Source organism: Epargyreus clarus, unplaced genomic scaffold (assembly GCF_041222505.1).
Source record: "Epargyreus clarus isolate Ecla_fem2 unplaced genomic scaffold, WU_Ecla_fem_2.2 ptg000019l, whole genome shotgun sequence".
NCBI lineage: Eukaryota > Metazoa > Arthropoda > Insecta > Lepidoptera > Hesperiidae > Epargyreus > Epargyreus clarus.
Window position 1 is genome coordinate 11,011,036 of NW_027332227.1, and position 243,793 is coordinate 11,254,828.

General features: G+C 34.8%; 8 protein-coding genes, 2 long non-coding RNA genes and 1 other non-coding gene across 27 annotated transcripts; 3 read left to right on the top strand and 8 right to left on the bottom strand.

The window, feature by feature from the left end:
- Positions 1 to 31,504: 31,504 nt before the first annotated feature.
- Positions 31,505 to 32,854, bottom strand: LOC140750444 (retinol dehydrogenase 13). Its single transcript, XM_083059012.1, has one exon. It carries the CDS (start codon positions 32,578 to 32,580, stop codon positions 31,624 to 31,626), a length of 957 nt encoding a protein of 318 aa, XP_082915138.1. The 5' UTR covers positions 32,581 to 32,854; the 3' UTR covers positions 31,505 to 31,623.
- Positions 32,855 to 37,197: 4,343 nt separating this feature from the next.
- Positions 37,198 to 38,269, top strand: LOC140750107 (retinol dehydrogenase 11-like). Its single transcript, XM_073083466.1, has one exon. The coding sequence runs from the start codon at positions 37,220 to 37,222 to the stop codon at positions 38,168 to 38,170; it is 951 nt and encodes a 316-aa protein (XP_072939567.1). The 5' UTR covers positions 37,198 to 37,219; the 3' UTR covers positions 38,171 to 38,269.
- Positions 38,270 to 77,069: 38,800 nt separating this feature from the next.
- LOC140750081 (alanine--glyoxylate aminotransferase 2-like) lies at positions 77,070 to 92,000 on the bottom strand. 4 transcript variants are annotated; one of them, XM_073083433.1, is made up of 10 exons: positions 91,857 to 92,000; positions 87,238 to 87,323; positions 86,900 to 87,018; positions 85,770 to 86,004; positions 85,191 to 85,284; positions 84,446 to 84,660; positions 81,295 to 81,514; positions 79,002 to 79,246; positions 78,465 to 78,639; positions 77,070 to 77,280 (listed from the first exon to the last, which is right to left on the bottom strand). In XM_073083433.1, the coding sequence occupies exons 2-10, from the start codon at positions 87,297 to 87,299 to the stop codon at positions 77,194 to 77,196; spliced, it is 1,452 nt and encodes a 483-aa protein (XP_072939534.1). In that variant the 5' UTR covers positions 87,300 to 87,323; positions 91,857 to 92,000; the 3' UTR covers positions 77,070 to 77,193. The 4 variants fall into 4 exon arrangements, with proteins under 4 accessions (XP_072939534.1, XP_072939532.1, XP_072939533.1 ...); XM_073083431.1 differs by lacking the exon at positions 91,857 to 92,000 and adding an exon at positions 90,081 to 90,380; XM_073083432.1 differs by lacking the exon at positions 91,857 to 92,000 and adding an exon at positions 89,685 to 89,915.
- On the bottom strand, positions 82,318 to 82,408 carry LOC140750504 (U6atac minor spliceosomal RNA). Its single transcript, XR_012103220.1, has one exon. It is a non-coding gene; the product is annotated as a U6atac minor spliceosomal RNA (small nuclear RNA).
- Positions 92,001 to 93,417: 1,417 nt separating the features above from the next.
- LOC140750090 (zinc finger SWIM domain-containing protein 8 homolog) lies at positions 93,418 to 128,299 on the bottom strand. Of its 5 annotated transcripts, none has more exons than XM_073083447.1 (27): positions 127,769 to 128,299; positions 125,028 to 125,289; positions 124,649 to 124,812; positions 123,150 to 123,460; positions 121,589 to 121,784; positions 120,280 to 120,402; positions 119,752 to 119,859; positions 119,036 to 119,299; positions 113,329 to 113,475; positions 113,140 to 113,224; positions 112,641 to 112,840; positions 112,020 to 112,206; positions 110,222 to 110,418; positions 109,381 to 109,598; positions 108,755 to 108,848; positions 108,466 to 108,657; positions 108,184 to 108,333; positions 107,029 to 107,324; positions 106,449 to 106,616; positions 106,033 to 106,145; positions 105,842 to 105,939; positions 104,638 to 104,815; positions 103,832 to 104,034; positions 102,232 to 102,701; positions 101,487 to 101,720; positions 101,029 to 101,178; positions 93,418 to 100,707 (listed from the first exon to the last, which is right to left on the bottom strand). In XM_073083447.1, the coding sequence occupies exons 1-27, from the start codon at positions 127,991 to 127,993 to the stop codon at positions 100,641 to 100,643; spliced, it is 5,100 nt and encodes a 1,699-aa protein (XP_072939548.1). In that variant the 5' UTR covers positions 127,994 to 128,299; the 3' UTR covers positions 93,418 to 100,640. The 5 variants fall into 5 exon arrangements, with proteins under 5 accessions (XP_072939548.1, XP_072939545.1, XP_072939544.1 ...); XM_073083444.1 differs by having other exon boundaries at positions 103,832 to 104,046; XM_073083443.1 differs by having other exon boundaries at positions 104,608 to 104,815.
- Positions 128,300 to 129,939: 1,640 nt separating this feature from the next.
- Positions 129,940 to 144,626, top strand: Herc4 (HECT and RLD domain containing E3 ubiquitin ligase 4). 4 transcript variants are annotated; one of them, XM_073083453.1, is made up of 21 exons: positions 129,940 to 130,313; positions 130,548 to 130,719; positions 130,968 to 131,204; positions 131,621 to 131,777; positions 132,004 to 132,112; positions 132,308 to 132,439; positions 134,212 to 134,391; positions 135,631 to 135,654; positions 135,978 to 136,052; positions 137,556 to 137,747; positions 138,044 to 138,223; positions 138,319 to 138,453; positions 138,706 to 138,867; positions 139,128 to 139,304; positions 139,810 to 140,073; positions 140,432 to 140,609; positions 140,953 to 141,131; positions 141,516 to 141,707; positions 142,172 to 142,314; positions 142,586 to 142,694; positions 143,686 to 144,626. In XM_073083453.1, the coding sequence occupies exons 1-21, from the start codon at positions 130,236 to 130,238 to the stop codon at positions 143,836 to 143,838; spliced, it is 3,228 nt and encodes a 1,075-aa protein (XP_072939554.1). In that variant the 5' UTR covers positions 129,940 to 130,235; the 3' UTR covers positions 143,839 to 144,626. The 4 variants fall into 4 exon arrangements, with proteins under 4 accessions (XP_072939554.1, XP_072939556.1, XP_072939555.1 ...); XM_073083455.1 differs by lacking the exon at positions 135,978 to 136,052; XM_073083454.1 differs by lacking the exon at positions 135,631 to 135,654.
- A 196-nt stretch (positions 144,627 to 144,822) lies between these two features.
- On the top strand, positions 144,823 to 147,293 carry LOC140750102 (uncharacterized). The gene is made up of 2 exons (XR_012103164.1): positions 144,823 to 146,757; positions 146,792 to 147,293. It is a non-coding gene; the product is annotated as an uncharacterized LOC140750102 (long non-coding RNA).
- A 346-nt stretch (positions 147,294 to 147,639) lies between these two features.
- LOC140750101 (uncharacterized) lies at positions 147,640 to 174,528 on the bottom strand. 7 transcript variants are annotated; one of them, XR_012103163.1, is made up of 11 exons: positions 174,389 to 174,528; positions 173,903 to 173,999; positions 171,241 to 171,383; positions 161,739 to 161,842; positions 160,855 to 161,019; positions 153,438 to 153,499; positions 152,515 to 152,874; positions 151,829 to 152,075; positions 150,252 to 150,370; positions 149,237 to 149,335; positions 147,640 to 148,621 (listed from the first exon to the last, which is right to left on the bottom strand). XR_012103163.1 is itself a non-coding variant. In XM_073083459.1 (10 exons), the coding sequence occupies exons 3-10, from the start codon at positions 171,360 to 171,362 to the stop codon at positions 148,502 to 148,504; spliced, it is 1,296 nt and encodes a 431-aa protein (XP_072939560.1). In that variant the 5' UTR covers positions 171,363 to 171,383; positions 173,903 to 173,999; positions 174,389 to 174,528; the 3' UTR covers positions 147,640 to 148,501. The 7 variants fall into 7 exon arrangements, 6 of the variants coding, with proteins under 6 accessions (XP_072939560.1, XP_072939559.1, XP_072939563.1 ...); XM_073083459.1 differs by lacking the exon at positions 149,237 to 149,335 and having other exon boundaries at positions 152,515 to 152,871; XM_073083458.1 differs by lacking the exon at positions 149,237 to 149,335.
- On the bottom strand, positions 154,740 to 158,817 carry LOC140750103 (uncharacterized). Its single transcript, XR_012103165.1, has 2 exons — positions 157,945 to 158,817; positions 154,740 to 155,285 (listed from the first exon to the last, which is right to left on the bottom strand). It is a non-coding gene; the product is annotated as an uncharacterized LOC140750103 (long non-coding RNA).
- A 4,800-nt stretch (positions 174,529 to 179,328) lies between the features above and the next one.
- LOC140750308 (uncharacterized) lies at positions 179,329 to 184,960 on the bottom strand. The gene is made up of 2 exons (XM_073083762.1): positions 183,485 to 184,960; positions 179,329 to 180,009 (listed from the first exon to the last, which is right to left on the bottom strand). Exons 1-2 carry the CDS (start codon positions 184,958 to 184,960, stop codon positions 179,329 to 179,331), a joined length of 2,157 nt encoding a protein of 718 aa, XP_072939863.1.
- A 5,559-nt stretch (positions 184,961 to 190,519) lies between these two features.
- Positions 190,520 to 243,450, bottom strand: sNPF (short neuropeptide F precursor). Its single transcript, XM_073083533.1, has 6 exons — positions 243,359 to 243,450; positions 203,317 to 203,415; positions 195,478 to 195,653; positions 193,243 to 193,353; positions 192,073 to 192,159; positions 190,520 to 191,201 (listed from the first exon to the last, which is right to left on the bottom strand). Exons 2-6 carry the CDS (start codon positions 203,411 to 203,413, stop codon positions 191,139 to 191,141), a joined length of 534 nt encoding a protein of 177 aa, XP_072939634.1. The 5' UTR covers positions 203,414 to 203,415; positions 243,359 to 243,450; the 3' UTR covers positions 190,520 to 191,138.
- Positions 243,451 to 243,793: the final 343 nt, after the last annotated feature.

Below are 243,793 nucleotides of genomic sequence, written 5' to 3' on the forward strand. Positions count from 1 at the left end.
TTCTGTGAGTCGAAGGACACCTGTTACTGTCCTGAAACTAAACGCTGTACGAATATCTTAATAGTCACCAAATTCAGAAAATAAATATATAAAAAAAAAACATTTTCTGTTTTATTTAAACTGTTTTTTGTTAGAAATCCTTTTATAAAAAAATGACGCCGTCTTAGGGCCTCCGCCATATTGGATTTAGAATGACGTCACTGTACTAATCATGCATTATAATTAAAAATGTTAATGTAATGTAAAAATGTAATTGTAATTCAAAAATGTAAATGAATCTTTGTTACTTTAAATAAGTAATTAAATTATTAATAATAATAATTATTATTATCATCTAAACCTAACCTGTGCGCACAATATCAGCACAATCGGTTATATTGTGAAAACACGTGTAAACGCAAATTAAAACCATTTCCGAATTCCATGTTCATACATAATATATAAATAAATAAGTGTATTATCTCCAGAAAACCAAACCGTAATTACTGCGTTCTCGGCGTAGGTTCGGGAATGCCAGATTAGGGGTAATTAAGTCGCGGGAGTGCAGGCGAGGGCCATTATATGGGATAATGAGGTGTCCAGTCAGCCGCTGTTGAACTTTAATTTAATTTTAATTTTCTTCAAGGATTTCACTAGTTGTATTAATATTTGTTTTTTTTTTTATAATATAGGAGTAGCAGACGAGCATGCAGTCCACCTGATGGTAAGTGGCTACTGCCGCCCATGGACATCTGTATTCAATCTCAGATAGGATTAGATATTCCTACCTGAGGTCGGCCACAGATGCGCCGCTACCCCTCAGGACTAAGCTGGAACGCCTCGGAAAAGTCTGTCTCCCTTACCACACCCTTCAAACCGGAACACAGCAGCGCCTAACACTGCTGTTATTAGGTAGAAATAGGTGTGGCGGTGGTGCCGCCGGAGTCGAACCACAAAGGGTTCTACCACCTTCAAATAAAACTATTACTTCGACCAATTTAGAATTCATTTTATTCCCGCGCAAAATACAACTCTAACGTCAAGAGCGTTATTTTTCTATTTTATGCTAACTCATATTATCGTACCAGCCAGTTATTATTATAAAAGTAACACATTATGAAAATAACACAAAATAATTTATGAAAATAATGCTATAATTAGATACTTTGTTACACCTAATAGTTTAGGTTCAACCATTCTTCGGGTTTCACTAATTTTGTCGCTGTATGTTTGAAATGACAATTAAACTACCGTGACCTAGTAGGTAGTTTCGATTTAACCAAAAATCTGAAACTGAAAAGTGTAGCTTCATTCGAAACTGGCTTAAAAGCAAATCCGGCCAAATTTTTAATTGAATCCGTACGTACGAACTAGTTAATTTTAACTACATGTTAACACAAGAGATTTTATTATTCAGATTTAATATATATTATTTACTCTACCCACACTGAAGCAACATGGTGTAGTAAGCTCTAATCTTTGCCCAATGGTGGAAACAATTTGCCCAACTTTGTAATATGAAAAGGCTAATAGCCAGCCTAACCAGACATACATTTAGAGTACAAAAACCACAACTCAAGAACATAGTTAATATTTAAACAAAATTCGAAGACTTTGTATCGTCTACAACGTTGCCTTTACGACTTCTATAAACAATATAATCCTTTTTATTACAAGTTGTCACGAAACAATATTTGGGTAGGTACTAACATTGATTGAAGATAGTAGACAATGTTGTTTGTGATATGATTCCCCTTAAACTTTTTAATCATTGAATGTTGTACTTTTATTTATATTCAACTTTATTATCATGTCTTTGACAACTAGCTCTGAAGTTGTTGTGAGCAGGTGTAGTCATACAATTTGCTATGGCGACACGATTCATTTCTATGTTCATAGCGGACTAGCAGTTTTACGTGGACTATACTTGTCCGCCAATAACATTAACAGCTGACGTATAATTAGGCAACCATGTGTCCTCAAGAATGTCAACGAATCTTAATGATTTTGGGTAGCTAGTTTTTATCCGAAATATAATTTTGTACTCTTGTGCACTAGTGATAGTAATACAGGTGGACATGGAGTGGTGCCGTCTGCTTCTCTTGAGCAGTGATACCCTAGTGGTCAAGAAACGCGGCCTCTCGATCGAGGGGTCCGAGGTTAAAATCCCAGGCACGCACCTCTGATTTTCAAATTTATGTGCGTATTAGAAATTAATTATCACTTGCTTGAAGGAAGACATCTTGAGGAAATCTGCATACCTGAGAGATTTAAAAAAAATCTTAAAGGTATGTGAAGTCTACCAATACGCACTTGGCCAGCGCGGCGGACTATGGCCTAATCTTTCTCATTCTGAGAGGAGAGATCCGTGCCCAGCAGTGTGACTGTAATGGGTTGATGATGATGTCAGCCAGTCCGAAATACTGAACAGTATCTATGATCGGCTTCAGGTTCTATATGGAAATAGTGACACATGTACATGGGTGAAAGTGACTATTTACCATCAGATGGATTGTATTCTAATTTGCTATTAGTACCTACTCTTTAAAAAAATATATATTAAAATTGGTCATTTTAAATATTACTTTATCTATACCAAAATTTCATACAAATAAGTTTGTTAATGGTAAATACCAGCTAGATTTAAAGCAAATTGCATTAAAATTTAAATGCACACAATTTCTATTTCTATTCAAATTTGTATTCACTGTAAATGCATGTTGCAGAATTTTCTGCACCGAAATACAATACTTACTGGCACGCATAGCAACTGTCAATAGCACACCATGGACACTATAGTCGACCAAATAAAAATATGTAGTTCCAACAGACCAATACTGTTTGGTAGTTCTGTTAACACAAAAACAGAGTAACAACAAAACTTTGCGCGGTTATACAATGTTTTGTATTTAAAATAGTCGGTTTTATCAATATTAAAGGAATGGTAGACTACGATTTATTCTTATATAGAGCCATGGTAAGACGTCAGCGTTCATCCCTTGCAGTCTTCGCTGCTGGGCACGGGTCTCCTCTCAAATTGTAAGAGGTTTAGACAAAAGTTCACCACGCTGGCCAAGTGCGAATTGGTAGACTTCACACAACCTTCAGAAATTTAAGTTTTCTCGCCATGTTTTCCATCACCTTTATAGCAAGTGATAATTAATTTCTTATACGTACATAACTTTGAATACCCCCGATTGAGGAGCAGAATTTTAACCACGAGGACGCCTCGATAACATGCAAGTAGTATTAAATTCAGTTTTTCAATTCGAGGTCCGAGATTCCGAATCCTGAATTCCGATCCCGTTTTCCGAATTTACTTGCAATTCTTTAGCTATAAAAGAAAACTTTTCAAAGAAACTTTCTTGTCCCTTTCATAAATTCACAAATATGTGGCTATTGGCCCCAGCTGCACTGATTTCAACTGGATTTTTGGATTTTTTGCTCAACATAAGAGTCTGTTCCATGACAAGGCCCTCTCATCTAATTATGGTAAAATGGCTTGGTACTATAACCATCAAATGAACGTTTTAGTGTATTTAAAGCCCACCAAAGTCATGTATAGAATGTATGGAATAAAGGTCAATCTTAAGCACCAATAACTCGAAAACTTCAAAAACTAAGACGCATATAAATCATGAAATAGAAGTCAGCTTATTCGAGAATTCACAAAAAGCGAAATTAATGCTGAAAGAACTTCGGTTATGGCAAAAATTAAGCCGAGCGTCCTCTACAGTTGGCAAAAAATTCCGAGTCATTGGTTCCGTTCGTACGATGAAGACAAACGTAAATAAGACGTCTTTGAGCAAATCGATGTAAACGAACAGAAAATAAATACTGTTCCATAAATTTTCCGCCGTCACAAAATGCCATGCAAATACCTTGTGTAGCGCGTATATTTTTCGTCTGTAATTGTAACACACATTTGTGTTATGACTCGCTATTTGGGTTTCACTTAATAAAAATATTAAAGCCTAGAAAATATGATGTTGGCCAAATTTGTAATTACGTAGGTGTACTTTGTTACCTATATTTAATATTATGACGCATTTCAGTGATCATCATTAATATCATTATCAAACCAATATTAAACCATTAAAACCCACAAAAGCATGTATATGATACAAGTCAGCGGTAAGCACCAATAACTCAAAAACTTCAAAAACTAAGACGATATACAATGTACATAAATCATAAAATAGAAGTCAGCTTATTCGAGCATTCACAAAAAGCGAAATTAATGCTGAAAGAACTTCGGTTATGGCAAAAATTAAACCGAACGTCCTCTACAGTTGGCAAAAAATTCCGAGTCATTGGTTCCCTTCGTACGATGAAGACAAACGTAAATAAGACGTCTTTGAGCAAATCGATGTAAACGAACAGAAAATAAATACTGTTCCATAAATTTTCCGCCGTCACAAAATGCCATGCAAATACCTTGTGTAGCGCGTATATTTTTCGTGTGTAATTGTAACACACATTTGTATTTGACTCGCTATTTTGGTTTCACTTAATAACAATATTAACCCCTACGGGAATGTGGCTGTGTGGAGTTTATATTACTTGTATTTAATTTAATTTCGCATCTATGTCATGTACATAAGCCAATGAAATAACAAAGAATGTTAGCCCGCCAAATTCATTACCAATATTTGTTAACCCATTACAAAAACATAATAAGTAATAGAACTACCAACTAAAAGTACCACTTGAACGTGTATTGTTTAACAAGTATTTGAAAAATACATAGTTATTAATATGAGGAGATTGCCATAAGATAATTATCATAAGTCAGCGAGGTGGAATATGGCCTTAAAATATTATAATTTATCTATAAACATTCAGTAATTAAACATAAATAAAAATACGCAACATCTGCTCGTCTTTAATTGTAATTAATAATTTTAAGAGATTAAATGAACCAAGTATTACGTAAATGTAAAATGGGCTAAGAAACTGTACCGTACTTAAATTTATCTGGCGCACAAAATCTCCGGCAATACGGATAATTAGAGAGATTCATTGCTGTTATAAATAGTTTTGCCATCGCCGGAAATCACGAGCATAAATTTTGAGAGGCAATGTTATGAATCTAATCATTTTAGACGTTAATAGGCCGTGACGAGTCATATTTTTATGTAATAATAGCAATTTTCATGGCGTTTAATACAGTCAATGTAGCGGTCAGTATTTCTCATAGATCCGAAAAAAAATCAAATAGAATACGTATTTCTAGCGTGAAGCGGTTTTCGTTTGTATCTTTCTTTCTTTCGTTTTAGTGAAAGGGTGGAGATGCCGGCTAAGTTATATAATTATGACGTCACCATCTTAGACCTCAGGAGTGGCAAAACATTGAGCTGGGTACAAATATTCATGGGCAGCAATGACTGCAATGTTTGATAGTTCAATCTATACATATAATTAAAATTGGAGTGTCTGTTTTTAATCTTGAAATAACCACTTTTTACAAAAAGCATATATATACCGTATGTATACACCATACATACACAAAAATTTACACATATTATAATTTTTGTCTGTCTGTTTGTTCCGGCTAATCTCTGCAATGGCTGAACCGATTTTGACGGGACTTTTATTGGCAGCTGATGTAATAAAAAGTAACTTAGGCTATTTATATTTTAGAACTAGCTGTGTCGCGCGGTTTTACCTGCGTCATTTCTTTTTAACGCGGGTGAAACCGCAGGGCATAGCTAGTCTTATATAACTATTTGGTATAGGACTTCTTGTCCTATACCAAAGTCTATTACAGGTACGTTACAAAAGATACGGTCATAAAAAAGTACTTCTCACGGTGAGTTTGCATGACCTTTAAACTAGAATACAGTAGAAACTGTAACTACAGAAACAGAAGCGAAAGCTCAGGTGTAATCAAAAAATGTTCTCCTAAAAATACACAAGATTTGAGAACCTTTTTGAAGTTGGTTAAAAACGATTATGTGTAAAAATCATACTGTGTGTAAAACACACAATCTTACCTGCTCAAAGAGTCGTGTAAGCTACTTCTTACTCTAAAAATATTTAGGTGATGCAGTCACAAAAACTTCTAATCCATTATTCGAATATATACAAGTTTTATACATTAAACCACCCGGGGTGTGTTTTTATATAGTACAATAGAACGTTGAGTAACATTTGTTTTGAATTGATTCCTTACCATTACAATAATTGGGTATCTCCCGGAAACAAAGAGTGCCCGGGTTCTCTCCGGGCGGCCTCCGGGAACCCTTCAAACTAGGACAAATCCGGGAAAACCCGGACAGATGGCTGGCAAATCTCTAGCTATTCTTATTGATCTAGTTCAGCTGACGGGTCGCCTTGCTTATGAATCATCTTTGATTATTGAAACAGTTTATATGTATAATTGATGAAAACTAAATATTTTATATAGGATAAAAGGAAGAAGAATATTATAAATAAAAGTTACACAAGCTGTGAAAACGTCTAGTTAAATAGAAGATAGGTAGTACATACATATGAAGAAGAAATGAAATGTACGCACTAAGCACACATAATGGAGTAGTGGCGGAGACGGCATAACCCCTTACGAGACCGTCATGCCGTTTATCGTCACGTCACGACCATACAAGTCAGTCTTTTTTTTGATGACGAGGGACGACAACGACCCTCAAAACGTACCCGGTGCCGTGGGGGAGGACAGGGTTATAAAGGATTCTACCGCGCTGAAAATCCCCCGGTGGCCGTCCTCGGCACTGCGTAGAAGTCTGTTGGATATCTCAAGAAACGCAACCGGTGTCCGAGGTCGCTGGCCAGGCGGTTCGTGCTCCTGGTTTTGCCGCCCGCAAACGTGAAAGCCCCATTTTTGTCACCTCCTACGACAGGCAGGGGATACCGTAGCTCTTTTCTGGTCCCGGAACTACAGGGACAAAGTCAATCTAAACCCCAAGACCCGCCAATAAATAATTCACATAAACAATCACTACAATTGGATTCAATGTTTTTTTCCTCCGCAACCCATTTGCAAACTTTTGCTTCCTGCTCCCTAATACGCCATTTTATGATAAAACGTAACAAGAATATGTGTTTATGTAAGTATTGTTCCTAACGTTCATAGCAGGTCCGCGCCCCTGCGGTAGCCGTCCAATTTACCTTTGAGCTTTGAAAAGGCCAGCTATAGAAACCAATGCGCTACAAAGTTTGTAACAAGGCTATGAGTTTGCACATTTTGAAATTATTAGAGCGTATTGTACCTTAACTGGATTAAACTTGCAATAACAACAAGTGTAGTGTAGTGGAGTATGCGTTTGGTGCTTTTTAATGTAACGGGAATATAATATTTGTAAAGTATTTTAGTACGAAATGTATCCGTAGTAATGTACAGAAAATATTCATGAGTCCTTAAGTAATTTCAATAAAGCATCTTTTTCTGGATTAGCAGTATAAAGATGTTCCCTGCTGAAAGGAAGCTAGTAACTATAACTATGTTTCTACATCTATAACTAGATTTTTTTTTATAAAAACAATTTGACATAAAAATATCACCACAATTAGATTCAATGTTTTTTCCTCCGCTACCTTGTTACAAAGTTTGTAACAAGGCTATGAGTTTGAATTATTAGAGCGTATTGTACCTTAACTGGATTAAACTTGCAGCAAACAAGTGTAGTGGTGTTGCGTTTGGTACTGAAAATATTCATGCATTCTTAAATGATAATAAAGCTTATATTTTTCCGGATTAGCAATCAAATATGTTCCATGCTGAAGGAACGTAACTACTATTTTGCTAGTTCAATATCTATGAAAAATATTATAAAAACAAAAAATTGGCTGCTTAAAACTCCCACAATTTAGACGAAGTCAAAGACACCTCATATGTTAAAATCGGTCAAGCATTTTGGGCTATAGAGCGTGCCAACGAATAAGACATACATTTAATATGCTTTGAAGGTGGTAGAAACCTTTGTGGTTCAACTCCGGTGGCACCACCGTCACACCTATTTCTGCCTAATAACAGCAGTGTTAGGCGCTGCTGTGTTCCGTTTTGAAGGGTGTGGTAAGGGAGACATACTTTTCCGAGGCATTTGAGGAATATCTAATTCTATCTGGGGTTGATTACAGATGTCCATGGGCAGCAGTAGCCACTTACTATCAGGTGGACTGCATGCTCGTCCGCTACTCCTATACTATAAAAAAAACGCTCGAAAGACTTTCGCAGACCCTCCGCAATCGAGTAAAAATATTGAGTGATCCTTCACCATATCGATTCAATTAATCAGTTATATGCACACTATAAATATTTTATTTACTTTTCTATCATACCAACTCATGTGTGGATACATTTGTGGCCATAACAACCCTTGCGTGAAATTGCTTTCGAGGTTTCAAATCGTATCCGTGCCGTATTATGCTCATAAATGATTAATGTACGAGTGGTAACCTTCACCCATTTAAATGACGTCACTCTTTAAGAGAAAATTTAAATTTTAAGCAAAGAAAGAAATGGTTTTGTAACGTGAAATTTGTCGAATTTACATTTATATTTGTAACAAAAAGTCTCAATGTTTTTCATACGATTAGTCATATTGTATAAACAATATCAAGTTGATATGTATAAACATACACATCAACTAAAATAATCTAAGTTTTTACAGCTCACATTACCTTACTCTTAAAACTTGGGTGTTGGACCCCTTGGTGATCCGAGTACCACCGACACCCCTATTTCTACTTAATATCAACATTATTAAACATTGCTGTGTTCTGTACCCTTACCATGAGGTTTTAAAACATCCCACAATTTTACGTTACGTTTACTCAATCCATTATTCTGTTCCGTTTGCTTCAGTAGACTGAGTAAACGTAACAATAAGTAAGTGCTCAAGTGACGATAAATTTTTTGTTCCCTTACATGTTCGCAAAAAAGAGAGACAAAACATAAAACGCTTGTTTGTCAATTTAGACATTTAACGTTACGTTACTGACACTATAGCTCTAATACAATCCGCTAGGGGCGCTGATTGGAAATTGTATGGGGAAATACGTAAACAAATCCCACAACAGGGTAACCTCATGGTAAGGCTACTGGTTTGAAGGTTGTGATAAAGGAATCAAAGCGGTCCGATTTTTGATTTGATTTGAACTCTGGAAAAAATTCTATTATAAACTAAGAGCCACGAAAATGTTACGACTCACAATTAGATTATTTAAAAATACATCCAACTTTTTGTACGAGCATAATGCTTTGTAATATCAGACAATAAAACAAAATGGGGATATAATTTTACGGGCCGGATGTTCGGCGTTTTCCCCAAAGTCAGAAACAGTGATTTACAGTAATTACCAGAGTCCTATCACATAAACATTATAAACGGATACATGTAAAGAATAAACCTCTACATTGTTTTACACAAATACAATTTAGTAAGCTTAACAACCCACATAAATTAGGTAAGCCAATTGTAGTATTCTTAAATATTTTTCTATTTATTTATTGTTTATCTGTCATAGGAACTGAATCGACTTAATACAGCTATTATTAGACGCAAATAGGTGTTTTTTTATAATATAGCAGTAGCATGCAGTCCACCTGACGGTAAGTGGCTATAAGTAAGTGGCTACTGCCGCCATGGACATCTGTAATCAACCCCAGATAGGATTAGATATTCCTACCTGAGGTCGGCCACAGATGCGCCGCTATCCCTGAGGACTAGGCTGAAACGCCTCGGAAAAGTTTGTCTCCCTTACCACACACTTCAACCCGGAACACAGCAGCGCCTAACACTGCTGTTATTAGGTAGAAATAGGTGTGGCGGTGGTGCCGCCGGAGTTAAACCGCAATGGGTTCTATTTCTAATTCTCCTATTTCTGCCTTGTGCCTATTTACCTTATGCCTTATTGTAGTGTTTAGATTCCGCTTCTGTATTCGGCTTTAAAGTTTGTGATGAAGAAACTCTAGTCGTCTCAGACAGGACTCCTATCCTGTTTGAAATTGATTACAGACGTTCATGGATGGCAGAAGTCACTTACCATCAGACGATATACAGTACGAGAATATTATAAAAATACGTAATAACTGGACGCCATTTCAGTATTTTTGTTTCATTTTAATAATCTTTTTGTAACAATGCAATTATCATAAAAATTGTACTTCGTCTAAAATTAAAGATTTTTATCATTACGAACCAGAACCATCGTTTCATACTTAAGTTCTTTTGTTTATGTAAAAAAAATGGCACAAGATTCATCCGCGCGTCCATGCGTACCAAAATATGTAATATTTCAAAGTTTAAAGTAAAAAGTAGGTGTAGGTAAACAAAATCTACCGATAAATAACCTTGACTTAAACATTGACATTGTAATTTAAAGCAGTGATAGCCTAGTGGTTAAAACTCAGCCTTACAATCGGGCGGTCTTAGGTTCGAACCCCAGGTTCCTCGAATGTTGCTTAATTATGTGCGTGAAACGGTGAAGCATCGTGACGAAACCTACACTCCTGAGAGTAAAGTGTGTAAAGTCTTCCAATTTGCACTTTCCCAGTGTGGTAGACTAGGGCGCTTCTCCGTCTGACAGAAGACCCGTGCCCAGCTGTAAGTAAAATTGAGAAAACTAAAAATGTACATTTTTATTAATATGCCAGGAAGTATACAAAACTAGGTAATGCGAAGAGAGTAGTCTACAGGACACCAATGATAATACTTTACATACCAATACTCTCCATACTTAACATTACTCGCTGCAGTAGCGACTAACATAAATTCCGAATGAACTAAAAAGCTCTTCTGGACGTTGTACTAAGTATTTAAATACAGATAAACAAACGAAACGTCTTTTGAGATTAAACAACGTGGAACCGCGTCATTGTTCGCAGTGACGGAATCCTTTGTTGGTTTACGAGTACTTTCTGTTAAATATTTAAAACCGCGAGTAGTGAAGATAAGTAAATTACTAAGATACTAAGAAATAATGTAGTTTTTTATGTTGTTTACATTTTTATGTTACTATACTGTCGAAGGTGGTAGAACCCTTTGTGGTTCGACTCCGGCGGCACCACCGCCACACCTACTTCTGCCTAATAACAGCAGTGTTAGGCGCTGCTGTGTTCCGTTTTGAAGGGTGTGGTAAGGGAGACAGACTTTTCCGAGGAATTCCAGCTTAGTCCTCAGGAGTAGCGGCGCATCTGTGGCCGACCTCAGGTAGGAATATCTCTATCTGGGGTTGATTACAGATGTCCATGGGCAACAGTAGCCACTTACCGTCAGGTGGACCGCATGCTCGTCTGCTACTCCTATATTATAAAAAAATATATATTTTGCAATGAAAATGAAATGAAATTAATAGCAATTGATAGCAATCAAACACGTGCGCTACCTCCTATCACCGCCGCTTACGCATGTACTCGTATAATACTATACTCAACCTCAAATAGATTTAAAGTCTTACTTGAGGTCAGCCACATATGAATGCTACCCAAGTTTAAACGCTTTACAACCTTTAAACGAGAAGACAACAATTATAAGCAAAAAACTAATTTGGAAATGAAGCTGCATTCTAACCAAGAGTTTACCTTCAGTAAAATTGTTACCCATCAGTTCAAGCACTACACATTTTTGTCTATTCGCCGAACATAAAATCAATTACTCAATTTAGCATAACAACTCACTTTAGCTTAACATAAAATGAACTTTAACAGTAACACAATTATATAACAAAATTATTACCGAATAGTTACCTAACATTTGGCACCGGGTATTAAAGTCGTTATATAGTCGTAAATTTAACTAGCGCACGTCGTGTTGCGGTCATGTCACTCCATTAGGTGCTTGTTTATGCTAGTTCCTAACAGAATAATAGAAGCAACTTGTAGATTGTAATCCTATAAATTAACTCGTATAAAGTTATAAATCAGACATATTAATTGAAGGAACTTTCGAGGTTTGAGACGCTGGCACCACTGGCTCCATGTCTATTTCGAGCTTATAACGCTGATGTGTTCTGATTGAAATTTAGGTATAGTGATATAACAAAAAGAAGCATTAGAACTTAGTCTTCAGAAGTCAGACGGAGTAAGCATCAGTATCCTAATTAAAGTGAAATATACACAATATATATTTTTAGTTGGTTGTAGATATACATAGATATCCATTTAAGATGTTTTTATAATATTTTCGGCTATTAGAAGTCAACTAATCTACACGTAGCTAATATATTAAAATTAGAATCGATTTATTTTGAAATAGCAAAAACCCGGAAATAGAACTGCAAAACGATTGATGAATATGAACAAGAAATAACGAAACGTAAATCTATAATATTCACGTTTTGTGATTTTTTGAAACTAAGACACATTTAAAACATACACACACACTAAGACACATTTAAGGACATTTAAAAATAGATTAAATATTGTGTCTATTTTCCTGACTACTAGAGCCAGATATAAGGTGTGTTTATACATGCATATGTTCGCACATGCACACATGCGGTCATGCTGTAAAACTGGCGTGCGATGCTGCGGTCTGGTCGTTTGAAGCGAAGCGATGTTGGTGGCTTTAAACGATTTTCTAGTACATAAATAATTTTATTTAACACACAATTGTTTAAAATTAAATATATAAAAAGTATGCTGTTGACGTTAATAAAATTTATTGAAGGTAGGTAGGAAAATAAAGAACTCTTTATGATTTGATTCCGGAAGCACACCAATTTCTGCCTAATAACAGCAGTACTGTGGTTAAATGCTATTCTGTTCCTCAGATTTAGTAACGCAACTGAGGCCAAACTCAGGTAGTCTAACCTAGGGTTGATTACAGATGTCTATGAGCGGCAATAGCCTTTTACAATCAAATCTTAATTATTTCAAAAGTATTTTTTTATTTATTTGAAGCAATATCTAGACATACATAAGATCTTAGTTCCGTGGTTATGCGATTAAGCTGGTGTACTCCATGATGCGGTTATGTCGCTCCATACACCGGCTGCGGCGAACATCTTGTTACGTGCATACATCTTAATAATAGTGTATAACTTTATATTTTACTACACTTTTATAACACCAATTTTTAGGCACTTTCTGGCATTTGAAACTAAAGCACACTAAAATTTGGCATTCAGCATATAGGAAAATGAAATGCACCGATTGAATTTTTCACTATAACAACTGACGAATCCAAAAACTTAGACAAAAGTCCACCTCAAACCACTTTGTTTCACCTGCTTTCGAAATATTTCGGAGACAGCATATCTACTCATACTCCGTACAAGAAGAATAATCTTCTCTTGAACTAGACCCATAGATTAGTAAAGATTACTCACTCCTAACAAGAAAATGTACCCAGTTTTGAGAATTGAAATAGTTGCGTAAAAAAGTTTTGCCACGTTTCTGTGCTAAAATGTCCCTAAAAATATTTGAAATAATTATTTATTTATTATGTAAATTACGCAGTATTAGTTATTTATTCGTAAATTTTCTCTAAAAATGTTTTTATTTGTCAAGAATTCCAAAAAAGAACTTACTAATAAGCCGTTTGTGGCTTCATTCAAATTCAAGGCGGCGAAGTATCTTTACTAATCTATGACTAGACCAGAATATATCAAAACCTTTTTCTGTAATAAGGCGGAAATATGTGCGGAGGTCCATCTCAGTTATCAGAACATGTACATTCAAAGGAAACTTCCTAATACTAACAATACAAATCATTCCTAAAATCGGGATGATATTAATATCATGACGTAGATACTCATCACGACACAGCGGAAACATTTCCCGAATGATTTATCACATGCCAGTCATTGTGAGTATAAACATGCAACAATCCGTATCAAAACATTGTCAGATCACACGTTACCAGATTAAAGATTAAATTTCATCCATCAGCTTGTATTAGAATGTGGAATCCGATATCACACGGAAAATCACATGGACATTTACGTGCATGGATTTATAGATGCCAGGGCTGGATTGAGAGATATGCAGGCCACTAATTGTTTTTCCGTGAAGTTTCAAAAGTTTTATGCCAACAAATAAAATTATGTCAAAATTCACTGTGTGGAAAAATAAATACTTAAGTAATACTATAAGAAAAAATAAGTTATAAGTTCCTCACCTGTGATTTTTTTTTGCATTTTTTGCATTTCACGGCGAGCATGCAGTTCACCTGATGATAAATGGGTAGGTACTGCCGCACATGAGCATCTGTAATCAACCCCAGATAAGATTAGATTCCTACCTGCAGTCTCCCACAGACGTAACGCTATCGCTGAGAACTAAGTTAAAATGCCTCGAATAAGTAAATCTCTCTTACCACACCCTTCAAACCAGAACACAGCCAATTCAGTGTTCATTGGAACACTGCTGTTATTTGGTAGAAATAGGTGCAGCGGTAGTACCATCGGAGTCGGACAGAGTGTTCTACCACTTTCTCACTTGTAAAGACTCTGTTGCCCTCTCCTCAATCCGGCCCTGTAGATAACACAGGAACATACACCTACATATCTATCTGCAAGCCTGTCTATATCGATAACAAATACCAGAACTTGAGGTTAATATGTACAATGCAGCTACCGAAGGGGCTTAATTAACGTTTCGAATAACCTGGTCTCTCTCAGGAGTTTCAGACATCTTAAGAAGATTACTCCCAATTACTAGAACTAACCCCCTGTCATCACTGACAATTGTTTCTATGAACTTTCTAATACGATTAACGAAAACAAGCTTGAAATCCACCTAATGTGGATGGACCCATGAACATCTGTGACCAACTTCAAATGGAACAGGTAAACTTGAAGGTTGCCACCTGATGGTCTATGGTCCCGTTGTAAATTAGTCAGACGGCGTGTCAATAGATTGAACCATTACTGGTTTTACCTTTCAGACCTAGAATGGCCTGAAAGTTATGAGATATTATGGTGTTTGTTTAAGAAATCCCGATATTCTGAGATTTCCTTCACAATCATCTAAATTGACAAACATGCTGCCTACTTAATATTAACTTACTCATTAATAATAGCCGAGCTCAGAATAGGAGACATATTTCAAAGCGAAACTCCTTTTACCAAGTCTAAATGTCTGCTGTACTTCTGATTTGACAAATCCATTAGACCACAACAGTACAAATAATGCTACTACAAGTATAGATGTAACAATAGTGTCGTTGAACTACAACGTACAAAAGCGATTACGTGCACTTAACTGAATTAAACCTACATGAAAATATCAAAATATTGAACACTATAAACAGAATGACTATGATTTATCACAACGATCTGCTGATTGTGTATGCCTAGATTAAGTCCCAACTAGGGATGGGCGTTGCAATGAAAAAAAATGATTAAGTAGTAATAATTGTAGAAATAATCATTTTTTTAATAGGTAATTACAATCGGCTATCGAAAAAAAGTCGTCATATACCTTGAAATTTTACAGCGAAAATAATAGTCATCACGAAATTTGCTCTTTTGATATTTACAAATTTTACGTCGCAGGCTGACTCATTTAAATCGACCAAATAATCAATTTAAATACAAAAAATATAATCGATTATTTCAAAACCGTATTATTTGTCCACATCCCTAGTCCCAACGATCCGTGGCATGGTAATAAAATGGTTGGTCGGATTAAAGTTCCCGTTTCAAGCAATATTCATCATTTGCGGACGCATGGCCGTTCGCGACCGCAAATCGTTTCACCTCACCGATATCAATTGTAAACGTACATAATATATACGATATCAATATTAAATTGTCGTATCACTATTAAATCCTAATGTTGTATTGTGGCAAACCGACATGCATTAATCTGATGTTTAGCAACCGCGGGTAATCGATAATCCATTATGATTTTAACAGCACAGGATCATTTTAATTTTCATAGAATAAAAGTTTTTTTTTTTCAAATTGAGTAGTTGCTATGAACTGTAGTGACCTTTATAGTTTCACCGGATTTTGTTGGCAAGCTCAAGCAGGACAAGAAGAATGTGGGCTGGAAGAGAGGAAAGGTTTTGGTCATCGTTAGTAGCTGTGTCCATCTGTAGACTTATGTATGGTGGAGTTGAACGCCACATCGAAACACAGCAGCTTAATATCACAGTTATGAAATAGGCGAGAGTGTACATATGAGTTACGGCTTTAATCCTTAAACCTCGTAAAAATTCCAACGTTAAAACAGACTCTGACGTATTTCAACTTAAAAACAGTCGGTTAATCGCTGGTCAACTACCGTCGCGTTTACAACCCAGTACCTACCTCCACTGCAATCACTCCGTGCCTGATAAAACCGGCCGATAAAACGGGAAGTGCCTGTTAACAACACCCGTAAATCCGGCACCAGTTTGCTTTAATACCTCAGTCACTCCTTGTTTACATTACAAGTTTACCTACAAACATACGAGTATGCAAGCGTTGCGAGCATCATGTTGGCTGTCATAACTTTTGAGTACAACTTTTATGAATAAATGACAAGTACAAGCTGATATTATAAACAGGATTCTAATAATATTGGTTACATTTATATGTGCCTAATATAAATGTTACCAATATAATGAAGTGTTGTAATAACGAAGTGTTTATTTTGTAAAAGTAAGAACAAAAGTTTTACGTCATCTCGGTGCTTCGTCTTTCTATATCACCATGGCACAACAAAGAAACAATCCTTGTGTGGGGCTGTAAGTGTAGAAAGCGACATAATAAAATAATATATTAAATATTAATTAATGTACTCTGTAGTAACAACATAATACACGTCTGACCACTACTAAATGAAACACAAAACAATTTCATATTTCGAACTTGCCTTCAATATTAACATGAACGAATTTACGTTACAGGGTTAAAATGTATTTGTAACGAAACGCTTATTTTGTAAATAAGGAACAAAAGTTGTACGTCAGCTCGGTGCTTGGAGCGCTAACGGGTGTGTAACGTCACGCGAGGTCGCGTTATAAAAATGTTACGCACGCACAATAGCATTATTCCATAAAGCTTTTTATTAAAAGAGCAGGCGCTTGTGCTATTCATACGTTAATTGTTTTCAGTAATACCTGTTGTATATTTTAAGCCACAAATTCATGTTAAGGTTTTAACTTTTTAAATACATACTTTAAATAGTGGAAGATCTCTTCGCGGACTACTGCAGTATCTCCACTACCTATATTTGTGTTTTGGAGCAAGTGTGCTTACGCTACTGTATCCGAAAGGTGTGATTAGTCAGACTGATAAATGACATGATTGTAGAAAGCGTTATTAATTAAAATGATCTATAATATCGGTTAAGTGTTCCGCATTAACATCATAACGCATAAGAGACTTCCTCGTCTACTACATAAAACACAACAATTTCATATTATGAACTTGCGTTAAATATTAACATGAACGAATTTACGTTACAGGGTTAAAATGTATTTATAACGAAACGCTTATTTTGTAAATAAGGAATAAAAGTTGTACGTCAGCTCGGTGCTTGGAGCGCTAACGGGTGTGTGACGTCACGCGAGGTCGCGTTTTAAAAATGTTACGCACGCACAATAGCATTATTCCATTAAAGCTTTTTAGCGGTGGAACGGGCGCTTGTTATTTCAACGTTAATAGTTTCCAGTAAATATTTTCTTTTAACTTAATTTGTGTTCGGTAAAAGTGGTACGTTATTTATATTTTATATTACAAAAAGCTTCTATAGCTGTTTTGAAATTATTATCCTGTCTTATGCTACAGGAGTCGTAGTTAAATGGCCTTTAAACTTAGGCTATTAATATTTTATGTTAAAAAAATCACAAAAACAACTTCAAAGACGGCAAAATCCTTAAACGTTATTTAATTCATCTCTGTTTCTGAATGTTTACTTAAGGCGATCCAACCTAGACTGCAAAAGTAACAAGGCTTTTAAGACCATTCGTATATCCAATTCCACTTGACAAGTAAAAACATTTGAATACATTTCCTATTTGCAGTTAAAAGTGTATTTTTACATTTCTCTGAGCTTAAACTGTATGACTTCCTCGTAAATATATTTTCATCAAAAACTTTGAGAACCTAGCAAATAGACTTCCTTTCACATTTATAATATGCCTTTTTCCCTTTAATTTCTACAAACGTAAGTAACTTGTAAAATTTACGGTCAGTGGAACTTTACCCTCAAAGAGCGGTCTAATAAGTACGTTAACTAAGTAACCATAACGTAAGCAATATTATGCAAGTCTAGTTAGTAGAGAAGTTCCCCATCATTGGATCGCTCAAGTTTGTAATAGGAAATCCATCACTCACACGCGAGCGTTAATCAGGTTTGCGTGTGAGTGTAACAGATCTTAACCAAGGTTCTAGCACGAAGCCGCAGACAATTACACAGAATGGGTAGAAACCTATTTATTTTTGTAATTGTAAATGTCCACAACCGCCTTCATCAAGAAGGAAGGTTTTATATAAATCCGATCATAGATGCGTTGTCACTTCTGAAGGCTAAGATGTTGCCTGATATACTAATAAGTCAGCACTCATTAACACTACTCCACTGAAAGTCAAGAACTGATTCATGTCATAGATAGGTGAAGCGGTGGTGCAACTTTGATAAAACGGCAAGGGCTCTATCTTCTCAAAAGTTGCATTACCATTAATTTTGTCTCTTTATCTTAAAATAAAGAGCTTCTTTATGTACTTATTACTTATATGTGACTAATGCATGTTAATATAAGTAATCTGCAAAATAAAATTATATAAACCATAGTATATTTTACAATGAAAGACATGTTTTATACAATACAATCAAATGATAGCATTGTATACAATGGCCTTTTGTGCATCGACGCAAATTACACAATTAAATAATAAGAATATATAATTTTGTGACAACCGGTTGATTATTTTAATAACAACAATGTCGACTTCACTTTCAACAACTTTTATTCATTTCCGTGTATATTTATAACAAAATATTTCAAGCAACGTCAACCGACAATAAATTAAATATCAAAAACATGGAATCACGTCAGACAATAATATAATACTCAACATTGAAAACATCATTGAAAATGTGCATTGTTATCATTATCATTATTTCCAATTGAAACTCGACAAATCCATTCATTATACCAGAATTCGAGTATCAATTGATCGAATCAATTTCCGTTACAACGATCAATTTGTTTTGTTTTAAAGGAGGCATGAAATACTCATTATCCTCGTTAGCGCGCTGTTGTGTACATCACTAACTGTTTGCGACCACACTCGGAAATAGGATGAAATGAAATAATTGAACCGACTGATAATGATTGGTTTTGTTGCCGACTCACTAGTACTTGGTGTAGTACAGATTAACGTAATAAAATAGGTATATCTACTGTTAAATGGTGATTATTAGAAAACTGACACAATGTTGTTATAAAAACTGTTATTTTAACAATCGAGAGACGGCTGCAAAGGTATTAAGTAAAGACTGTTCTGATTTACTAGAAAATATTATAAAAACAAATTAAGTTAATAAATATAGCATATGTCACTTCCACAATTTTGATGGGTCCAAGAACACCTCTGTTGTTTGTCATCAACTCATTACTGTCCCCCTGCTGGGCACGGGTCTTCTCTGAGACTGAGAAGGATTAGGCCATAGTCCACCGCGCTGGCCAAGTGCGTATTACCAAACCTTTGAGATATATTTTTTTGTTGGTTAGGATGTAAGGCAGATTAAAGATTGAGATAGTATTCATACACTCGAAAAACATTAACCTCTGCCGTCGGGTAAAAAAGAGAGTCCCTCAAATGATGTCATATTTTTTATAGCTTAACAGTTTTGTACGAATAAAATGTTTATTAGTACATTACAGTCATAAATGTCACTATTCAAATTGTTTCATACTTTTGCAAACATACTTCGGGAAGTTATCAACTATGCTTATAATACGTGGGACTTTTGATACAATTACATTTTAGTGACATATATGAAACACCTCGCTCCACCTTTAGTGGAAAGTTTTTTTTATATATAATATAGGATTAGCAAAAGAGCATGCAGTCCACCTAATGGTAAGTGGCCACTGCCGCCCATGGACATTTGTAATCAACCCCAGATAGGATTAGATATTCCTACCTTAGGTCGGCCACAGATGCGCCGCTACCCCCGAAGACTAAGCTGGAACGACTCGGTAAAGTATGTCTCCTACACTTCTTACTACCCTTGAAACCAGAACATAGCAGCGCTTAACGTTATCTACTGTTATTAGGCAGAAATAGGTGTGCCGGTGGTGCCGCCGGAGTCGAACCATAAAGTTTCTACCACCTTCAAAGTACGGTACTAAATAAAAAACGTCAGAAACACAAAGCTTTGTAAATTCGGCGTGTATCTCACTTCTGAAGATTATCAGCATCAAGCAGATGTCCCTCAGGGGTGAAATTTTTCGTGTTTCCGTAATGAGCGTTTGTGTAGGGCTCCTTAGGGAACTGTGGATAAGTAAACTGAAGACATTTCAAAGCATTAGGTTTTTGTAAAGCATTTGTGACGTATTTCAAAAGAAATGGTTGCATCATTTTTATAAGGAAATATTACACGGTGATTCATTGAAAGTGGGTTTTTATAATTTGAATTTTGAAGAAAAGTTTTTATAGTTTCTTATAATTTACTTTACAAATGGCTGTTTTTTTAATGATTGGAATGATACCGTACAATAATATCAAAAAATATACAAGGGAACTTTTAAATTCATTCTCGTATCATCGTAATTTGTATAAGGTGTTTCCTTATTTCTGTTGATATTTGCGGAACAGATTTATTTTCGCGACGTATATTTATGAGTGTGACATTTAAACGTTTATTAAAATATGTAGAAACTAGGAAATATTTACGCCAATTAATGCAAATAAAAACATTAAAATCAAGGTGACCGGAACAAAATTGCGACGGACCAAGCTCGGCGCCGTAGCAAAATATGCGACCACAACTGCAAAAAGTCATTTCCAAGGGAATATGCTAATCCTGTTAATTAGCGCGCCTGCTGTCCTTCCGCTGTTGAGAAAAATACGTTGGCTGGTTGAGTTATGGCCGACATTAATATCGTCCGCACTTCCTCTCGCCAACCGCCTATTACCCAGCGTCTGAGCGCGCCTTTACTTAACGGCATTTTTTCCTTACTGATACATTTAACATGTTTAATCTCTTTTATCCCGTTTTAAGCCAACATTCTGTTAAAACAAGTTGTGGTGTGTCTTATAACAGTTTTTAAATAAATATTAGTGTGATTTTTACCGTCTCAGCTCTTACGATAATTAAGAAGACAAAAGTTAGTGACGCAACTATTTTAATTATTATTTGATTTATGACAACACTCCCACTTTCCCTTCCACTGTTGAGAAAAATACGTTAGCTGGTTGAGTTATGGCCGACATTAATATCGCCCGCACTTCCTCTCGCCAACCGCCTATTACCCAGCGTCTGAGCGCGCCTTTACATTAACGGCATATTTTCCTTACTGATACATTCAACATGGTTAATCTCTTTTATACCGTTTTAAGCCTATGAGGTCTTTTGCATTCTGTTAGAACGTTTTTTGAGGTATTCTAAATGTAAACGCAGCATTTTAGTAACATCTCTCTGCTCGTACTAAAATTTGGACTGAGGAGCTACAGCTATATTTAATTTAACTATTTGCAAGTTTATTACAGATGTTCCAGACTTTGAATGTGATATTTGTTTTTTTATTTAATCACGTATTTCTTTCAAGATTACGATGAGAAATAAAAATATATTCTCGGTCCTGTAATTTTTCCCAAAATCCTTGAATCCAAATAACTTAATAATTACGTTACTAATAAAATAATAATCGTGCAGTTCGTTGAGAAAAATAAAGATTCACCAAATAACTTAATAATTACGTTACTAATAAAATAATAATCGTGCAGTTTGTTGAGAAAAATAAAGATCTCGCCAAATAACTTAATAATTACGTTACTAATAAAATAATAATCGTGCAGTTTGTTGAGAAAAATCTGCTGGTCCGACGTGAGTTATGGCGGTCATTTATAATGTCCGCACTTCGCCAACCGCCTATTGCCCGGCTTTACGGAGCTCGGAATCACTCCGCCAAATTCGTTTAAAATATCACTTCACATTAAAAGCACGCGGGCCCCGAAAAAAGGCGATGTAAAATGCATTTCTATTTTTTATACACTGATTTAGTACATCGTCTGTAAAATGAAATTCTGTTACTAGATTAACGTACGTCATCAACCCATTATGTCTCACTGCTGGGCACGGGTCTCCTCTCAGAATGAGAAGGATTAGGCCATAGTCCACCGCGCTGGCCAAATGCGTATTGGTAGACTTCACATACCTTTGAGATTTATTTTAACATAAATCTCTCAGGTATGCAGGTTTCCTCTCGATGTTTTCCTTCACCGTTTTAAGCAAGTCATAATTCATTTCTAAAACATAACTTTGAAAAATCAGAGGTTATTAGCAGCCTAGGATTTGAAAGTCTGTCCCTTTAGTTCCGGGACCAGAACCGGACCGGGGTTGCGGGCGGCAAGAGTGGGAGCTCGAACCGCCCGGCTAATGACCCCGGGAAGGACGGCGGTATGTGTGGTCGCATACCGTCGTGCCCACCAGACGGTGTGGCGAGCATCAAGCTCACCTGGGCAGAGCCCGATGGGGCAACGCGCTAAGAGGACTCCGGTTGCGTTCCTTTGGAGATCCCGGAGTCCTCTACGCAGCGCCGTGGACGGCCACCGGGGGGGTTTTAGTGCGGTAAGAATCTCACATAACTCCGTGCCGCTCCCACGGCATAGGGTACCTTTTGAAGGTTTCCCCCTCGTAAACAAAAAAAAAAAGGATTTGAACGTCGGACCCCTCGCTCGTGAGGCTGAGTTTCTAAACCATTAGGCTATAACTGATTTTATTGTTATTATAAGTATTAAGTAATAAGTATTAAGTTTAAACTTATATCTATTGTAAAGCAATGATATATGATATATACTCTTAAAAACAATATGAACTCTAACATAAGTGTTAAACACTATATGCGTCTTTAATTAGTCTTCAGAAGCAGCATTGTATGGTGACTTTACACCCTTAACCTTTTGGGATTGTTTACTATAGAACGTTCTGACTTACATAATTACGAACCTCTATTTAATTACAGATGTCTATGACACTGACCCCTCACCTACCATCAGATGAACTTTGTATTCGTTTACTACGTCAATACTATAAAAACATAATGTTCTGTAAACGCTACTAACCACTTAAGACTAATGCTCGCTCGTTTGCTTTTTTGAACACAAAAAATATAATTTTATGAATGTAAGTTTAGCAAATTGTAAAATCAGAAAACATTTGAAGGTGGTAGAACTCTTTGTGGCTCGACTCTGGCGGCGGCACCGCCACACCTATTTCTACCTAATAACAATATTAAGCGCTGCTGTGTTCTGGTATGGTAAGGGAGACATACTTTTCCGAGGCGTTCCAGCTTTACCTCAAGGTTAGCGGCACATTTGTGGCCGACCTCAACTAGGAATCTAATCGTATCTGGCGTTGACTACAAATGTCTATGGGCGACAGTACTTACCATTAGGTGGACTGCATGCTCGTCTGCTACTCCTATATTATAAAAAAAACATAGATGGAAGTAACCATCAATTCTAAATCAGGTACCACTAACCAGATTTATGTGCAAATAACGCGACCACACCGCGCTCGGCGAACCTGCGAAGTTATTTCAATTTAGTCCCCGTTATCCACGTTTACAATAAATTTACGCAAACCATGCACATAGGCAATTCCCTCATTAGCGTTCATTAATTAACTGCTCATTATCCATAATTATGTAATCGCTGCGCCGACCCTGTAAAGACAGGGATTTGTGGGTTACTGTAAAATCTTTGACGCTATCACCATACCGGTCAGACACGCAGGTTCTGGGTTCGATCCCCGGCTAGCCAGAAATCTAAATTATGATGAATTTAGATTTTTGTTCTAATCAAGGGTGTTAGTATGTTCGTCTTTGTTATCCTAGCTGTGAATGTAGAAATTACTCCTACTGTGAGGCACGGGCGTCCTCTCCGAATAAAAAGAGATTAGGCAAAGACTTTCAACTATAGAGTATCGGTTCAGGCTTATTCACATATCTTTTTGACATATCAGGCGTGTAGTTTTGATGATAATTAATTTGACGCAACTTTCACTGGCATTTAGATGATATTATAAAAAGTAACTTAGGCTAACTTGCTTCTGAAAATGATTTGGAGTTCTACACAATAAATACTTTAAAAGCAGAATATTTATACTTTTAAACGCAGGTGAAATCGCGGGGCATAGCTCGTAACGCGAAATGCTTATAATTCTCTGGATATTTCCTATCTAGGGACAGTACCTGTATGGGGCGTCAATCTATCTTCCTTTCGATTCCGATGTCCATCTTATAGCGTCCATTAGCCGGTAATGTTGACCCACCTCCCGCCCCCGGTAAGTGGTGATAGTCACATCATTACTCTTTCTTTGAACCTCCGAGGTTTAGGAGCATCTCGTAAATTAATCATTGGGATGACATATCGATAGTTGGGTAACAAACATCGGTTTAAGTAACGTGTAGTATGTACAGATTAAAATCATATGTAAGTGAAAGAGATAAGAGCTGTAATACAAAAAGAAATGTAGTAAGTAACGAATATTTAATTAAAATATTTTTTACATTGTAGTCGGTTGTATTTTTTATTTTTATTTCTTATATACAATATTGTGTAAGGCACTGCGATTTTTAACAGTAGATATAAATACTTACTTTAAGGAAATATTGTTTGTCTGTCACAGCACGGGTCTGACACGCTCTGTTTGTAGATGTAGAGACGCCTGTAAGTAATAATCAATCTAAACTATTGTTCCTACCATAGTTTGAAATTAAACAAATTAGGTAGTAAAAAATTGACAGTTTAATATATACTTGTGTCGTAAATATAGTAAAACAAACGTGTGCAAACTCTACATACAAAAATATATTCAGTGTTGATATTGATATTTAGCCATACGAATATAACGAATTTGCACGGAGCAAATGAGTTACACCCCTGACTTTAGAAACAATTATTTCGTGTGCTATAAAATATCTAGCAGGTTTTTATTTCTATTTTTTTACTAGAAAAACACCTTGCATAATTGTAAAGCTAATAAGAATAAGATCGTTGGGTGGTACAATTAGTATGGATTAAATAGTTTTCACTGTTCATATGTAATTATTAAGAACCTCGTCAGGAAATTATTTGAAAATCAATTTTTAAAGACCTTAACTTTTCAAAATAAATTAACAGAAAGACAATTAAACGCAAATGAGCAACAAAACTGGTAGAGTAACGTTCTTTACAAAGATCGGAAAATAACTACCCAGTAGTCTACTGTAGGTCGTCTGATCTACAGTGCCCTGTTATACGCCCATTTTTAGTTAATATCCACATTTGATAATTAAATGTTCTAACTTTTACCTTCATCCCTAACAGCAAATAGGAGTGGAAACGCATCTACGATCAGCTTCAAATGAAACTTCTATTCTATAATATGAAGTTGCTAACAATAACAGTTGGTAACAGTAACAGTTGGTAACAGTTGGTATTATGAAGTTGTCCATGGGCCGCATTGATTCTTTCAGGTATACTCCATGTTCATTTGCTATATTTCTAATACATGTCGATATACCTACCAACAAGGTCTTAAATTATGTTGTAAGTCTACCTAATTAACATCATTATGCAATAATTCATATTGTATTATTTTATGTATTACATACTTAAATACTTATCGCTGTTTATTAACTTCAAATATTTTGTGACTTTCCTTCAGAAATTTAACTCAATCATAACATTAACTCAATGCGGGAAAAGTTCACCAACAATGTCTTTCATGTGTAAAGATCTCGCCAGAATAGGAGGAAGGTTTAAACTTTCCCTTACAGTACGGGGTTCATTAATAAATACACGATAATCAGTCCATAAACCGGGCGTTAGGGATGGCGATTCTTTTCGAAAAAGATCGATTCTCGAATCGATTCAAATAGAAGTGTAATAAATCGATTCATAAAAAATCGCGGCCCAAAGAATCGATTCTCCAAAAATCGTTTTTCGATCTTTTCAGCTGAAGAGGGGCGAAGATATAAAAAAAAGGTCACCAAAACCAAACAAGCACTGAAATATGTATCCGTCAGCAAAATATGTCTATAACACATTCAACCAACTTCGAAAAGATCGACTTTTGGTCGACTTCGAAAAGATCCATTACTAGATATCGATTAAAATAATCGTTTTTTTTGGCCCAAAAGATCGATTCCTCGATTAATCGATCTCAGATCGCCATCCCTACCGGGCGTTGGACGTACTAAATTGTGCCATACTGTAATTTTATGCGATTCATCATTATGAAGGCGTAAGTGGTAAAGAAAATTACGAGCAATCACATAATGAACACAGTTTATGGTCGGTCATCTTATATAATCCTTTTTAACAGCTACATTATTGCCACATTACGATGTTTACGAGAGATATCATAAACCCGGATATATTTGGTATTTGTTAAGAAACAACGTTATGGTTTAAGATCTTTATTAATATATCTCTCTTAAGATTAAACAATCACTTACGAGAAATAAACTAAATATTCATAACGTTTTATCATATAACTAAATTAATTACCCTTGCTATTGTATGTTAATAATGTAATAAGCATTTTCAATTTACCTACAATTCAAGTAAACCTAATGAGTTTCTTTTGCACTGGAATAAGTAAATACGGTAGGTAGTAGTAGTAGTTCAATGTGATATAACCCTTTGACTTTGGGGGCACCTCCGCTACAACTATTTCAGCCTAACAACAGCAGTGTGTTTGATACTAGTAAGGGACATACTTATAAAAGCCGTTCCAACTTAGTCCTCAGAGGCAACAACGCCTCTCCGACCGACCTCCGGTAGGACTCTTATCTTTCTGGGTTAATTCCAGATTTTTATGGGCGGCAAAAACCACTTACCATCTTGAGGACTGTATGCTATTTTGAAACTACAGGCCTCTGGCAGGGACTACTTAGTATAATAAAGAAACATAGATATTAATACACTACTGTGTATACTCAATAGCATTAGATTACCATTAGCTTGATTATGTTGGAAATATACCTATCCAAGACTTCCTTATTCTATAAACCAGTACTAACATGAGCACTAGCTACTACCGCTTTACTTACTTTACTATACTTTCACTGAAACCAAAAAAACTCCTTAAAATAGTTGAGACAATGATATAAAACTTGTTTAAACCATAACATCAATAACCTCAACCTCATAACTGCTGCTATCAGACTTAAAAATATAACTAACACGAAAGCCATTTTCATATAACATCTTCCATCAAATTTTCTTCCCATTTCGCTTACAATACAGTGAGTCGCTATTTTATCAATCTTGATTTATAGGGTAATAGGAAAACAACAGCGGCCAGCCAATATTTCCCAGCGACATCCATCATTCTTCGTTGCAATTTACATCGTGAGCTGAAGACCGCGTTTTCCACGCTTTTACCTCTGTGATGAAATATAAAATTGTATGAGTACATAAAATGTCGTTGTTAAAAAATGTAATCAAAGTTGCGTGTTTTTATGGAGTGTTTGTGTTTTAATTTTTAAATACCATGACAATTTATTTATATGCTTTGATTTCTATAAAGAGTTTGCAGATTACCTAAGACGCAAGGGATGTTACTCAACCTTTAAGCAGTAATAGGTGTCTATAACCGACCATAGATTATATTTGTTATTTGTTTGTCTTTATTTGTTTTAGAGTTACCGTTTCACACTATGACATATAAAAGTTCAAACTTCGTTGAATACTCTAAAATGAAGAGAATTTTTCACGTACCAAAATTTGAGGGCTCTCCTACTCAAATAATTTTACAAAAATATTTTATATACAAACAGTTATGTATGTATGTAAGGTAAAAATGCTTACTTTTTACCTTATTATAAGTTTTTTAACATAGCATTTACTTGTTAAATATTTCTATACAGTGGAGTTTTTATAAGTATAATCCATTAAAACAAAATTCCAAGCCTAAGGCTAACACATAAAATATTCATGTGTAAAATATCGAGTACCTAAATAGGTTTACCAAAATATTTCGTAACAAAGTTTGGAGCCGCAAAAATGTGTTCATCATATAGGTCGAGTTTAAGAATTTCTGTCCCTATATTCTGTTTCGTATTACGTAATGGAGAAAAGGTATCCTAGAAGATTGGATAAAAAATGTACGATGCGAGATTGGTCGAAGAATGTTTGACGGACTGTAAAATATTTATTTTCATTCCTCGAGATAAGTTTGCATTTCGTTATAGATGAGGTAGGCTGTTTTTGATTTGTTATTTTTTATGTCGTTCCATTTTTATACGGGTGATTTTCTTCATTATGATAGTAGCTCTGATCTACAATCAGTAACTTTCAACAATTAAATAACGTTTAAGTAAAATAACATACTTCTTTTACCGCAAAATCATAATAAACCTGTTATGTGCATATAACGTTACAAAAGTCAAACAAATTAATATTTACAATGTTACGTGTTTTCATTGTCATTAACTTACGTACGTTTGTGTAATATATAGATATGTATACAGAGCAAAGTGTATGTATATATCATCTCACTTGAGGAAAATACAAAAGAAAACCTGAGGTAGTGTTTAAAAAAATTACAATCATTTGTAACCACCGACCCTTAGCAGGCATATTGTACTCCATCCACGAAGGTTAAGAGAAAATAACTTTCACTACTAATAAATTAGTACCTCAATTCATCTTAAAAATGGGTACTACAAGATCCTCCTAAATTTGGTGTTCATGCATTCTTCAAGTTTTTTGTATCTCCTGGAGATTGAAGATTTCCCCCATATTTTGTTTAATATTTGAACCATGACTCTTCGCGTCGCTCCTTGCTATTTGGACATACGAAGCGTTTTGTTTATTTAGAATCGCTAACAAAAAATACGCAACTGATATACCGTATACCAGAGTACACGTTAAAATAGTTCAACGTACGTAGTAAATAGCGTATAATAATAGATGGGAATATATATTTTTTTATTGTGTCATCGTGAAAGTTGAGCACACATTGAGCGTAGCGAATGGCAATTATTTTGAATTAAAATGGGTATTATTATTCTATATTTTTATTGCTTTGAAATGAAAATTGAACTATAAAAGAAAGTAATTTTAAAATTACAACATTACCACAGACTTTTCCAATTTTATTTAAAATATATGTAATACAGTTACCCTATGTATATAGCTATGTACAATGTACATGTTATTGTAACAATATCACCTTATGATGATAGCAGCGCATAATTTGCACATTATAATTCGCATAATGGGGACGCTTACCAAATCAATACCGATGAAGCAGTGATGTGCATGCGAAAAACGAACGAAGTTTCGTAACGGTGCGTGTGTACATCACTATTGCTAGCAATTGCTCACTAACAAAAAGTAGTTTAATATCTGTTGCACAAAAAACACATTTTGTGTTGTAATTTGTAACTTATTTCAAAGAATTAGATTTATTGATTTATTGATTTAGAATTATGTTTTTTACTTTTTATCAAGTTATTATTCATTTTAAATAATAATTGGATAATAAAAATATTAGGTTAGTACAATACATTTATGTGATAAAACTTTATCAGATGAAGGAAAAAAAGATGGCTGTACATTGTATACTTAATAATAAATTAAGATTTCCGCATATAAATTTACTTAAAAAACAAATTACAAGTATTACTTCATAATATACCTAGTTACCTACTCAAGATACTCGTACATAAGTATTTTACGAATGTAGAGTGTTCAGCAATATATGTATATATTTTTATTTTTGAGTTATATAGAAGTTGTTTTATTAGAAAAAAATATGTTGTTCAAATATTTTGCACTATTTGTTAAAATGTAGCATAGGTATAAAAGTTTATTCAATGGCAAAAGGGCAAGATGAGTTAAATATAAGCAATAATTATTATGGTATCAGTTTTCAAATGTTGCATTTAAGAGCTAGTTAGATCTCGCTTCAACCTCTTCTACTCCACTGCTAAACGTCGGCCTTCCCAAGGCGCACCGCTGAGCCCGATACTTATTTAAATATTTTATGCAAATTAAACTACACACTTAAATCATCATATTATATTATTTATTATTAGCTAACCCGACAAACGTTGTGTTGCCATATAAATAAAAAAATGTTTAGTGTGAGCAATCCTAATCACTTAGGGGTATGAAAAATAGATAGTAGTAGCCGATTCTGAGACCTACTGAATATGCATATAAAATTTAGTGAAACTCGGTAAAGCCGTTTCAGAGGAGTACAGTAAGTAACATTGTGACACGAGAATTTAAAAATAAGATTAAATGGATTATATAAAATCGAATAGTATTTCTATCGATAATCGATTTGGTAATCTACTGTACATAAAACTAGTCAACCGCACAGAGTGTAAGATAATTTATTATATTTCCGATCTTGGAAACTGAGGATAAACTGTATGGTCATATACATATTGATTAGTCTCAATGTTAGTAATAATGATAAGCAACTAAACTCACTGCAGTATCACCATTTTATCGTTAATTCCTTGTTTATTAGATTGTTTTCAGATATATATCTACTTACAACTCTAGGCCTTTTTGTCTATAAATACTTTCTATCTGGTATATTTAATATCTATTGCACGATAACTGAAAATTACTAAATTGTTGTGATAAATAGCACTATATAATAGCAGGAAGTATACCTATTTTGTAAATTTCAAGGGCTGATAATAAGGCAGATAACTTTCTTAAGTGATTCCTCTTGCCTATAAACATTTAATATACGACTACCGCTACCAGCTATGCAGAATATCTACGCCATATTTTTAAGACTCCTATGTATCAAACTAGAATACCCTTAGAAATATGCTGATTGCCAAAACTTAAGCACAATCAATAAGACAATCGTATATAGTAGGTCGGTAATATTTCAGGTATCTTAAATCAGTTTGTATATTTAATTACGTGTGAAATTCATTTCAAAATTAGTCATAAACTAGTAGTATGTAAACCGTGAAGTGAATCAGTTAAATTAATTTTATTACATTTTGTCAATATTTTGTACAATATCGTACATAAAAAAATAATATCATGTTGTACTTCAGAACCTTGTTATCAATAAGAATTTAATGTACGGTCACGAAACAGAAGGTAATTAATTTTATCGAAATAAGGTAAAACCTTAATAGGGAAGTGTAACAGGCTAATTGGGCCAGAAGCATGTTGTTGTTCATTAAATATATTGTTTTTGAAGAGTATATCAAAAAATATATATTCTCACCAAGAAATTATTGTTATTTTTATTTTCTGTATAATCCACTGCCTTTGATTAAAATGTACCTAAATATGGCCTCTTTCAACGCCACTACATTACCTACTACCATTGATTAGAAACCATAATTGTATTAAAATTATTTTACAATCATAATTTTATATGAGCAACTATTTACTACTTACGCTACCTTAAAACAAAAACTTATTTCAGTAAAAATATTTAATCACTAACCTGTCCGTTCTTAACAATACACGAAAATAAATAATTGTAATACAAAATCCACTACTATTAATTTTACTGTAACATGAAGACACCTTTTGTCAGCTCTCACTTAGATATTCTTTTACCAGCTTTTCAGATTCATCCCATAGTCTTTCAGCTGACTCAGGATCTTCAGACAATTTTGACGGTCTAATTATTCTACAGTCACTAAAGTATTTCCCACTTATTTCTCTCACTTCTGGCGAAACCGCCAAATATACTGGAGTTTGGGCTGCCTCCCAATGAGACTGATACATTAAATCGACAAATTTCTCAACAATATTACGAATTATAGCGTTAGGAATGTTTCTAAATATGTTGGTGGCAGCAACCCCTGGATGCAAAGAGTTTGTCGTCACTCCCGTACCTTCCAATCTTCTACTTAGTTCAAAACTCAACAAATTCATATACAATTTGCTATTCGCATACACTAAGTAGTCACTCCAATATTTTTCCATGTTCAAATTCTCAAAGTCCATTTCGGCATATTTGTGAATTACTGAAGATACGTTTACAATTCGACTTGGTGCTGAAGATTTCAACAGCGGCAATAACAGTCGCGTTAATAAATACTGTGCGAAATAGTTCACTTGCATCCCTATGTGTAGCCCGTCTTCAGACTTGTAGTTTCCAAGCCCGCCAGCGCCGGCATTGTTGATAAGGACATCTAATCGCTTTTCCGTTTTCAGTATTTTCTCACAGAAATCGCGCACAGAGCGAAGAGACGACAGATCCAAATGTCGGTAGTGGACATCAGTGTTGCCAGAGAATTTTATTATCTCTGCCGTCGCTTCAGCGGCCCGTCGAGTGCTCCGACATGCAATTATTACTCTCGCTCCACGCTCCGCTAAATTCTTAGCAGTTTCCAATCCTATACCACTGTTACCGCCCGTTATGATCACCACTTTCCCCACCATGTGAGCACTCGAACGGCATATTCCGCACGTGAGTTTTTGATACACCTTTACCACTACAACCACGAACACCACGAACAGTATAATACCCCATAATATCATTGTGATTACGGAGCTATACTATTATACAGTCACATATAGAGTCGTCGCGACGGCGAGTGATTTGTGTATTGAAAAATATAATTTAAAAGAGGTCACGCGCACGTGTTTGTAACTAAAATGATAAGCTACAATGCGTCGTATCTTTCCGAAGACTGACGTGTGTCGTAACAAAACTGACGAACGTTATCACACATGTTGGGACGTCGGCGTCAGCGCGTGGCAACGGAGTGACCGTCGTCCGTACGTATCGTTTACAATACTACGAGTTGGCAATCGTAAATACACGACAGACATTGACTCGGTTACGCAACCACTTGCCATTGAAATAGTACATTCTAAACTGACGTCGCCTTGAATTTTAACAAAAAATTGATTCCACTAGGCATTGTTTTTAGCGCGTCAATTATTGTTAACTATTTATTGGAATTCAGTAAGTAAGTCAACTCCAATGATAGCTATTTTAAAACATTATCTAATATAATTTACGAGTTTTAAATAAAACTTAAAAAATATAAATTCATTCAAGCACGTTATGTATCCGCGTAGGAACTTACTCGTATTATCTTTTGATAAGTATAATAATATCGCTATCCTATCTATAATTATAAAAATAGCACGTACATCATGCTGACTAGAAAATAAATTGTGCAATTTAGCGCTGATGAATAAAGTTTAACGTAAAAGAAACGCGAAAGCGTAAAATACACCTACATGGTAGATCCCATCAGGGGCACCGCTCTCAGAGGACTCCAGTTGCGTTCCGTTGGAAATGTCGGAGTCTAAACAGTGCTAAGGACGCCCACCTAAGGGTTTTAGGGTTTTAGTTTAGTGCAGTAAACATTCAAATTCCAAAACAGCAGTGATAGCCTATTTGTTAAGAAACTCATCCTCTTGGTTGAGGGGTTCAAGGTTTAAATCCCAGGCACAGTTTTCAAAGGTATGTGAAGTCTACCAATTCGCACTTGCCCAGCGCCGTGGACTATGGCCTAATCCTTCTCATTATGGGAGGAGACCCGTGCCCAGGTATGAGAAAGTGATGGATTAATTATAAAACATTCCAAAATACATATCGCTCTCAGGAAACTAGATTCCTTTTGAAGGTAAAGATGCAAGGAAAATAGAAAAGCATAAAGAAATGCTGCGTTGAACATCAAGCACCATTTCTCTTTAATATACCGGTATGTGTGTCTCACTAGCTCTAATAACTCATTACACCTTGAACATCGCAATCTCGATTAGTGCTTCGCTGACGTAGCTTCAAAGCTAACCTTCTGAAGCTAAACTAGTTACCGAAGTACTGAGAGAATATTAGAAGCAAATGAGCACCACCTCTATTTTCAAACTTACATTGGTACAGAATCTCATACATATAAGTACGAATGCACGAATGTACATGAAATTAATTGCGGAGTGGACATACGAGTACCTAGTATTGGAAATTACTAATTTGTGATGACATTTCATGTATGTTCAAAAATATTTTAACATTTATTTTATTTATATATTTTTTGTGTTTATTGTAGTAGTTTAAATAGTGTCTAATTATATTGTATTTTGTTGTAAATTGAATAAATATTTTGAACATTTATATTATTTTATTCACAGAAAAAAGACGTACTTTAATATTTCTATACATTTTCTGTATTTGAAGGCGCATATCAAAATTCCTATATTATTTTCACCACAAAATAGTAAACAAAACTATATACTTATTTTACTTATAAATTATTGAGATTGCAATAGACCTAAAGTCCATTAAGAATTCTGTAGATACTACATATATAGAGATTCTTAGGACCGGCAGAAGATATCCGTTTCCTTCATATGTAAATATCACAAGCAGGAAAACTGTGGGTAGTGGCGTTGTTACCCTACTAATGGGGTAATAGTCGCGCAAATTGACACTTGTCAGCAAATGGCGCACAGACAAATCTCGTATCATATTATGTTAACGTCATCTTAACTATGTACTTAGCTAAGAAGCTATGTATATTTCTCAAACAGAATTTGTTCTACCGATAATCAGAAACACACCAATCTATATTAATTGAATGGAAAAGAATGGTCCCTTACACCTCTCTATTGTTATACGTACCGTGAACTAAGATACAAGTTTATACTCAGGCCAGTTAGACCATTTAGACATGTAAAACTTTAGTTGAAAGTTCACCCTAACTAGGTCGAATCTAATATATTAGAAGATTTGCTATGTGGACCAGCTGGAATTTCACTAAAAGTAAGTAAGAAGAGAGTAAGTCCACGATACGAATCCCTGTGTTGAGAAAAATTCTGATTTATTAGTCAAACTATCTAAGGAAAGCAGGTATGTTACCTGCGAGTTTTTCATAATATCCTAGAAGGCATGTGAACTCCGATATAATATGCATCTGACCCTATCCAACGAGCCAAATCCTATTCCTTCTGATAAAAGTCTCAATCCCAACTATAAGACCATAGTTGGTGACTGATGATGTAAATAACTATACATTATATTACTACCCTAGCAATAGTATAAGTAGTGCGTAGGCACAATTAACTCTAAAACCTACCTGCCCCTATCTTATTAAGACTTCTGCATCATTCAACAGAAAATTCATAAGCATTTGGGAGCTATTATTAGCTGGCTAATTAGCCGTACGATACAATCGAGCGCCGGTAAACTGCGAATGGGGGCATTTCACGGGCTCGCTAAGTCTTATAATTGTTCAAGTTGGAGCTTCGGCCTTACCGAGCTACAATTACTGACTTAGAGAGTCTTTCGTAACATTCAAGATTAGGCTATTCAAATTTACCCCCATTAACGCTTAAACCTTTTACGTCCGGTGTTAAAACAGATGTCTTCATGATCACTTAGGTGCTTTAATTAAGTTGTAATAAACCTTATGAATGGTAGGGTAAATTTACACGATTTACTAAGAACGTTACATTGTAATCATTACCTCTACTATATTTATGTCCTGCTTCGTTCGTATTTGTTTTTTTTGTATTTTAAGAATTAGATAGTAAATTATTAATTACATCGCGTAATAAGTTTTACATCATCATGTATAAGTAAAGTTTAAAAAATCCTAAACGTAAATTTGATAGAATCAGTATAACTCGACCATGGGGTATAATCCGTACAATACAACCGTTACGCACAGGTATTTCTAATAGAAAACAATTCTTGCGTTTCGGTGGTGGTATGGATGCCTGCCATATTAGTGTTAATATGTCATTGTACTTATAAATTACATCTTAGACCTCAGGAGTGGCTACGCATACAACATAGAACGGGGGATCTACCTGAACCTTTAGAGTTGGTTACAGATGCTTATGGGCGGCAGAAACCACGTCCCACCAGTTCAAATACGTGGTCATTTGCTAACTCAATGTACTAAAAAATAAAGGTAATCATTATGCATTTTCATAAATCTATACGTAACTAAATCTATAATAATAATACCAGAGCTATTATAGAAGTTGGTGTTGAGAAAAATTCTCCTATGTTCACACTTCAACTTTCGCTGACAAGTTAGGACGGTAAAATTAGATTTAGATCTACGTGGATTATGCACTTTGAATTTTTATAGATGATGAATTGAATTGCTGATTTTTCATATATTTTTTAACTTTATCTAAATATACAACCACCATCACGAGTACAAATTAATGAGTGATAAATGTATATAGTCGAAACAGATACATCAGATAGAACGCCTTATAATATATCATAGCAATTTAAAGTTGTCATTTTGCGTTCAGTGTATCTTCAATTACTCGCTTTATTACATTTCCTTGTTAAACTATAATAATAAATAATTATTAAACGTGATAGACTTACTCAAATTTCAACATTAACTGCTTATTTTAAAATAACTAACATCAATTCTCATTTATTTATAATAATCTACAAAAATGATGACTTTATAACGCCTGATAAAAACGTTAGAGCAAACTGTAAGTCGTTATTTTTACCATAATTCTTCTAAGGAGCATCAAATATTTGAACAGAAAAAATATTTTTATGACTTTCCAGCCTGATTAGGCAACAGAAATATTTTCGTCCAGTTTAGTGGGCGGTAAAGAGTAATCGCTTTTGCACCTGGTGTGTTAATTGGTAATCATTGCTTAATTATATAATAACTATCGTTTACCTAAGCGTATTATAACACACCACAAATAGTAATAAAGTATTTATGTAATTTACATGTGGAGGATACTTACCTCCTAAACCTTTAATAGTAATTAATTTATTATTAAATTAATTACAATTAAAGGTATCCTTACGGAAAACAAGCATGACGAGAACGTGAAGGAAGGAAATAAATTTAGGTACCAAACTATTTATCCTTTTAAAAATCCTGCATGTCATTTTTAGCTTTAAACATTCCTTTCTGCTTGTGTTATTCGTAACAGCACAGTAAAACAATGATTCACCGGTACGTCTAGGTATATCGATGTATAAGTTTGGCAACAATCAATAGATTACGACGGATTGCACAATGCGAAATGACTGTATTGCTCCGATGTATAAAGTCTACATTTGGTCTTTTCCTCATTACTCACACACGTGGTTTTCCGCTTGTTATCTAAATAACACCACGCACTTGCCGTGTTCTCCTCATTGGTCTGGAAGACAGTGACTAAACAACACAACATGTTCATTACAATAGTATTATTTAACGTGTTCTTAGTTTCTTGTGTTTGGGTATTTTGTAAACTAACTAGTGGGATATGTAAGTGCAGTAGACATTTGGTGGGAAAAGTGGCTATAGTGACAGGTGGCAACACTGGAATTGGTTTCGAGACGGCGAAAGATCTGGCTGAAAGGGGAGCTCGGGTCATCTTAGCGTGCAGAAACGAAGACCGTGGAACGACCGCACAAAACAAGATCAGAAACGCTACCGGAAACAATGATGTCCATTTCATGAAACTAGACCTAGCGTCTTTATCGTCAGTCAGAGCGTTTGTAGAAAACATAACACGTACTGAAAACCGGCTCGATATTCTTATCAATAATGCTGGAATTAACGGCTCGGACATAGTCAAAACGGGTGACGGACTCGTAGAGGGAATGCAAATTAACCATTTCGGCCCTTTTCTACTCACTTATCTCCTACTACCTCTATTAAAGAACTCTGCACCTAGTCGCATCATCAACGTGTCTTCCGAAGCCCACTATCGTGCGAAACTTGATATTGAAGACTTAAATATGGATAAGAAGGTTGAAAAAACTAAAAGTAAATATGAAATGTACTCAAATTCCAAACTTTGTAACATTCTTATGACAACCGAGCTGAGTCGCAAGCTTGAGGGCACTGAGGTCACATGTAACGCCCTTCATCCTGGGGTCGTTAACACCGATATTTTGGAGCAAATCGATGTTCCAATTTTCAAGTATGTCCTGCCATTAGTGCGATCATTTTTCAAAACGCCCTGGGAAGGCGCGCAGACTTCAATTTACCTCGCCGTCTCGCCCGACGTGAAAGACGTGAGTGGCGCTTACTTCAGAGACTGTCATATTGGGAGCTGTAGCAAGGAAGCCAGAGACTCTGAGTTAGCTCGAAAGTTGTGGGAAAAATCAGTAGAGCTTGTCGGTTTAAAGTAAGTCATGCAGTCATACCAATTTAATATTCCATTGGTCTTATTTGTATGCGAGAATGAAGAACCATGATAAAAAACTTATGAAGAAAACCAATCGATGATAAGTGAGATGATCGCCGACTTTAAAGGAGTGCTCTTTAAAATCTTTCTAACCCACCCCATTATATAGATTTTAATAATAAATAATATTTACAATTACACTTGTTTATTTTGAAATATCTATAAGCCTTTGTAATCTTTAGTTCTATGTAACGACGACAAAATAAAGCAATAAGTAGGTAATTCGTATAAGTAAGATGCCAAAATGAAGTATACAAATATTTAATACTTAGGAAAGTATTATAATATTTACGTACTTTATTTTCCCATCAGATTTTGCTAAAAATACCAATTTTTGTCAAAGTGACGGAGGTGGGATTATAGCTGTCGAAACGCCGCCCTCGTAATATTGTGGACATTTATTGAAAACCAAAAAAATATTTTAATATTTGATGTTTAAATTTAGAGATCCAAGCAATCTTACTTTGAGTTATTGAACGAACCATTAATGGCACGTTAATTTATATTGCTTAATTTTTATGAAGCAGTAGGTATTCAAGCCACATGTCTATGATTCGAGCTTATAAGTATTCCATTTACATACGTGGTCACTATAGTGCAATCAGGTGAATCAAGTTTGAAACTCCTACATCAATTTGATCTCACAAGGCGTTGCTAATCTATACTTCTATACCATCGATTAGTAAAGATACTTCGCCGCCTTGAAATTGAATGAAGTCACAAATGGCTTATTATCGTAAGTTCTTTTTTTGAATTCTTGACAAATAAAAACATTTTTAGAGTAAATTTACGAATAAATAACTAATACTGCGTATTTTACATGAATTTACATAATAAATAAATAATTACTTCAAATATTTTAGGGATATTTTAGCACGGAGACGTGGCAAAACTTTTTTACGCAAGTATTTCAATTCTCAAAACTGGGCACATTTTCTAGTTAGGAGTGAGTAATCTTTACTAATCTATGTTCTATACTAATATTATAAAGAGGAAAAGTTTGTTTGTTTGTTTGATTGTAATGAATAGGCTCGAAAACTACTGGACCTGTTTTAAAAAATCTTTCACCATTCGTAAGCTACATTATTCACGAATAACATAGGCTATGAAATATATTTGATAAATAGATTTTGAGGCGGTACAAAGTTAGTTATATAAACTAGTAATGTCCCCTACATTGATTGATTGATTGATTGAATTTTTTAAGGCGAACCATTATAATTTTTAAGGTGAACTAAATAGATACGTAAATAATGTCAATTAGATAAATATCATTGTTAACATTGTCGCATAAATATCCTCAGAGCGAGGGGGGTTCAGGCCATAGCCTACCACGCTGGCCAATTATCTGACTTTACTCCAGCTTTTCTTATAACTCTAGGTGTGCACTAGTCTGCAGGTTTCCTCACGTTGTTTACCTTCAAAGCTAACTTCGAAAAACTAGACGTGCCAGGGATTCGAACCTTGAACCCTCCATTGAGAAACCACATTACAAACTACTAGGCAATCATGAAAACGTAGGGGCAAAAAATGTCATAAGTTATTTTGTATTGCACAGTTATGTTCTACGTACGAAATCACTGACAAAAGCTAGTATGACGTATATCATTCCTCTATGGGTTTAAAATCTCATATCCTTGCATTCAAAACTTTCACTGAGAATATTTCAAGTAAGTTACATTTAAATAGCACTCAAAACGCGGCTAGATCGAAAATATGGAGTATGGACAACTCGTCCATGAAACTGACGGAACTTCGGTACAGACTTCCGCGGTTGAATACTTTCAAATTCTGACAAAAGTTTCATACTTTGTATTGACTGCAATCTATGTGTTCTGAATTGCATAAGCTTATTCAATATTTATGCAAAATAAGTAGTTGGTAGTTATTGTTTTTGCATTAGCATGTACCTACGGGTTGAAAATTATTTGATATTGATAAAATTATATACTGCATTCCATACCCTTATGCACTGCCGGATTAACTTTAAGGCAGAGTAGGCAACTGCCTAGGGGCCCAGGATCGACAGGGGCCCACTGCAGTCCGTAAAAAAAGTTTTATGGATCGAAAATGATAATCAACAATACTATTCTTTGTTTTTTTCAACGCATGTTACACTTTATAAATACAGAACCATCTAGTAACTAATATTAGAACTAATATAATCCTTCGGAACGCAACTTGGGGGAATCCCCGATTCGTTGGGTGCGTTCTGTGAGCTTCCGTAGCCCGATAATAATTCCGAAGCTTCAATTGAATGTACATGTGGGCGATATCCCAATACCGCACTTTATTAATAAACTGAACGAAACGACTTTAATATGAGAATCACTTTTATTCACTTTTATTTACAATTCGAGCAGAGTAACGGCTTACACGACTAAATGCGAATGTACCACGCTGTACCAGCGCGTGGACTTAAATACTACTCGAGTCACAAACAGCATAAGAACTACCTCACATCACTTGTTTTGTTATAACAAGTGACGTGATTCACAATAAATTTAACTGTTAATAAAATAACATTATATTGAAAATATTGTTTTAAAAATACGAGAATAAGTATTTTAATATTATTATAATTTACATAATTTATTTGGTATGACTAACAGTGTTTTGAAGTACTACCGGAAATCGTCCATATTTTAATCTAAATATTAATTCCACATTGACAATCAAAATTGACATAAATTAATATTATAATGAATTTTATGTTACTCCAAATAATTTATCTTACACAAATTACATTTGTTTTAATAAACAAGCGCGTTACAACACGCAAACATTCCTTACAAGTTTTCATAAATCGCCAAAAGAGGGCGCTACTAGTAGGATGCAAATTAAACTAAGTTTTGTTTATAAAACAATAAAATTGGAGTCATAATAATCTAATTGATTTTTACTTTGAAGGTTTGCAACAATATGAATTATTAAAAATAAATTACAAAATCAATGTTTTAAAATCAGTCGAAAGAATCAGTGCAATGTCTAAGAGACATTGAGGTTAGATCAATAACAGTATTGTAATTACGAATAATTATTTTAAACATTAAATATTATAATATAAACGTAAGATACAGATTTACACCCATAAATAATTATTTTAAACATTAAATGTTATAATATAAACATAAGATACTGATTTGCGCCCATACGGCCATACTGATTCCAGCGCGTCCCTTGCGCTGTTTTACATTACAACATAATATCAAACAAACAAAAACATTACAACATAATATTTTCTTTCTTTCTTCTTTCTTCTTTCTTCTGATATCATAAAAAAGGCGTCACTCATCACGAGTTCTAGCCAACATAAGGCATCACCCATCCTGGGATCTAGCCAACAAGACCAGGATCAAGGATACGCATGGTGGCCAGCCAGCGTTTTAGGAAGGATATTTGGATAGGATTATAATATTTAACAAGAACACACGTGAACGCACATGTTATATCAACACAATGCCTTTACAGTTTCAAAAGTTCTCATTTACAAGATCATCCGCCCATACGCATCTTTTTTTTAAAAGAAAATAATTTGTTACAAAAAATAGAAATGAAGGTTCGGCGGTCCAAATTGTGGCGTTGTGGCACCCATGGACCACGCGCGCTCCCCGACCACTCACTTGCAGCAGATATCGACAAACCGCCCCTGATGTCTCTCCAGCTAGTGCCATCTCTTACTTAGCGCACTCGAACCAACCCTCCACTGGCCATCCGCGGCATGGCCATCGTGACAAGTCAAACGTCCTCGTGTGCTGTTCCTGTAAGGCAGAAAAACAAACGGCGAATATTAGAATTTCCGCTCGGCCAATCCTGATTAACTTGTATTAAGGTTATTCACCACGCTAAAACTAAAAGACTAATGATGAATAGTTTATTTCAACCGTACTCAATTTCGACCTCTTTTACATTACTATCACTTTTCTAATTAAACAAAATTTTACACAAAATCGATCGGTCGTATTGTCTTTATGAGATTCAACATTTTCTACAACACCATTTAAACAAAAGAATTAGTCCCTTAACATTAAACTCAAACGCGTAAAATAAATTCTAACGAATTATTATTATATATACATTTTTTTTTTTTTTTTATAAACTCAAGAGCTTAGCTGACCAATTCCTTCTAATTACTAAAATTATTTAGACCAAACATCAATAATTCGAGACATTTAAGCACTACATGTGATCGATGGATACGCATAGCCCAGTAACCTCCTGTTACTTTTCATTGACGCAAATCCACTCACATGAATACACATAGTTTCTACTGAAACTTAACTTCCGCCATAGCTGCCCACCGCATACTACGGCTACACGACAACCTCTGTACAGTCCGATCAACATGTTTACTCAAGTTCTCAAGTCATTATTGTAACTACTTTAAATGAATGTAGTCAGCTTAGCACCAATTACCCCGTAATATACCCTATTTGTATGTAGAAAAATAAAATGACAGAATCTGGAGGTTCATAAAGGACATTAAAACCCAAAATTTAAATGTTCTAACCTAAATCACCTTCATCTTGCTCAATACACACTGTTAAATTTAAACACGAGCGCCACTGAACGCTACGGTATCGTATCTTCGCTGAACCCATATCACAAACACATCTATTGAGCCTTTACCAAAGACAACTCTATTCGCTTCATCAGAAAAAGAAACGAGGGACCTAATGAATCGGCTTGAGAGTACAAGCTTGGACTTTGGCCTTTTGATAAACAGGAGCAAAACTAAAATTATGATGATCGACCGTTCTGAGTCACTACAATGAACAAATCTGCTCAGCGACTTCGAAATCGTCAAGGAATTTCAATACTTGGGATCAGTCATTAATGATAAAGGAAACTGCGAAACTGAGATACTACGCCGCATCGGTATGGCTAAAACGGCAATGAACCAACTTACCAGGGTCTGGAAGGACGGGAATATTACTAAGCGTACAAAAGTTCACTTAGTTCGTACGCTCGTCCTTCCAAATTCCTCTACGCATCGGAATCTTGGACGCTGAAAATAGCAGACAGACAAAGAGTGGACGCATTTGAGATGTGGAGCTGGCGGCGAATGCTAAGAATCCCGTGGACAGCCTTCCGGACCAACGCATCCATCTTAAAAGAATTACACCTAGAGCATTCCCAACGTCTCTCCAGCCTGTGCCTTCACCGCATACTTAAATACTTCGGTCATATAGCCCGAAGAAATAATGACAACCTAGAAAAGCTACTGGTGACAGGCAAGGTGGAGGGCAAAGACCCAGAGGACACAGTCCAAAACGATGGTCAGACCAGGTATCGGACCATCTAAAGATACCGGTCAGCGAGGCGATACACCAGGCCACTAATCGCAATCTCTGGAAAGACGCTATAAAGCAAAGAAGTCACGATCCTCAGCATTGAGGGACCGACTATAGAGAGAGAGAGAGAGAGAGAGAGAGAGAGAGAGAATCTCCATTGAGCAACGTGTAGACTTAAAATTGCATTAATACGACAACCTTCAGAAATTTTTCACAAGAAATAATGAGTGTACCCGCAAAATCGTAAAATTCGTAATTCGTAAGTAAATTCTTTCCAAACAGTGGTCAAATACTGGTAGCCAAATTATTAATAAACCGTCAAGTACCTCAATTTTTAACACGCTTTTATTAGCTTGGGTTGTACGTTTGTATGTATGTATGTACTAACAGTAACGGAATCTTTGAGCCCGATTTCTATCCACTTTGAACGTCCAGTTTAATTAAAAATTTTGAAGTATTATCAAAAACCACGAATACACGATTTTAACATTTTTGTACCATTGTCCTTATCAATATCCTCAGGATTAACGATTTTCGAGGCGAGAGAAAGCGCCTTATGGAGCGTTCAGGCAAAGATACTAGATCGATTTTAAGCTTTGGAAAATAATAATTTTATTTCCCTATAACTCAAATGTACTGAAACATATCTATAATGCCATCTTGTAGAATGATTTTTTAGGATTCCGTACTCAAAGGATAAAACGAAACCCTCCGCTGTCTGTTCGTGAGTCACAGGGCTTTATCTCTTAAACCGTAATAGATAGACACTTGATTTTTTTTTTACAGAATATGCATAATGATGGTCGCTATAACAACAAATACTACGTGGGGTGCTTTTCGAAAATTGATAAGTGGAGCACTCCACGCTTTTATTTTTTACAATTATACAATTTACTGTTCCTTAATTGATTCCTAGATTGAAAATTATTTTCTACTTTTTTAGTTGATTTTATCATAAAAGCGTGTTTTTTTTTTTTTTAACTATATTTATTAAAGTATAAAGTCACTTACCGAAAAGGCTCTTACTAACTCACCGCCTTGGTTTTACCAGAGTGAAAAAGTATCCTGCCTTATAGCGACCCGTAACATTGGCCCCTTTACGGTACGTTCGCGGTCAACACAAGTCCAGTGTCGTTGTAATACCACCAATAAGCAGCTATAGTAGATTCTTAGTCTGTGGACACTCAAACATTAGGTGAACATTATAAAATTACAAGATAGAAATAAATTAAAACAATAGACCACCCAAGTGGTTATAAGTATCAAAATGACAACGTGTGGCCCGTATGAAATAAACTGTCATACTACACCAGGCTCCACCCCAAAATTACACCGCTCCATACGTTCAGTCCCGCCATAATCAAAGCATCCAACGGCTGTCAAACGCTTTACCAACGGCGTGGCGTCCTAAGGCTTCGTTCAAAGCAATCCCAGGAAAATCACCAAACACGCGCGCCAAATGTGCGCGCCATTGCCCCGAACCAATAAACGTCACCATTGATCTCCATCATGACCATGTGGACACGTAGGTCCATCCCACCGCTGCTGTGGGCGATATCCCAATACCGCACTTTATTAATAAACTGAACGAAACGACTTTAATATGAGAATCACTTTTATTCACTTTTATTTACAATTCGAGCAGAGTAACGGCTTACACGACTAAATGCGAATGTACCACGCTGTACCAGCGCGTGGACTTAAATACTACTCGAGTCACAAACAGCATAAGAACTACCTCACATCACTTGTTTTGTTATAACAAGTGACGTGATTCACAATAAATTTAACTGTTAATAAAATAACATTATATTGAAAATATTGTTTTAAAAATACGAGAATAAGTATTTTAATATTATTATAATTTACATAATTTATTTGGTATGACTAACAAAGTGTTTTGAAGTACTACCGGAAATCGTCCATATTTTAATCTAAATATTAATTCCACATTGACAATCAAAATTGACATAAATTAATATTATAATGAATTTTATGTTACTCCAAATAATTTATCTTACACAAATTACATTTGTTTTAATAAACAAGCGCGTTACAACACGCAAACATTCCTTACAAGTTTTCATAAATCGCCAAAAGAGGGCGCTACTAGTAGGATGCAAATTAAACTAAGTTTTGTTTATAAAACAATAAAATTGGAGTCATAATAATCTAATTGATTTTTACTTTGAAGGTTTGCAACAATATGAATTATTAAAAATAAATTACAAAATCAATGTTTTAAAATCAGTCGAAAGAATCAGTGCAATGTCTAAGAGACATTGAGGTTAGATCAATAACAGTATTGTAATTACGAATAATTATTTTAAACATTAAATATTATAATATAAACGTAAGATACAGATTTACACCCATAAATAATTATTTTAAACATTAAATGTTATAATATAAACATAAGATACTGATTTGCGCCCATATACACTTCTATGGAAATTGCATTGGTTGAATGTTTTACAAAGGGTGATGTAAGTCATAATTTTTTTAGAAAATTGTATTGCCTACAGGCCCATACCAGGTTAATCCGACTCCGCCCTTATGGTCAATCTACTTTTATTTAGTACTTAGAATATAGTTTTGGTTTGGGATTGTGTAAAAAAATAACTAAAATAAAAATAAAACCTTTCGTAACTTTCATCTCCTTTATAGTTCACTCATTTACACAAATATCCCGTCATCCACAAAACAAATCATGCCTCAACAGGAATTGAACCCGGGAAACTTTGACGACAAACCGATAGGAAGATTATGTTAAACGTCGAGTTGACATAGGTTTCGTTTCAACAAGTTTAAACATAGGTAAGCAACATTCGAAACAATATGTGATATAAGACCGCTCGGCAATCTGCAGAAATTCGATATTGGGGCAAGTGGAGCATTGAGCAGTTTCGTGCACTTTTATTCGCTTTTGTCAATGTGGCATACTTCGTTGTCTTGGATTACTATTTTATTTGAATAGACACAAAATCTGCACTGATAAAAAAGAAAAAGAATAAAATACAGATAATGTCAGAATACTTTTACTTCGGAGCTAGAAGCGCAAAAATGGTGGATGAAGTAGCGAAACAATTTTTAATTTTAGTGACAAGTGTTTATATCGTATTTCTATTTTCTACATAAAAGACTACTCTGTCTGCTTTGTAAAAGAATACTCTTTATAGTTACCGTATACTATTATACCGTAAAATATTATATATGTACATTTAATGGATATTTTTCCAGTATATAAATCGTATTCAATAAACGAAGGAAGTTTGATTTTCGACCTAATTTATTATTTAGATTTGGACTACATGCAGGAATTGAGATTTGAAAAACCTTTTCATGTAGGTATATTTAAAAACTCTACGAAATGGCATCTGTCACTATATGACTATTTCGTTTATAACATGGAAAAATCCCAGATTTAGTTAAATTTCAGTCAAATAAACTGTTGATCAAAATGCAGCCAGCACCAAACCCAAAGGTTTCGCCTTCTTATTTTTGGAACTGTGTTACATTAAGTGATAACTGTCCGTTCTTCTCAACGTCTGATCCAAAACTGTACTACTTTGGAGTAAGCCTAATGACAATATACGCTGCATTTGTACTGACGATTCTAGCTGACTTGAACTTCTACTGGACGATAGACAGTTTCCAGCAAAAAATAGAGTATTGCGTAAGCTTCGTGAAGAACAAGTTGCGTCAAGTAGAGTCAGATCAGCGAAGACTAATGAGCACGCAGGAAAGAACAGAAAAGCAGACTAGAAGAAGTAAGGAATGTACGAAGATAGTGACAGCATTGAGAGGAGCCCTATTGACAGATGATCCGTGCCAAATGGAAGCACTTACTGAAAATTTCGAAAACAATAATTATAATATGGAAAGTTTTCAAATAAGTGATTAAAACATGACTTGAAGTAATCCTCACATCGTAGAACTATGAATGTATCCTGATACCACACGTTTGTCTTATCACTTGCTTTCGACAGCTAAACTTCACCACAATCTGTTCTTAAAAATGCTAAATATAGTTATATTTAAATTTTAATCAGTCTATCAATATTATACTTTAAACACCCTTCACTTTTTCATACATTCATTGGAAATATTAAGTTTCTCCTCAATTTCTTAAGCATACGTTAAATCATACATAGTAAAGACTATATATTGCTTCAGAGAATCCACCTATCAAAGTATTCTCGAATGAAGAATTTCGGGTGCTTAATATAATATTAAAACATCGAAAGCAATTTGTAAGTTGATTAGATAAGATTATCGATTTGTCTACGATGATGATTCGTGATAGATAAGGCAATACGGGCATACGGGCAATGAACTAAGTTCACTATAAAATTGAAGGAAAACCTACTACATGAATACTACTGCATGAATATATATGTTTACAATATAGGAAGACAGACAAGTTTGAATCGCTGAAGACGCTTTTTCTTCACAATGAAACACTTCACGAAGTGTTTTACTGTGGAGAAAAAGCGGTGAAGAAACTCCATAACACGCATTTTTACTACTACCGCCTATAGGCTATGGGCCATCTGTATTCAACCATAACTGTGCTAAAATGCAACTATGTATGGGTAATTTTAGACGCTATAATCAATTGGCTTCAGTCTCTATTTATGTAAATACATTACGCCTGTGATTTCGTATAACTGTGCTATTTTATGGTTATTAGTTATTAGTATACTACTGACATAATGGCCTTTTAATTCTGCCTAGTTTAGGCTTTTGCTTTTTGACTACTTTTTATTTAGGTACATGTATTTTCGTTGGATTTTCAAAAATATCGGAACATTGACGGGATTAAGTAATAAATTGTTAGATAAGCATTGTTTTGACTTTATTGTATAATGATAATTAACTTACTTCGAAAAGAGGCAGCTTCTGCGACATTATTTCTGTAATAAATAAATAAACATTAATTTCGTTTAGCGATTCACATAAATCAGGTAATATTTTTACGTCTATTGATGTTACACAGATTAAAATATGTTTCGAAGTGCAATACACTGTCGCACGGGACTTGCAACACGCAAACATAACTCAGTGAGTGAAGTATGCGTGAAGTTAAACGAATTCTAGGACAGCAGGAAGAAGCGTCGGTTAAAGTTAAGTAATTAAGAAGAGTCTAAACGACGAGATTGCATGGCGAACTTCTTGTTTCCTGTACTGAAAACTATCTTCATTACACTTGCTCCGTGTACCGCATACTGAGACTGTTTGCGACCACACGTGTGAGCGCAATAATCTCTGTAAGCCCTAAGGTTGTTACGAACTTGGTTCTAAAAATTGCTTGTAAATTCAAATCGTATTTATAAAAAAAGAACATTTTTTTGGCAAAGAATATCCGCCAGGCAGGCGATCATATTGTTTACGATTGTTTCAGTTCTCAGCTTGTATGTATACAGCTTTCAGCTTGTATGTATGCTTGTATGTGTGTTTTGTATTGTATATGTACGAGATGTTGAGTAAACTTCGATAGGGTACTTATGAAACATGACACGTCACCTCTTGCTATTTCTGAGTAAATCAAAGTGATTATTTTTTTTATTTAAAAGTTATCTCAGAGTAAAATTAATTTCTTTTGAGATTTAATGTCTCAAACCTTTTGAAAAATATCTTATGCTCGTAAAAATTAAAGAGAGAGAAAGTCATTATTTCTAGAAAGTAAAAGAATACAAGATAAAATACAAGTATAATAGCAAGGGTGTTTTGGATAGCAGTATAATAAAGTATGTAGAGTTAAGTTATAGAGTTAATGTAGGTAATTGTTCGGGATTAGGCTACTTGTACTGATGGCCCCATTTATTAGCGGATAGCAGAAGCCAAGAAACTTGGACAAGCTCCAATCGCTTCAGTCTAAATGAACTTTTTATTCAATTTAGACTGCATTTAAATTTTATATGTAAAAAGAGGATCAGGCAAAATGATTTTCGTTTCCATTCACTTATGTAACTATGCTTTTTATCGTCCAGTGTATATCTGCATAGACATGTCTTTTTAAAGAATAAACTTATATATTACTTATTTATTTTTATGTTGATTTAGTTTCTTTACTTCTAGAAACCTACTTAGGTTCCTAAAATACATGGCTATGAAAAGACCTTGGTTTTTTTATAGGTAGAGTCAGTATTTTTTCTTTTAATTGACGATTCTTATTTTCTTTAATCCACAAGCATTTTTACGACGCAAATTTCAAAATTCTTGTTAACACGTTAGCTGCGGAACGCGGCTTAAAACACCTCGTCCATGTCTGGTCGTTATAGCGGTAAGAAAAAACTTTAACTTCTCTGTGGTGCGAGAGGCATAACTTCCGTCTGGTTCAGTGTAGGAGAGTGATAACTATATGTTTGTGATGTGCTACTGATTCCTAGTTCTATGGTACACCAACCTAATGTCGGGTTTGTTAGACCTCGTACCGCACTGAACAAATAATAATGCTAACACAGTGCGGAACGAGGTTGGGAACGCCTCGTTTCCCCACGCACCTCGTACCGCACCCCACGCTAGCTTCACGTGGTTAGTGTTGTGCAACGCAGTCGAGGCTGCGTAGCGACGAAGTAGGACCGCTTTCTTTATGTTGAAAATTATCATGTCGAAACGTTGCCGAAAAAAGTTGATCATGGAGGAAGATGAAGAAAAACCGGTTGAAAAATCTGAGCCAGAATCAGAATACAGGAAGATATTTCAAAAACAGGTAAGTCACAAATATACTCTGTCTAGGTGAAAGTCCAGTAGTGAGACTTGGCAGGCTAGGCGTATATCCGTATAGTAAGAAATTACATTATAGATAATTACGTTTCCTGTTATGGTTCAAACAAAAGTTAAGTAGCTACATTATTGATATAGGAAACGTAGGCAAAATCGTTACCGAGTATTCCGATTACTCTTTACCATAATCTACTCGCTCCTACTTTTCAGAATCCACTGCAAAGAAAGCACATCATCTCGATAAGGGTCCAAAAAAGAAGAGATGTGTCGGATGCTACGAAAAACTCCGCACATTCTTGACATGTCGTGAGGCAGACAAAAAAACCAAAAAAAAAATCTCACGGAATGCACTGTTTGCAAAAAACCTTATTGTCTGAAATGTTTCAATGAAAAACATCCATAACTTTTCCCCTTTTTGTATTCATTCTGTCCATAACGTTGATAAATAAAAACAATAAAATAAAATCGATATTTATTTTCCCATCACTAAATTATATGGAAACCTGCCATTTTTCAGTGCGGTCCGAGGTGCATTAGACCCACATTTTATTTTACCCATAGAATCTAAAGTAACGAATTTAACCAAGGGCGGCGGCAGTTTTAGGTTAATCAACTCATTGTTAATAATAATCAAGACAAAAGCCGTCGATTTTGTCTTATTTGGCGCCAAAAAAAGGGTTTTAGTCTCCTTCGGGCGGTGGGATTTAACACGCCTCGTGCCGCCACAATGTCGGATATAGGACGAGGTTTAAAACAACTCGTAACGCAGTAATGGAAAGTACAGAAAAATCTGTGCCGCAGGGAACGTGTTAATGGAATAATTTGCAATGCATGTATTTTTTTGGAAAGTCTTATATTTTAGTTACTGGGGATTTAAAAAAAATGCAGTTATGTTATAATTCTTTTTAATCCACACGATCACACACACACTGTCTTGCTTACATCCCTAATAAATATTTTTTTCGTTTTTTGTTAATTTTACAAAAAGCTTTAGTTTTAACTTACAATTTTGGATAAGCAATACTTACTATACCTAACTTATAAATATACATTACAGTTTTTAATTATTACAATTAAGAAAACACATTTCTTTGAGGCGGGTTTTGTGGCCTTAATGACGGTAAAACAATGAACAATGTAACAGTTAAAACGAAAACTTAACATAAAACTAACAAACACAGCCATTTCAAAAGGTAACAAATAACAATAATGTTTTTAACAATTTAACAACAACTCAACGCTTAAAATTATTCAACATTAACAATACTAAATAACTAATAACAAAAAATTCAACAATAATAATCCATAATAATAATCCATAATAATTATTGTATCCCCAAGTTATAATGTATTTTTTAATAAACTATTTTGTTGTTTAAACAAAACAACTGAAAGGATAACTAAATAAAGCAAGAAAAACCATTAATAAAGACAAGGACTATCCAAAACTCCTTGAAAAAGTTATTGGATCAAAAACAACTACATCAGACATAACTATTGGTTGGGGGAAACAATAATTATCATATTTAAAACGTTAACATTTCATCGTGAAAATATTCAACAGTTTCTACAATTTAACACCTAAAGAGTAGAAAATGAACATAAACACGATAATCAAAACAAAGCATCCCGAAAAGATTTCTTCATGAAACCTTTTCAGAAGGCGTAATAATATTAACAACACAAGCGTAAGATTATATCTCAAAAGATATTAGGCACTTTAGGGTGTTAAGGCACTGTGTGATTATTTCAAATGTTTCAGCTATTTACTTGAAATTACGCACAAGATCATTATTTAATAATGCCGCAATAGCATTAAAACTGTCAAACAGTTTATCAATTCCTGAACACTGGAAATCATAAGTAACAAAACAAAAATTCAACTTTCATAACGACCACGAATAAAACAAAAAATCAACACTGAGTTATCTTTAAAGAACAAAACAAAAATTCAACTGTGTTAATGACAATCAACAAAACAAAAAACAAATAGTGTTTGTAACGATGAATGAATGAAACGAAAATTCAACTGTGTTAATGATAATAACCGAAACAAAAAAAACGGTGTTTGTAACGATGAATGAAACAAAAATTCAACTGTGTAAATGACAATGAACAAAACAAAAAATCAACTTTGTTAATGACAACAAGCAAAACAAAAAATCAACTGTTTTAACAACAATGATGGAAACAAAAAATCAACAGTGTTTATGACAATGAACAAAACAAAAATACAACGTTATTAATGACATTAAGTAAAACAAAAATTCAACTGTTTTAATAATAATGATGGAAACAAAAAAATAACAGTTTTATGACAACGAACAAAACAAAAATTCAACTTTGTTAATGACACTAAGCAAAACAAAAATTCAACTGTTTTAACGACAATGACAGAAACAAAAACTCAACAGTGTTTATGCAAATGAATGAAACAAAAATTCAACTGCGTTAATGACAATAAACAAAACAAAAATTCAACTGTATTAATGATAACAAAGAAAACAAAAACGAACTTTGTTAATGACAATTATCCGAACAGAAATGTTACTTTCGTAGCGATGATTGTTAAAACAAAACTGAATTTGCAGTTAACAAAACAAAAACTCAACTATGTAAACGTCATTGAACAGAGAGAATTAAAGTTAATTTTGTTAATGACAGGTGAACAAGACAAACGTGAGCTGGCGTGTCAAATCCAGGTAACGAAACAAAATTTAACACATTGCATCATTTCAAACGACTTAACTATGTTTGTATTTGAAATGACAATGAAGGAGCAAGTAATGGACAAATCAATACGAGTAACAAAAATTTAACTGATAAACCAATTTTGTTATTGTTCCTTAAAAATAGTTGCTCAATTAAACTTCAACAGAATGTAACAGAAACTCAACAATTTAGAGAAAAAACAGTTGTTTGACCTGACAATAATTAACACTTATAAATCTAAAAACAATAACCTTAGAAATAGTTAACTGTTAAGTTACTAAGTAAGGCAACAGGATTTTAAAACAAAAATTCAACATTTGAACACTGTTCAAAGTTCATAAGAGTTGGACTCAAACAAAAACTCAACAAGTTTTAACAGTAATAAGTAACAATAACTTAATTAACAAATAACCAGAACCAGCTGGTTAAATTTAGCGAATAAACATAAACCTAACAGTAACGATAATGTTATAATATTTTTTTTCTCGTAGGAATACGAAATTGTAACCCGAATTTTAATTTTAAAACAAAAATATAACTCGAATAAATTTTGAAAACTTAAATCATTGAGATTGTCTGAAATGATTGAAACGATGATTTGGACACAAATAATAATTTAACATTAACAATAATTACGTCACACAAAACGAGTTATACAAATGTAACAGATGATTGAAACTTAAGATATCTCCAAAACTAACAATTCTGCAGTGTAAGGCACTTTGGACTGAAAAGGGAATCTTTAAATCTGATAAGGCAACAATAATATATCGTTCATAATAATTTTAAACTGTTAAGTCTTTGGCTCTGGGCTTTGTTTCAACAAGAAAAATAACAAAAGTCGAAAGCGTAAATGGCAACAACCTCGTCTCATTAACTATAAGTTCAAGTTTAATAAAAGAACTAGAAATATCTAACTAATAATTAATTATAATAAAAGCAAGTCGTAAGAAAATGTAACTGTTGGTACCCGTGTTTTAAGTTGCAAGTCAAATCATTATTTTAACAATCAATTAACTGTAGTAGATTTAAAAAAACTTAAATGATCAGAAACGATGGAAACGTAACTTGATTGATTAACAATTTAACATTAACATTCGTGTTGTAACAAATAACAAGTTGAACAAACGTAACAGATTAACGAAACTTGAATAACTTGAAAGGTTAACAATACCGCACATTAAGGCACTCTTGATTAAAAATAGAACCGTATCGAAACCTAAAATTCTAAATTAACATGGATTATACCTCAAATATGTACCGAACCTAAGCCTACACTAATATGAAAACAAAAAGCTATCGTGAATTATTTTTAAAACCAAAGGACGTAAAGTAACCTAACATTATAACTACTAAACACATTGACAAACCTATCTCTAAGGTAACACACATCCTAAACCTAGTTGATCCTACATTATCTTTGGGTTGCTAGAAATTAAATTATTATAAGTTCACCTTATCAGCATCTTCTAAGTTACATCGGTGGTTACTGTCATGATTGGCTACTTCGCTTAAATGTGAAGAGTCGATGCAAACAGGCGAAGAGACGTAGCGCAGAATTTAATTGCATTTCTGCAATTACTTGTGCAAGGTTTCCCTCTGACGAAGAATTTCATTTCCATTCTATTTTACAAGATGTTGGTATTAAAACCGACTGTCATATCTGCAACAAATTAAAGGAAATGGGTTAGCACTAATATTTAACAACAGCAACTTACAGTATACGCAACGAAATGACAAGTAATAAACGAAATATTAAAGTTGAGCTGAATTCAAGAGCAATAAAAGTTAACTCACCTATAAATTATTCGACTAACTGCTTCGCTTCAAATTCAAGTAGACCTTTGAAGATGTTTTTCACGAACAAAACAACTCTTAATGTTACTGAAACATTAATTAACTTCACTTCTGATTAAAACTTTTGATTAACAAACAGTTAATGAGTTTTACTTGATAATACGGCACTGCTCCTGTGGGGGACCCTAAGGCCCCCCGGGTTGTGCACTGTTGCTCTCGTAATTTGGAAGTGGTGCTATTTCGGAAACGGGACCCTTATATATGAATCCCGAAATCCCTCCCTCTCGAACCGTGGGAGCTCGCGCGCACGTGGTTTCTTGCGTAAGCGCACACAATAGCTCCCTGTTCTTTGTGCTATTGATTTGGACCCCTTGAACGTCTCACCTATCTTGTTTACCTGTACTTACTATAGGGGAGAAATCTCGCCCGGTGGGAACCTTCGTAATCACAACTGAAATTGAATTATTGTATGCGATAATCGTGTAATTTTCTGGAGGGTCTTTAAGACGCAAAACTTTCACACGGCTAACGGGAATTATTATGCAGATGAGTCACCCAACTCCCTGTTATTAAAAATCCGTACTCCTGTTATTATAAATCCGTACGTTACAATACTCTGACCGTTATGACGCAATATCATTTTGGCGGTAGATAACGCATTAGCAGTTAGGACCTCTTCATAGAAAAGCAACATTTTAACAAAACATAGTCTTAATAAAGCTAGGCTTGGAAAAGCACTGTTGTTGGTAAGTAATTTCAATGCAATTAAACATTACGTCGCTTTAGAAACTTGCCATTTCAACTTCAATAATAGAACTTGTGAATATTAAGATCTCTTATAAAATTCAAACACTACAAGTTCGCTGTCGAAAACTTTTACTAAAGGTATCGTGTATAACATTATATAAGCATTTCGTAGCTAAAGCACTGAATTTGAGATTCAAAGTCATAATGAGCGGGTTATATTTAATTCAAATTTCCTAACTAGCGAACAATATCGCTTGTACGGGTATTGTGCAAAAATCAAGTAGGGTCTACAATAAGGTTGAAACATAACACTCCGTGTGGTGGTCGGGACTCATTAATTTGCGAACTTCCAAAGCTTAACGGGCCTCGTCGATTGACTTTCCCCCAAGTGTTTTGCTTCAACAAAAGATCTTTTCGGCGATACCCGGGAACGTGCTCTGCTTAAAATAATGAGGCTTTAATTTATTAAGGTAAAATCGGCGCATTGTACTGACCCTATCGTTACCTAAGTTACTCAAAGAAAGTCAACGGAGTTCCACGCGTTGAGAACAAATCCCGCTTTGTTTTTATTTTAACATGAAATAAATATGCTTCGAGTATAATTTTACCGTTTTCAACACACTCACCATACAAGTCACTTCGCGTGAAAGAAGTACTATTGACACACAGATTAATTCAGTATTAACGCACACTCGTTTCTATATTTAAACACACTAATGAGTTTATATAAATTTTACTTGATATTAAAATTTGAACTGAAACCACAGAAAAATCTTTTCATAAATTCTCTTTTCATTTCTGGACTTCAACCGTAATATTAATAGCTGCGACTGAATTTAAACACAGGTACAAAACTAATACATAACTGTACAAAATATGAACTCTATTTTAAATTTTCGCTTAACGTATGAATGAGAATGATTTCGTTAACTTTAAAAAGATTTCTTTAACTGCGTGACCTTTACAAAAATAAAATGAGTATGATAAAATATATGGCAAAAAATATGGCATAATCATCACCGTTAGACCGTTTTGCTATATACCTAAGTTTCTTTTTCCATTCCTTAGTGAGGCTACTAAAGTGATTATATGTAATGTTTGTACCTGTATATGCTTAACAGCCTAACTTACTAGATGCCTGATGGATGGATGACTTTAAACGACTTGAATCGATAACGTTTAACTACTTGCTTAGCCTAGTCATTTAAATTTAGCTTTGGATGTTCTATAAAATAGTACATTTACATTATATTTTGTAATACCTTAAATAAGCACCTTATGTATAATCCTGTAAATTTGAAAAATAAATTTATATTCTTTGACAGCACCCCTTTCGCATCGCAATAACTACCATTAGCAATTAAAAGTGTTGCAAATCGATGTCTTTGCGGCACAAGCGGCCAGGTGCAACTCGTTATACCGCGACGCTTCGTTCTCACGCTTCGGAAAGTGTAATGAAAACTGCGCTGTGAAAGTGTAATGAAAACAGCCGTGCTGTTATTTTTACGGAGCAGTATTTTGGTGACAAAAATATTTCAATACGATAAGTTTTAGCAAATATGTTTTATACACAAATAGTGTATTTTGGATACACTGTCATGTATATAATAATGTGTGACCTCGTTAGTATAGACTATAGACCGGTTAAATAATGAAATTCAATGTTTATTTCGTTATTCTAGCTTTGGTGACATTACCAAATCTCTTGAGCAATAGAATTATTAATTCAAAGTACTTGGATTTTTTACTTTCTTCTAAGGTTCCATAGACAGAGATCTCTGTAAAAAGAACGAACGTTTTATCTATAAACTACTGCTTTCACTGCTTTCACTCACAGTTTAACCACATTGGCAATTAAAAGTGTTGCAATTCGATGTCTTAGCGGCACAAGCGGTCAGGTGCAACTCGTTATACCGCGACGCTTCGTTCTCACGCTTCGGGAAGTGTAATGAAAACTGCGCTGTGAAAGTGTAATGAAAATAGCCGTGCTAGTATTTTTACGGAGCACTATTTTTGCGACAAAATATTTCAATAGCATACGTTTAAGCAAATAAAATTCACACACAAATACCGTATATTCGAAAGTACAGTATTGTATGTAAAAATGTGTGAAGTCGTACGCATAAAACTGTAAGAAACATCTACTTGCATTATCCTTTCTCCTGTAACATGACTTAGTCTCTACCTAATTCAATATATAATATACATTAATTTATAGTAGCAAAAAAAGGGTCCATAAAATGAAATTCCTTGGAACTTATGCGACAAAATCCGTTCACTTTATCTGCCTCACAATCTGCCTAACCTAAATCCAAATCAATGGTGTTACCGGCTACGACTGCACGCTCTTGTATGTGTTTTGCTTCCACTGGGAATTATTTCAGTTTCACTCTTCGATATCCTATCGGAAGAGTATTACTTTTGATTGTATTACATCCATATCGACGTTTCCCATCAACGAATCATCAATCCATCATCCATCAATACATAGAAATTGATTTGGTTACCTCATGGTAACCAAATCAATTTCTATTATAATATTTTGTCATACCTATGTCTGAGAACTATTGCGGTAAACAAGGTAAAAGGACTGCAAGCTTATTGGCCTTATTGGATCATACTAAAATAATAGACTAAGTAATTCATTGAAGATTAAATTAAAATTGAAGACCAGTTACATTCGGAAGCATGGCTTTCCGTTAGGTCCATGTGCCTTTATAGTGTCAAAAAGTATGTTTTGTATAAATTGTAATTTAAGTAAAAGTTATTATAAGTAACACCTTCTCTGGTTACGTTGTTAGGCCCCAAATTCATGTCCCTGTAGTTCCGAAACTAGAATAGGGCTACGGTATCTCCTGCCTGTCGTAAGAGGCGACTAAAAGGGGGCTTCCGGGGTTGCGGGCGGCAAGAGTGGGAGCTCGAACCGCCCGGCCAGCGGCCCCGGGAAGGACGACGGTATGTGTGGTCACATACCGTCGTATACGCCAGATGGTGTGGCGAGCGTCAAGCTCACCTGGGCGGAGCCCGACGGGGCAACGCGCTAAGAGGACTCCGGCTCCTTTGGAGATCCCGGAGCCCTCAACGCAGCGCAGAGGACGGCCACCGGGGGGGTTTTAGTGCGGTAAAAATCCCACATAACTCGGCGTCGCTCCCACGTTGTCGGGTACCTTTTAAAGGTTTCCCCCTCGAAAAAAAAAAAAAATAAAAAGGCCCCAAATTCAATCCTACGGAAGCAGAACATACACTTTTACAGCTCACGTTCGTGACGGCAAAAAAAAACCTGCATAGGATTGTAAACACGTATTTTTGAGGAATACGGAATTTTTAGTTCGTTTTAGAAGTCTAGATTCTTTGAGACTAAAAGCCGGGCGTGTTACATTTCCACCTGGCTTAATAATGCACAAAGATTTTTGCGGCCACGAATTTTAGAAATAGCAAACTACTCTAGTATGGCCCTACTTACCTGTAATTTGGAAACTAAAATATACAAGAGTTTTTGTATTGCGTTTGTTAAGTAAAATGTTGCCTTCTTTCCGGGAAAATGTAATCTGTCGGAAGGAGCAAAACAAAGATATATGTAGTTTCGCTAGTTACTGATAAAGAGGTTCACCGTTCACAAAAAAATATTAAACAATCTAAAATATACCTACTCAAATTTAAAAAAAAGACTCCTATTGAAATGTGAATTGTATGTGTTTGTGTACGTCGGATAAAAGGCAATTTATAACCCGTTTACACAATTGAAGCTATTTTCCGTTTTATACAAAAATACATAGCAACACATTGGACCGACATGTCAATTTCGGAACGTTTTAAAATCGCGCTCCCAGTAATTTATTTGACCACGAGTATTTCTATGCCGCGCGGCGATTTCGCCCGCGGCTCGTTCACGTTGCTGTTTTTTAATTTTTCGACGCAAACCTTTGACATGTTAATCTTATATTTTTATCCAACCGTTACCCTCCCAGGGTTGCGCTTTTCATGATAGATTTTATTTGAGAGTGTGGGCCGTGTGAACGTTTGAAACTTTTTGTTCATTTGTTTATGAACACAAAACAGACTAGAAAAGCGATTAGCATGTGAAACGTGTGCGAAGATACTACTTATTTCATTATGTTTTTGCCTTAGAGTACCTACTACACCTTTTTTTTAAAGTAAGAGTAGCAGACGAGCTTGCAGTCCACCTGATGGGAAGTGGCCACTGCCGCCCATGGACATCTGTAATCAACTCCAGATAGGATTAGATATTCCTACCTGAGGTCGGCCACAGATGCGCCGCTACCCCTGAGGACTAAGCTGGAACGCCTCGGAAAAGTATATGCCTATGTCAAGTTTTGTTTAATTGAAGGCAATGATTTTCCTACGATCACTCGAATTCCTCATCGCTTCAATATCATCATTGTTGCTGTCGCACTGTTGAGCATGTCTCCCCTCTCAAAATGAGAATTCAAATCTTGTTTATATTATAGTTGTATTACTTACATCCTCATAATAAAAAAGAAACAATGTGAATTAGTTTTGGTATACTTATGAGGGCTACTTACTAAATTGAATCGTTCAAAATTCCATTTACCTCGCATTTCCCTGTAGATAACTAACACGGAGCTACCGATTATCAAATGTGCTCACATATTCCCCTTTTGATCGCAACACGAGTGTGTATTTATGGGTATTATTTGTGCATGTGCATGACATGTTGGAATATGTAAGTCTTCTGGCATTCGGCTTCCGAACCCCAGGGAAATGCACGTGTGTCCAGGACAATGAGCTTTACATTCCTCAATTTGTACCGACGGGCACAAGAGCAGCGTTGTCGTGCCTAATACATATTGCATTCATTGTTCAGCTATATTAACTTAATTGCATTTTGTTACTTCAGATTGTTTCAGTGGTTTCACGTTTAATGTTAATTAGACATATGTATATGCCTTAAATACTTACACTTATATCTGCCTAATAAAAGCAACTACAGGCGCTACTATGTTCTTGTTAGAAGGGTGTGACATCAGAGACACGAGGCATTTCAACTTAGTTCTCAAGGGGAGCAAGAAATTCGAAGCAAGAAATTCAACACTAGATTGATTACATATATCTATGGATAACGGAGACTACTTATTAAATGGCCTGCGTGCTCGTTTGTTACTTTTATAGTATATAAAAGTTATCCTTAATTCTGTTAAAGATTAATATTTCTTAAAGAAGTGTAAATGGGTCCCCACAATCCTTCAAGCCAGAAGGTAGCAGCACTACAATGTTAATATAAAACAGTAATAGAATTAATCCAGATATTATGATCTCCTTAGACGTACTCAGGATATCTTGCTATCTATAATTTCGCTCTTTGATTTTCTTGGACAGAGTTTGGCTTTCCCAAGAGTATGAACCAACAATGAAATTTCACAACTACAGCGAACTTTCTGCTGGCGGATGTTTGCTATGTATTTTACACAAAGGATTCCTTGAAATATTTTCTCTAGAATTCAAGATACAGTACTCCTATTTATAAGAATACGTACATTAGTGTGAGGTAATTGTGTAAATATATCACCTGTCATTTTTTATTTAAGTTTGCTTCTGAACTTGTTATAACTGAAAAATTATCAATTTTTACGATTTCCGTGACAAGTGAATTTTATTGCATAATCTAATATTATGCCATATAAAGAACCACATAATTAAGTTGAAAAACTGATGTTGATAGTAGTCTTCAACGAGTAGTGAAATATATCATATCGATCACTAAATGTAAATAATAACTTGTTAAAGTATTGGATGCACTTTGCTTTATTTAGGTGATAGAGTAGGTAAAGACGGTGAAATTTCTGACTAATATTACCAGCATTCGCGTATTGGTTTAGGATTTAGAATATAAAGCTGACTTGAAATATATAGTTAATGGATAACCCATTAACTAATACATTATATAAACCGTATCGCTTTACATTTACTAAAAACATACTTGCCTTCTTAAGTTGTTCTCAGAATTTATGACAATCCGGAGACAGAAACAACACAGAAAATACACTTATAAGATGCTGATCATAGTTATTGATACGGTTAAAACATTCAATTTGATTATTTATTAGCGTCATTTAGAACTAAGACTATCACAGTATTCAGTAAGTATTACACTAACAGTCCCTATAATTAGTTAGTTCACCTTATTAAACTCAGTTCCTAAGACCATCTACATATTTCACACCGAACAAAAATTATAACAATGATCCTATCTTTTAGGTCGACAAACAAATATTACATTCAAAACATGAAAATTACGACACAAAATTTATTGATAAAACTCGCCAAAGTTATTTTGGTTTTATAATACCAAATTGTTTATTAATGTTGTTCGAGTGGACCCCAAAATTTGCATGTCGCGTGAATACAAAAGTTAAAACAGAACGGCCTCGCCTCCGGGGCATTTTACTTTATCAAAGTCTCGTTCTCAGATGAAGTAGAAACTGGAAAAAATATCGCATACTTTCAGTAGGAAATGATGTGTTTATAAACAGCTGAAATCTTTTGTCGCAGTTGTAAAAGTGATTAAATTTTAACATATTGTTGGAAATGCGAGTGCTTTGTTGGTGTTTTGCCAAGATTTGTTTCGTAACATAAAGGAGTCAGTTTACTGTACCTCGCTGAGATTCGGAAAGTTCTGTATACTGTAATAATAATATTGTGCTTTTTACTACTTTTTTCGCGAATCTTTGTAACCTAGTTGTGAAATGTAATTGGATGCTTATCTCATTCGATTATTTTTGCATGGAAACTATGATTATACTTCTGTATATTTAGTTACAAATTAAAATGATTGTAAGTGTTAAATGTGTGTACTTAGCTACTAATGAGAAAAAACCCACAGGAAGGTAATATCAATATTTGGTGTTTAGTTATTTATTTTTTGTTTGTCTAGAAAAGTAAAGAAATCACAAAACGTAACAAACTTATAAAGTTCAGCATTATGTATGTAATATTCGAAAAGCAGTGAGCTGGCTTCAAGCATTCATCCCCAAAGAAATCAGCTATAAAATTGCATTGTGCTACCTTAGCCGTTACTCGCAGTACCTAATTCAATAGCGAGGAACAAACAGTGCACGTGCGCTGCAGTGTAGTGACTTTCGTCAAGATTTAACCACGCGAGCGGAGCGCCGCTTCTCAATTATTCACGCACACATACGCTTTCTGGCCCCACTTCTTTTCATATAGCACAAAAGCGAATTCAGGTCGCGGCAACAACGGAAAGATTGCAAAGGACGTACGTAGCATGTAGGTAAGGATGTGAGGTGAGCTTTTAATATTAAGCGCCCAGAACACCCCAGCCAACTTTATTACTCGATGCCGTCACATGCGAACGCTAAACATGTACCCTCTAATGTAAAGCATAGGGTAAACCTCACCGCCTTTGACACGAAATTTGGGGCAAAATCTTATAAAGCCAGCTTTAAATATCCTCTCGATAACATTTCCTTTAACAGAATACCCTTAGGTATAGCAAATTGATTTTCAGACTAAAATATTTTAACAAACGTTATCAGAGTGGAAAATAATGATCTTATAAATAAATAGAGACATCATCATTCGTCATTTTATAATTATAAAAGCGAAAAAAATTATCGTATAATAACGAAAAAATAATTTACAAACCTTTAGTAGCCGAGAAAACCCCAGCTTTTTGCAATCTATTTCAGGCTCTTTATTTGAATTTTTTATGAGTATCCGTCGATTGTATCCGAAATCCCACACGTTTCGTGGGTTCAAGAAGCTTTTTAAGAAAGCTTTCTCGTTAATCTCTGAACTTACTTTTGTGTTTTGACTTTTAAGATACTTTTACATATACCATTAGTACACTTTTTCAATGTAAATTAGTATTTAAAGTCTGACATCTTAGACTTCCTTTGCTGGACGTAAGCTTCCACTAGTTGGCTCCATGCAGACGGTACCTATATGTATCCAGCTGTTTTCCGCTTTTTTCTTCAAATAGACTGTCTTGATCGGTTGGTAACTGATATTTTTATATACCTAATATTGAAGTAACATAGGAGCATCCACCAGATGGAAAGGGGGTTGCTGGCGCCCATTGACATTTGTAATCAACCACAGATAAAATTATATTCTTACCGCAGGTGCAGGCGAAGATGTGCCGCTATCCCTGAGGATTAAGCTGGAATGCCCCGGACAAGCAAGTCATGTCTTACCAAACCCTTTAAACCAGAACAACTAAGCGCTGCAGTGGTTAATCAGAAATAGGTGTGGCGCTGGTGCCGCCAGAGCAAACCATATAAAGTTCTACCACTTTCAACGGGTCTTGACACAATGTGTTCGCTAGTATTTCAGTACAAAGAATGTGCTCCATTCATTGGCACTTCAATTTGACTTCACAAAATAAACTTTAAACAAAGCCTTGTAATTCATTTAGTTTTTCGTTTCACTGTGCCCTTTATTTTGCACAAACAAACTGAACTATCTAGTGGTGGCAAAACAAATGTCCAAAAAAGAACAAAGTTCCGGTGTTAAAAAAAAATTAACGAGTTAGTCGCCTTCATTGTCTTGGGTGAGTAATTGTTGTGGCCGGTCCCGGTGAGCTGTTTGTCTCGTGTTTAGATAAGGGTTTGTGGGGGCTTAAGCCTACAAAATCTGCCCAATGACGCCTACCCAGCGAGATAATAGCGACACTCGCGAAAACAACTGTCCCAATCCTGCCTTTAGTAGAACATCTTTTTTTATTTTTTTAAGGATAAGTGGTATGACATGCTAGAGCGTTTTTGGCTCATAGTAGTAATATTGGGCTCCTATTTTCTGTTTAAAAGGTATAGTAAGGCTTAAACATAACATAAGCTCTTAGCATTAACATACCATAACACAGGTACATAATAGTACATATATCTACGTACTGATAACATAAAAGCAACTCCTATACCCAAAACGTTCAGTCTTTGTTGTCGGGGATAAATTATTGCCTATGATATTCGGATAGGACTCCTGTCCTAGTTAGAATTGGCTATGTGATATTTATAAGGTAATAGGTATACCCATTAGGCCGCGTCATAGCTCATTCTTTGCTATTTGCCAATTTTGTTATTTAAAAGGATGTTTTTCATTTTTAAGTATACCTACACTTACGATGCTAAACCCATATTCCCTCTTGGCAACAATTCTCGTGCAGATAATACTGACTTACCGTAATATACCATACATATGTACATTCTTAATTGCATCATGTTCTAGCTGGCTCAGTTTTTAATTAAGAAAACAAGCTATTCCTCGAGAACCAGACTCGTTTGTTAAGCAAAATAGCGTCTAGCCGTCATTACGTGCGTCAATTTTATCCTTCGAGGGGTTTCTGTGCGAATCTGTTTATGTAAATCAGTGAAAACCTTGCCGGCTCCTTCGTCTTATAGACACTGGTGCCGAATAACGTGAGGGTCCTTTACAAACTCTCCCTTATGTCAGGGACGCGATTGAACGTACGTTTTTTATGGCGCTGATACAGTAATCTAGTTCAGGTGTGCTCACGAGAATCCACCCCTATCTGAGGTCGCATACATTTCCCGATTTTATTGCATATTGAGACGTACTATTCTTCTGATATATTCCCTCGCCCGAATATTATATCAGATTCCGGAGCTCTAAACTATTTGAGACCCAGTTTCGTCGCGTTACTCATATTGCCTGCCGTGTACCATTAGGAAAATCCAGTAAAGCGATAGGAAAATGAATTTATGAAAAATTATAGTATCTACCCTATCTTTTTGTTTTTTAGCTCAACCGCGGTCGCGGTGTCACTGTGCCTATTTTCTGCCTTATATCAGGAGAATTGCTGTATTCGGATTTGAGTATACTGACAAACGAAACAAATAAAGAGGCATTATTTATTTTTATTTAACATCAGATGGGCTGCATGGCCGTTTGTTGCTTCCATTAGGTACATGCAGTGATGATTGTAATGAATTAGGTTTTTTGGAAGGTAACATGGGCAGCAAGTGAAATAGTATAAAACTAGATAATTTAATTAATTTGGATCGCAGTATTTTGTATGACAAAAGCAAAATCATTATTTAACAGGACCGTAATATAATGAAATAGCTGGAAGGCACTACAATAAATACTAATGCAATTATATTGCCCTCGTTATCTCATTTCCGCGGTATGTAATTAAAACGAAATATGCAACGGCAAAGCTAAAACTCGACATTTTCATAAGATGGCTCATATTTATTATGAATCTAGGTATTACAGTTGTTCGCGATCGGAAAGAGCTCACAATTAAAGATTCGCTACTCTGCATTGTACTCGATTGACTAAGAAAATAATTAATTTCTGCAATCAAAGTCAGTTTACGAAAAGCTATTCATTATTTTTTAATTTCATATTTTCTAACACTTAATTGCAAACCTCATACAGGTACGTAACTTAACTGTGTTCTGGCAGATAAAGAATTTGAATTTGAATGTTTTATCTTTGATAGTTGTATGATAATTATAGAGATGCTATTAGGTCAGATGATTATGTATGATTATACATAATCATCTGACCTAATAGCATCTCCGAGAAAGGATTTCTTTTTTTTTAAGATTGTAGAAGTATCAGAGAATTAAATTTAAATAAGCATTTCATTTCTTTCTTTGCACTTACAGTTATTCAAATCTTCCTCTTGTTTTCTCTACGGGTTCTAATCTACAAGTGTATATTAATACGCTAACAAGAAAATTTAATATATCCCTACCCAAGAATGCCGATCTTAGAACAGAGATACAGATGTATGATAAGAGGCAGTGAGTTGTTCGCACTCGAACCAAGAAATGTACTACTACACGCAAATATACACAGCAAAATATTTCAATTATTATTTTTTAACGATACTCTCGTATAAAACGTCTCTACCCCATCCCTAAAGGCTTGCCGTGGGAAAGAAGGCGTGAAGCGCAAGGTGAGCTGCAATTTGCTTTTATTCACCATCTGCTGTGCAATCGCGATTTTGGTGCAACGATACAACTGTGCAAAAAGTTTCACAGTTACATGCGGGATGCGAGATTGGGTCTAGGAACGTTCTCGGCTCGTTGGGTACAGCACCTGTTTATTTTGAATTGTTATTTAAAGGGTTTGGATTTTTACTCGCATAATTGTCGCTTGGTTTATGAGATGATTCTTGTCCATTGGCGATGGTGCCCGCTAATCATTTGGATTGTTTATCTTGTAGATTGATGATTGTTATATATGAAATCCCATCTTTACGCTGTCCATGATTTGCTTAATAGTAAACAATTATACTTTGCCGGTTGTTTATCTTATAAAATTCTCGTGTCACAATTTTAGTTACCGTACTACTCAGAAACGGCTTTACCGATTTTCACCAAATTTTATATGCATATTCAGTAGGTGTGAGAATCGGCAACTATCGATTTTTCATACCCCTAAATGACAAGGGTTGTTCACCCTTAATATTTTTTTATTTATAGGCAACACAACGTTTGTCGGGTCAGCTAGTAATGTATTAGATACAAGTACAGCCTTAACTCCCTAGTAGTACCTAATAATAAATGTACCAAACCAAACCAAAATGTTTTAATTAACATTACATTTTTTCAAATAAATGCTAAGAAAATGCTGTTTTTAGATAAGAAAATAATTTACGTAAATAAAACTGAAATTGGATAATATTTACACAGATTTTAATGTTGCTAGGTTCAAATTAACATGATTATAGGGACTAACCTCGTACAAAAGATTACAAAGGAAAGAAAGTCAATTTGGATTTAGCAGAAATAAAATATTAGATAGCTCCGAAACAGACTCCCTCAGCATTTATTCCCCTCCCTCTCTTCCTCTCTCTCAGTATTAAAATAACCAAAGGTTTTTCAGGCAGAAGGTTATTCGCACCTCATCTATTAATTTGGTATGTCACTATCTTCCACGAAGTTAATTAAACTTTTGTTAGCATTCCACTCGTAGAATATCAGATGCTAAGTAGATCACATTCATGTTTTATTTATTTTACGCCTACTGTTACAATTAGGGTTGCCACACATTATCCCGTGGATGATTATAATATATTATAGAGAATATTAATTACGAAAAGTAGGTATTATTTTCATCGGTGAAAATGATGTGGAACTTTCCCCTGAAATCACTATAAGAACAGTAGTTTGCTTCAAGTAAATCGATGAAGCGCAAACAAGGTGTTCAGAGATTTTTCTAATTATTGTGAAGTAGATCGGCTACTCAGTACCAATTATACAAATTGAGACATACAAATCAAATATAAATTTACTAGGTATATTTTTCCTAAAGTATTTGCTAAGTAAGTATATTTTTGGATTTATTTTTTTTATAAAAATACTGTATATAAATAAAATGTGATAACCCTAATGACAATACAAACACAAATTGACTTTGACCTAAGTCAAAAGAAAACAGATTGATTATCTCATTCAAACGACGCATTGTATTCTATTTTTGTCATGGGTTCCGTTTCATCGGATATTTTACATTTTCAATTTTAACCTTACGAATTCCGGACCAAAAATTACCATAATAAATAGATGCATAACGAAACCGTGTGCCGTATTGAAATCGAATTCGTCGTCATCTTGCGATCGTTATTGTAAAAGCATTATCTGGGATCCGGTGTTCGGGAGCGGAATATAAATGTAGGGGATTGGGACGGACGGGAGTAGACGTTTAGAGCAATATGTCAACCGGTGTCGGTCTACGTCTGTCGGTATATGCGCGTTGCATAATAACTGAACGATTATCTAGGGATAATAATGAAGAGTCTACGAGAGTCAAGGTTTGCGTCATAAATAACAATTTACAGGCCCTTTTAAGACTTGGTAAGGCGCTAGCGAAAATACAAGTCGTCGTCAACCTATTATGGTCCCACTGCTGAGCACTCCTCTCAGAATGCAAAGGATTAGGCCATAGTCCACCGTGCTGGCCAAGTGCATAGACTTCACATATTTCTGAATGAGTATGTAGACTTCGTCACGATGTTTTTTCTTTCACCGTTAAAAGCGAGTGATAATTAATTTGTACCTAATACGCTCATGACTTTCAAAAATCAAATCTATGTGCCTGGAAATAAAACCTCGAATCCTGGAACTTATGAATAATTTACAAGCAACACAATTTTTTTTTATAAAAGCCATAGAGAGGGTAAGCCTACTGCTCCACCATAAAAAAGTAAAATAAAATAGCAAAGTACAAAATTTCAAACAAATGCCTTCCATCTATTTGTTTGTCTTTTCTTCAAAGATATATCTAGAAAACTATTAAAACTGAATTATATGGATCGCTATGCAGTTTAGCGTGTTTAGCTCAAATCTTATAATAAAGTCCTTACTAGTGTGGAACGCTGCCAAGTCATGCTGTTGTGGTGCTACAAATACACCTCTCAACCTCTCCTTTTTGGCCTTACCTTTCCACTTTGTTTAACATTTTTTAAATAATTTTCTAATGTTAGAATTAGGTAGGTACCTACATGGGCATATTTCTAAATAGCAATGCGCTCGTAAAACTTTTTGTCTTAAGCCTTGAATAGATATTTAGTTAATTTAAAATAATTTCAGTATCTTACTTTTTAATCGAATGGTCCTTATAATCCCCGTGAAATTAGCGTAGTAGGTATCAAGTTTCATAATCAATTAGTGTAATAAGAGTAGAGGTCCTTTTGTTCCCTGTTTTTTCGGTTTCTTTTAAAGTTTGACACCTAATAGGGTTATTATAACTTTTATCCTCCTCTAAAAGTCATTAAAATCAAATTAACGTTAAGTAAAGCTTCTTTCGATTGGGATCAACTCGAGCTAAACTATTAGTCAGAAATAGGTCACAGATAGACTAAGTTCTAGGCACAGATACAGCACAGTGTGAGTACAAACTCCTAAGATGCGTTCAAATCGCTCACACGTTTAGTTACCAATCGCCATAAATTTAGTTAAATATAAATAGATACTTATCAGTAACTAGGTAAGTGGTTTGCAATTGTTTTTTTTTTTTAAATTGAAATATATTTTTTTAAATTATCAATCTTTAAATTAATGCAAGTATAACGCATACTAAAACATTTCCTTGAGTCACCTATATATTAAGATAGATAGCTATATACTTAAAAATCATTACACGGTATAACAGTAAAAAATGTATTCAAATATTCATTGCTATGATTAAAATTAATAACACAGATATATAGAAACATATATTTCTTTATTAACACAACATAATATTCATTGAAAATATTACATGAAAAAGTTTATACAACAACTGTAGTGGGATATATTTTCCGTGCCTTATTCATTACGTTTCTAATTATTCCATTAAATAGATTAAAAAACATTTTTTTCATATATTAAGTTTAAGGTTATGAAAAACACTGAAAAGCAAATGATTAAAGAGTGGGTCGATAGTTTAACAGTCATAATAAACGAAATAACGAACAAAATTCTACTTCCAATTCTTTAGACAAAGTTCTAGGTGGTACAACTCGGTGTAAGCGCTACCCAAACTATAGCTTCGGATCCTCTTAATGTTCTAAAAGTAGGTACCTAAGTTCTCACTAGCACTTCCTTAGTAACCTTACTTCACACGTTTGTTCGCTAATCTCTTTAATCACATTAAGATCTAAAAGATCTAACTTAGCTCAAAGTAAGTATGCTTAGAAAACATCGTTTATGTCAAATTAACCATCATTGCGTACATAAGGTTTTCTTACTAAATAACACGCGAGAAAATTGGGAGATATTGGATAATTATAAGACGGATTTAACTATTTTTGACATATAGGGATTGATTAGAAGGGCTCAGGCCTCATTCTATTTTAATAAGATATTTTAGTCTGCAAACTACCTGATTCTTAAGGGTTACCGCTACCGTACCCATGGACATGATTTTCAATTTCAAAAAATCAATTAGACCTTTACCATACTCTTCAAACTTTCTGGTTGTCATAAAGCAGAAATAGATATTATGGTGTTATCGCTGTGAACAAACATCAAAGTCCTACCACCTTTAAAATATGTTCATACTAAGTCATAATAAATGAACTGTGATTATTTAGTAACCATTACTGCACCCGCATTCACTCGCTAATATTTCTGAATTCACACGATTCTGAATTGGTCAAAAAATATGGCACGCTTCTATATAATAGCATAACAGGTATCATTCTATTTGCAGTAGCACGTGTCATAGATGGCATATGCGGGTGTCGCGTGGCTCCCACAGAGCTCTGTCAATGCTCCTACATAATGAATCCCGTATCATTTGTAATGCAACAAAGACGAGACGTGAACCAACTGTTGTCGTGTATTTAGTGCCGATTTTTGAATCTGTTTGCTTAAGACCAAAATACAAAAGAGTTTTAGATGGATCTGTATTTTTAATATGTAAGAAACTGATAACAGCCTGCTATCGACGAAAATATTTAGTGCCCATCATCGTCGTGGAGTTGTATACCTTTTTAGTTTTTTTAAATAATCAATCTGCTTATCTGAAGGGACATACCAAATACCAAAGTTATCAAAATCTGCCCATACGCTTGAGAAGAAACAGAAAAAACAAACTTTTAAAAGATCACATTAGTACCGAACTTCCAACAAAACTTTTGCATCTCAATATCAGAAATCATCCTCCTTGGATCAGAGCCGTTAAATAAATCCGGGTAATCGCTTCGGTGGCGGGAACCTCCGCGTATTGTCCAGACATTCAATGCCTTCATTGTCTACAAAGACTGCCGTCGCTACACTTACCAAACGTCTTCAGTATCTAAACGAAAGACGTAAAAGAGATCTTACAGTTTTACTTTAGAGTATATTTTGATGTGGCTGGTGTAAATTAAGCTTGCACAAAACAGCCGAAGGTAGATAAGATTGATGTAACGGCCGACGGTAAGTTTGCGCACGTGCTGAGGCCGGCTGCGAATCTTGCACTGTCTTGATATAAAAAGTAGCCAAGACATACAATAGTATACCCTAATAAAGCCTATTCAAACTTCGAGAAGACGTTCCGAGAAACCGTTAACGTTTTACAATAGTGGACGACCTTCAAGGGATTCTCTCCAGTCTTAAAAAAATGCATAAACTCGTTTTTTATACTGTTTATACTGGCTATGCCCCTTTCAATCTCATCTATTGAATTAGTAGGAATAATAAACTTTCAACTTTGATAAATTTAAAATAGACCTAGATCAGCGTTTCCCAGCCTTTTTCAGTCCACGGACCCTTAGGAAATCAAGCACAGTTTTCACGGACCCCCCTTAATAAAATAAACAGCAAAAAAAACGGATTAGGTATTTATTTTAGTTATTACAGATACAAAAAAAAAACAAATTAAGAAGTTAATTATAACTGTTTATTACGAAAAGTATGAAAAAAAAATTTGAACGTTGGTGTTGCTTTTTTATAACTAAATCAGGGATATTCGGGTTGATGTTGCTACTAAGCTGTAATCTCAAATCAGATTCTACTTGTAATCTGTTTCTGTATTTGTTTTTTGTATAAAAAAGAGTAGAGAATGCCTTTTCACATAGGTATGCGGTTGAAAAAAGGAGTAAAGCGGCCCTTTTACATTTAATGAGCGATTAATGTATGGTCCAGAGATGACACCGCGGACCCCCACACATATACCCGCGGACCCCCATACATATACTCGCGGACCCCCAGGGGACCGCGGACCACAGGTTGGGAAACGCGGACCTAGATGAACCTAGATAGATCTAGATAACCCTAGAAGAACAGAACCTCAACTATTTACGTAGTCCCAAGTTAGTTCAAAATCTATATATATAAAAGAAAGTCGTGTTAGTTACTCCACTTATAACTCAAGAACGGCTGAACCGATTTGGCTGAAAATTGGTGGAGAGGTAGCTTAGAACCAGGAGACGGACATAGGATACTTTTTATCCCGTTCGACCGCGTTTCCTTGAAGTCATTTTATAACTCAAGAACGGTTGAACCGATTTAGCTGAAAATTGGTAAAGAGGTAGATTAGAACCAGGAAACGTACATAGGATACTTTTTATCCCGTTCGACCGCGTTTCCGTGAAGTCATTTTATAACTCAAGAACGGATGAACCAATTTGACTGAAAATTAATCGAGAGGTAGCTTAGAAGCAGGAAAAGGACATAGGATACTTTTTATCCCGTTCGACCGCGTTTTCGTGAAGCATTTTATAACTCAACAACGGCTGAACCAATTTGACTGAAAATTGGTGGAGAGGTAGCTTAGAACCAGGAGACGGACATAGGATACTTTTTATCCTGTTCGACCGCGTTTCCGTGAATAAATAAGAGTTGAAAGTTTGTATTAAAGTCCCCCAGTTTTGATGCAAATCTATATGAAAATTGGTATTTGATAGGATTTCGATAGAAAGTAATTAAATATCTATTTTACGATATTTGCAAAATCAACCCTTAAGTTGGTTAAGTAGGGGTTGGAATTTTATATTAAAATCCGTTAATTTGGAAGCAAAAACTGTAAAAATTTGCATTTGGCTTTAGAAGACACTTCGTTTAGAAATCGGCAGATTTTGAAGCAAAGTCTATGAAAATTGGAATTTAGCTTTTTGATTCAAAATAATAGAACACATTTTTCACCGTTTTTGGAAAATCAACCTTTAGGGTCGTTTAATCGGGTATGGAACTTTAATTTAATATCCGTTAATTTGGAGCACTAAGAAAATTATCATAAGACATAATGAAGCATCTGAGTCACTGTTTGTTTTTTTAGATCAACCCTTAAGACTGTTATAAATCGCCTTTCTATTTACACACCTGTTTCAGCATTTTTAGCTATTCAACAACCCGATTAGAGTACCATAAGTAAATAAACTTTCTTTAAAAAAAAACCGTTATTGAAGTTATAGGTACTTCTTTTCGCGTGTTTGTAAAAAAAATAACAAAAAATACAATCGACTTCTATGTCACTACAAAGTAAAAAATAATTCGAATGAAATATATTGAGCGCCGACTTCAGAAATATGTACTAAAGCAACATTTATTTGAATTATTTTTTACTATGTAGTGACATAGAAGTCGGTTGTATTTTTTGTTAAATTTTTTTTTACCCTTTTTAGTGATGACATAATAACATTTATATTAATACAATATAAAATTGTATAAACGTGATCATGAATTAAGGTACGGTCTGAATTTACATTGATTGGAACCGCCCGCTCGCAGGGCGCTGCCGCGCCCTGCCCGCTTAGTTTTATATTGTCTTATGTGTTCCAACCTAACCTAACTAAATAGTCAATGATTTGCAATTTCATTAGAACCTCCTACACCAAATATCTTCAAACACGACTCAATTATTCCCATCGGTTGAGGAGTTACATATTTTGTCTCCGAGCCACATTATCAGACCCTTAAATAGTCAATGATGAACTGACTTTGCAATTTCGTTAGAACTTACACCAAATATCTTCAAATACAACTCAAATATCCCCATCGGTTGAGGAGTTACATATTTTGTCTCCGAGCCACATTATCAGACCCTTAAATAGTCAATAATGAACTGACTTTGTAATTTCATTAGAACCTACAATAAAAAATAACACAATAAAAAAAGAATTATTAAAATCGGTTCACTAACGGCGGAGTAATTCGTGTACATACATAAAAAAAAGATACCGGCCGAATTGATAACCACCTCCTTTTTGAAGTCGGTAAAAAAATAACAGAGTGCAGAGAGGTAGAGTGAATTTTATTTAATTGTATTTTTTATTTTCCTGTTCTCCTGTGGCCATTTCCTAATATTTACCAGTAGTTTATGGACATAATACATAAATTACACGAGTGAAACCACGAGGTACAGATAGTCACTCATAATTAGGTGGTACGAAGTTCACCGGGTCATCTAGTAATTTCATAAATATCTTATAAGTAATATTGAAAAATACTTTACCGCCTGGAAAGTGTATCAAGCCACAAAAGGATGATTTTATAATTTATTGTTTGAATTCTTGACAAATAAAAAACATTTTTAGAGAAAAATACGTATAAATAACTAATACTACGTAATTTACATATTAAATAAATACGTATTCAAACTTTTAGAAATATTTTAGAACGGAGACGTTGCAACACTTTATTTACGCCACTATTTCAATTCCCAAAACTGAATACTATGTTTTGTTAGGAGTGATCAATGTATGAGTTTGACTTATCTAAGTCGTAAATATTAAAATTTACCTTAACAACCTTAGGTCTTTTTTTATTTACCTACATATCGCTCATTTAAAGACTTACGATGGATACTTGTGGATACACCGAGGCGATACTCCTTACCTCTGCACACCATAGTCAAAAAGTTTTTTAAAAATATATTTTTATGAAATTACAATCTATTACCGAAATATACTAGTCTATGCCGAAATATAAGACGTTTTTTTTTTAAAGTGTCAACCATAGCCACTGTCCACCATAGTAAAAAAAAAAGTCACTGTTATTTTTACATTTCAGGGGTTTTCAACATTTTCCTAGATAGACTAAATTAAATATTAAAAGGAAAAATTTTGTTGAACTTGTTTAGGTTAATTTAAAGTATAATACCTCCATAATTCGTATAAATGTTCGAGCTCCAAAACCTCTATTAAACGAAAATCGAAATGTAAACCGTCTATAAGTCCAAATAATCTATAACTCCTATAAAAGCCTTTCGATAAACTACTTTAATGTGCTTGTCAACACATTACTATCCCAGTGCTGAACATGTGTCTCCTTTCAAAGCTTTCAGAGTGAGAGGAGTTTAGGCTATAATCCACCGCATTAGCCAAGTGTGAATTTAATAGTCTTCACACACTTTGAGAACTATTCCTCTATTAATTGTACTTAATTTATCAAATGAAAACACTTGTTTACATTTTTGATATCGAATTCCATTCCCGGCTAGCCTTTTTTAATCTGGCAACTATTAATACACATTAAGGCACTGTCGCACTATAATTTAAAATGTTAGAAAGAAATGTTTTCGGCATTAGACTACCCGATTTATACAATAAAAAAAATTCAAATACCTTAATAATAACTATAAATGTAAAAATAGAAATTACTTATAGCGTACATTTCGGTTTTTAAAGACCGGATAGAATTGGACCGGATGTTTGAACCCATAGATCATAACGCTTAATCTGGCAACACTAGTATGTAGAAATAAATATTTTCTTTGCCGCTCTTGTTATTCTGACAATTGACGTAAATAATTGCTATTCGTTCTTTTTTGTGGTAAATTTTAAACAGGTACGAATTTATTTGTTTAAATAACTCTGTGCATGCTACTTTTATATCCCGTTCAATATATAACTCCGAGAGTAACGTTGTTGTTATCGAATAATTAATAAGTAGTGAGCACTTGTTTATCAATAGAAGATACACAGATATTTTTATTATTTTACTCAAATTAGAGACAAAAAAATCAAAGCACTATGTTAACTATGTACCCACTTTCTGATTCATATTTTAATTTGATTACTTAAAAACTCCTTCAATTGTTGCAGGTATAATTAAAATGTCGCAAAAAGAAATAAAGGATATGGAAAAACTCGCAGAATATTTAAAAAAATGCGAGATTGAGGAAAGTGAACCCCCTGCAGTTGTCTTCAGCGATACGTGCGACGAAATGTTATTGTTGCAATTTCCTAAACCGAAATACAAAGCTCCTCCTGTATTTTTGCATAAACCAGTTAAGTTCACACCGCACATGAGGAAGATACTCAACAGGGGAGTACAATTCTATCGGCCAGTCGTTGGACATCATTACACAAAAATATGCTGCCAGAGTTTTGAAGATCACAAGGCCCTGGTGCAATATTTTGATAATAAGCACCTACCATATCACACTTTTGGCCACCCAAATAAAAGAAAAATGAAAATCGTTATCCGAGGCCTCCCTCAAGATGTGGATTTAAATGTTTTAAAAAAAGCTCTGTTGTCAGCATCAATTCCTGTTGTAAGAGTTCACATAATGAAAAGAAATGAACATGCAAACCACCTACCTATACTTGTATTAGCAGTGGTGCCCAATAATGATGAAGGGAGGAAGATATTACAGGTGCAGATGCTCTTTGGGCACAATATAAAAATTGAGCCACCAAAACCTCGAATAATGCAATGTCATCGCTGCCAAAAATGGGGCCATGTCCAACGATACTGCCACGGACATGTGCAGTGTGTCAAATGCGGTAGTAATCACATGTCTAAGAGGTGTACCAGAGACCCAGCTAAGGAGCCTCCCAAATGTGCTAATTGTGGGGGAGACCACACATCAAACTACAGGCTGTGTCCTTATTCACCCAGTTCTCCGGAGTATATAAACAAAATGTCATTGAATAATGTTAATAAAACTATGTTCCCCGGCATGTTTGCATTAAAAAAGAAGTTAGTTACTATCCAAAATTGTCATCAGTACATGAGGGGAAGAGTCTAGTTTTCTGTTTTTATTAGTTATTCATTTTTAATATTAAGGTAACTGTGCTCAAATCGTGTATGATAGAAAAACGCAAAATATTTTTTTCGTCTACACTTAATAGAAATGTAATCAGTGTATTTAAGTTTAAATAAAAGTTATTTATTTTAAAGATATTTTTATTTTATTTTTAATTAGTAGGTATATTCACTTAACCTATTATTATAACAGTATTAGTAACTTAACTATATTTACAAGTACATTCTTAAAAAATAACTTATTACTTAAATTCATATCACATACTTTTCACTTTCTGCTGCCTACTGTTTTTGAGAATTGCATCATTATTTTCAACTCCATCGCTGATCGGGGTAACCAATACCTGTTGAATTAAATAAGTTACTTATTAATAATGAACTAAATACATTACCACCCCTCTAAAATCCAATATTGATATAGGTAGGTAGTAGAATAGTAGATAGTAGTACATATCTACACTAATATTATAAAAAGGAAAACTTTGTTTTTTGGTTGGTTGTAATGAATAGGCTCAAAAACTACTGGACCGATTTTAAAAATTATTTCACCATTCGAAAGCTACATTATCCACGAGTAACATAGGCTATATTTTACCTATACTAATATTATAAAGAGGAAAACTTTGTTTGTTTGTTTGATTGTAATGAATAGGCTCAAAAACTACTGGACCGATTTTAAAAATTCTTTCCACATTCGAAAGCTACATTATCCACGAGTAACATAGGCTATATTTTATATGAAACATATTTGATAAATAGATTTTGAGGCGGTACAAAGTTTGCCAGGTCAGCTAGTTTTACATATAACCATTTACAGGTATAAAGTTGTGGACAAGATGGTGACTTCCATACTTTTTTTATGCATACATTTGTACACATATAAGAAAAAGAACTAGGTAAGATGATGATTAATTTAGAATAGTACTTTATATCTTATAGAAACAAGCTTGGGATTATAATAGAATTTCAATTAATTTTCTTTTCAGTTTAATATTCTCAAGATACTCAACCTTAAGCTTGGATTACCAGCTACCTACATAAATTTATATCCTGCGTTCGTATTCCATAGTTCTTAGGATTAGAAGTAGCAAATAAACCAACATCGATATACGAGCTTAAGGTTTCTTTTACTTAAATATGTTCAAGAGTGGTAGAAACTTAATGATTATAAATCATCATCATCATCATCCCATTACTGTCCCACTGCTGGGCTCGGGTCTCCTCTCAGAATGAGAAGGATTAGGCCATAGTCCACCGCGCTGGCCAACTGCGTATTGGTAGACTTCACATACCTTTGAGATTTTTTTATATAAATCTCCCAGGTATACTGGTATGATTATAAATAGAATCGACATACATTTTCTCGTTTGTTAACCGCAACCAGACAACATTCTATAGGAAAACCATCACATCTGTGATCCAAATGAGCACTATTTCTCCAGGTAATATAGGTATAAGTAGTAGTAGGTTCTTTGCTAAATGACATCGGTATATCTAGGTGCTGATAGATAAATGTATAAATATTAACCTCGAGTTTAAGGTTTGTGATGGGTCGTGTGTTGGCATCGAGCTCAGCCAGTACCCTGTCGAGGGTGTCAACGACTCTGTCGGCGTCCTGAGTAGTGAAGACCATGGGTGGCTTGAATTTGAGAACATTCGCGTCTGGTCCATCGCGACTGATGAGAATCTTTTCCTCCCGCATTCTGGAACAGTGGAATTTATGAAATTGATTTAATTTTGAAGTAATTTGGCAAAAATATACTAATCTATTACCTACATATAAGCAGTAGGTAGTAGGCAACGACTATTACCTAAGACGCATATAGGCATCGAATAAAAGTTTGTTAGAAAAAAGAAGAAGCTCATTTCACAACAGCTTCTTTTCTGTTTAAAATTGTAGTTACATTGAAATAATAATTATTACAAGATTATAATAGCAGTGTTTTTAAAGAACACTCCTATATACGAGATGCATAATGGTTTCAAACAGTCCCCTGTCTGCTTCGTCGTAAGCATTACTTACAGTAGGTGCTTGACCTAAAAAGTCAAATAATTCATAACTCACCTATCGACAACATGTTTCGCCTCAGCCGTAGCAGGGGTCCGCGCGTCTCTGTCGGTGACTAGCTCGACGCCAACGAACAGTCCCCTGCCCCTAACATCTCCTACAAGTGCATGTTTATGCTTCAAGTTCTCGCACCGTGCCATCAGGTGGCGACCAACACGAGCGGCGCGGTCGAGCAAACGCTCTTCTTCTATGACGTCGAGGACTGCGTTGGCAATCGCGCATGAGACTGGGTTTCCTCCGTACTAGAAAAAAATAAATAAAAGAATTACTGTAAGAAAAAAAAATAGAAATATAGGGAAAAAACAATTTGTTGCTAAATTACTCCAGTTTTAATAAGTACGTAGTAAAAAACCTTAAATGTAGGTAGGTTGTTATTTCTACGTAATAACAGCAGTGTTAGGCGCTGCTGTGTTCCGGTTTGAAGGGTGTGGTAAGGGAGACATACTTTTCCGAGGCGTTCCAGCTTAGTCCTCAGGGGTAGCGGCGCATCTGTGGCCGACCTCAGGTAAGAATCTAGTCCTATCTGGGGTTGATTACAGATGTCCATAGGCGGCAGTAGCCACTTACCATCAGGTGGACTGCATGCTCGTCTGCTACTCCTATATTATAAAAATGGTACCTACGTACATTACCTACCTACAACGTAAATCGTAAAATTCTGGATATAGTAAAATGAAACTCTGAAAACTTTCCAAATATATTAAAAAGTTTCATGAAACTAGTTCAATATAATAAGTACCTATCTAGAAGTTTAAAGTCGAAAATTGGCAGTGATGTGCTGCAACTTCCTGTTCCTGTCATCATATTTTATAACAATTTGAATATCGGATGGTGTGAATAAAGGACTTCGAATGCTCCCGATGTATTTTTGCTAAAAATTCAGAGCACATGCGCCATTTGAATCACGCTTGGAGCTTTGAACATGCCATATTGGTAGGTACCAACAATATTTTTTTTGCCCCGCGGAAAACAATAATTCCCTAAACGCGGCTATAAATAGTTTGGAAAATGTAGGAATATTAGTTCGTACTTTTCCTTTTCTGTTCGTTTTTTTGGACTATGGAAAATTATGATCAGAATTTTGTTTTAATTTTATTAATTACGTGTTCTCCGAACAGCATTTAGGTATCTACAATAACACATACAAGTGCATATCTGTAATGAACGCCAGATAAAACTTGAGTCCTACCTTAAGTTGACTTTTGCATTGTTACCTCGGAACTAAATCCGATCGCCTCGTACACCTAAGTGTCTTTCCCTCATCTAAGGTGGTAGGTATCATCAAAACAGAGAACAACAACGCTCCATACGCAGAACCAGAACCCAGCAGCTACTGTGTTCAGTTCTCATGCTAAAATTAGCGCGAGATTTATGCATAATATCAACGAATTCACAATGTTTTGTTTTATATATAGACGTGAACTATTATTTATGACTGTTATCAGTATACTAATCAAGCGACGCTAACACACTGACACAATCAATTAGACCGCTTCACGACAAATAGACGTGCTCTGTTACGTAATTACGTAACAGATTCTAAACAAAACTTTACTACACGCTTAGGTATGTTCTTCTTTTGGGTACCTACGGGTTTCGCCCTATACCTAGGGGAGGAATGGAACTTACTTCAGCAGGCTGCTCTTACGCAGATTGTTACATATGAAAATATTACCTACTATGCTAGGTACCCAATTTTACAATAAGATTTTCAGATAGGTACTAATAATTCCCTAATAACTGCTAATAACAGCAGTGTTAAGCGCTGCTGTGTTCCGGTTTGAAGGGTGTGGTAAGGGAGACAGACTTTTCCGAGGCGTTCCAGCTTAGTCCTCAGGGGTAGCGGCGCATCTGTGGCCGACCTCAGGTAGGAATATCTAATCCTATCTGGGGTTGATTACAGATGTCCATGGGCGGCAGTAGCCACTTACCATCAGGTGGACTGCATGCTCGTCTGCTACTCTTATATTATAAAAAAAAAAAAAAAAAAAAAAAAAAAAAATTAGAATAAGTAGAAATGAGAACATTATCCATTATTTTGTGCAGTGTGCATAAAATTTATCTGAACAGTAGGTTGATACCTATAACTAATATTATCTAGCGGAAGTTAATTAATAACGTAGATAGGTGCTCACTATAATTCCTGTTATTTTCCGTCATGGTCAATGATAAAATGTTATAGACACTAGATACTTTACATATACCTACCAATTTACGTGATATTCAGGAACATTTATGTGTTCATCACACCAAAACTATAAAACCGTAACGACATAACTCAAACACTTACTGTATTAAAGTATTCGACTCCGGTATCAGCAAAGCTTTTGGCTATCTCCGGTGTGGTGACGACCGCGGCGACTGGGTGCCCATTGCCCATAGGCTTGCCCATGGTCACAATGTCCGGCACCACGTCCTGGGTCTCGAATGCCCACATGTGGGTTCCCACTCGCCCGAAGCCCACTTGTACCTCATCAGCTATGCACACCCCATTCGCTTCGCGGACGTACCTGTTAGAAATGTATAAAAATAAGGTGCCTGCATGCATTTTTAGAGCAAAAGCAGTGGAAAAACTAGGACTTGAAAATTCGGAAGCTCAATCGAAGTTTCGAATCACTGACACCAGACATTTGCATGTTAGAAATTCATAATAACTTGCTTAAACGATGAACGAAAACATCGTGAGGAAACCGATACGCGATAATCTAAATGCCTTTAAGTTTAAGATGAGGCCTATGCTCATCTGTAGGACAACCGTAATGGGTTATCGAAGATTTATTTTTTATTGATTCATTCTTATATCACAATATCGCACCTGAGCCATCGTCAAGATGGGACTTCCATTATAGGTACTTGGAGTTGGTCCTAATGTTCAGTGGTCACACGATCCGCAGCCACCATTTAAAATCACGTAGATAGGTACCTTTTTTTTTTGTTATCTAGGGGGAAACCTTCAAAAGGTACCCGACAACGTGGGAGCGACGTCGGGTTATGTGGGATTTTTACCGCACTAAAACCCCCCCGGTGGCCGTCCTCTGCGCTGCGTAGAGGGCTCCGGGATCTCCAAAAGAACGCAACCGGAGTCCTCTTAGCGCGTTGCCCCGTCGGGCTCCGCCCAGGCGTGCTTGACGCTTGCCACACCATCTGGTGTGTACGACGGTATGCGACCACACATACCGTCGTCCTTCCCGGGGCCGCTGGCCGGGCGGTTCGAGCTCCCACTTTTGCCGCCCGCAACCCCGGAAGCCCCCTTTTAGTCGCCTCTTACGACAGGCAGTGGATACCGTAGCCCTATTCTAGTCCCGGAACTACAAAAAAAATGTGGTCAAGATTGTGCCCTTAACCATTTTTGTGTTCCATCCTTGTCAAGGGGAGTGCTAACCGTCTCTCCTTTCAATAGACACACGTAGATAGGTACCTATTTACTATTGCTACTTTACTTGCTTTATAAGCTTATAACGTAGCTCACAAAAAGAAGAAATAAATCCCGATTTCACTTTAAACGACAGATTTTAAAGTTAGATTTTAACTTAAGCTTCAAATGAGATTACGCTTTTACAAGTAGGTAAGTAACAGAAAAGAGAGAAGGTTTTTTTCTTTCAAAATAGTTCTTAATACGATTGTTACTGCATTCACGATCGAATTTTAAAAGTCACGTAAGCAGTTTCAGTAATTCAATATTTCCTACAGAGAAATCAGTTTATTTCTATCCAAGTATAAAGCTTTTGTAATAAGCTTTGCTTTATACCCTCCCACAGGGTATTTATTTGGGTATTTAAAAATTATTTTATAAAATCTGTAGACAGTTTTTAAAATAGTTCAAATATTTACTGAATAGATATACCTACTGGAAGTTTCTACGGTATTTTCAACGTTCTTACATTTTTTAATGTTATATTTTTGAGGTTTTACCTCCTTTTTTACTCAACTGCCACAGGAAGATTATGTTTTTCGCACATATTTTGTATGTTTGTAAATCTTTTTAATACATTCGGATCTGGTTAGATAAATTTCGACTGTTAAAGTGTCCTTATATTTGTCTAAAATACCAAAGTGTAATTAATTTATTCATAGATAGTAGTTTGAAAAAAAACTGAAAGGAGTTATGAGGCCAATTGTGATAAAAACTAAAACTGCATCGTTAGATTTTTTGAAATTCCGGGAATCGAACGAGTTCATTTAAAAAAATCACACCCTGTATTGTTCCATTGTCTTTTAACAATGAACATACCTAAATACAGTGAAACCAGCAAAGTTTTTCTTTTTTTTATAATATAGGAGTAGCAGACGAGCATGCAGTCCATCTGATGGTAAGTGGCTACTGTCGCCCATGGACATCTGTAATCAACCCCAGATGGGATTAGATATTCCTACCTAAGGTCGGCCACAGATGCGCCGCTACCTCAGAGGACTAAGTTGGAACGCCTCGGAAAAGTATGTCTCCCTTACCACACCCTTCAAAACGGAACACAGCAGCGCCTAACACTGCTGTTATTAGGCAGAAATAGGTGTGGCGGTAGTGCCGCCGGAGTCGAACCACAAAGAATTCTACCACCTTCAAGACTTACTTTGTAATAAAGATACTTTGTAATAAAAGTTATTTGTAACAATCTCTACTAATAACCTCTTTCAATTTATTCTAATAACCTCGCCTAGTTTAACTCAAATAACAAGAAATCAAAGGTCGGGATCCAATTTAAACAGACTGTTGGTAACCAACCACTCGCGGTTAAAGTTGAAAGGCGATACGAGTAATTGGCTTTATAATTTACCACTTATTAAAGGTTATACGATGGTCTGATTTTACTTTTTGGATAAACAAACTTGTTACAAAAACCTAGGCATATAGTAGAACGTATACAATAAAGGAATAATAAATCTAAGAGTATAAAATGTACCACATTTCACCTATGTAGTAGCTAGTTAAAAATAACCCAAACAATTATGAAACTACTATTAATCGAATCAAGTCGTTGCTCCACGTATGTATACGAGTAATTATCACTTCACGTGGAAAACTATACGCTTGAGAGATTTTCATAATTTAATTATATTTGTGTGCATTGTTTTCTCAGTAGTACTCAGTATTACGAAAATAATAGTTAAGGATAATAATGGTAATAATAATAATGGTAAATACCATTATTATCCTTAAACTATTATTTTCGTAATAAACCCAGTCTCGTAAATCAAAGTAAAATGAACAAAATATTATAATAACAAAGTTAAAATGTGAGTCTCCTTGAATTTGGTTGATAATGAACAAAGTAAAATGAGTAGCGTAAGATTTAACGCTTTTAAATGATTATATACGGTTGTTGTTTCGCATACAATAATGTAGTTTATAAGTACCCATTACAATATCTAGGTCGTTCATAAATTGCTACTGTAGCACCGTAAACATTAAATTGATCAATATTTCATAGTTAATGGAAACTTACTCAAAAACACGTTTCAGGTATCCATCAGGAGGGATGATTTGTCCTCCGCAACTTTGCAAGCTTTCTGCTATGAAAGCGCAAACTCCGCCACTTTTTGCTTTAGCTTCTTTGCAGATTTTCCCAACTTCATCCGAATACATTTTCCCTAACTCCTGCTCTGATTTAGAATCTTGCGGATATGTGTACTTTCCTCTATACACATCGGGTACCGGCGCCTGTATCCGAAAAAAATATTTATGATTCTTTTGTAAAAGAAGCAGTTAAAATTTTCTTGAACGTATGAAGATTTTATTCATTAATTTGTAAGAAGATGTTTGTTTACAATATCATTTTATGATTTTGGATTTACACACGGTCGCGACGTGGTTGCTTTGTCAATCCAGTACAATGACGGTATTATTAATGGAAAAATATCTTTGTGAATAAAAACTGAACGATACTGCTATTAAACCTAGAACTAACTTTTCTATTATATCGCTGCTCGCATATACACGCATTATACGACTGACGCATCATAATATAGATAATAAAAAAAAATAAGAAATTTAATAACTTAAGTGGTGTTTGATATGACTTTTAATAAATTGTTTTGGCAATTGATGTTATTTAAAATATTAATATTTGATATAACAAAGTCAAAACTTTTTGGCATAAGTAGGTAGGTATATAAATCTCAAAATTTTGGATATTTTGACGCCTGAACTAGCGTGCGGTGCGAACGGGCAGGAGTATAACTTGGACTCACCACATGAACCCAGTCTGGCTTCTCTGGCCCCCCTGGGAGGTTCAATTTGTATGGCGAGATATCAATCATAGACGTAAGGTGTCCATGATACGCGCTGGAACAAACAGGCGCTAGAGCACCCTAGAACACTTCGAGACACTCGAAGTACAACAGACACTCGACAAAAACACGAACATCACTCCATACAAATCTGGCGTTTTACTAGACTTGGCAAACAAAATAATGCTTTTTCATAATGATGAGTTACAACTTACGCAAAATGTAAGTATCAAAAAGTGGAAATTTACTAATAAGTATTTAATTCGAAATAATATCTACATCCTGAACTATTTCATACGTATTTTAACGGATCAATTATTACGTAAACGTACCAAAATAAGTTTATTTTAAAACAAATAACATTGTTTAAACAGTAAAATTTATCAAGTGAAGTCTTTTTAAACAAATGTCATTTACTTTATTTATCTTAACAATGCATAAAAGTCTCGTTGCCCGCTATCACACGTGCCTTTCACACTTTATTTAGTACGACCTATTCGTCCGACAGTTCATTGACAAATACAACATATAAATACTCACTGGTCAAGTGTCACAACGTCCTTATTTTTAGTGTGAATCCTAGCCAGTCTCAGGGCGAGGTCATTGGCCTCAGAACCAGAGTTTACTAAGAAACACACTGAGAGTGGTGTTGGTAGAGTCTTCACGAGTCGTTCAGCGAGTATTACTAACTCGTCATGAAGATAGCGATTGTTAGTTGAGATCAGAGACATCTGGTTCCTCCCCGCTTCTACCACATGGGGGTGACAATGTCCCACTACAATAATAATAGCACTATGAAATATAAAATCAGATAAATCTTACATGTACCTATCGTAGTACCTACCGACACAATGGAGTAGGTATTACAACCATTTGTGAAAAGTACAAGTATTTAAAATGATTAGTGTTATAAAAAAACTTTTTCTTTTTTTGTTTACGAGGGGGAAACCTTCAAAAGGTACCCTATGCCGTGGGAGCGGCACGGAGTTATGTGGGATTCTTACGCACTAAAACCCCCCCGGTGGCCGTCCTCGGCGCTGCGTAGAGGACTCCGGGATCTCCAAAGGAACGCAACCGGAGTCCTCTTAGCGCGTTGCCCCATCGGGCTCTGCCCAGGTGAGCTTGATGCTCGCCACACCGTCTGGTGGGCACGACGGTATGCGACGGCGGTATGTACCGCCGTCCTTCCCGGGGTCACTAGCCGGTCGGTTCGAGCTCCCACTCTTGCCGCCCGCAACCCCGGAAGCCCCTTTTAGTCGCCTCTTACGACAAGCAGGGGATACCGTAGCCCTATTCTGGTCCCGGAAGTTATATAAAACCTAAAAGTGCCTAAAACAACGTGCATAGATATACTAACCCTATAATCTTTTGTTGTGACGTCACATCAACATTAAGGAATAATAAGTAAAAATAGTGACATTAATTAAAAGTGAATTAGAAAACTTATACTGAACTGTTATGTTGTTCAAATCAACTTTTAACATTCACCTACCAACGTTTATACTTTTTTTCTAACATGGCGCGTAATTCTCTATTGACGCATGTACCTACCTATTGAAAGGAACTTGCATGTATCATTGCTAGTGTAGCTACGCCATAAAAACAGAAAATTATCAATTTCAGATATATATCAGTATAGATCATAAATTAGTGTATTGTTTTCTACAAACCATGGGCGACATTGTTGATGCAGTCGAGGTAGCGTTCGCCTGTCTCATCATACATATATTGTGCGATACCTCGAACTATTTTCAGCGGAGTTGAACGGAAAAATAACTGGCAGGCAGCCCTGAAAAAGTTTTATAGAGTTAGAACCCCGCCTATTGCCTGTCCTCGTGCGAAATAGAACTTTCTTTTAGCCTTTTTCAAATAGATTTTGCAATTTTGCAGAGGTTACTCTACGCAGTCCGCAGATTTTAAAGTTTAACCGAAGAGAATAGAAGGGGATTATTATGTATAATGTGACATTAAAAGACAAACGATCCAAAAACAAATAGAGTTTGCTCACCCAATATGCTTCTCACGTAGCTTAATAGTTTCAGATTTAGGCATGGATTGTAGGTAAGCCATTTTATATTTTAACTACGACAAAATCTGAAACAAATGAATATGAGTAACAATTGTATTCGCTTATAGGTATTTTGGAAACAACAAAGTTAGCATCACCGATATTTATAATAAATATGTCCATTGTATTCAGCACAGTTTAATATTAAATTTAATCCATGTTTAAATAACACATTCAATAAAATATTTTTTCCTGTACAAAATTAAACATTCAGGGATTTTATAATTAAAACCATCAAACAATGCCCGGGGAAACCAACGCATCAACAAGTAAATTTTGGGAATCCTATAATGACGTATTACAATTTATGCGATTAACAACAATTTAATCGTAATAACGTTTGCTGGCAACATAATTTGGAAAACAAGGAAATCGGAACTATATTTAGACACAAAATACAAAAACAAATACTTACCGTTACACAAATAAAATTAATACTATAACTTAATAGGCGGATGTGTTACTATAGCCGGTGATGAAACACCTTAGCTAAGCAGAAGTACCGTATGGTAGGTAAGCGTCACTTGCGGCGCTGGGCTTGGAATGTTGCAGTGTATAAAGTACTTGGAGAATATATAGCAGGCGGCGGCGAGCACGCCCTCCGTGGGACCAATGAGAACAAATGCGCGTTATCAGTGCAATATTTGATAAGCGCACATGATGACAAAAGTCACCGGCCACGCGGCTGCTGGCGCGCTGTCATGGTGCAGGCGCATGGACGTTAAGGGGAAGACATTTTATTCGTAATAACTAGCACACAATAAATTGTACTGTATTAGACATGTTATTCCTTATTTATATCGTAAGGTTAACCACTTAACTTTAACTTTCAGTAAAATATCTTTACTAAAAATTTATTTATGTTAAGGACCTCACACGTAGGCAACAGAAAAGTGATGAAAATTTTCAATAAAATTGAATTATAAACAAAGGCTGTATTCACACAGATCGCTTCGCTTATGTTTGATTAGGCAATAAACTATCTATAAGAGATATTATAGAGGCCAAAAAAGTATTGGGTATGTTACTGTAAAAGCCGAAACTAAACCTCATTTTATTTTATTCTAGCGAACAAAATTTAAAATCCTGAAAAACCTGATCATTTGCAGAAAGATAGCTACAAACTTCTAGATAAAACTTCAATGGCTAATTTCCTTTTTGAGACTATAATTTGTATTATAGATATCACGCATTAAACGTTAGGTATCGTTCGCTCCTTGAAAAGATGTCATCTAAAACTACGTTATAGTTATTAAATAATAACTTCTGAAATACCCTTTAAATGTGCACTGAGTACATGAGTAGATTATTAATTGAGTTATTAACCTAATTAATTTATAGTCAACGTCTCCAATTCTTATTTATCGTAATCTACTAAAGTATAAACAAATATCTATGTTCTACAAATATCGAATAGAACCGGATTGGTTTGGAATCTATAAAACGTGTCTAGTTAACGATAATGAGATAAGTATTCTATACGAAAATAAATACCCACCTATTTATAGTTGGAGAGATAAACGACTAAATTATTGTGTATGTTAAATCGGGTAACACAGGTAGGTAGGTAAGTAGGTATAGGTAGAGCTATTTAATGTAGAGTGCTTCGTAAAAGGTATTTTTATTTTCAATAAAATCAAATTGAAACTTTTCTTACTTTCGTCCATAATAAATTTACAAGCAATGAAGACTTAAATACTTATGTAACATTCGAGGTGAGGCTAAAACATATAAGTATTTTATCTTTACTACAAAGTAATAAATTCAAGTGTTATGCGCTTAATACTTTTATGTATTATAGTATGAATAAAGTAGCTTTATGGTACCTATGTAGTAAAGTATAGAATAAGCTCTCTTAGTTTCATTTCAGCCTATATTACTATCGTTATCGATTGACGTCATTCACGCGATAGTAACTATGTTTTCACTATACCTATGTAAACTAAATTTAAATAAGAGTAAATACACGACAGTTATTTTACTTGCCATACATAATCTCCTTTTAAATAATAAATGTTATTTTCCTTTGTATATTTCCTGTTACAATCACTTTATTAGAAAAATCCCCATATAAAATTATTGTTATCTAAATTTTATCCTTCAGCTACGAAAAACGAAATCCGTAAGCGTATACCTATGACTACATTATACTACATAAGTTGTTTTTGTACAACACAAAGACAAGTGCACTGACACCCTGAAATAAAACAGAATTTAAACAAAGGTTGCTTATTAATGTCTAATAAACGAAAATTTCCAGGCTTCCTACATGAAAAACTGAAATAGAAATACACTACTGAAGTCACAGCAATGTATTAAAACTCACATTATAAGCAGTAGAGTTTATAAAAATATATTAAAATATATAGGTACGATGAAATACTTACAATAACACTCAATGTGTTATGTTTGATACAAATATTAAGATGTTCTAATCTTCCTTCACACAATGTGATTGCACAAAACTGCAGTTGATAGATGTTATGCCGTAATTGTGCTATTTATATATTATCGGCTGATATAGCAGAGATGCGATAACAAATATCTGCATATTAAATCAATAGACATTCTGTATCTAAACGTAGGTCATCAAAATCTTAACTATTCTTATCGTATATTGCGTCAAACAAAGAGTAGGTACTTTAAGTGCATTTGTATATTTAATTTTCTCTTTTACGTAGTAAATATAGAAATTGCCTATTAATTATTATTGTAATAATATAATACACTTCGTAATAAATGTTTATAAAATCAGAGGTTCCCAACTTTTTCATGAAACTCACCTTTTGTTAGCAGAGATCACAAGGTTCGCGAATCTAGCATTTGCTGCACCCACAAGAAGTGATAACGAACTTAATAAAGAAATAACATAATTTACATTTTATTTAAATTTAAACCTCGTAGCCTGCGTAGATTTGCACTGTGCTGCAGCGTGGTGGAGTGACAGGCGATGACGATTCATTGTGCACGTGAATATAGCGTAGAGTCGACGCATTGTAACAACGTACTCTTTGCCTTCACGTGATGGTCGCTGCGAAACTTTGACGAATCGCATCGCAAGAAATACTGGGATATCACGACTGTAATTTGGGATGTTAATAATTGTTCAGCATTATTTTCGTGTTGGCTGTACATACACGCTACAAAAATAGTTCGCCCTTGTTTGTGTACATACAAGTAATGATAGATAATATATTTGTTTGGCAAACTCGTTTGCGGAATTTTCCTGCAGGTTATGTGTTGAACGTATTTGTTTGTCATACCTATAGGGTTGTGACTTATTTATTTATTTATTTATTTAAGGATCATACACAAAATTTAAAAATACAGCAGTTCTTACGGATCTAAATCTTAAAGTTAGTCTTTTTGTAATTTTAGTTACGTATGAACACAACATGTGTAGCAATTAAAGGTGCATTAACAAGAATCTTACTAAAAAATAGGAAATTAATGTTTATAGATAATAAATATATATAAATGTTATGCATTATTAAATGGAAATATGTACTATAACAATGAGTATATGGCATGAATAACATATATAATAAATATGATATTTATGATGGCGATGCACTTATGATATACCTATATATAATTGTGATTTGAAAAAAATAAAAAATAAAATAAAAAATACTAAATGTAAAGTAGTTACGATTTTCTGTTTATAAGGCATGTTGCACTTATTTTGTCCCGTTTAACCGTATAGGTAAAGAATTATTTAAGATGTGTTTACAAAAAAAACCATAAGATTATAGTGTAAGACTGTTTCTTTATCGGATTTCAAGTTTCTTAGCTGATAAAGTTTTATTTTGCCCGAGTAAGTCTTCAGAAAAATATCTTAAACGCAGGGACATTTTTGATCCTCATATTGATAAAATAACACGAGTAGCAGCCCTAGTTTAGACCATGTATAAGGGTTAGTTTACTCGATGATGATAAAATGAAACAGATATTTTTATTTATTATGAAGATGTTTAGTCAGAACAATTATTGAATAAATACCAACAGTCAATTGCCGCATTGCTGATAGGTATTATGTTAGGTAGCTATTCTATTCATTGTATTTATCGCTAGATATCTGTGACAACGACAATTTGTGTTAGAATGTATTAATACACCAAAGATTTCATGACCTTTCAATTTTCATATCTAACAACGTAGGTACCATCTTTTCTGATGCAATAAAATATTATCTAAATAGCAATAAAACTATAACTGAAATTTAAACTATGTAGCCGCACATAGTTATGAAATACCTACCTAGTGTTAGTAAGTTTTAACAAAATATAGAAAATAATTAGTTGGGTGCTAAATAAGCAAAAGGTCACAAGTTATCCATTGCGATGATACTGAATTGATACATTTTAATAAACAAGCTTATTGAATTAACGTACACACATTAGCTACTGTTTTGCCGACACGGCATGCGTTACTCACGCCCACACATCGTGGAATATTATCTAGTCCTACAATATATGATTTAGAATTAAACTGTGAAATTGCACAAAATCTTATCGCAGTTCATTATTCTTAAATGTAAGGATAGCAGTCCTTTTTACCTTTGTGGGTGTTTCGAGACATTCCATTTTCCGTTTGATATTCCATCAGTTACACAGCATTAGAGATAAGCGAAAAAATATAACAAAGGCAAAACCTCATTATGAGAAATTCATGTGAAATTCTTACTCTACAACAAAGTATACACATACCCTAAATTGTTATGATTGATACCTGATATTTTTATGGAACTTACCGGTTGACATTTGTGCCCCTTGATATCTTCTTGTGGTCAAATGCCACAGTCAAAATGTTATACTTATGTGCCTGTCGAACCTACTATATAAATAACCGGAACACTATAGTTAATCTATTTACATAAGCCAAATTCTAAAATCCTTGATGTCATTGCTTTACTTTAGTATGGTTAATACCTACCATATAATATTTACTTAATACGTAAATCAAGATCGACTTACCATCCTTATGTTGTTGCATAGTTGTCAAGGACTCATTTTGGAAATCCTAAAAGATTTATACTAGCCACGGATATCTAATATAATAAAAATAGTATAAAGAACAAATTGGGTAACCGTTAATACTTAAATAGCCCATGTATTATCAGATTACTTGTTAAATAGGCATTCGTAAAGTATTCGTTATCATTATCATTTCACACCTTGGGTTAGTTGAAGCGGTGTGTGCCGGGTGTGAATCTCACGTGCAACACTCGTTTTTGTTGATAAGTTGTCGTTGATAGTTACATAATGCATTACGTATCTTAGAACAAAAAAAAAGATAAAGCCTCTCAATATACGAAATAGCTACAAAATTTTGGCGATTTTAGACACGAATGTGTAAAATACAATGTAAATGTGTTATAGCCTTTTGAAATTTCACTCCGGAAACATCATTGTCATTACCTGCTTTATAATAGTAGGCTTGCTGTCTTCTGATTTGTAACATTTTACCAGTATGACGAACCTTACCAAGATAGTCCTTCGGATTAATAGAACATCTGTGTCAACGAAATGATATATTTTTTATACATCGTATCGTGTGTAATAATATGTGGTCTTATCGATTGGTTAAGCAAATCCTACAAACAAGACGATTTCAAACACTAAACTAAACAAACATCGCAATCATAAGAATAACTTGAAAAAATTGAAACTCATGGAACTTGATATATCTGCAGATACACGCAAGTGTTATAGATATGTTTGTCAATTGTAACGCTTTCAAGCAAACCATTTTCAAGTACTATGTATAAAAGCTATTGCTGTAGAATTCAATAGCAAAGGTAAACTGCCTCCGATGGAAATGCCATAGCAATGTCCGGGCAGAACGTTTGAGCGAATTAAACAAATATTCTCCACTGTGGCACACGGTAGTTGCATCTCCCGCAATTTATTGCTGACAAACAATCAATCGAACCGTTATGAAGCTCCTTGTGTATTTTGTGAGTTGATTTCGATTTCACGACTGCGAGGAAATGATATAAAGAACTAACTAACTGTTATCATTAATAAGTTATAATACTGTAAAATTCACACTAAAATTCCAATTTCTTAATTATTTAAAAGGGTGACAGGATAAAATAAAATGAAATGAAACACACGGTTCTTAAATATAGAATAAGTATATTGAATAATTAAATAATGTTACTTCAAATATTTTGCCAAAAAAGACTTATGTGTAATCGTAAAAGTAATAATAAAAATGATCTAGAGGTCAAAATATTTCGAGTTTGAGTAGAAACGTACATTTATAGTAGAGGGGAGATATCGCAAGAAGGTAAACACCGAATGCTGTAAAACGCACGTTGTGGATAGACATGCAATCGCAAGCTAATTGTCAACGAAACTTGTCATAACAAAGTGTTCAGTCCCTAACGTGGATACTGTTTTGCATGAAAAGCGACAACATGAATAGTAGACACGGTCAAACTAGAAATCGTGCAACACAGTCTATCAATTTACTAATAATAATAATAATTACTTTTTTATAATTACAACCATTTGCGACAACGGAGCAAAATGTCTAGTGCTATTTATTTTAAATATTATATAGAATGTATGGGCACACTACATATTATATGAACGCAGGATGTCCTTAAACAATGAATTTGATGAAAAATAATATTATGACACCGCAAATTAAAAACACAAAACGGTAGGTACGAAGATTGTTTATAGACATCCTGGGTGTTAGATTTACATTCGACTATTACTCAAGAAGTTCTTGTCAGTTATACGTCCTGCAAGAATGAACATGGTTGCCAGCTTTCGAGGCATATCAGTTTTGGCGAAGATTAATCCAAATTATATATAATTTAAACAAATTAAACAGCGCTTTGATGCAACAATTTTCATGATAACAATTTTGATACAATTTAATGTGTTACATTATGCTTAATTTTATTTATAGCCCAATATTATATTTGTATAACAATAACACTTTTCACTTTTCAAAAGATTTAAAAACAAACCGAAGACAAATGCCACAATAAACAGTTATTTTCATTGTACCTCCGTGTGTGTTGCAAACGAGAGAATGTGCGATATGAATCGATAAGATATTATCATATAAATGTATTACGTACGCTAATAGGTAGCCATTCAAACTCTGTAATGGTTACATATTTTAATAGGCGGAGACACCACACTTACAAAGTGTATAATTAAACTACAAATCCAGATGTATAAAATAATTATGCATCGTCGATTTAGAACTAAAGACTTGCTATACTGTTATCCTCAATACTTTGACTGGTTGTGATGTGACGTAGATTCCGAAATACAATACCATGAACATTGCAGGGCTGACAATCTAATCCGACACTTAAATATATTAAGTAACTAAACACGTTGCATTAAACTAAACACCTATGAAGAGCATTACACAACAGGACGTAGGTCAACGTGTGAATACGATACAATGCCGTGACGTATAAAGAGAGGGGGCAAGGGAAGCTATTTCTCTATTCAATTTAGGCACTCCTGGCATTTCGCCGTTCAAAAATCTTAATATGAATTGTTGGAAATTACTGCACATACATAAATCCAAGTTGTATGGGCATCTAAAATTGTGATTATTAAAATTATGCACAAAACGACAACGTATACACTGGAGCTTATACTACACTACTGGAACCGCGTTCAGAGCCATATTTTAAGAGAAAAATTTAATTGTAACCCGTTCAGAGGCTCCGTTAGAGCATTCGGTTGACGTTCCTTCAAACGAACTAACCCATCCGTAACGACGTCGTAGGAACGAAATACGCTGTAATTTATATCAACATCCAATCATTCATAACAGGATTTATGGATTGAAATATTAAAACGATATTACATATAGTAAAAATGGGCTAAGTAATTTAAAAAAATAAACTTTAGAATGTGAAAAAAATTGCCGAAATTACTGAGATGGTTCAGAGCCTCTGATTTGGGTAACAAACAATTCATCAAAAATCTGCAATGTAGGCACTGAACGCAGACCCGTACATGCGCGTGATACAAGTGAAGAAGTCGAATAGAAACAACTGATATGTAATAGCAATCTGCAAATAAAGAAACACAACACCTTAACACTTCAAATTACCGTTCAATACTTGGCGAATTACATCTATGTCATGCATTAAACGACTAATTAAAATATGCTTCGTACTAACGTCTTAAATTACGAAACTAACGATATATGTTATTTTCTTTTTATCATTAAATATGTTTTAAAGTGTAAAAATAGTTCTTTGAGACAAAACGTCAAAGCACTCTTTAAATGAGTCTTAAGGAGACGATACATTTATCTCCGAAGAAACTATAGATACCAGAAAAGGTTAATAATGCCCAACGAGCATAATAATATAATTAATTCTGTAGGTTTCGAATGTAAATATACAAGTATGCAAGTATTTTCGTGACATCTAATAGGAAGATACTGCAACACAAACACTATACATTATACAGATTCGCAAAATAAACATGGACGGCAAGTCAATATGACAAAATAATTTGATTTCTAGAATGGCTTAAACTCTGTCAAATATTATAAGTTCTAAAATCTGAATGCTATAAGATAGTCGAGTGTAGAGTTTCTAGAATACTTAATTTTAATGTACGAGATATCTTAAACACATAATAAGTTATACCTGACGTCCAAAGCTATTGTTTTTGCTAAACAGGTAGCTATTGTAACTCAAAGTGCATTATTAACGTATCGGTAACAAAGAAACTGTTGTGCTGAATGTACAACTCCTAAACTATAGTCATAATATTAATCGAGAAATACTATAAAGAGTTCACGGATAAGTTCCCTTCAATCGAAAGAAGACCTAAATTGAGTATCCCCACAGCTTTATACCAGATGATTAGAAATGTCAATTTATACTAACTAGCAATCTAAAATTTACTAACTAGTGAATGTTGAAAACATCCACACTTTTAATGAATGCACATAAACATCTACTTAATAAGATATTGAATTAAAACTACACGACGCGCCCTGGCAACAAATTTATCATTCCAATGTTAGATTTTATCCGTAAGTACGATGTTGTGACCTCGGTGCTGCTACATTTAGGTGATTTTGATGACACTTACACCCTTGTAGACGCTCAAGGTCTCACATTTTATGTTTATTGTTAGATGGCTACCTTACAGTATTTGTTCTATAGGTGACTTGTTTCTGATTTATGTGATTAATCTGCCATGGAGATAACCAAATGATTTCAGAAATGAAATTAGTGTTAATTCCGTGAGATGTCATTGACAAATTAAGTGATTCGTCGATTAGTGTATTGGGTAGAATCACAAAATCTACAAAGACACTTGGACTCCTGTATTTTTTTTTTTCATGGAATCGTATCAAATTAAGAACTCGCCGCGGCTCATTCCGAATTAGATGCTTATAATTATTTGTAATATATCCGAAAGTTATCATCAATATAAATCGTCATCATTCGCCACTGGCTGTCATTTCGCCAGTAAACTATAAAGATGTAAAGATTTACATTCATGTAACCTTAAATTATAGGACCGATTCAGCTGAGCAGCTGATGTATAAACTATGTTATTAAGAACAACTTTTACACAGATACATCAGTCACATGCATTTAAAATAATCGTATAAATAATTTAAATAATAATAATCCCGATTACATGCCTAGAAGCAAATTAATAAATACAACTTAGTAACAACTCAATAAAGCTTAAGAATGAGTACAATATTATAAGTCTGCATGTTTTCTTAAGTTTTAGTAAGACATAAATAGCATTGTTAGTTTATTAATATTGTATCTTCAGAATCATACTATTATTGAGCAATTCCTATGTAATATAAGTCAATTTTTTGAGTTCTTTAATCTCTTATCGCATCTTAATCATGAGAGTCATTTTACATTGATGTATACTAAATCAGTGATTAGACGACACATTGGAATGAGTATACAAAGTTTGTTGCCAGCGCTTACTTCCTATTCATTATATTATAATTATACTCCCAAGGCTCTCAAGACGCTACTTTGCTTTATAATATAATATTAATATATAATAATATAAACTTGTAAATAAAGTTACTATAATTATCGAACTCACCCCTACGTTTCGCAGAATTCTTATACATAAACATTCATGAAACTGCAAATTTCGACAAGAGAATATCAAAAATAGTGTATCGACGGTCATCATCTACAATCTGTCTAATAAATCTGTAGTCTAATGACACTATTTAGGTCACTCGAAACATCTCAGCCAATTCCTCAATATAATATGGACTATTGTTATAAATTTTGAATTCTTATTTTGAGTTTTTATACGCGGCGCAAGTGCTGTTATATTTAAATAGGGAGACTGCGGTGCATATAAAAACAGTCGCAATTCAACAAATGGTGTGTCATTCCGAACTACAGTGACAGTGTCTCGGGCCCACGATGGCCGATACACGTCCCCTCCAACTTTGCAGTCGCTATCCAAATTTATATATTTCCCGGCATGTAATTTTAGCATAGAATCAAATGAACCCTACGCATTAGTAGTCTTCATCTTGATGAATCGCAAAAAAAATGTGCACGAAACTCCAACTGACCAAAATACTCAGATTGCCAGTTTGCCTTGCCAGGAATTCTGTTTTATGCAAGAATCGAAACGATTTTTAATTCAACACGAAAAAAACATAATAAAAATATTATATTTATCGTGCAGTCTATCTCAGAGACGTTGCCGCCATTAGGCCTATTATTTGTACTTATAAAGAATTTCCAAACATTACTTTTTTAAAACCAAATTTTCATACTGCGTAATTACATACCGGGATTTATAGTTCACCAACTACAACACCGTTCTAAGTACCTTCTCAACCGTAACACTACCCCGCAAATACTACGACTTAAAACAAAAATTGAAAAATACCGATAAACACGAATGTGCGAGAGGCGAACGCAATGAGCGGTTCAAAATTGTTTCCTAACGCTTACTCACAAATACGCGACGGAGATCTTTTAAATAATTCGCTAGTGGACAATGATTTAAAATGTACTGAGTAAGGTTTAATGGACAACTGTGATTGTATGACTCTGTACACACAAAACGAATGAGTGATCAAAATATAACCAAAATGAAAAAAACAAAATTGTCTTTTAAATGGAACTTCATGAAAATGGGGACTTTGATTCAACTTATTATCAGATCATATCCCATCAGTTGCCCACCAAACGCGAAATATTAACTAAAAATAAACAAAAAAAATGTTAATCCAACCGAACCAAAATATCCACTTCACGCGTATCATCAGTCAGCGAAGAATAGAGATAGGGAGTATTCGAACCGGATTCGGTAACTGATTAACATTTTATAATTATCATTTAACACCTCTTTTGAACTTTTATATTATAATCGCACGAGATCGTTATCCAAGAGGTGTTAAAATCAAGCTCTTATGCTACTACCGTCCGGTGGCATTGGTCGTGCGGGAGTTAATACGGATGGGAGCGCTTACTACGTACGAAGTACGTATATTCCGGTGGAAATATCCGTGGGCCACAACTGAATAGGATACTGAAAGGGGAGCTCCCTACTTCGACGCTTTTCCGTTTGGTTGCGTGAACGAGTACCATTGACTCGTAACAGTTATTTCATATGGATAGGTCTGTGAACTCGTTGCAATATGACAGAGCAGAGCAAAGTGTGAATTTATAGTCACAGAATATATGATTGGTTCGGACAAGTGCGCCACAATATTTTCCTGTTATAATACCAGAACATACGTCTAGTATGAGGAATCAGTCTATTTGGTTACTGGCTATGAGGCATTATAGTTGTGTAACGCCTTTTCATTGCACATCAGTCTTCATTTTAACCCGTAGTGTTTAAGTAAATTGTAGAATATCTCTGGAACTCATGGACCGTTTTCGATATTTTTATACGAAAGAGTATAATTCCAGGTATAATACTCCCAGAGTATAATACTCCCGCGTGACTATTATAAAGATCTGATGATGAGATAGTTAAAAGCAGAATTATTCTACTCGATTATTCTTCTATTCAGTTCTTTTGGGGCGCAATTGCTGATAGATACTGTTAAAGATTTCTTTCAATAGACAGGTTCACAGATATTTAGATTGACAAGTGGGAGGTTACGCGCCCGCACGACAACTGCCACCGCTCAGTCACGAGAAAAGAAAACTAAATGAGCTACAGCATTGAAGCCTCACGGGCACACCAATGAGGCTATCAAAACCATTTGACTAGTTATACAGAGTTGTGTTACTGGTAAAATAAATACCCGATAGTAGTAGAAATCGAAAAACATCTGAAATACTATTTGTGCAATACTCTAATCCGATAAGAGACACGACTAAGCTAGCAAATGTAACTGTCACCTCGGCTCAGTCTAATGCCATAGATGAGTTAAACGCTTACAGATAAAACAGTCCGAAAAACTTTCTCGACTCGTACATTTTACTTCTCATACATTATTCGTCCGTCTATTACACTGAACAACATAATACTCCTAAATGTGAAATGTTGCTAAACTCCTCTGTATGTCGTACATCCCCGATGCATTTTTCATCTGTCGTCTTACAATATAACTCTGATTACAACCAAATCTCAGACTATTTTATGCACAACCTTTACATGAGCTTCATTTGACATTCCATGGTAATTATCGATAAACGAAATATAATAATAATAAAATAGTATAGAACGACATACACAATATTAATACACAAATGGAGATCTAACTTTTAAATCATTACAAATGTACATCGGTCGCCAAGCTCTCAAATTGTACATAAATGACATTTTTATAACAACTTTTAAACATAATACTAAAATAAACTTATATTTCCAGGAGTTAGCAACATTTTTTCTTGATCGTAATTCTGTTCATTCGTTACTGTTGAGATCGATTACCTCTAATCGAGTTACACATTATTACTAAGTAGAGTTGTTTTCATGTTCTGGCTGTGTAATGGCGTTGTATTATTTGTAATTCAAGCTCAAGGTCATATCAATAAGACGTTGAAAATTTTCGTGACGTACATTCAATAGAGTGAAAAACATGACGACATGCAAGTGTTAACCCGCTAACATTAAGTACAGTCGAGCTCACATAACCTAACGTGAACATTAGAAACTTCACTAGGAACGACTATTCAGACGGCTAGAATCGAAAGCTAAGGGCGGACAAGGGCCCCGCGGGTGGTTGGGGGCTCAAATTACAAATAACACAGGGGATGTGATTTAGAGAGGGGGCAGCGGGTACAAGAACCGGTAGCGCGGCGAACGCCTTAGGTGTGACAGTTTGCGCGCGGGGCCCCGCACTATACAAACTATCGGCTGCCGCCGTCATTTGGCGCTGGTCTGCAGCGCCGCGTTCAGCTGCGTCCATAGATCCTTCTTGCACGACTTCGACCTGCAAATAGTGCCTTGCTACAACTGTGCGGTGGCCTCGGAGCCAAACCTACACATAAACATTATTTGATACTAAAGGTACTGCAATTATTATCTACTTTGTTTCTAAAAATATATCTCCTATTACATATATAATACACCTAAAGTGATCAAAAACGTTTTTAGATAAACTATGTTCCTGTATAAGTGTGTATGTGATAATATGAAAATCCAACATTTCATACTATCACATACACAAACCCATTTGCTACCTTCAATATATCAGTATTTAATTATATAAGTAGAACAAAAATAACTGTATAAAAAGGTCGGAATATCATACCTGCGCAGAGAAGCGAGCCACTCCTTGAATTGGGTATACCCCTCCGGCGTCAACTGAAACGCGAGGCGCGCGGACAGCACGATGCCCACAAACTCCTCGTACTCCACCGGTGTCAGGTGGTACAGCTTCTGGTGTATGCACTGGATGAACCTACGAATAAATTATTGTTAAGGAGATGCTCGAAAGAATACTGCCTGTTTTTGAGTAAATAAATGGTAAAACTTTAATATACAAAATAAAATATAAAGTGGTCAAGTGAAGTTATAAGTACAATACAATGTAATACAACACAATATGAATTTAAAAATAAGTAAAGTTTTCCTCTAAAATACGAATAAGATTCTATAATGTTGGGTCTTTCATTATGTTACCTTACATGTTACATTATATCCCAGTTTCAAAATAATTCGAAAGAGTATAAAAAACAAGAATTCTAATAAATATACCAGAGTACTCACATCTGTTGACATTTGTGCACCAGTGGGCCCAGTGTGCCTCTCAAGTGTTGCATGAGCACCTGGTGCGAGCCGCCCCTAGCGAGCCAGTGCGCGGACTCCACGCACAGTTCGTACAGAACGAAGGGCGACATCACCGAGTTGACGGCGCAAGCGCAAAACTGTTGCAAGTAGGTATTGCCCAGCCGCTTCGATATACGCAGCAGCCACTTCACGTGATCTCCGTATGGTGGGTTCCTGTTAGAGAAATGCAGTTATATGACTCTTGACTCTTGCATCTACATATATCCTTGAAGCATGCTTGATTGTTAGGCACAACCAAAGACTATTTAAAACTGCTGAATAATTGTACCCTAAAAACACCAAACGTGGTCATCGTCTAGTACTCGACAAACCACAATGTACGTTTTTGCTCCAGCGAAACGCTAATGGAATATGTAATAACTTAACAGATGACATTAAGAAACAATCGTCTAATATTTTCAAATTTAAATGAAGGACATATTTATTGTTGAATTTTTTTTATAATACAAATGACTTTCTATGCAATTGATTCTATTGACATTTTTCTTTATTTTTTATAATTGTATATTTTTTATGACAACTAATTTTAATTTTATTTTTTTTTAATTTGCATGCTACCGTATTGTTAGCAGAATCCTATTCTATGCAAATAAATTATTCTATTATATTCTATGTCTGGCAGCAAATAGTTTCTATGTATCCAATATGCAGATTGACCGATTACCTTCCAAATTTATTCTGCGGGCGATCGTCGTGCACGCGTCGGGCTTGAGTTTCCAGGGCCAGCATGCCGACCCTGTAGGCGGCCAGCAGGCGACGGAGCTGCGCTTGCGGCAGCGAGGCCGCCGGGCCCTGTGCGTTGTTCGCGTTATTCCCCGCGGCCGCGGCGCCGATGTTGACGTTGTTGGCGGGGCCGACGTTGACGTTGACGCCGGCGGCGGCGTTCGCGGCGTTGGCGGCGTGCGGCGCGGGCAGCGGCGGCGGCGCGGGCGCGGCGGGCAGCGGCGGCTCGAGCGCGAACGCGTGCGCCACGTGCTGCGGCAGCGCGGCGTGGTGCGCGTGCGCGGCGTGCGGCGCGTGCGCGGCGTGCGGCGCGTGCGCGTGGTGCGGCGGCGGCGGCGCCACGATGCCGCGCACGAAGTACTGCGGCAGCGCGAATTGAGCTCCCGGTGGCGGTGGAGGCGCTCCGCCGTACTAGACATAATTTTACTCATTAACATTAACACATACATTATTATCAGATACTAAAAAAACACCACTATAATTATATAGTGGTGTTTTTGTCGTGTTTGTTTTGTCGTTAATGTATTAACATTAACGAACAATATCACCCAACAACGTACATCAAAATATGTTATCACTAGACATCGGATTGTATGCAATTGCATATTTGCATATGCAAATGCATAAAACGCCGCCTTTTTGGTCTTATTGCATATTTTAGCACTTTTTCATTGATAGTGCATATATCAGTAGTTATATAAATTCGGCGTATTGTTTTTATGGTTCATAACTGTAAGATTACAGTGGGGTGATGCCCCATTTATATTATTTCCCGCCCAATAAATAAAAAGTTGTAAAATACCATACCTATAAACATAAATATAACATTCATATTACAATTAGTTACAAAATATACTAAAAGTTTAGATGACGATGACCTTGATTTTTCAGAAATTCGAAAAAGATAAAAAAATTGAAAAGTTTTATTAAATGTATATTTTTTAAAATTTTCCATTTTGTTTATTATTTCAGTCACTTATTAAAAAGTCATCATTATTTATTTTTTAACCGACTTCCCAAAGGAAGAGAGGTTATCTATTCGACATGTATATTTTTTCTATTTTTTTTTCTTTCTTTTTTTTTACTTTTCTTTTATAAAATGTTCCCATATGTTCACACTTTGGTAACAGAGAAATGTGACTGTCATTTTATTATGGTTTGACAAAAATGAAAAATAATTCTAGATTTGTTGATAAAACTTGATCCTAATGCCAATAACTAAAGACTGATACCATTGACGGGATACCCTATATCAATTTGCGTAAAAGAACGTAAAACTTGTGTTAAAGAATTTTGCCCTTTTAGTGCATATTTGTATGCATATTTCGGCATTTTGGCATCACCTCAGGGATGCTATACGTCTGTGGCCGACATCGAGTTATACGACCTAATCTTATTTGGGGTATATTACAGATGTCCTAGAAGGCCTGTCCGACAGTGGCTTCATTATTATTAATAAAACTGTATTATAATTCAACATATTTTACACAAAAAATGAATATGGTCCAACATTTTTTTTATTATGAACAATGAATTCTTACCTGAAGCTGATATATTGGTGGTGGGTAAGGATGGTACGCGAAGGAATATGGTAGCGGATAGGGCATGGGAACGGCGACCGGTTGCGGCGCACGGTACTGAGGTTCGTCTAACAACAGTTCCGATTCATCATTAGCTAGTCGCAAGTACAACTCGTGCCAGTATCGCGCCACCGTGTACAGAACTTCGGGGTATACCCCGCCACCTGCGGAGTTTTCTGTTGATATTAATTAAAATGTTCATATGAAACGTATTTGAATTAAAGACCACAATAAGAAAATAAAAAAAGTATAAAAAGAAATCAAGATAAAATATTTAAGCCAGAAATGTCTACGTCTATAACTTAAAACAGTTTAATTAAATTATACTATAAAATTTCGTCTTATGACATGCATGCAAGTAATATTTTGCAGTGAGTAGATATTAAATAAAATCCTTTACTCTTTATTTTTTATCATTCTACGACATCTTGTTCACTTCAGCAGAAGAATATTATTGCGTTATTAAACTTTTGTCAATTACTTGGACTAGTGAGATGTCCATTACAATCCGAAATCAATATCTGAACAAGAAATATTATCTAAGATTTTATTATTTTAAAATAAAACTTACTTAACACTTTACACAGAATCAAAAAAAAACGCAACACATCCTTTCACCTCTGCGAACCGAGACCGCAACACAACACAACGAAACACTAGGCACACAAACGCAAACTGAACACACAAAAAAAAAAAGAAACAAAAAAACGTAATGGTTAGAGTGAGGTGAACAGTACGAGATGATTCTGAGTTCGATGTGTCGGTACCCTTGGCGGCGGCCTCCACTATGAGGCAGGCGCGCTCGAGCATCGCGTCGCTCTGCTCCTTGCACTGCAGCACGGCGCGCTGGATCTCGTTGTAGTTGAGCGCGTGCGCGTGCGGCAGCACCGACAGCGCCAGCTCCGCCGCCGCGCGCACCGTCGCCACGTCGCGCCCGGACGACGCCTACGCAACCATCACCATTGAGCGCGCTCCACTTTCTCGCGAGAACACGAGAAAATCACGAAAAACGAGAATGAGCCCATACGAATCGGGTTTTATTCGCGAGATTGTGGAGCAGGCTTTAGCAAACTCTTCAGGTGCCAACTATAGTCTGATTCATAATTAGGTGTAAGAAACGTCAATGTCAAAATACTATTACAGATATTGTAAACCCTAAAACAATTAACAAGAAACAAAAACTCAACAAAAAGTAAATACTTAATAATTACACACAATTTCACAAACGTGCTATGAAAACAAGAAACATTCGAGTTCGACCACGATCACGAAAATGATTAAAAAAACAATGATATCAACAACGAACCTAAAAATTGGCAGCACAGAAATGTTTTGGATCCCGATTGTGCTACCATTATCACATTTTAATTTTCTACCATAAATCTTGTTTTATTATTGTTACTGTATGAAACGAAATTGAGTTAATATAAATATTGAAAAATGTGAATTGATCTAAATTTATTTAGATTATTATATTATTATCGTTGTATTAATTTAATATCGTCAAAGATAAGAAACTACCAGTTAAAACATATTTTCATGATAGATCCACACCTTCGTCGTCATTTTGGACACCTAATTATGAATCGGCCTATACTTAGCATCAATTGAAGTTATTATATCTTACCACTCTCTCCAGAATACTTGTTATTGTTTTATAATAGCAGTTTCTAAATTAAGTCTTCAGGATTAGCAACATATTGTCAATCTCAAATCCCATATCTTATTAGAGATTGATTACAGATGTTTATGAATATGCAGTGTACTACATATTAACACTATCTTAAATGAACTCACGATTTATATAATTTACCTACTTCCATGAACTATAAACAACTCGAAGCACAAGTATATTACCACTCTAAAAATAAAAGAGTAAAAGAAAGAAGAATAATAAATAACACATACATCAGAATGTTTATTTTATTGCATATTATCTTATTCTGGTGTGTAAATGTATAAGCCACTTACCTTATCGGCTATACCAGCAGCCTCTGGTGGAGTCAGATGACCTTCCCAAGCATCAATTAGGAAGAGAATGGCTGGCGCACCAATGTCCATTGCTTGACCTGTATTATCATCAAATAACGTTCATTACTTTCAATTATAAAAATATATTTTTTTAAATTAGAGAATGTGCAACATAAAGCATTTTTAATTACCTGTGATCCAGCTGACATGCGAAGAGTAGGTGCGACTGAGCCAGTTAGCGCTCACACAGTTATGTAGGCCGAGAGCGTAGAGGCCGAGTTGAAATGCGGCCATGTGTAGACCTCTGTAAATTAAAAGCATATTACGTACATCTGTCGCTTATTTTGGTGTCCAATAATCGAATCATAACCAACAAATAGGCTAATCAACTATCCCTACTATAGTATACTACTCTTCAGTAGCAAATAACAGGTGTTAAAACCAATTTCCTTCCATCAAACACAGAAAAAATAAATATTGCATATGCTATAAATGTAACATTTATAAAGTGCAAACACACTGACTAAAATATTAAATAACAATAATTATCTAATTTACAGAATAAATTTAAGATTTAAATATTTTTATTGTTATTCTCATAACTTACCGGTGAGGGCCATGGTGCTCCCTTGCGCATGAGGTCTGCGTGAATAAACTTGTGCTCGATGATCCACCGGCCTTGAACAGAACCGATTTGGCCAACTCGAACATGAAGTGCGCCGATGCTTCCGAAGGCTGGTTCGGTACAGATGGATACAGGCGTTTGCCCTTATATCTGTGAGACAAAATGATAAGAACAACATTTGTATGGTATTTGAAATAAAAAACAAATATTTTGATAATGTAATATAACCATTATTAATTGAACAATTATTTCTGAAGGTAGAACCTGTTTTGGTTCGACTCCGGCGGCAAGACCACCACACTTATTTCTGCCCAATAATAGCAGTGTCAAGCGCTGCTGTGTTATGGTTTGAGGGACGTGGTAAGGGATTTGTACTTTTCGGAGGCTTTACAGCTTAGTCCTCAGGGGTGGCTGCGCATCTGTGGGCGACCTCAGGTAGAAATATCTAATCCTATTTGGAGTTGATTATGTCTATAGGCGGCTGTAGCCACTTAACATCAGGTAGACTGCATGCTCTTCTGCTACTCCTATATAATGAACTTAATAAATAAATGTTACTAACCTGGTATCCTTGATCCTGGGCACGGGCTGGTGTTGCACGTTGTGAGTGGCGGAGTGCGACGAGTGCGCCGGCTGCGACGTGTGCGTGTGCGCGTGCGACGTGTGCGCGTGCGGGTGCGCGTGCTGGTGCGAGTGCGGCGCGTGCGCGTGGTGGTGCTGCGGCTGGTGGTGCGGCTGCAGCGCGGGGATGCCCAGCGCGGGCGGCGACGGCCCGCAGTCGCCCACGGCCAGGTGCTCCAAGTCCAAGGATAGAGAACACGCGCCGGCTCCACCCCCGGGACCACGGACAGACGGCGGCTGAACAAACAAAACAAAGTAATGTTAACTTAAAACATCTTGAAATAGTAATATGGCGCACGGTTATAAATGCTGTTTATTTGTTTTTAATGTTCTTTTTTTCACTGTATAATATATAATGTTATGCTCAATATAAGTTGAAATCGGTTTTTTAACGTTAAGATATAATTTATTTTTTTATTTAGAATTTAGGCAAAATCACTTACTTGACCCACCGTTATTTACAACCATTAAATAATATTTTTGATATTTAATTCTAAAACTTTCATAAACCTATACAAAAGTATCTATTTCGTGGTTGTTTACAGCTTTGCTAATATAACCCGTTTACAGCACAAAACTAAGCTCCCTTTTCAGAATACCTTAACTTAACATCATCATCATCAACACATTACAGTCCCACTGCTGGGCACGGGTCTCCTCTCATAATGTGAAGGATTAGGCCATAGTCCACCGCGCTGGCCAATTGCGTATTGGTAGGCTCCACATACCTTTAGAGATTTTTTTTTATAAATCTCTCAGATATGCAGGTTTACTCGCGATGTTTTCCTTCACCGTTTAGCACGTGATAATTAAAAAAAATCAATATCATTTTTTTTAAATTCAAAATAGGTTCTTTACAGAGCACTTTTTGAATGTCAATACAACGACCACCACTTCACAAGGTGTTTCGTTATGGAGAAGAGAATTTCTAATACGCACATTCAATAATGAAGATTAATTTCTAATACGCACATAACTTTGAAAAATCAGAGGTGCGTGCCTGGGATTTGAACCTCGGGCCCCTCGATCGAGAGGCCGAGTTTCTTAACCACTACGTTATCCACTGACACACACTTAGTAACAAGGAACAACTTACGTGTGCGTGTTGCAAGTTGCGCACGTTGAGCGCGAATATGAGCGGCGGGAAGGTGCGGTCGCGCTCGCCGCGGTCGCTGCGCGGGTTGTTTGTGTAGTACATGCTCACCATCGGTCCCTTCGTCAGTTGGTGGATTTCGCGGTCCAATAGCTGCAACACGTAAATTATATTAATCTCTTAATCATTAAAGTATTTTCTATTCTCGCTGAAAACACATACACTTTGTTGACAGCATGAATACTAAACATGTATTAACAAAAAATAACCAATTTTAACACGTACTTTATTCATAATCCGTGCCAGTTTAACTGGGTCTTCCTTGTAGAAAGATAACAGTGTAATAGCGAGTTCGCCTCGCTGGCGTCTAGTGCCTTCGCAGAGCAATGGATGGTCCGCTTCAGACACGTTAGCTTTCAGGCCCAACGCGGCCACCGCTGCCTCGAAACCCAGTGCTTCGTCTGCCGGCACCCTTGCCTGCATTCGGAAAATATTTGATACATTATTTAAATAGCAAAACTTTTTTTTTCCTAACATTTCATAGAGCTATTTATTCATAGGAAAACGATCTTACGTAATGCTTATTTTCTTTGTCGGTAGCAGATAACACCAGCACATCGAACAAAAAGCTTGCCAATGCGATAGGCAGCAGGGCTGGGCCACGATTCCTAGAATAAAAAAAATGTTTATAAAATAAATTTCATAATTATCATAACAATTACATAACTCTAACAAGGCAGTGCATACTATATATAACTTTTCATTTTTATAGGACAGATTTGTTAACACGCCGCGACTTGCGAGCAAGTTATTGCACACTGATAATAGCAAATGTACCACGCATTAATTTTATTCAGCAAAAATCAGTTTTAATATGTTAGAAGCATTAACAACTACATAGATATAAATAGTGTTAATTAAGGGAACATAAGAAAAAGAAATGTTGCGGTAAACGTTATAATTCTAAAACATGGTACATTCAACAATAAAAATTAATATGAAAACGTAATGGAGACGTAGGCGATCAAAATCAGAGTGCGCGCGCGCCGGTAGTGGGGCGGACGGCGGTGACCTCAGACCCCTCCCTCTTCTCCATCCCCGCGGTGTTAGTAGCGGCAACAAATAGTACTTACATTTGCTCTAGATAGTATAATATAGCTGGCAACTAATGTTATAAACATGACTATAACTATGACAAACCTAAGCGCGCCATCCCGCAGTTGTTCAGCCTTCTCGCGCGCCAGTGCCAACTGTTCGGCGCCGGTAGGCAGTTTCTTCAGCAACGCCACGAGTTCTGTCTCCTGGTTGTTCAGTTTCACCTCCAATGCCTTGGTGCTGGCCGGTGGACGAGCCATCTCGAGCGCGAACAGACCCACTCGGAATGCCAACTCGTGGTGTTCGCAGAACTCCGCTAAAACCTGATAGAGAATTACAGTTTTGATAGTTTACAATAGGAAGTGTATGATTCGATTTAAATTGTTTATTAATATTAATGGGAAATGTATGTATTTAAGTGGTCTAACTGAATTTCAGATTATACTGTATTGATATTCTTGAAGCTGGAGATCTAAAAGTACTAATATTAAGTTATAAGTGTTTGATCATGTTTAAAGTTTTAAATAAATACTAAACATGTATTAAGTTGGTGTGAATTAATAAATATCGATTTGAAATAGCAATAATTTATTACAACTAAATGTTTACCAGGTTAAATTGAGTTTTTTATTACTTCTCCTGATGCATTTTTTATTTACTCAGGTTTGGCAGAAAATACCATCTGAAATTATGTTTTCCTTTTTAAACTTTAAAAATAGAGTTAATACAATAAATAAAAAAATCACATCAGTTTTCCTATAGTAATTGACTATAATTATTGTCCGCACCAAACTGCTAGTCCGCTCTGAAGTTGTTGCGAGCAGATATAGTCATACAATTTGCTGTTGCGACGCGATTCATTTCTATATTCAAAAGGGACTAGTAGTTTTACGCGGACTATAACTAATTACTTCTGTAACTGTAGTAGTAATAAACGAATACTAACAGTGCAGAGGAAAGCGCACTTCGCGAGCGTAGCGGAGGCGAGGCAGGAGAGGCGGTGCGAGGCGGCGGAGAGGCGCGGCGACATCTGGTGGCGGCGGCGCGCGCGCCTCGCCTCGGCCGCGGCGCTCAGCACGCAGCCCACGCCGGGGCCCACGCCCAGGCACGCAGCGCTCGCGCCGCCGTTGTTGTTGTTGCCCGCTACACAACACGTACGTAATTTATGTTCACTTTCTGTTCATTCAGTATTTTTGTCCGACCGCAGAGGATAATGTTTTTCGAGCGTATATGTATGTGTGTGTATGTATGCGTGTATGTATGTGTTTGTATAACAAGTTAGTGTAGTAATTAGTGTAACAAGGGAGCGGGTGGCGGCGGCGCGCGCGCTTCGCCTCCGCCGCGGCGCTCAGCACGCAGCCAACGCCGGGACCAACGCCCAGTTGTTGTTGTTGCCCGCTGTATCACACGTACGTAATTTGTAAAGTTCACTTTATGTTCATTCGGTATTTTTGCCCGACCGCAAAAGATAACGTTTTTTGAGGGGATAAATATGTATATGTGTACGTAATTTATAAAGTTTATAAACCACAGAGGCTTATGTTTTTCGAGAGTATATGTAATGTGTGTGTGTGTGTATATATGTATGTATGTATGCATGTGTGTGTTACATTAGTGCACCAAGGCCACTCCCTTGTTACTACCGATTAATACAACAACAAAAACTCGCCGTAATTTGCATGTAAATTATAACACGCTGTTACAAATATCGACCTATACGAAGAACAAAGTAATATATGATTATGCTACCAAATCGTTTTTATTGTAGTTATAAAACCAAGCTGACCTATATATTGTATTAGTAAAATATTTTTTTCTTAATGTTATGTAGTTTCGAAGATACCAGTTGAATAAGGTTACATGTGATTTATTTTCCAAAGAATGAGGCGATATGCGTACGAGTAACTTTACTCGCCGTCTAGGCCGACGCGGTCGCAAGCGCGCGGGATGGGACATCGGCAACCGTGACTTTGTTCTCTGCGAGGCGACCCGTGTGCATGTCTTTGTTAGAATAAGCAATTATTATTTTCAATACGTAATTTTATTATAAAAGTAGAATGGTTATGATTTCAGAATGAAAAACACGCAATCTTGGCTTTTAACATTTTTAACTATTTTTTTATAGAAAACAAAGTTAATTAGTATTTTACATGCTTGGGGAAAGACTCAATCCTTTAGAATAATTAAGAAAAATGTTAATGGTGATTTTATGCTTGACAAATTCAAATCGCTCTCCTGAAAACTTTTTGCAGCTTTTCTCCTGAACTAATGATTTTGCAGAAGTAACTTTTTTCTACGGATAGGTCGATATGTGTATGTACGCCTCATTTTTTGGTACGCTTTGCAGCTCAAAAAGCCAGCCAGATTTTAACACATTAGATGTTGATGGATTTGTCCAGCTTGTGGTAGCAATATTTGTAGGTTCTAAGTAGTCGTGTTTTTTTTTTTTTATTTTAATAGAAGTCACACAAGTAATCTGAACACAAAATGGATAAAAAGTAACGAAGAAATCAGTGTACCAGTCGACATTCAGCTTCATTCACTCATACCTCAGATCAACAAAAATTTAAATGCTCCAATATAAGAGCCCAATATAAGAGACTAAAATGTATTAAACAAAATCAATAAATCATGATAAAGTTCAGGCGATCGCGTCAGCTCCCACGTGCACGCCCAGCCCGTGATACTGCTGCTCGACGCGCTTGTTCCGCTTGACATCTGAAACGTAAATGCGTTACACTCACCGAGGGCAGGCGGTCGCGCCAGCAGCTCCCTAGCGAGGTGCGCACCGAGCGCGCAAGCCTCGCGCGCGTGACCGTGCGCTTGCAGCCCCTCAGCGCGCGCGAACGACACCTCCCACGTGCACGCCCAGCCTGTGATGCTGCTGCTCGACGCGCTCGACCCGCTCGGGTTGCTTGAAGAGCTTGAGTTCTGCACAAATGTATACTTGTCAAAATATGTCTGGATAAACATATTTGCAGCAGTATTCGCTTCCTTTAACTGCCAGTTTACATAGCTATGAGTAGAAGCATTTCACATGTAAAATGAGCTACAAACTTTAGTAAAGTATATGTTTGATAAGTGATATTTTCTATCAACAAATTCAGATTTTCACGATCACAATAGTATATGTTAGTAGTTTATACATATACAATAGATACATTGCAGGCATCAATTACTAGGAAAATATGATCTTTCACGGGTTAAGTAATAACGAAGGCTTTATTGTAAAAATATGCTAACAAGGTAGTAATATGTTTACATGGCAAAATCACTATACAATGTTTATAATTGTAAAAATAAAATATCTGTTAAAACTACCCTGAATACTAAAATAACCAAAATTTTAATCATCGATGTCTCACATTAGCGTTACTGGAGCCACCGTCGACGCGTCTCGACGCCGAATCGTAGAAGTACATGTTGCACTCGTCGTCGGATACCGAGTCGTCGTTGGAGACGCGGCGCTGGGCGTCGTCCGACGACACCGGCGGCGAGCTCGACTCCTGCGAGTCCGTGTCCCCACCGCTCTGCTGGAGTATCTCCTCCTCGTTCTCGCAGAAACCTTACAAATATATGATCAGCTTAATTTTTAAATGTATGTACCAGTACCTACTTTTCTTTTTAGAGTTTTACTAAAATATTTTTTGTATATCGTGGTTTATGTTCTCATGACATTTGAAAAATACAAATAAACAAAGATTGAAACATTCAACAGTTAACACACTGGTATTAATTATAGTGTAATCAATTAAATTAATTTCAGATAACAGAAAATAATTTTATTTGTCAATATTACAAATGCTACTTATGATTATCGACATTGAATCTATACTCTCTGAAATAATAAAATGATCCAAGTACCTTCTGACGATACACTGGAATGATTGCCATCACTGGGTCCAGGGTCACGAATGGGTGCACTGGGTCCTTCTCCAGAACCACACGGCTGCAAAAACACATTTTCCTTAGCTCAAAATACCTAACAACACCAATCAACTGCAACAATATCTATGTATATGTCAAAAGGTATATAATAAAAAATCTGCTTACCTGATTAGATGGTCCAGGCATGGACAAGTCGATATTAATGCGGCTGTTTCTATGCATCAATGTGCGATGTAGCATTGTCGGGTCTGGATTAGTCAGTCGGTAATTCAACGACATTTCATTGTTCAGTACTGCCTTGGAGGAATTCACCTAAGAATAAAAGGGCGTCCGGTTACCCAAGGTATCGAGTATAGTTATTCTCATTATATTAATATCACACAACTCTTAAGTATGCGTTTGTAAAATTACAAAATATGTAACCCAATTGTATGCAATATGCAATCTTGTTACTCAAACACCTATCTTTTCCGGATAAGCTAAGATTGAATAAAAAGATAAAGAAAGTAAAGAAAGTGGTACATTTGTAAGTAAATATACTATGAAAAAAGATGTAAGTATATATGGGCGGCGAGACCTTTTATAATATATAATATTAATTATTATCATGTTAATTTTGATTGTCAATGTGGAATTAATATTTAGATTAAAATATGGACGACTTCCGGTAGTACTTCAAAACACTTTGTTAGTCATACCAAATAAATTATATGAATTATAATAATATTAAAATATTTATTCTCGTATTTTTAAAACAATATTTTAAATATAATGTTATTTTATTAATAGTTAAATTTATTGTAAATCACGTCACTTGTTATAACAAAACAAGTGACGTGAGAGGGTAGTTCTTAGGCTATTTGTCACTTGAGTAGTATTTAAGTCCACGCGCTGGTAGAGCGTGATTCATTCGCATTTAATCAGTCGTGTAAGCCGTTACTCTGCCCGAATTATAAATAAAAGTGAATAAAAGTGATTCTCATATTAAAGTCGTTTCGTTCAGTTTATTAATAAAGTGCGGTATTGGGATATCGCCGACAGCAGCGGTGGGATGGTCCTACGTGTCCACATGGTCATGATGGAGATCAATGGTGACGTTTATTGGTTTGAGGCATTTGAGGCCTGCACATTTGGCGCGCGTGTTTGGTGATTTTCCTGGGATTGCTTTGAACGAAGCCTTAGGAAGCCACGCCGTTGGTAAAGCGTATGACAGCCGTTGGATGCTTTGATTATGGCGGGACTGAACGTATGGAGCAGTGCAATTTTGGGGTGGACCCTAGTGTAGTATGACAAGTTTATTTCATACGGGCGACTCGTTGCCATTTTGATACTTATAATCACTTGGGTGGTCTATTGTTTCAATTTATTTCTATCTTGTAATTTTATAATGTTCACCTAATATTTGAGTGTTCACAGGCTAAGAATCTACTATAGCTGCTTATTGGTGGTATTACAACGACACTGGACTTGTGTTGACCGCGAACGTACCGTAAAGGGGCCAATGTTACGGGTCGCTATAAGGCAGGATACTTTTTCACTCTGGTAAAACCAAGGCGGTGAGTTAGTAAGAGCCTTTTCGGTAAGTGACTTTATACTTTAATAAATATAGTTCAAAAAACTAAAAAACACGCTTTTATGATAAACTCAACTAAAAAGTAGAAAATAAATTTCAATCTAGGAATCTATTAAGGAACAGTAAATTGTATAATTGTAAAAAAAAAAGCGTGGAGTGCTCCACTTATCAATTTTCGAAAAGCACCCCTCGTAGTATTTGTTGTTATAGCGACCATCATTATGAACAGTCTGTAAAAAAAAAAATCAAGTTTCTATCTATTACGGTTTAAGAGATAAAGCCCTGTGACTCACGAACAGACAGCAGAGGGTTTAGTTTTATCCTTTTATCCTTTGAGTACGGAATCCTAAAAAAATAAATCATTCTACAAGATGGCATTATAGATATGTTTCAGTACATTTGAGTTATAGGGAAATTAAATTATTATTTTCCAAAGCTTAAAATCGATCTAGTAACTTTGCCTGAACGCTCCATAAGGCGCTTTCTCTCGCCTCGAAAATCGTTAATCCTGAGGATATCGATAAGGACAATGGTACAAAAATGTTAAAATCGTGTATTCGTGGTTTTTGATAATACTTCAAAATTTTTAATTAAACTGGACGTTCAAAGTGGATAGAAATCGGGCTCAAAGATTCCGTTACTGTTAGTACATACATACATACAAACGTACAACCCAAGCTAATAAAAGCGTGTTGAAAATTGAGGTACTTGACGGTTTATTAATAATTTGGCTACCAGTATTTGACCACTGTTTGGAAAGAATTTACTTACGAATTACGAATTTTACGATTTTGCGGGTACACTCATTATTTCTTGTGAAAAATTTCTGAAGGTTGTCGTATTAATGCAATTTTAAGTCTACACGTTGCTCAATGGAGATTCTCTCTCTCTCTCTCTATAGTCGGTCCCTCAATGCTGAGGATCGTGACTTCTTTGCTTTATAGCGTCTTTCCAGAGATTGCGATTAGTGGCCTGGTGTATCGCCTCGCTAACCGGTATCTTTAGATGGTCCGATACCTGGTCTGACCATCGTTTTGGGCTGTGTCCTCTGGGTCTTTGGCCCTCCACCTTGCCTGTCACCAGTAGCTTTTCTAGGTTGTCATTATTTCTTCGGGCTATATGACCGAAGTATTTAAGTATGCGGTGAAGGCACAGGCAGGAAAGACGTTGGGAATGCTCTAGGTGTAATTATTTTAAGATGGATGTGTGGGTCCGGAAGGCTGTCCACGGGATTCTTAGCATTCGCCGCCAGCACCACATCTCAAATGCGTCCACTCTTTGTCTGTCTGCTACTTTCAGCGTCCAAGATTCCGATGCGTAGAGGAATATGGAAAAGACGAGCGTACGAACTAAGTGAACTTTTTTACGCTTAGTAATATTCCTGTCCTTCCAGACCCTGGTAAGTTGGTTCATTGCCGTTTTAGCCATACCGATGCGGCGTCGTATCTCAGTTTCGCAGTTTCCTTTATCATTAATGACTGACCCCAGGTATTGAAATTCCTTGACGATTTCGAAGTCGCTGAGCAGATTTGTTCGTTGTAGTGACTCAGAACGGTCGATCATCATAATTTTAGTTTTGCTCCTGTTTATCAAAAGGCCAAAGTCCAAGCTTGTACTCTCAAGCCGATTCATAAGGTCCCTCATTTCTTTTTCTGATGAAGCGAATAGAGTTGTCTTCGGTAAAGGCTCAATAGATGTGTTTGTGATATGGGTTCAGCGAAGATACGATACCATAGCGTTCAGTGGCGCTCATGTTTGAATTTAACGGTGTGTTGTATTGACCAAGATGAAAGTGATTTAGGTTAGAACATTTAAATTTTGAGTTTTAATGTCCTTGATGAACTTCCAGACTTCTGTCATTTTGTTTATCTATATACAAATAGGGTATATTACGGGGTAATTGGTGCTAAGCTGACTAAATTTATTTAAAGTAGTTACAATAATGACTTGAGAACTTGAGTAAGCACTTTGATCGGACTGTACCAGAGGTTGTCGTGTAGCCGTATTATGCGGTGGGCAGGCAGCTATGGCGGAGGTCTAGTTTCAGTAGAAACTATGTGTATTCATGTAAGTGGATTTGCGTTAATAAAAAGTAACAAGAGGTTACTGGGTTATCCATCAATCATATGTAGTGGTTTAATGTCTCTAATTATTTGATGTATTTGGTCTAAGTAATTTTAGTAATTAGAAGGAATTGGTCAGCTAAGCTCTTAGTTTATAAAAAAAAAAAAAAAAACAAAAAAAAAAAAAACAAAAAAATAGTTCATTGGAATTTATTTTACGCGTTTGAGTTTAATGTTAAGGGACTAATTCTTTTGTTTAAATAGTGTTGTAGAAAATGTGGAATCTTATACAGACAATGCGACCGATCGATTTTGTGTAAAATTTTGTTTAATTAGAAAAGTGATAGTAATGTAAAAGAGGTCGAAATTGAGTACGGTTGTATTGTGCGTTGAGATTCATGTGATTTGAAATAAACTATTTATCATTAGTCTTTTAGTTTTAGCGTGGCGAATAACCTTAACACGAGTTAGTCAGGATTGGCCGAGCGGACATTCTAATATTCGCCGTTTGTTTTTCTGTCTTACAGAAACAGCACACGAGGACGTTTGACTTATCACGATGGCCATGCCACGGATGGCCAGTGGAGGGTTGGTTTGAGTGCGCTAAGTACGAGATGGCACTATCTGGAGAGACATAGGGGCGGTTTGTCGATACCTGCTACAAGTGAGTGGTCGGGGTGCGCGTGGACCTTGGGTGCCACAACGCCACAATTTGGACCGCTGAACCTTCATTTCAATTTTTGTAACAAATTATTATCTTTAAAAAAAAATAAAGAAAAAGATGGAAATTTGCACACGTGGAGCCGTATGGGCACTGGGTAAATGAGAACTTTGAAACAATTTGTAACTACGCTTTATTTATTTCCTTTCCGCATTTCCTTTCCCATAACGCTGGCCGATCACCATGCGTTTCCTTTTCCCGGTCTTGGGGGCTAGATCCCAGGTTGGGTGATGCCTATGTTTCCACATTTCCTTTCCCATAACGCTGGCTGATCACCATGCGTTTCCTTTTCCCGGTCTTGGAGGCTAGATCCCAGGATGGGTGACGCCTGATTTGTGTGTTGGCTAGATCCCAGGATGGGTGATGCTCGATGTGTGTTATTGTGTTGTGTTGTGTTGTTGTTGCCTTGTCCGCATTTCCTTTCCCTGATGCTGGCTGGCCACCATGCGTTTCCTTTTCCCGGTCTTGGGGGCTAGATCCCGGGATGGGTGATGCCGGTTATTGTCAGCTTGATCCCAATATGGGTGATGGTTGTTATGGTTGGTTTGATTTGGATCCTGGGGCTTACTGGTACCATATTGCAATACTGTTTATCTTATCTCTAATTTAAGTTTACAAATATTTATGTTCAAAGAAATGTTTTATTGTTATTTTTAGTTTAAAATGTTTTTTATTTTTTTTATGTTCAAGGAAATGTTATATTTTTGTTTTACATGTAAAATGTTTTATTGTTATTGATTCTCTTTTTTTAAGTTCACAAAAGAAATTTATTATTTTTATTTCATTTGTAATAAGCGCCGAGAGCGCGCTTGAATCAGTATAACCGTATGGGCGGCGAGGCATTTGATAACTATGTTATATTTATTTTGGGTTTATTTTTGTAACACCAGAATTGCGCAGAGAGCGCGCTGAGTCAGTATGGCCGTATGGGCGGCGAGACCTTTTATAATATATAATATTAATTATTATCATGTTAATTTTGATTGTCAATGTGGAATTAATATTTAGATTAAAATATGGACGACTTCCGGTAGTACTTCAAAACACTTTGTTAGTCATACCAAATAAATTATATGAATTATAATAATATTAAAATATTTATTCTCGTATTTTTAAAACAATATTTTAAATATAATGTTATTTTATTAATAGTTAAATTTATTGTAAATCACGTCACTTGTTATAACAAAACAAGTGACGTGAGAGGGTAGTTCTTAGGCTATTTGTCACTTGAGTAGTATTTAAGTCCACGCGCTGGTAGAGCGTGATTCATTCGCATTTAATCAGTCGTGTAAGCCGTTACTCTGCCCGAATTATAAATAAAAGTGAATAAAAGTGATTCTCATATTAAAGTCGTTTCGTTCAGTTTATTAATAAAGTGCGGTATTGGGATATCGCCGACATATACCAAGTCATAGTGAGCTTTGTCTCTCGTGTGGGCTTTATTAACTGTTTGATGTACACAATTTTTCTTCGGAAAATTTCATATTTTATTTATACTGGCAATACACATACCTGATGAACACCATCATTCTTATCCGCGTGCCGGAAGATAGTGAACGGGCTGTGGTACAGCGGGTTCAGATCCTTGGTGTAAGTAACCCCGGGTATCTGGTAGTCGTCCCACTCGAGGAAGCACGCCTCCATAGCGGGGTGGAAGCCGGGGAACACCTCCGTCTCGCTGATACCGTTTATGAACGGCGGATGAGAGTGCGAGCGAGGGTGACGCGACGACGAGTGCGATGTTGAGCCCATGTGGTTGTTGCGGTTTTTGGACACCTGGACAAATTGTATGTGATTAGCTCTACTGTCTTTCTGCTAGACAGTGGCGAGCTCTGGTCTTGGGGGCCCGCCAAATACCTACAAGTTTCCTTGTAGACATTTGAAGAAGCTTGTAAACTCTCAACTTCTTAAACAGGGGGCATTATTCAGTTTTCCGCCACTACTGCTAGATATGAATGTTTAAGGAAAATATTATGGTCAAAACCAATATTCAGTAAGAAAATGACATTAGAAAATAAAGGCCCAAGCATCTTGACTCATATTAAAACCAAATACCCAAAACTCCACAATATTATGAAATATACACAAGTGATATTCTAAAAATTGCAGCTACTCGTATTTTTATGAAACTGTAACAAGCAGAGTGATTGCCGATAATATTCTTGAAACTACGTACAATCTGTAAAATGTAATAAATATGTACATATAATGGTTAAGTTATCACGTACCTTGTCGACAACTTTCATGTGCCACTGAGCAAATTGCTCATGAAGTGTGTCTCTCTCATGAGGCGCTAACGCGGGGTTCAATGCGGCAAGACGCCACAAAACGACAACCTGTTAATACAAAAATTATTATTGTAGATTTTGTAGGATTAGATTATAAAATATATTTATATAAAACTTAAATTCTTAATATTTTTATATCGGGACTAGGCTCCCGAAAATCATCAACTCTTTAGTGTAGATGTAATATCAAAAACTAGATAAGGTTTAAATCCATACATAAAATAGAACGTATCAATCAATAGACACAATTATTAACACCATATCAAATCTTATTTATTTACAAATCTAATCGCAAAAACTTCGCATTGCCAACTCACTGTAAAGCATTAACATAGCCTTCAAACCTTGACACAGACATTACATATCCCCATTAAAAGGCAGGCAAAATTATGACAGTATAACCGTAGCTAAAAAATAATCAATGTAACCGAGCATTAAACCATGGACTTATGGCAGTATCCAACGCACCTCATCGCAGAGCGAGGAGCAGGCGTGTTGCGCGGCGGAGTTGCCCGCGGCGCCGCCGTGCTTGCCGCCGCCGCTGCCCCACGCCACTAGCGCCGCCTTAGTGCTGTACCACCACACTATTATCTGCACACACAAAATATTATGTGTTTCAACTTTCAATGTATCACGCGAAAAGTGAAGCTATTACAATAAAATAGATATTGCAAAATAAATATCACAAGGTTCTTCCAAATCGAACAATAAGTACAAATCGATATAAAATAAAAGTTATTATTGTAACGTAACCGTTTCCGTAATTAACAATACGTGTTTCCCTCTCATAGCGTACATAAAGAAGTCTCATTTAAAAAATAATCTATCAGTTCATTATTACTAGAAATGCGTCTCGGCATACATTTTCATAAGAAATATTTTTCATATATAAGTTTACTATTACTGAACACGGGTCTTTAAATGTTTTCTTTAAACGCATTGCCCAAATCTAACTCTTCTCAATTTTAGTTACGCATTACTCAAGCAACAGAATACTCTAATCGACCATTCAATTAAGGTGTTTTAATTCGACATCGGCGTTTTAGCTTTTGAAACTATAATCACATTAGAATCGAATAAACAGATTCTTTTTTGAATACATACCTTTTAGGATTATATTACAGTAAATTAAATTGCTATTTCACCATCCTTCAAACGTTCATCAATAAAATTACAACTACGCATTAATCATTAGTAATTCGTAACGCACGTGCAGCGTGTCATGATAACTTATGAAATTCGGTATCAAATTAGAGATACAATGTACACTTGAGAAGGAACTACAGCCAATAGGTCATCGATACGAATCAAAAGTCACGTCAATCAAACTCAAGCCGAGAAGGCCCTCCCACAAGTTGCGTGGTTACAAATCAATCAAATCGATAATCTATTTACGTATCAATTACGCAGATGTGCGTCCGTATCTATCAGCAATCACAAATTCGTTATCTTAAATATTATGTAATCTGAAGTCTATTACCGCATTGAAAATACACTTAGATGAAGACAGAACCTAGTATTTAGTTTGATTAAAGTACGGGAACAGGGATAAACTTGAAATTCGAATGAAATTATTTTTTCGAACTTATAAAAAACGTTTTATCCCGAAAAGTACAACATTAGTAATGAAAGGTAGTGACATATTAAATAAATTAAATTATCCGTATGTTATTGTAAGTTAAACCCACTTTATTCAATTTATTTTTAATGAAATGAAATTAGAAAAATTAAATTAACGGTTTGATGATGTCAACAGTTTCTGAAATACAGTACTAACCTGCTCGCACGCCATGACCTCCTCAGTGATGATCTCCAATAAGGGTATGGCGTTTCTGTCATTGCGTTTGTACATCTCCCGAACTATGGAGAGTAAATTCCACATGCCCTCCGGCTCTCTGCCCCTGAGCGGTCTCAGCAAGGATGACCATTCTGCTGCCGCTGGGGGCGCGCTAGTGCTCAGATAGTTCACATCGCTACAAAAAAGAAATGTGAATAAGAGTCATGTGAGAACTCGGGAGCGTTTTTCCTCCGCACCCGCACGTAGATTCGGAATAGCTATTTTTATTTTAAAAACAAGCAGGCATAGATTATGAAGATGCATTAAAAAGTTGTCATTTTCAAAACAAAAGGTAGCTTATGCCGCGTCCGCGCGAAGACGGAAGAAAACGTACCGTGAGTTCTAAGTGGCACGAAGGAATCAATAGTGGACTATTGTGTACTAAATGGAGAGTACATAATTTATGTGCACGAAGCGCCCTGTTATTTTTTGAAATACTTGTTACGGTGTTAGAGCGTTATGACGCGTTATAAAAACTAGATAACAGTCGTGATGAAATAAGAGCAGTGTGGTGTGGTGTTACTGATTTAGTATCAGAGTGGACTTTGACAATTCGAATTTAACAATACATTTTATTAAATAGGACAACTTATATCCAAAAGTAAAGGTTGTATACAATAATCAAAAAGTCAATGAAACTTGTCGAACGCCTACTTAATAACCCGATCTTTCAAAAGTAACAATGAACTGCTAAATAGATTCAACAAAAAAAAGACTAAAGATACTTAATTTATGTAGGAATATTGTCTAAAAAGTGCAGAAAATTTAGTTGAAAAAAGAACAAACACTGAGCTGCAGAGCTGCGAATTTAAAGTAAGAAACGACAAAGGTGTAAACATACATTCCTAAATAAAATGTATTCAAGATAAAGAAATAAAGTCCATTCAAACAGGCAAGAGATTTAAAACAGAATTAGGTTAATTAGATTGCTCTTTCATAGGGAAGCCTCGGAGGTAGGCACCTACCTATATTTCCTCAAATGAACCGTTCATGTAATGTACATTTTACGATCCACCTTAGCTATGTAGTTTTAAAGTATTTGAGATAAGTCGTTCTCTAAATATTCATAAGGAGATTCTCTTTTCTAAATATTACCTGTTTTAATTGTACATAGGTTTATAGCGACTGAATTATTATGTAAATATCTATTACATGTATCATGTTTCAAACAAAAAAATGAGTGAGATCATTATTATTTCAAACAATTGACTATATATCTATATTTATTATATGAAAGAGTTATTAGTGTAGTGTAGTTTACTACAAAGAAATGTGTACTGTTCTCAAAATGCATAACATTAATATCGTATCATTAGCACATTAAAGGCAATAAATCTTATCAACTATAAATTATTGTATTATCATTTATCAGCGACCATTTACAAAATAGCACGTGGCGTGTTTATTGCACATTATGATTGTTCTAAATTGTTACCCTTTCATGAAGCCTATTCATTACTTGATAAACTAATGAAGCAAGTATAGTGAATATTTTACTTACCTAAACACTATCGGTGCCGGAACACAGAACTTGACTAATATCTTGTTGATGTTGTTATGCAAGGTTTTTTCGTCCAAAAACCATGAAGTGTATTCATAGGCGGACGCCCCTGCGGTCGGGTCGGGAGCGCCACAGGTCGTGTTAATCTGGTTCGGCTGAGCTGACAGCAGTTCGTCCAGTATACGTTGAGCGGTTGGAAGCACTTGTCTCGGTAACTCAGATATGAGATATTGTGCGAACTTCTGCAACTGATCGCGTCGCAATCGTTGCAATGACTCTGACACCGGCGCCCTGAGGCATACCTGGGTGGGCTAAAATGAAAAATGATTTTAATAACCTGTATCTTGTGTATTTAATGTATTTATACGCTTTTCGTAAAATTCATACACGTTCTTATTTATTTATTCATAATCGATTCGTTCTTTTTCATGATATTTAAGTACCTAACGATCGTGGCTACTGCCGCCCTTGAACTTTCGTAATCAACCCCAGATGAGACCAGATTCCTATCTACAGAATTAAGTTGAAAAGACTAAGATAAGTACGTCTCCCTTACCACACCCTTCAACATGAAACACAGCAGCTTTTAGCACTGCCGTTATTAGGCCGAAATAGGGTTGAAATGGGAACAATCTTAGAGTTTCAAGCAACTTTTACAACGCATAAAGGTAGAAATAAAAGATTATGTATTGTCCGCATTATGCTGTCAGTTTGTTCATAAATATAAAAGTTTACGTCCAACTAGACCTACGTAGTGACGTCCGTCGACATAAACTACTATTGATGAACATAACTACAATACCTATTCGCCGCTGAGAGATATAAAATCGATAGTTACCTACAGGTGCGCTTTCACCCTATTGCGTACATAGCTAGCGAGAATACTGAAGCTTTTAATGGAAATAAACCAATTGGAAATATGGGTTAACGAAAGATCGTGAATGAAAAATAATAATATTCCATACATCGAAGGTTGTAAAACGTCAGGATTAGAAGTAAAACAATTAACCTGAATAAAACAATCAACCATTATTTATTTAACCGCCTAACTTCATTATTAATTCATAACCATCTTCCTTAAACATAGCGACATGAAAATCATGAATGTGTCATGAAATGAGCAATTGAAAACTGATTCATAGCATAATCAATTAGTGTATTAAGTATTACTACTTCAGTATTATTACAACAAAGTGTCTAAGGGAAAATTTAAATCATATACCTATTAACTGATGTCGCAACCTAATAATACTATTCTAAACAAGTTTTCCCTAGTGGAATTCAGAAGGAACTCGCATTCCGCTCCAATGTACCTCTGTAACCAACTGCATATAAAAAAAAATCTATCTGAAACCGATCATAGATGTGTGGCCACTCCCGCGATCTAAGATAGACGCTTGAGTACTGCTTGCAAAGTATGTGGTGGTTGCATCTCCCTGACTGAACCACGCTGGCTCTACCTGTCCTGTCTGACACCAATTCACTTGAGAAATACTTACTAGATGGATCCTATAGAGGCAAACAGCAACAATATGCGAGCACCAGTGGGCCGGCGATGAACAAGTGCAGTTACATGATGAGATCCTCTGCCTGTCGAATGTTACTGCCACATTGAATTGAGATCTTGGCATGCTAAGGGTGACAGTTGCCGATAAATGAAACCCTGAAATAAAAACAGCTATAAGTTTTAACAATGAGAGACATAACATGAAAATTGAATGAACAAACAATAAGTGTGTATCTTAAAATGAAACTCAATAAGAAAGGTCAGAAATGTCACCAAACAAAGGTATTGTGTTTTAAAGAAACTTCATTAAATTAGAATTCAAAGAAAATTTATTCCACTTCAAAGAATAAAATGAATGTCACATAGCTCACCGATTTGCAAAACATCTTTGACAGCCCTGTCTCTAAACAGATGTTCTCCCCTCTGAAACTCATCAGCTGATCCATTTGCCAAACATGAGTACAGACGTATGTCATCCTCACTATCGGGGAAGCTCCAGAAGGCAATCTGTAGTTGTAACTGTTCTGGCACAGGTGGATATACATGTTCGACCAGTTCAAATGGTATATGACAGGCTACACACTTGGCTGCCAGCTCACTTAGGGTTGAAACTGATTTGTCTGTGAAAGCACACTTGGTGAAATTATTGAAAGCCAATCGTGTACTAACTTAAAAAAGGCTGACTTATATTGTAAAAAGGCTTATGATAAGAAGCAATAGGAAATTATAGAAATGTCAGTAATTTATGTGTGAGCATTAATATAGGAAAGCATGTGATTTATTTGTGGTATTCAGGTCATATAGTACAATAAAAAAACTGTTTTAATTATTTAGACTTCTTATCAATCAATTAGTGAAACAATTAGTAAGATAAAACTCCCAAAGCTTAGTGATGCCAAAATAACAATAGGTTAATTGATATGAGGTCAAGCAACATTAGTCTGTCACCCATTTAGTGCTTTTGCAAAGGCAATTTCATAATTAGTAAAGATAAAATATTTTTCAATAAAGTATCTTGTATGTTAGGTGTGTTGAGCAAGAATAATAGGAGGTTTTACAGTTGTTAAAAATCAACTAATGGTTGATGAAGATATCTACTCCACACTATTCCAATGCAGATTGCCACATGGAAGTAGCACAGTAGAGACCAAAATACTAAAAGCCTGAAATTAGCACATCCAACATTAAGAAACTTGCATTAAACTCTCACTATGAAAAATATATGAAAACACACATAATTTATTTATACTAAGCAAGGCAGTCTACTGATATTGTTATATCTTTACAGTAAGTATCCTTTATTATTATGTTTTGTATGGTCTTGTATGGTATGAAATCATTCGCATCCTGAAGCGATATGACATAGTTTTGTTGGCTCTTCTATTTTTTACCACTCTGTTATTATATAAAGTGTTTTTTCACAATATACTATTTTTTTTATATTTCAGATGCCAACACAGTTATTATGCCAAATATTTAAGTCAAAAGAGAAATCACTTTAATATTCATGTTAATATTTTTAATATATGCTCATTTTTTTTAATATGTTTTTGCAAAATACACACAACTTACAACAAAATATAAGCAATATGTGATGCCCTGAGAGGGTGTCGCAAAATACTAGAGATGGCAGCATTAATTCACATTTTTTTATGCCAGCTGTACCCTGGCACTACAGTTGTCACTCTAATGCAATGGAGATTGAGCTGCCTAGGTATTGATTTATTGATCAAGCACCCAATTTACTACTTTACTCATATATTTTTAAATAGAGTGGCCAAGTCATTTTTGCAATGCTTATGGTGCATTTATATTATTTTAGATGTCAGATATGGTCTGCAGCATAACAAAATTTTGTTTTATAAAATGCGTATTTGTATATTTGATAACATAACACACATAGCTTCGCAAGCACAGGCCATGGCTGTATAAATTTTGTTTACAACAGTCTTATTTAATCTAATAGAACACATTTAATGTTTGTAGGTAGAAATGGTACCAAACTCTTATATTCCAAAGCACCCAAATGCACTAAGTCTAAGACTACACTTGACTTAGACCAGGAGCAGATATGTTGAATGAGGTCTGGGGCAAAAAGTTGAATTAGGTCTGGGGCAAAATGTTGAATAAGGCCCCCCAGTCTAAGAACTTATTCCAATTTTACAAGCTGTTACAAATGTCTACACGGGAAGTTGAAGACATTTGGAGATCCACCGGGACCAGAGACCTGGGGTGGACTGACCCTGCAGCCATCCCGTTAGTTCGCTTAGTTCCGTTAGTTACTAGCTTTCTCGCATGATGCATTTACAAATTGTAAAGATAGTAACATCATGACCGCATCTCTATTTATTATTCCTCCATTGCTTACCCTTATAAGCCATCTATTGGATAAAGGCTTCCAATAGGTAGAGGAAATTTATTGCAGTAATTGTGCTTCATAAATCGTTATATAATACTCAAAAACATTAGAAAAAATTAAGAATACCGGTAATCTTTACTCTTTAGGTCACATCAAGAGCATTTTTGCATACATTTTTTGGCAAAGATTTTTTTTTCATTAACTATTATTAGTAATGTGAATTTAGTTTAATTTACTTTAAATTCCAACAGAATATTCTTTGCAAATGAGCAACAAGAGAAATTGCCATCAAACTGTGTGTTTAGCTATTGTTAGATAATATGATGCTAAATAAGTCATGTGTCCACAGCAAATATCAGTGAAAGTTGTGAAAGTTCAACAATCACAACATTCCATTCACTAAATAATCAAATAAGCAATGTTAAAACAACTTTAAGAGAACAAAGAAAACGGTACAGTAGTAAATAGCAGGATTTGAAACCAGAGATATTATTATTAACAGCACAGTCCACTCAGAGGTAAATGACACTACAGCACCTGTTCTTTGTAGCAACACACATGCGACCTACGCGACTACCTACCTATACCTCACCAAAAGTTTAAATGAAAACAACATCTTCGTACACAGCGCGCACTTATACCAGAAAACTACTATAGTTTTAAGCATATTTAAAAACATCAAATTATAATGGGCTAACACGTCTCACGTACAATTCGGAACATCGAAACAAAGGATCAGCTGTAATGAGTTACCTTGAATAGACTTTTTTGTGCTGCGGGGAACGAATGAGTTCTGTAGATTGGGCCTCCGCCATCCTCGCCAGTTGTTACACAGACTCTCAGGTTCAGAGCTCCAGCTGCACAGGGAATCTTCCTCAAATCTCTCGGAGTCTTCAAAACTGAAATGATCTGCCTCCTCCCAGTCGAGAATTGGTGATCCCACATCGACCGGGGCGGCTGGTCGTCCGCCTTTTCCATTGCTACCCGACGCCCCCGCCACTTTATTAAGATTTTATAAATTATTTCTAAATAAATTCGCTGGATGATTTCAGCGAATCACCACAGGGGGGTCTCCACAATCACTGAACGAGCATACTCATCGATCGCGAGTGAATTTACGTAACTAAGTAAGTATTTTCGATTAAATAATTAAATGAAATGAAAGACATCACAAAATAGGAAATGTGTAGCACTTCTTAGTCAGGAATTAGAGGATCTAAATAAATTCCTATCGAGCACAATAACAAATATGGCCGAAACCGAAGAACCGAACAACGTCCCGACCCCGTCCGATTGCCCCGCCCCCTAACACCATTATTTATTAACTCTCATCTCTGTTCGGCACATTAATACTAGATGGCGTTGGTAAAGATTGCTAGAGGCAATTGTTAAATATTTTAAATAATAATATAAAAAAAAAAATAATACACGAAAATAACATCGACACATAAAAATAATAATTTTGTTCATGTAACTAAAAATGCTATATCATTATTTATTTTTATCTGTATTATTATATACTCTGTAAATTTCTGTACAAAATAATAAATATTATCATTAAAAAATATCGCACCTTTTTTGCGTTTCAAAAATTAGAAGAAATGCATATTAATAGAAAAATATGTTATTATAATCATAATATTTTTGTAAATCATCTTTCGGTAAAACTGTACTTTATGACCCGTCGAACTTCCCCTGTGAAGGGGGGGTTGCGGAAATCCCCCTTTTTAATGTTTTTTTTTTTTTAATTTTGAGGTTACCTACGTATTTCATTAGGAATTAAACCGAAAAAATTAGGTACACTAAAGTTGGTTACACTAAAGTTGTTTGGCCAGCCCTTAATAGATGCGGCATCGATGATGCAAAAAATCGATTATCCAAAAAATCGAGTAAATGACAGTCGTATTATTGACGTGCTTGACGTTTCGTGAGAATGAAAAATCGATTTTTACGACTTAATCTCAAAATTTTAAAAAATCATAAAAAACGGGAGGTTTACGCAATTCCATATTCACAGGGAATGCTACCCACCTATATCACTCGCAACTCAAAATTCGACGGGTCATAAAGTACAGTTTAGCCCATCTTTTGTTTCGTTTGATATGGACACTGAGAAGTACTTGTTCACAATGTCAAAAGAGTAATTTATTTTCGGCTTGGGCCCAAATGGACCGATAGTTTTTACCGAAAGAGATTTTTTTGGATAGTGATAGCCGAAGTTGATGCTGAAACTTCGATAAGACTCTAGAAATATCTAGTTTGTTTCTTCTGATCCTGGCAATATTAACAACTCAACCCAAATATCGATTAAATTTCACAAGTTTACATTTGTATGACGTCACAGGGTGCGTTTAATCCATGAAGTTATACTATAACTTCATGGTTTAATCAGGGATGCCCAAAAGCCTTTTGTGTCTGTCATCACATCACAACCGTATCGGCGGTTGTTTTAATGCTTTTAAGACTAAACAAAGTCAGTAAGTTTATTATCGCATTATATTGTAGTAAGTAAAATATACAAAATAACAAATAGAATAAGTACATACATGTTTCTGATACTGTTTTGTGAAAAGCAATCGATAAGTGTCGATTTGTATAATTTAATCATTAAATATACATTTTAAAATTGAATGTAAAATTATGATTAAAATAAGTAATGGAAAACATTATAGGAATAAAAAAAAATGTTCTTTCAAATACGACGCAAACATAAAATAATATCAACGTCAAATGCAATAAATTCCAATAAACAAAAAATTATGATTAATTTGTAATAGCATTCATAAAGACATGTACTTAAAATGTTTTAAATCTTTTGTATTTTCCCATAAGTGTATGATGTGTGTACATCCTAAAAATGTAGCTATTTAAATTACTTTTTGATTATAGTAACATTCGCACGCAATATTTATTCATTGTGTATTCAGTATTTTAGTTTTTTTAGCAAAATAAATTTTGTGTATGGTAATTTATGCTCTAGAACGGTCAAGTCGACGAAGATTGTTCTCGATCCTGCAGTTCTGTTTTAAATTACCACAAATGTGTTTTTATTCTGAAAAAATGACGCAGTTAAAATTATAAGTACAGTAGCCTCGTGCAAGCCTGCAAGGATTTCAATTTAATAGATCTTTGGGCCATCCATAAATTTGATCAGGGTAAATTACCTGTATAGGTTATAAGTGAAATTGTAATTCGGTGTGAAATTTGGTACTAATTATAGATGAATTCGAAAATGTTTTGTTGGGGTAACGCAACACATCACGAATTATGTATAGAAAGTACAGATACGCTAGATTTGGTGAGTACCTATTGTTATTCAGCACTACTTCGAACCTACTAACTTGTGAATGATATAATTATATTAGTAGTAGCTGATTTCCTACATCTGTACATTTCTCAATTTAACGTGTTATCATAAGATAGCAACTGCTACTATCATTGTTAAATAAATCTTTAAATCCAATGTTTTTCAAAACAATATACCTAATTATAGCTTATACCACAAAACAATGTAGTTTCCTTAATATTATAGGTCATAAAACCTACATTATCTAAATGGCGGGAGAGCAACCACATAAAGGCGGTGGCTGCTGGGGAGTTTCACACACTGTACCTAACAAATGTAGGACATTTATACTCTTGTGGTAGTAATGAAGTTGGCCAACTCGGTCGGCACACCAAAGACACAGATGGCAAGAATCCAGGTATAATTGGTTTCACATTATTAAATAAGTAATAACTGTATGTAGGGCTGGAAATATAAATATCTATAAACTGTCAATATTCATAGAAGTGCATTCATTCCATTTCATTAATTTTAGTCCTATTGGTGATTTGTTAGTTTCATTCAATTTTCTGTTATCAGCATAGAACCTTATGGAACAATAGTGTGCAAGTCAGAAAGAGCTACAAATTAGATTTACCTTTTTTAACCAAAACTGTTATGTTTCAGCCCTAGTAGAAACATTCAAAGGATGTACATTGACATCAATAGCCTGTGGTATACAGCATTCAATGGCTGTGGATGAGTGGGGTCAGCCCTTCAGTTGGGGATCTGATAGCATGGGCCAACTCGGCAGTAATTTAGGGCCACATGCTCAAGACAAACCCAAAATTATCAAGTTCCTAGCAACAAAAAATGTCATACAAATTGCCTGTGGAGCATACCATTCTGTGGCACTGACAAATAGTAAGTTGAAAGATTGAAATGATCTAGCTATATATTTATATTTCCTTTTAATTACTCTATTCTTGTGGTAACCAGCCTGTCTAACATGTAGTAGGTTAGATAGGTTGGTTACCTATGATATAAAGTAAAAATAATTTAACAAAGATAACATCGCCTTTATAGAATAGTTTACATATTGATAAATGATTAAACCGCAGGGCATCATTATATAATATATTTTTTTAAGAATATACACATGACAAGTTAAACTTGGGCTAGGTCAAATGTTAATTGTTGAGGTCCTGAAATATATCTTATCTACAATGTTACTAAAATAATTCTAATCACAATTTCCATAAAATTCTTTTATATATTTGATAAAAGATAAGTGAAGATAAAAACCATTCATTGTATAAATTTTTCGTAATTTATTTTAGATGGTGACCTTTATTCTTGGGGTGCAAATAGCTATGGGCAGTGTGGACTGGGTACCATAACAAATAAGGAAACCACACCACAACCGATAACATCACTGCTAGGGGTGCCTATCGCCTTGATAGCATGTGGCAGTAACCACACATTTGTTTTATCAAAGCAAGTATTAATTTTTTTCACTTTATAAATTCCAGAACTTTGCATTCAACTAAGGAAGCATGTCTGCTACACTTATTTTTGTCTTGGAATATTTGAATAAAGCTGCTATGTTGTGGTGTTGTAATGTTTCTATTGCATAGGAGCCTATTTTTTTGCTATGAAATCTACTGTACAAGTATATAAATTATATTCAAAGGTATAATGTATCATTTGCACTATTCTTTAGATCTGGTGCAGTATTTGGTTGGGGTAAAAATAGCCATGGACAATTGGGACTTCAAGACAGAGAGAATAGGTGTTATCCTGCACATTTGAAAACTTTAAGAAATGTTAAGGTAGTACCTATTCATACACTTATCATATTTATTATTCCAACCTTTCCCTCATACCTGTAATATTTTTTTAAATATTGCATTTAGAAAATTATTGTGTCTATATTTTATTGCTATTATTTATTATGTTTTCAATCATACTTTAAATGTATTGTTAATTTTAAATAACACATACATTATATATTCTTTGTTTAACAGGTATGTCACATTACATGTGGTGAGGATTTCACAGCATTTCTCACACTTGATGGAGGTGTGTTCACATGTGGTGCTGGGGAATATGGACAAACAGGACATGGGACCACTAAAGATGAATTGGTGCCAAGGAAGGTTGGTGACACTTTGTTATAACGGCAAAATCATGTTATTCATTATAAACTAATGAATAACATAATTGTGTGATTACAATGTATTAGCTGATTAATAAAAAGGGTTATAGAAGTAGAATTCTGAAAAAAAAAATTAAATGTAATCTTTAAATCACTTATTTTTGGCATCATGTGTTGTTTATTTTTCGAACTGTGGTTAAACCTGTCATAATATTATAATAACATACATCAGCAATTGTGTAGGGGCCTTGCTGTTTCGATGGGGATGACTCATGTCAAGGTCATGACCTTGTTTTCAAATTCGTAGTAAGTTTTTCCTTATGATATGTATGGCAAACAATTTAGTGGAGTAAATCAGGCATCCATTTCTTTCCCTTACCACTCCCTACAACATAGCACAATAATACAGTAAATCTACGAATCTTACGAAATTGAATAAATTACAAATGTCATGACTTTTATTTAAAGATTCGAGTTCTTTGTAAAGCTCAAGTTGCTATTATAACGGCTCGACTCTCTTTAATTTTACATTTCGGACCTTGTGAGTGAGCGTGTATTGTATAATTGAGTCTGGTCATCAAAACGAAGACTCAAAGACTTAACAACATAGACTAAATGCAAAGAGCGTGTACATTATTAATGTAGTCGTAGTAGTAGTATGGATACGGGATAATGAGCAAGTTACGAAAACAGATTTGGGATAGAATTTTATACTCATAGTAACGTCGGCGCATTATTCCAGGTGTGATTCTTAAAATCAGTCATAGCTTAATGGCTAAGAAACTCGACCTCACGATCGAGGGATCCGAAAGTTAAATCCCTGGCACAAACCTCTGACTTTTTCAAAGTTATGTGCATATTAGAAATTAATTACCACTGGCTCAAACGATGAAAGAAAACATCGCGAGGAAACCAGCATACCTTGAGTTTTATAAAAAAAAATGTCAAAGGTGAAGTGTGCTATGTGCTATGTGAAGTCTACCAATACGCACTTGGCCAGTGCGGTGGACTATGGCCTAATCCTTCACATTCTGAGAGGAGCTTCGTACCCAGTAGAGTGGGACAGTTATATGTTGATGATGATGATGATGATGATAACTACAACAATAAATACTCTTTATTTGTAAACTAAATATAAGATACATATAAAACAATAAATTAGATAACATACAAAAAGGCGGCCTTATCGCTTGGAAGAGATTTCTTCCAGACAACCTTTAGGATGGAGTTAAAGAAATATGAGATCGTAAGAAGGTAGGGTGTACAGTAAGAAAATATATACATAAGTACATAACAGACATGTCGTGCGAAAATGGCGAAACATAGGTAAGAAGGGAAACGTAAGAAGGAAATATGTTATGAGGAAGAAGGAAACCAAGTCAACGCGCAAGTAATGAGTCTTGACTTGGATTATAAAATTATGCAAGGAACTAGATAGGCGGATAGATTTAACTAATGAATTCCAAAGGCGGACAGCAACAACGGTAAAGGATTTTTGTTGAAGGATGAGGAGTGTATAGGAGTGCTGAGGTCAAGGTTATTTGTGGAATGTAAAGAGCGCTCATGGGTTAAGTGGAGGTAATTAAAACGACTTTTAAGGTAATGAGGAGAATTCGGATCAAATAGCACGCAGTAGGGAAGTGACAGGGATATGAGCATTCCGACGACGACGAATGGGGAGCCACTCGAGTTTAGTGCGGTATTCTGAAATGTGGTCATATTTACGAAGAGCAAATATGAGTCGTATACATAAATTTGCAACGTCGATTGCAGGTGATGGAGCTGATGGGCAGCACGGTGACGCAGGTGGCGTGCGGGCGGCGGCACGCGCTGTGCCGCGTGGGCGAGCGCGTGCTGGCGTGCGGGTACGGCGCGCGCGGCCAGCTCGGCTGCCCGCACATGGCGTGCGCGCTCGTGCCCACGCCCGTGCCCTTCAACTCGCACGACGAGCCGGTGGGTGTCTTGCTATCTTAAATCTATGTTAGTAGAAATTATCATAATTGAAAAGAAACGAAAAATAATAATAATAAATAACAAAGAGAACTATACAACTAAAATTATTTTCTACGCGACATACCCACGAAGATCACGTGCTGGCTCATTATTGGGCTGTTGATCTTATGACTAACGACGCTTACGAGGCTGTTGGTGCTATATTACTCGTTTATTTATGTATTTATTAGGAAAACTACAGTGTAAACTATTTTATTTCACGATTTTCCTAATATTTATTTACTCTTGTTTGTTTATTGAACCAAACATTCGACCCAAATTGGACTTAACTTAAATTGGACTTGCTTGAGTGTTTACTATCAACCAACCTTAAGAAGTGCAGAAAAATATAAAAGCGATGGTCGAAAAAGTATATGAATTTAAAATTGAAATGAATATCTTTTAGGAATTTTATGCAAAAGCTCGTTACTGGTTATTAAACTTTCCTAGAAAACTGTTATGCTGTTGCCATTAATTTTCTATCACATGTTGTGCCAATTTAACTTACTGAGATATATAAGATCCACTTATTACACTCAATTTAAAGTGAATCAGCTAGTCAATTGTAACGACCACAATCGATTGGTTTCAATATTCGCGAAACTTTATCTTTGTCAATAAAAATCGCTACAGGGCCCTCGTCACTAGGTAGCATTTTTTTAAGTAACAAAAACCTTCTGCAAGTTATAATCTAGCATCATACCCCCGTTAATGTATAAATATAATAATATAATCGAGCGTCACGTCGTTGATACTTGGCAGATCGTTTTGTTAAAGGAAATTTAAAACACTACAGTGAATCGTAATTGTGATACCATCCTAAAATAAATAAGAATTATTGAAATTTAAACTGCGTGTCACCCGTTTAACCTTCATAACATATAAATGGGACTGCAGAGGCTCACTGTTCTACTACAATGCATTCGAATGGGTCGTGTAATAAAATACTAGCGATACAATAACATGGTGTAAGTTTTACAAAACAGAGTCTATTGTGACATGATTGTGACGTACAAACCGGCGAGCCAAATTAAATTGTGATAAGCTTCGTTAATTGGACAGAGTAATTCTAGCTTAGCCTTGCATATGTTTAAATCCCGAATGACCAGTATTGCTAGGTAGTAGTCTACACTTATTTAACATCAAAAGCTAGTCTTTCATACTAAATAAACATTAATTATTGAACTGTTTTTCATGCAGACAGAAAATGCTGAGCTGAAACAGGTGAATATCATGTAGTCTTCGTAGAATAGTACACCATGCACATTTATGTATTTGTCGAGATTAGAATATTTTAGTCATAATTATTAGCTTACGTTTATTTATAATGTAATATTTCAATAATTATGTTGTAGTTATTTGTGTTTGTATCTACGTATGATCTAGTGTCGATTACGTTGCTGTATTAATACGATTGCACATTTTACTATTTCAGTAACGTCATTGTGTTAATTTACCATCATATTTTAATATAAAACGTGATCATTAAGTTCATCAACTCAGCTGTGTCTATGAATCGTATGATTAACGATAATATCATTCTCTAGCCTAGGAAGAAGTCGAAACACGAGTACCCATCAACATCTGCTAAAAGCAGTGGCGCGGGCAGATCGACCGCTAGGGTGGGGCCCCGTTCCTTGCTCACTGAGCCCCGGGTGCGGTAAGAAGTGCAAAGGACGGAGATATTCTACTCACTACTTTATGTTACATACATTTTATATGATGTAAAATTGTAAGTCATTCATTTTGCATGAATCTTATTTCCGAAATGGATGTTATTTGCGAATTAAATTGTGGCACAGCCGTCAATGTAAATGTTACCTTTTAGACTGAAAGTTAAAATTATTGATTTTATAAAACATAAAATTATGATTATGTAAATATAACAAAATTCCGACTTTGAAGTAATATTATTAGAGCCCTTCGCACTGTGTACTACACCCGTGGCATAACCTTTTATTTTTTTTATAATGATTATATTTATTAATAAAATTATACAGTCTACAATGAGTGTGTGCGGCATAGTTTTGTGTGTAATAATAATACTTTTTATATTATAAATTAAATAGGCATAGCAGCTTTTTAGAATACTAAGTTACTATAGTATACATAATTATAATATATTGTATATGCTTACTTATTATTTATTACTTATTTTTGTATGGTACATAATTACACTATTTGATGTCAAGGTAATTTATAATCTGCACTGCTTTGTAGATGTATAATATGTAATATAATGTTAAAAATCATCAACTAAATACATGATTTGAAAAAGAAGTAGATACGTTAACCATAATTAAAATTGTAAAAAATGACATAGCTCAAACATGTCTTACTCATTTTTTACTGACTCACTCATGTAAAAAAAAATCTTCGAGATCTGTTCATTTGTCCTAGTACTTTTTTCTGGATATTACGGTGAAATACTCTCAATGATAAAAATTCTAAACGAACAGAATACATTTTTGTTATCTTTTTTACTGTAATACTGTAAGTAGGGTTAAAACACGACATTGGTTATAATCAAGTATTTATAATGATATTTACTAGTATCCTATCTACTTCTTTTTATGTTATACTTTAAATGCCAATAATCAAAATCTTATTATGTCAAAAATTATTCTATGATTATTAAAGCTTGGCAAATGAAATATTTAAGTACCTATTCAAAAGAAATACATTAAAATATTTTCATACTAATTTTTTACTATTATACGAAACCCCGCTTTCGTACTGCAGTTTTGCGGAAATAATATAGATCATAGTTATTAATATTACTAGAGCTTGGCGAAATGGTATTAAAATATAAAGTAAAACAAACTGACCGAAACTGATAGCCCCTGACTATATTGTGATACTCCTGACTTATAACATTAATTAAGAATCCATTATTTGTGTCTCATTATTCCTACGACAAATGAATACAACAGTTGTGGTCTGTTGTTAATACTGATCCACAACCGAAGATCATCTTTTTCCACAAAGCCCGCAGTACGAAAACATGGTTAATCTTTTTTATAAGTAGTTAGTAACGTAGTTGGTCTGGGTCTGTGATGAATTTTATTAGACTCATATCATAACATTTCATCCCTTGAAAGCGATATATTTACGATTGTCCACAGTTCTCTCCGGATATGTTCAACGGTCCGATACGGGTGTTCGCGGGCGGGGATCACAGCTTCCTGGTGATCAACAGCGACAAAACAATCAGCGTTGACTTACGGGTACCCGAATTCAAAAAGCAGATACTGACGTTGAATCTGGCTAAGCTGGCCGCGTGTGAAGTGTTTAAAGACGACGATGTTGTCAACCAGGTATGTTTTAAATAAAGTCGCTATTACAATAACAATTATATAACGTATATTTTAATACGAACGTAACGTGTTTTGCTGACTTCGACTGTAGAATGGAACATAGAAAATCAGCAAAATACGTCAATAAAATATTGAACGTAGCGATTGAATGAAACAATATTGGCAAACAATAAATAAAGCGAATAAATAAAATTTATTTACATAAATAAAAATTGATTGCCTTTAATCATTCTCATTCCTTTGTTATTGTTGTCTTGTTTCATTGTTTGATAATGATCGAATTTATTTGGTCCCAGGATTTATTGGCCTATTTAGAAACGGTGTTTGGGTCGCTGGCGTGTGTTAACGGATCGTTCTTGATGGCTAACGACGCACATTTCGGTTGCAATACAAAGGTACCAGGTGTAGACCTTAAGAAGGCAGAAGAGGCTTTCACGCTCATAAGCCGGTTTGAAAACACTACTATTAAAGATTTGGTAAGAATCACAAGTAAAATATTGAAAGAATAATTATTTTATTATTGTGGTTAATACAGGATGATTTTTGTCACTAAAATTTTTATTTGTCATAGATATTTTGGCACTTATCAGAACACATAATAAAAAGAATGAAAGTTTCTCCGCCGGACGCAGAGGTTTTAAGAATGTTCCTTATCTTGCCACTTTACCATGAAATGAGGAATCCACGACGGCATCCAGAATTACAGGTAACGCATTTAATCTTGTGATTATATAGAATAAATATTATTTTCTCTACCACGGTACAGTCCGCGCCAAACTGCTAGTCCGCTCTGAAGTTGTTGCGAGCAGGTGTAGTCATACAATTTGCTATGGCGATGCGATTTATTTCTATATTGAGAGCGGACTAGAAGTTTTACGCGGATTACACGTAGGTACGTATCAATCAATGTCTGTAGTTACAAGCTGATTTTAATTGTATGATTTCTATTTGTTATCAGGGACCTTTTGCAGAGGCATTCAACAAGCTAACTACCCAAGCGCAGCGCATAGTGACGACTTGGTGGGACGCGCAGCACACTGACTACTTTGAAATGCTGGTAGACATATTCAAGAGTGTTATAGTGTATGAGCTGATGCAGCCCGTTGTTAGAGCCAACAAGGTATGTTAAACATGGACACTGTTCAATCAAATCAAAAATAATCAATCAAATGAACATAAAAATATGAGTGAGTTGTTATTTTTTATTCACTTATTTATTTTAATACTGCAGCTAAAAGGCATTTGTTTTTCAAGATTTAAGCATATTTATATTTACTGAAGGTATAAATAGGGGGTTTTTCTATAAAAAACTTGTATAAATATTAAATGCACTCTTTATTTCATATTAGTAAACATGTTTAAATAAATTTTATATTTCAGAAAATATACTTCACACATAGTGTGGTCCAGATATTAAACGCATTGTCCTCTCTCAACAAAATTAATTTTGCAAATCCAAAAAAGCCTAAGATACCAGCAGAGTGTTTTTATATAGAAGACTTGTCAAATCACGTAGATATAGCAAGTGATTATATTAACTGGCTATCAGACAGAGATGTAAGTATTCTAATTTTTAAACCCTGTTTTCTAATTCTACCATACTTTATTAACTACAGGGTTTAAAAATTCTAATTGAAATTTAATAGAAGTTTTCTAATTCTACCATAATTTATTAACTACAGTTCTTGGATTTTTATAGCAATGTTGAAAAACTGTTGTGTTCTTGTTTGTTTGGTGTTAAGACAGACGTGCTATATGAGATGTTCTAGTTTGATTGTATTTGCTGGATTTACCGATGCGGATGTTAATGTAATGTAATGATGTGATGATTATTTTTTTATTTGAATTACATAAATAGTTTTTTTCTGCATAACTGGACATTAAAGCTTTTATTAGCTTGGTATGTGTATGTATTTTATCTAGGTATGTGTGTAACGAAACCTTTGTACATGATTTTGACGTACTTCAAGATGTCGTATTAATTTGAAACTTTGCATACTTATCAAAAACCACAGTGAAAACAAGTAAAATGTTAACAGCCTGTCTCATTATTCTCTTTCAGTCGTCTCACCCACACATGTGCAACTATGCATTCCTGTTTGACGTTCAATGCAAATCACTGCTGTTGAAAATAGACCAGCAAGTGCAAATGCAAATGGCAGTCAGTAGAGCGGCCACGCAGATGTTCGCGAGGCTACTGATGGACCCCACATATGAATGGAGAGATCAGTTCCTTAGTTTGACGGTGTCTAGGAATCATTTAGTTAGGGATACAATGCTACAAATTAGCAACCATGACAGTTCGCAGCTCAAAAAGCCACTTAGAGTAAGTATTTAGTGCTGTGTGCTGATTTTATTTAATAAACAATATTACTCAATATAATAACATCAGCTTATTAAATAACATTAGGTTATAATAACATATTGTTAAACATTTGTATCACAGACCCTTTAAAATAATAATATGTTGCATTTACCATATGTGATTTAGTAGACTTAAAAAATTGGATACACTTCACAAAATCTGTGAGAGATTTGGTTTTCTTAAATATGTTTTCTCTTATAGTAAAAGCAAATAATATTTTTTATAGCTCATTTTTATATTGAAACTTGTGTGTCCAGTCTTCAGGTCTATAACATTATCAATTCCATGTAATTTCTCTATGACATGTAGCATGTTTTAGGTAGAATTTGTTGGAGAGGAGGCTGAAGACGCCGGTGGTGTGAGAAAGGAATTCTTCCTGCTGTTGCTCAAGGAAATATTTGATCCCGTTTATGGGATGTTCAAGCAGTCTGAAGAAACAAATATGATTTGGTTCTCAAACAATCCGTTTGAAGATGATGTAATGTATTATCTTATTGGTAAGTTGAAATTATGACTTGTTAGTATTTTGGAACTCTCAATATAAATAGTAGGGCCTCCAAGGAACGCAAACAAGCATGTTCACCTGATAGTAAGTGGGTCACTACCGCCCGTCGACATGTGTAACTAATTATATATATAACAGGTTCTACCCGATGTCAATTCAAGATGTGTTGCCACTGAGGGCTAAGATGGTATGTAAGTCAGACGGCATCAACATCCGTCCTTTGAAAGACAAGATCTTCTTATAAAATATCTACGAACTATACTAATTCCACTACTTTTAGATTCACCAGCTTATATTTAGTATTTACTGTTGTAAAAGTTATCGGCGTGTTTCAGGTGCAATTTACGGTTTGGCGATATACAACTCTATAATCATATACGTGCCGTTCCCATTGGTGCTCTATAAGAAGATACTGGGCGAGGCAGTGATGATGGACGATATCTCGGATTTATACCCAACTCTAGCCAACAGCCTGAAGAGTCTATTAGAATATCCTGATGAAGATGTAGAAGAGGTGAAGTTCATTTCCTAAGTACAGAATCTGGAAGTAAGATACAACTAGAAAGTGTAAAAAAATGAAAATGTTTATTACGACACTTCACGGATATGGATCTCCTCTTAGGATGAGAAATTTTAGGATATATTCATTCAATCACGCTGGCCTAGTGCGGATTGCTAGACTTAACGAACCATTGATTATATTTTACTGAATTTTAGGATTGTTGGCTCCTAACCATATTTACTTTCACCATTAAAGCAAATGTTCATTTATTGTAATAAGCACAATGCACGTAACGCCGAAAAGCCAAAGTTTCTAAAACGGAATTCCAACCCTGTATTCCGAAAGGAAAAATCACTAGGCTGTCACTTCTTAAAAAGTGTTTTACTTCTTTTGTAGGTATTTGATCTTTGTTTTGCGGTAAACTCGGTGGTGTTTGACCAAATTCAAGTACATGCGCTCAAGGAGAATGGGGAGAATATATCAGTAACACATGAAAATAAGAGCGAATATGTTGATTTGTATGTGGATTTTCTCCTCAATAAGTCTGTCGAGAATCAATTCAAAGCATTCAACCAAGGATTTCAAAAGGTAATAAAAGTTACATTTAATTTGGTAATATTGGTTACTTATTTAAGTTAGTTATTTTTTTATTATCTAACTGGTACTTATGCGTTTTTTAATTTCTTTATTGTCGATATTTTGACCTAGTTGCATGGATCGTGGTCACGGCGAAACTCAAGTTGGTTATGGTAATAGTGGTTTATTACTATGAAAAAGTAGCTACATATTTAAAAGGTCCCACGACTGTGGCGGTTCTGTCACATTTGTGTTTAGCTAATAACAGAAGTACCAAATACATAATAGATTTAATTAACAGTTACAACAACGTAAATCTGATCCACCTTAATTAGAGTTTGTATTTATAGAAATAAATATGTGGAGACTTATATGGTAGCAGACTCCAGCAGACTGTACGCGATTGCTGATGTGATTCATTTATTAGGTGTTGTAAGAACGCTCTCAATAGGAATAAAATGCTATTCGCTTCACAGGTATGTGGTGGTGACATAATCAAATTATTCCGGTCACATGAGCTCATGTCTGTCGTGATTGGTAACGAGGACTACGATTGGGATCTATTCGAGAGTAACTGTGAATACAAGAATGGTTATACGACGTCAGATCCGCAAGTCAGGTAATTCAATATTATCATTTAATATAACAATTATAATGTCAATAATACAATTAAAACTTCAAACTTAATATGCAATAGACTTTTAATTCTTTCTGCAAGCTTCTGAAAGTCCCTTTAAGATTGTTTCAACTGACTCCATTACGCTGAGCATAGTTTAAACTGAGGGAAGTTTATTTATCTACTTATTGTGTTTTTATTACTATGCAATATGCATGACTCTTCATGATAAGAGTTATCTTAAAATACTTAAAATGAATTGTATTTTTCACAGGTGGTTCTGGGAAGTCTTCCATGATTTGCCTTTAGAAGATAAAAAGAAATTCCTTTTATTCCTCACGGGCAGCGACCGAGTCCCTATACAAGGAATGCGTGACATCAAGGTGAGAATTATTTATTGTTATGCGGATTAGTCCATTGAAAAGTTACATGAGCTTTGCATTTTTTAGAGGCCGCAATTTTATTTTTGTAAACATTTTGACGCAATTTTGTTTGTTGTTTGTGGAGCGCTGTAACAGCGTTTATGAATGAAATTAAAAAAAATGAATAATGAATGAAATTAAAAAAAATGTTGGGGAAAATTTTCACGTTTTTTCTTATAACTTTATTTAGAGCAAGAAGTTATAGGACCATATTTGTAGGCAAAATAATTTGCTACAAATTATGCGTTTGCAATTTTTTGTAAGACACCTTGTTTCCGAGATATCGCGAAAAAAGTGTTTTTTTCAAGATGGCGGTCGGACAATGGTGGCGACCCGACAAACTTGAGCTTCTATTAACCCTCCACACATATCCCAAATATAAAATTGCGTCCCCTAAAAAATGCAATATTCGGTCCTTAAATTGTAACATTTCAATGGACTAGATGTTTTTTGTTCTAGTTATAAAACATGTCATTGTTTTATGTATTACTCTCAAAGATATAGTAGTTGAGATAGACATTCTACTGGCTCAGTAGATATGTTTTTTCTCAGTTTATTGATCGATGAGTTTGCTTTTCGAAAGCCAGATGCAGCGAATGCTTACTTCGTACACGTCTGAGCATTAATCGCGGCTATTTTTGGATTCAGCAACTAAACGCAAAAACGCGATACATTATTAATGCAGTTGAGAAAAGGCACGTATTCGGAACCGAATACATTAGCCAAAACAAGATGCAGCATCGACGCAATCGCCAAACGCGTTGTTGCTAAAAGTAGCATATTGACCGTAAATAGCAAATAAAATTTTTACTACTGGATGGAGTTGATTTTGAAATTATACCTATATTTATTATTGTTTAGATACCTAATATGTTCTAAATAAGTTAAGGCACAGATAGATTATAGCTATGTTTTACTCTTTTTTTGATGTTAAAATACATTATCTTTACAGATCAGAATACAAGCAGTGGCAGACGACAGATACTTCCCGGTGGCTCACACGTGTTTCAATCTCTTAGACTTACCGCGCTATAAGACGAAGGAGCGATTGAAGTACCACCTCCTACAAGCTATCCAACAAACACAGGGTTTTTCGCTAGTATAACAGGGTCGCAATTTTATTGTATGATTCTTCAAATTTGCATGTACGGATTACTCTTAGAATTCTAAATGTTTTAAATCTATAAGTCATGATCACTTATAGAACTCACAATCAAAGTAATTTGGCAAATATTCCAGTTTCCATTAAACTGGATGTCTGTTCACGGCACTTAGAATTTTGTATAACATCTTAAATCTAAGGTATCACTTGTAGAATACATGTTTGATTGACAACCACAAATTAATAGATATATTTTACAGTACAAAACTTATGACGCGAAATTCTTCGTGGATACTTAGATTCGATCGTTGTCTATTCTTTGAGCAGGACATGTCGTATGTATTATTGAATATATATCTTTTATTGTACATTATATTGGAAAATAAAGCACCTCAGGCCCATCAGCAGCTTCTAATAACAAATTAAAATATGTCGAAGTATAGTGAGTCTTCACCAACGTCAACGGTAGAATGGTTTAGAAATCACGGGAACGGGTAATATGATAGTGTTTGTTGAGGAAAAATTATAATGTTGGTCAGTGCATGTGTGAATAGTGTTTGTATGCTACACCAGTGTGTCACGCCAAGCAAAATGCCTAATAATAACCAAGATAATATTAGTGTATTTATTGGAGTCTACTTGTAGCCCTGCCATATAATACTTGAATACTTGACTAGAACGGAAGTAGACCAAGACTGGCTAGTGGTTGTGTAGCCATTTAAATTTTAGTCCTAGTTGTTGCAATTGACAAATGCATCTTACTGATTTTTACTCGAGGTAATACAAGCGTATGTGAAATAAAATAGTATTTTTAGTTGATTGAAAATAACTGACTATCGAGTGAAATCATGTATTCATAGGTTATGTGCCGGTGGAAAAATAATGTGTGAAAAATAAACACAATTAAGTCACAAACACTTTATAAGAAAATTATAAATTAGAATGTTGGGGCTGATAAGAAACTCATGTTAAGAGTTCTAATTGTTCTAATTGTTCACCTAAATATAGGGGTAAAATACATAATTGTTCAATTAAATCTCCCATTTTGTCAACAGTCGCAAATGTGGTCAAATAAAATAATTTAAATTAATGAAATGTTTGGTCGATATTGTGAAAAAAAAAAACGGTTTCAGAACGGCACTGAGTTTTGAATGGCTTTGTATTGATTATTTATACTTGTTTTAATCACGTTTAGGATAACAGTACCCTTACCATGAGTTTTAACGTTTTCACAAATATGACTGTTTTGGTATTTGTTTACGTATTTGCCCATACAATTTATAATCAGCGCCCCTAGCGGATTATATCAGAACTTGGAAATTGTATGGAACAATACGTAAACAAATACCAAAACAGGCATATTTGTCAAAACATAAAAACTCATGGTAAGGGTACAGTAGACATGTACATGTGAGTGCAACACTGCAATTTATTCCGATTATTAGTGCCTTATAAATTGAAATGCTTCAGGCCTACAGAGAAGTAGATAATTGTGAAATTGTATTGTATACCTTGTTGACTATCAAATTAATGTTTTTGGATATCAATTTTTGCAACAAAAATCTTAGTTACTACACGTAAAGTTTTAAAAAATTATCAACGAATAAAATTACCTCCTCGTAATAGGTAATGTTAACGAAAGTAAAGAAAGTGAGGACATTAAGAAAAAGTTATTAGTGTTTTTATCCCTCAATATATGGATACATAAAAAAACAATTGTGTCAACGAAATATGTTCTGAAATATTGTTAGTCGCAACATAATTATGTACAATAAATAGCGTGAATTTTAATATATTAAATAGAATCCATATTGATTGATACATTTTGTGATCAAAATAACATGTGTTATCTTTAGAAAGTCTTAAAGTAATACTCATACGTTTATTTTAAAATCATTTCAAGTAATTGAATTGTTTTAGAAATATAAATCCTTATACATCCTTATACACGTATACATTCATATATAAATACCTTGTACAAGACATATTAGTAAAAACAGTAGGTTCTGTTGTAACTGAGCAGTTTCGGATAAAAAAAATAATTTTGCGAAGTTAACGTCATCATAATCTTATTCTGTTACGGCAAAGTTAGTAGCAGGTTGAAAGTACACGATAAGTAAGTACAGATACCAATACAGAACTGGTGCCTTTTCAAAAGCAAGAAAGTAAAAAAATGTTTGTTGTAGTGATGGGGAGGGTGGCCCAATGATTAACACAGAACTGCAAGTGTGTAGTCAATACATAACAGTTATTATTTGACACTCTTGGCAAAAGTAACACGTACGTTAAAGACGTATGACATACGAATCTAAAGCTTTTTACATTCCTAAATATCTATCTATATTAATATTTAGGAAAATATTTCATTATCAATAACACTTGTGTAACACATGTTGTTATTGATGTTACATTTTACGGGCACGTGTCGGTCTTACGTGTTTCATATACAATGTTCTAGTTGACAACGACTATACAGCTAATTAGTTAATATTAAAATATGTATATATAATCATTAATTGCTGTAAACATGACTACCGGTGCCAGCTTGCGTGTCCTAGCACACACTAACGAATTTTCCATATACTCAACACTTCTCCCATATAGAGAAAAGCTTATGAAATTCTTATGAATATTATTTTTGCAAAGAAGTCAATCAGAGAATTCTTTGGTTAAAAAAGTGTAATACCTATAAATCCTATGTTGATTATATTTCAATGGCAACAGTCACCCTTCCTAGTTATGGCGTTAGTGATTTTTTAAATAATTTTAACAAATTATTATTATTTTATTTGTTGTTTGTTATTAATTTGGAATGATTGAAAGTATTTTATAAGATTATTTAATGGGAAACTTTTGAAGACAGTTGCATTTATTTAACTAACAATTCAGATATATTCCGTTGGATGAGAAAAACAGAGATTGGTTTTAAATACATTTTCGTTACAAAATAGAGCAGATTTATTTTTGCTTTGGAATTTTTACTTTTTTATAATTCGAAATATTTTCATTCCCCGTGATCATGGGTGTAAAAAAATTGAATAATTGAAAAAAAAACAATATCTTTGTTTTAATAAAAGTAATGGAGACGTATTCCGCTCACATTTTTGATATCTGAAAACAATATGTATAATAATATTAATCAATTGTTAGGTTCCTTTATTTTGATGTAACCACTTAAATTTGTACATACAATGGTTACTTCTGTGATATTACGGTTATGCCATCTTGTTGATGACAATATTGTATGCTTTTTATATAAAAAAAAAACTTATATTTTACGTTAATATAAAGTGTACATAATGTACATATGAGACAGACTGTACGTAGCTTGGCTAGTTTGGCTTATTGTTTTGAAGCATTTATGAATGCACCTCATTATAGTGATGTTGCAGCGTGGTTTCTACACAATGCGATGTGTATATGGTGTACAAGAATAATAAATATTTTCATACAATTAATAGCTTTTCATTGAACCAATTAACATAACAATTACATTTAATTCTAGATGATTGATTAAACTGTCTACTTCAATCGAAGTGTGATATAAGTGTCAAGATTTCGCCTGAACATAAATTACAAACGCGTTGGTGTTTCATTAAATACCAATCTTAACCTTTGACCCTCTAAATACAATTATTATCTTGGAAACTACCCATATGCCTCAGACACATGAGAAATTGGTTATCTCAGGCGTTGTTACGTTGTTAACTAAGTTGGCACGCTTCGTACAAGTGAATCAGCTTTATCAGATAACAAACTAACAATATTATAATTTAAGACAATGGTGTTAAAATAATACAAGTATTTATTTAAAAAATTATTACATTAGCGTTTAAATTACATCATGAAATATAAAAATCAATAATTTAACATTTTATATACAAAATATTTGAGTAATCTCTTCATGACTAGATACATACACTTGAAGCATAGCCGATAATATAAATTGTTATCGAAAAATATTTTATGTTAAATGTAAAATTTGGCCGAATAAGTGTTTTATGTCCAGTAATACTAAACCAATTCATTCAAAAATGAACAAATACAAATGTGTTAAAAAGCAATAATATAAGCGCTATCGCGTACGTTCGAATAGGTACATAAGGCCGCACATAACAATTATTTTCGCAATACGAAGTGGAAGTATAAATAAATGAAAATGTGAATGACATCTTGTAAATAGGATGAAATTATATTCATGAATAAACTATTTTTATTTTTTTTATATTTTTTAAAAAATTTACACTTATTGACTACGTAATGATAAACATGTATAATAAATTATAAGCTAAAATTAAGTACTGATAATGATGTTTTCCAATCCAGTACATGCTCGAAGACTTTATCGCCTAAAGTCTATACAAGTACTACACTTCATCCAGTAGACACCCTGGCACTATGACTTTATAATGATTTTGAGAAATGAAATGCACTCATCAATATTGCAATGTGTTTTCCCCTGTATTAGAAAATAGACACTCGTACTGACACATTGACAATATCAACAAATACACACATGAGCATGTTATGACGTCGAACATCTAACAGACATTTACACTTTTAGATGAGAGCAATAATGTATGTATATCAGCTGTTGTTGCCTTGGTCATATGTGTAAATATCGTTTTTACTGAGAGGGCTTGTTAGTAAAACTAGGTTTTCTACTTCAATAAGAAGATCGGCCCGAGTTGTCTTCGTAGTGTTGCGTACCAGGGGGGACACGGTAGCCAGGGTAGTTGTGGTTCAGGGCATGCTGTGCAAAGAAGGAAGAGTAGTCCTTGTTTACCTGCAACATAAGATTTAATATTGATTGTTAACATAGTTGCATCTACAGTTTATATAGCAACCTGGTTCACCTTTAGAAAAGACTACGTTATCAGTCCCAGTTGCTATTGTTTATCAACAAATGCACCTTTGGAGGGTGGTGATCTTTGCACAGTGTAATAGACGCCACTATAAACTATATCGCCAACAATCTTCACTGAATCACAGTGATTATCTAGACTTCTTCCAGTAGCACGTTTGCAGAAGTAGGCCATAAATGGGCTACAGTGACTTATACATTTTATTTGCTTACAATCTATACATTGACATCAATCACTATAAATATTCAATTAACTATTACTACAACACGTCGTCTTAATCATGCACGTGACTAAGTTCCACCTGACTACAACGCAAAGCCGTACAAAGAGAGAGAAAGAAATGGATGTCGATGTGTAATCGTAAGCGATTTAGTCCATTACGTGATTGTATGATGCTAGAATAGTGCGAAGCCTAATCTAAACGCGTTAGGTGGTCGCGACTACTATATTACTTGTGTCTCCCGTACGGAGTCGATCGGTTAATAGAAGAGGCTGGTCCAAACGAAAGTTCACACTTTGACCGAAGCGTCACTTACAAGGCGGTATAAGTCCGGCATGTACCGACCGAGTCGGAACGCCGCGGACGCTTACACCTCGTGCATGGCAACTAATTCGGCAAGCGAATATTGCCGCGGCTAAAACAGACAACGGTTGCGGTCAAGATTGCACATAGAACCTATGATTAATGTATTTCCGAATTGTGTTTTAAGTTTAGCTTGTGTTATGTCTTTGTGATTTAAGTTGTTGATTTAAGATAAGTAAAGTTGTTTTAATATTTGGTCCTGTTATTAATTAAACTATTGGAACATGAACATGAAACTTCAATCACGATAGATGGTATATTCATATGAGGCAGTTTTATTATCTCTTCACTTTTAAATATTAGTTTTAGTTCGTTACGATAAATCGGAACAAAACAAGTAGGTACAATGAAAAATATTTACGGTTTTAATAGTAATTAATCGTGAATTCAAAGTTTGTTACATATGTACAGTGGTCCTTGCTAGTCTTTACTGAAAAACTATGTACAATGTCAGTATAGTGATAGTGAATCATAAACTCGTTTTATGTACAACATGCACTTTATAGTTAATCTTCGTCTGCGCACACTTTTACGATCAATATTTTACTCTTAGTGTCACTCTTCTGTGTACCTACCTGTAGGAGTATGAGCATTAAATTCATGGACCTAGTTATATCTTCCAGCACATTTATGCAACCTAGTATGAAAAGTTTTGATTCTGTTACATCTTAATATTATATGATGTATATCGTGTAATTTGAATTAGGCACAAGTTATTTTACAAATAGATACCTACCAGTAAGGCACGTCTAATAACGAATTGGAAATTATATATTTACGCTAATTAATTCAGACTCAATGCGCCTCATTTGACGACACAATTCGACTAGATACTACAACTAATGATCTCGTGGGAGTTCAAAGGATGAATTAGCTTTAATTTCTAATGCACGGCTTTCTCAAATACATATTCCTAATTTGGAAAATTTAGAACAGTGTAGATACGGACTATTGTTTAGGTCTCTTACCTTGCGTGGTCTGCAAGCGGGCCCTCTGGCCAGTTGCCTCCGAGCCTCATTTTCCGCAGCCACAGCTTCCTTGACGGACTGCGGTGGCCACTTCTGATCCCCACGCATGTTTACGCCTCCTGTATTATAATAATGTTTGTTGATTGTATGTACAAATCATGTATGTATGTGTGTATGTATATATGTATGTCATGTGTGAATGTATGTAATCATCTACTTTATGATACCATTTGTTATTCTATGTATTTCCTTCGCTGCGTGATCATAACATGTGGAGCATAACATTATTATGAGCATCAAAACGTATGATGTCAATTTTCTGAAATGCAGGTATATGGTAGAGTCAAGTAGACAAGAATACCGAAGTTATTATAAACTTACTATAAATTGCTAGACAAGTGCCAGTGTCGTCTGGCTTGTTATAATTATATGTGTTTCACCTGTTCATGAAAATGGCAGAAACGCGATTGCAATATCTCTTTTAGTTTTACAATTATGCGCTACCACGCTTCATAAAAGTTTCTCAAGGCTACACAGAATGGTGTAGGTATTATAAAAGCTTTTATAGGTGAAAGTATCTTTTCGAAACAGTGGCACGACATATAAAAAGCAATTTAAAAAACAATATACTGTCTTCGGTCTAGGTACACTTTGTGTGAGAACTGGCTTTAATGTATTTTAATGTACTTTGATATTGCCACTGTTTTATTGTTACCGTATTTTAAAATCTCGGTTTAGTATAAAGTAGTGTATCTGGGATTATAGATTGCTTATATTATAAACATCCCACAAACTTTGTATTTTATCGCCGTTTAGACTGGAATCACAGCCGACCTCCCTCTTGGCCGTGAGTGCAGTGTAGCGTATTGAACGACCAAAATAATGTTCGTAGTCTTTTCAGCGTATTAATTTTCTTCGCGGAACTAATTAGGTGGATATTTATAAATAATGTATAGTGCTTTCATGTCGCATAAAAGTTGTAAGTTTTTTTTTATATAATCTAGAGGTTATTTACTACGTGGAAGAGTCTTCTGGGGTTCCACTCCGGCGGCACAATGGCTACACCTAAACACTAATAACACTTTCTGCCTAATAACAGGAGTGTTAAGCGCAGCTGTGCTCAGGTTTGTAAGGTGGTGGTGGTTATCCTTATACGAGATATTCTAGCTTGGTCCTCAGGGGTAGCGGTGTATTTGTGGCCGACTTTAGAAATCAAATTTTATTTGTGGTCGATTTCAAATCTAATTTGGGGTTAACTGGCAGCAGTAGCCACTTACTATTAGGCGGGTTGCCTGATCGTTCTGGAAGACCGATATTTAAATCCCAGGCTCTGAATTTTCGTTAAATGTGAATTCGAAGTTATTATTTGCGTTAACAGTTAAAGGTGAACGCGTAACAATACAAAACTTATCAAAGTTTGTAGAGTTTACCAAACCGCATTTGGTCAGGTTTGTAGACTATATATAGCCTTAAAACTTGTCATTATGAGAGGAGAACCGTAATTAGCAATAAAGAGTTGGTAATGATAAGGTAAAATAAAATATAATGCACCAAAAGTACGTAAATGTAACGCTTACCTTTCAAAGTAGCGGTCGCAGGCTGGCTAGCAAATACCGGGGGCGGTTTTTGATGTACAGGAGGTTGCTGCCTCAGGGTGATAGTCGTCGGCGGGGGCTCAAATTGCTTTTGTGGAGGGTATACTGGCTCCGAGTACTGTGGCTGGGGGGAGTACTGCGGTTGTGGGGAGTACTGCGGTTGGGGAGAATACTGCGGTTGGGGCGAGTACTGCGGTTGTGGCGAAAACTGCGGTTTCTGGCCTCCCGGCTGAAAACAATAATGTGTTCAGTTATAAAAAAAAATGGTTGTAATTGTTACAAATACTTTTTTAAACAAATTATAAACTGAATTAAAACAAAAATGACGGAAAATATTTAAACACGCTTTTAATTGACACTAAAATATGAAAATGCATTCTTGTCTGATATGAAAATGTTTAAAAAAGTTGATTAATAATATATTAATATACATCCATATACAATACAACAATACATAACACAAAACTAAGCGTTTGTTTATGTTTTTTGTAGAAATATTGTTATCTTTACAGTATTAGGAGTAAGAAAAATGAAATAAATTAATTAAAAGTAATTATATTTACATACATCATATTTGTACGATAAGTGTTTGTAAGCGCATGCAGAATTAGTATAGAGTGTAGACTAGGACAAGGTGACGGTGACGACACATCTGCAACTCGGTGTACCTGTGGGGAGATAGGGGCCGGCACGGGCGCCCAGCGGCCCTGCGGCGGGCGGTAGGGCTGCGCGCTGGGCGACAACGGGCCTTGCTTGTAGGGCTGGCCTACTGGAGACGCGGTCACTCCGGGTCCCACCGGGATAAGCTTACTGAGCCCTGTGGCCTCTTGACGCCGACCTTCACAGTACGACGGTTGCGATTGTGGTTGTGCTTGGTATTGGGGATACTGATTCTGGGGGTATTGGTTTTGGGGTTGTGCCTGGGGAGCTTGGTACGAGTTGGGCTGGTACTGGGGTTGGTGCTGTGGAGCGGAATACTGCTGTTGTCGGGGGGAGTGCTGCGCGCTGTTGTAGTTCGCGGGACTCTGCTGTAGGGATAAACGAAACTCAACGGGCTATCCATAAAGTATGCTCGAGTGTACTGTCTGGTATGGGCAATATCCATTCATTTATATTGTGCTAGGTTTTATCAATATTCTCGGTAACCACATTACAATATTGTGCTAGACATCATGCTTTTGTTGATAGAATAACAAAAAGATTTATAGGTTCGTCTAGATGTTAAGCACTCTACATTTAATTCACAGAGGTTCGGAAAACTTGCGTTGGTATTACTTTGCCACATACATTTGTAAATGTGATTCATATTCACATTCATTGGAGTAAAGTGCGTTGTTAGACCCTTTAAGGACGAAGATAAACGCGACGTGGTTTATAAATAGCCCCATTAATTAGAATAAGGTAACTCATAAACAATTATTACTCTTCCTAAGAACCTGTGTTTGAGAGAACTGTAGTATAAGCGGTGGTATTTACATGCAATTATAAATAAGAGTGTTCGCCGCCATTTTAAAGCGTTTTATATTTGCATACTATAATATTTTGTCCCCTACTATATTTACATAGTAAACTTGAGTGGGTATAGTTTTACCTGTTGTGGCTGGTGGTAGCCGTTGGTCTCCGGCGCTGGTGGCCACACTACTTTCTTCTGACCTGCAACAACAGCTTATTGTAACATTTTTTTAATACAAAACTTTTGTATCAAATGTTTTCAGTCGCTACGTACATGGGCCAATATAATTAGCGGATAAAATTTGCAATTTAAGTGCATAAATTAAAATCGCACATAAAATTTTGTGTTGTAGTTAATTTCAAGTTCCTTTTCATAAATGTTCTTTAAGATAGTTGGTACGGAACGGGTATATCTATCAACTCATACGATCTTTGTGAGATGCTATCTGGAGACCACACATTTCGGTTTCCAACGCTGAGATACCTACTTATTATGACACATTCCGCTTCAAATTAGCCTGGCTCACCGAGCTTTTGGATTTGCGCCAGGGGATCGAAGAAAAAATAACAGTTTTCTCGAATATGAATCGAATTTCCAATTTCGGTTTCGAACGGTTAATCGACAAATCGGGCAGGTGAGATCATAGGTGTTTATTGTAATTTCGGTGGTAATACTTGTACGGATAATTATAGTGCGTAGAAGCACATGAATTTATGCAATAAAACAAAGGATTTTATTTTGTGAATTTGTTGGTCAATAAACAAATTTTATTTTTATTATAATATTTTTTATTTACCAATGATTTGTGTTTAATGTCATTAGTTAACATTTTACAACTAATACCTGGCTCACTCAGTTATGGTATCATGTTACATCCAAAATTTTCATCGCGAAAATTGTTTGTTGTTCTTGATTTCACGGATAAGTGAAGTGTAGCAGAGTTTCATGTAAGATAACCACGTGGAGGAAGTATATAAAGCCAACTCGTATGAACTAAACTCCATTGTTCAAACTATCCGGAACTAAGTTTGATATGATAAGTAGGCACTCGGTTCCGGAACCTCAGCGCTACGAATTTACTGAAATAACTCAGGTGTTTGTACAAAGCGATCGTAATACATTCGTTTAAGAATATATTTAACGTGATTTTTAAATATTTTGATTTAATTTAAAAAAATATTTTATAACAATTACAATCTTAAATCGTCCGGTATTTAAAATGTAGGAATAAAATATGAAGACAGTTAAAAGTGTAAGATCAATGTATAAAGTACCTCGATTACTAAAAAATATTGTTTTGCCGAAAAACAGCGTGACATTAAATAATAGATTTCAGTGAAAAAAATAGAAGCAGTTTATTCCGGTGTATGTAGAGCCAATAGAGCGCGTTAATACGAATGAATTATAAGTATGCGTCGAATGCAGTAGTAATGTGTGGAACTTACGAGTAGAATGCTTGGAGCGAGTCAATCCTCTGGCCGAACAGAACAGCGTTTGACTACTTGGCGCGTTCGCCAGGTGAGGAGGTGCGCAAATAACCTACCGCATATTATATTTTGAGAGAACGCAATTCACCGACCTCCCTCTCTCTCCCACCGATCTTCTCATAGACCATGACTTCTAATATAGATACGTCACATGTTCAAGTCGGAATAGATACAGCCAAATAAATTACAACATTAACATTCAACCGATCTAGAAGCTCTTTCATCGGATCAAATATTTTGAAATTTTACGAGCACGCCTTTCCGCGATCATCAATCTTTTTAAAATGTGACTCGGATAACGCAAGCTATAAAACAAATAGTGTGTTTCATTACACTATTCTTATCGTGTCTTTTTTAGAATGGAGAAATATAGAAGCTTTTTAATGCGGACAATCGATTTGTTCTTAAGAACTTTAAAAAAGTAAAACATCAGTTTTCAAGAAATGTACAAATGTGAAATCGGCACACATTTCATTAAAATGCATTGTAGTAGTATAACCTTCGATCACTAATAAGAACTAGATACACAATCAGCGACAAAAAAATGGCGCGACGAAAAGAGCACCCAAATAGACATTTGGGTGCACTTTTAGGTTAGTAGTGTTTGAACGTTCGGAGAATAAACATGCCTCAGTGCTCGTTCAAAACTGCAAAAATCACACGTCTAGTACGCTAACAAATGATGGAATATCGTATTTTCGGTGAGTATTATTATTATAAGTAGGTAATTGCTATCACTCAATTATAAATACTGCTATTTCGTTCGTAAATAATTTATTTTTAAGTTTTAAAAATTATCAACAAAAATCAACAGAACGTATAAACCATTTAAATTGTAAAGTCTGTTACTAAACGTACAATTCTTACTATTGCAAGCCCACTTGATTTGTTCGGGTTACATGGTGACTCTGTTCTAACTTGAATGGAGACGCTATTGTTTTATATATATTTTTTTTTAATTTAATTTTTTTTTTTTCTTTTTTTTGTTATATAAAAATATTTGTTTTGTATAATAATTAAACATAGGCAATGAGTAAATAGTAAATGAGTGAAATTAAATTATTAAGTAAATTATTATTTAATATATTTTATGATGTCTTTTCATCCAACTGCCGCGACAATAGTCATAGAATTATTATAATAAAGTCTATTGTCGAAAGATACACTAAAATAAGATTGCTTAACATAGCCAAAAAAGATACGGAAAAAAAATAAAAATCCATCGAAAAGACTGTTTTCCAATAAACTCACTTTATTCAAGGGAATTAATGGCATCCTGTTGATTCCATATTTTTATTTTTACTCGACTGCCAAGGAAGGGTTATGTTTTTTGCACGTATCTTGTATGTATCTTTATAAGCGGACTTTAGCTGCACTGCATTTTGTTCCCTCGGATCTAACATACGGCTGGGTGAATTTCGACAGTTAAGGTGTCATTATATTCGTCTCAAATATCCAAATGTCCTTAGATAGGTGTTGGAAAAAACTCTAAATTTAAGAAGAAATATACAACGGATTTCTGTCACTACAAAGTAAGCAAGTAATTTAATTAAAATAATCAAAAACCCGACTGCACTATAAAGGCTGAGGTAGAATTTTCAAAAACAGTGAAATAGGCGTTTCATCATTTTTTAGCAAGAAAGCCAAAAAAAAGTTTTATAATAGGTATCTGCTTCAAAAACAAAAGATGTTCAAACAATATTATTCTATTTTATCTTCGTAGGGCTCATTTACGCTATATAAAGAACCTATGTGTAAAATTCCAGCACGCTAAAGATCCGCGGTTTCCCTTTACGTTGGTGTCTGGCGCAGCAACTTACGCATTTAGTCAGACAGTCACCTCGATGTGTTATACACATGTATATATCATATAATATGTGTGTAATCACCTTTTAATTTCCTTTATTTTGATACCCCACTCCATAGTTTTGGTTAACTTTTTTTAAAACGTGTTACTATTTCGGAAAAACATCCACCATTTACGATTTATAGAATATATATATAACTTCAGTAATTCAAAGTTCTAGTAATTATTTTATATCGTTAGGGGTAGAATTTCATTATTTTTATCCAACAAGCCAGACACAAAATTTCATAGTGTTTGCGTCAAAATTGACGGTTGTTCAAATTAACTTTTAACCCTTATTTTGCCCTCTATGGGGTTGATTTTTCGGAAAGGGATAAATAGGTGTGTCTTTATTCCTATCCAGAAAGCCAAATACTAAATTTTACAGTAGTTGCTTCAAAATTAAAGGATTTGAAAAAAACTGTCATCCCCTGTTTTACCTTCTTAGGGGTAGAATTTCCAAAAGGCCTTTCTTAGTACTTATTTACGCTATATAGCGAACCCATGTGCAAAATTTCAGAACTCTAAATTAAGCGGTTTTGGCTGTACGTTGATTTCTGAAAAATGAAAAAATCATTTAGTCAGTCAATCAGTCAGTCACCTTGCTATTTTATATATATACAAATTATATGTTTTTATAATCTCCGTTTAATTTCCTTTCATTTGATATCATACTCGATAGGTTCGGTTAACTTTTTTTGAAATATTACTATTTCGCGCCAAAAATCCGCCACCTTGATTTGTTTTTTCTAACACCTATCTAAGGACACTCGGGTCATTGAGACGAATATAATGACACCTTAATTGTCGACATTCATCCAGCCGTTTGTTAGATCCGATCAAATAAATAAAGACAAACATACAAGATACGCGCGAAAAACATAACCCTTCCTTGGCAGTCAGGTAAAAATAATTGAAATAAATGTTGGTTTACTACATATTTATTTAGTCGTGGGCAATATATTTCGTTGGATAACGGCGTAAACAGCTTGTAGATTTTTTAATTAAATTACTTGTATTTGGTTATATTTTAATTTTAAACTTATTATATTTTTATTATAATAAATTGTGACTGCATATTACTTACTTTCATTGATAAATTATTATTATGTTCATTAAAATTAATTACTTCGACCTAATAAAAATATTAAAAGTAATGACAGTTCGTCTCCACTAATTCCTTGTCCAAGTGACAAACCACGGTCGTCAATTTTTTTTTCTTTGTTTTTAGCGTCAATTTGACGCCACTTTTTAAGTTCATTTTTGTATGGGATTGTGTATCTAGTTCTTATTAGTGATCGAAGAGTATAACTTATAAATTATGTGTCACTGACAACTATGCAATTATCTACTAGTATGTATTAACTATGCATTTTCTTATAAGTACCAATTATTAAACAATTTGACAAGGTTTCCTAATAAATTGTTTCTAGAATTTTGTAAATCTAATAAACAAGTCAAGTTTATTAGATTTACAAAATGCGAGGTAAAATCATGAAAATTTTGTTTACATCATATTATCTGTCTTTTGCCAAAGTTCGCTAAAATTGTGCTCATAAGAATACTCCGTAATTATGGCCATTGACCCATGACTATCAGCGTACATAAATTACGGGTAGGACGCGCTATGTAAATGTTCTAGCCAGAGGGTGTAGTCTATTATTAAATAATTTATATGGTAATTATAATTAATGATCATGAGTACGTTAATTGATACGTACGTTAATTATAACGCCTGATTTGTATCAGCAACTCTAATTAGTCGAGAGCGCCGAAAATATTTCAAGAGAAGTTTAATTTAGCAAAATGGAAAATTTCTGATATTTTAAAAAGTTCATTAAAATGATTCATTTACGCTACCTATACACATAACTGGATGTTATTGTTACCGTCACATTTGATTCAGACCAGCGTCTGGCTCGCGCGCTTGACTCATGATTCAGTTAGCCATCATCTTTTTTTATTGTTGTGCTCTTGTTTGTGATGTATTGTCATCTGTTCTGATCTTCAGCCAACATTATGATTAAACAAAGCGCATTTTTTTCAATTTATATGAGGGAGTATGACTGTTGTAATATAATACATATAAGGTACTGTTAATAAGTATTGGCGTTAGCTTTGTTAGTAGAGCTTGGTGTCGTAAAAATCCTGGCAGTTTACCACTGGTGATGGCAGAGATAATAAAAGAACTTACAGTGCAACACGAAGATAAAACGTGCTTGTGTTGTAAAGAGTAAAGTGTTTGTTTGTTACCGAGTGCTGAACTGGATTCGTGGAAAATTTGTACGATTATTTCGATATCTACTTCAACAGACGCCAACATATCGATTGATAAGTGTAATAAAGGTATGGTTGGTACTGTGAGCGTTCGCAATTCGAATTATACTTCGCACTTTGCATCCTTCGCCGCTAGTTTAATATTAGCGGTTGATTCACATATGAGCGCTCACGAAAGTAGAGTCATCCAAAATAGGTCCAGGTTGCGTCAAACAACGCTTTTTATTATTCTTAGAGAATAAACGTATCAGGGTTAGACTTAGATAAGTTTAGAATCTCATTTAATAGTAATATTTAGGTGAATTCAGGGCAGGTGCTCTGGTGGGGAGCTTTTTTTAAACCAAATCTACTGAAATTGTTGATTTACCAATATAGTATATAGTACGTGTTATTTTTCAATAATGAACAAAATTCTGACTAACATACAAGATGTTTCCTACTACTAGTGGATGTAACTAAACTGTAAATGAATGCACAGAAATTATTTATATAAAGAAGATAAGCTCTAAGAAAAGCTTTTTGAAAATTCATCATGTATGAGGGATTAAGAATGAAAATTATAATCTGGTGACAGTGTTAGACTTATATCCACTAAATTTAATAACAATCTAATAATAATAATCTAGACACCATTAACTTTAAAAATGAATAGTTATAATAAGGCAATGTCTTATGGGGGTAAGCATAATGTCTGGTAGGTATAGACTTGTATTAATTCAAGTTTGTTTAATCAAGGTTATACGTGTTGTTGTGGCTACAGGTGGCAATTAAAATAGAGTAATTGCGTCGAATAGTATAATAAAGTACCTACAACTTTTAATAATAAACACTGACTTGGGATATTTAACCATGTAATATATATTAACTTTTATTATGTATTTAAATACTCAGAAATGGCATTTTTCAACTTCACTATTTGTTTTATTAGGGAAATTAATTGTCATTAATTCATTTGTTTCAATGGTTTTAAAGTTTAGAACACAAACTGCGTTGACTAAATTATCTCAGTTGTTTAAGTGTTTAACTACATGACACATGGACAAACCACTTAAAATAAATTAGAACTAGGTACGCTGTACAAGATGTATCTTAAATTCCAATCCTGGATTTAAAATTCGTTTTAAAATCACTCGCAAATATTTAAAATTTGCATTATCACATTTACACAATACGACTGTTAAAGAACAACTGTACCTGCTTATAACAATCCTCTTTACGTACAATACCATATAATAATTAAATTAATTGTGATTTACATCACATCACATTATTTGGCAAAAATGTAGATGCATAATAAATAGACTGTACGTAACTTTTAAGGACACTTTTCTTCATCGGGTTAGCACTTTCAATAACCATATGGTAAAGTAGAATGTTAATGTACGCATAGAACTAATAAATTACCAATAACTAACTAAATACTATCACAACATTTATCGATATTTCACAAATGAACACAAACAGTGGAAACTTTACCAACAAAAACTGTTTCAGGCATGTCGTTCGTCGGTATTGTTTCGTTGTCGACTGAGTACTACCAAAAACAATGACAGGTAAAGGCGTTACTACATAACAATTTCCAGTCTTTGCCAAATTCTTTTTACTAATGAGTGATCGTCACTAAAGTGGGACTTGTCAAAACGGTCACAAGAAAAAGGGTCTCACGGACGAAATTATATTCGGCCGTTACACTCTGACGAACAAACAGTATACTACGTTTATTTCGAGTTCAATGATTCATCTGTCAGGTAGCGTGCATACTCATATCCAGTGCTTCGTAATCACCTGTGCAAGGATGTGCGGTGAAATGGATATTCAAAGCATTATCGCGATTCACGTCACAACAAATTCACGAGACTAATCTATGGGAATTATTGCTGTACTATATGATTGTTATGTCCAAATGTACTACATGAAAGCTGTAGTCCAATAGTCCGGAGGGTACCTTTGGTAGCCTTTAAGAACTCTGGGTATATTTGGGAGTTGACGTTGAGCTGGCCGTCCCAACGACGGGTCGTTTTCGTCCCGGCGGGAGGCCAGTAGCGGTCAAACCGGCGATTGGCATAAACCAAGTTGTCCAAAATCGCCTGCACTTGGGTGGGGTCTAACTCTGGCAAAGCAGTGCAAAATTTTAGTTGCGTTAGTAAGCTCTACACTAATCTATTCAAGTGTAGTCGTTTTCACCTCGGAAAGTATCTGTCACTCTTCAAGAATCTGGATTAATTGACCAAGACATCGTAACCATATGTAGTCTTATGGGTAACGTCTGCTATAACTCGTCCCGATATGATTGCCATAATTCTAATATGAAAGATATATTAGCAACAAGAAAATTAAAAACACTCTCTTATTACTACTTATTACCTAATCAAAGAACCTCAACGTTGTTATTTGAAAATACTTTATTTTAATTGTTTATTAAAAAAACGATATATGTGGCGTGTTTTCGCTACTTGACAAAAGATGGCGCCACAAGTGTTGCAATTATGTTATTGACATTCATCATTTGATAATAATCCATGTCAAATATTGTACTAAAAATATTTTGAAACCACGCAAATAATCAAAATCTCATACGCGTTGCGAACTATCGTCATTTAGAGGGCTAGTTAAGCAGTTGGTCATCACGGGTAACCATCTCGGGCCCCGATTCCATATGAGGCCACTAACACCTAGGTATATTCCTGCATAAATTTTCTTAGGAATAACAGCGGACTAGCTTCATGCTTCCCACACTTGTGGAAAGAAACTCGATTCCAGAAGGAAAACAAATAAGGTTTGCATGCATTAGATATGACTGATGGACTGATGACAGTCAAGTTAACTTACTGGGATATCCTTTGCGGTTGCGTTCTTCCTCTTCAAGCATCCGCAGCACTGCGGAGTTGGCGAGGTTAGCCGGCTTGTCCGTGGTCGGGTTGTTGAAGTTAATTCTACGGGAGAAGATCATCATTACATAATTGGGTCGGTGTAAAAACATATTTATATACGAGTATACTTAAAACGTTTTGATTCAACACTGACAGCACCATCACGGAACCTGCGTTGTAGTAGTATAATGTCTGAATTTTATTAGGAATCAAGCTGAGGCTTGACTAATTTCTGGTAGGACTCCTGTTCTATATTTAATTAACTACGAATGTCCATGAGCAAGGATGACTACCAGGTGTGCTGATCGCTTGCTTATTTTGTTTATACTACATACTTAGGTAAATATAACATTGACTACATAATATATTTTACAACACCTTTTAGTAACAAGCTGACTAATATATAGATGAAGTGACAGACAGGTAGTATAAACAGACAGATGAAGATAAAAGAAAGGCTTGAAGCTAATTCTACCACATCTCATTGATTTTTGTTAATAATAGATTCCTATGTCTGTTTGTTGACACCACTGTAGCATTGACACTACCTGCGCCTACGCCTAAAGTACTAGATGGTACAAGGTTCGAACCATGACGAGTTTGTGTGCCGAACAAGCTTTGTTGTAGGTCTGAGTGTGTTTATTTTAAAAGTTTCTGTGTTCTTTATTAAGTCGTCTTGTTTTTTATTTCTTTATTTTGATATGTAGATGTAAAATACTGCAGAAATTGATAGTTTTTTACATTGGGAGGGTTTATTTCCTATTAAAATCTCTTAATAGGCTAAAACTCAGAAAATGCGTACTTAATAAATTACTTTTTTCATAAGAAGTTTTTAGTCTCGTAATAAAAAGTATATCAACCATTACAAATTACGAGGCACAATATGCATAACATTTTTGTAAACCAACAATCCTAAGACAACATGGATATGATCAACATCTAACTTTTGGCAGACTAGACGTAAACATTAATTTCATTATAAATACCAGTCAGAACTATGCTGCATCAACATGCAGTATGAGTAAGTAAATATTGACAAATAAATTAGAAACAGAGAATGAGAATGATTAAGTGCCTGACTATTTATTGTGGAGTTCGTCTGATGAATATCCAGTTATTTAAATTATAAGCTATTTAAATGCCATAAGCATCTATCAAAAAAGTTTTAATATCGTGTGTTTTTCAGAAAGTTAATATCACACATTCAAACATAGAACGTAACGAAGCAAGTTAACGTTAAACCGAAAGATTTGTCATTAGCTTTATTGTAGACTTTCTTGTTGTTGTTAAAAACCTACAAATATTTAATAATAAGTATTGCCACAAAAGGGGGCTAAAAGCAACTTTCCTTACATTTAATCCTTTGATATCGTACTTTGCGTGTTACTTTTTATATCCGTATAATCTTAAAAAAAACAAGCTGGTACCAAAACGCATTTCTTGTGGGGATCGGATTTTGTCTTTAGACGGAACTAATTAAAACCTATTATCTCAAAGAATTTACAACAATCAGGAGTTTCATCGTAATCTATTACCAACTTTCACTGCTTACCCAATGAATCAATTTCCAGTATTCGGAAAATCAATCACAAAAACAACTTTAATCGATACAGGAACTCACCCGTGGGAACTGGGGGCGTCGCAAGAACTGTGACAAAGCGTAAGAGCTAACTTTGTGTTGATTGTGTTTCGAAGTTTCCAGTTTCTATACGTCTATCGACTTTTTGAACAGATCGCGACTGTACGAATTGATTAATTTTATGCAGATTTGTTAATAAACAAAAATAAATAAAATGTAAATAGTGTTCTTAGCAGCAGTTTTTATTAGTAGAAGAATCACGTATTCCTTATAATAGAGGTTGTCCAAGGCCACCCGCCATTGTGGAAATTTGAAATCCAGATAGGATAGGATTCTTACCTTCTGATAGTTACGTGGGCCAGTGCTTAACAATCCTATTATTAGGCACAGGGAGATGAGTTCTGTTCATATAACCTATAATATTATAATTGTATTTTGTACAATGTTAAAATAATAAAACAGTTAACCATGAAATGGCATCAACCGGTTTTTATTTTACATTTACTATATGTGTTGCCTTCTTGAATCATAATTTTGAACACATCTTGTAAGTAAAGTATTTATTTACCTATACATACCTATATATCTAGAAAGAGTTAAACTATAAACAATATTTATGATTGCGATTACAGCATGCCAATAACATATGTATTTATAGCCGAAAACTGCATCAAAGTTTCTACAGCCTTTCGATACGCTTGCACATGATATGTTGTGCGTAATTGTTGAAAGCACTTTACAGCTCATACGTGAACACTAAACATGAATGGATGTTTTTAAGACATGATATCATCGTTCTAGGAACAGAATTGGAAAAACAATGATGAACAAAGACGCTTCTGTTTAATTTTAAGCAGCACCATTTTTTTACGATGCCATTGACGTAATATCATAATTCATACGTTTTAAAGTCTGAAAATACATATAGGTATGAGTGTGTAATGTATTTAGAAATTATGACTTCGGGACTATAATTATACAAAGTGCTTTTGTATTTTCTTCAAACACACATTTTAGAGAAGCTACGGAATACCGTAGTTATAAATATATAAACGGGTGAACTGGATGACTATTAAAAGACAAAAATGGTTATAATTAATTTTTGCTTTACAATATTTAGAACACTTATTAATATACACTTAACACTTATTAATAACACTAAAATTATTGTCTGCGTTCGAAGTAATTCTCGTATACGATTTTCTTTCTTGCCTTTTAAGAAACTAGTGTCGTATAAACTAGTCCTCATACATCTTAATACACATATAAACCACATATGAGAACACGTTCCCGCTTCGTACTATGACTCGCCATATACAGAAATCAAGTTTACGTTCACCTTATATGCCTTTATTGGCAATGTTATCAAGTGTCAATGTCATAAATCGTGCACGATGGTGAAAAACATATAAATTCGAACAGTTATATACCAATACATCCTCTACAGAGCCCAATTTAAGGTTAGTAATGCCGTGAGTCTCGAGAGTCTCAATTAAAACTTAACTGTGACAGTTTCGTTTGTGTTTCGATCGAGAGTTATAAGACTTAAGAAGAGCGCTGAAAGTTTGAGCAAACGTTCAATATTATAATAGACTTTGCATGAAAACAAAAAGCATGTTTAGTTTCAACGACGATCGTAAAGTAAATGTAGATTCAAAGAAATTCTAGTTAGGTTCCCATTTTATGGTAATGTAGAATCTGTGTTACGCGACAAAATAATATCGAAGTAGAGTTTTCTCTAATAATATTAATAATATAAGATAAAATCAACTTATTCCTTTTATTATGAGTAAAGCGGTACTTTTGGAGTACCTACGACTTATTTGTATATAAAAAATACCATTTCGCATTATATGGATATACCTAATTTAATTAAAAACTAAAAGGGATCTCATATAAAAATTAATTCGACACAAAGATAAATTAAATTAGGTAACAGAATTGGTTCAAAATAATACAAATAAGTAAAATATTAAAAGTACCTAAATGTATGTGAACGTAAGCATAACTTACCTGAACATACCTAATAACCTGATAGTAAAGTGATCATTTGTTTTTTTCTCTGTAATTAATTAATTTATTATTATTAGGTGATAGTATGTAAGTACCTAAAAAATATATGTGAATATTATTTTTATTTTGCATAAACAAATATCTCACCCGTATTCCACGAGAGTAGCCATGTTGTAAACACGCAATATTTTAAGAAGTCCTCGATTCACGTTAATTTACACAATGACTTGGAGATCCACTAAATTACTCGATTCAGAACAACGTTTGATTTTTTGCCAAAAAATAACTTACTCTATGTCTCTTTTATAACCAACATTCAGAATTAAAAACAGATCGTAATCACGCTTTCAAAAATTAAAAATTGCAAGCAAATATGTATTTAAAGTTCGTGGCGGCTTAAGGATTTAAATGGAAAATCTGTTTTCAAGATAATTATGACCTTTATGGAAATCTTCTGATTTATGAATTGTAAAAAAGAGATTTTGTAAACAATTTTTGTAAACGAAGCACCGTTTTAGCGCAAGCGCAATGCTTTGCGTCGTCAGGCCGCGTCGCGACTGCGCGCGCGCACCCGCTAGCCGCCGGACCCACTTCTTCCTCGTTACCTTGTTTTGTACTTTTTGCTTACTATAAACTTTGAATTTCCCGATAATCATTCCACTACGCCGGTTAGCTATTACTTGCACGAATAGGTTTGATGAATGGCCCTGCCTTTGTAATTTAAAGGCCGCCGATATACTATGTTTTCGAATTTAAGGGATAATAATGATAGTTTATATTTTGGCCTGGTAAGTTATATGTATCGATATAACATGGGTTTAAAGACTTATATCTTATCATTTACATATTAATTGATTTGAGGCAAAGTATAAATTTAAAGATAAATTATTTTCAACCTTTCATGCCATATGTTTTGAGATAAGTAAATCATGATAAAACACGATGGAGTAAATATTCATATAAATAGTGAACAGGTATTGAGGATTTTTCCTGTCAGATTTCTGCAAAATAAATCTATACTAATACTTACTTTATATGACTTTACAATGCGGAGTTAGAGACAACCAATCTTTATGTAAGACAGGGATTCACAATAATAAGATCTATTTCGACAGAAAATCGTACAAATACTCATATTTGTATTAGTCCTTACAATTTCACGCGCTACGATAGCGCAGATACAGTTGAATAGCGCTGTGAATTTATTTCGGTACTACTTTGATGCATATTGTGGAATGCAAACGATGCAGGCTCACTGCTCAGTGCTAAATTACATCCAGGAAAATGTCAGTGGCCCGATACCTCTCCATGATTGAGCGGTCAACGGCATTCAAATTTGAACCTCCCACATTTATCTCCGCAGACTTTGTTACTAGAACAATATGGAATAGCGTGTGAGCTAGAAAAGAGATAAAAACTTTGCTTTTATTTTCTTTTATGAGTCCACACAGCTGCCGAGTTTGGACCGTGGTTAGCTTTGTGTAATTGGAATGTACCGCAATGGTTGTTTTACATGAACAATAGCGTGTAAACTTTTAAGAGTTAATGAGAATACAGATTTTGTTTCGCTTTGCTTAATACTGAAAAGCGTCTACAAAATTAAAGGGGAGAAGACTTTGATACTAATTCTTATTCACAATTTATGTTGAGAGTATTCAGGATTTATTCATTGTTTTTCTAGAAAATTGCTTAATTTCGAATTTGCGAAAAGTTATAGTTAATGCAATAAAATACAACGTTTTGTAATTGCGATAACATCATACTTTTACTGAAAGGTGAGACTATTTTTTTTCATATTCATATACCCAAATTTATACCCAAGTACTTATTTACCTTCTAAATTTTTGATTATTCTGCTAAACTGTTTGCATATTTACCAAATCAATCCACATACAGCAATGAAAATTTAATTTACTTGCGAACGTGACTCGTATAGCAATAAGTGGGAATACCAAAGAAATTTGTAAAAACCGTCCAAAATTTACATAAACAACAATATCAGTATACGAAATGATCCGTCCTATTACAATCTCGGTTGTTTTGTATTGTCGCAATGTTGCGTTTATTTTGGCCCGGCTGAAACGCCGCCTGAATACTAAACATTTTTCAAACGGTTATAACCGCCTCTGGCTATTTATAAGGTCTTCGTAAATATATCTCTATACGGATCTTAATACTGGCTGCCTTAAGCAATAATCGCCTATAAATATACGTAGGTATACATGCTACGTAACATATTATTATTGTTATGAATTTAAATTCGTCCATTTTATATTTTTATGTAAAGCATTTAAATAATACTCTTTGTCGCTTCTTCGTCTGGGATTTTAAATATATTTAGCAATTATCATTTTATAACACCATACTCTTCCGTCTTTCAAAATGCTATTCCTACACATTTTTAGACATGTATTTAGATTTCCATACTGATATCTGATTGTTTTTTTACTTAACCTTGAGTATGTCCATGGCATCTTCTGCACTTTTACACATGTCCCACATTCGAAAAAAGCATTATTTAAAGTACCTTTAATAAACGTCACTATAAAAATCTCTTTATGATTACTCAGGATTACTCGGGAAGTTTTATCACGAGCAAAGGAATGAATTCACCATCTCATAATGCATTTCAGCTACAAAAGCGGAACCTCCCCCATTATTTTTACCCGCTTTCGCACTTTACTGTTCACTAAAATATATAATGGATGCATTTTTAATGCAAAGCTTAATGCTTTTGAAGTATAGGTTGAAACTAACTTAACGATATTAGGATTAATGATTATGTTACAAAATATAAAATCTAACAAAATTTACCACTAGTACCTATCCTTTATGTTACCTTTACATGTAAATCATCAATTCATTTCTCAAGCGCCATTGAAGCCCATCATCCTATGTAAATTAAGAGTATAGAAAGTATTTCCAATCTTTCAAATATGTGCTGACTGAGAACCGAATCCGGCAACCTCTGGTGCAATTACAAATGTGTTACATGTATCATTCGATCGTATGTGACGGCAGCACGTGTTCACAGATGAGTCATTGTTGTGCCGATGGTCGATTGGCAGGATTGGCAACACTCATTGTTTTGACCACGCCACACTGATTGATAGAGAACTAATTTCTAACCACGAGACGATGACCGATGTTTAATTGAACCTAAAAATAAATATGTTGCTATGTATTTTAACAGGCGTCAATGAATCGATGTATTGTTTTCGTCTGTGATCTCAGGCGCCATTGGCAACTAGATTGATTAAAATTGCATTGTAAGTACATCGCATTTTCAGCCCACTCATGAATACGTCGTTTTAAGTAGTGCATTTGACCGACTTACAAAGTTATTTACAGTATATTGGGTTATAGCAAACATAAACAGTATTTACCTAATGGTTTTTTGAAGCTACGCAACATATTTCAAAGAACATATAATGTCTTCATAACACGCTGAAACAACGAAAATACGTTCATATATTATTACCACAGATTACTTGATAGTTCGAGATATACTTTGATAGTTCTAAAGAATTTACTAAATGTGTATGCTAAACATTGTGACGATTTATTTTAATAAAGGTTGCAAAGGAAACGGATTAAATTTTTGTCAAATCACAATATGCATAAATCATCTGTGTTTCCCACTTCCGACTTCCGTAGAGGAATGAATAATCACCACACCCCTTCTATCTAATCCTCATATGCATTCTGTACTGCAATACTTTAGAGTTTTTATGCTATTAATATGCATGTTATAAAGTGCCAAGTGCGTCAAGCAAGTCAATTGAGTCATTAGTAATGTTTAAAACGCGTTTGTTGGTCCATTTGTTTTACTAATCATCATGCCAAAAGTAATTAGTCACATTTTCAAAAGCTAACTCATGTCCTTAAATGACTTTTTGTTTTAATTTTGTCTACATTGTTAAGGATTTGCAATAGCAAACAAACATGCTGCCCGCCTGATGGTTAATGGACATTATTCCTCATGAATATCTGTTATTATCCCAAAATACCTAGAAGTATACTTTTGTATTAAACATAGGAACAGAAAACGATCGCGGTTGGTCAATAAGTATAGCGGAAAAACAAATAAAGTAATAGTCATATCATCAAGATACCTTCGTGCCCCAGGGGACTAAGTTGTAATGACTTATGCGTGTACACACACAATTTTATCAGAAGTTATTATTTCTATAATAAGTTCTATTTCTGTAGAATAGATGACTTATAAGTAGTATTACCAAATATTAACTACATCTTCCTTAAAATTGATTACTTACGAGTACTTTAATCATGTACCTGCGCAGTGTATATTAAATTAAAAATATAATATAATAATGATATATTAACCTAAACAAATACACTTCGATTATATACAAAACATTAAAGTCGTAAATTGGTTGCCCAACCCTAACAATACATAACGGAAACTCCTCAAAATTTGATTATCTCTTCCATACCATACCTTTTAAACTCAGCCGCTATATAGACAGCTGATATAAGGCAACGTAAGAATGGTTAACGGTTGGCAATACTGCATTTCCATACTTATTTTGCCTTATATCAGCTGTCGATAAAGCGGTTGAGTTTAAAAGGTATGGTATGGAAGAGATATTCAAGATATATGAGTATGAGGTGTTTAAGATGGTAAGATTTTAACCCTGTCTGTCAGTGTCTGTGTTTGTGCCTGGTGTTGACTTTAGTCTTTTTAGATGTCCTGTAGACATCTTTAGATGTCATTGGGTAGCAATACTCATTAAACATAAGGTGTACACCCTACTTTATACTATAAAAATGCAGAACCCGATTAAGTCAACGTATAAGTAAAAATGTTCATAACAAAGGCGCACCACTTAACGCGTCATTTTTATATTTTTTCATAATTTCTAAAAAATATATATTGCGCCCTTTATAAACTGTGACTTACAAAAATATTTTTGTCTTCCTCTAAGCTAATGTGCGAACGTGACACACTTAAGTTTTGTTTTTCTTTTCTTACTCTATTTCCGTATTTATCTTGTATCTACCGCGCGTAGTGCCCAAGGCTAAGGCCAATGTTTTTCAAAAATTACTGTAGTGTTTACATATATTTTTAATTGTTGGTCGTTTTACGTACGCATGTTGAGATTTGAAAGAATAATTTACATATAATCTCCGTTTAATAACAAGGGACAGGTACCTACAACTTAAGAATTCTCTAGTAGGTAGAGTCTTGTACATACTCGTACAATAGGCTCGTTAAAGTAATTATGTAAGATACGCAAAGCAAGTAAAGCGATGAGCTAAGTACCAGATAATTAATAACATATTTAGTAACTTCGTAACTATAGAAATATATTAAATATGTCTAGTTTAAATGTAACTGTAACAAGATATAAATGAGCTTACGTAGAGAACCATCACTTTTAGTTATCTTATTTTAGCATTTGTCTTGGACTTCTGACTTTATATAAGTCAGACAAGACATATAATCCGTAGAAATAATTTAATTTTATCGAATAAATTAATTAATTTTCAATGTCGCGTCGTAATAGCTTCTCAAAGGTAATATAATGTTTGTTTGCTAAATTTCTAATCAATACTGATGGAGCAAACGAATATGCAGTCCACTTGATGATATATGGCTATTGTCGCCCATGGATGTCTTTAATCAGCTCTTGACAATCTTAAATTCCTGCTAGAGTTTAGGTACCTATGCGTTGTTACCACTGAGGACTAAGTCGGAATGTGTCGCATAAGTATTTCTTCCTTACACACCGTCCAGAATATGTATCGCAGTGGCAGAAATAGATATCGCAGTGGTGCCTCTAGAGTCGAACAACAGAGGGTTCTACCCCCTTCTAAGTAATATTCTAATATGCTTGTTACTTACCCTACGGTGCCATTGTCGAGGTTCTGTAGATGCTTGTTGAGCGTTTCTTGGATATTTTGCTGCGAGTACAGCCCGATGGGCGAGTTGAACTGCTTGTGTACTATCTTCGGGCCAGTGGCCATCTTGGAGTCGTTCGTTCAGCGCTGGAACCAATACGAAAGACAATTTCATTAGTTTAAGCTCATTGAAACTTAAGTCAAGGATTGTTGATTCAAAATAACGCGTAAACTGAAAATAGTGGCATAATAACATGACTTTTCCATTTTTTATTTTATGTGTACTGTAATGATGTGTTGCTAATCGTATTATTTTAAATACCATGTTATTTAATCATGGATCTATCGTATTCTTGGTTATTATGCTTATTTTTAAACAAGATTGTAGATTATTCGCAATAAATTTGTTTTCTTTCTAAATCCTCGATCATGTTCGTTTCAATCTCTGTAATTCAGTTTATGCGACGACGATAATATAATAGAGATAAAATAAAACGAGTTGATGCGATACATCTTGAACGTCTATATGCAAAGCAAACGGTTACTGTTTAATAGCGTTGTAAAATTTATGACTTGCTAACTTTAAGATTTAGTATTTCTATTTTATTTTTGAAGTGGTGTTCAAATCAGATCTATACCTCAAGCATAGCTGTAGAATATCTAATCTAATGTTGATGATGTGTTATTTAGACACGGCTAATAATGTTTTCACATTAATTAGGGAAATAACACTGTTTACTTTTAGATGCCCGAAAAATTGGATTGTCAATTTTTATCTTCCTCATGAGGTAATTTTATTACCCTCTCGTAAGATTCGTGCCCGGGGTTAGAGGCGAGGCGGCGTCTTATTGCGTTTTTATTAGCCCTGGCACCAACGACGACGGCTATAATATTTTTTCCGAATAATGTGCGAGAGACAGGTAGCTTTGTGCAAATAAGTTTTCAATAAGTATCCACGGAGACGGAGGGGAGATTGATGACATTATTGAAGGATATGGGGCGTTTAACTTCAAGAGATCATCTTCACGAGTTGACTTAATTTACGTCTTTAAAATTATTTATAGATTTTAAGAGTATTTCGAGGGTCATATAATTTTGTTTAAGTGGTGTATTTATACATAAATGTATACCGTAAATCTTAGCTTCGGTGGAATAAACAAACGGTGTCCGTACTGCGAACAATTTGCCGACGGGTTTATTTGTGTATGTCTGGGGGAGTTATTGCGAAATAGCCACGGAAGACATTTCCGCGGCGCGATGCACCATCAACATAAATACGGCAGAATTAACTGACCGATAAAGATAATGACTAACAAAACGTGTAATATCTTTATTAAAGACTAGCTGACCCGGCAAACTTAGTACCGCCTCCAAAATATATTTATCAATTATATTTCATATAAAATATAGCCTATGTTACTCGTGGATAATGTAGCTTTCGAATGGTGAAAGAATTTTTAAAATCGTTCCAGTATTTTTTGAGCCTATTCATTACAATCAAACAAACAAACAAAGTTTTCCTCTTTATAATATTACATCTATGTATGTATTGTAATAAATAAGTAATTCAATAGTAATAGTTTTAGTAGTTAGTAAAGACCTACGAAGTTACATACAGACACACGTCGGTCTCTGTGAATTCTATATTTTTGTGATAGCGGTTAAACTGTTATTTAAAGCGTTTATCTTTGCAAGATTTTAAGCACAGAACAGACATAAGATGCTTAAAAAATATATGTTAATTTTTGCTCAGAAATATTTGTTTTCTGTTTCTTTGATCGCGCTATGTTATTTATGCATTGCAGACAATATTTCCACGGGTAGAGGCGCGTGGGAGTGCCTAAAAAAAGTACGTGTAACTGTCCGAAAGATGCGGTATTTAAAGAAGACGACGAGAGATGATCTACGCTCCTCCCGGACGTCGTGTTACAGAGTTACAAAATTATTACGAAATATTTCGCACGAGAAAACTTGTCAAATCATCGCAAGTAACGTTTAGAAAACATGACAATAAGCTTTTACATACCCGTCAATTAGCTTACTAATAGCTACTTGTCTGTACAATTGAATTAAAAATAAAAAAGGAAACGGTAGTTTTATTTTCCCAAATTATGTTTTATAGTTGCTCTTAATTTTCAATTAATAAAATGACAATAGTCAACTACTGCATCTATGATTAAAAAAGAACGTTATTAATAAAATAATGCCTGGAATAACGTAAAGGCCAATACAGCTGTTTGTTAAGAGCCAAGGTTAACAATACCGTCATCAAGGTCGGGAATATTCTTGTCGAACAATCCAGACGATGTTGTGTACATGAACACACATTCTCCTATATTTAAAGTGCATACGTAAACAACTTGGATGACACCTATGCAGCGCTCAATTACTACATGTACCTTATAATCGTTAGGTAATTAGTGATGGGTCTAATGTGCATGCACGATTCCAGGCGCTGACGTAGCGCATTCTGCCGCGAAAGTGAGACGCGCTATTTGTGTAACGTGAAGTCATGGCGAACTATTTTTGTAACGGAATACTTCGGCGGTGAAATTAGTCATGGATGTCGAGGTCACCAGGTGACAAGCAAATAAAAATACGAATACGTCGAAAGCGTTTATTAGTGCTAATGTTACGTGAAGCGATTGCTTAGTGTTTGTATATACCTTGTGCGGCGTCAGGTTCGTGCGAGCGGCGTCGTGGCCGGCCTCTAACTGAAGACGGTAGGCGGCGCCCACGCACCGCGCGAGCTTACGGCCTCACCTGCAATGTTTCAGCGATCCAAATCATTATTGATTCAACTTATAAGAAGGTGCACTTGATGTCATCTTCATATATTATTTACTCTATCTCTTTGTACAGTCAAATTAATCAAAGTTAAAGCGAGTGGGCAGATCTGACAAACACAATGCAAACTGGAACATAATTAAATACTTCCACGAAGTTCACAACGTTACAGTATTTAAAGCGAACACGACATTCATTATGTAACTTCGCAAGTAAACTTTACTCAAAATTTATAAGTAATAAACAAGATATCAGCCTGAAGTTTTCCGCTTTAAAGTCGACAATTTTAACTGTTTTTTACTTATTGACACATAGGCACAAGAAGGTTGGGTTGTGTTTGTAAATACTAGGTAAAATGACCTTACCTTAGAACAACAAAGCTGTCAGGGCGTAGTCCTTGAACTTAAACCGGCGTGCACTAATGACTCTGATGAGGTGTGACAGACAAACCTCTTATCCACGACTTCCCGCCGGCGAATGAACCGGTGGTTCTATCGCGAAATAGGCGAGAATTTTATTCAGTGTTCTTCAACTATTTTTACCGCACGGTACATAAAGTGACAGATAATATACGCCCAGACTTATTTCAATGTTTGGGCTATTTAAGTGTCCTTCACACTTTGTAAGATTGTTGATCTCGCGTCGGGCCCCGTGTTCGCCATGACAACGTGAATATTTTGCCGTCTTTTTATTTTTTGATTTTCACTGTGCCCGATCTGACAGCATCAAATTGACAATTTCCTTGAAAGTAATTAAATCACGGGATGTAGTGACCTAGTCACGGGTTTTTGTTTATGCCAAAAATGCTTTTTTAATTGTCCCTCAGACCGGCATAATATCGTCAAGAATATGTTTAAGAAATTTCCTTAATGTCCGTAATGTTGTGTGTGTTTACGTACCCTAATTTTGGAATATATCCTAGAACCCTTTATATTCTGATGGAAAAATCGGGGTCTAATCATGGGACATTAATGGATGGATGATAATGTTGAATGAATAACTCGTTATCTGATAAGTAGAGTGTTTGGTATTGATTTCCGGCTGAACTGATTAATAAATACTTTTAGATATTAATTATGTATATTTAAGGTTTTTTTAATAATTTTAGGAAAATTTAAGTGATGCTTTAGGTCTAGGCTGAAAAATGACGCTAAAAGAGCATAGTTTGAAGAGTCCTTAAATGTTACCTTACCATATTATTGTTGCATGTTCAGTGGGATAAAACAAAATAGAGATTCTGCTTTTATTTTTAGTTCACAAGTTTAGAACAGGTGTTAGTGTTCCCGTTGAATGATTCTGAACATCAGGGTTGATACAAATTAGTATTTAAAAAGTCAATGTGTGTAAAATATAAGTGTCAATTATAGGCGTGATTTTGTAATACAACTTGCAAGAGCATTATTTTATACCATACGTAAGCATCCCATTTCTAGTTTATCATTTATATTAATGTCTATACTTTGGTGTGTCTATATCAGAAGATTGCGGGGCATTTTATACAGTGTAATGAAAAAAATAATTTTAAGAGTTGGACTTGTAAAGAGCAGGAGCCCTGCGCCCTTTTGAAATAATTTATTCAAAATTCGTAAGCAATTCATGAGCAATTATTTTGGAACTTCAAATTTACTTCCGCATTTTGGTATGATACAGTCGTTGGAGTATATTTGTTGGTATGTAATTAGATCAATTCAGAATAATTTGGAAAATTTAATTTAAGGTAGAAATGACAAGGATTTGAGATTTTATTAGTAGGTAAAAACAGGTCATTGGGTTAAGTGTTGCTCCCAAGGTACTGGGTGCCTTTTGAAGGTTTCCTTTTGTCATCAAGAAATAGGTTAGCAATGCAGAAAGCCTGTGGTATTAGCTATGCCACAGGTTTTCTGTTGTTGCTTATCTACAAATAATCATGGGTAGCAATGAGCACTTAAAATAAATTGAAATAATATACTACCGTATACATTTACAACTTCAATAACAAAAAACAAATCTTTATACACCAAATTACAATTTCGGTCATCCCTAAAACATTATATCTGTTTCAGGGTTGATACGATGATACATGCAAGATACATTCTGTTGTGCTATGAATCACGATGACATCACACTGCATTCATAATTATGTTACTGATAATCATATACTATTTTAAATAGTGTACGACAAGGTAAACGTGATTAAATTTTCTGAGAATTGTACATTTTTAGCTCTTAGATTTTGGGCGTGATTGAAATGACAAATGGGCATCCTGCCCGAATATTATTTTGAAATAGAAGAGAACACTAAGGCCTGTCTCATATGAATATAATTGGAAGTAAATATAAGCCTATAATGGGAGTCAGTGTAACCTAACTACACGCTTCTTGGAGAACTAACTAACGTTATAATTTTTTATGAAATAAAATACCAATGAATACGTGTGAAATGGTCATCGCCGTCCTTTAACGTCTGAAGTCAACTCCTCATGAGATTAAAGTTGTACCAGAGGCCCGGTAAATTGGTCTTACCCATCCTTATTGCCGTACCAAACCTTTAAACCAGTACACAGCAGCACTTCATAATACAGTTTTAAGGAATAGGTGTGGCTATATTGCCGCCATAGTCGAACAAAGCAGATGTTTATCACCTTTAATTGTGTAAATTTCTTTTACTACAAAAAACATTTACGTGATCTACATATATTCAAAACTTAAAACAAGCTAATTAGCTCAACATAAATATATTAATGAACGCACGCAACAACATACATCACTTGAAAACAAATTCTTCGTTACACAAACATTCGTTCTGACGCAATTTGGTCTTTATTTTTGTTTCTGAGAAAAGTAAATAAAGTGAGATTGATAGAAGGAAGATTTCTTTTATCCTGGCTAATTAAAGCGTTCACTGTATTGATGAATAACTATGTTCCTTTATAGGTTTTACACAGCAAAATCTATTTTTGAGTAAATATGGATATATATACAAGATCTTAGGTACGTAGGTATGTATTTTTGGAGCTGCATGTCTAAATATTTAATTTGTCAATTTTGTACTTAATAAATTTGTAAAGTTATGATTTGGAACACTCCTTCAATAAGAGAAATATTTTCTGTAGCGGTCTTTGTCTTTTTTGGCTTTAAAATTGCTTTTGATTCAATATTTTCAGTTTGAAAGTATTTGCCAAATATTTTTACTTCTGTCTAGAGTTCATAATAAAGCGTGGGCGGAATGACGTCAATTCTAAATTGTTTCGTAGTTTTTGTGTTATGAAGTGCAATTAAAGTGTCTCTCTATATTTTAATACTGTGTTTACTCATTTAGGAGCTTCAATTATTTAAAGTTATATATATCTATTAAATTACTTTTTAATCAATTAAAAAAAATAACGGCGCTACGCATAGCTACGAATTGGATAATGACATATAAAGTTTATCGTTTAAGATACATTACATTCCCTATGTTAAATTACGGTCAAAAACTTTTTAATGGAATCCTAATGCGTTCCCATATTGCAGGCTCCATAAATATAATATAATATGCGTTTAATAGCAAGCTGCGAGCTTCGTAAAATATTTTCCCGAAAGTGACGATGTTTGTAAAAGGGTAAGAAACATTTAGGTGTGTTCAAAAAACAATGATGTATTTTATATTGCATATTGATAAGAACCGCGTATTTAATGTATGTTTGTGAATATAAAGTATATAGAAGCATGATATTGAGGTGTATTTGCCAGGTAAGAACACCGTTTTGGCTGTTTTCAGATGCATATGTAGGCATATACGTATGCCTTTGGATGTCTTCTCAGACGTTTGAAAGAGACTAATGAACGAACACGTTCAGTGTTCACTGTTTTTATTATATTGTTAAAGTTTTCAAATTCGTCAAAAATCAGTGTTTCATTTTGTAACATGATTGAAAATTATGAAATTTAATAATATCCGGTAGGTAATAATATATTCTTGAATATTTGTAAAAGTTTTAATAGGTGCCTATCTAGATCATAATCCATTAAAAGTTACGATGTCTATGATGGGTCAGCTGTACGGTCAGTTCTCGGAATAATAGGCCGATCTAGAAACTCGAGAAAAAGTTATCATTTTATAAATTTAACCGCGAAGTTAATGAAAAGTTTTGACAATCCCTGACCTTTTAAATTTGACATTTCATTATGATTCTCAATTTTAAAAAGTTTAATTGGCAATTTAATTATCTTGTTATTATTTTGTAGTGCTCGGAATGAGATGTTTTATGTTTAAAGTTGAATATTTTCAATATCCACACGTTAGTGGAAAAACAATCGGTAGGTACTTCAGTAGGTCTGATTTGCGCATCTGTGTTTTTTTTTAATTAATGTGTATTGCATATGCTATTGTAAGATATCCTTCCCTCCAATGGTTGAATTGTTTAGAGTGTGGATTAAAACGATAACTCCAAATTAACTATCTATTTTATTCTTATAAACTTCACTAGAAAACAATTGCACCGCGCTCTTTTTCAACTAACCCCGCGCGCGAACTTGTCACCCGCCAAGACACCGCCCGAGAAACTTCGTTCGGAAATGTTAAACAAAATTATTAAAATCAATTTGCAAAATAAATAAATTATAAAATATTTTCTAAATTCGTTAAAATTCATATATTAATTAAACCCTAATATATTGACCCTAACAATCGACCGTCCTGACATCGTGGGCGTCCCCGCACACGGCGCCAGGTGGCACCCTAACAATCGGTGTCTGAACTTAATGACAGGTTTTACAAGCATTTTTATATTAAATTAAATTATGCCTATTGATTACATTATATAAATGTATTAAAAACAAATCAAATCACAATGATCTCTATATCCAGGTCTATACTGTTACAAATCACTTTATTATTTATATACATCAAATCACTTCGCAACTAGTAAAAATCTACACTTAAATACATTCTTTTATCGTACTATAAATAAACAAATATCGAACCAGGCTGAGTTATCCGAACGATCGATTAATCAGTTTATATAAACAAACAACTAGTAAGGGTAAGCTGAACGATCGATTAATCAGAAAACCCTTCTTAATTTGCCGAACGATCGATTAATCGGCACTCCCATCTGACAATTACAAGATAATCGATTTACTTGCAATGGCAGTGGGTTTCTCATTATAGCATCATTTCAGGACACGAACCAATCGATTCTCGCGCCTGATCTGAAAATAAAGAAAACAGTATTCTGCAATAACTACTTAATGACGTTTTCATATAATAAATAAATAATTTACTATAAACATACTTTACAACCCTTTCTTTAATCATTTGACATTATTTTATTATCATTATAAGTTAACAATGATTATCGCCATCGTCATCGTCAGCCGTACTGTTATCAGAACTGTGGTCATTTAGTTCTAATGCAGCAATATGAATCCACGGCATCATTCTGTCCGCTGCTACTGTCGTAGGACGTTTGTTAGCAGAACCTCCCAAACCTGGCACGGGCGCCACGTCATATCTGTCATTGCCTAATGCCCTAATTACCCTATATGGCCCTACAAATGATGGCAACAGCTTTTTACTTTGCCCGTCATTGTTGAAAGATGTTTTAGTTATTTTAACGAGGTCTCCCTCTCTGTATATGCGCGCTGGTTTTCTATTCTTGTCATATGCTAACTTTTGCTTATCTTGCTCACTATCGATACGGTTTTTAACTTCACTACGCATTGTGGAAATATCGCAATCTTGATGAGTCTCTTCCGTAATTTCACTTAAAATTGGACTCTTTTCGCTGTTCATAGAGGTACCAAACAATACTTCAGACGGCGATCTCCCGGTTGTTCTCTGAGTAGTGTTGTTAAGTCCCCACTGAATCTGACCTAAGTTGCTATCCCAACTCTTTTCACCGGATTTTATTGTCAACGTCTTAAGGGAGTCAAGAATAGTACGGTTGTATCGTTCTACCTGCCCGTTTGATCTTGGGCTTGCTACTGCATTCAAAATGTGCTTAATGTTCTTGTCCTGACAAAACTGTTTAAATGAATGAGATGTGAAACAACTACCTCGATCACTCACCAGACGACTAGGAGTTCTAAAAGTGCAAAAAATGTCATCTAAGATCCTTATAGTATTTTGGCTATTAGTATTTCGGACAGGTCTAAGACAGCAAAATTTTGTAAACGAATCTACTATTACGAGCAAATGTGTATATCCCTTTTTTGACTTCACGAAGGGTCCAAGGTGGTCAACATGCAGTGTATGGAAAGGTATCGCTATTTTTTCTATGGGATGGAGCAAACCCTCGCGCGAGGTAGAGGCATTATTTTTGGCATAAGCGCATTCGATGCATGAATCTACATACTTCTTAACAAATCTTTTCATCTTACTAAACCAATAGTGTTTCTTAATTCGTTCAAGGGTTTTCTCCATCCCAAAGTGTCCGATGTCATCATGGTTCATGCGACAGACTTGCCACCTTGCACCCTTCGGGACAACCCAGCGGATATTATTTTTATCGCCGTCAATGTAACGATACAGTTTGTTATTATTGACCGTATAGTTATCTCTAATGTACTTTAATCCTTTTTCATCGAGATGACTATCTAGGATACTACGAATTCTACGTAACTCCGTATCACCCAGTTGAAGTGTATGAAGCCAGTCCTCACCACTTATCGACATTACAGAAGGAAATTGATCTGAGAACGTTTCATCCAGATTAGAAGTCGGATTACGAGATAAGGCATCAACGTGACTCATTTTCATGCCTGCTCGATATTCTACAGAACAGTCAAATTCTTGGAGCAATAACCACCAACGAGCTATTCTTGGGATAAGATCTCTTTTGGAAAAAGTTGAACGAAGCGCACTGCAATCTGTAACTATCTTGAATTGTTTCCCGAGCAAATACACCCTAAATTTACGTAAGGAGCAAATTACCGGTAATGTCTCCAGCTCATACGAATGAAAATTCTTTTCTTCAGGAGACGTCTGCCTGCTGTAATATGCTACTGGCCGAAAATCATCGTCATTGGTTGCACGTTGCAGTAATATACCCCCCACGCCTAATTTGCTAGCATCCGTGTGTAATTCGGTTATTGCTAATCCGTGTGTAATTGGGTCATATATCGCAAGAACGGGTCTATCGACCAGTCTAGTCTTTAACTCTTCGAAAGCTGTTTCCTGACTATCACCCCATTCCCACAGTGCATCCTTTTTTAAAAGTTTACTAAGGGGATAAGCTATTTGAGCGAAATTTCTAATGAATTTTCGAAAATAACTAGCGAGCCCTAAGAACTGTCGCACATTATGTACGCTTACGGGTCGTGGAAAACTTGTGACGCAATGTATTTTCCTCTCACCTGGTTTTACCCCGGATGAACTGATCTCATATCCTAGGTAATCTATTTTATCCCTCAAAAAATCGCATTTGGAAAGATTCAAGCGGAGATGCGCTCCTTCTAAGACCTGCAACACTTCTTCTAGCCGTCCTAAACATTCTGACTCATCTTTTCCGAAAATCAATATATCATCAATGTAAGCAGTCGTATTGGTGAAACGTGCAGGTCCCAGAATAGAGTTCATCATCCGTTGAAATACCGCCGGAGCATTGGCTAGGCCAAACGGCATACGATTAAACTCGTATTGACCGTCCGGCGTAACAAAGGAGGTGAAATGTTTACATCGTTCTGATATTGGGACTTGGTAATATCCCGACGCCAAGTCAAGCGTTATAAAGCAGGCTTGACCTGTAAGACGAGCTATTTCGTCCTCAATAATAGGCATTGGATATCTCTCCTTAACCGTGACAGAATTTAACATCCTATAGTCTACGCACATTCGGAGGGTGCCATCTTTCTTTCGAACTAGCAGAATAGGACTAGCATACTCAGAGACCGATTCCCTAACGATACCTGCATCAAGCATATCTTTTACCATCGATCGTACCTTATCTCTTTCATGATGAGAGAGCCTATAAGGACGATAGACAATCGGTTTCTGACTATTCAGTTCTATGTTCATTTCCGTTACATTTGTACAACCTAAGTCTTGTAGCGAGGTGGCAAAACAATGCTTGTATTCATTCAGTAAATCAAACAATTTCTGCTTTACATTTTCCGACACGTTACTTCCAATATGTACTTGAGTTAGATCAAGACTAAATTTATTTACTTTAGGGGTTTTCTGGAGAGTCCTTGATGACCCTATTAACAACTTGAACAGAATCTGCACGGCACATAACGACACGTTTCGGGATCCTACATAAATTAGAACATGGCATCACAGTTATACATACCCGATCATTCAGGGAAGTGTAAAGTCCACCACATACGAAATATTGGTTATTAGGTTTACCAGCAAGAATACTATTCAAAATAAGATCTCCGCTAAACGGTGGTTCAACCTGAGCCCGAATAGATGCTGCACCGTACAAGTCTACAGTATCAATAGTTATAATGCGATATATAGTTTCGTCTCTTAATTCTATATCAGGACAGGGCATCTCACTGCCTATATCGAGAAACTGCAACCGTACCTTATCCTTATAAACGATAATGTGTGGTTGTTCTGTATACGTCTGACCAATCAAGAGGGGTTTTTCTAGCAAACTATCGCTAACGACCTTACAAATGACTGTAGCGACCACTCCATCAACACTAATTTCCGTAACAATTTCTCCCAGTGACTGTACTACACCATTGCCAAAACCCTTTATCAGTGAACATATATTATTATGTGTCAATCCTAAATATTGTATACTGGACTCCCTTTTTTTTTTTTTTTTTTTTTTTTTTTTTGGTTACGAGGGGGAAACCTTCAAAAGGTACCCTATGCCGTGGGAGCGGCACGGGGTTATGTGGGATTCTTACCGCACTAAAACCCCCCCGGTGGGCGTCCTCGGCGCTGCGTAGAGAACTCCGGGATCTCCAAAGGAACGCAACCGGAGTCCTCTTAGCGCGTTGCCCCATCGGGCTCTGCTCAGGTGAGCTTGACGCTCGCCACACCGTCTGGTGGGCACGACGGTATGCGGCCACACATACCGCCGTCCTTCCCGGGGTCACTAGCCGGGCAGTTCGAGCTCCCACTCTTGCCGCCCGCAACCCCGGAAGCCCCTTTTAGTCGCCTCTTACGACAGGCAGGGGATACCGTAGCCCTATTCTGGTCCCGGAACTATAGGGACACCGCGCCGGTGGACGTTATCTACGCCCGCGGCGACTCCTCCTCCGAGCGGGTTCAGCGCGCTCCCTAGCTCGCTCGGCGTCTTCCTTCGCGGACATGACTATGTCGCAGAAGGTGATCATGCCTTCCCAGGCTTCGCTGCGCTGAACCATCGCTCCAACAATGGCGGCTGGAGACAGGTCCGGTCCCACTTTTGACACGAGGATCCGCCGCTGAGACTCCCACGCTGGGCAGTACTGCAGCGTGTGCTGTGCGGAATCCTCGTGGTGCCCGCAATGATGGCACTGGGCAGTCTCCTCCCTCTGTATCCTGTTCAGATACTCACCGAAACAGCCATACTGGACTCCCTGATCAGTGTGATATCACTTCCGAAATCTATAAAGGCTTCCAGTGGTTTACCGTTTACCCTCACGTCTTTAACGAACTTTGAACTTTGGTTATGTTTCATACTGACATCTACGGAATCAATGCACAGAGTCTTTGAAATATTATTATTTGCTTCAGTTATTTTATTTTCTGTTTTGCTAAAGCATTTATCAATTGTGTGTCCAACCTTATTGCAATGTGTACATTTTAGGAGAGGTTTAGGACAATGTAAAAAGCTATGACCCCTTTCCCTACAATTGTAACAACCTATTGTTTGACCAGATTTTATAGTTGATGTTTGACCAGATCCAACAGTTGATGTTTGACGATGACGACTATCATTAAAATTGTTATCATTTTTGTTTCGGAATGAATTGCGATCTACAAACTGATTACAGTCTTTACTGCTTATTAAAAATTGAAGAAGTTGGTCAGGATGTAGACAACGTAATGCTAGAGCACCGGATTTCAAATTTCGATCGTTAATTCCATGAATTATACAGTCTACTGCTCGCTTACCGACAATATCGCATTGACTGAGAAGTGCTAATTTTTCGTAGAAATATACTTCAATAGGTTCGTTGATTTTGCTTCTCCTTCTAAGCATCTCCTCCAGGGCCTGGCCATAATTTTGTTCGCATGGGAAGGCATTTATAAGCTTTTCCCGCCACTCACTCCAACTAAAAAGTACAGAATTTAGGCCTTCATACCATATCCTGGCCAGCCCCTGAAGTTTCTGCATAGCAAAATGTGTCGTAGTTCTGTCGTCCCAACCATACACTAATGCACACTCGTTTACTTTCTTTAACCAAACATCTACCCGTTGGTTTTTCGTAGATGGGTCAAAATTTGGTAATATATTCATGTTATCGATTTTTGGTAACGATAGTGCAGTTTGAGTGTGCGTTCGGGACGGCAGACCGTCCTTAAGACTATTAAGAATGTCAACTAAAGTTTTTCTAGAAATAGAAGGACTACGTGACCTTATGCTTGCTCCCGCGTCGACTCGGGTTGCAGAACGTCCTTGTCGCTCTGGCTGGGGGCAGGTGGGCGTCTCGTGGTAGCGACTGCTGCCGCCTCGTTGCTGGTCCGCTCGACGTGACACGCTGCGTCGCGCGCTGTGATGGCTGCTGCTCCGATGCTGGTACTCGCTATGCGGCCGCTGTGGAGAGCACTGATGTCCTTCAGCAACCAAAAGTCGTTGACGCTCTTGCAGAAGCTCCCTCTCCAACATCTTCACCCGTTCGCGGCCTTGTTCCACGTCTCGGTCACGGTGGCTGCGGGTAGAGCTGTTCATCCGTCGTCGGCTCTCGCTTCGATCTCGACCTCGCAATCGGCTTCGACTTCTAGACGTTGCAACCCGTTCGGTATGAACTGGAGTGTCTAGTCTTCGACGGTTTGAATCCCTACTACGGTGTCGTACTTCGTCTTCCATTGTTCTGTCGAGTCTCAGAAAAAAGAGAAAAAAAATATATATATTTTAATGAAATATTTAATTAACTTTATATTGTTATTGTTTTGTAGCTAATAAAAGAAATGCAACTATCAAGTAAGTAAGTGAATTTATAATTATATTAATTTATTCATTGGTACCTTCTAATTACGAAATATAATAGGTATGAGGATAAAATACTTATTAGAGGTTATCTCGATGTGAATAAAAATAATATTCTAGCATCAGATGTGTTATAGTACATCACACGATATTAATAAAACGTTACCCTTTTTGTGTGTTAACTTCAATAAGATAATACATTAAAATAAAATAAAACTTTAAAGTTAAAATAAAAACTTATTTAATGTATAGTTACCAAATATACTTGACAAAAGAATGTAGTCTGTCCTTTTTAAGATTCCACTATCGTGATATTACACTCGTTTTATCAGTCAGAGAAAGCAAAGCTACATGGGCATGTACTTACTGTTAATAACAGTCCAGATCCCACTTCTGAATTGTAAGATATCCTTCCCTCCAATGGTTGAATTGTTTAGAGTGTGGATTAAAACGATAACTCCAAATTAACTATCTATTTTATTCTTATAAACTTCACTAGAAAACAATTGCACCGCGCTCTTTTTCAACTAACCCCGCGCGCGAACTTGTCACCCGCCAAGACACCGCCCGAGAAACTTCGTTCGGAAATGTTAAACAAAATTATTAAAATCAATTTGCAAAATAAATAAATTATAAAATATTTTCTAAATTCGTTAAAATTCATATATTAATTAAACCCTAATATATTGACCCTAACACTTTAATGGTGTGAACGGAAACATTCTGACGAAAGTTATTGATGCATAATTGATTTAAAGATTCATGTTTATTTTGCTTTTATCTTTTTGTAAAATTTAATAGTGGAAAATGTAATTATTCCTCTGCTTGTATGTATGAATCATTTGCCTATGTTATATAGTATGTTATAATTGTTTGTTTCCCAAATAAATAAATGAATAAATAATGATTTCAAAGATGCCGTAAGTTCATAATCGTGCACTTGGGCTGCTTGGTGAACTATGAGAATAGTAATTTTAATTTTAACTGAAAATTTTATGAAAAACATTACAACAATGTGACATGGTGTAAATGTTAGTTGAATATAATTACGAGTCGTAATTACATACTCGTAATTTACGACTATGAATGAAATGTTCATATAGGTATATACATTATACAAACTATACATGAATGTTGTGTTGTAAGAAGCACAGACGTAAATTCAGTTGATATTGTAAGTGTTATGATATAATGTTCAGTCACAATAACCAATACTTAAATGCCAATAACAATTGTAAAGCGATATCGAACAAGCCAAATCTATTGTTGTATTGAATATTACGTAAATATTAAAGTTACGTAATGTGTTCAAAACAAGATGCGGGTGTCGTAGGCGAACTACACCCAGTGTGGCGCTGCCACGGGGAGGCTGCTCCTGACACATTGACAGCTAAGATTTCTTCCCAAGTCTTACGATCGGAAAAGTGACATTTATGTGCACGAGTTTCACGTGTCGCCTCGCTGGGTACCTACTACTGGCATGCGCTGCGAAAGATTTGCGTTCTAATGCAGAATTATAGATTTTTCGGGGTATTCTGTAATGTCATGTAAAGTCTTCATTAAAAAATAGGTTCAACATATTTTAGCAGTCATATAAAAAATAACACAATTGTCTTTCATTTCTTGAAATACCTAAATGCTTTATTTAGAGTGTAATTCAATAACTCTTATCGATAAATGATGTAATATTATATACATTCGTTATAATAAATAGATAGACAAAGATATATTTTTAGTATTTCTCATTTAATCTATCAAATATTTCACACGTATTGTTACAGTACTCAAGTAAGCATGATTTGAAAACTGTTTATTTATGATGCGCCATGAAAAAGGGATAAGAACCTCGGTTGGAATTTAATAAAAAATATAGCATACGAAATTTGTACAATCTAATATTTTTATGTTTTAAGTGTGCGTTATTGAATAGTAAGCCGAGGTTATAAAGTATTTTGTAAATATGTTTAACTGTAATTACATTTGGATAACAATTTTACATACACCTACAGGTAGGGTTTTATCATAATGATGATATGTCCTTTAATAACTACAATTAGCCATAGTATTTCATTCCTCAACTAATGTTTCTCTGGTATATACATAGTAGGTGTAGTACCCACTGCTGTATTATAGTTCTCTGGCGATATCCTCACACGAGGAGTTTTAACTCATTTTTAAGGTAGTATCATATCTGTAATCAATCTGAGATCAATTACTCAAAAATATCGCTATAACATATAGACGTACCTACCTCTTTCGTTTCAAACAAGAAATCTTTTGCTCCTTTTAATATTCAAAATATAAGTAAGTCTCCGTAATGTATATTTGGAATACAGTGCAAAGCTATTTTGCATGTAACAAATCTTTCCTTCGCTTAAAGGTTACCCATAGGAGTACAGTAAATAAGTAAGTAAATTTACTTCTATTGTCTAGTATCACAGTTTCGCACTCTGAACGTGATTAAAATCTTAGAACGACTTTAATTTACACTTCTTCGTATTTAATTAAGAATTGTAAAGATGACACGATTACAGGTTAACCACTCAGGTCTTAGATATCTCAATGTATTATTGAATGAAGATCCTTTTAAATCTCGTAGTTATAGATCTGGTTTGTAATTATAATTATAGACTCAAATGTAAAAGCTCTATTGTTTATTTCATAATAACGATGTAGCAGACGAGCATGCAGTCAACCTAATGGTAAGTGGCTTCTGTCGCCCATGGACATCTGTAATCAATCCCATTTAGGTTAAGATATGCCTACCTAAGGTCGGCCACAGATGCTACTCCATAGGACTAAGCTGAAACGCCTCGGAAAAGTATATTTCCCTTACCACGCCTTTCAAAGCAGAACACAATGCAAAATGCAAAGAAGAGGTAGTTTCCATTTCCATGGTGCAAATTATTCTCGCATCGTGTGCGATTGTCTGCTGTTACCGTGTAATGAAGGAAATTATAATACCTATCTCCTTGCAATCGTATTCCGCGGAGTTAGCCTCCATAACCGCGGCGGCTGCAAGAGTTAAAATTGCGGTCTCGTATGTTTTGAAATAAATAAGTATTCTGCGTCCGCACGCGGCGAAGCAGCTGACAGCCGCTCCGTGAGTTCTCGCTCTCAGATGGACTCCACATAGAATTAGAAGCCCCTTATATAGATGATCCCCCTAGATGTCTGCAATCGTCCTTAATTGTGTACCTACGTGGCAGCAAGAACATAAGGAATCCTAGTGGACTGCGGCCTGCGCTAGATATCAACGTAGAAAGCGTTTATTTATTTTATCACATAGGTACATTGTTATCCTAACGAACATTCGTACACAGTAGACACGTATCGATTTCATATAATTCCTAATATCTACTGAGGTTAGTTGTATCATTATTACAGGGATAATTATAGCTTGAGCCGCACAAAATCTGCATAATGATGTTTAAGTTCGTATAACGTGCTAGTATCGGGTTTCCCTTATCGAGTTTCAGCCTGTGTTGATTTCGTAGTTCTAGACAAAGGGATAACATAATAATAACCTATACCTACAGCGCTATAGAGCGAAAGCTTTTAACTCGCTTCATGTTATGTGAAGAGTCATTTGGAGTGTAACTCGGTTATATGGTCTCCGAGTGAGGCTAAGTACAAGACAATGTTGGAACGTATCCAAAATAAATTTGCCCGGTTTCTCTTCTTAAAGTTACACGGTGTTTATCCCGGCTATCCTTTATTGTATCCTACGTTGTTCGTTCTCGGTATGGTAGGATTCAATAAACTGGAAGTGAGGAGAGAAATCTCGCTCACAAAGTACATATTCCAAGTACTGCGGGGTGAACTTGACAACCCAGTTATATTGAAAGAACTGAAGTTGTGTGTGCCGGATAGAAGCGTGGAGCGCCGGCGACGTCTGCGTCTTCTGGCGTTGCCACACGCACGCACCAACCTGATGCGCGACGCACCCTTAACACGAGCATTGCGCACACTTAACACTATAGCAGACCATATCGACTTGTTCTGTTGCACACTTGGAGAGTTCACGAGGGTAGCCTTCCATGTAATTAAAAATTATTAATTATTTTACTTGTATATATTATGTATATTGTATATTTTATGTAATTTGGACGTTAATTATTGTTATTTTTAAGCTACACTAACGCATTAGGATTAATGTTAGATGTAAGTTGTGAATAAATAAATAAATAAATAAATAAATGTTTTGACAATTTTTCAATACAACTTATTACCAATTGGTAGTTTGTTGTAGATGATACTTTTTCTCCCCATGTTCGTTCTATTATATAGTTTTTTTTCTTTTTATAATATAGGAGTAGCAGGCGAGCATGCAGTCCACCTGATGGTAAATGGCTTCTGCCGCCCATGGACATCTGTAATCAACCTTAGATAGGATTAGATATTCCTACTTGAGTTTGGGCACATATGCGCCGCTACCCCTGAGCACTAAGCTGGAACGCCTCATAAATGGATGTCTCCCTTACCACACCCTTCAAAACGGAACACAGCAGCACCTAACACTGTTGTTATTAGGCAGAAATAGGTGTGGCGGTGGTGCCGCCGGAGTTGAACCACAAAGGGTTCTACCACCTTAAAAATATATTTTGTAGAAGTTTTCTAATAAATACCTCATAGTTATTGTAACAAAATATTAATAATAATGATGAACTTAATATAATCAGTAGGTACCTATCATTTCATATCTTAATATTTGTCGATAAAGTGCTAATAAAAATGTAAGTACTCATATCTTTTTCTCTTAGCACTTATGCGTTACGTACATATAAGTATTTTACACACATACATCTTGATACTGTTCAGATTAATTCTGCAGAAGGCACCACCAAAAATATGTTCAGAAAACCAGTCAGTTGTATCTTACGATCGAGTACAGGTAATTGTTTATGAGAACCCAATTTTTATTATCATAGGAGATACGAAACTCGATTATTTATCTCAACAGCCGCGATTCGTACGAAAATAGTATCGACATTAATCCAGAAACCTGAATTTCGTTCGGGATGTCTATAATAATGTGAAGAAAACATTCAATGTAAGTTTTTCTTACATCTACAATTCAAAGAACATAGCTTTTGTGTAATATATAATTTTTGTTGGATTTTGTACAACCTTGGCTAAAATCCTTCTCATTCTGAGAGGAGACCCGTGTCCAGCAGTGGGACAGTAATGGGTTGATGATGATGATGATGATGATGGCTCAATTAAGAGTTATTTGTCTCAGTATAGCAAAAACTAGAATATATTTGTAAATAAAACGTATTAAGTAAAAAATTGTCAACGAAATTGGGTCAGTGACGTGAAGAGTCAATTAAATTTCCTAATTTGACCTACAGAATATAATCAAATAGAATTAAAGGAAAAGATATTGTTCGTACTATTTTTAGACGATAGGAAGACAAAGAAAACAACAGATTGTACGTCGGCTTTTTATATTTCAACTCATCAATTGCTCTATTATAACTATACAAAATTAAACCACTACGCTTAGTATAAAAGTATAACTTTACGCCATGATTATACAATAAAGTCTAATAAATACTGAAATCTACGCAACTAATACGAAAAAGTCAAAGTAGCGAAGGAATTCTACATTTACCCAGCTCATAAAATGTACAAATCTTCGCTACAAATAGACACTTAGTAACGAGAAACAGAACACTTTAGAGATCTAAGTGTTGGAACAAAACAAAGTAGTTTAGGTATATGCCGTTGACTAGAGAATCGAAAATTTAAAACTAAATATCTTTGTTACACAAAGCTTCAATATCACGAAATCACAGATCATTTAACAAAACAGTGGGAACGATTTGAACAAAGCATAGTATCTAAGTAAATGTTAACAACATATGATATAATACTATTTGAATATTATGTACACATAGCTTACAAATCACGTAGAGTAACATCTAAAATTGATATTTAAAATTTGACACTTCGCTTGTAGGTAAATATTTGAAATTGAAACAGTTTTTAATATTCGATTAATATAGTATGGAGTGGAGATGTATTATAAGTATTCGTGCGGAGTATTCGGTGCTTAGTTCTGTTGTCTGTCATCCTCGATGGAGCTGCTAGCCTTCACCTCCTTGGGGAGAGCCGACTGCAAGATATTGCTAGCATTAGTAATAAACATCGAAGCCTTAATATATAATAAAGGGACGAGGATTTTATTACAATGGTGTTAGGGAAACAGAGAGTCATTTACAGAGATGCAACAGTAGGGTTAATAATTTATTTTGCCAAAAATCAAAATTCATGCAATAATAATGTATTCTACAGCTGTGCATATGTAAATTTTATAAATATGTAGAACTGACGTCTCTTTGTAGTGTCTACTTTGAACTTGTAGTACTAATACTAATTACCTAAAATAATATAACACATTAAGATTGTTTATTAATAAAACACATTTGAGACAATCCGCTTAAGTAAATAAAATGATATAAGTACGTTTAACTTATTATGCTGACGAAACCACTGAAACGAAAATCAAAACAGAGTTAATTACGATCTAGTTCGTAATTAAGAAGCACGATAATTCCTACATAACGTACAGTAAGTCTGTTGTATCTATTATTACTTATATTATTGTTTATTATTTGTTTAAAAAGCAAATACAGGTCGTCAATCTTTTTAAGTATTTTAAAAACCCCAGTGAGGGATACTGAAATGTAAATTAGATACCTACATGAAAGGGGTAAACCAGAATTGCTACGGACATGCGGTTTAATTTTTATTACTCATATAAAACAGTACTTTAGGTAAAAGTTAATTCGTAACGTACCATAATTAGCCCCGGAGCAACAATGCATCTGTGTCCAATCGCAGATGGCACTTCAACCCTTGGGTACAATTGATTAAAATACAATGCAAGTAAGCAGCAATTTTCACTTACCAATAAGCGTATAGCGAACGTGTTTGCCACTTAGATTCTATATCTCTCTATAACTTAACAGTCAAATTCAAATTACCTCATAGGGCATCAAAAACATATTGTTGTCGGAGCGGCGGCCGAACCTGAGACGCATAGCCGGGGCTCGTACAGGGCGATCCTGTTCCTGCATGAGAAACAATCGTGAGAACAACAATAACAATAACCAATAAACAAACTATCGGAACCATAAACATTACAGCATATTTGAAGTTCCTACCACGTTCTCGCGAAGCATACTTTGCCCACGAACTTCGGATATAAAATACCGACTTCTGCAGATAGAAAAGTCATTTTGAGTTGTAGTGGAGACGCGAAAGGAATTTCCATTTACAAATTCAGGTCTCGCCACCTTAGGATTGGGGTCGTTCGTCATAAAACGGGTCAATTGTCGTAACAACGAATAGTCGCTTGTTAGTGCGCGTAACTTCATTTGGCGGTTTATACCACATCAAGATTTTATGCCCACGTATCAATGAGGGAGGCATGACCTGCGAAGAGCCCGTTTCGGTAATAATTCTATTAATAACTTACCTATACCTACATATCTATTCTTTATGTAGATTTTATTAATTCAAGAATGAGTTCTTGCTTCTTATTGTCTTATAAGAGATTAACGTGTAACATGTCTTACTAAACATCAGAATATAAAGAGTATCATTCTGGTCACTTTCAGTTAAGGGATAGTTTACATGTAACCTTAAATTGATATCGTAATCACATAAATTATATGGAATCGGAAACAAGCGTAACTAATTCAATACTATAGGTGTTATTATCTACACTAATATTATAAAGAGGAAAACTTTGTTTGTTTGTTTGGTTGTAATCAATAGGCTCAAAAACTACTGGACCGATTTTAAAAATGCTTTCACTATTCGAAAGCTACATTATCCACGAGTAACATAGGCTATATTTTATATGAAATAAATTTGATAAATAGATTTTGAGGCGGTATAGAGTTTGCCGGGTCAGCTAGTTAATAATATAGGTATGGTAGATGTATAATTGTGTACGGACAATGTATATACATATATTCAACAGAATTGCAGGAGAAAAATATATTATGCACGTTGTGTAGAGCGCAGTCTTAATTCTGCTTTACTTCTTTTAGTTCTTAAATTTGTATCTATGTATTTGAGAAACAGTCTTGTATTGTTAAGGAAAAAGCATCTTATGTTGCTAATGTAAATTAGGTTTGTCAATCTACCTCTTGGGGGAAGATGTGGGGCACGGCGCGTTCGTCAGAGCGGCGGCCGAAGCGGAGGCGGACAGGCGTGCGTACGTCACGGAGGGACAGCAGTTCATCCATCTCGTCCAGCTACAAACACAAAATACAAACCTGAACTACTCACTATATAAAATGCGACAAATAGTACTGGCGTCATAAGAGTTGAAAGGAATACGGGGCTGGCTTATGATGATCGTAAGTATCATAATCCACAAAGTTAACTTAACAGCAAAATTCGGATTACATGTCAAACGATGATTACGGTCGAAAACTTTATATCTTAATACCAACAAAAAAGTTTCACAAATATCCCTCAAAACTGGATAACCGATTACAAAATTATTAATTCGCAACCTGTACATTATTTAAGTACGACTAAATATTTCAAATATTTACTCAGTTGTTGTCTTACCAAAATTAAAATATGAAATTAAATAAACCCATAATGTTTATTGAAGCGAACTATTAGTCTAGACGCCCTAATATTTCCAACGTATACTTATGAATAGTCACGTAATTTAAACCTTGTTATATTAATACACTTAATTAATTAGTAACGTAATATCGTGTATTTATAGATTAAATATTTAATTATAATGTTGAGTACAGGCAAATATTATAATCGAATCAGGGGATGAACATCAAGTAACATCAGATCTAAGAAGCGAATTATCAAGTTCAGTGGCTTAGCAAAAGAAAATCATGTGGGGGCATGTTCCCCATGTTGCGATATAATGAACACAAAGTGCTTTTTGATACTTGAACTGGTATATTACGAGTAAATTAATTGCTGTCAGGATCATGTTTCATAAATAAAATTAAGGTATAGCATGCGTATACTGACAGTAGATACAGTACCCTTTGTATGAGTTTTTACGTTTTTACAAAAATGACTGCTTTTGTATTTGTTTACGTATTTGCCCATATATTTCCAATCAGCGTCCCTAGCGGACTGCATCAGAACTGAAGGTCACTGTATACACACATGTACATTTGACTTTTGTCTCTGTACGTTGGTCAATGGTCACTATGAAACGCTTGGTACTGTGTTCCATTTAGATCAGAAAAAGTAAGTAATAAAATTAGATATAAAATATTTGCAATGGATTTGGATTTTAGTGTGCGTGCCTTTCTGTATGTATCCGAATATATTATAAGATTCCATACAACAGTAAAATCACGTGTAGAGCCACGAGCCTAGAAATCATTTAAGCGCGCAGTAAAGCTTAAACGAACTTGACAATTGCAGAATTGCGAAAAGAAATCCTATCGCAATAATAGGAGATCCTGTTTACTGCCTCGGTTTGGGTAAATGGGGCAAACAATGGTCTCATATTCGTGTAGATAGCTGTAAACGCGAACTGTGGTAACATTATCCACTTTTGTGCGAGCTTTATCGTACATTATCCACTGAAAGTACTTAATATTCAAACAAAAAGGACTTTGCGGTTGCGAGAAAAATGTGGATAGGTGTGCGAAAATTTTAGGTCGTATTTTGAATTTCGGTTCGACCTTTGTGAGAGTTCAAAAAAATAGTTAAGCGCCACATTTTTGTATTTTATAATCTGTTAAGCTATGTATAACTTAGTCGATATACCTGATACCTAGCAATATTTTAATTTAGTAAAAAGGCTTAATTCCGCTATTGTATTGATACACAGAGTTCAGTTCATATTCTTTTCTAAGTTCGAAAATCAAAAAGAGCCAGGGATCTCAACCCTGCACCTTTAACATGTTAGTTTGTAATCCATACCACTAGTGTACTTCTTGTAATGCTATGTAGGTACTTAAACAAACAAAAACTTGTTAGAAAAAAAAAAATGTAAATGAGCCGGTGAGTACACGGATTTGTATGCCAGCGTGTGCCCGCCAAGCACATCATGCAGCACCAGACACGCGTATATTCCGCCTAGCATTTTTAAATCGTTATCGTGGTACTGGGTACAAATGTTAATGGTAGAGTCTGCGCCAAACTTCTAGTCCGCTCTGATTATAGAAATGAGTTGCATCGCAACAGCAATTTGTAAATATTAACGGGACGAAGACAGCGCGGGACCCGGTGCCCTTACTGTTGCTACGGTGTACTCGTATATGCTTGTAGTTGTGTTCGACCGCATTGGCTCTCTGACTACACCTGCGCAACAACTTCAGAGCGGATTAGAAGTTTGTGACTATACTGGGTACAAATGTTAATGGTAGTAATCAATAAGTTACCGGCGCCTGAGGAGGCATGTCAGGGTCAGAGCGGCGGCCGAAGCGCAGACGGCGAGACGGGGAGCGCACGGACTTGCGTGCCAGCGCGTGCCCGCCCAGCGCGTCGTGCTGGGCCAGCAGCGCGTACACCCCGCCCAGAGAGTCCCAGCCGTTGGCGTTTTCCACACCCACTGGTGCTGTGGACAAACGATTGGTTAAGTATGGCATACATATAACAAATAACATGTAAGCAATGTGGTAGAGATTCGTAAACATGCGGAGGTACAACTATTGCCTTATTGTGATCAAAAACTCAAACAACAAATGTACTTATTTGTAAATAAGGTAGGTCAACATCGGTATACAACGCTTCGTGATTTACCTATAGAAAGGCATTAAAACACGGATGGATGGATCAGTTTAGTCGCAAATAATGCAAATAATGTGTAATAGCACGCTTGAAAAGTATAAGAGCTAAGTTGGAACACAATTTAGTCAGATATAAGATTGAAAAGTATCTTATCTTTATAAAAAAAACATCGTTCTAATACTTGGAAACGTTGAAAAGATGCAGTGATATTACAGAAAATTCTACAATTTCTATTTATTTATATGATAATACATATGTGACAACGGCAACCGTGGCACAATAAAATTACCGAGCAAGCGAAGGTAGGAACAAAACTAGTCATAAATAAGCCCGTAAATTGGAAATATTTATAAGATAGTACAAGTATGTCTCCTTATTAAATTTCAATTTGAAAATAAAATTCCTTTTCTTATTTAGTGACTATTTACCTGAAAAAGAAAGCATTTTGGTATATTTAATAGTAGCAGAAAACTAGCACGCAGGTCACCTGTTTCTAATATAAATGATTATAACCCACCCGTGGACATCTGTAATCAACCCTCTGTTGCCAGTTTATCGATAGACTCTCCAATCAATATGAATTCATCTAACCGATCCATGTGGTAGTTTTTACGTCACTACTTCGGTAACAAACCTGGTTTCTTTCAACTAACGTAGGTTCGTTTGGTCACCTTTAATCCGTCGCTATTCATGGATACATGAGGTTTAATTTAGCTGTATTCAAAGATTCACCTTTAATTCATCTATTCAAACCGCAACATGAATTTGAAATTCGACGAATTGATGAATAAGATTTACGATGTATATCAGCATAGGGTTACTAATTGTTTAAATAAATCTTAATACGATGAGATATTTTATTAGTTAGAAATCATTGTCACAATATATTCTAATATTATGTTACGCTATCCTTATCAATTTGAAACCTATACCTATACTATCCTATTTGTTCTAATAACTAAGTAAATACAAACTTACTAAAACATTTTGGCAAACATACTCATTTTGTAGAAAAGCAACGAGTATATCATTATTACAAAAATCATTCTGGCACATTAATGCTTGGCTCGGGCATGAAATAAATTATTTTGGCCCATTTCTGATGGGATTATAGCCATGTATTTTGCGACATCAGCCAATACAATTACAATACGCTTGACGGGGCACGGTCGGAGTGGACATACTGATTCCAAAAATAATAAAAAGTCGCTTAATATTATAATTTACGTATGACATCGTTTGTACATAAAAAATCACATGTAGGTATTACATAGATTCGACTGCGACGTTATACATATAAATAAATCTCATGTCACTGTATTTCCATCAGCCAAATTCCACTGCTGGACAAAGACCTCACCTAATCTAGGACACTCCGACCGATCTTGAGCCGTCTGAATCCAGCGGTTATCCGCTGTCCTCATCAAACGTAGTCATCATTCCAGGACCTTCCTACCACGTCGGTTATCTGAACTATGTCACTTTGCAAAATCTAATCTCCGTGTGATTGGTTCTAACTTGAAATATAACGAAAATTTGTGAACCTGGGTGGAACGTTATACTTTTCTAAAAATAAATATGACACATTTTTCCCATTTAATTAAATCATGTTTAAAGAAGAATTTTCCTTATTGATTCGTCATTATATTTGTGAAACAATACGGAAAGGCAACAAAAGTTCGCACAAAAATGTCACATTGTTTCTTAACTGATTTTAACAGCTTGATTTAGTGTGAAACTTTAGTGACAGCCAATGTAGTATTAAAGAATATTTATGTATATTCATAGTTCTTTGAATTTTATGTACTTAATCTCTTTTTCTCATTCACTGACATAATTCATTAAGAATACCTACTATTAGAAAAAAAGTGAACAATGCGAAAGGTTACGTTTGTATAAAATATTATTATTTAATGGTCTTTTAATATTACACGTGTTATCTTACACGATTCTTTTTCTCAGTTTGTGCTGGCAAAATAACTTTTTCCCAATAAATGGACACGGAAAGTACTTTACAACCGTCTGGGGACTTACAGCTAGTACGTATTTTTCTGTTTTTTCTTGTCATTGGGTATAAATCATGTATGGGCGGTATTAATAATGAGTAGATACAGAGTTCTTACATTAAAATCTTCTCGATTTTAGCTCAAACAGTATAACGGTGTATAATATAATAATATAATAGGTGTCCAATGATGCACAAGATAAGTCATGGATGCGTTAATTAATTCTCATAGGAACTTTCTAACTCGGCATGTACATTCGTAATCGTGTTTAGTGACCGGTATCATATATGAAACTGATTTAACCTAAATGTATGCATATGATTAGTGTACCATAAGACGTAGCTTATTAACATGTAAATTAAACTGTGCGCGTTTGACCAGGATCTATCGTAATTAACGTTTGATAAATTAGATGTTTCATACCTTTACCATAATATAGTAGAATACATAGTCGATATTACAATACGATACGAACCAATTAAGCAGAGGCGTGAGACAGGGGGATATACTGTCCCCGAAACTGTTCACTGCTGCAATGGAGGATGTCTTCAAGGTATTGGAATGGCATGGACGGGGCATACGTTCAGACGGAGAATACATCTCGCACTTGCGTTTTGTCGATGATATTGTCATTATGGCAGAGTCGCTGCAGGAGCTGCAGGAAATGCTGAACAGCCTAAATGGTGCCTCCCGACGGGTGGGGCTGGGAATGAACTGGGACAAAACGAACAATGAACAAACGTTCAATAAACATGTTGTTCCTAGCCCAGTTGCCGTTGAGGGCATGACTCTCGAAGTTGTTCAAGAATAAGTTTACCTCGGGCAGATCATGCAGTTAGGTGAAAACAACTTTGAGAGGGAAACCGATAGGAGGATCCAGTTGGGCTGGGAAGCATTCGGGAAGCTTCGTAACATCTTCTCGTCGCCCATACCGCAAAGCCTGAAGACGTTCTGCGTAAGCGAAGAAGTCTGCTCTACTCTCGTTTTGAATAAAAAAAAACACGATTTCAACGATATTTTCATACATATTTATGTCATAACTAATTGATTTTCTACTGTCTTATTGGATCGTTTAAAGTCTTGTTCCCAGCAATATTTATTGTCATGATTTTATAAACAAGTAATTAATTAAAAAAATCAAAAACCCGACTGCACCAAAAAGGCTGAAGTAGAATTTCCAAAAGCAGTGAAATAGGCATTTCATTATTTTTATCGAGAAAGCCAAATACAAAGTTTCATAGTAGGTGTCTGCTTCAAAAACAAAAGATGTTCAAACAATATTATCCTATTTTATCCTCGTAGTGTTCATTTACGCTATATAAAGAACCTATGTGTAAAATTCCAGCACGCTTAAGTTCAGCGGTTTCCCTTTGCGTTGATCTCTGGCACAGCAACTCTCTCATTTAGTCAGACAGTCATCTCGATGTGTATATACGAGTATATATGTACTAGCTGGCCCGGCAAACGTTGTGTTGCCATATAAATAAAAAAAATGTTAAGGATGAAACACCCTTATCACTTAGGTGTAAAAAAAAAAGATAGTGGCCGATTCTCAGACCTACTAAATATGTATATAAAATTTGGTGAAAATCGGTGGAGCCGTTTCGGAGGAGTACGGTAACTAACACGAGAATTTTATATATACGAGTAAGATATATTATATAATGTATATGTAATCTCCTCTTAATTTCCTTTATTTTGACACCCTACTCGTTAGGTTTGGTTAACTTTTTTTAAAACGTGTTACTATTTTGCGAAAAAATTCACCATTTACGGTCTATAAAATATATAACTTCAGTAAATCAAAGTTTCGGTCATTATTTTACCTCGTTAGAGGTAGCATTTCATTATTTTTATCCAAAAAGCCTGATACAACATGTCATAGTGTTTGCTTCAAAATTGACGATTGTTCAAATGAACTTAACTTACATTAAATTTAACCCTTATTTTACCCTCTACGGGGTTGATTTTTCGAAGGGGGATAAATAAGTGCGTCCTTGTTCCTATCCAGAAAGCCAAATACAATTTTTTATAGTAGTTGCTTCAAAATTAAAGGATTTCAAAAAAACTGTTTTCCCCTATTTTACCCTCTTAAGGGTAGAATTTCCAAAAGGCCTTTCTTAGTACTTATTCAAGCTATATAGAGAACCTGTGTGCAAAATTTCAGAACTGTAAGGTCCTTGGTTTAGGCTGTACGTTGATTTCTGAAAAATGAAAAAGTCATTTAGTTAGTCAGTCAGTCAGTCACCTTACTATATGTTTTATATATATACAAATATGTTTTTATAATCTCCGTTTAATTTCCTTTCATTTGATACCCTACTCGATAGGTTCGGTTAACTTTTTTTTTTAAATGTCTTACTATTTCGCGCCAAAAATCCGCCATTTTGATTTTTTTTTTACTAACACCTATCTAAGGACACTCGGGTCGTTGAGACAAATATAATGACACTTTCACTGTTGAAATTCATCCAGCCGTTTGTTAGATCGGATCAAATAAAGAAAGACAAACATACAAGATACGCGCGAAAAACATAACCCTTCCTTGGCAGTCGGGTAAAAACGGTTTTTCTTAAAGTTAGGAACAATATCAGTTTCAATATTGGTTGCTATTTTCGGCCAATGTTAAAAATTAGGTATGTCTATTTTGGAAACAACTTAATCATTTATACAGTTATGTCATGGTTTAATTTACAGACCACGGTGTTATAATGATCTCTTACCCAAAAAATAAGTCTATCATTTTTATACGATAATATTTGAATTACCAAGATTGTATAGAAAGTCCGTTATAGGTAGCTGCTACATAGATAATGTCTGAGAGCTGTTAAAAATATCTCAAAGGTGTGTGGTCCTAACCCTAACATAAACTATAAAAGTTTTATATATGGCTGGCGCAGGATTATAAACCAAGTAAGATTTCAATCCGTGTACCTATACTGTTCTTACATAAAAATGCGAATTTTATCGTCTGCGTCTGCGTCTGCGCTTTAATCGTCTTGTTGCAATCTCCTGACGATTTCAACAAGACGATTAAAGCGTTCTTTATAATGCTCTAATTTATTTGAAATCACATTTCAATTGAATTTAGTGTTAGTATTACTTTAAATATATTCAAATTAAAAAAGGAAATTGTACACTAATGGGTATGGGAATCAATAGAGGTAATTTTTAACACCAATTATTTTGGTAACCGCCCCAAGCCTGGTTGCCAAAAATGCTTTTAGCAAAATTTTAGCAGATTTTATAAAATTTACTCTACGATCATTTTTATTACACCTATATTAAATACACATACCTACACAATTGTACATACGTATGAGTAATTGATGAAATGGTTATAGGGAAAGTCTAAAAAAGTATAATGGCCTTATTTCACCTTTAGTATGCTTATAACAAAAGACTTATTAAATGAAATATCACGAAAGACGAACAAGTGGGTGGAAATTCAGTCGACGCTATAAAAATAACTTAAGATGGCAAAATGAAACTCTTATTATTTCAAATAATATTATGACGTCAATTACAGTGGGCTTTTAGTCAATCAAATTACATAGATTTGAATAGAGTTAACATTGTATTGTACAATTTGAAAATTGTTAGCGGCGTTTTCATTGTAACTGTAGATATTGCTTTTGTACAATGAAATATGCAAATTCTCAATGTGTCTCATCAGCTCTCCTGAATAAAATTATTACGGAATCATTGATTAATTTGATTTGTTCAACAATTCGGATATTCTATTTGCAATTACTATTACTGTATTTGATTAAGACGTCAAGATGTCGAGATTTGTCTTTCTGTTAATTCAATATAAATTTATGATTAGGTATGAATATGGGTTTACTTCGGGATTTCGAAAAAAAATACAGATCTGTACTTCACATTACAATCAAAACCCCCAGTGAGTCTGGCCGTGTCTCACGTAAATGGCCTTAAAACCCTGCCTCTAGATCTAGGGGACCGAGGCTCAAACCACCTCTGATTTTTCAAAATGATGTGCGTATTAGAAAGTAATTATCACTTGCTTAAACGGTGAAGGAAAACATCGTGAGGAAACCTGCATACCTGAGAGATATATAAAAAAATCTCAAAGGTGCGATGCGAAGTCAGTGGCCAACTCGGTGGACCGTGGTGTAATTCTTCTCATTATGAGAGGAGACCCGTGCCCAGCAGTGGGACGATAATGGGTTGTTGTTGAGATAACTTACCACTGAACACGTTAATGACAAAAATATGTTGATCTAATTTTCAATTCTATGTAGATAATGGATTTTGTTTTTTTTACAGAATTTTAGGCATCTTTATACATCAAATTATTCTGATAATACGAATATTATAAATCTTAGCTAATCTCGAGATGTTTCTCTTCGGCTGTGAATACAGCTGCGGAGAAAGTTAAAACCACTTTAATAAACATAAATTATCTTATTGTTTCCAACAAGAATACATTTGTATTTTACATTATACATTTGTATTCGTGTTTTTGCAAATTAAAACTTGACGATATAATTTATCAGTATATTTTAATGTTAATGAAATCCTTGATAAGCTTACAGGAAAAGCAAATTTTAAATCTGAGACTTAGTTATTGTAACAGTAGGTACTCTCAGTCACCTTATCCGGTAATTATAGCTTGAACAAAAAATAAATCAAAAACATCCCTTACTCAGTGTCAAATAAGTCTAAAGTTTTAGTAACTCACGGAAGCTTAAATACATGATTTGAAGACAAACCGTTAGTCCATTTTTTTTTTCAAAATGCCTAAACATCTGATACGATGTAATATTTATTACTTAACGGTGACTGTTTCAATGTGCCTTTTCTAGAAAACCTATAATGAAACTGATCACTGATTCAATACTTACCTATACGATACTGATATGATATGAAACAAACAAAAAAGTTTGAACTTATATCGTCTTACTAAAAAATCTTCCAAACACATACAATAAAATTAATATCCTCAATAAATATTCAACCCGTTACCCCGACTTTAATTAAAATACTTGGTCTATACATTTAATTAAATTAATACATTTTTTTTTGCAAATTCAAATTGTTTCTATCGCGGTGGCACGTGAAAAGGATTTTAGGCAGGCGTAGCATGGAATTTATAATACAGTCAGGTATTTGTTTTTCTGTTATAAAATTTGGACACGTACCTTGTTATTTTTACTAGCTTTCCGTTGCAAATTGTTCGCATTTTAGTGACACCGCAGATTTATTAATGGAACGAATGATCGCCGAAGGGTATGAAATACGACCTTCCACTCGGACCGGAGTATGATTGCTAGACTCACATTTTTTTTAAATTCGTTTTAGATGTGCGTAATCAATTTTATTTATCATTTTGTTTTAACATTCATGGAAAAAGACGCAAGGAATATATGATCTAATATCAGACAGGGTTACATATCATATAACAAGAAAATCTATAATTTATTATTTGGTCAAAATTTTATACATGTATCGTCTGCTTACCATCATATTGCGTGAGTGCCTGCGCGTCGGAGCCTGGCAACATGCCGACCGCCGCTAAGCCGCACAGAGCAAGGACTAGGACGCAGCTTCGGATCATGGCTGTAACAAACAACAAAACGTTATATATAGTTTTTAACACATTGTTTTTATAATACATGCAGCAGACGAGCATGCAGTCCACATGATGGTAAGTAGTTACTGCCGCCCATAGACATCTGTAATCAACCCCAGATAGGATTAGATATTCCTGCCTAAGACCGACCTCAGATGCGCCGGTACCCATAAGAACTAAGCTTGAACGCCTTGGAAAACTATGTGTCCCTTACCACACCCTTCAAACCAGAACACAGCAGCGTTTACCACTGCTAGTATGAGGCAGAAATAGGTGTGGTGGTGGGGCCGCCGAAGTCAAACCACAAAAGGTTCAGAAATTTATTAGATGCACTAGTTAAAGCTGACTTAGGCTGATATCCCGGTGAGAACTTCGGAATAAAAACATATAAAGATACTGTTATAGAGAAATGCAACATTGTATGTTATGTAATGTAAAATCCTTAGTTCTAGTCTCATTAAAAATTATCAAGTTTTGTATATATATGGAAGCTGATGTTTTACGTTTATGTTTTTTTTTTTTTTTTTTTTTTATTAATAAATAATAAATAACACCTTCTACAATCATAACCTAATACAAGGATGCGTGGTAGATCAAAGTGAAGTTCTCAAAAAGTACACCGACACCCAACCAGACCAGAAATCTAAACTCATTTAAAATGTCTTAATGCCTGGCCAGAAATCTAACCTGGGATCCTCTGCACGTTAAACCGGTATAGTGATGGCCCAGCGTAGTAAAGAATCTTGAAAAACGCTTTCTACACTCACAAGCCCCACACTAGGATTCCCTGTGTCGTGGGTGCCATGGACACACACATAGACAAATACACAAACACCCAGACCCAGAACCAGAAATCTAATCATCATCATCAATCATCATTTATCGAACCCGGGACCCTTTGCGCGTCAGACCGGTATGGTGACCGCTCCGCCACGCGGGTCGCGTAGCATCAAAATTATCTCAACCTGTACTTATCTACATCTAAATTACCAAATTCTGCCACAAAAGTTTATGAAAAAGGTTTCAGGGTTCAGTAAAAGCCGAGATAATCGCGGCACTAATTTGAACCATAATGCGAACATCACTCGGAAGGCTATATGCATGTTTAGACACGTATTATGAGTATTAGGTAGGTATATACTCGTAGATAATATCTTTAAGGTGGTTTATAATTTAAGTTAAAGGTTCAAACATTTTATTCTTAGAAAGTATTAACTTTATGCTGCAAAAAATAAAATATTGCTTCCTTGTCTGTTTAAAAGTAGAGCTGTGATCGTGATAGTTTTTTCATAAATAATTCCTTGTACGACACCATAACAGCTGCATAGGTACACCATTGGCATCTAATAGGAGACTTATGAGTCAGATGTGTCTTGCTACATGATATGGTGTCTCCTATAAAATACTATTGCACTGCAAAAGAGATTATCTTTCTACAACAAAACAATATTTCAAATATGGAAATCGATAAACTAAACCAAGAACCGAAAACAAACAAAGGAAATGTTTTCTTTATTTGTCTTTAAGCCTATATAAATACTATCTGATCCTGATTGTAACGGAGCTGACCGAAAAAATTCTTGCTTTCATACACTTGTAATAATAATAAAGAAACGAGCACTTAACATGAGATGTGGTAATTTACTGTAAGTAGCTATTGTTCAGGGGAATGAAACTTATTATGATTATTTGCGATACTTCTTAAAAATAACTACGAATTTATTGACATTTTACGAAGGAATTCTTATTTCGTTTACTAAAATGAACCGATTCGTTGGACACGTTACGAAGAAACTTTTATTCTTTTCACAATATTTCACTAAAATATCCCGTCATATTAAGAGAATGAATGTAACTCTAATTATGACGGGACATTATCCCTACTATTTTAACCCACCCGACGTAGGCCAGTCTTTCTATAGAAAGTTCCTTCACCCCGTCCGAAAACAGTGCGGAAAAAGTGGCATTACACTTTGTATTGGGAAGGCTCAACAAGTAGGCTAATGCGGGGTGTCGCCGCGCGGCAATCATGACGCCATCAATCACGCTTATCACGCCAATGTCACGCGTGTGCATTAGGGGACACAGATCGCTCTAGTTTTGGAATTGATTGCGGATTCGGTTTCATTTTAATTTTGCTTTTTGAATTTTAGCCGGAGTTGCTCGTGGCTCTGCTTATGTATTGCCTTGTTTAATTCAGTAAGGACAGTTGATTACAGGAAATTTGATTGTGTTCCGTTATGTTTTTGAATATAACTCCATCCGTAACATCGAAATGAAGATGCCTAATATATTTGTATGACATTTGTTTGAGTGTTTGACAAAACACATCTCTTCACATTTGATTTAATATTCATAATAAAATTTAGCGTAGATTTTAATTTCACTTACAGTCAAATGGTTTAACACTTAAATAAAGTTTAAATCTTAACCTAGTTCCAGGTAGTCGAAATTCAGTCAAACGTTAACGTTTCCGATTTGGTGCTTTCCCAATGCAATCACTCGTTGCTTAATAGTCTCTAGTGAATATTCTCAAACGCAAAATTCACCTGCAATGTAGTTCGGGACTGTATGCAAGATAATTGAGAACTAATTCGAAATAATTTACTTTGTCCCGGCGGGTACAAGTCGTAACTACAGGAACAAGTTCTGAACTAGCTTAATGAAAGTTGAGGATTGATCAGAGCTTATATAAGCACTCGAGTTGATAGAAGCATGTGGGAATGCGTTGGTAGAGACTATGCAAAGTTAAAGGAGTGAGAATTAGTTGAATTATCTGGTAATAAATTCTAATTGAGCTGGATAAATGTCGCATATCTTATTGTTATTGTTGAAATGTATGTTATTGTTCAAATTACTTAAAGGTTTTCTGACGTAATAGATGCCTATTTTAACAAAAAATAAGGCAGATTAATCATTTTTTCCGTAGTTTCGTTAATATGTATCTATGTTATTAAAATAAAATCTTGTTACATATTTTACAGAGATATGATCAAATAAAATTAGGTTAACTAGTCAGGGTCTGGTAAGGTCAATTTCATCGTGTCAGACATACATAAAAAGCTAACATGCAATATCACGCATATTGCATGTTTAGTATAAAATACCAGACACTGTAAAAACACTATAAAACTGCGAATCACTCCACATTGTCATACTTTATAAGCTTCATACAGCGTATATATTACATATTGTCATGCGACAATAGTATCCATCTAGAATTTTTATTATAAAATTATATCCAGTATAAATATTGCTGGTGAGGCTTGTGTGTGAACTGTATAACGTTTCAACGCCTATTTAAGGGTTCCGCAACCAACAACAACTTATTTTTCCGCTCTTTCAATCTGTTCGTTTGTCACAGCCATTTAATTAAGGACAATTGACTTTACATAGTCATGGAAGGCAAATTAGGAAGGTGCGTTACACAATGATGTAGAAAAAATACGAAAACAAAATTAATCAGGATAGTGCTATCTATAATGTAATTTCGTTGTTCGTAGACCAGTGCCTACACACTTGTCTGTTTTTTTTATTTATTTATACAAAATTATACCATTTGTAATATTATAGTTAAGAGTAAAAAACTTAAGTCATATAAAAAGATTGTAATAACATAATAGTATGCATACTAATATTGCTTTCGAATATTTTAGTATTTATACCTGGACAAATATCGTTAAAATTCTTACCGCGTGCAAGCATTTTTTGTGATAAAAAGTAATTTACATCATAGAAATTTAAATTTATATTCAAAGGGTCATAATGACTTCAAATTCACATTTTTAATTAAACCGAGGGAGAGATCAAATTTATTACACGGAACAAACTCTGAATGTCCGCGCAAATGAAAAATTAGACTATTACCGTTTCCATGTTAAATGCATTATTTGATGGTAATTTATTAATACCACTTCCAAATACATACGAGTACAACAATAATACAAACTTGATGACGGCCCTACCCGATTTCGCTTTCTATGGAATTGGAATTGGAGTAAATACCAAACATTTCAATTTTACATGTGTACCTAAAGTTATCCAATTACTTCAATAAATAATTCATACACATTTTGTTAATACCATTAGCGTTTTTAAAACTTATAGCCGACTACGATTGCATGATGTTGTAGATGTTATGACATAGTTATATACAAACTGAGAACCTTCAATGAAGCAGACAATTAGTGACTGAGCCTCTGGACTCAATTTATTTATAGACACCATAACCACCGTTTAGTTAGTTAACACCATATACTGTTTTATGTACCCCTGAGTTTTACTTTTTAGCAAACACTTTTTAGCCTTTAAAACACTCCGAAAAAATATTGTAACTGTCTTGTGTTCTATAAAATATTCTAATTCTAATTTTTACTCTAGTCGTTTCCCCTACCGACTAACGTTGTACAATATTGATTTATGTGACATTTTTATACATCTGCCCCCATTTTGGTATCAAAGTGTGTTTCTGAATGTATGTTTTACATCTCAATACCCGTGCCTATTTCCTTACTTCCCTCACATCCGGTCACTATAATCCTATTTGGGAACTGGCTTTTCCGATAAACTCGTTTGCCTTTTTTATCTTCATCTTGGATGTTTTATTCAGGATGAATTTTATACATATAAATAAAATATAAATGACTTCGTAATAACCAAGATTTTCGAGCTTATAAACTTCCGGTTTTCATGATAGCAAAGCATTTATTCTTTTTCCGTTAGGTACTCTTTTGTTTTTAGTTCAAGGGTGTGAACTAGAAGAAGGACGTGACTACAAACTTTATATGAAATGGCTGAGGTTACTTTTCGTCTTGATAATTTATTGGTCCCATGGAAACAGGGGTAGCACTCTACATTTCCATAAGTACAGTAACAAAATAGTTTATAGTTTTGACGTGAACTTTCATATTTCTTGTAACACAGAAATGGATCACCTAAGTGCTGGTAGCAGTTTCATTGCTACCCTACACGTGTCAAGATTTATTACAGTAAAATTGTTGACTTATGATTGATCGTGCTTGTTCAGGACAACACATTTTTATGATGCTTTAATAAAGGGAAAAACATGGTACGTTTATATTAGCTTTCCAGTATAATTTTGTTTGTCTTTTTTAATAATTTTCCTTTTTATGTACGGAAGTTTTTTACTTTTAAAAGGCAAGCTTCAGATTTTCAAAATTTCGGTCGACCTATTTAACTGAGTATTTTCGCAACTTACAATATTCAGTCGACTTATTTGGTGACATAATTTTTATAGACTATCAATAAGTCCAATTATGCTCTAATCTATTAGTTTCCCCTTACATTCACATAATTATAAAATACCATATAATCCTTTATCGTTTATTTTGTACAAAAGCCGATGAAATTGACGTTGCAATTGATTGAAGCTGTAAGGTTTACCTCCGATTCACATCGTGTGTATGTAGCCTGAAGCCAAGAAGTTTCCTTAACAAATAAATGTTTGTTACTTTTAGAGAAAGTTTGACAGATTTTAGTACGCATTTACCAAAGCTTTTGTATATAATCCGTGTAACTAAAACCTATCGAGATTTCGAGATTAATGCTTACGTGCCGATAGGTACTTTATTATTTTTGTCATCTTTTTTTATTATAATATAGGAGTAGCAGACGAGCATGCAGTCCACCTGATGGTAAGTGGCAACTGCTGCCCATGGACATCTGTAATCAACCCCAGATAGGATAAGATATTCCTACCCTACCTGAGGTCGGGCATAGATGCGCCGTTACCCCTGAGGACTAAGCTGGAATGCCTCGGAAAAGTCTGTCTCTCTTACCACACCCTTCAAAACGGAACACAGCAGCGCCCAACACTGCTGTTATTAGGTAGAAATAGTTGGGGCGGAGTCGAACCACAAAGGGTTCCACCTTCCGTATCATCGTTTTTACTACGATACATTATTTTAAGAATCAGAATCTGAGTAGGTCCACATGAGTCCACTGACATCACTCGATAGTTTAAGAACTAATGCCGAGTACTATAATTTTGTCCTTTTCATATTTTCATACAGCCCTATCTGAAGAATTAAAGAATTTCCATTCCTTCGACGGGTTATCCTATAATAATCCAGGCAAACAAATACAAGCATCAAAGCATTTGTTCTTCCAGTGAGGTAATCCCAATTTTACAGTTAATCTACAACAAAGATCAAAAACCCTTTGTTGAATTAATTGCAACGGCCTGAATACCTAGGGATTACCTCGTGTTGGAAATTTTCGTTTGATGTGTGACTTTTATCTATTTATCCCTCGTTAGCTTTGAGCTAAGTTATTTAATTGTAGACGTATAGTATTATAATTTTAGAGGCGAAAATGTGTATTGCGAATTATAACTAATTCGTTCATATTATTAACTTCTGTTATGTTATAAGTATTAAAAATGACTGCTTTTTATTTTGCGTGTAGGTACTAAATATATCAGGATACGACATTACGTGTACGTGTGAGACAAGTACAGAAAATTCATATTGCACACCTATACTAAATATCTAAACACTGTCCCCTACCGGTCAAATTTTAACCATACCCCACAAATACACATTCAGGGTGAGATTTAAAAATATATTTTTTATAAGAAAATCTACACCATATATTGCGAATTTCCCTTTGGCGTATTTATTCCATTCATCATTCTAACACTTGCTTTGAGCATATAGCTCTGCCTAGAGCTTGCATGCTTAGAATTTTGTGGAGCACTTTTCATAGTCAGATATGGCACCTATGAACGTAGCGTTGTCCACATCACGGCCCGTCTTTGATCCGTCAGCCGGTAAATTGGTTCCCGCCGCCCGACGCCACTGTGTGCACTATGCTTAACACTAGCTGAAAATGTATAGCGCGAAATTTGACGATTTATTTTTAAATACGTTTTGTATTTAGGCCTTGTGAACATTGTTTATTGTTAATATTTATTATTGTAGTACGTACTTGTCTTTCCCTTTTCAGTTATTTTTTTTAACACAGTTGTTTTTTTGTTTTAAATAATAATGCATTCAATTGACAGTTGACATAAAAGAGTTACATGAAAATATTACGATATATGTATATTGCTTTGCAGTTTATTAGTATGGCTATAATTTGATACATATGTATATTTAATTATTATATTTACACGACATCTCATATGTTAAAATCCGTCAAGCAGTTTGAGCTGTACAATATCAAAATAATGACATACCTACATACATACATCCAGCATCGGTGCAGTCAAATAAAAATATGAACCACATATTAATATTTTTCGTATTTACAAAGACGACGCTACTCATACCTACGTGTATGTTCTTTCGCGTCATTTTCAAAGCAACGAGCTATTATTACGTTTACGAACACATTTTCCTGCGAGGAATGGTGCTATCAACAGGTAGTGAAATGGACAGTAATGTGGCTGTCGTCGACAGGCAGCAGAGATTTATAGTTGAAATTTCCTAACGTAATGCGATATGACTTCAAGCTCTTCGAATTTCAACAATCTGTTGAAAAGTACCAAAGAGGACAGCGCTCGCTCTGATCTTACAGAAGTACCTAATGGGAATGGCCCATATATCCGGAAGAGAATGTCGCATAACGTTGATAATGGATACGTTATTTTCCCTGAGCTATTTTTAAGAAAATATGCCTTTTATCTTTCTAAACGAGATACAACAGTTGTATCGCTATAAGGCAAAAATAGTTGTGATCGTGGTGTCGCATTCAAACAATCGTCATTAGGGAACAAAAATATTTGAAAAAAATAGTAACCACCATAACTTTAATACTAGAAATAGAAATAAACTATCAATACCTAAATATAGATTATGTAACGTAGCTAGATCTTTCATGGGTATTCGCTACTACAATAAAATTCCCGACCACATTTTGAATATCACAGAAAAAAGTTTATACTTGTCAGTAAACAAACGGTATGTAAAAAAGCGTACTATAGGTTGTGTGATTATTTGACTGATAAACGGTGTAATCTGAAGGTCCCAGCTCCACATCTACCACTAGGTTAAGAGCCATTGTATAAAACATTTTTTTTTTAAAAGATGTGTGTTATGGAGTTTCTTTCGCCGCTTCTTCTCCATAACGAAACACCTTGTGAAGTGGTGGTAGTTGTACTGACATTTAAAAAGTGCTTTGTTTAAGAACCTATTTTGAATAAAAATAATAATTTGATTTGATTTGAAATCTACCTGAGAGTTCTTTAAAAAAGTTGTCAAAAGTGATTGAGTTCTACCAATTCGCCCTTGGCCAATACAGTGGACTATAGCCTAAAACCTGTTTCAGCCGAAGGGAGACCCGCATCTACCACTGCAACAGTTATGGGTTGACGACGACAAACATTAATTTATATTTTATGCGTTTTTTATAAACATGTGTTTATAAATATGTACGTATTTTTAAATTATTTAAAATCGCTTTCACAATACTAGCAAAGTCGTTACGTTAACATTTGTATGGAATTTCAGTTCGTTAAAACTATATAAGTACTTATTGTTTTAAGTTCCAGCTATTTCTACCCGCGGCGTTTCACTAAGTTTAATTAGTCTTTAAATAACTTTAATGAATATAATTAATAGTTTTCATTAGATATCAGACGATGACTTAGCTTGTTTCCATCCATTGTAATTAGACTAAAACCTAATCCGTTTTTATAATTAAGATAATTGAGATTGTTAATATTGCAATTAATCGTATCGAGCTGTAATACCAGTGGTGTATTTTGTTGTGTGGTGTTGTAATACAGTCTTATATTTGAATAGACGCTTTATACACTCACAGCCCCACACTAGGATTCCCTGTGTCATGGGTGCCATGGAAATGCACAGAGAAACACTCATATAGATAGAAAAACTCATCATATAGATATCTGTCTGGACGGGGATCGAACTCGGAACCCTTTACGCCTTTACTGGTATGGTGACTGCTCCAGTAGGACTACATTTCAAATATTATTAAAAACGAAATTGAGTACTTCCAAGTACGAGTATCCATTTTCTCGATTCTTACGCGATTCTCGATTCTTGATTTTTACGCGTTCTGTTTCCCGATTTTTACCTTTATTATTTTTATTTAGGTAAAATTTGAGTAATTTATATTTATATTTTACACAAAATTGTGCATAATTGTCAGTGTCCAAGATTCGAACATGAATATTACTACCTATTCATACCACTAGACTATTTTCAGTCACAAAATACAGTTGATTTTATCGTTTTTCTATGATAGCATCTAGTATCAAACTATAAAGTGTTGGGCGCCTATTAATCAAAGTGAAATGCCATCTAAATGGAAACGAAAAGCGTGTCCTGTTTGTGACAAGTGAACATATAGGCAGGGACGCCAATCATATTCCCGGAAAACATCCTATAACGAAGTTCTTTCATGAGTCGGGGGCAAAAAGCGACGAACTACAGTAGAGCATACCTATCGTATCACGTAAATAAGTCGAATATCTCTCCTCACAGCTAGGGCTGCCAACTGCATTACAAATGCATATTATGTATCGATATACAGTATTTTTAATAAATATTAAATTACAAAAATATAGCACCCATAGTATATTTATGCGTGGTGAATTGAAATATACATATTGTTATATTTTAATACCCACATTTCTTTGGAATGAAATTTTGAAAACCCCTTCTATAACGTAGGTACATGTCTACCGATTCCCAAACTCGTATTATTTCGGTAATAAATTCAGTATTAACGAAAATAATAGCATTTGTTTATAGCCTTTTTAAATGAAGCGTGAAAACGCTCGCTAGTGTCATGGCGTCCGTTGGTGACGTCATGTTAGAACATCCCATACAAAATTTCAAGCAATTCAGCGACATACCCAAAAATGACGTCATTCGCGCCCCGTAAAGGTTTCAGACAAGATGGGCGACTGCAGTATTTTATACTTTTATTTTATGAAAAAAATAATAAATCTTGAAGATTTTTTTTAAACCTGAGTCATTTTAGAGAATTTATATTATATTTTCTTAATTCATTTATTCTTTGATTTTATAATACTGTCATCATGTCAAATGTATTCAGTATCACATACTTTTAAATATATCATCTTGGCTATATGAGATATTTCTGAATTACCTATACAAGTTTAAATTTAAACACTCATAAAAAATATGAATATCCTTCCAATATTAATTGTACTTCAAAGCCCTTCTTACGGTTTTAATATAAAAAGTAATTTCAACATAATAATAATGATCAATTTACGTTGGAGCGGCCCGAAATGATTACTCATTTACCTTTAATCAACGGCTAAAAATAACCAAATTGAATACTTATTACTTTTTTCTCCACTTACAAGACTATTTCAGAACTCAAATTTAAACTTAATACTCTCAAGTAAAGCGAGAGAATGTCATCACGGTCTTTTTGACCGAACCTTTGATAATCATGTGGCACAAACGTAAAAGGTTTGCGGCTTAGGCACCGTAAGCTCTGTGACATCGGACTAACGAAGCGCCTTTAGAATCGCGGAAAAATCGTAAAACGGCTACGAACTGGCCTTTCTATCTCTTTTATCATATTTCCTATGTATGGGTGTCCTGGAAGAAATCGATAGGTACTATAGCGTTGCAGTCACCACTATTGATTTTGGAGTAGGTATAGTATAGTTGTTTGAGGAATATCAACGCAGTCTACAAGATGGTTAAATCGCATCCGTTCAGAAACTTCTATAATCAGTTCTAGATACATGGGTTGTAGGTATGGCTGTTATAAGACAGAAACTGGCGTGATATGTACTAACACTTAACAGTGAGACTAAGAAAGGATGTAAAACTTGAATTTGAATTAAACATTTCGTCTTAAACAAAAAGTAGTTTACTGAAATTGTGAACGGTTGCACCTGGAGCTTATTGCGGACTGCAGCTTACGTTAATGAAAACGGAAATGGTTTATTATGGAAAAAGAATTTACGTTGATTCAACCTTACGTTCGTGTTCTTATTTCAGCCAACTCTTTTACCTGCGTTATACCGGTTGACTTCACAGAATAATAACTGTTACTATTTGTTAACTTAAATCTAAGTTACAGACTAAAAGATTTAATAAAATGAATCTTAGAGTTTACGCGTTATTTTCATTTAAGTGATATTTTTAAGTCTATTATTGATTTTTTAGTTCACAATATTAGTAAACCGGAACATGAGGTTGAGCTTTTATTATAATATCTGTCCGTAAATGCAATTTATATTTGGGAATTTCTCTACTGACATTTAAATAACACTGTTATATAACCATGAATCCACATTAATCTCCTTTAGTGAACAACGTTGTTACGTACAAGATTACATTGTTGAATTTCAGAACGCACCTTAAGCTCTGTGGCATGAGAGTAAGCGCCTGAAATCTGCACGAAAATCGGGAAGCTCGCAACATTCCATCGTAATCAGACGAACAGTTGCCGGAATTGAAACGGTTCCCTGGCGTGTATTGCAGCTTAGGTTAATGAAAACATAAATGAGTTACCACGCGAGCTGCAACTCATGTCTACTCTTTCTCATTCTGGTTCATTGTTTTTGAATGTTTTGCCTAACCTTACTAGGTATATGCATATGTTATAGTCAAAGACCGATACACAGTCTCTTCGCGGAAGGACTGGTTTATTCTAGGTTTGGCCAAAGCCATCAGGCAATCCCCGAAATACATTTCAATTTCACCCTTTGCCTGAAGTATTTTTAGTCAAACCCAGGAGCCAACTTTTCAGTCAAACGTCGAAAGTAAATTATTCTGTTTCGGTTTTGGCCTAGTCAATCCTAGAAGCGACTGCAAAACTCGGTCAAACGTTGATCTGAACATGTTTAAACAGGTTCATAATGTCTCTCGCGGTGTTCCGACCGATTGTTTTGTCATTTCATGTTCGTTCATTGAGCGTGCGGGCGTGTAATTGTGTAAAATTGAAGATGAGTGAGGTTAGGTTAGGTTAGGTTAGGTTAGGTTAGGTTAGGTTTTTTTTAAATTATTAAAACAATAAACATCAAAATTTTAAAAATGTTATTTTTTTTTACCTAATCTTACAAACTAACCTCCGTATATTCCAAAGCATTTATTTATTTATTTTATACTTTATTGCACATCGTACAAAAGGTGGGCCTAATGCCACACGGCATTCTCTCAAAGCATCTCAAATATAAAAGTGAAAATCACGTAAGCTGACCAATCAGGTGTCAGAACTGGCAGAGTTAAGCGGTTCTTAAGACTTGAAAGCTGCTTAAATGATAAAATGCTTCCAAATATACGAAGATAAGACACTTCATACCTATATCGGAGTTTGACTCGTCAAACCCCGATTTAATAAAATTGTGTTTTGACGTTTGCCTGACCAAATTAGTCTCTCCCAGGTTTGACGAAAATTGTTTAGTCAAAGGCCGAAAATTTACATTAGTTTGGGCTTTGACTAAGTCATTCAGTCTGACCTGAGGATTGACCAGTCCAACCTAGGAGCGCCGGAGCTTCGGAGTTTGCCTATAACACTTACATCATACACTTAAAATTTTGTTAATATGGACACATTTCAAAGAAGTATGACTTTAACTTTAGATAAAAAAATAAGTATTGCGTGTTCAGTAAAATAGCAAATTTTCTTCATACACTTATTATTTTTTTAAACTTTTATAATTAAAGAGAGGTTTCACATTTTTATTGGAGAATTCCGTATTAAAAGCATAGGATGACACAGATTTAAGCGAGCCTTAAACATATTAAAATTAAAATAATTACGCGATATTTAAAAAAATACTCCAAAGTTAAAATTAAATTGTCTTTCACGCTTTGTTGCTTAAGCTAAATATGATGGAGATTAATTGTAGACACAAAGTTTGGGTATTGAAAACTTTTTGATTAATTAAGTAATTTTGACACCAACTACATGGGTCCAGATGTCGAAACCATTTCTAATTAATGAACAAAATAAATGTATATAGGTAGATAAATATTAAAGTATTCTTAAATTCTTTGAAAGGTTTATACAAAACATATTTTTGTTTCATCGTTAATTGGAACGTCTGAGGGAATATTAAATTACGCTTTCCACAATGAATACATTACCGCCGTATTATCGAAGATTAGCACCTACATCACCTGCCAAGAGATATCTTTATGAAATCTTAACATAAAAATTGTAAAAGCTGAAAGGCATGTCGGACCTGTCATTACATAATCTATTGAATATTATTATTATTATAAGCCCTGGAGGGAATTTATATTCTGTTTGAGTACAAAAAATACGATAGGTAGATACCTACAATAAACAATTTGTGTGGATACATTGTGATTTGTTACAAAATGTAGTTCTTTGTGAAATTTAATTCTCCTAATTGATTCAAAGTTGGTTTGAGAACATTTTTTTCACTACAGACAAAAATTAGTTATGTCAGTCACTGTACCGCAACGCACGCTTCCACTTAACTCAGTTTCGTTAATACAGCTGGGAACACAATCGGAGTACATACATACAGTACGTTGGGTTTAAGTAACAAAATGATAAATGTGACGTTTAAAAGCTCATTGCTGTGCTTGTAGCATTCTCACGGCCGCTCGGCTCTCAGGAGCCACATTTCTGCGGCTAGGCGCCTCTCGGATTAAATTTTCGTAACAAAATTATGGAAACGACTCCTTGATGTGTGTGTCCCCTCAGGATAAGGAGGATACACTTCAATGGATATATCTACAGTTTCCTTGATGCGTTTAATGAGCGTCACGTAAAACTAACAAGGGTGAGTTGTTGACACTGTAACCAAACAATGTGTGTGTTGGTGTAACAAATGATTTTCCTGTACACGTCAGCGTTCGTAAAGTTCCTTTATATACGAAAATTTTAAATATGTACTTTGTAAAACTTACTCATCTAATGCTTAAAATGAATTAACTCATTCAATAAAGCAAACACCTGTACATCTTGTCTAAAGGAAGATTCAATATTCTCAGGTAAATTCATTATTTCTTCATCAACATTTTAAATATTTACATGATTGTTAAGTAAAGGGATAAATTTCTTGATAAATTTATGTTATACGGCTTCTATAAACGTATACATTATATAATATTCTCATGATGAAAGATAGTGTCTATCATCATGTTAATTAATAAACATATACACATTTACGCATTTTTTATAAAAATATGACACATGTAAATATTTAGTAAAGAATTGTTTGATATCTTTTTAAATAAAATAATTTGTCTTTTTTTCTGTTTGTTTCATCGAAGTAGATGTCACCCATATTTAAGATTGTAAACTTTTGAAACGCGACATAATTTCAACTTTTCTAAAAAATTAAAAAAAAAAAAATTAACGGTTTCTTCAACTCAATGCTGGATAAAAAGTTTTCATGATCTTTATCATCGTCTAACAATTTCCCTGAATATAGATTGTCATATCCAGTTTTGCCAACGGTTGATTGCAGAAGATACACAACTGTTCTCAGTGTGATTTAGGGTAGTGATTCAAATGGAATGAGGGTTTCGTTAATGTAATTTTCAGCCTCGTTCAAGACGAATTTATGTAATTGCTCGACAACAAGTCAAGGTTTACTGTGTATAGTTACATCTTATAATTCTAGATATTTGTGTTGACGTGTGTTAAGTATAACGTAATATAAATGTAACGTAATAATAAATGTAATATAAAATAAGTAAATTCCCAACACCAACTTTGTATTGAGCCAAGGTTATGTAGCTACCAAGACCAAAGCGAGAAAGAAGAGTATAGGGAAGAATAGACGTGAAGGAAAAAGGAAGTGGGGAAAGTGGGAAGAGAAATTAGGGAAAGAACTCATAGATACTTCATCTTGATGGTTACAGGATTGAGTGTTTAAGGAAACTTTATAAGTTGTGGCTGATGATATACCTACGGTATTTAACAAATATTGCGCGTATCAAAATATGGTATATCTAGGTAAAGAAATCCAATTAGGAAAAGGAACGTAAGCAAACACGCCCACAGAAAGATGCCAGGGAATAAGCAACGCTCAATAAGACGATAAACCGCACGTGCCCATAAAACGGAATGCGACAAATTGACTCGTCTCACAATCAAAGACATCACAATCACATGCGCGCACGCTTAATTGGATATTGACGTGTGATATATCCAGCACGTACTGATGTGTGTGTAAGTATGCGGTTTCCGGATTCCCGTCATGTGTAATATACGCTCAGATTATAGAATAACTTTAAGTTACACGAGCGATAAGTTCGACTGATAGTTATGCAAATGACTCGAGATTTGTATAAACCTATGTAGGTTTTATCTGATACTGTCATGTCATTTTAATAATGTCTGTTACTAAAACGAAATAACCACATGAACTTCTAGTGGTACATAAAGGTTTTGTCACACGTAACAATATTTTTCAGATTGTATTGTAGTCGTTGCTCTGGCATGATGTGGTTAAAGCTCAAATTATTTATTAACGCTTAAGTAGCTATTAGCAGATAATAATTAACTTGTCTTTGATATAATAAGTATAAGTAGTTAAAATGATTATTTTAATTATATTTAGCAATAAACGTTTGTGTTTCTAATAAACAACTTAAATATGAATGTAAATACATACGAATATATTCTCCCTCTATAACTCAAGCGTATAGTTCATGTACCTAAATCTCTGCGGTTAATGGTAATATCAAAGATCTTACATGTTTACCGTGTACATGCATTGCTTCGCTGATTTTAGTAGGATTAATCAAATGAAGGTAAGTACATCTAGGCTTAAGTCACCATTTTGTTTTAATATATCTTATTTTCATAACGATATTAATATTTAGAATCTCTGAATTCTTTCTCTTTTCTCTTTCTTCTGAATCTTCTATCAAAAATTTTAAGATCTATAAATACTTCCATCATATATGTATGATAAAATTAATTTAAATCTAGCTGGATTACTGGAACTTTTTTTTATAACATAGACGTAACAGACGAGCATGCAGTCCACCTAATGGAAAGTGGCTACTGCCGTCCATGGATATCTGTACAAGAATAGTACTTTAGTAATTAAAGTACTTTTAATCTTAAGGAATGGGACGGCATCACTCCATCCCGAACTTATAGATAAAGTATTTATACATTTTTGGATGGTTGTCCGAAAACCACAGACCTATATTGGGTACAAATACAGGTCTGTGCCGAAAACAGTGACATTATTGTAATATATTCAAAACGTATGTATACGTAACGTATGTAACGTAAATTGCTACCCAAGAATTTTCTGAACAAATTCCATCCATTTCAAAATGTAGAACGTACGTTTAAGGTCAAAAATTTAATAAAATTTCTCATGTTAGTCATATTCAAAAATTTCTCTCATACCGTTATTAGAACAAAGTTTTACAGAAATATATTTCCGGGAACTCTTGTTATTCATTTTACTACAATAAAAATACATTATAAAAGAAAACAATTAAATAAATAACAGTGTCAGCAATTTGCAGACAAAATTTTATTATATTTTATATTTTTGGTATAGTTTGGGTATTTTTGTAAGTATGTGTATTTGTAATTAAATCAATAAGTGGTATGAAGACGGTTAATTACAGAAACCATCCAAGAATCGTCCACCAACGAAACCAACCTGAGACTAACATACCTGAAGTTTATCAAATTTATGAAGAAGATTAACTTATGAAGAGACCCACAAGCGATAAAGTACCAAAAACCAAACAAAGCTATAACAGAGGTACTGTATGATGCATTAATGAATTTGTAGTCTATAGGCACTTTTAGCAAAATAACTCCTAGCATGCCCCAGGTAGAGACAATTTATTATATGCACTTAACATACAAGTACGAATGCAATTTAGAAGTTGTTCCCAACAAGTTCACTGCTCAATCGTACGGTTGAACGTGACGTGTTTGTGAACTACCGACGCGCGATCGGGGAATATTCAGCCAGATGGAAAAATGGAACAAAATTAATGTAAATATGTTAAAGGAAAACAACTGAAAATTTAGATCGCTATAAAATTGTAAAGGAGATTGTGCAAATTTGTGTAGCGTTATCTGGGGAAACTCATTGCAGCAACCAAATAAATTTATTTCTATAGGCAGGTCTCGAATTCTATAAAACTTGGCAAACATATTATTTCTGTCATATGTGAAGCAATGTCTTTGTTAAATTTTTTTGAGATCACTTATATGTATGTAGCAAAACTATTGAGGTAGGTATGTAATTTTTCTAAAAAAGCTCTCTTATTTTAGAAAAAATACACTATATAATATTTTAGTCGTATCTGCTGACTACTCTTCGTCAGCAGATACGACTAAAAAATTGCCGACTTAATAAAAAGCTACTTATTTTTCATCACTGACTGCCACAATATTACTGGGTCAAATCTGCCGAATCCTCTTTCAAGTCTCCTTTGATGTATAAAATAGTTTTTAAAGTACGGCTTTCGACTAAACGAAATTGAAGTTACGGTAGATGCTTGCCTAAAATTGAACTGAATTGAACTCCGTTCAATTTGTCCGTTACTTAGACTGGGACCCTCCAAACATGACAAGCATAAAATTTTAAATAACTTTCACTTTCGCAAATTCGTTTTATAACTACATTTCAGAGTTAATTTTATCTAGGTACGTACATTTTTGCATGAATATAAGAAAAATAATAATAAAGAACAAAGCGTCGTTACCTAATATTTCGCTTTCGTTGGAAAAACTAAACATTTCATAATGTCGGTTAAAGTACCTACATGAGGTACTCTGTGTACCGAGTATGAGTTTTCATTATGAGGAGCACAATAGCCAGGGGACAATGGGGCAAAGAAAGCTGAAGTGCACTATTAGGGTTGTTTGCGCAGGGCCCCGACGGTAAACACTCGTAAGGCGGTCAACTTATTTCACGTTGGAGGGACACCCCACTTAATAACTTATGAAAAGGATATTATAATATGTACGTCGTTATATTTTTATTTCGTATATTCTACATTATTATTAGCATAGCCTTATTCATTTTATAGGTACTAGCTAAACTCATCGCACTTAAATACGCCACGCATTACTATTACTAAGTTCAAGATTAATTGTTAAAATTTAAAATAATTAGATAAATATTCCTATTATTCAAACCTCGCGAAACGTTTATAATTTTCTGTTCCTTTGAAAACTACAAATGCCACTTTGTGAACAAATCACATATACGACAGCAAAATGTTGAAATATAAATATTTATTTGCGATATTGTTTCACATCGAAGCACATACATAGGCAACTATGGCATATTGTATTGTATGCCCTGTTATGCTTCGATATGAGATATAATTGCTTAAGAGCTTTAAAAGTTATAGCAGCCTTAGGTACAATGGTGATGCATTAACATTACGTAATATTTCTTAAAGTTATTTTAAACAACAATATAACAACCAAACTTTCCTCTTTGTATATCGTCTTATTATTTACATTTTAATTTTTCTTAGAACCTTATTTAGACCCGAGGTAGACAGCTATTTTAGGCAACGTTGTATTAATAAGGAGCAATTAGGCACATGTCTCAAGATCTACGGTTTTGTCCAACGTAACAAAGGCAGTTCTAATAATAAATTATTAACCCAATTAATTTTGTTATCGACATAATTCATAGGCAAAAGCTTAACGATTTACTGAGCTAATATATTGAGACTAACTTTACATATTTATAAATAAACAACAACAACAAAATAAAAATTAAAAATAGATGATCTAGATTGTAATATTTTTGTTATATTATATTACTAAAAAAACCAGAATGGCATTTTCAATAGGACGAGATTGTCTAAATAGTCATTTTAGCCTTTTACCTATTAGTTTGCAACCGACAGTTTTATTAGTTATTTTATTAGTTATATTATATTATTAGTTTACAAATATATTAAAAATGAGTTATAGTGGAATATTATACTATATCACAATATACTAAAACTAAATCTATGATTAATATGTGTAATTGATTAAATTGATTATGTTACGTTAGGATTAATCAGCGCCCAATTTGTATTAGGAAGTATCGGATCGGTAATGTAAGATGACACACGATAACTACTATTGGTTTACCCTGAAGCGAATATGAGCCTGGGTCAATTTAATTATTGCTAATAGGATTCCTCAGTATATAGTTAATATAGTATACTGTTTCTAAGTGATTATTGTAATTAAAGTGCAATCGCTAATCAGGACTAGGTTTAATTTACTAATTGTTGTACTGTAGGACTACCATGAGTTTACAAAAGTATTACTCGCTAGCGACTGCGTAAAATAAATGTATGAAAAATTGTACAGCGCCTCTGGTGGTTACTCGTAGAACTAAAATCCGTAGTGACGTAACTCGATACGTAAAAAACCTATCGAAATCAAATCGCTAGCGAATGTCATTATGATCTATTGCCATACAAATTCGGTCCCATGAGTCATTAATTTGACAGACGTTGTCAAGAAATACCGTAACGATAGTAGTTATGTTATTCACTAGTAAAATGACAATAGTTTTCTATTTACCATTTCTATAGTGGCGTTTCTATGCCAACTCATGGTAATGCTACTGAAGTAATTCTTATGTTTAGGTATGTGTGTGTAGATAGCAGCAGACTTATACATATATGAGGTGGAAATCTTATCTCTCAGGTAGGTAATGTATCTGTAATCAGTTCTAATGTATTTGCATTCAGTTAAAACACTTGTTTTATATAGATTTGGTTACAGATATCCATGGTCGATCGTGACCACTTATCATCAGGGGATGCATGCTTCACTACTACTTGAATGTTAGGTATATAAAGAAATAACTTTATGAGTAAGCTGCGTCCTTCATTGAGTTAATACTATCACCAACGACCACATACAAATTGGAGCACTTAAAGCAAAAATGAATCTTTACTCGGGAGGTCTGTGCCTTACTGTAGTTTTACAATATCTAATGAATGATACGCTGGAATTGTAATATACGACATTTAAATAGTATTATTTTAACGCGAATCGGATGAAAATTCGAGGCATATTATTTTCTAAATGTCAACATTCAATAGCAACGAGGTATAAAGAACAAGAATGTTAATATAATTTTATAACAGAAATCAATATTGATATTTCAATATTCCTGTATTTAACTTATCTCTCAACATCGAGGTCAATGCGAATTATATTACAATCGAATAATGTCTGTTCCGAGCCCTTTAGAAATTGAATCGAACTCTTTGAGTATTGAAAAGAGGGTGAAATTAATAATTATGTGGAATAAGTTAATTGTTAAAGTAAGGTGGTATTAATCCTATTGAGACATGCAGAGCGGTGTCTCAGAGACTTTAAGTCTCAAAGCGCCTAGGGAGATTCCCTTGGAAGTTGCGAGTTTTGTGTCAACAAATCATTCTGGACTATGCCCTCATTCTGTTAAACTTTTGAACAAATTGATGTGAATATTTTATAGGGGAGCGCATAAGACGCGTTTCGTGCAAATTAGGAGTTTTGTCGGCGAATACTCAGAAGGCAACGACTTCCTTAGCTGTACAAAATTACAAGTGGATTGACTAAAAAAAAATATTGCTTTTACGTACAAAATTGAATATTTAATGGTATGAAGTTTTTTGGGAGAAAATTTAGTCTAGGATGAAACACAAAAACATGTATTATGTATTAAATTGAATTGGTACTACTTAATACCAGGAATTGTTCTAGCTAAGCTTAGATAGCACTGTAAAATTCAATTATTTCAGCTGTGTCCTTAGGTTATACGTTTATCATTACAATTGTAATGTAAGTACTAGTACACTTGAATCTTTTAATTACAGGGGTAATGCAATTGTTCTTATAGCGTTTATTGTATTCATCCGGTACGACTATTGTCGGTAAGAAATGGGTAACTTTACTTAAAGATTGCAGTCACGTAAATTAATTAAGAAATCTCAATTTCCATCGCCAAAGTTTGACGAACAAACTTTGAGTAACGCTGATGTTTACTTATTCAGTAACGTTCAATCAAATGTTAAGAAATATCTTCAAAAAGCTTCACATTTTCACTCACGTAGCGTTATTTAATTTTATCAGAAGATATTGCTCTCTGAAGTATCTTTTATTTATTTTCCTGTAATTGGCTATGACTGTAAGGGATCAGATATTTTTCGACCCTTCGTCCTTGTCAGTATCCGTTGTCATCACATAGGATGACGTGTCACTATAGTGTCGTCACACTGTATAGTGGAACGGCATTTTGAAAACTTATACAATATAATTATTATTATATTATTTATAGAATAGAATAGCATAGTAGTTTATTCATGGCAATCCATAAACTTCAAAAAAATATTAATGTTAATGACAAAAAAATACTATTATTTAAATTTAACTTTAGATTTAAAATTACAATTAGTTACCATTTTCAATTTGTTCATCTATTAGTCATCTATCATCTAGTAATTTGTGTTTGATTATATTAACCTATTGTTTTCAGGTCATCAAGAGGAGAAGGTAGGTTGTTCCAGCATCTCGTGGCGTTGTAGTTGAAACTCCCTGACACAGTTCATCAATCGATGCATGTAAGTACCGATGTTTTTTAATACATTTTAATTTAGATATTAAATTTAGCAATGACCTAAGGAAATACAGTCTTCGCGAATTTTTAGATTGCCTGTTTCCTTCTTGAATTAAACAAAACACTAAACCCATTTTCTCTGATTCAGGCATGCTTGAGCATCCATGTTCTAGTTTAAAGGTTTTTAAGGTTTTACCACGAATACTAACAAGCATTAGTTACTTTCTTACCTTGCCGTGACCTTTTCATCTCACGTGGAGTGTAGAAATATTTACCTCATGTATCACATAATATACACTTTTACTTCTAAAATACATAAGTTCGTTTCCCTATTGATATATCCTCAGGATGGTTGTATTAATTTGATCATTAAAGGCACAGTGTATGGATTAACGACCTCCCCTTTAACACGTTACGAGAAAAACACATGAATTGAATTTTGACAAAGACGCCCTCAGATAGACTTCGCACCCTAAATACCCTTAACACGATTTACATTTAAATCGTTTTAGCTGTTATTGAGAACGCGATTACCTAATAAATACACGAATTGTTAGTTGAGCTATATATGAGCATTTAATGAAGCAATGGAACTTAATTATTTATTAATTTTAATGACAAAAATATTTGAACGTCGTCGTCAACGTAATGGTGTAATGAATAAGGTAAGACACTTACATGAGGCGTTCCAATTTAATCCGCTGGAGTAGCAAAGCATATCTGTATGTCCTCAGGTATGACTGTAATCGTATTCGAGGTTGATTTTAGATGTGTATGGGCGCCATTTAGTACAGTGACCCATGCCTCATCCATCAAATCGAAGACAGCAGCGCGTTCAGCAGATAGATAGATAGATTATTTTTGCACCTATTTCTACCTAATAACAGCAGTGTTAGGCGGTGCTGTGATCCGTTTTGAAGGGTTTGGTAAGGGAGACAGACTTTTCCGAGGCGTTCCTTCTTAGTACTCAGGGGTAGCGGCGCATCTGTAGCCGATCTCAGGTAGGAATATCTAATCCTATCTGGGGTTGATTACAGATTACGCAGAAATAGGTGTGGCGGCTCCGGAGTCGAACCACAAAACCTTCTACGACCATTAAACAGTAGCTCAGTTTTATATTTAAATTTTGTTTAAAAAATCGAGAATGTATTCGCAATATTACTTGTGAAATCCGCCCAAATGAATAGTTACATTACCATAAGCGCTTTAATATCCAACTAACATGATTCCCCTTTCATTTGATATGGAAAATTTCTGTCGCAGATTTGAGTGGAGGATTCCGTTTCACGATGTTTGCTTTGCCACAATATTCGTTTAGAATATGTACCAAAGCATTAGTAGTATTTCAGTATTTGCCTAAAAGCGGCTTAATTAATACCTTCCAAATTTGTTTCTAATAAATACCTAATTGAGATGAGTAGGAGAGGAGTAGGTACATAGGTATATTTGGACGTAAAGGGGTTGCAATGCCGCTAACTTGATCATATGTCATTCTAAAATTTAGATAAGTTTTACGGAAGACAATCCAATATCTATCAATTTAAAGTAGGTGATCAGAGAAAATAAAGTTAACAAACCTGCATAAAGTGACGACATTAAAATATTTGTAAATTAAAATAAAGATGCAATAATATATAGATTGTATAATTTATACCTACAATTTTTAAGGAAGAAATACGCAAATTGAAATTAATATTGTCTTAAGAATGAATCATCGGTGGAAAATTTTATTTAAAATATTAAAATATTCATTCAATCTCGAATGAAGAATTGGTATTCGATTGCTTTTCTCGGTATTATTCGAGTTTTTGCAAGCCTTCGTCCAACGTCGTAGAATTTATGCGGCCGCACACATTCGCCCTATCTGTCAGTAATCGCCTAAGTTTTAATCAGAATTATCTCTGGCCGCTTTTACGACTACACATAGCTTAGTTGTGCTATATAGTTGTCTGTTTAAGTCACATTTTGTGGCCAGACCCTAGAATAAGACTTAAGTATACCGACTGTAACTAGTCTCATGTTAAGATTAGTATTTGATATCTGTTTGGTTATTCTAAGAAATAGATTTCTATTGTCATAAGACTACGAGTTGTGTTTAAACTTAGCCTCAAACAATAGTAAACTACTAACAATCATAACCTCTCCTAGAAAGTGCTATTAATTTCATTTAATCCTCACCATAAGGGTCTACATCTCAAATATTGGGTATACAAGAATTTAATTAACACCAGTGCTAGTTTCTGCGTTTGTTCACACTCGAAGTATGGGAAACAAAGTTTTAAATCGTGCTGTCCGCCGCAAAACGTTCGTCCACTATTTGAATATTCATGAATATTAAAGTAAATTCGATTGCCAAAGGGTTAACAGCGATTCCACGTGTATAATTGTGAGTTGAACGTGAACCATATTAATAGAATTAAGTTTTCTTAGCACTCGCATTGTGCTTTCATATTATGCGCATTATGTTAAAATGTTACATTACTTGTAAACAAAAGAATGATTTAGGCCATAGTTCATCAAGCTAACTGAATTGATAACTTAAATAGAATACGATTAAGAAATAATTGTTAAACCTCGGGATAATAATTAAATGCCAGAGAATCAAACCCTAGATCTATTAAGCAGAATACCTCTTCTCGCTAAGCTATCAGTGGTAATATCAAATACAAATCAAAATGAATATTCGACTTATTATATCGAAGTTACGTAACATTGAATACTAGCAATAGCACTTAAAGTTAAATATTTTTATCAATTTATTTATACTATTTAGCCTTTTAGATGTGATTATTTCTTATCAATATGCATGTATTTTATCAAGACCTGGAATATGCACCACGTATTTAAAAAGGAAATTTAAATTAATGACCAAATGCTGCGTCGGTATTTTTAACCAGTCCGGAGACATTCGGCCTAAGTATATAATGAGGGTAATAATATTCGTAGACATGGTTACATAATCTATTTGATCATGTTATACCGGAAAGCATATATTACGTATCATATCATATTTTGATATCAAAGATATCATTTTTTGGTGTCACCGAACAATAGATTTTTTTTACCCAAGTAGACACGCGATTCTATTTAATGTAAAGGTTACTGTCATCCTCGAAGAGTGATTAACCCAAAATAGAATTAGAATCTTACCTGTACCCTTACCAGGAGTTTTTACGTTTCGATAAATATGACTGTTTTGGTATTTGTTTACGTATTGGCACATACGAATTCCTAGTTCCGACACAATCCGCTAGGGGCGCTAATTGGAATTTGTATGGGCAAATACGTAAACAAATACCAAAACAGTCACATTTGTCAAAACGTAAAAACTCATGGTAAGGGTACAGTACCCTTACCAGGTACCCTTACTTAATTGTTATTGTGGAACGTTTAAAAACTATATCACTGAAACAGAATGTCCAGTTACCGTAATATTTCTTATACTAAATTGACGACCGTGAAACACCGGAACGGGTAGCTCGTTAAAATAACGGGCAGTTGTAAAAATCGGATAGAAAGTTTTAACGAAGTCTGTTGTTTTAAGTTTGCTAACTTTATACTATTTTTTGTTAAAAATTGGTTAGTTAACTAACATTTTTAGCCAAAATAGACTAGAGGTAGACTGTCGTTAGAGAAAAAAACATTGTTTCGGAATGTTTAAATTTAGTTTCATTCATAGTCCGTCGTGGCCCGCTTTGACTTTATAGTGTTCTATGAGTATAATAGGGTACTGTTTCGCTTAGCAGAAAGTTAAAATTAAAGCGAGATATTTAATGTGGGATTTTCGGCTAAATATAGGTCCGTAATTTTAATTCAGGTGAAATATGTTATGCTAGTCATCATTAATCGTTTTTTATTGAAAACAGCAAACACACATACTGCGCATATGTTAGGTTGTTAGATGTAGGATGTAGGCCAGTTCTATTGACTAAAATCAAATATTGAAAATATTGAAGGTGGTAGAACCCTTTGTGGTTCGACTCCGGCGGCACCACCGCTACACCTTTTTTTTTTTTTTGTTAACGAGGGGGAAACCTTCAAAAGGTACCCGGTGCCGTGGGAGCGACACGGGGTTATGTGGGACTCTTACCGCACTAAAACCCACCCGGTGGCCGTCCTCGGCGCTGCGTAGAGGACTCCGGGATCTCCAACGGAACGCAACCGGAGTCCTCTTAGCGCTGTGCCCCGTCGGGCTCCGCCCAGGTGAGCTTGATGCTCACCACACCGTCTGGTGTGCACAAACAAAAAAAAAAAACCACCGCTACACCTATTTTTTGCCTAACAACAGAAGTGTTAGACGCTGCTGTGTTCCCTTTTGAAGGGAGACAGACTTTTCCGAGGCGTTCCAGCTTAGTCCTCAGGGGTAGCAGCGCTCTATGGCCGACCTCAGGTATCTAATCCTAATATCTAATCCTATCTGAGGTTGATTACAGATGTCCATGGGTGGCAGTAGCCACTTACTATTAGGTGGACTGCATGCTCGTCTGCTACTCCTATATTATAAAAAAATGAAAGTTACAAATAAGTATGGTAGTGATACCGATCCCTCTGACACATAATAGCATAAACTACAATACTGAAACTCATTACGAATATATTTAACAATATACTTTACAAGTTATTCATGTTCCGAAGGGTCCAGTACAACACCTGCTCCCATTGTCGTAATTCATGTAAAATCGAAGTAGCCGTGTAGGTTGAAGGACCGGGCGATAGAAAAATTTAATTTTCCTTTGAATATGGGTTATTCATGAGATGTAACAAGCCGTCCGCCGGATGACGCGCAGGAAACGAACCCCTGATCATGAATCCAGTTTTAAATAATGTAAACTCGGTAACACGTTACTTCTGCCTTTATGATGTGTTAAAAGTACTCGCACTGTTTTAACTGTAGTACAAATACGAAATAATCAAAGCATGTAATAATAAGGCCGTTTTTCTTGTATTTTTTTTTTGTTAACGGGAACTTGAACTGGAAATGATAGCCTAGTGTAAAATCCGGCCTCTCATGTCTTAAGGGTGAAACACGCACCTCTTTGAAATTAGTTTATTAGTTTCGCAGTCGGTATTGTTAATTTTCTTTATAATATAGGAGTAGTAGACCAGCATGCAGTCCACCTGATGGTAAGGGGCTACTGCCGCCCATAGCCATCTGTAATCAACCCCAGATAGAATTAGATATTCCTACCTGAGGTCGGCCACAGATTCGCCGCTACCCCTGAAGACTAAGCTGGAATGTCTCGGAAAAGTATGCCTCCCTTACCACACCCTACAAACCAATACAGCAGCGCCTAACACTGCTGTTATTAGGCAGAAATAGGTGTGGCGGTGGTGCCACCGGAGTCGAACCACAAAGGGTTCCACCTTCAATTGATTGTCTTTGCTTTTACAGTGAAGGAAAATATCATGAGAAAATCCGTATACCTAAAAGTGAAAATCCGTACACCCGTACACCCAAGAGTGAAAATTCGTACACCTGTAAAAGTGTGTTAAGTCAACTAATTCACATATTTGGTCTTGTACAAATGTACATACATGGCCTTATGCCTTCTCTTTCAGAGACAAAATATTTTTCACTTTACTTGTTAAATTTGTACATTTTGTTTTTATTAATAATTCAATTTACGATCTCTTCGCAACATATTAATATTTAATTTTGTTCTGTCTACTTTATTACAGTCCAATAAATTGTGTGGGTTGAGACAATGATTGTCAATTTTCCTGTTATTCGTTTATCATAAGACAAGATAAGGTTGTAATTTAAGCTTATTGATGAAAACGAAAATAAATTTGAAGGTTAATTTCTATGATTTTTTCGCGCAACCGTTCACATTATATAATTATTGTGTTTGTCAAAATATAATGAAAGAGTTTAACAACGTAAATACTTAGAAGAAATTTAAGTTAAAAATCTTTATAGTAAAACATTCCAACGAAATAAATTCAGCCGTTTTCATGAGAAACCCGAACAATCAGAATTTTATAAGATTTCGTTTCGTTCATATTATTATGAGCTTGGGAAAGGACTACACATACTTAATTAAATTAGTTTTCAAACACAGGTAACTAGGTCTTCTTATAATATATTTCTGAGTCCCCTTTGTGGGGCAGTACATGACCTTTGCCCCTTTACATAATGCTCTTTTACCTGTCAAACAGACAAAGTAAAGCAAAGAACTTCAACTCCTACGACAATTCACATTGTGTTTAAGGCGTTTATAATTCATCATCACTAATTAGCAGCGTTCAGTGTCACGTAATACTTCATTATTCTCACTGCAGCGAGTAATATAATCCGTCCGGCTACGTTTATCAAGAGTTGTCACGTGAAATTTAAACTTCACGGTGAACTTTGTGAGAGCATACTAAGCAGCTTTTAATTAATTATGGGCTTTTGATGTAGATATCAAATGCCGTTTTATAATTTTGGGATCTCTCAGGTAACAATTATTTCACGTGTACGGCTTAATATAACGGACTCATTTGCTAACTTCAATAAAGACAGAAGTTCTAAATTCGGCCCCTGTGTATTCATCCGTTGTCATCAAATGGTTACTTTTTCTACTGATAAATATGCAATAGCTTAAAAATATTATAGAGGATTATGATGCTTGTGGGTTTCATCTTATTTTCTTTCATCATTAAACATGTAGCTAAACAATTAGTTTCGAAAATTTGTTATTGCCTATAGTCTTAAATAATATATTAAGAACTATTTCACAAAACAAAGTACGTAAATTCAATAAATGATTTCGATAAAAAACAAAATGTAAATATGAAAATTGATTTAATAAGCGATTTAATAAATTTACAACTTATATCAAAGAAATATAAAACGAGGTTATTCAAACTTCTAAGCGAATAAACGAATAATAAAAATTCATAGAAATACCAATTTGTCCATCTAAATTCCAACGAAGCCTCAAACCGTAAATAGTCGAAAAACTAGAGAAAATCTTATAAAGTAACAATTTACTTCACTTGTTATCGTTTTACTTTGCTAGGATCTCTTTAAATTTTGTCTGGGTTCTTCATAAAACTTGTAATAAAATTCCTCAAGGACTTTAAAACACTTAAGAACTTGAATAATATATACATGTATTAAATTATTTATTTCGACATCATTTCTATCTACGGTATTATTAGTGTTCTTACTGTCGAATAAACGTTTTAAAAGGACTTTTTTAATATCCTTTAAAATAAATTACAGAAAATCCAAAACATGGAAAACAATAACAACAAAATATAAAATGTACTAATCATTTCACTTCTTCAAGACATTGTCTGTTCGGTGAAATACCTAACACCTGACTCGGCAATACTTTGAGCTATAATTGAAAAGTTTACGGTTAAAATAAATAGGTACGACCTACTTTAGATTTGAAAGCCCGATGATGGTTCAAACACACGCGAGTACTAGAAGATGAACGTGAAAATTATAAGTTAAGTTAAATTTGTTCCACTATTTCGTAAGTTGTTCCGAGCCGCTGTCAGCAGGGTGTTAGCCGGCACCCTCTTCACCAGATGACCCTTTTAATTAATATTTATTTGCAAGGACAATCCCTTGGGTTTGATTTACTTTCTCTGTGTATTAAATACCGGAACACGATAATATTGTTAGTAGTTTTCACGATAAACTAAGTTATGTTAATTTTAGCAAAATTATCATTTTAAACTAATGCTCGTGTATATCTGAAAATTAATGAAAATTTCTGAAATTAAGTTTTGTTAAAGTTGTGTGAAATTTTACAATTTACACTTTGTCCGAATGATGGACTGTGACAGAAAGGACACCCATGCCCAGCAGTGGTATGTTAGTGGATAGACGACGACAGAATATTCTTATTGTTGCAACACACTACTGCTATTACTCTTAGTACTTTTTACTTGTTTTAACAATTTGCAGTAATGTTACTTAATCCAACAAGTTCTCAGCTCTGTCACTGTAGTGTTACACCGAAGTTTGGCTGACAGCGGCCGAAAATATACTTACTGCTTACCGTAATTATTTAGCTCTGGTTCCAACCCCAGGTTGCTTTGTTTTGCAAACCCTGACTTGATTTAATGAATTAACTTGCCGGTGCTACTTTATTCGTATAGGCTTATACAGTATAGGGTATACCATAGAATAAAAAAACAGAATAATTAAGTAATTATAATTATTTTTTATAATGATTTTATCTGGAATGAATTAATGGCGCCTCGTCAATTAATTATAGTTATTATTTCAGTACTTTGCCTTTTGTATGATATTGAGACACATGTTACTTATACGCACATTTGAAGTTTTCATTGTGCTTTAATTAACTAATTTTAAATTTATTTCACACACAAATTAAAGTCAATTAACGAATTTAAGATACAAAGGATTCTCGAATAACTAAGACAAAAAACCGTTGTCACAAACGGAAAGCCGATAGGCCTTAAAATTTCCGACGAGTCACGTCACGGGCTTTTATTAAACACTCGTAACAAATCAACGAGAATTTTTATGGACGAAAATATACTAATCGACATGAATATGATTATTTTTCCCGTTTCTTCTTGCATATTTTGTGCATTACAATGTGTAATTACGTATTTACGAACTACAACAAAATCAATTGAAGCTAAAATTAATTACAACTAAGTTTAATCAAATTAAAATTATCATTTATAAATATCTTTATGTTATTATAACATTGTACGTCGGTCAATTAATTTAACTTACAACTACAGCTTTAACTGTTATATGTTATGAAAAATAGTAATATTATTTTAATTTATTATTCCAATAAATTCGCTACTTGTACCTTTAAAAATGCGTTACTTTCTATTTTAATTTTCTCCTTTAAAGAAAAACTGTGCAAAACTTCTTAGTTAGCTAGAAAATGTTTACGGTAATGTATTCTCAGTAACCGCTGTGTATCGTGCCGCTTTGTACATCCGCCGCCTGTCCGCTTGCTAATTACTTTCAGGATTTGTACAAGACACGAGTTGTTCGCAACTTTATACAAACGACTGCTATCCACTTAACATAAATCTAAAATATTGCTTTGTTTCACACAAACTTGTTCGGGTATAATCAGACTACCACCTAAATACGAAAACAAACTTCCCTATTAATTTTAAATGTAGTACAAATCCTCTCTCTCTCTTTTCTCAAAGAAGTTCTCTTTGATCATTATTGTGATATAAAATAAATCAATTATTAATAAACGAAGCAAATAATAAATGAAACGTTTATTGAATTTTATCTTCTTGTATAAGATATTTATTAAGTAAATAATTAGTACAATAACATGCCACATTAATTAGCAGCGAATATTATTTTCCATGTAACGAAAGTCTTCTGGCATTTATTTTATTTGATTCATTGTTACTTTCCTTTGGTAATTACTATTAAATTCGTGCACTTGTAACATTGTATGTCACATTTTAAAAATATATTTTGAATTCGTTAAAAGATACGAAAACACAAAAATAATACAATACAACAAAGTAAACACAAATAACTCACACAGTCAATAAACGGCTGTTTTTAAAAGCAATGTCTTCTAGGCAACTCGTATAAAAATAAAGAGCGTATTCAATAAAATCCGGTAGTTAGTTTAAATTGTAAGTTCAAAAGTGATATCTAATAAAGCTGAACATTTAAGATTTAAAACGGAGATTCATTATACGTACGTATATAATAGAGGTGCTACGTGTTACCCATCAAGTCGGAATGACACGTCAAGTTGGCGGCCGCAGCCGCGTGCGGGCGTTGCGGCCCGCCGCAAATCGATCACACGCCTCACAATAACATCCGATAGACAAGTCGTACACACAACAAGATGTGCCATTGTCACGTTCAAACATTACCAGTATTCACAATTGTGTAATGTTTTCTCAATGGTTGTAACGGTGCCCCAGTTATGAGGGTAATGTTTAAAGAGTTGATGCTGTTATAGTTTTTTTTATTGGATATTTGCATTACTTAGTTGATTAAACATTATAATGATAATAGTCTGCCAATCCTTGAATATTATTTAATACCAATACATTAATTAGGTAATAACTATTCACTCATAGTTGATAATAAGGGAATGTTTCCAGTTTCCTATAACACTGCATTTAGTCAGCCATATAGGTAACTAACGATATTTTAATATTTATATAACTGGTAACATAATAAAAATACTTCGAAATAAAAATGATTATATTCTCTTCATGTATTATTTGATCGTACTCATAATATGCCATATATTAACGATTAATAAGCATTGTTGGTAATCATTCAGTCATCTCTAAAATTATGTAGACATACGTAACCGAAAACAATTAATGCCATTTCTAGCACTGCAAGTTTATTTGGCTTCACGTAATGCAAAGCGACGCAAATGAGATTTCGGATTGCCCGACAAATAGACATCTCCACCATCGAACTAGACATTGCACTATAATGGAATGCTCCGTTTAAGATCTTATTCTCTCTAGTATCATTTTGTTGGCGTAATTTTTTACAAAGTACGATTATTTCTGCTGACAACCATTTTTGTTAAAAACATTTTTCTTATACCCTTTATCATGTTCACGATTTAATATTGTTAACATTTCTAGTAATGTATGTGATATGACACTCAATTGATTAATCAAGTTTCATATTTGCTTCAAACTGTCTGACGAGTCTAGCGAATTAGTTATTGGAAAATACTTTTGTTATAACAAATCAGTTAACATCATAATATGAATGAAATTTTACAACACAAATATCTATTAAATAACAAACTTTATCATAACTGTAATGTAGATAGCAAAACAGTTCGTAGAATACATCATACAGAAGTTTTAATAGTTTTGTATAATGTTAAACTTTATACAGACTTTGCAACGGTACACTATCGTTAACATAAATGTGTTTTGCTTATCAAAAGCCGTTCTTAATAGCGGTAGCATCTTTGTTATGCTAGAGTCATTCGTGTAGAAGCTTTTTAAATGCATGCTCCGATGCAATGAGATCCGCGCCCGGAGGTCATTAAAACAGTAAAATAAGTTTACGGCCGTCCAGTCGGGGGCAAAAACGCATAATTTCTCCATAAAACTCATTTTATTATCGACAAGATACAACTCTTTAATGTTTAGTAAACTGCATACATTATGCCTGTAGAAATGTTAATTCGTTATTGTCATTTTATATAAGTACTCGAAATGAAATGGAAACTGTGCAATTAAAACGGATAGGTTTGAAACGAACTTTAATGTCGCTATTGCAATTAGTGGAAATACCACGACACTGCAATCTACTTGCCCATCAACTCCGTCAGAAGTATTTAAACGGCCCAATGCAAAGGACGGACTCCCTTCTTAATGTTCGCTATGAAACATGAAAACTCTCATGTAATTGGTATTTGACGGCTATCTACGTAATTGACTGACGTTTTTTAAAACCAACTTTGAATAGGAGAATGTTCTGTGTTCGTCTGTATGTATTTTTTGTATTAATATTGTCACTTGCATTGATGTTATTTGCTTTTAATAAAATATTTAAAAAAAAATCGGTTGTCTGTAAAGTCGGTTTACTGACGATAGTTGAACGTGACAACGTCATATGAAAATACTGATGGAATGGTTGCATTTTTCAAAAGAAATTTGTAAAATAATAATTAATTAATTAATTAATTTTAAACTAATAATTTACTTAACACTATCAACATTTATCAATAGTATGACATAACCTATAAACTCAGTTTCTCAACTTTTGTGTCAATCTAACAATTAATCAATCAATCATAGTTTACGATAATGAAATATCAGTGTACAATTATTTACCTTTATTGTTGTAGTTGTTGTAAATGATAAATGACGAATCTAAGCACTCCATATTTTCACTACAGACACAGCTGACGATACTTTAACCACACGTGTGAACTTGTATTGTGACGCTTTCTTGTTTTTCCAACGCCAAGAACGTTCGAGAAAGACAAAGACAGAGACACAAGCATGCGCCGATTCAATGCGCCTAATTCTCTAGTGCTGCGCGCGCGGCAGACCGATCATAGTTGAGTGGGAGAGAGACGCAAGGCATTCGGCGGGCCTCTCTCTCGTTCGGTGACTCATCGTAACGTTACCGGGCGTTACACTTTTTCATAAGTGACTCCCAGCCGCAACCTAATTTAAGACGTTGTCACGTCAATTGATACATCACATCACGGGATAAAGAAAAATCTAAGATGATAAAAATACTCTTTCCTTCGGAATAGGTTTTATGGGTAATATTTATTAAGTTAAACATTAACAGCAAAATATTAAAGTGAAAATTAAACGAGACATTTTCTTATCGCGGAAGTTGAGAGACGCCAGGCAGGTAGTTAGTGTAGAAAATTGTCCATTCCTCGCTATAAAAGATGAAGTCAGGTAATTTTGGAAATATGTAAATCAGCAAAATATTAATATTGTTATATTATTGGCTGCACAGAACCAAAAAAGTCTTATTCATTACGGAATATAATAAAGTTTTCCATCATTTAGTAATGGATTAGGAAATTGTTTCTTTTCTCAAAAAATGTAGTTAAACATTATTTTTTATTCTACATTTTTGTAGATATACGAGTATAAGCCCTTTGATATCGCATTTATAGCAATATATTGATATTCTACTCATTGTAGTTTAAGACATCGTTGTAATAAAATATTGCGAACGTTTACATAAACTTCACATGACAGGACTTACAAATGGGTGCGGGACCGTGGTTGATGTCATAATATTAAGAGCCAGCATTACCGCAAATGGTCGCCTTGAAATCAGAACATTTGTCAGCTGTGAGATAAATCAAACAGAATACCTGTATTACCGTGACAAACGACAATCTATGAATAGTGTCTGGGACTGAAAAATTAAAGTAATGAAACGTAGTACCACATAATAATATAAAAGTGAATATAAATTGTACGCTAAATTTATTAAACCAAAAGCTTCAGCTGAGAAGCTTCAGCTACATAGATACATTATCTCTTAGATTAATGTGACTGAAGCGTTAAGTTCGCTTTTTATACCACTTTGTACTTGAATTAAAATACTTACTGCTTTGTATTTAATAAAATTGAGAATTCTAACCCTTTATTATTATAACTTACTTATTTTAGACACAATGCCAATTTTCTAGAACATCGTAAAGTGATAAGCAAAGCTTCGAATGTTTGAGTGAAATTATTGTTCAGAGGTGCTGCGGATTTAATTTGTCTGGCACTGTTCGTCTAATCGCAGACCCGCACAATACCTTATTCCGTCTTCCTTTAATAAGCTGCCGTATGCTTTGTTGTTTGAAGAATTATTGTAATACTGTCTTTAACTCTTCTACCTTATTCATAGTGAACAATATTTATTAATGCAATTGAAGTCATTTTGACTTTTAACTCTCTTTCTTAAGCACTATTATTCCATAACATTGACCTTTACTATAATTATGAATTAATAAAAAATTTTAAGTGCAAATTACGTGACTTACACCTTTGAGAACTTTTTTAGGAATTCTCAGGCAAGCAAATAACAATATTTTTATACGCATATAATGGGAGAAATCAATGATGCCTGCCTGGGTCTTAAACATCGAACCCCACGAATCAGAGTCCGATTTTCTAACCACTAGGCTATCACTATCTTATAGACATATACTCGCAGTAAATTTCCATAGTTTGTCCCACAGTCATTAAGATTTTGCGCCTCATAAACCTAATATTGTTTGGGAGTTGGGGCCTTCCAAACTGATACACTTTGTGTAAATAATAACATTGTACCAGTACATTGTACAGTAATATGTTATGACATATAAACCGTAATAATGCTAATGAAAGTTGCTGTGTTTTCTATTATAACATTTTAATAATAGTAAGTTGCTTATCGTTGCCTTGCGCAGAGCGCAAAAGGGTCTGGATTTGCTTCTTGATAGGGCATCTAAAATAAAAAATAGCCTTCGATATTGCTATATTTGAGATAGTAATCGAAATGTAAGATCTATTAGTGCGTCGCAGGAACGTAATCTACGAAAATAGGTTTGTAAGTCAGGAAAATATTTAAACTTCGCCCACTCCAACACAATTGCTTCAAATTTAAGCAGCTACTCATGCGATCGTCCAAATAGGAATGAAATAAACTTTCGCTGCACTCCTTTATAAAACTGCAGGAACTTTTCTGAATAGGACTAAATCACCGACGAAAACTAACTTGATGTTATTGAGCCATGCGCTACGGCGCAAGCTACGCCGTAGGCTTGGGACTAAATTATCGTGTGGACTTGTAGCCTAAACGTTTTCAGATCTGTTAAAAAGTCAATGATTTTTCCCTTATCGGAAAATCATTAGAATGTACTGAAAATTCAGAAATAATGTTAAAAATTGATAAAAAAAAACTCTGCAGACAATCTAATTTACTTCCCATTTGCCACAAGCCCCTATATAGCTACTTTATAGAGATGTCGTTCAAATTCCGACATTTAAATAAAGACGATTCTTGTATGAGCTGTAAGCGCTTCTAATTACCCAAGAATTAACATACGAGTCACAATACAAAGCCAAAGCGGATATGAAGGATAATTGGTCCGTAGAGAGCAATTTCAAAGTGAGACAATTAACAATGAGTGGACGAGTGCCTGGCGAGTGTTACCTCGTAATTACAAAACGACTTGCATATGACTGAAATCTGTAGGTCTGAGATTTAGGGGAAGAGGGAACAACGTTCACCCTATTCTCAAGAGCTTATTTGACAGTTAATTGGACCAGTCTTTACTTTGCGGAAATTTATGCTTTTAAGTTAGGATTAAAAACTACTTTGCAACAATCTACTACCAATATCGGTAGCACATATTGGTAATTGACCTCAAAATTGTTCACCATCAATCATCATCATCAATGTGTTTGAAGAAGAATGGTTGTAAAATTATGGTGAAGTTACCAAAAGTTGATGTTAGACATTTTAATTGCACAAAGCGCAATAATTTTATAAATATTTAATACTGTATCTGCTCAAAATATTTTCTGATTTAACGAAAAAAAAATGTAAGTGCTGGATACCTTTTTTTTATAACTATACTTTTAAATAATAAGCTTATTCGCCGCGATAATTAATTTGATGGCTTTTAAATTCTAAGCTACGGAGTGCTACGGCGTAGGCTCGTAGCAAGCCTTCATCGTAGCGTGCGTAATGGACGCAAGCAAATTTACTGTAGCTTAGACAGACTTGACAGGGATGAAATATGTAGTTGATATAAAAGTTATCATCATTTTCTATCTAAAATGCATTTAATTTAGAAACCGCGTACTAACAATTGTAAAATTGTAGGCAAACAGATCGTTAATATATTTTGCATCAATTTACACAATTAATAAAAACTCTAGATATTCTGATATAACACTAAAGTCGTTACTTCGGCAAAATTGCAAAACCCCAACCCTGTTACATTTATACGTATCTACTCCCATAGAAATGCTGCCTCGCTCAACAACGAAGGGGAACGAACTATGTCAGTAGGGAGACCCATAACGCAAGCCATTTTTGTCCTTCCAAACGACGTAAGCACTATACACGCGTACAGCTATTTGAGAACGATGATAATGTATCGTCACAGACATTAAGCATTTTATGCACAGTGGAAAAAAGTATTTTTTTAATATAACATGTGTATTTTAACTCATAAACTCGTAACAATAAACTCGTTGATGATATTATATGATGTCATAATATATTAGTTTTAGGTTCATTTCATATATTTCAATAATTTTATTATATGAAACATCATCATTTTGTTGTAAGCGATACAATAATGTATCAGACTAACCAAAAGAGGCAATATTCATTGGATTAAAATGTGAATTATATATTGCCGAAAAAAAAACAATTTTAAAGAAAGGAAGGAGGAATCGGAAACTATTGGGGAGAAATTCATATTACCAGGCTAAATCTAATACTAATATGTAAACTAGAAAGTGTCTTTAATCGTCACAAGTACAGAGACGTTTCATCTCTTCAAATGCCCTAAGTAGCGCTCTACAAATCAATTGGATATTAGACATACAGTACATTTGAAATATGAAAGCATTGCTCAAAGGTGTCTGAAATATAGTAGACTAAGTAATAAGCAAAGGTATCAAACAGATTGAAGGACAAGTACATGAGCAATAAGATACAGAATGTAAATCTAATTCACTTTGATATAATATTATCCTAGTGAGATAGCCAACGTAGAACCGTTACCTAACAGGTGTGCTGATCACTTTAGTACATAGGCCATGCTATCAAAACTAAATGAAGTTTTCATACTTAGCTTAGTAATTTTAGTGTTTAAACCTCAAACAATGCTATTTAAATTAGAAATGAATAAAAACAATATTTATTACTTAAAAAAAACTCTACAATCTAAATATGTGTTACGAAAGACTACAAAAATATTACTTTAACAGTAATATCTTTTGTAACACATCTCTAACAATAAAAGTTATACGGCTATAATGACTTTAACTGTTTCATTCTTATCCCTCTAAACGATGTAGTGTCACATAACAGTTTGTCAATCACGTTAATGTTATGACGTCATGTTAGTTCTAACCTTCCCCAAATTTTATTGGCGTATCATTAGTAATTATACAAAATAAGTTAAAACAATTTTAAATATAACTGTACAATTAAAGTGTCGGTGGCGTCCATTTTCGGAGTAAAAAATGTTTTTGAAAATATTAATCATTTTTGAAGCTTTGAACTAATATAATTAATCTGTACTACATGATTTAAAACACTTTTCAGAATTTAGCTCAAAAACGAACTAAAATATTACAGAATATTTCGAGAGAAAAATTCCTCCAGCCACGTCTTATGGTTATGTGCGCATAAATCTCGATGTCTCAATAAGTTTTCTCAGTACAAGGTCTGTTTCGTAATATTTTGTCTTGCGTTATCCGAACTCTATATATTCCGGGCAGCTGATCTTCATTCACTCGTAAAAATTTTAGCTATAAGCCAACTTTAGCGATCTTATAATTGGTTCCGCATGTACAACTAAGTTACAGAATTTATGTTCTTTTTAGTAGTTTTTATTTGTTCATTTTATATACGCATACAAAATTACAAATTACCAATAAAAGTTCAAATAACGATAAAACGCTAAGACAGAGTTTATAATGATTAAAGTCATTTTACAAAAAGTAAATACATATTTTTAATTAACTTATTATCTCTTTATTGTCCCATAAAAATAACGGAAGCCAATGAAAATAGCATCAAGCTATTAATAGAATGTGAATATCAGGACATCTCAAAGTAAATTGCTATTTAAGTTTGGTTTCAAACAAAGTCCCCAGGAATACCACTTCCACGACGTTTCAGCGAAATTGATTTCATTAATTGAAGACGATCGGGCTAGTGCGAAATTCGATATTAATTTCCTCGATTACATAAATATACTTAGTTGGCAGCCAATATCTAACAATCGGCTATTTGTGTAATAGCTCCTTGGTTAGTTATTCTTAAGTTTCCGCTTAACCAAAGTTTCGCCGCCGAATTGTTGAACTCCGCACAATATAACTCGTGTTTATGTTAATTGAGGCAACAATTCTACAGGTATTCAAATTAATGTTAAATAAATAGTCGTCATACTTATTGATATAATATTGTACTTTAACAATAAATATTGGCAATTACTGCTGGTAAGAAAGAAATGTTACATAAATCTTTTAAATAAATTTTGGAGAAAAAGTATTTGAGTCACTTATTTTTCTGTCATTGGACTTTCACTTTTGGAGTTCACTTTTTAATAGGAAACATTAGAATTAAAAAATATTTTTATTAAAATAAAAGGGAAACAGAATGATCACCATATTGATATTTATAAGTCTTTATTGATACTTCTTAAAATTAAAATTAAAATAAAAATGTTCTACGTATTCGTCGTAGATTTTTATAATTAATTAAAATAATAATATCGTGACGAGATTTAGTAAGTATTATATAACATTTAAATTAAAATAATATAACATTCAATTTAAATTTAATTTACTGAAATGATTTAACATAGGTAAAATTAACATAAGCACGATTGGTATTTAGGACATTAAAAATTGAGGTTGTACGTTCGTTATTGAGCTGTAAATTTCAGTTAATAATAAAATATGCACGCGGTGTTGTCGTTCTTAAAACATTATGATATGTTATGTTACTGAAACTAAATTACGAAAATTAGTCACTCTTTTTTTCTCTTCAGGTATACTATTTAAAAAACTATCAATATTCTATTGACTGGTTTTCTCTAAATTATTCCCCAAAATCCTGACTTCCCTAACTTTCACGTCAATAAAAACTCCCTACACAAGTTCTCGCTTCTACTTGTATGACATGCCAATTACATAGTACAATGTCACATTTCATGAATATTTTTTCCACTTGACGAGAGAAAAGTTTTATGAGAACTTACCTGTCGGCGCAGAGCAGCGGAGCGCGGGAATATGTCACTGAGGGAGAGTGGCTGGTGTCACGTCGCCGATATGATCGCGCGCATTCAATAACAAAGTTTTCAGGCTTTCCAGGCTTATATAGGGGTGCGCGCCGCCCACACCCGCCCCGGGGCGGTCCTACGCGCCGACACCGCGTGTTCCACTTGACACCTCAACAAGTTTTTCACAAAACTTAACTCTTTTTTTAAAACGGATGTCCCAAAAACACAGTCTCAGTGCCCGCTAGGTTTGTCACGGCTTTATATCTTCCTAAATAGACATCGAACGCGCCATCCTGCAGGGCGCAGAATTATAAATTCTAACTTAAAACTATTTTCTTAGAAAAGCGATTTTGCCATCCATTATACCATATGCGATTATGAAAACTTTGCGATGTTAATATAGCTTGCAAGTAA

Excerpts from the sequence above, each read along its gene's own strand:
- LOC140750107 (XM_073083466.1), top strand. The coding sequence starts at position 37,220 with ATGTTCATTACAATAGTATTATTTAACGTGTTCTTAGTTTCTTGTGTT.
- Herc4 (XM_073083453.1), top strand. The coding sequence starts at position 130,236 with ATGAATTCGAAAATGTTTTGTTGGGGTAACGCAACACATCACGAATTA. Across the intron at positions 130,720-130,967 it reads CACAGATGGCAAGAATCCAG|CCCTAGTAGAAACATTCAAA; the intron begins GTATAATTGGTT and ends GTTATGTTTCAG. Across the intron at positions 138,224-138,318 it reads ACACTACTATTAAAGATTTG|ATATTTTGGCACTTATCAGA; the intron begins GTAAGAATCACA and ends TATTTGTCATAG.
- LOC140750101 (XM_073083458.1), bottom strand. The coding sequence starts at position 171,362 with ATGGCCACTGGCCCGAAGATAGTACACAAGCAGTTCAACTCGCCCATC. Across the intron at positions 153,500-160,854 it reads GTTCTTAAAGGCTACCAAAG|GTCAGAAGAAAGTAGTGTGG; the intron begins GTACCCTCCGGA and ends CTGTTGTTGCAG. Across the intron at positions 148,622-150,251 it reads CCGCTTGCAGACCACGCAAG|GTAAACAAGGACTACTCTTC; the intron begins GTAAGAGACCTA and ends CTTATGTTGCAG.
- sNPF (XM_073083533.1), bottom strand. The coding sequence starts at position 203,413 with ATGATCCGAAGCTGCGTCCTAGTCCTTGCTCTGTGCGGCTTAGCGGCG. Across the intron at positions 193,354-195,477 it reads ACATGCCTCCTCAGGCGCCG|CTGGACGAGATGGATGAACT; the intron begins GTAACTTATTGA and ends TTGTGTTTGTAG. Across the intron at positions 192,160-193,242 it reads CCCACATCTTCCCCCAAGAG|GAACAGGATCGCCCTGTACG; the intron begins GTAGATTGACAA and ends TTTCTCATGCAG.
- LOC140750308 (XM_073083762.1), bottom strand. The coding sequence starts at position 184,960 with ATGGAAGACGAAGTACGACACCGTAGTAGGGATTCAAACCGTCGAAGA. Across the intron at positions 180,010-183,484 it reads AGTCCAGTATGGCTGTTTCG|TTTTGTCAGGACAAGAACAT; the intron begins GTGAGTATCTGA and ends TCATTTAAACAG.
- LOC140750090 (XM_073083442.1), bottom strand. The coding sequence starts at position 127,993 with ATGGAAAAGGCGGACGACCAGCCGCCCCGGTCGATGTGGGATCACCAA. Across the intron at positions 120,403-121,588 it reads AGGTCATGGCGTGCGAGCAG|ATAATAGTGTGGTGGTACAG; the intron begins GTTAGTACTGTA and ends TTGTGTGTGCAG. Across the intron at positions 104,816-105,841 it reads CTGCTGGTATAGCCGATAAG|GCGTCGTCCGGGCGCGACGT; the intron begins GTAAGTGGCTTA and ends ATGGTTGCGTAG.
- LOC140750444 (XM_083059012.1), bottom strand. The coding sequence starts at position 32,580 with ATGATATTATGGGGTATTATACTGTTCGTGGTGTTCGTGGTTGTAGTG.
- LOC140750081 (XM_073083433.1), bottom strand. The coding sequence starts at position 87,299 with ATGGCTTACCTACAATCCATGCCTAAATCTGAAACTATTAAGCTACGT. Across the intron at positions 85,285-85,769 it reads GACGTTGTGACACTTGACCA|CGCGTATCATGGACACCTTA; the intron begins GTGAGTATTTAT and ends TGTTTGTTCCAG. Across the intron at positions 84,661-85,190 it reads AGCCAGACTGGGTTCATGTG|GCGCCGGTACCCGATGTGTA; the intron begins GTGAGTCCAAGT and ends TTTCGGATACAG.